We start from the raw sequence: 288,358 nt of genomic DNA on the forward strand, positions 1-288,358 counted from the left end.
TAACCACTTGATTCAACTATTGAAATACACTCTGCATGGGGCTGCTCTTAAAAATGGTCCAGAAGCTGCAGCTGGTGAAAGGTATTGACCAGCAGCATGAAGTGGGGCCATGTTATGCCTATCCTAAAGGATCTGCATCAGCTGCCTGTTCACTGTCATGTCCAATTTATACTGTTGGCATTGGTCTATGCAGACTAGGACCCAAGTTTCTGAAGCACCACTTCTGTTATTACTAGGCAGCCTGTGCCTTAAGATCTGTGAGAGGAGTCCTGCTCATAGTTCCATTGACAGCTGACATTCATGGCAAAGCCACATGGAGCAGGGCCTCCCCTGTTTTGTCACTCTGGATGTGGAATTCCTTCCCCACAGACATCCGCTTGTCCCTTTAAGGGATCAGCTCAAGGAATTTCATGTCTTGGTTGAGAGTTTTTGGAGTGGCTGCTAGACTATTTGGAATTTTTGATTCTTGATATTGTTGATATTGTTTTCTGACACCTGGTTTATATTGCAGTTTTATGGTTTTGCATATTGATTTATACATTTTGTCATGAAACACCTTGGAATCCTCCAGATTGAAGGGCAGAATATATATGTAATAAAGAAAAACTGAGAAAACAAAGATGCCCTCTGTATCCATGGCTTCTTACCCTGAGGATGGGGAGTTAGAACCGTGGTTTGTGAAGCACTGCTGTGCTGGGATGATATAACAGGCTTGCCCTGAGGTGCTACAAAAAGTTTTTTTAAGGTAATGTAAAAATAGAGACATTTTTTAAAAAGTTGACAAAATGGAGCAGGCAATCTGTTCTGATGCTCATCACTAATGATGTCATGGACACAGTACGGTAAGTGCATGTGACAAATTCAGACACATTTCATACAGTTGTCTCAATTATAATGGATGTGATAGCACTGTAGCAGAAAAATCACATTTTTTTCATTGAAAATAATAATAATACTGCAGTTGAAAGACTGGAACTTTCAGGCAATGTGTCTGGATCTCCTTCAAATATTTATGTACTTTTGTTGCAAAACAGATTCCTGATTTCATCTGATATAAAACAACAAGCGAATCCTGCAAGACATTAGCAGTTGAAAAACAAAATGCATACGCAGCCTGCTCCTACTTAACATCACTGAATGAACTAAACATTAACATGCTTGACAAAGCAGACAGGGGAAAGGGATCAGATGGGAAAATATGCAATTTAGAACCTAAAACATCCCTATATGAATGCATGGAATGTAAGGCGTCTGATAGACTCTGCATCATGAAAACTATTTGCAATTTGTCTTGGAGAGGGACATCTAGTACTCCTGTGCTTATTGTAACTCAAGACATCAAGTTATTAAAAATAAACACAGATGATGATATTTCCATATACTACAGGCTCAGTGATCTGATTACAAATAATATCCTGGAATACAATTCCAAATTTACCTTTAATCCCCCCTTTTATTGCTGGGAAATATTTAATAAAGGAAAGGATTTAGTGGAGGTGAATTTATGTCAATACCACTGAAGCCCATGTAACTCCCCATCCTTTAAACCTTATAATCACAATTTGTATCTCTAAGTTTTGTGCTTTACCTCCACCTGACATTCAAATTGTAAGTAACATACTCTAGAAAATAATGACTTGAGAATCTAATGTTTCTACTGTAAGGAACTAGTCTGCATTTCCCAGTGCCATGGCTGTCAAGTTCATGACATTTGCCTCAACAAAAGCAAGTTAATACACCCATGTATAGTGTAGACATTTCCATATACACATTTTCCCCCACTATTCCTGGGAAATAAAATATGTAGCACTGACAATGAATGGATAGATTGTGTTTTGTTTGAGAAAGGTGATTACGATTATGTTCTAACAGAGAAAAAAATTGGTTAGAAAAGACAAAGACATATATTTTGCTAAAGCATTATCATAATTTGAATACAGTTAAAATAGTGCAAAATAAGCCTATCTATTCTAGGTTCTGACATTCAAGACATTCCACTTAAATTTGAAAAGATTATTCCCCTCCCCACCACCGTAATTATAGTGATGGTATGTCTTAAAATGCCAAATGTTTTATGTTAGTTGTCAAGAAGACTTCACTGGTGTAAAGTCAATATTGAGTCATGACAAGTTGTTAAAGAGACTAGTACATTGGAAAGAGGACAAAGTGCTTGAATCACAAATAAATCCCACAGTTTCAGCTGAAGAGCCTATCTATTTTGGTATCAGCAGTGGCCTACTTAAAGAGCTGCCAACTTGCCCCACAAAACCTGGGTGCATATATGAATTTAAAGAACCATCTTCTGCACATATGTACTGTTCTCTGGAACTAAGTTGCATTGATCAGGCATTATGCTTGAACAACAAATATTAGCATGCGTAGGAAGCGTGGAAACCCAAGCCCAGTGTGTCCACATGCATTGGCCACGCCTTTCCTGTTTCTGACCTCCCCAAGTTAAGTGGAGAAGGTCTGAAGAACAGGAGTAGGGGGCATGGGCCCATGCATACTGCCCCCACAACCAATGGTCCCCACCAACTCAGTACCCAGCCTTCCTATGAAAGGATCTCCTGAGTTCATTTGAACACTAGTAGTTTCTACTTACATTCAAAGCAAACACTTTGATTTTCGGGCACCTTATTTGTCTACCTTAACTATTCCAAAACTCAGGTGGGCCTTCACATTGGCCAGACTAAATATGTTACCCTCAGCTGTTCTTGAAGGTAGATATAAAAAAATTTCATTCGAGAACCGGCTCTGCCCCTGTGGAGCTGGCTATGTAGAGACTGTGTGACACGTTCTCCTGTCTTGTTCCCTATATAAAGATCTCAGGGACGAGACCATCACGCCGCTCCTATCTGCCATCCCGGGCCGCTCTTGTGAAGCCAAATTGTTCTCACTCCTAGCCGACCAGAACAGCTCAACAACAGAGAAGGTTGCTAAATTTATCGAGAGAGCAATGAGACTGAGAGCTGTCATCTGAATGACATCAGTGTCGTCACCCGGATTCCTCGCCTAGGATCTTATCATTATTATCATTATGTTTTATTATTAGTATTTTATTATCTCTGCCAAGTTTTAAGTACTGAGATTATTAACTTATCTGCATCTGGTTACTATTATCTTTCTCTATGTCCTGACCATCCCCCGAGGTTATATTTTATATTATAATCTTATATTTTATATTTATAATCTTTCAATTTGGCTGGTCTATTTACTTAACCGACCTGGAACAACCTACCAGAGAAAAGGCCACCGCCCATGGGACAGAGGGACATTGATGAATGATAATCCAGCTTTTACCTAGGGTTTTAATAGGCCATAAGATTATACAGTAACTATATTTGTAATGTATTTTTGTCAGTGTTTGTCCTTTGATGCTATGGCCTGTTGGCTATGCAAATAAAGTCCTTGTTGTTGTTGTTGTTGTTGTTGTTGTTGTTGTTGTGGGTAGAAGCCCCCTTCAGGTCTTCCACGTTCAACCTGCAAAGGTTGGTGGTTGAGTGTGGGGAGATCATTGGGTTTGGGGACAATGCGCATGGGCCAATGCCTCCTACTTATGTTAATATTTTCCAGTCAAGCATAATGCATGAACAAGGCTATCTAAAACTATTTTAATTCTATCTTTCAGCCATATATGGACATCGAAGTGAGCATGCTAATCTAGTATTACAATATCTGTCCATATTAATCACTCGGCAAAGCGGTGAGTGTAATGTTCTAGGCCAATTTTGGCACCTGAGGGAGAAAGCTCAAATTTAAACAATTGCCATGACTGCTGACATGACTTCCTAACCAAATGACTTAAAGTTGCCTTTATATGCTATCAGTGCTTTTATTATATGTTTCAATTTTAAAATGTGTTTCTGGTATTCTGCTGTGGGTTTTTGAGTTGTTGTTTTTCTGTTATGGACCAACACAGCTGCCTTTAGTGAAGGGAGACTCTCAGAGCACACAGGCACAAATCTGGATTTAGTTTTTAAAATATTTACTTGCTAACTTGTAACAAATGACATGAATTGTGCCTATAAAGCAGGTCTGGCTTAATATTTAGGCCTGAGGTGGCAGTGAAGACTCCCAAGTGTGACATCGTTTCCCACAACATACAGATAAATACCAAATTAACTGCACCTATAGTAATAATGTTGCTTAGGGAGCTCAGGATTGAAATGCTGTTCATATGTTTTGCTGTCAGGTTGCTACAAGTTGTTGGGTAAATGCACTCTAAAGTACCTGCTTAAAAAAAATATACATTCGTGCTGCATCCTATATGTAGGCTCAAAAGAATGCCTCATTGAGTTCAGTGGGGCTGCTACCCCTGGGTATGTGGGTATTGGATTGCAGACTCAGGTACATATCTATATCTATATATCTATATCTATTGCTTTATCCTACTCCTTTGGTACTCCCATGCACACATGTAACTCTATACAAGCAGGATCTGCATCATTCATATCAATGGAAGGGTGCATGTGTGCAGCCCCATTTCCTAGCATTGAACTGAATGGTGTATCTCCTGCTTCTGCCAAGTGTCGTGAATGCACTGAACAGACTGTAAAAAGAAGAAGAAAAAGCCTTCTTATTGTATTAATATTGTAGTAGCGCCGTTGCATGATGAACATCACAAATGTCATCTTGGGGGGAAGATGAAGGGAGGCAGAGACCAAAAGGACAGAGGGTGGGAGGAAAAAGAGCATGCATTAGGAATGTGGACAGGAAAAGAAACAGAGATCCTCCCACAGTCTATTGATTAGGTAGCTGGAGATGAGGATCATGTACCATGGAATTTCCCAGCCAAAATGCTGCTGCAGGTCTCTAGTACACAGTAGTCCCAATTCAGGCATCTTGCCACTTATGCGGGGGTTATGTTACTGGGTACCACACGTATATGTGAAATTGCATATAGTGGGGAACATGAAAAAACTCCACTCAAAATCTGCAATATGATGTTTGGCAATATAATCCCACTCCCTCAAGTGAAAAAGAATTTGCCACACACCAGCTCCTCGGGGAAGATAAAGTAGTTTTGACCTGGGAAGGGGTTGGGGGAGGGGTCAGGTGGGCTGTCAGGCCAATCAGGATAGGGAAGAAGTCCAGCTTTATGAGCTGCCTCCACCTCTTTTCTTTGCAGAGCCTTCCTTCCCTCACTCTGCAGTACGGGCTTTGCTAGCTGCCTGTTTGGGGGCTGAGTAGGAATTTTGGACTTGGGACTCCTCCTTTCCAGCTACTCCATACTTCCAGGAGCCCTGTTTTTGGAGTGGTGCTTTTGATTAGTTTATTTGACTTTCCGTTCAGGCAGGAAAGACCAGTTGAGATCTGATGGGGGAAATCCCTGAGGCATTCGGTTTGGCAGGTTGGGGCCACAGTGTGCTTGTCAGGTTCACACAGCAAGGTTCTCACAGCGAAAAGGAAGAATTCTTTCCTATCCTTTGGTGAAGGGTCATAGGTAGAGTCTATGACCAGGAATAGAGAGGGACCCAATCCTTCTAAGCTTAGGGAACTTCCCGGCCCAGACTATATTTTGATTCAGATAGTTATGATTATTTGGTTGTTTGCAGATCCCTTATGTTGTTATATTTGAATATAACAACACCACAGTGATAGTTTTTTGAGTCTTCTTTAATTTTTTTTTTTAAACAATTTATTGGGTTTTACAATAGAAATGAACATAATAAACAATGTAACATTTATCTTAACATAATTTCACATTTTCTTTGGACTTCCTCACATCTCCCGCTCCCACTTTCATCATTATAACATTTTGTCAGCAATTTATTATCTTATTTAGATTCTTATATCCCTTCTATGTTTCATAATCTTCTAGTTCTCAAAAGGAGTTATATTTTCACAATCTTACTTATTTTCTTAAAATCCTCTAAATTTAGTGGTGCTCAGTTATTTTGATCTAGCATCCTGTTTAGCATTCACTCAAATTACAATATTTTTGTAAATAATTCTTAAATTTCTTCCAATCCTCCTCAATCCTCCTTTGAGTCTTCTTTAAGACTGTGCTGGCAATGCCTATTTGGCAAGCCTTGTGGAGGAGGAGCAGAGGCATTTTGTTGAGTAGAAATTACTTCTAATATTTCCTTTAGCAGGTAATTATCTTGCATTGCTCTCGGAGAAAGCTGACAATCCTGTCTAATAGCACATTCTCCTCTGTTTCCTTTACAATAGCTTAAAAAGCGTGATTAATGTGGCTTGATTTTGATTCAGAGGCTGTTTGTTATTATGTTTTAAAAATGAAAATTATTTGTGGGTGGCATTCTTTTTCTTCCGACATTCATGTCTCTTGATTTTCTTGCCATCTGATATAAACTTCAATTTAGCCAGCTGAGCCATTCAGTACAGAGATAATTGGGTTGCCTTCAAAATAAATGTGCAACTCGGTTTAGGAAAATGTGTCTAATGTCTGTTATTTGTCGGCAGAAGTCTTGAAAGCTGTTCAGAACAGTTGGGCGGGGGGATGTTTTCGTGATTCACATTTTGACCATTGCATAAAATGGGCAATACTGGTTTTAAAGGATTTCTTTCTTTCTCTTCTTTGTTAAGGAAGGTGATGTGCCAAGCTTGAAACATGGTTTTGATCAGCTGTATTTTGAATATTGTTACTCCCTCTCCTTGCCACTGCCCTGGAAGTTGGAAGATTTAAGAACATACAAAGCTGCCTTATACTCAGTAGACAATTTGGCCATCTAGCTCAATATTATCTACTTTGACTAGCAGCCACTTTCCAGGGTCTCAGACAGAAGTCTTTCCCATCACAGGCTACCTGAGATACTTTTAACCAGGGCCCCTCTGTCATTGGGCTAGGGTACCTCTATTTGTGAGGTGTAACTAGAGCCAAGGAGAAGTAGACAAGGTTCCTGTGGCCCAGGAATCTGAAGGATCTCAGAAAGCTCCCCAGCCCCAACCCCAGCCATGACATCATGTATCTGCTAAAGTGAATTCTAATAAGAACATAAGACAAACCTACTGGATCAGGCCAATGGCCAATCTAGTCCAGGATTCTGTTATCACAATGGCCGACCAGATGTTTGTGGGAAGCACCCAAACTAGACCTGTTATAGTTTGGGTTGCCATATTTCAAAAAGAAATTTTTTTTGACACCAGCAAAATTGCTGTGCTTTTTGTTAGAAACCCACCAAAATTTTAAAGCTTTTTTTTTGGGGGGGGGACAAACCCAAGTTGTTGAACTTCCGAGGGGAAACCAACCCCCCAAATAGTGATTTTAAACTTCTCGAGCTGTTTCTGCTGCTTTTCCCATCGTGTTGCCATACATTTGGGTTTTTCCTGACATTTTGCCAATTTGGCTAAATTCCCTCCCAGTGCCATTTTTACACTCAAAAACCAGGACGCGTCAGGAATTTTCCTGATGTATGGCAAGCCTAGTTATACTAGTAGTATTTGTTAAATTTGTATACCACTCTTCATCTGAAGATCTCAGAGTGCTTCACAACCTATCAGCATTCTCTCCACTTGTGATTCCCAGAGGCAGACTGCCTCTGATAGTGGAGGTAGGATGCAGCCATTATGGCTAGCAGCCATTAGAAGCTTATGCCATAATAAATTGGTTAGACTTCTAGGTGTCACAAAATTCCTAACCATGGCAGGGAGAGAGGGGAAAGAATGAGGGTATCTACCTCTTAACCGAAGCAACCAGGGAGGATCTCTGAGCTGAAAAAGTTGACCACCCTCCCTTAAAAGATTGTACAATGGGATTCTAGCCAATAGAGGGAGTTCTCATCCTCAATTTTACCCAGAACCATATTACAATACCTTCCCTTGACATCAGATAGTTATTCCAGGCAAATGTAAAGTTTTGTATATTTTGCTGGATAGAAAGACAGAATGAATTGCTAACAAAGTAAAACTGAATGTGTTCTCATGTGTGAGGTTTTTCTGACATTGAGACCTTATGCTGGTTCAGTCCAAAGTAAAACTGTAGCTTGCCTTTGGTCAGGTATAGTCTGAATACTTACAACAAGCATGGCAGTATCCAATTGGGTTCTGTTCTTATAGGTTTGTAAAGAGGTCTACAAATCATTACACCAATACAATTCAAACCAGATAGAATAGGGCTCCCATACATCTGGATTTTCCTGGACATTACTGACATTCAAAGGCAGAATTGACATCTGGGGGAATTTCCAAAATGTGGTGCTTCGTCCTGGATCTTAGGCAAGTAAATCATATTTTTTTGGCTCAACTTTGGGGTTGGTATAAAAAAAGCTCAACCCTAACATAGAATTCAGACAGCTTACACAGATAAATATGCAGAGGCTGCAGCATTTTCTGACAGTTTACACTTTATTTGAGGAGGTCTGGAAGGCTAGAATCTGCTAGTGATAATTTCTGCAGCCCTTCACAGCTTGTTCCTCCAAAATAACTTTCTTTTTTTTTTTTTTGGAGATTTCCTTTGTGATTATATTCATGTCAAATTGAAATGCACAATAACACTGCTGTATCTGGAGTAGTAAGTCTTGTGTTTCAGCTTGACTATTGTTCATTAACATGTAACCTGTGTACATCAAAACCTCTCATTACCTGTGTATATCAAAGCTTGTCCACCAGAATAAATTGCTACAGTGTTACTGGGGTTAACCAAATGACTAGAAAAAAAAGCCTTTCTGGAAGATCATTAGTATGTTATCCATCTGTTTTTCAGGCTTCACCTATTAGGACTGTTTAAATAAGGATGTCGGTAAACACATCCTTAAATTTGATCATGTTGTGCTTCTGTTGTCATGTCAAATTTAAATATTAATAGACTGTCTATGCTATTAGCTTGTTAAAATTGTGTCAACTCCTTCCATCATGAATCAAAAAGACTGTGAAGCATACGCTGCCATGCAGGTATTTTGAAGTCTGCAGAAACAAGCGGTGGAAGGCAGCAGGAACATGTGGATTGATCACTGGCAGACTCTAGACATTGAGACCTTTGCAAATAATGTGTAAAATTGTTTTCCATATCCTGTCATTTAGAAGAATGTTTACTGCTCCATTGTAAACCTGGGAATAAGTGGAAGCATTCGCTGCGGTACGTACCAAAGGGTTGAAGGTTAACAGAATGAAAGGAAATATATAAATACTAAACTCTTCATGAAGTCCTTAAATGATGGAGGTACAACATTATCAGTGACCTGACCTTGGCTTTACCGCCTAGAGAACATACGTTTGCAAAACATCCTTCTTCTTCTTCTTTCCTTCTGCCTTGCACAGCTTCCACAGAGCTTAGCTTAAATTCAAGACTGCAGCCGTAAGGAAGTGATAACTATGGAGTGCGTCAAATAAATGCATCTGACATCTGAATGACTGCATGATAGTGCAAGACACTTTACAATAATCACCCCAACTGAGGAAGGTCATATAAGGAAGTAAAAATAGAGCTAAGGATCCCTGTTGCAGCAGCTGTGGAACCTGAAATGGACTGAGCAGATCCTTTCACTGCTCTATTAAACCAACGTTTGCTACCTAGATTTGTAAGCAAATAGTGCAATGCCACACCAACTGTTGGCACTACATATGCCGCTCACATCAACAGAGCAACCCAACCCCACTTCGCTGGGCCACTGTGCTGGATTAGTGGAGGTGTCCCTCCACCCAGCTCTCCCAGTTCAGCTGGCATCCTGTTGGCTGCTGCCAATGGAGCAAGGACTAATCTTACTCTTACACCCACCAAACATATGGCCACCTGGAAGGCATACTGGCAGGTACCTTGCTGATGGGAGTCAATGGAAAGCCCTGAAAGTGGTCATTCCAAGGGCACAGAGACAGTAGCCCTGAACCAGCCCAGGAGCTGCTGGATCCTGAGCTGTTCTCACAGTCGTCTCTTGATGGCATCAGGTCTGACTGCTGCACTGGCGTGGAGCTGGTGCAGGAGACAGGTCCAGGTTGGGTTCAGTTTTCTTCTCCCATAGGTGCCATGACTAACAGGTCTGCAGATGCGGCAGTGGCCCTGCTGCTCCACAAAGACTCACTTGGAGTGGGGATGCAATGTTTAAACATTTTTATACCACCTTTAGTGAAGCACCAAAATGAGCTGTACAATGGAATTATAGTAACAACTGAAGTAGTACTTAGATGTAAAAACATCATTTTTAAAAAAACAAACCCCAAAACAGTAAAAATATGATTCAAGGTAATAAAAATATGCTCTGCATATTTACCTGGGAGTAAGCTGCAATGTGAGGGATGCGGGTGGCGCTGAGGGTTAAACCACAGAGCCTAGGACTTGCCGATCAGAAGGTCGGTGGTTCAAATCCCCGCGACAGGGTGAGCTCCCATTGCTCGGTCCCTGCTTCTGCCAACCTAGCAGTTCGAAAGCACATCAAAGCGCAAGTAGATAAATAGGTACCGCTCTGGCGGGAAGGTAAACGGCGTTTCCGTGCGCTGCTTTGGTTCTCCAGAAGTGGCTTAGTCATGCTGGCCACATGACCTGGAAGCTGTACGCCGGCTCCCCCGGCCAATAAAGCAAGATGAGCACCGCAACCCCAGAGTCGATCACAACTGGACCTAATGGTCAGGGGTCCCTTTACCTTAAGCCACAATGTACACAGTGGCATATTGTGAAACTATTTTACTAGGATCATCAGAACAATAAATGAGTCCTGCGCTTTAATGGTATGTTAAATCTAAGGGCATATCCACACTTCCTCTTGTTCCAGTGCTTTCCCCTGGAAAAAACCACTCTTTAGCACTCAGTTGCTGCAAATGGCAATTCATGTTTACTCTGGACTGATGTTTGTGCCGGTCTTTCTTTCTTTCTTTCTTTCTTTCTTTCTTTCTTTCTTTCTTTCTTTCTTATACCACCTGTCATCTGTAGATCTCAGGGTGGTTCGCAACATAAAAACACAGGATAAAACCCACAAAATACATAATAGAAACAAGAACAAAAACCAACCAATAATCCTCCCCCAAAAACACATTTTATAATGGTATCAGATGATTTAGAGCTAAAGTGGGGGTTTTCCCTGGGGAAGGAGAGGGGCAAGGGGGAAACCGCTTGGACCCATGATTTCTAGGCTTGGGACAAGTGGAAGTGTAGGCAAGCCCTAATTCTGAAAACACATTCTATCTTATCTGGTGCTTGTTATTGTGAGGATCTAGAAGATCAGATTCTATCAGCAAAAGTTTGTGAAACTGTATCTTATTTTATACCAGTTTATATTGGGCCTGATCCTATGAATTGTTGGGATTCAACCCCAAACACAGTCCACAGGTCACGTATTCTTTGGTGGGGATCCTATAGGCACTGACCAGCACGACACATTATAAGGATGGTCCTTGGTTAATGAATAAATTGTTCCAACCCTAGTAGGTGCAAGAACAAGAGCTTCCAGCCTGCGAAAAGTTTCTTTGACAGGAAATCATTTCCATTCCTTTCTCTTTGAGCATGAGCTCACCCAAAAGAAACCAGGCCTCTGCTTGGCTGTTATCTTGTCTGACTGAGTGAAGCTGGAGAGACCAGGCAGCAGGTTACCCAGTTGAGGGAATTGTCCTATAGTGACATTACCAGTTTGGAACAGCATTGGCAGCAGAAACAAGTGACTGTCAAGCCCCCATTTTCCCCATGTTGACATTCTGTGTAAAATTTGTCAGTGAAAAAACAAAGACCTAAATTGATTTTGAGATGGTTTTCCTATCCCATAAAATTAAAAACTTTATCTTGAAGATTAAAACCTTTAGTTTTGGTCGATCTTTTGTCTTTTCTTGCAAAAGTTACACCTTCAATTTGCAATCTGTTCATGTTTGACTTGATATGGATTTTAATCATTCTTACCCTGCAAAGGGACCTTCATTTTAGCTTATCTCATCAAATTTTATAACAATAACTTCCTGATTAGAAAATGTTATCACCATCTATGGAGCTTCCCATTCAATTGTTCTCCCAAGAAAGACTTGCTTATATCCAGCTACTATAACACAAAAAGACATCAAGGCTTAGATCCTTGACTAGATACTTAGATTCATTTTTTCTAATATGGACAGCAATTGTAGAATGAATGTTTATGTAGAAATCACCAAATAACCTATTGGAAGTTAGAGCCATTTTCTTGATCAGCAATTAACCTAACCCAAGACTCTGTGCTTTAAAATAAAAATAAAGTGATCTGAATTTCCTACTCCCTATTTCTCATTTGCTTTAAGATTTCAAATAATAAAAATGGATATAGATTGTGTTCATTGTAAAGGCCTTTGGCTATACACAATAAATCAATATAGATTATGTTGAGATCACCTGCCATTTTCATAAAACTATTTCTCTCTGGCTTTGCAGATTCCCTGTGCTATCTTCCCCCACCCCCGGACATGGACATTTTAAAAATTCAGAATCAAGGCAGATATAGTGCCATTAATGGGTTTCTAAAGTAGCATTCTGAGAAAATTGGTGTACGCTAGGTTATAATTCCTTGTGTCATTTTCCATTGCTTATCTAATGACAGCTCCTTTTGCAGAATAGACAAGTCAACCTTTTATGTCTAGCTGTAGCTGTACCATGTGATTCCTTTTCTACTTGCCTGACGTTGCTCAATACTGACTTGATAGCAGACAAAACAGCCCACAGAAATAAAATAGAAATGTGTGTACCAGCAAAATTGTCATTCATGCTTTTTTTGAAGGCTTGAATCAGTCTAAGTACTGCTGCTGATTTTTTTCTCCCAGAGGAGATAATAACTTCACAGTGAATTGTTCCATCCATCAGTATTAGAGCTAATAATAAAACGTTTAGTGTGTGTGGCATTCTTGTTCTACTAGAAGAAGCTATTTCTCGCTATGATCCTTATTCAACCTATTCACACAATGGAGTAGAGTAGATGAAGAGGGACCATGTCTGCTTTCCATACTGTGCAAAACTATCTGTTTCTTGCAAATACTTTTTCAGGGCAAAATGTATGAATTGACACATAACTCCCCCATCCCAGAAATCATCACATCAAATTTTCACCTTTCATAAACACTTCTTTGCTCTAGTTTCTTGCACAGGAGGTGCTCTCCTTCACTATACAGTAAGAAAGAATATCTGAGAATTTAAGGAAATTTACTGCTCCCATCATTTCCCATCCCTGTTTTCTATTAGACCCCATACTTTCTACTTTCCACCTTTGTTCAACAGTGAGCAACTGTGCTGTGTGCTTCTTTTCTGAAGGACCTTGCATGAGATGTTCAATGTTAATTGGTTTTGAACTAAGAACTGGAAGAAAATCAAATGCCACCCTGTTGTCATGATAAAAGAAACAGGGGGAAAGAAGAGATGAGATTATTTGCAGGCCAGTTATGCCATAAACTGTGCTGGTTGTCAACAACCTTACATTGATTTTGCTACTGCATGAAAGGCACAGCTTCTGAGAAAACAAGCTTGGAGAATGTTCTCTGGCATTTTCCCTCAAAAGAGAGACTGGAGTACATCAGACTCCACCGACTCATAGGAATAACTCACCATCTCTTACTTATTTTGTTAGCTCATTTTCTATCCTGCCCTGTAAAAGCAGCTCATGGTAGACAACAGTCATTAAAATGCAACAAAGCACACATGATCAGAACAAAATACCCCATTTAGTTTAAATCCCAATTTAATTTAAATTTAGTTTGAGTCACATGGCTTAAGCAGTGCACCATGAGAGGTCGTGGATTGCACAATTTGCTGCCCACAAGGCATCCTGATCCCAGCATCAACATCATGGCTGGCCAACTGGCTGCGGCTGTTGTGGCTGCTGCTGCTGGTGCCTGCCTGTTCGCCAGCCCATTGAATGGTGCTCAACATGGCTAACAACGGCGAGATACAGATATGCAACATGAAAAACACAAGGGGGAAATAAACAAGGCAGGAAGGAGTGCGTCAGTAAAATCTGTCAAGATCATACAAAGGAAGCGTGGCAGTCCCTGAGGAGGTATGGTCCAAAGCTGCTAAGCGTTAAGCATCTGAAATCATACTCTGCTCTTTCATCTTTCCTTGAGCTCATTAATAGGCCACTTGCTTTTTGATCTGTTGAAAATACTCCATAAAACACAAGCATTCTGTGATAGGTTAGGGATTTGGTAGAACTCCAGTAGTGGTATTTTTTTTAGTGTAGAGTGACAGGAGATTATCTAATATATGCAGGCCGGGGGAATGTGCTGCTCACTAATGGAAATATATTTTGACAGACACCAAGTAATTAAAAACTAAAACAAATATCTATTTGTGTTAAATATGCATCACTCTCTCTCTTGCACGCACGCACCGAAACACAACAGAGCTTTTTCAGATGGTGTGGATTTTCCCCCAAATGAATTTTGCTTAGGGTGCTACATCAAAGTCATCATGTACTTCTACCAGCTGTGCTCCAGTATGTTTTTGAAGCAGTCATGGTGATCAGAAGGAACAAAGAGAAACATGGGTTTTGAATACAGTGATTGCCCTGCTCCAGTTATGACTAGGTGGGATTGGAGCTTCCATTCAAATGGTGAAATGCAGCTATTGCTCTTCCAGTTCCTTTACCAGTTCCTTCAAAGCATATATCAAAATCTTCAACTTCACAGGGAAGAAGAAGAATGATTCAGGACAGTGGTTATCCACTTCTAGATTCCTCAGAATGGTTGTGTTTATTTTATTATTAATTACATTTCTATATCGGCCTTCATCTGAGGATCACAGGGCAGTTTACAATATAAAGATACAACAACACATAACATAGTAACAACAAAAAACAATAACCTCACACATAGTTTAAAAGGCCATAGATTGTTTAATTAGGAATTCCAATAGCAAGTGCTAATGAGTAGAGTAATTTTGGAGCCTATAACTGAAGACTAAGTTGTTTCTATTTTTGCAAACAGAATGAACTCGGCTTCCATACATAAAGTACTGGTTGTATTGAGCGCATAAAAGGGATTCTATGCAGAGTTGCAGAGAAACATTTGAGGCCAAATATCATTGCCTCTATATTTGCAACAATCACTTATTTTAGATCGGGAGGAGAAACAGCTTGATTTCCTAACAGGAGGAGCTGTAACATTGCTGAACCATTCCACCGAGGTCTTAGAATGAAAAGTTACTATGACTATTAAAATGGATTGGTAATGATCTCTTCCATCCCTATTTAAATCCTATGTCAGACAACTTGACTCTGTACAAATCAGCATATATCCACCCAATAGAATTTTTCAGACAAGGTAAATAAAATTGGCCACTTGCAAGTATCCTAATTGCTCCCTTTTTTGTTAGTCTCAAGGATGCATTTAAATGTAGATCTATGATTATGACATTATGGGTGGATGATGAGCTCTTCTCATTCCATACCAGGCATTCAACATTTTATATTGCTGCATTGGATTGTAAGCAATAGAATCCCTCTGCTGGTAGAAGGTTCTAGTCAAAGCTTCTGTGTGTGGAAAGGGGGAAGGGGGCATTTTAGCAAACTCTTCCTTTCTCTTGCAACCTGCTCACCCTTCCAGGTATATCTGTCACACTGCACAGTAGCAAAAGAGGAAAACCACACTGTCCTGCCCAGCTCAACAACAATTATATAACCATTAATTAAGTCATCTTGTAACTTGAAATGGAATCATATTGTAACAGGTGACATTTGATATTTAGAAACAGCTGCATTTTTCATTAAATTGTTTAAACCTAGCTCCTTTCTAACATCTTTTTCTTCACAAAATGTATTTTGGATCTCACCAAAGCAAGTGCTGCCTGCATATTTAAGATTTATACTTGAAAACAACAACTGTCATCTAGAAGTCTTCCAAACATTACCATATGGGTATTTGCTCAAATGCTTCTATTAATCACTTTCAATTTTCTTCTACTTTTAAATGTACGTGAAGGGAAAAAAAGAATAGATCGGGTTTTTTATTTGTGTAAACACCTGCATTATTCATCATTCTGCATCTTGTTCACAGATAGCTCAGCAGTGAAGGCAGGATCTAATTTAATGCACTGAGGTGATGACTGCTTGTTTGTGCTTTAAGAATTAGTCAGAAATCATTGGATATCCAGATGCGTTTGAGCTTTTCATGTAAGTCTTGAAACATGAGCTCTCTTTAGGCATTTGGATTAGGTACACATACGACAATGGTCATGGTATGAGTGGGTACTGGTTCCATGCCCATTCCTCAGGTTGGAGGCTAGTCATCTGAAGCAAAAGGTTGCTGAAATTGGGGAGGTTCCACGCCCATTCTAGAACCCTGAGTTTCTACTGTTCAAAGACATGCAGGGAACCGCCATGAATGCTGGAGACTACCTACTTCAGATGATTACCCTCCAACTTCAGGACAGCAGTGATGGTTGTAGATCTAATACACTTGCCCCCACAGCATCTTGTCATGTATACTGAATCTGAATCAGAGATGCAAGAGAAATTTGGTTCCATTCACATTGAAAGGCAAGCCCACCTAATTCACACCTCATGAAACAATATGGGAACAAAAACTCAGTCACCCTTTGAAATCTTCACTTCTCCGACATTTGGAAAGCAGGTCTCTAACCAGGTATTGTGTACAAATGTTCATGGTATCTAAGGGGGGGGGGGGGAATCCTACAGTTCCAGTAACACAAGTGCTGAAAGTTGCAACCCACACAGAAGCCACCTACCATTTGTCCCATCATTCATAAATACAAGTGCAAATGATGAAGTAAAAAGTAGATAAATTTATTATAGAAAGAGACTCATACATGGTCCATCATCATTCTCTTAGCAAATATCAATAAAAGAATACCTACAAACAATGTGATTTGAGCTGTTTGCTGGTATAGCCTTCAAGGAAACAGGTCTAAGCATGCTCAGAAGGCAGGGAGGATAGATGTTCATGTGGCCTTACCTTCTCCCATACAGAGGCTGAAAAACTGACAGTCCTAAATACTCAAATCTTACATGTTCCCTGCCTTGCCCAGAGGCACATGGGAGAGATGTCTTTTGCCACAGCTTTACATTTGGATTAGGACTGGCTGAATGGTGGAGTGATTTGATCAGACAGAGAACAGTAGATTGACAGAAATGTCTGCAGAGGTTCTCTGAGCAATAATAAAATGTGTGTGGGACAGGAAAGAATGTATGGATTTGAGGGGATATTTTTGGGGGGGGTAGGGCTTTTAAAAATTGTTTGACATCCTTCTTGGGAGAACTGTGCCCAGTAGCCCTAGTAGACCAGCCTGCACTAGTTTTATGAATGAATTATGTGGCAAGTTTGCACTTTTGATTAAAGGTTTAGTTGATAATCACACTAATTAAGTGATTAAAGACTTGCATTATATTTTTACCTTACTATTTCAGAGTCCTATGAGCCAGTGAAACTACCATAATCCTTATTTACAATAGGAAATGGAGATGGACAGATAACAACTTGCCCAGATCTACCTTAGTGAGCCCAAGCTGAGCAAGGATGTGAATCCAGGTCAGGCTCCATCTTTCTATCTTCCGGCATTAACAAAGAGCAAAAACAACATTGCCTAGTCTGTTATAGCAACCTGGTTTCTATGGTAACCCTGCTTAGCTGGACCTTTTGTATTTTGGACATGCCTTTTATTCCATCTTTGTGGAAAAAGAAGTCTTTACCTGCCACACTATCCTTCTTTCTCAAATAAATTTCATGCTGCCCGTCTCCAGAAAATCTGGATGTGTGGGTTGTTCCATTCTAATAACTACCAGATGTGTTGGATCTGTGTTGTATGCATATGGAATCAAAACCTTCTTTATAGACAGGATTTCTTGACAGAAATCACATAAAACAAGATTTTGGTAGGGCCAAAGGAGAGAATAAAAATATAAAAACTAAGCACTTTCTTAAGATGTTTTCACATGACAACCTTTCAATTTGGTTAGCAAAATTCTAACATATTGTTATTCCTGCATGGGAAGACATATTCCTGTTAGAGGGATACAAATTTATCTATTGTTATTTATTTCAAATATTTCTATACTGCTTTCCCTAAAAATACAAGGCAGCTTCCAACAATCATAGAAAGACTAAAACACTTTTATATGGATACTGAACCTTGGGGCACTTTAAGGAATGGGCATGAGAAAGCTTGTTATATTTAAGTTTCAAAAATGAGAAAACAGGATCAGAAAGTTAATGCACCTTTTTAGGTATTGTGAAATGTATCAGCTAGAGAGGGGTGCCATAACCTTTTTAGTGCTCTGTAACTGAATTGACCAATCAGCATACAGTACTGCTGTTTACTAGTTTAGGCATGGCCTTCCATTTTTAATCTGAGAAAACAGCCAATGAATGACAAGTCTTTTAGCAAACTAGCCAAGGACTTCATGCTTTCTTTTTATACTCTTCCTTTATACAGTTAGTCTAAAGATACCAAGGCAGAATGGCTGTAGCAGATGTAGTTAACTGATCCATAATATGACTATTTACTGTGAGTAGGTTAAAAAAATGTAATGATGAGATGACACAACGAAGAAATGATGTAGCAATCTTACACACACACCCTTTCTAGGCATCTATAGCCCCATCATATTTTTTTTTACCCGGCTCAGATTTCAGTTGAAGTTCTGTAATAGAATCTGTGTTTTTTTTATTGATAGGGAATTACACAATTTGAAGTCAAGGACCTCCATAGATATCATGCTCACCTTTCTTCTATGATCAAGAACTTATATATTATGTAGTATAAAATGATGCTTTGCATTTCTCAGATGATAGCAGGGGCTTGGATCCATTTGTTCCTATTGAAATAAACAGGACAAGTCACGTCTATGTTCTCCCCTTAATTTCCATGGAACTAAGTGCAACTAAGGCTGCAATTCTAATCCCACTTACCTGGGAGTAAGCCCCACTGAATTCAACAGGACTTATCTCTGATTAGACATGGTTAGCACTGTGCTGTGATTTTCTAGATCAATCCATGGTGTTTAGAGGTGAAGGGAGCATTTATGTGTACGTGTAGGTAGAAGCACTTTTCTCCAGCTTCACATATGACTCATCTTAAAATCTGGTGCATTTGTCCAGTAATCACTAGAAGTTCATTTTTTCTTTGAAAAGTACATACTGTAGACTATTATATAATCTTGTTTAATCTTGTTTCCCTTTTATAGCATGTCTATTAGACTATGAGTCAGTTTTATCTTTTAATATATGTACAGTACTTTGAAAATTGTAAAAATAATAATAATAATAATAATAATGGCATTATCTTTTTGTAAAATATCACAGTCACACATTGCCCTAAATGCATTCCAAGTGCAGCATCTTACTGACAGTTCTTTTATCACAGTCATGGTATTGAAAGGAAGTTTTCTTTCACTAATTATCACATATTTGCATTTTGAGTCAAAAGGCTAGAAGGTCACATGTACCTTAATAAAATGCAGAGTGTAATCAGGCTGTCAAAATCACCATCAGTCATTGTATCTTCCTTCAAGTGGTTCACTTGCTTCCATATTTAATCATTTCTTAGTGTTCTCAGTCATAGTAACACCCATTCAAGGTATTAAAATAAAGCCAGTAATAAGTGTCTGACATTTTGCTGCTAAGCTTTATTATTCAGCTTCTTGTGACATTTTTTTTTTCCTGGAGAGGTTATATAAAGAGGAGTTATTGATTCACTGAGTTTACAATAGACTTTGCAAGATTACACACTGCCTTCAGAAACTATTTGAAATTCAGAGTTCCATTTTCTAACAAAAATAACTGGACACTAGTTGCTGCCTGCTTGTGTATTCTGCAGGTGAAGTGATGTTTTGTTTTTAAATGGGCATTGTGTTTTGTTCCACTGCTTTGATGTTTGCTTGAGTATATTCTGGGTTCTAATTCCTGGGTTCTAATGAGATAAATACCCGCCTTCAAAATTCTGCAGTAGCCAAACCCAAATTCTGCAACTGGAGCAAATTATGAATGCTATGAGATTTCTGTGTGTGGAGCAGGGTGAATTACTTAATTACTGTAATCTATATGCAAGTTCTGCTTTCCGCTCACTACACAAACATTCATTTATCCAAACACAAGGAATTAGTACCGAAACCTGACTATACAAACCTCAAATTCAGAAACTCAAACTGCCAGAATTTTCTCATTTCCTTATTTGTTTGTGCTTTGCTGGTCAGCAGCAGCCATTTTCAGGCAGAAACCATGCAGGGAGCAAGGGAGGGAGATTGGACAAATCATAGAGTAGGAGAAATTGGACAAATCAGTTTTTCCTCTGTTCTCTCTTTTGCTGGTTGGCTCCAGCCATGAAGGGAGGGAGGAGAGAGATCAGACAAATCACATATTAGAAATGTTCCCATAGGAATCAGTGGAAACTGCAGACTCGTTATGTGAACACTTGCCTAATGAATGATTTCCAGGGAGTGCATTGTGTTTGGTAAATGGGACCCGTTTGTACTCCAGTTCTAGCATTTGAGAGCTGCAGATTTTGGAAGCTCTCTTCTTGCACTAAAAGAAACTTAAAACTGATAAGTTTTTTAAAAAAATTAGTTTAGTTGGCTTATAAGTTGTGTAGATATGTAGCAGAGTTAAAAAGCTTGGAAGCTGGACCTGCCTGAAGTTACTCAGTCCCACCACCTGTTCTGTCGCATTCACACATCGCTAGCATTGTTGAGAAGGAAACATACACACACACACAGGAGTCCCATTGGTAGACAAAAATTGTTATTTACCAACTGTTACTTCATATTCACAAGGATGGGGGTCTACACTACATGACCAGAGCTAACTTCATGGCATCCTTGTGTATGAAAGTGTGTGTGTGTGTGTGCAGGAGGAAAGGATGGAGTTTAGGTGATTAGCCAGAATCCACAAAGGGTATTTTCCCATACTACAGTGGTACCTCGGGTTACATACGCATCAGGTTACATACACTTTAGGTTACAGACTCCGCTAACCCAGAAATAGCACCTCGGGTTAAGAACTTTGCTTCAGGATGAGAACAGAAATCGTGCTCCGGCAGCGCGGTGGCAGCAGGAGGCCCCATTAGCTAAAGTGGTGCTTCTGGTTAAGAACAATTTCAGGTTAAGAACAGACCTACGGAATGAATTACCGGTAAGTTCTTAACCCAAGGTACTCTTTGAAGGGATGTGGGATATATGTGAGTTCTGAGGCCTTCCTCTCAGAAATAAAGCCAGAATTAATATTGTTGTGGATATCAAACTTGCCCTTATCTCCCTTCCCTGGCCTTCTTCTCCATTCCACACAGGCTTCTGTATCTAGAGGGCTGGCTTCTTCTTTTCATGTGTGAGATGTTGGTCTGTCTGATACTGTCTCTAGTTCCTCCTGTTCTCCATTACCCCACCTCCTGCATCTATCTGCTCCTCCACACATCCTATGTCTGCTTCTCCTTTTCGCCTATTTCCCTTTGCAGCAGTTCTTCTTGTTGCCGTTTAATTTTCTCTCCTCTCAGATTGACCAGTCTGACCCAATCTATATTGCTGGCCAAAGGGCAGAGAAATAAGATTTGCACTCATTCCATCAGATCTCCTGGCTTGTTTGTTGTTGTTTTTAAAATAAATCCTCACGTCCTGACATGTTCAGCAAAATAAGGTTATTGAGATGTGGAGTTTGGCTAGCAACATTTAGTTCTTGGTTATAAGCGCTGCAGTAACCATGCTGGCTTTTTGTTCCACTTCTCAGGCTGCAATAATGTGTAGTTTCTTGAGTATTTGAATGAAGATACTAAGGATCAAACTGTTTTTCTGCTTTTCTTGCGGAAGGGGCAAGGCTGTGAATGTGCTCATAGCCAATCCTATGCATAATTTCTCCGAGAAAGTGATATTATTTCTTAAATCTCAGTGTGACCTAAGTTTAAAATGAGATTGTATGATTACACAACTTCCTTAAAAACTGTATTTGAAATGAGAATGAGCTGCAATGAACTCTCAGGATGGCTGGGACTTTTCCTGTGTTCCTTAACTGTGAAATTGTGTTAATTGGCTGCCTTTCATCAAGTATTTGTTCAGCTCTCCTGTCTAATTGTAAGAATGTAACATTCATTGTGTTCAGAAATTAAAACATAATAGCCACTATTCAAATGTTAAAATTCCAAATCCTTATGATGGCAGCATTTTATTTTAATTATTTCATAAATAAGCAATATTTTCTCTAGTGTTCATGCTGCTTATCTTGGATGGTTTTAGCAAAGGTCTAGAGGTGAAGCAAAAGGTCGGGTCGGGAAGAGAGAAACTTCTAGCATTTGAAATGCAGGTGAACTATCTTGGAAGGAAAAGAGAACCCTACTTTGTTGCCTGCGTTCATTTTGTAATAAAACGTTGGAAGAGTGATGCAGAATTATTATTCACCATCTTTTCATGGTGTCATAAATAATTGGAGCTGCGCCTTGCGATGCAGCCATATAAAAATCCCTGCTGTGTGTCATCTTAAACCACTTTAGCAATGATCCTACCTTGACCTTTCTTGCAGATCCCATTACTTACCTTCGAATTGCCCTTGCAGCTAAAATTTCCCTCTCCATAAATTTAAGGTTTAACATTCCATTTTAAACATTTGAGGGAAAGAGGCATATCATTTGAATTTTAATAACTTGACGAGGCACATGAGAAAAATGGCCACCAAAAGCCTAATTCCTTTACCACCCTTGTCCCCTTTAAGGATGGTATTGTGGTTTTTCTTACAGCGCACCTGCAGTGCACAGGTAAAGCCAACTCTTATCAGTGTTTAGCTTTGCAAAGCAACCCCAACCTCTGATATGGCAAAGTTTACTGGACAGCTTTATTGTGCACCTGATTGTGAGTTAGAGAAGAGAGGTCCTTTTTAAGGCATTGTTTCAGCCAGCCCCCATAGTTTCAGGTAGGACTGAACCACAGCACTTACCGTATTTTTTGCACCATAACACTCACTTTTTTCCTCCTAGAAAGTAAGGGGAAATGTCTGTGCATGTTATGGAGCGAATGCCTACGGGTGGCGGCGGGGGGGGGGGGGGATATGCTGCAGTCGTGAGCAGAGGATCCATGGTTCTCTTTCCTTCCCTCCTCCGTGGCTCGCTTTGAAACAGCCTGTCTGGTTGGCTGCTTTAAACCATGCTCTCTGTCCCTCTCTCCTTCCCACTCAGCTCACTAAATAGCAGCAAAGCTTTTCAGCAACCTAAGCTGGGGAGGAGGGAGAGAAGCAGAGCCTGCTTGTTTTAAAGTAGCAAAGCGGGAGAGGAGAGGAGCCTTCTCCCCTTATACCCCTCTTCTGCATTATTAGCAGCATCCTTTTCCACACACCCCACACATACTCCTTGTCCCTTGAGTGCTTTTCCTTCCCTCCCCACTTAAAACGTGGTTACAAAGCACGGATCCACATGGATCCTCAGGATTTTTGCATTGGGCTACCCCAAACTCACCGTCAGATCACATGTCTGTGGCCACAGCATGAACCACAAAAATCATACACCCACTGTTTCGTTTAGAATATTTTTTTTCTTGTTTTCCTCTTCTAAAAACTACGTGCGTGTTATGGTCAGGTGCGTGTTATAGAGCGAAAAATACGGTATATTTTAGAAGGACCAAGCTTAGTGGAAGAGCATCAGTGAAATGGGCCAGGAATCGGCTTCACATGCTGAGTAGCAGCCTGAAAGAGCAGAAGGCGAAGTGACTCCACCTGCTGCTGATCAGCCTTCTTGCTCCTGATGAGAACCAGCTGGCTCCAGCTTTCTTAAGCAGGGCTTCCAGCCTCAGTCAGTTGCTGGAAACAACATTTGTCATTCCTGGCCAGACCTTGTTGCTTCTTGTGACCTTGGACGCTCAGCTTTCTTGACTCCCAGATCATCTGACTACATGAACTGAGATACTGCTGACTTTAGGACTGGACTGAACCTTGCATTTGGACTCTGCCTTCAGGCAAGTACCCCCCTGAGACTTGGCTGGTTGGTTGGCTTCTCCCTCCACTGTGCTCTGTCATGGCTGGCAGCACAGGACTATGACAATCTGCCTTGCATACCGAAAGTCGTAGGTTTAGTCCTTAGCATTTCTGGGTAGGTCTGAGAATGTTCTCTGTCTGAAAGCCTGAAGAGCTGCTGTGAGTCAGTGTATACAATACAGAGATATGGACCAAGCTGATTCAATTGTCAAGGTATCGCTTAATATATACATATGTCATGTCCAATAAGAAAACAATGGTAGAGGCAATGGCAGCCTTGTTGACCAAGGAAGCTTCAGACAACCGCAAGTCACATAATAGCCACTTAAAGCTTATTGCATATATACCAATTGAGACTTGATCGTAGTCTCTGACCACAAAGTAAAGTCTAGCATGGCCACCCCTTTACTTTCTCATATTTTCAGACTTCCATAGAGAATGGTGGTAATGCTGTGGTTCAATGCATGATAATCAGGGCAGAAGTTTAGTGGTACCTCTAGTAACAAACTTAACTCCTACAGGAGGTCCATTCTTAACCTGAAACTGTTCTTAACCTGAGGTACCACTTTAGCTAATGGTGCATGATTTCTGTTGTCATCCTAAGGTAAAGTTCTTAACCCAAGGTACTACTTCCAGGTTAGCGGAGTCTGTAACCCAAGGTGTTTGTAAGCTGAGGTACCACTGTATCTAGTTTTTAAGCCCACGTGACAAGTTTTTAAGCAACTACTGCATAGTCCTTAGCTATATGAATTTTCTCAATAATACAACAGACTAAATGAATCTCTCTCTCTCTCTCTCTCTCTCTCTCTCTCTGTGTGTGTGTGTGTGTGTGTGTGTGTATTACACTTGGCCAGAAACACGTTCTATTGGGATCTCTAATTCTTTTTAATAAGATTTCATATTTTTTAAGTGTTACTGATTTTATAGCACAGGAGGGGTCTTTCTTGCAAATAGTACAGAAATTTGACTTCTTAATCAGACATACCGTGAGAGACTTGAGTTTGCATACTGTATGTTTATTAATCTAATCAACCAGATATATTAAAACAAATTAAAAATACTATTTTTAATTTCAAAACACCACCACCAAAGAATGATAATGACTTGCTTACTAGATAATTTAGATATGGGCATGAATGCAATAAAATGAAAGTATTCAATAAAATAAACTCAAAAAGAGGAGTGCTTTTTAACACACATACTGAATCTATGAAAATTCACTAGGACAACTGCTTTGAAACTATATGAAACACGGTCAAAACCCAATCAGCTCAAAGCTCAACTTGATCTATTTCTTTGTAGGTGTTTGAATGAAAGAGAAAATATCCCCCAGTGATGCAACAAAGCCATGATCTTTGGTTTCCTAATACCCCTGACCATCCAGATCAAATATCCCCTGTTATCTTGAGCGTTGTTCGCCCAACCTGCACAGTAGATCTTTTGAACTTTTCCAGTTCTGCCAAACCTGCATGACATTTCTCCAGCTTCTGCTAGCTTCACTTTAATTATGTCCTGTTCTCTCATTTATTGAAGCAGCCCTTTATCAATCCATTTTTCCTGCATAGATGGGGCATTTACTCACTGTTTTGTTTTTATGGTGGTGTTGGGGAGGTATTGACTGATCAAAGGGTACAGGTTTAAAAATACCTTATATGCAGTAAGTTCCAATAAACCAAATGGCATTCACTTCTCAGCTAACATACTTGGGGTCATGCCAGTGCAGATAAGCACAGGCTCCTTTTTGTGAGGAATCTAGCACTATAGTTGGTATTGAGTAGAACACCATTTCAATTGCACTTCCAGCCAAATAGCACTGCAGAGGCATTGTACTCTTGCTATGGATCCTTAGCACAGAAGCCACCTCCCTCTGTTACTCTCCCCTCCCCCATCACCCACCCACCCATTAAGCATAAGATAGTGAAGAATGTTGTGAAACCACCCATTTCTGTTTCTGCTCATTGCCAAAAGCACCACTGTAAAATTTGATATCCTTTTCTGTTTCATTGAAAGGTTTCACTGACAAGTGGGAGAAATGAAGATACTTCTTGCATTGAAAGTTTAGTTCATTCTCCAAAAGAATTAAACCCTTAGCTGTCCTATTTAAGATATTGTGGATGGGCTTTGCCAGCAGAGTGCCAATTAGACTGCATGTAAAATGTAGAGACTTGTCAATTAGGAAGTGGATTGAAATCCTCAACTCTTTTAAATATAGCAGATATCATTCATGAGTCAAAATGAGGATGAAAATGAATCCTATTTGCAGCCTTGACAAAAGGCATGTGGGGGGGGGGGGAAGAGAGAGAAAGGTATTTAATAATGTGGCTTGGGGGGATTTTTATCCAAACTACTACAGAATGACTCAGCTATTACATTCAGGGACTGATTCAGAAGCACTTACTAATATGGTAAACTCGGATCCATCTCTTCTAAGTCTTTATGCATATATAAAAGATAATGAGCATGCTGTGATCCAATTATGAAATCAAGCACTTTGGGCCTTGGTTGAAGAAGTTCTACTGGAAAACCTTGAACAGCAACATTTTGACAGAATCTTCTAACTGATGAGCTTCTAACACTCCAAAATTATTGACGCTTGCTAATACTTGTCAGACCTCTGCTGATTGCATTCTCCTTATACTTATGCCGTAAGGGGAACTTGTGCCACTTTTTTTTTTTTTTTAAGAACTTGACTTTTTGTTATCATGGCCTTTGATTTTAAATGGATGAAATTAAGATGAGAGCCAACTGTTTCACCAGTGCTGTACTTTATGTAGCATCCAGCCACTTTGAAGCAAAAGGAGGGAGGAGATGGCGATTCAGGGCCCAGTGCAGAAGACACATGGATTTGAATGCCCCTGTGAAGAGATGTCCAGTGGGATTGAGAACCATGGACCTTGTCATCCATCCGCCTAGGCTGAAGGGACTCCATGGGTGCTGCAGTGCTGCCCGAGAGGTGGGCTGAGATGGGGCAGGAAGGATTTGTGAATTCTATTCCAGACTGCTCGATGTGTCTACTACATGACCTGTCTGGGGAGCATGCAGCGTTCATGCTTACAGGATCTCTTAATGTATCCTGTAAAATGACACCAGCCACCCCTGCATGGTGGTTATTAAGGGGTAGATCTTCACTTGGGGTGTATATTCAAATACAATCTCAGTAGAGGTAGATGACTTTGGCACTTAAGCACACATTTCAATGAACATCTAGATGCACCTTTTGGTGCAGATTTCCAGAGTCCCTGACCTAGCAAGTCATAAGCACAATAAAGCCTGATTTTCGATGCAAATGCTTGGGAAACTGATCTGACTTTGACCCCTTTTAACGTAAATGTAACATAAAAGGGGATTTTTCTTCTTCTCAGTGACTCGTTTAAGCAAAATAAAGACTCACGAATAACAGATTTTTCTGTAGAATCTTTCTGGACAGAAAATATTATCCTCAAACTTCTAACAGATGAAGGGCTGTTGTTTTTCAGTATTTTTTCCCCCTTAAAAAAAACACATGCTGGTGAACATTAATCATCTCCTTTATTATGTTTTTTAAGATAAAATCTCTCTAAGCTAATAAATACCTTCTAATTTGGTTGGTTTGAGTGATGGTTATATGCTAGAAATCTGCTTATGATTATGCTGTAATTGATCTAATACATCCTACATTGAACTCCTGCATTATTATTATTATTATTATTATTGAACCAAATAGTGGTCATGAGACAAAAGTGATTAAGCACATACTGATCACTTGGGTGTCAAACTGCCCTATCAGTGCTTAAGCTTTGGTTTCCGCCCATGATGTGCTCTTCTCTAATCAAGTCAAAACAGCACTGTACGCATCCATGCACACACAGAAAAAAGAAGGAAGCAGCAGAAGACTTGAGGTCTGCAGTAGTGCAAGAAAATCCTGAAGGGACAAAAACAAGCCGCCGTTCCCCCAACAACAAAGCAGCTCAATGAAGACTGAGCATGGCCCATGACTACAGAATACTGACTGAATGAATGGAGAAATGAAAACCTAAGTAGGAGATGGAATAGGATAGTATATCTTGGAGAGGGGCATGAGCAATGGAGTGAACAGGAAGATCCCACACTGCCACGTTTTGTTGCAGGACCTCCTTATAGAGCCTTATAGATTCAAAGAATCATGGAGTTGGGACGCCCAATGAGGATCATCTTGTCCAACCTGAATATGCAGCTGTCCCATACAGGAATCAAACCTGCAACCTTGACATTATCAGCACCACACTCTAACCAATTGATCTATCCTTAAGATAAACAAGAACAAGGAACAACCCAGGTGGGACACAAACCTACAATCCCCAGCTAAATGCTTTATGAATGACTTGGGCCCTAGCTGAGCTTCAAACTGTCTCTCCTTTCCATGTCCCCAAGCTCACTTGTACTCATTACAGCTCTCATTGGGTAGATAGACTTCACAGGTATATTTCAAATTGGTTGGAACCCAGTTTACAAGTCTGAGTATTTGATGTCCTGAGAAAAATGAGTTTAAATGGAGAAAAAAGTTACATGGGTCAGTTCTCACAAAAGCTGGTGATACCCTAGCAGAACTTGTATGTCCTCAAGTGAGCTATCGGGTTCCCACCTCATAAGAATTACTCTGAGCGTTACTGACAAATTGAACGGAATGAAGCTGTGGACTTCTCCAAGGTGCTGAACCAGCATAATTTTCACATTAGTTCATATTTTGCCTTATTACTGACTGTTATGTCATTTTTCTTTTGGGTCCTAAAATTAAGTGCATGTTTTTCTGTTTAAGGCAATAGTTGCATCTAGGTGCATTTCCCCACACTGCTTTTATTGCTTGGTTCAAGCCAGATTTGTCTATAAAATACATTAGAGAAGTAGTTTGGAAGAACTGGAAAGCATTGCAGGGAGGCGTAAGTTGCCAGAATCCCAAACACTTTCACACACACACACACACCACCCCACACCACCCCACACCCCACACCCCCCATTTTCTCTGCTCTGGTGGTTAGTTGGAGCCAGTGGAAAGGTCTCCCTATTTCTCCTCTGTGTAAAACTACTTCTCTCCCATGGAACAGTTGTATAAACATTACTAACAAATGTTGAGTAGATATGAAACCAACTAGTCTTACAACACAACTAGGCATGTCTTTTCAGAAGTAAAACCCATTAAGTTTAGTGAGAATCCCACCCTGGTAAATGTGCATAGTATTGCAGCCTTAGTGTAGAATAGCCTTCCTTAATCTGGTGCCCTCCAAATGTTTTGGACTATGGTTTCCATCAGCCCCAACCAGTATGGTTAGTGTAGTGCAGTAGCCCATTGAAAAGCTGTTAGGGCTGCATTCCAGTACAGTGGAACCTCTACTTACAACCATAATCCGTTCGGAGGTCCTGTCATAACTAGAAACGTACATAAATAGAGGCACACTTTTCCATAGAAAGTAATGGAAAAGTGAATTGATCTGTTCTAGACGATGAAAAACAACCCCTAAAACAGCAATTTAGCATGGATTTTACTGTCTAACGAGACCATAGATCCATAAAATGAAGGCAATACTCAATGTACTGTACTATCAAATAAATAATATGGTATTGTAGATGGGAAAAAAATTAACATTTTTTTTCCTTACGTGCACTGAGGGTGGGTGGGCTTACCTGGCTACAAGCTGGGGGTGGGGCAAGGGTCAGTAAAGAGCTGATTCACTTCGGCCAGGGTCACTTTTTTTTTTCTTGTCAGGCCAGGTTCTTCTCTGGACTTCCTCAGGTTAGTTCCTTGGCATGGTTTGGGCTGCAGTGTGCCCTGCTGTGCATCTTGCAGCTGGCACCTCTTCCACTGATCCGGGGGTGGGATGAGGGCCCTCTCCCTGACAGCAGAGGCCTCAGTGCGGGGTGAGCTCTGGTAAACCAGAGGCCTCTCCCCAGTGATGGAGGCCCCAGTGCTGCCCCGCTGCTGGCCAGGTGAGCTCCGGGCTGCTGGCAAGGCCTCTGTTCGTATCTAGAGGAAAGTTCATAAGTCGAAGCACCTACTGAAGGTTGTAACTGGAATCGTACATAAGTAGAGCTGTACGTAAGTTGAGGTTCCACTGTAGTGAATGTGGGCAGACCCACACACATTCATGCACACTTAACAAACACAATCACATATGCAATTACATTCAAAGCTATTTCCCATGGAAGCAGAGACCTCCGGGTATAGGGCGGTATATAAATTGAATAATAATATTTAATTCTTAGTAACTCCCCTGTAGTTTCACCTCCCATTTCCTCTATGGCCTTTAAAATATTGTAAAAAAATAAGCTCTTCAACCCCACTTTATCTGTTCTGACTGTGTAAAAGCCAAAAAGAGCTCGGTAACCTGAGAAGAAGAATGCAAATAGCATAATTGTGCAACTTAACTGCAAGGACTGTCTCAAAGCTTCAAAATGCAATTGCATCCTGAAAGTTACATGCATTCAATTGCAAATTGTATTACCCTTTCTATATACCATATTTTTCACCCTATAGGACGCACCAGCCCATAGGACGCACCTAGATTTTGGGGGGGGGGGGAATAAAGGGAAAAAAATTATTTCCCTCCCCCCAGGCGCGAGCTTCCCCCGACCCCAGCCCCCAGAACGGGTCCCAGAGCGATGTCAAAGCTGCACGCAGCTTTGGCATCGCTCTGGGAGCTTGCGCAACCTTCGGGAGCCCGGCGCGGCTTCGTGCCGGGCTCCGGGGGGTTGCACAGAGCTGCGCCGAGCCCGGGAGTGCAGGCAGCTCTGCACAACCCTCGGGAGCCCGGTGCGGCTTCGCGCCGGGCTCCCTAGGGTTGCGCAGACCTTCCTGAAGCCTGGAGAGCGAGAGGGGTTGGTCACACCGACCCCTCTCGCTCTCCAGGCTTCAGCGAAAGCCTGTATTCGCTCCATGGGACGCACACACATTTCCCCTTCATTTTTGGAGGGGAAAAAGTGCATCCTATAGGGCGAAAAATACGGTATCTGCCTTTCTGCTGAAACATACCCCCTTTCCTTTGATTTTCCTGCGGAGGAAGGAGCTACAATTGCACACATTTCACAACATTAAAGCCCCTTTTCCTCCCAGCTGCTCCCCACTGAACATCTCATGGGTGTGAGGGAACCCAGAGGGCCTGATAAAATAGCTGTGTGCCTTATCCAGACTGCAAACTGGGAATTCTCCACCCTTGATGTAGCACAAGGCTGATCAATGAATGAGTGTTAGGAAATGGAGAAGACAGTAGTCAGGTGATGATTTATATGGGCTTGTAAAATGGGTCTGTGTCAAACCAGATAAGGACAATAATGGTTTCCCTGCTTCTGATCAATGTCATTCTTAAAAATGTCCAAATGAAATTACATGGAGAAGCAGAGTATACTGAAGGCCTTGTTAAATTGCTCCACCAACAGATTTAGTCTTGTTCAGTTTCCAAATAATATAGTGCTCCAAATAAAATTTATAATAATTGATCAGACTTTTAAAAGCATGAAGATTTAAGTCCCCCCCCCCCAATAGTAGGTGACATCCAATGTTGATCATACTCACAATACATCCACTGAAACCAAGGAACTTCAGTCCATTACATGAATGAGTTAGACTGTCATATAAAGGAAAAAGCAAATAACTTACTCATGCTTTTGTCTTTCTCATGCATGCCTGAGCATGTGTGCAAACACCTCTGAAGTATCTTATTTATTGACTGTAAGAGGGTTTCGCTGTAGTCACAAAGGTAGAGCTGTACCACATAATTCATTGTTAGATAAAACTGGTGCAAAAGCACTGTAGAAATAAAATTAATATCCCGAGACACTGTAAAAAGTAGAATGATTCATTATCACCCAATTTTAAAATTATAAGCAGAGTATTGTTGTCAGCGAGGGGTGGGGCTGCTTTCTCGCTACCTTGGAATACGGCAGCTCAAATAAATTTCATGCTATTTTGCTACCCGTTTGGTGAATATGATGGCTGGCTTTTTTCACATGGAGCCTCTATGACCAAACAGGTTGTGAAGAAGCAGGTAGAGGGCTTATTGGATTCTTCTGTGAAGCAATTCTTCTGTGAAGACCACTGTCTTTTTCTGAGCACACACCCCGACCCACAAAAAGGAAAATTCTTCCTGCAGATGGTATCATTTCATATATTAACTATGAAAATTCATCTATTAAAATTGTAGCTACTTTAGGGAAAGTTTTTTCCTTGGTGCAGCGCAAGACTTTGAAAATACACATGCACACACATGCACACACACACCTAAAATAACATGCCATTATTTTGTGCCCCAGAGCCATTTCCCTCAATACACTGCAGGGAAAATTGCCCCTGTTATCTTTATCATAGGAATTGTTTCTGACAATATCCTTGATTGCCCAGCTCATCTGTTTTATCAGTCCAGGGAAGCTTGCCCACAGTGATGTCTCTTTATAGTCTTTATAGACACTTGGGAGCCAACAGAGGAAGAAATAGGAGGGTTACAAATGGATAAAAGATTGTTTCACTACTTAGGCTTAGTAAGTTTGTCGTGATACGATGGGAAATGGGAAGGAGAAATTTGAATCTGTACATTTTTGAGGTGGAATCTATCAAATTTGTAATTTTCAAAACAATTGCAATATGAAACACAACTGTCCTTTGAAATTTGCCCCTCTCCAACCAATGTTTATAAAAATGCATATATTACGGGATGTGCATAAAAATGAATATAATAATGAAAATGGCACACAAAATGCATTATATTAGCTGAACTTGCTTACAAAAATGTGTACATTAGTCAAAACTCCATTTAAAATGTGTTTTAATTGTGATAAAATACTGGATTTCCATTTGAATTCTAAAAAAAAGAAGATTGGTGCAAAATGTGAAAAACTGAATTTAAGACTGGAAAATGAGTAACCTAGACTAGAGAACCTAAACTGACAGAACCTTAAATCTCTGAGGTGGGGCAGAGGACTAAGATGTTATACCAAAGGCTTCCCAGAATTGACCCTGTAATCCTAAATGAACTTACTAAGGAGTAAGATCCATTGGAACACAGTGGCACTTGCTTCTGAGTAAACGTGCACAGGATTGTACTGTCAGTCACAAATGAAACAACTCAGTTTCTGGCTCCATTTTAAAAAGATTGTGAACAGGGAAACGAACACAGAAATGCACAAGTTGTACACTACTGTGCTGAAACTTCTTTCTCATATTTCCAGTACTACAGTATGAAGTCAAGTCCCAGCAATCCTAAGGGAGGCATAACTGTAAGCCATGGTTTAGAAAACCATGGGTCAACCACAAGTTGTCCCACAGGTAATCAAAAAAACCATGGCATCTTTCTCCAAAGTTGCTTTTGCCTTCCAGCTGCTCTTGCCTCACACCTATGTCCTTTAGTGAGCATCTGGGGTGGGGTTGTCAAGCAAACCATGTTTATGGAAAGGTGTTGGATTCACACATACCACCAAGCCATACAGGCAGCAACCATTTTCTGAACGTCCAATTGGCACGTGACTGCCAATGCATGAGTCATTTTGGACCTGAGGGCAGAATGGGAGTGGAATGGGGTTGGGTGGGCTTATGCACGCTCTGCCAATGCATGTGGGGGCCAGGAACAGAACCCTCATGCAAAACACTTACAGCAGGCCAAACTTCATAGGCCAACAACAAACCATAACTTCAGTTTGTGATTTGTTGGCAGCAAACACCAGTAGTTAAGCTCCTAGGCAAGGTTCACACATAACACCATGGTTTGATAAACCATGATTTAGTGGTACAGTGGTACCTCGGGTTAAGTACTTAATTCATTCCGGAGGTCCGTTCTTAACCTGAAGCTGTTCTTAACCTGAAGCACCACTTTAGCTAATGGGGCCTCCTGCCGCTAGAGCACAATTTCTGTTCTCATCCTGAAGCAAAGTTCTTAACCTGAGGTACTATTTCTGGGTTAGCGGAGTCTGTAACCTGAAGCGTATGTAACCTGAAGCATATGTAACCCGAGGTACCACTGTATGTGCAAACCAGGGCAATGTTAGTCCACTGGGGGTGGTGCAGTGATTTGTGCAGTGAAAAGGCTTTCCATGATTCCAGTAATTGTTATTGTGATAGGACATTTCTTGTGCAGATACACAAAATGATGTGCACAGTGTATATATGGTTAGAGGGCTTACGGAGGTAGCACATAGAAAAGGTGACTAATAATATGTTGTACTTGCTGTTTGCAGCATTGATATTTGAAGATTTCAGGCATCAAGAGTATTCAAACTGTAATAAATATTGTTCTGCATTTTTTATTATACAGTCATGGTACAGAGGCACAAAGAAGGCATTTACTCAAAGTCAAAGCTGAATAAATGACAAAAAGAAGGGTAATTCCGAACACAGAAATCATAAGTAAGTGGCTCCTTTCATAACAACGAAGAGAATCTTCAGCATTCATGTTTCTATTTCAGGGATATGTGTCATATTTCTGAGAAGCAGAAGAATATGGGCTTCATCTCAGTTTGCTTTAAACCTTTTTTTTCTAAGTTTAGTTTTGATAAAATACTTTTTTTCAATATTGCTTTCATATTGCAAGCAGTAGAAAATAGAGTGAAGGGTGAAAGTTATCTCCCTTCACCCATTACAGGAGAAGAAATTCCACTGAAATCATTGATAAATCCGTGTAATGCGTTTAGGATCTGAGGGAAAGTTTCTGCACAGTATTAAATATCCCACTAACCTGCGCTGATGTTCCTAGAATCCAGCAACTTTTGTTAAAATCATATCTTAAATAACATATTTAATCTTTGATCAAGGATATTGTTTTTTTAATGTCAGGGTTATTGCTTCCTGTGGTACAGCTCAAGTGTGTATTTCCTGAAACAACTTACAAAAGATCAGGAATGAATATGAAGGTAACATCTTTCTCTAATATAAAATATTATGCATTTAAAGTGTTGAATGCTTTGCATTGGTGATTGAAAAAATACATTTGCTTAATATTGAAATAAATTAATATGCTGAAATATTTAGCAGCACCTCAGTGCTTTTCACAATCAGGTGATTTATTCATGTAACATTAAATGGTCCACTTGGTTTTGAACCCCAAATATTTTGTGGCTGGTTTGGTGTTTTAATTTAGTACTTGCCAACTAGTATTGACCATGATGGGTTGGATAGACAAATATTCAGATATAAAGGCAGTGTGCTGTGTAATTAGTCATGCATGTGGTTCTGTGGTCAACACAGTATTCATAGTCTTTTTGAATCATCTGAGTTGTATAAGGGGTTGGATCCAGACTGAGTTCCAGTGGACCTCAATGGGGCAAGTCATGACTATGTTCAGCTAACACAGTACAATCCTATAGATGTTTACTCGAAAGGAAGCCCCACTGTGTTCACTGTAGCTTACTCCTTAGGATGTGTCTTTAGAGTTGCAGCTTCAATCTGGATCCAGCCCATTATAAGCTGTATAGAGATGTAGGAGGACATAAGGAAACAATATAGTCTTTCAATATACGTACACTCAAGATATATTTAGTTGCAAATGTGTGACAATTCTGTTCATGTAATAAATACCTTGAGTACGAACAACACGTTTAATTGGCACAGGGACAAGTTTTGACATTAGAAAATATATGGTTTAACCTGAATGTTATCGTCCTCTGGTCTTAAGTGAATTGTTTGGAGATAGTACTACTATTTCATCATCATATAATTAAAAAACAAGCACATTGAAATGACATTCTAGAGGAAAATGTTTGTTTTGAAAGTAATTTAAAACTAGCACACCCTACGATGTGTTTGACATGACAGTCTGAATAGTGTCCTTTAATGCCCATTAGCTTTCCACTTACAGGAAAAGCTGTAAAAAAAAAGAAAGTAAGTTTTAAGATTTTTATTTTTTTTAACTCAGCCTTTAAAGGAATGTTTCCCCCCCTCTAGTAATCTTTGTTATAAATTTTAAAGCCACTTTTAAAAAATTTCCTGGCTTTGATTTTATGGTAGTGCTGAATCCAGCTAATGGATTTCAGAGTGAAAAGACTGAGTTACTATGGAGACACTGCAGCTTGAGAGCTTAAAAGGACAAAAGGATAAATGAATACAGTACCGGTTGCTTAGCCATTCTCTGAGTGGCTTCTAATAACCCAGAGAATTATAGCCTTTGCAACAAAATGAAGAAAAAATGTTGGTTCTTTACAAATGTATTTTCTGTTTCACTTCAAGTCACTGCTTATGGCGGGGGGAGCATTTGAAATGTTTCTGCAACATCCTCTTGGTTTAGTTCCTATTTTGATGTAATTGTATTTTGGCACAATATGAAGTCACCTAGGAAATGTAATTAAGTCACAATGGAGAAGTAAATACACTACCCTGGACTGATTACTGATTGCTAGTGATTACATTATTAGCAGGTTTTTATCGCTTTTCATGACCACTATTGCTGCGTCTCCTTCATGGAAGCTCCTGGTTAATAATTTTAGATTTGCAGCACAAAGCCCATTTTAGAGCAATTTGCCGAGAATAATCATGACGACTATAAAGCCAATAACATAGATCTCTGCTAATCCAACAGCATTGTCTGGAAAAGATAGTAAACCTATAAAGAAAGAGCTCATTTTAAAAACAATGTACTAAGAGAAAAGCTGTAACTGTATGGTACTGTATATGCAGACTACGGCTTTTTCTCTCGCTCCCACCCCCAACCATCCCCACTTCTGTGTGATTTTCCTTGTTCCTAAGGCAGGAGTGAGGAACATTTTCATTCTGGCATCCACATTCCCTTCTAGACAATCTTTCTGAGGGACACATGTCAGTGGTGGTCAGGGTCAGAGGCAAAAATATGCGGACCAACAAGTGTTAACTTCCGTACGGTAGGCAAATTTCTACACCCTAGCACTGTCCTTTCTCCAGGGAAGCATGAAACATTCTCGGAGTTCAAGGGCCCAGTCTAGCTAGGCAAAAACATTTGTGGGAATGTGTGGTTTGTAGGGGTGGGGTATATAAGGATCTGGCCCAACAGCTGGATGCAGTCCTCCCTGTGATATCAGTTCTATGGAATAAATTCCTTGGAGATGCAGCTTGGCCACAATAAGGAAATTTTGCCCATGGGATGACTATTTCCCCATTTTGACTCACTGGCACCCTATCTGCATAACCTAGCAATTCCAAAATACAGACGCACTTTTACTCTCGCAAGATTGAATGTATTGCCCTTGGCTGTACTTGAGGGATGATTCCAACAGATTCCACACGAAAATGTCCCTGTGTAGATGGCAGTACAGAATCGGTGGTGCATGCCCTTCTGGCTTGCACTCTTTATAAAAACTTGAGGAATGAGATTATCACCCCTCTTTTATTGTCCATTCCGGGTCGCCCAACCACTGCCACAGTGTCCTTTCTCTTGGCAGATCAAGATGAGCAGGTGACAGCAAAGGTTACAAGGTTTTTAGTTGGGGCAATCAGAATAAGATCCACTATTTGACTATTGATTCAAGACCCTAAAATGTATTTTATATAATTGACTTTTTATTTTTATTCTTTGTAGTGGTACCTCGGGTTAAGTACTTAATTCATTCTGGAGGTCCGTTCTTAACTTGAAACTGTTCTTAACCTGAAGCACCACTTGAGCTAATGGGGCCTCCTGGTGCCGCCGCGCTGCCGGAGCACGATTTCTGTTCTCACCCTGAAGCAAAGTTCTTAACCTGAGGTACTATTTCTGGGTTAACGGAGTCTGTAACCTGAAGCGTATGTAACCTAAAGCGTATGTAACCCGAGGTACCACTGTATATCGCATTGTTGTTTTATTGCTATGGCCAATGGCTGATGGAAATATTCATTCATTCCTAGGAGATGGAAGAACTCAGCATTGTTGTCAACACCTATAAGAAAGGACATAGAGCTATGTCTAATGGTTGTGCAAGGAGAAGGTAGTTCATGCAAACAAAGTTTCTCTTCCCTTCCTCGCCACCTTCAGCCACCTCCACAAACACCCCCTCCCCCAGAGAACCCCCTCCCATCCCTTTTAGCACTAAAAACAGTCTTGAGCCCAAGATTTCTGCTCCTGATTTGGGTGAATTATTTCTTCAATTTCAGCCCCATATGGCACAGCCTGCCCAACTGTCCAGGAGAAGGCCCCAACCTTCTCCCCCACCCCCCACCCCCAGGGTTGTTGGAAGCTACTGAGGAACACAAGAGAAAAGACAGAAAGACAACATTGGTTGCACAAACCACATTCTCAGGCCACAAGCCACAAACATTTAGCATCTATTCATAGAAAAAACAGACATCTTGATATTTTGGAAAAACTATATGCCAAACATACTGTTCAGATTTGAGGATGGGGTCGGGACTTAAATGTGGTATTTTATTATTATTGCTATTACTATTTATTAATTTTTTATACCACCCTTCATCCCTAGATCTCAGGACAGCTCACAACATAAAAATACAAGATAAAAACACAAAATGCGTAATAAAAGCAAGAACCAACCTGCACCCTTGCCACAAATCAATTACCCCTCTTCCCTTACCCCCTTTTCCCCCTTGCAGAATTGATAGTTATATTTCCTTGAGGTTTCAGAGCAGGATATGAAACTGCGTACAGTTTCCTTTCACTTGCAGATCTTATTTGCAAATATGATTTTAAAAATAGGCCTTTTCTCTTGCTTGTCTTGATTTAAAAACCGTTTTTGACATAGAACTACTGTGTATGTGGGTGGGGGGGGGCAGGGAACAAACTTGAAATGATCTGAACTGCAAATTGTTAAGATTAATAAAGGTTGGGTTTTTTATTAGCATTCTGATTCCAGCCTAAGGATATGAACTAACTCCACAGAGTGTTACAAAACAGCATCTCTGTCACAAAGGAGATGAAACAAGAGTATATTATGGGTTATTTCTTGTTTAATGCTTTTATGAACAATATTACATCAGCTTTTTGAAATTGCTGAGTTCCACCCACCATCTATTTGTAGTAACAAAAGCTGTAGTGCTGCATACTGGTTACGAGGTAAGACTCTTTCTCAAATAGGCTCAAAATGGTCACTTAAGACTGCCCATCTACTAAGGTGGTCTAATGATGCCCTTTCGCCCCTCTTACCACCTTCCGAGGTAGGGGCAACAATAACTATTTTTATTTAACAAATGTATAGACCGCTTCACAGCACAAAGTCATTGAAGCAGTATACATGGGAAAAACAGAATGAGACACAAGCTCTACGAACAACAAAACCAACTCTACAAATTCCAAAACGATAAAACTCTCCACACAAACTCTAAAAGAATGTACCTGTTTCATTAGATATATAACACCGAGCTCCTGTAAATGACTAGGTTACACCTCATGGAGAGCTTTTTGAAACAAAATTGGGTGCCTACGTATCATCACACTAGGCTCCTGTCTTATTTTAGCTGGTTATTGGTTCCAGACACCGGGAGCTTCAACACTAAAAGCCCTGGGTCTAGTAAAGGCTAAGTGCATATCTGAGGCATATTAGCACCGTTTCCAGGCAGGGATATCTTGGTCCCAAGTTGCTGATCACTTTAATGCTAACAGCAGAACCTTGAACTGTGCCTGGTAGTACACTGGCAGCCAGTACAGCTCCTTCAGCACCTCCTTATATGGTATAGGAACCATCTTCTAGGGGCTGAGGTTCCTTTGCCACCCCATAAAATATTTGAGCCTCCCCAAGTTGTTGGGCATTGCCATTCAAATACTGTGTGTGTGTTGTCTTGTGATCAATGATGCAGGGCGGGGCTTACCTGCCCCTGCGCCAGGTAAGTTGCCACCCCCTTATATGGTGTCAGCGGGGTATCCCAATCCACAATCTGCCTGCTGCATTCTGCACCAGTTGTGGCTTCTGGGTTACACTCTAGGGAAGCCCCACATACAGCACATTTCAGTGATCAAGTCTTAAGGTTACAGTGTCAAAATCCCTGCGGCCAAGCTAGCTCATATAACTATGAGACGGCCTTTTCTGTGATGGCACTAAGAATGAGGTTTTGTTGTTATTTGCTCCTCCTTTGCCAGTGTTCCATCTGGGTTTTAAAAGGGTTGCTTTTTGCAATAATAATAAATAATGTTATTATTTATATCTTACCTAGCTGGGCGGCTTCCAACACATATAGAAACATAATAAAATATCAAACATTAAAAACATTTTCGGCAAGTAACTGATATTTATTAATTGTTTATTTGCTGGACCAGGGAGACCTTCAAATAGAGGTCTATCCTCTGGCCACCCTAGCACCTCTGTGCATATCATAGGAAGATCTGATGGAACCATTGGTTCTACTGCTGCTGTTTTGATAGACACATTGTCTAGCTATCCGTTTGCAGAGTGGTTCCCGCCCCCTTTAAATGTTGAACTGAAGAAGTACAGAAATAAAATCCCTCTTCTCATGCACCTAGTCACATCCAGCAAACATGCACTGGAGATGGTGGGATCGCAGGAGCACCTGTTTGTTTACAACAGGAGTACCTGTTTGTTTACTGCTTTCAGAGTCATGTAAAAGTTTGTGGAGGTATGCTTTATGCACACAGCAAACAGGTAAGGACACAGGTTTGCGATGGGGCAATTCACCTGCATCCACCCACACCCAAATATTTTATAACTATATGTGTAGACTTGTACAGTTAGAGTTGAGATTTTGGTGTAGCCCTATGAATCCTGTTCATTTGTATTTTTGTGGAAGCAGAGGCTATTTTAAGTGCACCTGACACCTTTGAGTTCTTTTACATTCTTAGGATTCAGAAGTTATTGTTTGTTTGTTCTTTCTATCTATCTGCAATATTGAGAAAATGTTAATAAATATGTTTGTGGGTTTTGTTTTTTTTTTTTTAAATACATTAACTGCCTAAATAATATAAGACCAAACCCATAATTTTAATATGAAAGAGGAGTTTCTTGACAAGCTTCCTAACTACTGAGATCTGGCAGCGCTCTGTAAATAAGGGGGCAGAAAAACAGAATGAAATATAAAATTAGCAGTCTGGTTGAATCTGTTTAATAGTGCTAAATGAAAGAGTCATTTCAAGTCTATAACCCCATGCCCTGTAATTTTTAAAATGTGACGTTCTTGCTCTACGTAGCATTTTCTTTCACTAATTATGTTGTACCCCATTTAAAATATTTTGCGGGATTTAATGATAGTAAAATCTATCAACAGCATGGCCATGGCTTATGACCGATCTTGCTAACAGTGCAATTGTATATCTGTCTACTCAATGGAACTTACTCCCATGTCATGGAGATTGCTGCCTAATCCTGCTTTACAGTATTTATGTATAATCCATTTCTAGTGCCCTTCTGGAATGAAATTATTTCACTATGGCTATAATCCTATACCTACTTATGTAGGAGTAAACCTCATTGAACTCAGCAAAATGTATATAGGATTGCATTGCATGTTGCATCTTTTGTAAAGCAGCCTTTTATATCACCTACGCTTTCATTTTTAATGATTGTAAAGGAATATGCTGCATTAAGGATATAGTCCTAGGCCCACTTACCTGGGAATAACGCCCAATGAACTCAGTAGAATCCAGTCATGTCTTGGATTATGCTGCTAAAGAAGTAGTGTGATGACAATAAACAATGGCGATAAGTCTTACACATCAAAGCTCACCACAAAGGCCTTGTGCAGAACACACACAACTGAAAAGAATGGAGTGCAGGCTCCAAAGTTGTTGTTTGTCGTTTAGTCGTGTCCGACTCTTCATGACCCCATGGACCAGAGCACGCCAGGCACTCCTGTCTTCCACTGCCTCCCGCAGTTTGATCAAACTCATGCTGGTAGCTTCAATAACACTATCCAACCATCTTGTCCTCTGTCGTCCCCTTCTCCAAAGACACAGGCATAAATCCTCGTTTTTAAGAGAGGTGCACTGGAAATGATCCAGGTGAATTAACATTTTTATTTAGGGAGCATATTCTCCAAGTGTGGGGAACCTATGACCCTCCAAATGTTGTTGGGCTAGAACGCCGATGAACCTCAGCTGGCATAGCCTACAGTCAGAGAGAATGGGAATTGCAGTCCAACCACATCTGGTCTACTCCAATACTAACCAGTTTGCACTTTAAGATCCTCTGCTTTATAGTCTTTTCTGAGGGGCTTCTGCTTCACAGGTATCAGCTAGAAAGGGGGCTTATTTGTCTATGAGCAGTTAGGAAATGGCCTTTCCAGGGAGGCTTGTATACAACATCACCATGATTATCTTTTGGCAACAGCTAAACACCTTTTTAGTTTCTTAAGGCTTGTTAAGTATGATACGATTATAAGCTTTTACCTGCTGTTCTTACCTCTGTATTGTGAAGAGCAGTATATCAATATTCTAAATAAATAAATTTGTTACAAAATGCATGCTCCCCCTTGCTCTACAAAACTGCTACAAAGTACCTTACAATGAGAAAAGTAAAATCTTCATAGCATCTCTGTAAAGAAAAGCAGGAATCTTGGTGCTTTTCAGTGTTGCCATGGGACTTGGGAGATAGCTTAGCAATAACATTTGTGGAGCAGATGGCCTAAAATTAAATAAACAGTTACAGGTCCCGTGTAAAAAAGAAAAAGAAAAAAAGATTATGTAACTTAGAAAGGAAGGCATGTGATACCCTGAAACAAAAATCACCATAGCGTGTGGCACTTTTTTGAACAAAGCAATTGTAATTTATTTCAAATTGTGGGAGTTATGACTGTGCTATAGTCAGGCACGGTTGGAATTGCTGTGATGTGTTCTGCAAAGTGTGACAGGTGCCAGAACAAAAGCAGTTCTGAACTCTGGTCAAGGGTTGTTCAGTGGGACCTTGTGGTGTCTTGGGCATTAGCCAGTAGCACTAATACACACAATAGGGACACTTTCATCAGCTGATGAAGTTGTTAGCTGAGGCAAGGAAACTCGTAATGGCTTGGAAAGGTGAAATGAAGAGTTCCTTGTTCCTTAAGCCTTTACTATTGAAGCCCAACCCATCAGAAGCTCAAGCCCAGTTTGTCATTTATCTGTTCCAATGCAAGGATCATTCTACCCCACTGCTGTGGTTGCTATTTTAATTCCATTTTTTAAAAGACAGAGATGCATTCCTCTCTGTCATACAGTGTAGGGTGATCTTAACACTCTGATACACAGCATTCTAATCTGTTTTGTTTTATCCCTGCATAAACAGGAATATGGGCAACAGCAGCGCCTCCCTGACCACCGTTTTGTTGCAATCTCGAGGCCCAATTCTGTGGTTCACATTGTCTGCTTCACCTCTCCTAAGTGGAGTTGTTTATCTGTCATAAGAGGAGTGGGGATCCTATGGCTCTCCAGATGTTGATGGACTCAGAAACCCATCATTCCCAACTATTGGTTCATGCTGGCTGAGCCTGATGGGACTTGGAATCCAACAACCTCCAGAGAGCCACAGGTTCCCCTTTGCCATAGTTCCACCATCTTCTGAACATTACTGGTTCAGTCCAGCTGCCCAGACTGCGTGAGAATTGAACACAGTCTTTTCCTCTTTCGCTGAATGCTATGTGTGGCTCTCAAGCAGGGATCATAGTTGTGGGCTTGATTCAAACCACAAATTAAGCCATGGGTAGGTAAACAGAACCCATTTGTTTGATCAGTAGCTCATCCAGAGCTACATCTATCAGCCAGTTGCTAAACATGGGGCTTATTTTTCTCACAGCTAGCTAAGCTGCAGCTGATCGCCACATGATTGCCATCACTGGATTACAGCAATTAGACTAAAAATATGGCTAATATGCCTGTTTTTCTGCCATTCAATTCTTAATAATGAATCTGTTTCACAGAACACTTCTAATTGCTTTTTTCTGGACTAAGGGTGTAGAGCACAATCCACTATTCATGGCTTTCATGCTGCTCCCATTTGTTCCAGTGGGCATATGGAATGGGAGAATTTCCCAGTAGATCGTTCCAACAATAAGCTAGTTACATGGCTGTAAACAGATGTTTATGAGGCCAGAGATATCATTTTCACATTAAAGTGCTTATACTGAGACTCACTCCCTTCAGCATATTGCATTTTGGTCTTTCTTTATGCCATTTTAATTGAAAGCAATGTACAATTAGACCTCAGGAAGTATTTGGCATAAGCCAAGAGGCAATATATCAAGTTTGTTGGGTACACACAGCATAATCACAGATGGGCCTGCTGACACTTTGTTTATGATTAAGTAATATTGTGCAATTCTGCATCATAATTATCCACTTTAATATTATTTATTACACACGTGCACACACACCGAGTGGTCAAATTTAAGCACTTATCATCCCACAATTTCAAGAAGTGTGTTGTTTAAGAATAGGTGTGACTTTATCATATTCAATTAAATGAATCTTAAAAGCTTAATAATATCTCTCTCTCTCTCTCTCTCGCTCTCTCTCTCTCTCTCTCTCACACACTTTTTTACATGTGTATGTATATCCTGCTTTAAAGGGTGATATAACATGAAAATTCAGATTTTTTTTTGCTTTTGCACTGTGCTCATCCTTGAGTTATAAGTAATTTTCTGATTTGTTGTCAGTGTTGCTATTACTATTTAAATGCAGTCATCATATATGTAATTAGACTCCTAGGCTGAAATTCTATTTACACTTACCTAGGAGTAAAAGAATGTCTACACTTCCTTGAAGTCTTTCTAAGGCCTCCTATGAACTTTCTAATTCAGAATAAATTATGTATAGAGACTCCATACCCTCCAAGATTTCTTTAATGGAAATAGGGACGTCCTAAGGAAAAGCAGGACATTCCATGGTTAAATCAGAAACCAGAACAAGCTTCTTGTAAATTCAGGACTGTCCTTGGAAAATAGGGACATGTGGAGGGTCTGAGATGCTAAGCCTGATGTGAACTCTGATTCTTCAAAGCTAAACATGGCTTCACCAATTGCTCAGACACTTCACAGACTTTCCCTGGAGATCACACTAGAATCAGCTGGGATCTCAAACTAAGGCAGTCTTTGGATAAAAGCAACTTTAAATTCATCACTCATTTCTCTAGTCCATCTCCATTTTCTGGGCCAGATATATGGACAGCCCCTCCTTAAAGTGCATTAAAGTAATGTAATCTTCAGATTCCCAATGCATGGACCACTGTGGTCAGGCTATCCTGGTCCAGGCTATGTCTTCTGAACAGGTCTTGTCAAGGGCCCACAAACATCTCTAGGCTAGTGAGAAAGAGCAGCTTTCATAGTTTGCAGACTTGGGCTCCAGCATCTCACATGTTAAGGTTTATGCCATATAGCCAAAGCAAGACCATTGTCACTGGATAAAACAAACTGTGAAGTAGTGAATTCATATAATCAGGATTTGCTGAACAGTAACTGCAGTCCTACACGTGTAGTAAGTAGTCCCAATAAAGGAAGTGAGTTTAATCAGACATATCTGTGTGCAAGAATAAAGCCAGACTTCTCACAACCTACAAATGAAGAAGTGTTTTATCCCATAAACATGTGTAATGTTGCAGAAATAGATAATACATTGAGGGGTAAGTGAGGAACTCGTTATGTATTCATCCCTGCATGGTTCCTTTGTGATATCTCATCAAACAAGAAATACTTGAGAGTTGTAATGATGCCAGCCATCAGGATTTCTTTTTCTCCTTCAACGCTGAGCCATGTTTGAGAGAGCGATAGTCAAAATTGTGTGGTGTTATGCTTCATTGAGCTGAATTTAGAGAGAACTCATACCATGAAGTAATGCTTTTCTTTCTGAAAATGAGCAAAACTCTTCTTCCCTGGCATCTTCGAATGTTTTCATGTAGGAGCTGCACAAAGAAAACTTGGGTTTCTGATCCACAAAATGCATTTCACAGTTAGAACCATGGAGAGTGTTTGCAAATATACCTGCTGGATGCTGAGAAACAACAAGGCATGGTAGCAAAAATTGCATACCAGGGGAGGGAAACATGGCCAGGATGCGAAGAATTTTAAACAATAAGTGAGGATAATGACAGTAAATACTGTTACACACACCCAACTCTCCAAGTGGTAAGAGACTCCAGGGGTGCCTGCCCTTTCCCAGACTTTGGTTTCCTTGGAATGAATATCAACAGAGACAGTGGTGTCTTTAGCATATATGGCTGTATTTACATATCTATACAACCTGAGGCTAGGATGGAGGAGCTCACACTATTAACAAGCCACAGATCTTGTCTGTTTGTTAGGTCCCCATACCAGACCTTTGGGACCAGCACAGAGCCTGACAAAGCCTCTATGCCTTCAGCTTCCAACCAAACTCACTCACATACAAACAGAGCCTCCTTTGACTCATTGTTCTCCATCCTAGGATAACATGACATTCAGCCGGGTGAGCTGGGAAAAGGTCCACTCATTTGTCTCTATGGCAACAGGGCAACCTCTTTGGACATGTAAATGACAGAACTTAACTGCCAGCTAAGGCAATTATCTTGCAAACAGGCTGGTCTGAGGAGTTCAAGAGCTTCTACTACTTGATTCTGAACCTGACCGGGTACAGAATCGCAGGCTTGGAAGGGACCCATTGATATCCAGACTGACTCCTCAAAAACTGCAATACATTCTTCTGTGAACCCAAGTGATGGAGGGGGGTGGCCTTTGTTCTCCTCAACGACAGCTCTCCATGCAGCCAGGTAAACTGCTTTTCAAATGGGGGGGGGGACTTGCACAACCAGTTTTTGATGTGCTATTAAGTTTAGTTGTTCAAATGACTCTTTCCGTGTCACTTATCTGTTTCTCTCTATGGCTTCGGCGATACAGTGGTACCTCACGTTAAGTACTTAATTTGTTCTGGAGGTCTGTTCTTAACCTGAAACTGTTCTTAACCTGAAGCACCACTTTAGCTAATGGGGCGTCCTGCTGGTGCCGCGCTGCCGGAGCACGATTTCCGTTCTCATCCTGAAGCAAAGTTCTTAGCCCGAGGTACTATTTCTGGGTTAACAGAGTCTGTAACCTGAAGCGTATGTAACCCGAGGTACCACTGTACTTCTTCGATATATCTGAAAAGAAGAATCAGTGGTTCACTAGGTAGAATATTCCCCATGATAATTTTAATTGCCTTAATGATATCAGACCAGAATGTTCTTAATCTGGGACATTTCCAAAGGATGTGTAAAATGTCAGCATTAGGCATCCTATATCTCCAACAAGATCGGTTCACTATTGAGTATATGTGATTAAGCTGCCTCAGTGTTAAATACCATCTAAAAATAAATCTTTAAAAATGCTGAACCTGTTTTCAAATTTTTAAACCTCATGGCAGGATTGCTAATTGTTTTGTTAATGTCACATGCAGTCATTATAAATTGCTTCCTGGTCATTGACCGTATTAAAGATATTTGAATTTTGAATTTGTCACATGCAGTCAGGCCCTCGTCGTTAAAGAACATTTACAGGAGCAGCAACAGATAGTGAGGATGGAATCAACGGATGTCACTGTAGGGCCACTGATGGGAAAGAGAAAAGTCTACCCATACTGCTATGCTTTGGAAGAAGTTCTTGGTGGAGGCATCTCAGTCAGCATGGTGAATTGTGGAAGAAGCTGGTAGCCACATATTTTCTCAGCACCGACTTAAGGTATTCCCTGCCACTACCTTTGTTTATTTCAGGCTTCCTCAGCCTTGGTCCTCCACATGTTTTAAGACTACAATTCCCATCATCCCTGACCACTGGTCCTGCTAGCTAGGGACCATGGGAGTTGTAGGCCAAAAACATCTGGAGGTCCAAGGTTGAGGAAGCCTGGTTTATTTTAATGAACTGCAGTTGCATCCAGTGGATGATTTTAAGATTGCTATAATTATATACATATCTACTCAGAAGTAAGTCCTACTGAATATGGTATAACTTCCTTCCAGGGAGGAAGTTACAGAATTGCAGAATAAATCCATCTGTCGCTTTCAGATGGCTACAACATCATTTATACTAAGACACAAACAGTTCTGTGTTAAGATCCAAATGATTACGGGCAATCTCTAAAATGCATTTCAGACTCATTCAACAGTGTTAACTTTTTCTTTTTTATATAGAAATTTTCATATTATGATAATCTCTGCCACAAATTCTTTATTCATTTCATGGAATACAGTCAAAGGTTCCTGCAAATTACATGGGTGACATTTGCTTCCCTGATCATAATTACCATCATTTTGTTCAAATCTTTAAAACCTCCCTTCAGCATGTGAACTAGCAATTTTGTAAACCTCCAAGATAAAAGCGCTTGACTTCTGGAGGTGCGTTGTCATTCTCATATTTCCAGGATATGTTTAAATTAGATTTTCAATAATGTAAGGTGTAATTGTGTGCCTCTGCCACATTTGTTAAATTAAGATATTCCTTCATTATGAAAAGATTTAAACAGCTATGTTAATAGCAATGGTTGTTTCCTGAGAATCTGCATGAACACAATGCTAGATTCTACTTGCGCACCAGGTGCACCAATGTGGAAGGCAGAGTTTGGCAGGAATAATAAGTTGAAACAAGAGTGTGGGTTAAGTATGGCCACAACTTTATAGCTGGTTTGGTGTAGCATAGGGCAAGGATCCATCCATTGCGTAGCTTAGTTGCTGGCTGGCATCACCACCCAGTCCAGCTGCTGGAACAGCCAAATAAATTGGCAATGAGGAGGGGCCTACAATGGCAGGGATCCAGCAGGTGGGCCCGCAAAGCAACATGGGAATGTGGTCACTAGCTCAGGTCCCTCACTGGAACTGAAGCTTTTTGCCACTACCCCAAGACCCCTTATGGGGATTCCCTCATAAGCTATGGATCCTGCCTAATGCCCTCATCCACCACTGGGCAGGACTGATGTAGCCAACAAATGGATGTATTTGCTATGCTGGAGAAGAAAACCTCATGGCTGTTGTCCAGTTAAGGCCATCAGTGAAATTCCTTCCAGCCATTAACCAGCTGTCCAAGCAAGGGTGACCGCAATCGAGGGAGGCAGGCAAAGGCAGCGACACTGAGCGCACCTCCAAGCCCCCAGATCAGGCCAGTCCTCAGAGGGAAAAAATCTTCCCCCATTTGCCCCACCCTCAGGAAGCAGCTTTGGTTGCCCATGGCATCCTGAGTTACAATGGGGAATTGCACCCAAGTAAGAGCCAGTTGGCTCCCTCATGCCTCCATTTTCCTGGCATGCAAAAGGGCTGTCCAGCTTCATTTCAGAAAACTTACTGAAATCATCTTGATCAGCTTTGGAATTTGGATAAGCAACAGTTATCCTAGTCTCAGTATAACACTATTCACCAATAGTAAAATAAAATACTTTCTTGGTTCGGCCTTTTATTCTACCAAAATTAAATAAAAGTCATAAAAGCCATCAGGAAGTGAGAACAGGTGATTTTATGTGGGACTGCTTGAAAATAACTGTTTTAGAGGATGATGCTACATGAAATCAACTTGAAACAATATTACTCTTAATTGTATCAGTGTTTCGTTAGGCAATTGAAGCAACATTCTGGACAAGACCAATTTTAAACTAATCTGGAATCTCCGAACTACAGCTGCTATATTAATGGGTAGGAAATAGTGCAAAAAAGCTGGATAGCTGTTGGAAAACGGGGGAAGTGGCAAGGTTCACTAACTATGTAAGAATAAGTGATGGTAGCAAAGCATGGACAGTTCTGGATTTCTAACTATATTTTATGTGTATTAATTATCAAACAATTGATTGATTGATTTGGAATGGCTGCTGTTTATCTGACATATTGAAAACAAAGTAGATCATAATCACAAATTAGAAGAATGAAGCTTCCACCTATCGTGCCCTTCAACAACCACACTGGCTGCATTCAGATATAATGTTAAGCCATGAAGTATAGAGGAGACGGAGTTATTGAGAACTTTTGTGTAACATGAAGTTTTCAGAAGCCAATGCAGCACATGAGTATCATCACAATTCACCCCTTAATTTATCACTGCCATTTTCCTTTTGAAAACACACTATGATACATCAGCCAGAATGCCCCAATCAGACTGTCTTCCTTTAAAAAAATTATAATAGGGAAGATGTGAGAGTTCATTTTGTTTTGTTTTGTTTGGAGAAAATAACACTGAAACTTGTGGACATATCTTTGAAGGGTCTACACTTTTTATCTGCTGCATGCCTTTGAACTGTGTGTGACTTCCTTTGAATTTTGGTTTTGGCTTTGACCTATGACTGCTTTCACATGAGGCTGATTTTGTTCAAAAGGAATAAGAGCTTTGAGGACAAATATCTTGACTATTCTGCTTTCAAGAATGCCTCCCTGAACACACTATCCTTTTTTCACATGCATAGCTTTCTGCTCAACAAAGGATTAATTTACTGCTAATCTCCCTGCCTCCCCCATTGAAAAAATTATATTACTTGGGAGGGGCAGAGCAGGGAAATTACACACACACACTGTTGGTAAGTTGATGCAAGCTATTAGTGCACACAGTCTCTCTCTCTCTCAACATTTTTTTTCTCTCGTCTATTTTTCTCAGGGCTGCATCCTTGGCCACAAACTAGCTTTAAAACACAAGTGAGATGCAACTGTCCACATTTATAGAAAATGAACATATACATAATTATTTGGTTCCTTTGTACATCAGCAGTTCATAGTAATGCTCCTGTAGAAAATAATATGCCACTCAGATGACCCTTGCTATTCTAACAAGGGCCTTTGTTATCTTCTGTAACCTCCTGAAAGCACTATAAAACATTGGGAGGTCAATAGGTTCTTTGTAGGGAATCAGAAGGGACGCGGGTGGCACTGTGGGTTAAACCACAGAGCCTAGGACTTGCCGATCAGAAGGTCGGCAGTTCAAATCCCCGCGACGGGGTGAGCTCCCATTGCTCGGTCCCAGCACCTGCCAACCTAGCAATTCGAAAGCACGTCAAAGTGCAACTAGATAAATAGGTACTGCTCTGGCCGGAAGGTTTCCGTGCGCTGCTCTGGTTTGCCAGAAGCGGCTTAGTCATGCTGGCCACATGACCCGGAAGCTGTATGCCAGCTCCCTTGGCAATAAAGTGAGATGAGTGCCGCAACCCCAGAGTCAGTCACGACTGGACCTAATGGTCAGGAGACCCCTTTACCTTTACCTTTAGGAAATCATTACAAGTGCCCCCCACCCCCATATCTTGGCCACAATGGCATCTTGTATTTCTATAAGGTTTTCTTTAAGGGGGCAAGTGATGAAGGTATGGTAGAAATATTTCCAATATTTCCTTTTCCAAAGTGTCATTAGTCCCTTCTTAGTGATGCCTACAGAAGATAAACTCCCATCTTTCCCCGATAATACAGTGGTACCTTGGTTCTCAAACTTAATGAGTTCCAGGAGTCCGTTCGACTCCTGAAACCATTCGAATACCAAGGCGCAGCTTCTGATTGGCTGCAGGAGCTTCCTGCACTCAAGCGGAAGCCGCATTGGATGGTCGGCTTCCAAAAAATGTTTGCAAACCAGAACACTTGCTTCCGGGTTTGCAATGTTTGGGAGCCGATTTGATTGACAACTAAGTCGTTCAAGAACCAAGGTACCACTGTACATGAATCCGCCTTAATGTACTGCAACTCTGAAGGGTGTTTGGAGTCTAAGCATGACAACTCCTTCAACACAGTCTTATTCTGATGTCATTTTCTGCGGTTTACTGCTTTTCCTTTTCCGACAAGAAATAAATGAAATGCCTGATGGAATGTTAATGCAACGATGCACCTTTCTCTGGGCATAGTATTTTAACTTTGCTAAACAATGAGGTTGGACAAATGTTGGATGGATCACTCTTTCCCCCAAAGTAATTTAATAAAAGATCACACTTTTAGATCCAGCTGATAATTGGTTTATCATGTACAATTTTGCATCTATTATCACCTTTTCATGCAGGAGAGACCGATATAGCTTTCACTGCTCATAATGAAAGAATGAATTTGAAAGAAAACAGTTTAGTTCTCTCTTTCTCCCACAATTTAGCATGGTTCAGAAATGCAGCTCAGTTGTTGTCACCTTATTTTTTTCTATTAATAGTAAACAAAATTAGGTTCACACTCTTGTTTACTGTGCACTTGTTGCATTTCCAGGGCTGGGTTTTTAATCCATGATCATGCAGCATTATCCAAAAATGCATATGCAGCTTGTTCTCCACCCCCCCCCCCAATATTGCTGTTTGATGCATTCATTGTTTGTCAAATCAGCTTCACACCGACTGGAGTCCTTAAGCTCTTACTTAAACCATTCCTAATTCATCTCTAGCCAAGTTCTGAACACTTTTGCAAAAGCCTTCTTTTTGGGCTGGGAGAGGACCTTTCAGTGTGAGGTTGATATGGATATACAGTGGTACCTTGGGTTACATACGCTTCAGGTTACAGACACCACTAACCCAGAAATAGTGCTTCAGATTAAGAACTTTGCTTCAGGATGAGAACAGAAATTGTGCTCCGGCAGCACGGCAGCAGCGGGAGGCCTCATTAGCTAAAGTGGTGCTTCAGGTTAAGAACAGTTTCAGGTTAAGAACGGACCTCCGGAACGAATTAAGTACTTAACCCAAGGTACCACTGTATACAGAATTGGAGCCTCCCACTTCCTACCATCTCCCCCACTGATCTGGACCCTCCAATCGTCATCTGAGGCCCTTCTTTGTGTGCCTCCTCCATGAGAGGTCTGGGGGATGGCAACACGAGAACGGGCCTTTTCTGCAGTGGCTCCGCACTTGTGGAATGCTCTCCCAAGAGAAGCTTGCAGCTTGAGTTCCAAGAAAGTTTCACTGGACTGAGACTACAGTGCTTAGGAAAACTGTTCAAGGTTCCCAACCAGAGAAAGAGCTTTCTTTCTGAAGGAGTGTGGCAATTCAAAATAAATAAAATTGGCATCATGAAAACATTCCATCTCCGATATGCCCTTTGCTCACACTATTCTAAATTAAATGTGGATTTAAACAATAGGGTTGTTGGTTTTTTTGCTGTACTTCTGTGTGGGGTTCTATCTGAGGAGAATCAAATTTTAATTTTGCCCTTTTCTGAATTCAGTAAGCATCATCCTGATCATAAGCTAGTATAAAGCTGTCTAGCACATCTAGAAAAAAATAAATTATTGTAAAGGTCTTCCTTCTATTGCTTCATTATGTATTATGTAGATTTTTTTATATACAGGATATAATGGAAAATATAAATTGATATATCTAAACCAATTACACTAGGAAATGCAACGTCTGTCCCTAGTGTTCCTAAGGATAATTTACTTTACTCTAACATAATTTCATGCTTTGTTAAAATGAGAGGGAACTCTGACTTCCTGAAGGTGAAATAAATGGACAAGCTCTGACGAAAAAAGCTAAAAATTTTGCATACTTTGGAAGGGTTTGATCTTAACAGGAATTACATTTGAATGATGAGAGTGACGAAAGCGTCTTTGCATTGAAACAAGTTTGGCTATTAAAATATAATATTTACCTTCTATCTCAGCTGCCAAATAGCTCTTACTGTATTCTGAACATCGTTTAATAGTTTGATATCTGTTATGGCTCTCAGTGTCTATAAGGGAGCCATTTCAGATTTCAGCTAAAGGGCTCTGAGCAAGATTCAATGAGGTTCAATGGCCTGGATTTTTCTTATTCAGGTAGGGGAACTACATTTTCAAAAGTAGTTAGTTTCCATATTCTTTATACCCTCTGAAAAAATAGAAGAAGGCTCTCAACAAAATATACACGGGGCCCTACCTATTAAATAAAGGGCTTTTGTACCTACCACAAATTATGCAGCCATAATGCTATGGCTGAGCCTCACTCTGGGAAAAGCTCCTTCGGGTTCAAAGTAGTTACATTTATACCATAAGCATCTGGTGATGTACGGTAAGTGCTTTTGATAAGGATGCAAAAAAAAGCACATAGTCTTCGGTTCTGCCTTGCATTTGTTGCATGCAGCTCTGTTTCCATTCCATTGCAGTTTGTTTTCAGCCAAAAACTATGTTCTGAGCCCTGCTGCCTGCTGTAGTGAAATTACATCACTTATACAATTAATTATATAAAATACATGGTCATTTATGTTATCCCACCCACTGGTGGAGGAAGAGGAGTGCGGGGGGAACACACCACCCCTGGCAGCACGATCTGGGTGGGGTGCCATTGTGGCTGCCCCCCTGCCCGCGCTGGGTGCCACGCCCCTGCAGGTGGCACGCCATGCCCCCAGGACATACGCTGGCCCCACCCACACCTGCTCTCTGCCCCCTCCCCCAGTGCCAGAGGATGAAGCTCCGCCACTGATCCCACCCCATTCATTGTAGTACAAAGTGAGCACAATGCAAATGGTGGCGGGGCGGGGGGGTAATCAATGATGTATTGTTTGCAGGCTCAAAGCAACAAAAGTGAATGCAGATGGCATAGGCATCAGGTTGGGGGGGGCTGGATGCTCCAACCCCCCACAACATTCCCCATGAAGGGGCTGGGCACCCACAATATTTGGGGCTGGAGCCGCGCACGCCACAGGGGCATGCGTGCACGACGTCAGCATGCCTGCTGCCATAGGCAATATCATCACACACACTGGCGTGTGCATGTGGCCACTGCAAGCTGGCAGGCCTGGCAGATGGTATTTGCTGGGTTGATTTCCATTTCAGAAATGGGACAAAGTTCCCTGGAAAGAGAAGTTGACTGTGAAACCAATCTAAGAATTGTAGCTCTGTGATGGGAATAGGGTTCTCCTAACAGTTTTTAGTGGGACACAGGTGGCGCTGTGGGTTAAACCACAGAGCCTAGGACTTGGTGATCAGAAGGTCGGCGGTTCAAATCCCTGCAATGGGGTGAGCTCCCATTGCTCGATCCCAGCTCCTGCAAACATAGCAGTTCAAAAGCACGTCAAAGTGCAAGTAGATGAATAAGTACCACTCCAGCGGGAAGGTAAACGGCATTTCCGCGCACTGCTCTGGTTTGCCAGAAGCGGCTTAGTCATGCTGGCCACATGACCCGGAAGCTGTACGCCGGCTCCCTCGGCCAGTAAAGCGAGGTGAGCGCCGCAACCCCAGAGTCGGTCATGACTGGACCTAATGGTCAGGGGTCCCTTTACCTTTAACAGTTCTCAGCACCCTTAACAAACTATGTTTATCAGGTTTCTTTGGCTGTTTAAAGTGGTGTGATCCTGCTTGTGCAGATGGGACAAAAATGAGGAAGCAACAGAGCAAGTTGCTTTATATCTAGTTCATCTAGGTCTGTATCATCTCTGCAGACTGGCAGCACCTCTCTGGCATCTCGGGGTTTCAGGCAGGAGTCTTTCTCTTTCTACCTAGAGATGCTGGGGATTGAAGCTGGGACCATCTGCATGCAAAGCAGATGCTCCCCAGAGGTCAAGCATAACTCATTGAGTGCATCTTTCTGTTATCTCTTTCCTTTCAAGCAATATCACAGAGCAATTATTCAGGATGTCGGAGAAGGCCAATTAGGAATAACAACCAGGAAGAAGAGATGCTGTCTATCGAAATGATAAGGTTGGCTGATTTTACCTGCTATTAATTTGAAAGTGTGATCCGCAATGCTACAGGATGCGAGTGCACTTTTAAAAAATTTAAAAATAATTTTCACAGTCCTCGCCCATATTACACAATGAAGCACGAACCCTACAGTGACTCCACTGCTGTACAATGGTTCCAAATCAGCAAGTTTGTTCAGTAAGAGAGATGTCTGGAAACATGAAAACAGGATTGTGCCTTTGATATTTTAATGGTTCATATGATTTTCAGCTCTCTTATGTTTCATTCTTTTTCTTTGTAGGCCTCGATACCCACTGAGTCAAGGGGGGAAATGTCAGGAATGCAGCTCAGATCTTTGAAAAAAGTATATGGAGTGATGGAATAAGTCAGGGGAGGGGAGGGATCACAGGAGCTGAAAGCAATATTTCTAAATACCAAATCTGGCCAAATTTGGAATGAGAGGTTTTGTCTTTGGAATTGTAAATGCACATTTTGAAAATGACATGTTCCCCTCAGTGTGCTTGCTTAAGTTCCAGTGTGTTCAATGAGATTTACTCCCATGTATGCATGTATAGCATGCATGCCGGGGAGGCAATCCTATACACCAGGGATGGTGAATCTTTGGATTGTGGGCCAATCCAAGTTGGCCCATGAGGGCATGATTCCCAAAGTGTCAGCTAATTGGTGAGAGCAGGGCTCACTCCTGCTGGGTATACCAAAGATCTGGCTGGAGTCTACGTAGAAGGAGAGGGTGTCAAGGCAAGGCGTGCCCAAGACATTCGGCTGCCTGAGGCAAAGGACAAGATGGCTTCCCCTTCCATTCCCATATACAGAAGTCAATTGGTGTTGCATTTGAATCTTACTTCAATAGTGAAGAGGAAGCTGTATCTTCCACTGTAGCCAAGGGAAGCAGACTGGTCTGGGGGTTCAAGGCAGGCCACATGGCACCCTCAGCTCTGCCGACTGACACCTTGCTATCACTCCCTAAACACTTAGCTCCTGCTATATAAGGTGATTAACTTGCTCCATTTAACAGTAGGGTTGGACCCAATAGTCTTCCCCACAGGTTATCCTGTATGTCTCCCATTCCACTGCTCAACCAAGGGCTTTGACGGGGCAACCCACCAGACCAACAGGAAGACCTCCGAGAGCTGTCAGGAAACGATCAGGATCCATCAGGTTCCAGGAACATTCTCACAAATTTCAGAACCTCCAGTGTGGCATTTCAGAATCTCTCTGGATTCTATAAACATGCTAGATAAAGTCTGCTTGGGCTACTTATTGTGGTTTTATTGTGTGCTTCCATCATGTGGGTTAGTTTTTAACAATACTTTTTTTGAGAGGTTGAACAGTGGGATAAAAATAATTTAAAATAGCATAAAAGAGAGAGACATACCTGTTCTGAAAGCTCGCAGCATTGCATGATCATTTAACAATAATGAAAAGGTCATCTTGTGAGGTGAGCTTGATGCAGAATCAGGGAAAAAATATTTTATAGATGAGAGAACCAGTCTTAATGGAAATGCTCAATCCATTCTTTTTTCCCAGGGCATCTCTTCAGTTCTTTCCAAAGTGGCTTGCTTGTTTGAATGAATGAATGAATGAATGAATGAATGAATGTGTAAGGTATGTGCAGTCTCTAGATGATGGAAGCACAGATTTGTCCTAAAAAATAATAATAATTATATGCACTTCCATGTTTTTGACATAAGCTGTCATATTGCCATGACTAATGCATAGGTTACAAACTAGAGCAGAAGTATATCCGTTTTTCAAAACCCAAAGAGCAAGAGAATCTGTTTGATGCTTGAAGTGTCTGACATTTTGTGCTATAATTATTTTGCCTTGCCTTCTTTCTTATAGCACATTTATGAAGGGTCAGTTCAGCAGGGTTCAGTTTATTTTCATTATTCTTAATCCCACATGCATCTTTTTAAAAAATTAAAAGTAACAAATCAAAACCAGTGTGTTCTAATAATTTTTCAGTTTAAGAATCCTTTAGGTATATACATGCAGCACTCTTCTCTTGTGTTGGAATTGCCTACATAACTGTTTCAGCTACAACCTTACTCCAGGAGTGGGGAAGCGATATTTCCTCCAGGTGTTAGACTTCAACTTCTGTCTGTCACTATTGGCCAAGCTGCTTAGGGCTGATGGGAGTTGGAGTGCAGCAACAACAGGAGGATTCCAGGATTCCCCCACACCTTCTATGCATGTGTACCTGGATTAATACATCCCACTGAACTCAAAAGGGCTTCCTTCTGCGTAGACGTCCATAGGATTGCACTGTTAATGACAGAAAGCATGTAACGTGCATGTAACTCTTTCCTGGGAACGAAGGGTAAAGAAAGTTATAATGAAACGGAGCTCACAGCAAATTCTCAAGCTGCGGTGCAATTCTGCTTCAGCACAGCTTCATGACAGAATAGATAGGTGTATATACTGCAATAAATCAAACGCTTGTTCAGATGTCAGTTTTGTCTCTGCCTCCATGCATCAGGAAGGCTGTCTGTTCTTTTTAAAAAAAAGACATTATTGCATTTATATATTCATTCATTGACACAGTTTCATAGATGTATGCACTTTCCTCTTCCACTGAAATGCCAGGGTATGCATGGTACAAACAATGCTTTTGCATATGTACAATGTTCCTTGATGCTGAAGTGAACAAGGCAGGTTCACACTGAGTCCAATATGTGCAGCAGAACCCTGTGAAGCTCTTTAGCTGAGAATTCCAAACCTGGCTTAAGTCTTTCACTCACTGGATCATAAAATCTGAATGAAAATTGGGAGAACAAGTGAAATACATGTATATCCATCAAGTGTGCTTTGAACAGCATGTGCAAATTATGTTAATTCCATGCAACTTCATATGCAAAAATCATTCATGACATCTTGTTAACGGTAAACTTCTAAGGGAGTGTTGAACAAGTGACACATGGAAAAAAATATATTAAAGAAATCTGTCATGGTATACTACTTATCTGTTTTGGGGGCGGGTGGGCAAGGAACAGGTATAAACTGAAACACATGTAAAATACTTGATAGTTAAACAGCAAGCTGTTGTGATCAAAAGTCTTTACAATACTGTGTCCAACTCATATCATAGCTATGGTGCTGATTGAATTGGGCCATTTGCCAGTGAATTTAGTCTAAAGGACAGCAATTCTCAGCAGGACTAATTTAGCTCTGCAGTTCTGTCCCAGGGAAGGTGCCCAGTGCCAGATAAGGGTAAAATTAAAATTTCTTCTTTAAAGCAAATGGCAGCAGTAAATGCATCACTGGAACAAGGGACCTCCATGGCAGCTGCAAGACACATTTACTGAAGAGGAAACTCAGACATTAACTACTAATTGGATTCAGAGCAAGAGGTATCAAAATCCTTTTTCCACCTCACCACCATAATGAAACTCCTTTGCTTGAAGTCTAAAATATTGTTGTGTTAGTCTTCATGACCTTTTGACAAGGATTTCCAAGACAGCAAAATAGTGAATATCTTACTCCACCAAAATGCTACTTACTTCTTTGTGGTCATAGTTGAGTTGTGGTATAGAGCAAAGTTGCATTTTCCTATGTGAAATTTGGACAAAATTCATGTTTGCATTGAAGTTTAGCACAAAAGTTTTAACATGGTAACACATTGTGATTTGGCTAGAGCTGTATATGAATCAAGAAAACTAACAAATAATGGGTTTTCTAAATCGTCCTCATCAACAAGGGTGGTTGTCTTGTTGCCATTGATCTCATTCTCTTCTATATCGTTCCTAATCCTCCTCACACAGGTGTGTTGTTTTATATAAAAAATAACAGCCCAGAGACATTTTTATCTGCAAGACTTCAATTTTAGACAATTATCGGGAGATAGGAGAAAGTACATATCTTTTCCTTCATTCATATTTTTATATATATGACAGTTTGGAAAATGGCACTAGAGTGAGAAATAATACCAAAAGCAAAATTTAACACTGTAAACTGAGAACTGCAAGAGATTCAGTGACAAGGCAACAACATCAACAAAATGAAAGGAAGAGCACTGTTAGCTTTATTGATATACACTTAAGACATTGGGGCTTCTGAGGAAAGCACATAATAAAATTATAATTTCCAAAATGAATTATCATAGGAAAATGGCTTGTGGAGTTCGGTGAATTAGATGCTGTGCTTTATAAAGTTCAATAGTCATTATACAGGCAAAGGAAGACCATTGAAAATAAGTTTTCAGTTGCAATTGTGCTGAAAAGGCTTGTAGGTTGTGTAATTACAACCCTTTGTATGTGCTTGACCCTTTAAGTTAAGACAAGAATACTGGCCTGAATGTGTTCACTGAAATTTTCTTTGTTGGAGGACTTCACTTCCTGTTTCTATTTCCTTTGAACTTGTTGCTGTAGAGAGTTCAGGTCTAACTTAGAAGAATTATTTAAAGAGCTTGAACTCCGAGCAGCTCAGCTCAGTTAAGCCACATATTTGGAGCTACAAAAGAACAAATTGATGGCACACATAGTAATCAGTCCCACTGCTGTAGAATCCCATCACTGGAAAAACGCCATTGTTCCATGTTCCTGGCCCGCTTCCCAGAGAAAGCTTCTCTTTTGCTATCAGTATGGCCAGCATATAGGGAGACTGTGACACATAGGGGCAGGGAACAAGCTGTGTGTCTCCACACTGTACGTCTCCACACAGTGGCCCTTTGTAATTTAGTTGTACCCTATGGAATGTGGGGGACACACAGAGAGAGCAACACCCAGGTCAGCTATTGTGCTGCCAAGAGAGTTGACTCCTAGCACCACAAGGCAACTAGTGTTCGTAGACAGATGTTTGGATGTTTGCACTGGATCCTATGAGGTGCCTGTGCTCAGCTGTGTGCGTTATCTAGCATTCATCCATTTTTAGGCAACTGAATAGGTTTTATTAATTCATTGAACACCCTCATTTATGAATGCATTCAAAAGGACTAAGCTGTAGTTAAAAAGCTACAGCATCAAGCACATGGTCTTTGGCAGTCTAGTCTTGGAAGATCAGGAATAGCCAAAGTGTTGCCCTCCGGGTGTTCTGTACTATGACTCCCAACCACCCCCAGCCAGTTTGGCCAATGGTCAGGGTTGGTGGGAGTTGTAGTCCATACTGGCTACCTTTATGTTACGTAGTTTATATTTTAGCTCCATAATTTATTCCCACCCATCCTTTTATTAATTTTGTATTGTAGTTTATGTTGCCCCCATTATCCTTCATTGCATAAAAGGTATTATCTGGAAGACTATTTTCCATCTTAAAATGACTTGCATTTTAAAAGACAGTTTGCAAAGTAAAATATGTATACATATAACATGGGTTAAGCAGTATCAAATTTAAAGAAAAAAGTTTTAACTCAAGTGTTCACTATGTCATATAGGGGACATGGGTGGTGCTGTGGTCTAAACCACAACCTCTTGGGCTTGCTGATCGGAAGGTCGGGGTGAGCTCCTGTTGCTCTGTCCCAGCTTCTGCCAACCTAGCAGTTCGAAAGCATACCAGTGCAAGTAGATAAATAGGTACCGCTGCGGCAGGAAAGTAAATGGCATTTCCGTGTGCTCTGGCTTCCGTCACAGTGTCTCGTTGCACCAGAAGCGGTTTAGTCGTGATGGCCACAGAACCCAGAAAGCTGTCTGTGGACAAATGCCGGTTCCCTCAGCCTGAAGCAAGATGAGCACCGCAACCCCATAGTTGCCTATGAAAGGACTTAACCATCCAGAGATCCTTTACCTTTACATGTCATATGTAGAACAAACTTTATTTAATTCATCCCACTTCATCAGCCTTTCCTTATTTATTTAAAAGACTCAATGAAGGTAGAAATGGAGTAGATTAAACATTACTTCCACAAAGTTAATAAACAACAACTACAATTTTCTTTGACATCTTGTCTATGGACGCTTATTGTATTACTTGACATATGTAATAGCTGAATATTTACCAGTACAGATCCTTATGCTAAGGCAACGGCTTCAGGGGAAGAATGTACACTTCCTCAGAGGTTTTATTATTCCCAAAGGTCAGGTGAAAGTTTCATGCAAAAGACAGAGCCTGGGATCAATGATGTGTAAAAGCATGAGTGTATAAATAAATAATTTTCTACATCATATATAAAACAACACGAAGTTCAGCCCTGCATTCAAGGTCAGAATGAGGTCTGTACAATCCCTGAAATTCTGTTCTAAAACCTTAACTTGCTGTACAATGCAATAATAGAATCACAGAATCGTAGAGTTGGAAGGGTTCGCAAGGGTCATCTAGTCCAACCCCCTGAAATGCAGGAATATCAGCTAAAGAATTCATGAAAGATGGCCATCCAACCTCTGCTTAAAAACTTCCAAGGAAGGAGATTTTACCACCTGTCATGGGAGTCTATTCCACTGTCGAACAGCTCTTACTGTCAGAAAGCTTTTCCTGATGTTTGGTCAAAATCTCATTTCTTATACTCTGAAGCCATTGGTTTGAGTCCTGCCTTCTGGAACAGGAGAAAACAAGCATGCTCCATCTTCCATGTGACAACCCTTTAGATATTTGAAGATGGCTATTATATCTCCTCTCATTCTCCTCTTTTCCTCTTATTAATTTACACAGCGAATAGTCTGGAAATAATGTTACATATTGCAGCAGCAGCAGCAGCAGCAACAACAAAAACCATGAAAACTCAAAAAAACCAAAACCCTGAACCCTTTGCACTATGTGGTTTGGTCCACACATATAGATAATAATAACAGGTGAATAAAAATAACATAATTTAGCCCCTGTTGCAAATGGGGCCTTGGAGGACTCATGATAATGTAAATGGGGGGCACAATATAGCTGAAAGTCCTATGGAACTTCAACTAGAAACTTTGCTTCTCTTGGCTAGGATATTTTTCAAACTTTCTTTTGCTTAAAGAAAGAAAGCCTTATGCACTGCAGCAAGTGCCACAAAGCATTTGATGTCTTCTTTGTTCTGAGCAAAGAATCAACCTTTTAAAATGCATTTTGTCGCTGTGTATATGTGTAACAAAGCAATATATTTGTATTGGTTTGGGGTAAATGAGCCGCCAGAGGACCTTAAAGATGCAAAAGTCTTCTTACCTTTGCTATTCTTAAATATTTATGCAGCTGACTGAGTCCAATGGTTAGTAGGGATTTGATTTAGTTTATTCATGTGAAGGGCTATGGAAATAATAAATAAATGCTTGAATGGTTTTATTTTCATTGCCACTGATATCCTTATTGGCTTTTGATTAAACATGATTTCTGCAGGAAGAAATCAGCAGTAGGGCATGTGCATTACATGTAAAAGATGCCATGTTCAATCTCTGGCATCTCTAAGCAGGACTGGAAAATATGGTAACTCTGTCTCAGCTGCTGCCAATCAGTGTGGACAATATTGAGCTAGATAGCCCAACAGCCTGATTATGTATAAAGCAGTTTCCTATATAGCTGTGCACTGAGAAAGAATGTGGCAATTAAAATGCAGTGGTAGCTTTACACTGTGAATGTGCAATTCAAATACAGTTCTCTGGCCACTGTAAAATCTGACAGATGTTGTCACATCATTGCTGGAACTGTATGTGTTCCCTTGAGGTTTGAATTTGGTGCTCCACGATAAAAGCTAATTTTACATATGTCAAAAATGGGGCGGAGGAATCATGCAAACTCGGTATTTACCAGTACATTGTGTCATCCCATGTAGCAAGGAGAGTTGTCAGAAGTGAGTTTACTTAAATAGTAATCTGCTGAGGGTTCCCCCCACCCCAAGAATATTTGCAAATTATATCTCAGCATTAAATCTACATAGTGTTTTCAGTATTGGAAATATTATTCAGAGATACAATTGAGCTGCACGTTCATATGCTATTTGCAAGGAGCTGTTTTTTAAATGTGATATTGCTAGCTTTATTGCTATCTACTAAAGTCAACAGAATGCCATTATTTTTTTTTCTGCTCAGCTCACGCTGAAATATGTCTTCTGTGTCTGAATGCATAATCTGTCCTTCAAGTATTTTTGTCTTTTTTCATCTGTGGACAGAAATAGTTCTCTGATGAATAATCAAAGTATAATGAATACTGCCCACAATAGGTGAGTCAGTGAATGTTGTTTTCCTACCTTTCAGGGTTTTACAGCCACATGCATCACTTTAGCAATAGGAACTCTGACACTTTGGTTGCCTAATTTTTCTGCCAATCCTAAATACTTGACTATTTAAGCTGTTTCCTTCACGTTGGCCTTGCTTTCCCTCCCTTTCTTTGTTGCCTTTATTGGTCACAGAAGCAGAGCTGAACTAAAGAAGAGCAAATTGCCTGGCATTTGGAAACACTAAGTTTTCTGATTGTTCTAATGTCACCACGGAGAGCCAGAAAACATTTCACGGAGCACCAGCCTTGGCATGGTTACTCAGAAGTAAACTCCCACTGAGTTCAATAGGACCTAATCCTTTCACTTTCTTCTGTGTGCTTCTGACTGGTTATTAAGATTGCTCTCTTGCGTGTCTCAGTGATCCCTGAAATACATAGTTGTTTATTTATTTGATTCTGTGTATGAATCAATTCTCATTAAACAAAATCCACGTGATTCTGCAGTGGAAATATCAACATTTACATATATAAAAACAAATACATCTATTTGATACAGGGGAGAAGGTCCTTTTAGCAGCTGTGCCTGTCGTCGGCCAGTGTTGTGGTGACATTAGAGGTTTGAAACTAGGACCAGGGAGAGCAGGGTTCTAATCTCCACTCAGCCTACTGAGTGACCTTGGACTATTGTCTCTTAGTGTGACCTGTCTTGCAAGGATTACTGTGAAGATAAAATGTACACCACCTTGAGCTCCTTGGAGGAATGTTGGGATATGACTGTAGTAATAATAATAATAATGACTCACAACAGAAACCCACCTTGCTACTTCATTAATGTCCTTTTAAAGTAAAGGTAAAGGGACCCCTGACCATTAGGTCCAGTCGTGGCCGACTCTGGGGTTGTGGCGCTCATCTTGCTTTATTGGCCGAGGGAGCCGGCGTACGGCTTCCGGGTCATGTGGCCAGCATGACTAAGCCGCTTCTGGCGAACCAGAGCAGCGCACGGAAATGCCGTTTACCTTCCCGCCGGAGCGGTACCTATTTATCTACTTGCACGTTGATGTGTTTTTGAACTGCTAGGTTGGCAGGAGCAGGGACCGAGCTCACCCTGTCATGGGGATTTGAACCGCCAAACTTCTGATCTGCAAGTCCTAGGCTCTGTGGTTTAACCCACAGTGCCACCTGTGTCCTTTTAGAACATTGTAAAAGCCTTCTTTTGTGTAAGTAGTTCCAGCTTCACCACAAACTGTCTTATCTGTTTTAGCCACCTCTTTTGGAGGAAAAGTGGGTTAAAATGTTTTAAAACTACTGTGTATTTTGGAAAGTCGTTTGTTTGCTCTGCATTGAGCTCATAACCCAATTTTGCATGATGATTTCTGGCTACGATTGGGTGCCATTTTGTGTCAAGGTGGCAGACCAAACCTTTCAAAACTGCAGTTGTATGCAGGATACCTCCATTCCCTCCACAGAGCAACAATTATCTGAGTGGGTTTCCTCTTCCCAGGAAAACCTAGGAACTGTAGCTCTGTGGAGAGGGAAATGAAGGTCTGTGGTCAACTCTCAACATCCTTAATGAACCACAGTTCCCAGGATTCTTTGGGTGATGCCATGGCTGTATAAAGCGATACGATTTTATTTTAAATGTATAGAATACATGAGGGCCCAGTTTTTCTTTATTGGGTTTAAAAAAACAAAACCTCATTGCCAACAAAGAGAATAATAATTCACTGATGATAATTATATAGCAAACATGTAAATATGTCCTAGTATTTACAGTGGTACCTCGGGTTACATACGCTTCAGGTTACAAACGCTTCAGGTTACAGACTCCGCTAACCCAGAAATAGTGCTTCAGGTTAAGAACTTTGCTTCAGGATGAGAACAGAAATCATGCTCCAGGGCCCCATTAGCTAAAGTGGTGCTTCAGGTTAAGAACAGTTTTAGGTTAAGTACGGACCTCCGGAACGAATTAAGTATCTAACCCGAGGTACCACTGTATATTGTATTTACCACAGTGAATTCTGCACTGGGGAAGTTGCTGTGAAATCTTCCATGTGTCTGTTAAAGGTAAGCCCCACTGAGTTCAATGAGACTATTTACCCCCATAGGGTTACAGCCTTAAGGATTTCAGTCTAGAGACCAAATTTTGTGCTTTGACTGAATTATGTGTCCATCATCATTTGGAAGAGCAAATGTTCCTAATTGAATGTGAAAGGTGGTGTTAACTTTTTTGCTACATGTTTTGATCATATTGCTTTTTAAATCTGGCAGGCAGCCAGCCAGGCAGACAATTTAAACACCTACTGCTTATGTGGTATGTCATTCTAACTCTGTTTTGTCATTTGCTCACCTTCCCCATTAAATCCCAGATCAAGTAGAAAAATGATGCTGAGACTTTTTCCTTTCCTTTCCTTTTAATACTTCAGTGATCAATATAACCGGCGGTATGTTAAAACTTGTTGATAGAAATACATTGCAAGGCATTGTTTTTACAAGACATGTTAATAATAATAATAATAATAATAATAATAATAATAATAATTTATTACTTATACCCATCTGGCCAGGCCTCCCCAGCCACTTTGGACAGCTTCCAACAGAACATTAAAAACACAATAAAAATCAAACATTAAAAACTTCCCAAACAGGGCTACCTTCAGATGTCTTCTAAAAGTCAGATAGTTGTTTATTTCCTTGACATCTGGTTGGAGATGTATTAGTTTTTAATATACTGTTTGTTCCTTTGGAATGATAGCTTTACTATCTCAAAAGGTCCCGCGGCCTACAGTCTCTTACAACTTTATTTTAATCACACATCCTTTGCTCACCCCCAATGAATCTTCACTTTGACACCCTGGGAGAATGCACAGGAACTATGAATTTTTTGGAGGGTGGGAAGGGGTTGTTGGAAACATACTCACAGGTTATACAATCATAGAATTATAGAGTTGAAAAGGACCACCAAGGTCATGTAGACCAATATTCATTTTATTTACAGTCTCATCCTAGGGATCTTTAGTCATAAGCACAGCCCATTAAATTTAATGGAACTTACTCCCAAATAAGTGTGTGTAGGGTCACTGCATTAGATAATAGCATAGGATACTGAATTCCACTAACCTAAATAGGCTGCTGACCTAGTCTGGGAAAGGAAGCAAGTTAGGCTTACTGTTTGTCTCACCTTATAAGCTCCTTCCCCCTCTTCCCCATTGAGAAATACATAGATGGATTAAATTGATTAGTGCTTAATCCTGTTGAGATCTCTGACTGATACACAGGGCTATTTATAACCACTGGTATGGCTTCCAATGTGATGGCAATGTATTTACTTTTAAATTTGATTATGGGTATAACATTTTATGTGATAACATCCAAAATTCTAGTCAGTTACATAAAGAAGTTTTGCAGACATGTGAACACATTGCTTGGAACAAACAACACAGGTGAAATGTCACTGGCATTTAGAGGGTTTCATAACCAAGCAGTTTGTTGTGGGAGTGCTCTGGGTGGGTTCTCTGTCCTGAGGTCTCAAGCTGAGAACCTTTACAATGAATAACAAAAATTTTAAGTTGTATAATATTTTTTTTAAAAGAAAGTATTTTTTATTTTATCAAAATAGGTGGGTTTTGTAAACATAACTCCTAATCAACACACTTCATCATCTCTATGCACTAGGAATCAGGGTTTAATTTCTAAAGCTAGGGCTACAGAAGTTCAAATCTGCCTGGAAAAAGGCCCAGCCTGGATTTCCAGTGGTTCTGGGATAATCAGAAATTACTAGGAAGTATACAATTTCTGTCTGTGGACCCTGGATTAACTCAGTCTCTGGTACAAGGATAGTTATCTCCCCCAGGAGACTATTTTGCCTAATTCCTTTGTTCCAGTTCTGTGGAACAGGGGAACTGGGATGAAATTTGGAAAAACCCTTGAGCTCCATGGTGCTGCAAGGGAGCCAAAATACTGTTTTCATGGGGCAGACAGATAACTTGAAGCTGCCTGTTCAAAATTCACATCCACTGATGTCCTTACCTCTATTTTAGAGAGGTGTGGGCGATTGTTACTCAGCAGCAGCGTAATCTCTAACCCCCAAAAAAGTGCTAGTGTGAAAGGCTACTTATTTAATCTCAACTGGCTGTGATGATTCAGTGGTAAGGCGAATGCACTTTACACATGCCCTTGGCAGGGTGCCAACACTTGAATAAAATATTGGGAAGGGAGCAGTTAAGTCCTGCATAATCAATCACAAGATGAAGTGCCCATTAACTTTGTGGGGTGCCGGTGGCCCCTTCAAATATTTTGAGGTCCTAGGAGTTAGCTCCTAAAGCCCCGGGTGAGCATTTCACAAGTTCCAATCCTGGGCTAGGTCTAAACAGGTTGTCCCGAGGCTCCAGTCTGGCTGATCTCCAACCCTTGCCATGGCACTCTGGACATCCTCAGAGGCAAATGCCACGGAGCTGAAGCGTGATCATTAAATCCAAAGCTAAACCTTGTTGAACTCTGCCTGAGAGAGGAAGGGCAGGCTGTGCGCCCTAGTGTGCAGGAGCTGCAAGGAGCGGGTTCACGTTTCTCCTGGCCGCCTTGGGGGCAGACCCAATTCCAGTCGCTTCTTTGTGGGTGCCACTTCCCCCACCCCACTTTTTAATAGCATTACGTTTCAACCGCAGCTGCTCCCCCCCCCCCCCCAGGTCCCAGGCAGCTCCTTTGAAACCTAAACAGATTACGCGAGGCGCATGAAGGACACGGCGAGCTCGCCGCGCTTCCCGAGGAGGGGATTTGGCTCCAAAATAGGACGCTAAGCCGCCTTGCAGCCTCGCGCTCGGTTTTTCTGTTATTATTACTTCAAGCGGCGGCGCGAAGGGGTCGGGTTCCGGCTAGGCGCTCCCTCAGGAAGAGGAAAGCAGAAAAGAAGCCGTCGACGACAACGACGCCTCGTCCGCTGTCGCAGCAAATATGGAAGGAGCCGCGAAAGGAAGCGCTTTTTAACCGGGGCCCAGCTTCCCCTCGGTTTCCATGACAGTTATTAGGGCAGCTGAGAAATTGAATTGTCTCCCACAATGCTCTGGAGAAAGGAAGCGGGCGGGGGAAGAGGAGGCGGCGGCTGCGCCACTGGCGAAGCGGCGGAGTTCTCCTGACCCGCAGTAACTCGCCTCACGGAGAATTTCCCCAAACTCCCTGGATTATCATGACGCCTCTTTTTGGGCCGCTCTCTTTCTGCCTAGGTTAACCGGGGTGGATGTGGTTTATATAAATATATTTCATATTTTTTTTCTTGTTATTGTTATTGTTTGCGGGAAGACCGCGTGGGTTTGCCCCCCACCCCACCCTCCCCAAGCTGCGCGCGCTCGAAGCAGCTCCATGTCTGGCCACGCAAGGATATGAACAATTATTATACAGGTGGGCTCTTCGGAGAGAGCGGAGCTCGGAGGCGTCCAATCAGGCTCCGGCAACCTGCAGCCCTGTCAAAATGCCTCTCCAGCGGATCTCCGTAGTCCCCGCGCGGGAGACGGCCAGCAATGGGAGAAGTTCGATGGGCAGAAACAAAGAGAAGAACAAGGAAGTCGAGGTAAGAAGAGAGCAGGGGCGCTCGGCCGGGGCAGATCGCGCTTGCCACGGCCCCAAAGGGAGGGAGGAGGGTGGTAGGAGATCCGCATGCCCCACCCCCCACCCACCCCGTTGACAGAGGCAGGAGGCGTGAGGTTTGGAGGGCAGCTGCTGCACACATGGTTGCGGCGCGCGGAGATGCAAGTCTTCGCTGACGCCTGAAATGCAGGATTCTCAAATGCATCCCTGGGTGATGGGAGGGGTTGGCGCTGAGAAGAGGATGCAAATGTTTCGCGTGAGACTCCCCTAAGGAGAGAGTGTGTGTGTGTCTCTGTGTGCAAGGGAGAGATATGGTCCAGTGACTTAGGCAGAGAATGGGCATTGTTCCTTCTGTACTTTTCAGGTGGCTGTGCTGAAAGGCAACGAAGCGTCTTGTTCCAGAGGAGGCGGGTGGTGGTGGTGGTGGTGGAGAGTGTTGCAAAAAGGAATGACATAAAGCAAACCCTTTCTTAAATGGAAAAAGGCAATAAAGTAGCAATATCAGTAGTCCACTGAATGTGCATGTGTGACGTGCATGCATATTTAAGAATTCTCCGTTTTCATGTGAAACCCATCTGTTTCCCCCCTCCTATTTCCATTGTTCTCTGTCTTACATGGAAGAAACTCTTGTTGTTGAATAATAAATTATGGGCTCCTAAATGCTTATACGTATATAGTTAACAGTCCACAAGCAATAATTAAGACGTACAGAAGTATTTTGTGGCACAGATTCCAGTTTATGCAAGGTAAATATATGCAGGTGACTTTGTAGTTAAATTATTTGATGGTGTGTGGAAAACTAACTGCTGTGACTCCTGAAGCCACTTGGTTCCTTTTTAAAACGTTGCCTAGTAAACATGCATAATTAACCTTTAACACACACATTTTCAGTTGTGAATAACTGTGGCAGGAAGAGAACAAATGGGAATATTTGAATGTTTGACTGGGGAAAAATTGGCTGCATTTCCACGTTGCATTTACCGTAACTCTTTTTTATGGTTTATATGATCTCCTTTTCGGTTTCAGATATCAACATCTTATGCCTTCGCAATTTGTCTAGTTGTGTAAAATAGCAGTAGATTTATTAACACTTGGCTGAGAGCCTCCTTTAGCCTTTGCAGTTGATTTGTAACTAATGCAGTGATTGTGGCTCCCTTATTCCCATGTACAGCCACCTCTGATGTTATTCTTCCAAAGCAATTAAATATTATTTCCCCTAAAATGGACTGAAATGAATAATCAAACATGATGCTGAAAACTGTGAAGTATCAGATTAAGAGTTTTCATTGTTGAGGGATCAACTTTAACATGAAAGTGGTTCAGAGAGAAGAAAAAAAAGCTTGGAAAAGGGGGAAAGTATAAAGTTGGCAGAATGATGAGTTAACAGCATAATTCTCAGTTACGTAAGTGTTTTAGGGTGAGGCAACAGAGTTGTTGTCATGGGAATGTAGGAAGCTGCTTTATACTGAGTCAGACCATTGGTCCACACTGGCTGACAGTGGCTCACCAGGGTTTCAAACAGGGATGTCTCCCAGCCCTACCTGAAGATGCGGGGATTGAAGCTGGTACCTTTGCCATGCAAAGTGGATGCTCCACAACTGAGCTCCTGTCTCTTCCAGAACCCATTATTGCAAACACAAACAAAATGAAAGATTTCTTTAATGGATTCTTTCCTCATTTTGAGGAGGTTTTTTTTTTTTTAAAATGAAGTGCTTAGTTGTGTGTAATTTGAGTTTAGTTTAATTTGAGCTTGAGCTGCTTGTTAAAAGCATTGCGTTTCAGAACCTCATGGTGGGCTACGGAAGCAGTATTCAAGAAGGTTCAGAAACCACAGGAAAAACAAAGGTTTCGATGAAAAAAATGAGAAAAGATATGTGTGGTAAGATTGTCTTCACTTGTGCAGAATCTTTCCACTTTCATTCACATCACTCCTCTTTCAAAGAAAACAAAACTTCCTACACAAAACTGTTCGTACACAGTCGTGAGTGTCTAGTAGATCCATGAATGCTTTATTCAGAACTTTGGAAATCATGGTTCAATCCTGAACAGTCTGTTCTATGTATGAGTAGCCTAGATTCACAGTGTACCTGAATGACTTGTTTGAGGGTAAATTGGGGGAGGATATGCAGTTTTGAGCAGCATTCAGTGTACTTTAACGTGTCTGAAAAGACCCTCTTGTTTTTACTGCTCCATGGTTTTGTTCCTGTCTTTAAGCAGTGCCGTGGCTATTGGGGGAGAGGGGGGTACTAGCCTGGCTTTTTGTGTGGGTGAAGCCTCCAGAGGGTTGCCATTGAGGCTCTCAGCCTCTTTGTGTGTGCACGCATGCAAATGTGCATGGGGGCTGCCTAACCGGGTCTTTGACCCAGGTGAAATAAAGCCTAATTTTGCCCTTCCTTTAAATTAAGTGTGCATCAACTTCAGTTGCAAAACTGGAACTCTTTCAGCTCTACATGCTTTCCAGACTTGGGGTCATTTTAGCAGATCTGATCAGTAAAATAGCCTTCTGGTCCTATAGCTGTTTCTTCTATAGAACTGTAAGACTGGAGGACACTTTCTTGGAAATTCTGTTTTGATCTGCCCCAACCCTCCCTCTAAATCCCTTGCCAGACTAATCTTGGGGGCACATTCTTCTTGCTCCATATCCTCCATTCTCTTCACTTTGACCACATCAAAAGATCCCCAACTTTACCACTTGAGGAAATGATCCCTTCTTCAGCTATTGTTAAAAATGATAATAATGAAAGGAATTGCTATTTTCTGTTCTGAGAAATGAGAGCTGAATATCATGTTTCTGAAGTTGAGACATCAGCCCACTAACTTAACGAATTCACAAATTTGGTTTACGAATTTCTTTCAGGGAATCTTTTCCCATATAAACTTGTTTGCTATGGAACCCCACCACATTAAAGGTGATGTGGGACATGTTCAGTCTAGGGCTTACATGCAGTTCCCCCAGGGCACTGGAAGGTCTGCTGAATCTCACTGTTGCCCCATGGGAACTGAGAATGAAGTCTACCACATGTAGATAGAGCATGGTGAGCAAGCTGTCTTTCCAGGGAAGCTTGTCTTCTGCTACTGTTTGATTTATTAGGGAACATCTGATAAGCCGTCATGGGACTCTTGAACACTGTTTGAAAACCTCTCTGAACTAGCTCCTCCACTAAGCAGCTATGATTAAAAACATTTAGGCTACTAAGGTATAGAATAGAATAGCACAATCCTTCACGTATTTATTCGGAAGTAAGTCTTGCTGTGTTCAGTTGTGGTTACTTCCAGGAAAGCATTCATAGAATTGCCACTTTAGACTATAATTCTAAATGCAAGGCTTGAAAGTGAATGTGCTCAGGTTCACAGTCTGAGATTGGTTCACATTGACAAAGTCTCTACTGCAGTTGTGTACTTTGGTGCATGATGATATGAAAAAAGATTGTTGTGAGACCCACTATTTGCATGGTCATAGCAGTTGTTATAGCTGCACCTTTCCCAAGATCAGCAAGGACTGACTGGCTCCTTGTGTGTATAGTATAGTCCATGATTGCCTTTCTCCACGCAGCTGTGTCTCAATTGTGCAGGGGAATTCGGCAGTGTGACCATGCCTGATTCCATTGTGTGTCTACCATCTGCTGTACAGAATAATAGGTAGATGTAGCTTTTCCTGCTGCATGCTAGTGAGGGCAGTAAAGGTAGGCAGCAGAATGTTAATGTTTTGCTATAAAGTTCAGGTCTATGAGAGCTTGCGCAGTCTAGTGGCTAAGATATTTAGTTACAAATTGGGAAATCTCTGGTATGAATCTTATCTCTGCCATGAACTCACTGTGTGTTCATAGGCAAGCCATTTTCTCTTCCTCTCTCAGCTTTCATTCCTGATATTGCAGATGAGAACACTGATCTATTAGTTATTTTATAAGGGTTGCAGTGATATAATGTGAAGCACATTACATGTTTTAAAAGGCTATATGTATGTTAGTAATTATTATGTTGTGCTACATGTTTTATTTCTGTGTGTTTGTCTCCAAGTTTTATGCTTGTTCAACAAGGTGCACATATGTGAGAGATAGACAATTTGGTTGGTACTGATGATGCTTTCTTGTTTATAGCTGGATTCTGTACATTAGGGAATTTCTCTTAAACTGAGAACTAAAATGTAAAGCTCTGAACATCTTTCAATGCAAATCTTAAATTACTTAGGCCAAAACAAGTGCCTTGTATTCACTTCATTGCTCCCTATAATCCCTGTAAAATATTGAACATTTTTTTATGGAGATAAGGCAAAAGAAAATATTAATTGCTGTTCTTCAGTTTAGTGCTTGGCTGCAGCAGTTTCTTACCAGATGCTTTATTTAATACGTTGACTACGTAACTGGAATTGGTTACAGATTGAACACATTCAGGTTTCTTGTTAAGAACAACTGCTAGAAATGCAATTCACTAATCTCAGAAGCAGCACAGTTTACTAATCCAAATAGTGTATTGATGATGAGTTGAATAAAATTAATCATTTAAAATCTGTTGCTCTAACTTAGTCTAAAGCATTATGTAACCATTCTTCTTCAATTGAATTGAGGGTTTTCGGAGGCAAGTACTTTGCAGCCTTGAGAAATGTGCTACGAAACCTTGTTTTAGACCTACTTTTCAGAAAGTAGAGTTCACCAACTTTCTTCTAGTTCTGTAGTTGAAAACTAGAAATTTAGTTTCACTTTAATATCAGCATTGTACTTCATATGCAGGGATGTGTTTGGCCTCTGGCTTACCCAGCACTGCACTAAATTAAGTTGCTTTGGGTTGCCCTGGACAAGATAAAGTGACTAACAAATTTAAAGCATAAAAAATGATAATATATGATGAGTACCTTGGTAAATTCCTCTAAGACTACAGTCCTTTGCATATGGCCTAGGGATATGCCTCATTTAACTTAGTGGGACTGGTTCCAGTGAATTCTTCTTTAAAAAAGAACAACTTAAATCCAACAAAAAAAGCTCTGTGCAACTTAAATATTGCTAAGCTAATCACCTAACGAGCATGTGAGCGTAGGAAAAGTTCCATTTAATACTGTAAAGCATTGCAGTCATTAATGAAGTGCGGTAGATGGCCTTGGGCAAGTCTCTTCGCCTAACTTTACTCAGAGTTGTTGGCAGGGTAAAGTGAGAAGGGCAGAGGAATAGAAACATAGGAATCAGAAGAAGAAGAAGAAGAGTTTGGATTTGATATCCCGCCTTTCACTCCCTTTAAGGAGTCTCAAAGCGGCTAACATTCTCCTTTCCCTTCCTCCCCCACAACAAACACTCTGTGAGGTGAGTGGGGCTGAGAGACTTCAAAGAAGTGTGACTGGCCCAAGGTCACCCAGCAGCTGCATGTGGAAGAGCGGAGACGCAAACCCGGTTCCCCAGATAAGGAGACTACCGCTCTTAACCACTACACCACACCGGCTCTCAGAGCAGAGCATTTGTCAGTCTAGCTCAGTTCTGCCAAATTGACTGGCAGTGGGTCTCCAGGGTTTTGGACAAGTAGTCCCTCCCAGCCCCACCTGGAGATGCTGGGGATTTACTCTGGGACCTACCACTGAGCTAGCCTCTCCCCTCCCTATACCACCATGAGCTTCTTGGAGGAAGAGTGATATTAAAATGTATTATTAAAATTATGTTTTTCTAGTAAAGTAACTAGAAATGTCTGTCTAGTCCACAAATATATATAGCAAAATGTTTATTTATTGAAAACCTTGGATTTTCAAATGAGATATATTAAAACCCTTCAACCCCCCCCCAAACAAATTATTTGAGATTACATTAATTTTGAAGCTTCTAGATTGAGGTATAGAAACATTAGCTGCAAAATGAATAATTTCAGCACATTGGACAGTTACCAAGGTTTGTAGTGATATTGTATTGATGCACTTTTATATATATTCTTTATGTTATAAATAATATAAGTCAAAACTAATATATTTAGCCATAAAGTCACTCGGAGCTGGTTACAAAATTATTTTTTGCACTTAATATTTCAAGCTTCTAAAAGCTGAATCATTGTGTTTTCTAAAGTACAAAATTAACAGGAGAGTATTTGCCTCTTAGAAATGGTAATTGGAATAAATTGCATAGAGTGAGTCATGAAAATGGCCTCATCACATGGTACAATTGCGGTTTGATTTTTACAACAGGAAATTGGTGGAAGGCTGAACCAATGATCAGTTGAGTACCATGTTTCTCCATTCCATGTGTTAGGATACTTGATGTCATTTCATAATTTTGTAGAGTGTAATGGGTTCCTTGTAGATCTCCACTCAGCTGCTCAACAATATCCGAAACCCTTGTCGGAAGAGTTGGTGTTCTTCATGCCTCTCTAAGGAAGCTGGAAAGGCTTCAAAGGGGTATTTGTGGTCGTGCTCTTCCACTGATCTGCACATTAAATGCCCTTCGCTTCAGGCTTTAATGTTCTTTATTTCAGTATTTCATTTCTTCTGCCCATTGCCATTCTATAACATGCCTAAACTTACATTTGTACCCAAATTTCCAATGCAGTAATCTGTTTTCTGCAGAAGATCATAAGAATGTGAGAGGTAACAATATATTCTATTAACTAGCTGTTATTCAATTAGCCAGTTGTTTTGAGGTGTTGCAGTAATTTGATCTTAGACATAGTAATGGCAAATCTATAGTTTGTAGCTGTTCCCCATTCTGTGGTGTACTGATGCATGTACTAATCTGCTGACTTCTTTGTAAAGACCTCTGTGATCCTTTATCTAATATTAAGAACTGAAAAGGGACTTTCCATGAACCCTTTTCCGTATGAATGCAGCTAAATATTTACTGACATGTTGCAAATTAAAACTTGAAGCTCTCTCACTGTATCCCACACACTGTGAAGAAGAATCTCTGAATTAATAATGCGGGTGGCGCTGTGGGTAAACCACAGAGCCTAGGACTTGCCGATCAGAATGTCAGCGGTTCGAATCCCCATGATGGGGTGAGCTCCCGTTGCTCAGTCCCAGCTCCTGTCAACCTAGCAATTCAAAAGCATGTCAAAGTGCAAATAGATAAATAGGTACCCCTCTGGTGGGAAGGTAAACGGCATTTCTGTGTGCTGCTCTGGTTTGCCAGAAGTGGCTTAGTGATGCTGGCCACATGACCTGGAAGCTGTATGCCGGCTCCCTCGGCCAATAAAGCGAGATGAGCGCCGCAACCCCAGAGTTGTCTGCGACTGGACCTAACGGTCAGGGGTCTCTTTACCTAATTCATATTAATTTAGAACTGGGTGGGCAGACTATCTTGCCCTCTCAGTACATTGTAAACAAAGTGTTCAAGTTGAGTGCAGCATAAAAAATAATTTCTCAGGAAAAAGAAAACCGAAAGAGTTTCTTTTCAACAACAGGACTGTGTTAACCAAGTTGTGGCAACCTACAAATATTGTAACCAGTGGGCTAGCTACAGCAGGTATTTATTGCTATTCAGTAAAACATGTACAAACCCTGTGTTGATGCACTGGAAGAGGGAGTAGGGCACTGTGATTTTCTAATTGTTCTGCAGCACCACAGACCAGTTTGCAAGAATGTTACTGGGTCAGGTTGTAATAAGACCATGATGTTAGGTAGGGTATAGGGAAAACAGAACCTATGATATTTACACTGCATCTTTTTTAGACCTAAACACTTAGAAGTAAGTTTTGCTGGATGTTTGAATGATGTGATCCGACTTTGTGTGAAGAGCCAGGCCACCAGTCCTAGTGAGACTGATCTGTGCACATAAAACCTGGAAGCTGTTTGTTTTTCACTTTGCATGTAGGCTTTTGTATGCATAGGGCACATTTAGCCAGGCCAGCTCTGTGCTTGCTCTACGTGTAGCAGACGAGACATTTAAACTGGCCTACCGGGAGTAGTCTTGTGTAAATAACTGAAGTTTTATACAGTCTGGTCAATATAAAAGATGCAGAATTCTGTGAAGTGTTTTCACTGTGACACTGGATGTTGATGATAATTTAGACCCTTATGCTGGACTTCAGAAATCACTTGTGTTGAAGTTGCTTTGTGTTGATCCAGAGAGGGAAAAGTCTGTTGTTATACTGCAGCGACAGAAACATAATACTGATAAAATTAACTTGGGGGAAAAACAGAATGTATACATGAATAATACTCAATCAACAATATTTTATAATTTCCCCTTGCCCTGCAATCCTTCCATTTTGCAAGTTGCATTCAGTTAGATTAATTATATGTTGCCAGAGTTTCCCTGTTGCAGACTTCAGAAGTACACAGTGCTTGTAATATAAATGGTTTTTCTGTGTACTCATACAACATGGCTCAATTTTAAGTTCCGTTATGATTTCAGTGAGTTCTAAACAGTAGGCAGAAAATGCATTTTTCCCTAAGCTGGCTAGGGAAACCATAGTGGAAGAGTGGGAGATTGCATTGTTAGATATAAGTTATAGCTTGAACTCATAGTTCACTGGCAGCCTTGTACCCTTGTACCCAGCCTTGCTTAGGAATTCTAAGAAACTAAAAAAATCTGCACTTTGAAAAATTATTTCCACCATCTTGATTAAGTGATTAAGTGTATCCAATTGTATCCAAATATAGACAAAAATCTGTTACGTTATATCAGGAACCATCATCCAAAATTTGGTTACAACGTCTTAGGATGTATCTAAATGCACAGAGAACAACTTTCCAAAATGTTTATTATACTAGCTGAAGGTACCCAGTCATGCTCAGGAATTCTAGGTAATAATATTTTTTTAAAATGATATTTATAAATGAATAGTGTTTTTAATTTAGGGCTGCGCATAAAGGGCCCTGACCTAACTGGGATCTAGCTCCAAATAAATTTGAGTATAATGTAATGTTCAGGTGGAGGCAGTTGAAGGAGACACTGCAGCTGCAACAAGCAGGATGGTTCAATCCTGCAGAGTGATGCTTTGCTAATCTGTTCCCTGCAGGAAACATGCTCGTAAAGCAGACCCTACAGCAATAATGGTAGTTCATTCTTGCAGTTCTACTGCATGTCTTTGGCTGCTTGGCCTCCCCATTCTGCAGCCCTCTCAGCACATCATTGCCCTTAGTGGGTCTTGGTTCAGTGTGGTTCAGGTCCCAGCTGTTCCCAATAATGCCATCTGTGGCTGCTACTTAGCTAGCTGCTGCTGTGTGGGGTTTGTTTGAAAGCCTTCTTGCAAACTTGCCTGGGGTTGCCCTTTGCAGAGGCTGTGGGAATTTCCTTCTTCCCACATTTGTGGTGAATTGGGCAATGTTATGTTCAGAGGTGTACAATTCAGTACAGTTTGGAATAGTTCAGTCTTTCATCTTGATGCAAAATGGTATCTGATGGTGACTAAATGTAAACCAAAACCCACTCACTGATCTTGGGAACCATCACGTTTGGGTGATGATATCTCCAGAGATGCCAAAATTTGTGGAGTTTGAAACTGTAATGCCAAATTGGGCAGTGCCACATCAAATTATCATAAAAATGATAGATTGAACTTTTTGGTCCACCATCTCAGATTCAAAGTGACTTGCAATGGTGTTCAAACTGGCTCCTCAACCTCAGGAACTGTTGCCACATTGGGTGATGATGTCTTAAGAGTTGTCCAAATGCACAAAAGCAAGGAGACAGACGGATGAACCACTAGTCTCTTGTTCCATTTTTTCCACTTGCACATGGGATAGGTGGATAAAAATATTTCTGTGTATATTTTTCTAATAGATGGGAAACAGTGAATTGAAAATAGATACAACAAAAGGTGCAGTTGAGCATGCAGCATTGCTATATTTGTTGTTTTTTTTTTAAAGCAATTTATTAGGTTTTACAATAAAAATAAACATAATAAGCAATGTAACATTGATCTTAACATATTTTCACATTTTCTTTGGACTTCCTCACATCTCCCGCTCCCACTTTCATCGTTGTAACGTTTTGTCAGCAATTTATCATCTTATTTAAATTCTTATATCCCTTATATTTCATAATCTTATAATTCTCAAAAGGAGCTAAATTTCACAATCTTACTTATTTTCTTAAAAACTTCTAAATTTAGTGGTGCTCAGTTATTTTGATCTAGCATCTTGTTTAGCATTCACTCAAATTACAGTACTTTTGTAAATAGTTCTTAAATTTCTTCCAGTCCTCCTCAATCCTCTCTTCTCCCAGGTCACGGATTCTGCCGGTCATTTCAGCCAGTTCCATGTAGTCTATCAGTTGTATCTGCCATTCTTCCAGTGTGGGTAGATCTTGAGTTTTCCAATGTTTTGCGAGAAGTATCCTTGCTGCTGTTGTTGCATACATAAAAAATGTCTGGTCCTTCTTTGCCACCCCTTGGCCGACAGTACCCAAAAGGAAAGCCTCTGGTTTCTTAGTGAAGGTATATTTAAATACCTTTTTCAGTTCATTATAAATCATTTCCCAGAACGCCTTCACTTTAGGGCAAGTCCACCAGAGGTGGAAGAACGTTCCCTCACACTCTTTGCATTTCCAACACTTATTATCAGACAGGTGGTAAATTTTGGCAAGTTTGACTGGGGTCATATACCATCTATAAATCATTTTCAACAGCATTGCTATATTTGACTTCTAGTTATCAAGTGAGGAAAAATATTTCAGCTTAGTTTTAGTCACAAAAAAATTGGTACTAATATGCTGCACAACACACCCCAATACCCTGTATGGCAAGTGCATGGCTGGGTGTTTCTTTGAAGTTAGGGGAATTGTATTTTCCTTGTCAGATGGGAAAAAGCTACAAAAAGCCCAATGAATAAAGGAGGGGAAATACTATGAGGAGGAATACTACAAGAATACGCCTGGCAGAAGCTTGATGTATAAATTTTCTGACAGAGATGCAATGATAAATGGCATCACAATGGATGTTTTTTCTCTCTCCCTTATGTGAAAGTAGAAGCAAGTTATCATAGCTTCACATCTTGGTAGTTAAATTGGGGGTGGGGGGGAATGATAGTGACTTGAATGTAATAGTGATTTTCAATTGGGAATAGGAGCACGTGTGTGTGGTTAAATTCAAGCCAGTGACTGAAAGAACATCTGACTGTAGCATTAGCAGGGTATATTTGGGCCCTTCTAACTGGAACATGGGATCTAAAGCATAAGGGCTTGCAAAGAGAAACAAGAGAGCTAGAAACAGCTGCAGCTGACTTAACAATTGTATCATGTGACACTCTGGCATCATGTGATGTGGTGTCTTGCAGGCATTGTCCTAAAGCCTTTCCAAGCTGTTATGTGATGCACGTTAGGCATATAATAATGGCCTTTCCTGCAGAATGTAAGAAGAGCTATGCCTGTATCATCTAGTCCAGTACTTTATTTCCAGGAGTGGCTAGTCAAATGCTTTCCCTTCAGTGTAAAGCAAGTGTAAAAATGACACCTGTTCATGCAAAAATAATAGTAAACTCATTTTCACATGTCCTCTCAGAAGGTGTGAGCTGGCAGTGGCTGACCAGGAATTAGACCTTGTGGTTGTAGTGGATAGTGCATGGCAGCTGTGAAAAAGGCAGATTCCATGTTATGGATCATTGGGAAAAGAGCTGAAAATAAAACTGCCAGCATATAATTCTATGGTGCAACCGCATGTGGAATATTGTGTACAGTTCTGGTTGTAGAGTTGGAAAAGGTTCAGAAAAGGACAACCAAAAATGATCAGGGGGCTAGAGTATCTACTCTATGAGAAAAGACATTTATTATTTTATTTTTTGGTTCAGAGAAAAAGGCAAGTACCCAGTGACATAGAAATGGCAGGGAAAGAATGGAGTTAGTGATTTCAGTTTGACTTCTAAAGTTTCATGCAGGTAAGACTAGAGCACATTGTTTTAACACTAGGTTATCTGAACTTTCTGAACTCAGTGGGGATTGCAAATCTCTCTCTCTCTCTCCAGGACCCACTTAAAGAAAAAGTCACAGGTATTTGTAAAGCACTTTGGAGTTCTCAAGTGCAAAGTGTTGTTAAAAGGTGACATATCTTTGTTAGTTTAAGGTGAGAATGATTCTGCACAGAAACGGGATGCTTGTAAAAGGAAGAAGTCTACCCCTTCCTTCTTTCTTTTTTAAAAAGGAAGGAAATGTTTTATAATAGACAGATATGAAGATAACTCAGTTGCTGTTTGAATATGCATTTTGTCTCTGATAAGAAAAATAAGCAATTTCATACATGTCTATCCTTAGATCTTGAGGATGGTTACCAAAGGTCTGAATCAGAACTTAATAGAATATAGCGCAAAATAAGGACTAGTTCCAACCAGATTAATGCCACCTTTCATTAAATTAATGTCTCCATCACACATTCTCCATTGTGGAAATGGAGCATGCTTATTAGGAAGGCCTTCCTGGTTTCCATGTGAAGTTGCCTTTTCTGGTTCTGATACTGCATCCATCATAGCACCGGTCTATCTAGCATAGAACTCTGTTCTCCCACTGGCAGCAGCATCCAAGAACTTCAGTGCTTAGGACATCATTGTTTCAGAAGAGTATCAGATGTGAGATGTACGGTAACTGCTGCCTGATTCAGCTCTCACCTGGTGCAGAGGAGATTTGAGTGGCTTGACTGCAGAGTGCATTGCCTGGAAGTGATGTCACTGGGGATTGCTGGTGTACTGCATCTGAGGCTGGAATCAGAAGTGGCCAAAAGACTGGCACTGTGTGAAAGGGTGAGTCAATGCAAAGAGATGCATAAAAGGAGTGAGACAGGTCAGGCTTCAGAGCAGAATTGACGCAAAAATGAAGGCAGCTTAGAAAGTAGTCAGGAAGAGACCAATTTCAGAGGGACAGATGGCGGCAGGGGAAGAACCCTTAACATACGGGCATGAGAAGAAAGCAAGGTGAAGGGTGAGAGGGGAAGGAGAGAGAAAAGGAGAGCCTGGCAAAAGACAGGTGGCTTGGGCCTTGTGTTCCCAGTCCCTAGGAAGAATTGTGGCAGTGTACAGATACAGAGTGGATCAATTAATGTTTCATATGTGCAGTGTATTCTGCTGTTAGTTTTTCTGCATGTTGCATTGTTCCATTGTTGCTGCTTTCAGTTGCTTTCGTTTGTTTTTTAATGTTTTAGATTTTACATTTGTGTTCTGTTTTGGATGTTGCTTGCAACAAATATTGTTAGATGATGATAATAACAAACATCTGAGAAGGTATGCTTGAGGAGCAGCTGCTGAGACTATCCCTCTACAAATTATGTAATAATGAATAATAGTGAATAATTGATAGGGGCAGAGGAAATTATTTGGATATACACAAGTTCACTTAATGCAGATTGGCTATTTCTTAGTGAAGCCTTGTCACTTCTCTTAACCACTCCAATTGTAAATACAGTGGTGCCCCGCAAGACGAATGCCTCACAAGACGAAAAACTCGCTAGACGAAAGAGTTTTCCTTTTTTGAGTCGTTCTGCAAGACGAATTTCCCTATGGGCTTGCTTCGCAAGATGAAACGTCTTGTGAGTTCTTGCGAGTTTGTTTCCTTTTTCTTAAAGCCGCTAAGCCGTTAATAGCCGCTAAGCCGCTAAGCCGTTAATAGCTGCTAAGCCGCTAATAGCCGCTAAGCCGCTAATAGCCGCTAAGCCGCTAATAGCCGTGCTTCGCAAGACAAAAAAACCGCAAGACGAAGAGACTCGCGGAACGGATTAATTTCGTCTTGCGAGGCACCACTGTACAACAGAGGGGACAGAGGCAGATGGGTTCACCCTTCAGTTTATACTCCCAAATAGAATGATGACACCAATATAATAATGATAGAATACAAAATTGGAAGTAGTAGTCCTTGGATTACTTATCCAAAATAAATGGTGCAATCTTGTGCTATAAATTGTGATTATGCAATTAATCTTCACTTGATTTAAATTGCTTAAAATAAAATTTAAAAGTTAATCTTATTCCAGATGAAAAATATGATGGAAATTATTATTGAATTCCAGACAACAACGCTGCGTGCATATCATGCCATGGCTCTGGAATCTCTTTTTTAAATTATTTTTTACATGCCACCCTTCCTCCTAAAGGAAACCAAACACTTAAAAACAATTCCAATGCAGACACAGACTGGGAAAAAGTGCTACTTAAAAGCCTTGTAGAAAGAGCAAGGTCTTCAGTAGGCTGCAAAAAGACAAGCAAAGGGAACACCTGTCTCATATTTAACAGAAGTTGCTGTTGCATTTGCCTCTTTAAGCTCCTCCTGGTTCTAGGAGGCAGTGGGTGATGAGGATTTGACCAGATCGCCCCTTGCCTGAACAGCCTCTTCCTCCACTTCTCACACAACCTGCCTCTGACTGCTCAGATTCATTTCCTTCCACCAGCCTTGGCTCCTACTTTGCGGGTGGCACAAAACTCCGTATATCGCTAGCCCCCTCTCCCGGATCAGCCTCTGTCTCCCCTGGCTCCACCACACATTCATCAGAGACCTGCCAGTCCTTCCCAGATGTGCATCAGCCCCAGCAACTTTGGCCAGTGTTCAGGGATGACAGAAGTTGTTGTTGAAAAATTAGGAAATACCACACTGGCAACTCCATGGGCTACATTTGTAATGTTAATTTGTAGTTTGTGTACTCCAGTTGTGGCTTTTTTGCACATCCAAACCCACCCTGGACAACCAGACACAATTTGAAAACACGGCTTATGAGTCTTGTCTTATTTTAACCATGGTTTGTTGTTCTAGCCAAATCTAGGATCTTCACTTAACCTTGGTTTGTTTTGGTGCCATGCCCCAGCTGCTCTCCAAGCTATAGAGGCAAGAGTAGCTAGAAAATGAAACCAGTCCTTTGACTAAGTGACTGTTGTTCCACTTTGCCAGAAATAGTGCTCTTGCACTCTCTTTCTCATCATTTTGACCGGCAACAGGCTCCTTTTCCTGTACAACACTACCATGGTCATCACCCACCCCCCTTAAGCCAGTTCACCTTGCATTCCAGCTGCTTTATAAGGGGAGGAAAATGTAGACAGACCACTCTACTACTTTTCTAACATCTAGGCAAGACTGCATATTGAAGGCATAACTTAACTTTTAGGTAGTTTCCCTTATTGTTACATCTACTTAAGATGGTACAGGAAGCTCTTAGAAGGAAGGAAAATCCAATACTGACTATTTCCACTTCACCCTTCAGGGTTGGTTGGTTTGTTGGCTTGGCTAGCTGTTACCTAGAAATTCTAGTTCATGGCTGCAAGGTTCTTGGGTGAAACAACTGCAGTTTCTTTGCTTGCCTGAGGGACTTATTGTGACTTGCTCGACAAACCATGGCTGATTCATGGAAGCTGCTATTCAGAAGAACATTTTGTTCTTTTCTATGTTCTTCCTGCCTTGTGTTCCTTTCCTTCCTCCTGTATTTGGTTTGACTTTTTTCATTTCAATATACTTTTTTTGATTATAGTCATAAATCTGTATTTCTGTACTGTCTCCTGCACGTGATCCAGACGTAGATGCTTTGCATAATAATTGGTCTCCATTATCTTCCTATGTCTGGGGATGTTTGTACCTTTTGCCTGATCTCTGGAGTCTCCTTTAGCCTACATCTATAGAGATTTCTGTACCTTTGATAGATCTTTCTATTGCAGGGAGTGCTATAGATCTGTTTTGAGCTGTCTGGAAAATTATTTCATTTGCCATCATATTGGTATATAAGAATATCTTGGATAGTGCATCCACAATTTAGGTATATACTCACAAAACTTCCATTTTGTGCTTTCTTTGACTTAAAGTTAAAAACAAGACAGATGATTACACTAAAAATGTTAATTAGCTGCAGCAGTATAAAATTATGCACAGCATACAAGCTGAAAGCTTCCAAATTATAGCTTCCTCATAAAGTGTAAGAGCCACACTGTGTATTTATAAATTAAGAATTCCATAACTGTTGTACAAGTTGCCATTAAGCATTTTTAAAATGTCATGAGTTGTAATGCTTTAGATTTTAAGTTACTATTTTGGGTTTAAGTGCATCAGTATTGCCTTCTGTAATGCTCTAAACAGCTCCTTCGTAGTGCCTTCTAGATTATACAGTCTATCCCAATCCCCAGCAAAAATACTAAAATGGCTTGGCTCTATGATGAGTTCCAATGATGTAACATAATGTGCACATGTATGTTTTTCCTGCTAGGACAAATGGTAACTGTGGGGATAACGGGAAGCAATTGAGAAAGGGGCAAAGGACAGCATTATGCCAAGTTCCTAACTTCTCTTGTCCGTCTGTAAAATGGGGGGAACCACAACCCTACATCAAAGAGGTGTTCAATAATATAAGAATAATGTAAATTATTCCATACATCAAAGGTGCCATAAATATTTATTTATTTAACAAAATCTTGATTATAAAATGAACCCATAATGGTTTACAAAAAAGGGGTGGGGGTGGGAGCATATCATGAACGTGTCCTCCAACTCTGGCCATGCTTGCCTAAGGCTGATGGGAGCTGTAGTTCAGCAACATCTGGCAGGCCAAAGATTCCCCACACCTGCTATAAAGACTCTTATTGTCTGTCTGTCTGGTTCTGAGGCTGTCTGTTTTTCAAGTGATCCTGCTGTCACTTCCTTTTCCACCTGGAGTTCAAAACATATGCTTTGCTTTGTAGAGTGGCCAGATTCAAATGTTCCCATGAGGGATTGAAATCCCCATTCTCTCTCCCAAATCTCGTCCTTTTCCTCTGAACAACAGTGCTGCATGCTCTCTTTATGAAGGCCTCTTAACCTGTTGTGATATCATAGAGCAGGTAAGCCACAGCTGTGCTTTTCGTGCATGGCTATTGTGGGGGCATTGATGCTCCACAGAATTGTGAGTGGATAGTGCTAAGGTTTCATGGGATGATCTGGGCGTGTCTATCACTATTTCTATATTTTCATTTTTATTGTTATGCTGTTGATGCTGCTGGTTGATAAACATGGCTATGTTGTAGCAGTGGTAACTGGTGGTGTAGCTGTAGAACAGAACAGGGTCATAGGGTCTTCCGGTGATCATTTAATATACCCCCATATTAAATATGTGTGCCATAGGTATTGAGAAAACATTTTTTCCCCAGCATAGATTTTCATAGGAAGCCCAAAAACTTATGTAAAACTAGTGTGACCTTAGTTTCAGTGAGCATAGCTGCATCTGCCATTGATTCCTAGGGATCTATATTCTCTCTGGCCCATTTAAAAGTGAAATGCTTTCAAGCAGCAAAACTTGAAACATGAATCTAGTTATACTGACATCTTAAAGGGCATATAAAGATGTAGTCTCCCTGATAGTGGAAACCAACACTGACTGCCTGGGTTGAGAACTAAATGCTATCAAGTTCAAACAGTGCCTTCTTAAAATGAAATAAAAAATGAGGCGTCTTGTGTGTTTCCCCCAGTAACTGCCAATGCTGGATCAAAGTGGCTTAGAAACATGACAAGGCTTAAAAAGGAGTTTCCATTTTAATGGTGGGAACTACTACATTGAATTTCAGAATGTTGTGTGCATGCTGTTGACTTCTAGGGATCACAGTCTTAACTTCTTGAGGAGTTGAACCCCATTTCAGTTTCAGAAGTCTCAGTTAAAATGTAAATTGAAGGAACTGCTATGCATATTAACTAACCAACTTTAATTTGAGTTATTCACACAGAGTAATGAATACCTTGTCCTTAATTTGCACCCTTAATAAATTTGTGAAATATAATCTCTTGCTTTTATTAGTTTCTGTTTATTGGTTTGGGTCTTCATTTAATTATCCAACTTGTCTAAGAAGATCGCTACTTCACCAGCTTTCAACATTGATGCTGCAAGTTTTGTTTGAAGAAACAACAAAGGAACAACAAACCGAATGAATACCAAAGTACATAATGGAGAAATGACAGAATACTAAAGCACAAGAGATCAAACAAATGAACATTCAAGCACCCATACTGCAATCTTTGAAAGTGTTTTTTTACTTAATCCAAACAGTTTCAAAGATTGCGTGATTCACTGAATTTAAAATTCACTTTGAATGTTTTGGCCTTAGAGGATAGAAAAGAGTGAATGAGCAAGCTGATATATGGAATATCTAAAAAAGAACTCATTGCTCTTGCAGAAAACAGAAAAGGCGTGCTTAGCTTTGCAGCCTAGATTTGCACACATTTGAATAAAGAAACTTCTAATGTAACAGCTCTACTAAGCAGCAGTTTTCCTCCATTGCTGTCTTTTGTGTAAGAAGCAAGAAGTACGGCTTCACTATTGCAGGTGAAATCCAGTGTTGTCATCCTGCTTGTAGGTTTTGATCAACAGCTTTTGATCCAGTGGAGTTGTCTGCTAACAGAAGAGGAGGGGAGGTAATTTTCTGCCATTCCCCTTTATCCCACCACCACCTTGCACATTGTTTCAAAGGGTTTCCCATCCCCCTAGACACAGAGTTTGGACCACGGAGCTGGAGTACAAAGTTGGATTGGACAAAACCATTTCCCTTTTACCTATATTTGTCGATTCTTACACTGGGAACAAAAGCTATTATCTGAAGTGCTGCTAGAGTATGAATTTTCGTTGAATAGGAGAGGGAGTTGAATTGCTTCTTTATACCAAATTATAATTTAATCTGCCCTGTTTATAGGATTTCACCCTCAATGGTGAAGCTGTACTTCTTGCTTCTTACACAAAAGAGTTCCTATCTGAGCATGTTGGTCATATCCCTTAAACATCAGGCCCGTTAGATTCATAATTTGTTTAATAGGACCTTGCCAGTTTTTATGTCCTGAAGTCCCTGCTACTCATAACTAAGATAAGATTGCTCAACTCTTTTTCTGGTAGGACTCTTGACAAGTATGTAGTCTTAACAAGTACGTATATGAGAATCAAAAATCCAGTAGATGAAGCATCTATCATCATTGCATCACCATGTTAGGAAAAAAAGACACCTGTTGAGTTATAGCTTGTTGCATAGTTTTTAAAGGCACATAAATTTGTCAGAAGAAGTGTTCGTAAGCCTGATCTCTCATGCTTCTTAACTAATAGAGAATAGACAGGACTGGCAAATGTGGGATCTTTCAGAAGCATGTTCTTTAATGAAATTAGCCCTAAAACTGGAATACAATTACAGTGTAATGTTTGGGGAAGAGTAAGAGCAGAATCTTTAGCAATAAATAATTGAAAGCAAAGGCCACAAACTAATTAGCTCATTACAATGTAAGAAAGAATTATGCATCTTTCTGGATCTCCTACTGCTCACATATGTTGCTTTGGTAACAGCAAGTTAATAAGAGGAGCTCTCATTTTCTGCTTATTAGATCAGTTCTAAAATAACGTAATCATTGCAACAGCACTCTCATGATCCAGACAAGTATAAGACTGTATTGCTTATTATTATTATTATTATTTTATTTATTAGCTTAAAAGCTACAGTCCTATTTCACTTTGCTGGAAGTAAATCCCATTGAACTCAATGTAATTTAGTTCTGATTAGATATGAATAGGATTGTGCTGTGTTGCTCACCTTCCTGGCATGGTACATACAGAGGTCCACAAACTTACATGGGGATTACGTTTCAGGGATTGCGCCTAAAGCCAAAACCACATGTAGTCAAAGCACATTGGGTTCAGTGGTGGGTGGGATTGCCAATATCATTTCCCCCCAAACCCCACCCCTTTCCATCCCCTTTTTATTTATTGCCGCATGCGTAAAGCTGAATGCACAGAAGCTAAATGTGTGTAAGTAACAGACTTATTGTACTTCAGCGTAGCTTATTAATCATGGATATATTCCCCCACCCTAAAAAATGCTCCAAATAAAGCATAAATTAAGATATGCGTGTGTGTGTGTGTGTGTGTGTGTGTGTGTGTGAAATTCCCTCTGATGATTTTTCTGGATTATATGCTTTGCATGTCTGATATTCCAAAACAAATGCTGCCAGATGTAGCAGAAGCTAGACCTTTCATCTGCATCTTTCTAAGACCCATCAGGAGAGTGACATAGTGCAGATTGTGTAGGCTGATGCTGCACCGCATCTGCTATGCACGTGGTATTTCATATCAATAATACTGGCCTTACCTGTCAGGCTTTGGGGGATCAGATCCCTCCCATGCTGGCAGCCCAGAACCAGAGAAACTATAAAAGATCTTACCAAGCAATTTATTCAATAATTCACAGAGAACGACAAAGGAATGCAGCCTTCCCTAATAATGGCATTGCTCCAACCCCCCTACGTCTCCCCTATTTGACGTCACTCCTGTGTTGGTTAATCTGAGCTTTCTGCCTCTCAGCTCTCTATTCTAATACCCTCAATGCCCGCCGGGTCATGGGGGGGGGGTCAGGAATGTTTTTCCAGGACACTGAGTCTGCCAGCTATCGCTCCCCTGGTACAGTGGCCGAGGAAGCCTCTCCAGCACCCAGTGCAGGGTGAACTGCCCGGCTGCGTATACGCAGTGCCCATACTGATGGCACATGCGAGCCCTCGGCTGCCCTACAGCTGGGGGGGGGGAGGCAGTGGGGCGACAGTGCAGAGCCCCGCAGTGAGTGCCGCCTGCCACTTTATCACACCCCTCAGGGTGACACCCGGGTCGGACTACACCCCCCTTCCTACACCCCTGCCCTGCTTCTTCTTCTTCCTGCTGTTCCTCTTCAAATATTTCCCAGCTTCTGATCTCTGCAGCCTCTGAACTATGCCCTTCTTCAAACCACTGTTCTAAATCTGTACTGCCCTCCTGTCCTCGGGAAGGTTCAGGAGAAGAGGGGAGGTCCCCACCATTCCTCCTAAGTCCAGCCCCTGACATTACCAGAGCTAAAACACCACAATGGACAAAATTTTGATGTGTGCCTTCAATATACCTTTGCAGAAATATATGGTGAATCTGCTCCCACAAAGGAGTGGTGCAGATAGGCAGGGCTTATGCTGTCTTTAGGCCAATTGGACAGCCACCAAGGACTCAGACCTCACAGGGGTGCAGTACTGATCTTTGAGGGGCACAGTTTTTATGCAGATTAATTTTTGTTATATGTTACACTTTTCTGATAAGTACTTTTTCTCTCTCTGCCTGAATCTTCCAACATTCAGCTTGATTAAGGCCATGAGTTCTATAGTGTTGTGAGAGAGAAGGAAACAGCTTTTTTCTTTCACTTTCTCCCATGCCATACATAATTTTATAAGCTCAGCACTTCTTGCCTTTTGTAAACTAAAAAAAAAAAAGTCACAAATGCTGTTTATATATGGACTGGGTGTATGAAAAAAAAAATTTGATAGGTGAAGGGGGTAATTAAACCTGATAGGTAGTTAGAATGTCCATACAGAACCACAGATGGTCCAGTGAAAGAAGGCTTACTAGATGAGGGTCCAAACAAGGGTAAGAACATGATTGGTCAGAGTTTCTAGATGGGGGAGAGAAAAGCTCTGTTAGCTGTAGATCAGTTGTTGGTTGGGGAAGCATAGAGAAAAGAATAAGCCTGGTTATCTGAGAGAAACCCGCTGGAAGAAAACCTGGAGCTGGTAGCAAAGCAGAGCAACAACACATGTGGCATCCATTAGGCAACAGAGTCCAGTGTAAGAGGGCTTCAAGTAGCAGGGTGACCAGAGAGTGAATTCAAGGCAGTAATATCTGAACTGTACTAGAAGTTAAAACAGCAGGAGGAGCTGGAAGCAGAGGAAAACTGCTGTACAGCATCTGTTTCTGGTTGTGAGTGAGTGGTGGGGGGTGAATGAAGGGCAGGGAAATTAGCTGGAAGGAAAAGCTATTGAGAGCTTATTTGGCTAGGGAAGACTCTTAAAAATTACAAACTGTAATTGAGCACATTAGCTCTGGTTAGTTTAGAACCGTAAACTTTACCACTTGATTTTGTAATGCAAATAATTTCCTAAATAAACATACCAGTTTTTACGTTTCTGGAATGACAAAGTAAATTGCAACATTCTTCCTTTCCTTTTAATTTTTTCATAGTATTATATAGTATTTGTTATGCTGTCTCTCTCCCCTCTTCATATGTCATTTCCTTGTCTTTCCTTTCCCCCTCTTTTGTAGTTCACTTCTTTCTTTCTTTTTCATGAGAACCAATAATGTTTGATGTATAATGGCTTTTGCTACATATTGTCAAAGCATAATATTAACTTTTTAAAATAATAATAATAATAAAGGAACATAGGTGGGATTAACTGTATTGTAACATCACAAAGCCTCACTGAACTCAAATAAGTTTACGGCTTAGTAGATGTCTACTTCTAAATAGGCATCAATTGGTTTTTTTTTTTGTAAAAACGACACATTGATGGTAGTGTTCCACTTGGAGTCTGTTTTTATCCTTTTATGAACAACCCAAGTCAGTAGTGTAGCACTTGCTAATATAACAATAGTTTCCAAGATAAAATGCTGATTAGATTCAGTTCTGCTTTGATTATGAGAAAACAAAATTTTGAAATGAAGAACAGTTCTGTGGAATTAATTAGAAATGGAGAACAGTATAACACATAAATCTGGTGCTAATTTCATGAGGTTATTTTTAATACTGGCGTGCTCATCACTACCAGCAGCATGTGGGGGAGGGACATTGCTCCTCTTCTCCCCCTCAGCAAGCAAACTAATGTATAAATGTATTTTGCAGGGAACAAGTTATTCTTTAAAAGGAGATGCTATTATAATTGGTTTGTGCAGTAACCTGTTTCCAGGAAATTAGATTACACATAATTATCCCGGGAGGTGAAGCAACTCTTTATCCCCATTAGTATACTAATATAATACGCATTCTAATATCATCTCACAGTAGGGCTAATTTTGTTCCCTTTGAGACATAGAGACACCTGGTATTGCTTTTGCCTGCTGAAATGCCCCGAGGAGATGCTGCTTACTTTGGTGACAGGAGCGGAATTCGTGTCACTTTCTCTCTGCTGTTGTTACGAGCAATTATAATTACCTATTGGTTTATGCTGCTGTTGTGCATTTTGGGAAATAGCATATTATGATTTTCTTAAGTGTTTTATGAGATTAGCAAAATGAGTAGTGAAACTTGACCTTCTGTTATGTTCTTTAGACTGGGAGTGGGGTTGTTTTCTAGACTCAGGTGAAGTAATGGGCTGTGCTTCAGTGTCACAAACCTGATCACCTGGCCACCTCTTTTACATGATACTGCAAAATCTGATTAAAATATTTCTCTAAAATTGCCTACAGCAACCAGATCTAAATATTCCAAAGCATTATGAGGATAAAACCACTTGCATCCGCTGAGACCTTGAGTCCGCTGTTATAGCAGATGAATCTAGAGAGGTATCCCGAGCACTCTTTAGTCCTGTTATTTTGGATGAGTTTCTCCCAAGTTTCCTGCCTAGCTTCTTCTTCCTTGCTATGCCATTTCATTGAGGTATGAACCAACAAGAGAAGAAAATGAGATAGAAAAACTGGGAAGAGTGTTTTGCTGGGTGGGATCAGCAGCTGGCAAGGCTTAAAAAAAAACCAACGTAAAGGAAAGAAAGCAGGACTTGTCTTGCAGTATAAAGGTAAAGGTAAAGGGACCCTTGACCGCTAGGTCCAGTCGCTGACGACTCTGGGGTTGTGGCGCTCATCTCGCTTTACTGGCCGAGGGAGCCGGCTTCTGGGTCTTGTGGCCAGTATGACTAAGCTGCTTCTGTCGAACCAGAGCAGCACACGGAAACACCGTTTACCTTCCCTCTGCAGCGGTACCTATTTATCTAATTGCACTGCGTGCTTTCGAACTGCTAGGTTGGCAGGAGCAGGGACCTTCTGATTGGCAAGCCCTAGGCTCTGTGGTTTAACCCACAGCTCCACCCGCGTCCTGTCATGCAATATAGTGAACACTGAACCAGCCCTCCCGCACTGAATAAATCTCTTTCTGTCCCAAAGCCATGAAAGACCCTCCACCAGCCCACTTCTAATTTTAGCACACACTCCATCTTGAAATTTCATCACAGTTGATTGATAAACAACTGATATAAATCTTTTTACTAAAAAGGGTCACATTGGTCTCTCCCCTGTTATATAATTCATTAGATCAACTCAGATGAATGTTGCTTGAAGAATTAAAGACTTCTAACAAAATGTAAAGTTGTGTTTGTGTGATTCAGATTAAACCACTTCAAAGGAGACAGTGCCACAGTGGGACAAGATTAAACTGCTTACATTAATACATTTTGGAACAGTCTTCTGAAATCTCTGCACTACAGTTACAGAATAAAGGACTGTTTTACATATATAGTGATAAGGACCATCTGCTTTATAAAGGTTTTTTTTTATCTTCTACATTGCTTGAAGAGCAAAAAGAAATACATTTCAGAGAGCATGTTATTTGCATAAGCATAAAATCAGTAACTAATAGTGTCTTTGTAGCATATACTATTGAGTTTAAGCAATCTCTGGTTCTATCAAATTTAAATTTAGATTTATAGATACTGTAATATAAAGATACATAAACTAATGGCTGAAATATCAGAATGCTATAATTAAAATTGGCTAAATATTAAAAACTTCTGCTTCTTTTTGACAATAGTCATGCCCATTTTCGTATACCTATGTTTCTTTATTCCTGTTTTTTATTATTATTCCTGTTTGTTGTTTTGTTTTTGCTTACCAAGCTTTCTGTTGTCTCCTGTTTTAGTTTCTGTGTAGACCTCTTCCTGCCTGGGCTTAATTTTGGCCCTCTAGACTGCCTTTGTCCACAAGACTTAAAAATATGTTCATGTATACTAAGCTAATCATGCCCACCCTGGCTGCACCCTCTCTGCTGCCACTTACACACTGGAATTTTTCCTATCTCTCCTCTTTCCTGCAGCTCCTGCAAAAACTGCTCCAGAGGGTTGGAGGACATATTGACAGCTCACAGGGCTAGGAAGGAGATGTCCTGTGGTGCAAGTGGAACTGGATGCATGCAGCATTGGATACAGCCCAATTAAATACAGTTAATAACACAATTAAAAGTAACAGGACCAGCATCAACAGAAACCACAATGACAGGAAAATAATTAAAATAAGCCAAATGCCTGGCAAAATAGGAAAAAGTGCCAGCTGGAATTTCACAACCTTGGCCGTACATAACAGCTAAACAGGTTTCTGAATACAAAGAAAGACATAATACATGGATATATTCATTGGAGAGAAGATGGTCCTTCAAATAGTCTAGTCCTTATCTTTTCACTATAACATATTACCCCTCCTTTCCTGATTAGTGAAAGATTCAGGGAATTTTGGGAAAGAGTTTTATGCTTTTGGAGGGTTTGAAATATTGTGACAGATATATACACAGTCACACATGTGCTTATGTGTTCATTATAATATTAATCCCCCAGTCTACAATCATGTTTTTCCCAGGGTGGCTTACAAATATCAATAAAATGCAATCCAGAAAAAATGCAACATTAAAACTGCATACTAATTTTATATTGAAAAAAGTAGCATAACACCATTCTGGAGGGAGTACAACTATTAAAAGGCCTAGAAGGTTTTCCATTTGTTTAATGGAGTTACACATGCCCCCAACCACACACAGTGCTTTATTTATAAATGTAAGTAGTTACATTCTTACATATGAATATACATACATACATACATACATACATATGAAGATGCACCTGCAATAGAGTCCTTTCTGCTAGCCTTCTTACTTTTACGAAGAGAATACAGTTTGCATAAATGCTCTTTTGAAAAGGTCAAAATATGTGCAAACAAATAAATTATGTTTTCCCACTAACCCACATGCTTGGGACAATGTAATTTCTTATGTGCTTAAGTGCAAAACCAGATGAGACTGTGAGTCATCTGTGATTAGTGCTACAAGAGTACTTGTTTGGAAATAGGGTTGGCTTTTGTTCCAAGGAGGAAATGGCAGAAGAATAGTTATTGCCTTGGTATATTTATTTATGCTCTGTTCTCTCAATTCATGTTGTTGTATCTCATGACTCAAGGTAGGTAACATACATAAAAACAGATACAATATATATTATCTTTTAGTTTTATAATGACACCTACTGAGTTGTAATATTTTTCTTCCTTTTATAAATGTAGATATTGCTCTTAAATAATATAATGTTCTAAACTGTTCTGCTGAATAAATCCCATCCTGAGTTTCAGGTAGGGGTTTTCTGCCCAAGAGTCAATCAATAATGGGTGATAACCAGTGTTTGCTTTGCGTAGACTCATTGAAATCAGCGGGCAGGTTCGGTACATATATATCAGATATCACCCAGTGAATCTTGAATCTTAAACAGAGCATTATCAGAAGGAAGAAGAGGGTATATCCTTTTCCTGCTTAAACTCAGATCATTCTTTCTAAACTCTGTTAAAGCACTTTATTCTTAAGGAAGATGTGGGTGATTTTGGGATAATTTGTAGGATATGATTGAAATGGTGATAGCTACAACATTTTATAAAACTTTTTTCTAAAGTCATCAGCTGTATTTTCCTAGGTGTGAAACTTAAATACCTTTGACATACATGCCTTTTAAATTCCTCGGACAGCACATTTTATCACTGAGTGAGTGAATGCTGAGGCTCAGTAAGATAGAATTTCCTAATTAGGCAGGATATGATATTTGAGCAATATGAGATCATTTTTTATTGGCTTCCAGGTTTTCAAATTTTTAGAAATTATCACTTGCATGCCAAGATCCCGTGACCCACAGTTCCCTAGTAATTAATGAACACACAGACACAAGTATTTAGGGGGGTGTGATCAAATAAGCCACAACTTTATTGGTTACAGATGTGAGCGGTTTAGCTTAGGCATTAGGTGAAGCCAACCTATATATCGACTCCCACCCATCTGCAGAGAGTCCACCTAAGGGTAAACCACCAATAGGAGGAGACTTATGACTTACATCAAATAGGGGCACCCCAAGGGTCCCCGTTGCTGTTGTGGCATGGCCCCAGCCCATGCCTGGGCATCGGACAGGATCTACATGCCCAGATCCCTTTAACAGGATGAGGAGGGGCAGGTGGAGGCTACAACCTCGCGTCCATCCAAACAAAGGTTTACCAAATGCCTAACCTCTCAAAGTTGTGACGATTGCTACAAGGTTGGCGAATACCAAATGACTGGTGCCACTTTGCCAAGTGGAAAAATTCCTACCTGGCCCCAACAATATGGCGGCCGACATTTGTCCATAGCATGGTCGTGTCATAGCACTCACAGCTTCGCTGTGGTTAAATTTCCCAGGGCCACACGCTTTGGTGACACTGGCCAGCAGGGCCACACAGGAAGTGGACCTGCCCAGTGGCAGTGACACGGCCAGGGTCAGCACAAGAGGGGCATCAACTCCCCGCCTCCATGCCGGATCACTGCAGGGACCTGGATGCCTGGCCGCAACACCACCCATCATGAAAGGTGAGCGGACTTAGATACAGAAACCCTAGTGTCATCTATTCTATGTAAAATTGCACAAATAATACCATACTAATTTAAACAGAAAAGCAGGCTTCCTTATAGCTCAGGTAGCGTCAAAATAAGATTGTTATTTGCTTAAATAAATATTGTATATAGCTAAGGCAGGACTAAGAACTGCAGCAGGCTTCCTAACTAATTATGGCTTATGGTTGATTGAAGAGTGCAACCAACATGTCCACACTGACCAATTTTCAGCTTGCACCATTTAAATATTTCTGAAAATCTGCCAAATTTTCTCAGAGTCCAAGCTGCATCTGTTGAAAACAGGCCACTTTCAGTACCTGCTTAGTTATATCAATTATATAAGGCACCTCTTCTGCATTGTGCCCATTCAGGATGCAGGGTTTTGTTTTTGATTTTTGTTTTCTTCTAAAATATGGAGTAGCATTCAGTGTAACTTCCCTCTCCAACTTACGTTTTGAAATGGTATAGACCAGAGATAGGTTTGGTTCCTTATCTTCTATTTGTGAGAAATTACACAAGGGAAAAATGAGCAAGATGGATATGATAGCAGGTTATAAATTATACATGGTATAGAGCAGTCTGCACCAACCTGTGCCTTGCAGATGTTTCTCCAGATGTTTTGAAGTACAACTCTGCTGCCTGAAACTGATGAGAGTTCAAGTCCCAAACATCTGGAACCCAAAACACCCCTTTCACATGCCCTTGTGAAAAGGGTTGCCAGATCTAAAAGACCCACCTTTGTATGCATGGCAGGTATAATTTCCAGGTAAACGAAATGATTTCCTGGAACAGCTAGATGGCTTTCATTGCAAGAACAAATAAACAAGGGTGGTTTGCACATTACACTAAACCATTGTTAACATTAACCATAGTTAAAGCTGAGGCACTTGGAAGATGATAACTTAAACCTTTGTTTCTAACACCACAAAATAATTAAAAGCATCAATGAGAGCAGCCAAGTCTTGAAAGCAGCTTGAATTTTTTTGTTGCTCTTCACTTGTGGTTATGTAACTTTCGGGTGGTGACAGCTCCCTTAACCATAGTTAAGAAGGAGGTCCAGGTTCACAATAACATGAAGCTCTGGTGAACATTAACTAAAGTTTATAAAACAACTACACACCTTGGTTAGCAAGCATTCTTTAACCATAGTTAATAAACCATAGTTAAGCTGCTGGGTTCACAAATATTGCTAAATTTATGGTTTTGCTTTTTGTGCAAACCACATCACTGTTTTCTCCCATTCCCCACAAAGAAGGGGGGAAATGGGCCATTACCCCCTTTCAAACACCTAAGGGGACAATACAGTCGTACCTCTGGTTATGAACTTAATTCGTTCCGGAGGTCTGTTCTTAACCTGAAACTATTCTTAACCTGAGGTACCACTTTAGCTAATGGGGCCTTGTGCTGCCACCGCACGATTTCTGTTCTCATCCTGAGGTAAAGTTCTTAACCCGAGGTACTACTTCCGGGTTAGCAGAGCCTGTAACCCGAGTTGTTTGTAACCTGAGGTATCTGTAACCTGAGGTACCACTGTACCCCCCAAACATGCACAATGTTTAAAGTCTTCTATCATCGCCTGTTGAACAAATTTCACATCTGTCCTTTAGATAAAATTGCTATTAGCTGCTCTTTCCAGATTGCTTAAGGTGCTGCCACCCAGTACTGTTTCAGCAGCCCTGTCTTAAAGGATATTATTTAATCTGAGCCATGTGCACAATCGTCTGCATATATACTCAGAAGTAACTTACCTTTTTGACCTTGGAACAACAAGTAAGGCATCCAAATATCTGTTGTAACATTAGCTGCAGAACTAAATAAATTATGTTCTCAGGAAAGCTTTAGGATAGTTAATCTTGCATGAAAGGTTCTGTATCCTGATTCTAATCTTTGGGATTCCGCCCCCCCCCCCCCCGTGTTAATAAAATGTCTAGATGGTCTAGTTCTGCAACAAAAAGGGTAAGGATAAATAAGAGTTTTCGCAAAAAAATAAACCGGGATATTAATTACATTTTTATCCTTTGTCTTTATCCTCAGGGCAGCATACCTTGTTACCTTGTTAACAGATCTGCTTGTGTTGCAGTTCACAATCACAACTGGGATATGGAGGTTTGACAGGGATTGGCTGTTTTAAGATAATCATTCTGCCTGTCAAAGTAGTGGTCCTGAAGGGATGGCTGACCCCAAACATGGGCCTTCTGTATCTTGTATTCCCTTGGGTTCCTTTAAGCCCTCCTTGTTAAAAATAGAAAGAGGGTAAAACAACAACAACTTCCCTCTTGGGAGATGCCAGCTAGTACCTCTTGAAAAAGGATGCCTTACTAATCTGAAATGTAATAAACCTGCTCAAGAATCAGGGGTATAGGAACCAATGAGATCTAATCAAAGCATTGCAGTTGGAGTGTATGAAAAAGAGCAGTGTGAAGCAGCCTTCTGGCAGGGTTTCAAAAAGCTGAACAACTTGGGGGTACGAATGACTGTCCTTGCTGAAATTTTTAGATTTTAGTCCATGTTTAGAATTCTCAAGGGAAGCATAGTAATGATGATGATGATGATGATGATGATGAATGATTTATTTTATTCAAAGCAGGATAAATTTTCCAGAAGGAATCCATCTACTCACAAGGGATGATTAATGGCTGGATTTAAGGTATCTTTTGAGTTATATGTAGCACTGGACTCTGAGGATTTAATTAGGCAAATTCAATCAATTCCTGTTTGTGTCTGGTCACCTACTGCTGTCACAACGGCTTCAGCATGTTGGGGAGGCTTGCTGTTTGTTTACCACATTAGTACTCTCCTTTCTCCCAGCATAGCCAAAATGCACACACCATCTTGGGGCATGTGCAGAATTCCTGCAGAAGTGAGCTTCTCGATACCGCTCTCCCTTTGTTCTCAGGAGATGCACTCTAATGAGAAATAAAGTTAGTCTAAGGTTACTCAGCTTTGCGGCTGAGTGGGGATTTGAAGTCTTTCCAGTTTGGATCAGATTATTGCAATATGCCTCCTGCTGGCAGCAGTGCACCCACCAGTACCTCCTATGGCACTGATCAGGAGTGTACCAAAGGGTGGGGCAGGTTGGCCCCCACCAAAGCCCAGGGGTGTGTGTGTAAAAATCATGTCTCCTCACTCTGGCTTAGAGTAGCTAGGAGTCTGCTTGCCTGTCTGCACACTCCACTAGCTCCTCTTCCACTGCTCTGGATGGTTTCACAAAGCTCTTGTCAAAGGCCAGGAGTCAGCTTCACCTGCTGAACAGCAGCCTGAAGGGGAAGAAGGCAGAGTGACTCCACCTGCAGCTGATCAGCCTTCACAGAGGAGAAGGCACTGATGAGAACCAGCTGGCTCTGGCCTTATTAAACAGAGCTCTCAGCAGCAGTCAGATGCTGGTAACAACACCTGCAGTTATTGCCCCTGCCTTGCTGTTTCTTGCTGGGTCCTTAACTCTGGCCTGGACCCTTGGCTCTGTGACTATCTGGATTCCCTGATGTTTGGACTAGACCCTTGACACTGCAGTCATTTGGATTTCCTGACCTCTGGACTGTTGGGCTTCATATGTGAATTCTGCTCTCAGGCAAGTGTTTCTTGGAGACTTGTAGTCCCTGTTTGCTCAGCAATGGGACTTGGATGGGGTTACAACAGTCCAAGTTTGTCAACAGCTACTTTGGGTTTCAAACCATAGGTTCAGTCTTTTTGGAGCCCTTCAATTTCTCTTTGGTCTGCCCTTTGGTTGTGGATCAGAGACTTCAGACTCGTACTCTAGTCCCAAAGCGGTCTCTGTAGCTGCAGACAGGACTTTAAGATGCAACTCTAGGAACACATCTACTTTCTGAGTGGCGCACAGGGAATTCTCTCATCGTTTTTCCTCTTGCTTTCCCTGGACCAATCCACTTCATCCCCTGCCCCATATTCCAAATCAAAGTCCTGCCACAAGTCTTTGTCTGGGGACACTTTCTTAAAGATCAGCTGACCCAGTCCACCCCAACTGGTGGCCAGGAATTCCTCTCTCTGCTTACTCCCAGTATCTCTCAAACACTTCATGGCCCCAAGCAAAGGCAGGTAACCATTTCAGTAACTTGCCCCCAAAACTTAGAATGGGGAGGTGTTTAGAGGCACTTCTCCCTATGACAGGAGCATTCAAATCAATTAGAGTTGTTGTTTGGGATGGCTGCCTATTTTGAAGATAGTACTATTCCTTCTGTATATATATTTTAACCTTCTCTGTGTTTGAGAGTTGAAAAGCGAGGAAAATATCCTAGCCAGCAGATTGTCTTTCAGTGACATTGGGTAATGTTTCACATTTGACTGAGGAACCCAGGAAGTTAATTCATACAAGCAAGGATACATGATAATCAGCTCATAGGATGAATATGGGTGTGTGTGAAGTATTCCTTCAGGTCATGAGAGTAGTACAGAATATTGGTCACCTGGGATTAGTCTCTCTCCTAAGTCAGGTGCTTGCAATTCAAGGACTCTTCTTATAAACATATGCAAATTGCTTTATGATAGAAATTGTGTGTCAAAATTTTTCTCGTTAAGTAGAGGGCCAACAATCAGTAAGCAGCATAAAACACTTCAAATCCTGGTTTAAATATTTAAACACTTGTTTTGCAGATAAGCAATGCATTCTGTACGGTTTGTCTCGCACAATGATGTATTTTAGATTCAACTAAAAGTATTGGGACTGGACTGTCACTACCAAAAAAACAAGGATGTTTTATTTATGTGTTGTACCAGTTTATGCTTTGACCTTAGCTAAATTAATTATGGACCTCATATCTAGATGGTGAAGTAAGGCCATTTGGAATTCCCCAATTGAAGTTGCAGGGAATTGCTTATGAAAAACCTTCCTTGAGGATCAGGCTAAGAGTTGGAGCCACCACAAGGAGCCCCAATAGTGCAACCATTGTTTTCCCCATCTCCTTCCCCAAAACATGCTTTGTACTTCCCCAAATTGGCTGGGGTGGGTGCTTGTGATAGCCCCCAGAACAGTGCATGGAGGAAGGAGAGAGAAGACTGATCTGTCTGACAGGCAGAAATGCTCGCACTGATGGAACTGATCACAATAACACAACATTTAATTCCTCCCACATTGTTTCATGTACCTGTTAGCTGAAGTCTTAGGGCTTTTCCTATAATATGCAGAATCATGTGTGATGGAGGACTTGGCGGACTGTGGGATTATGAGACACTTCTCTGGGTCAAAGCCCGATAATTGAGAGTATGAAGCCATTTCCACATTTGTAAGTTTTTCCAAAAAATGTTTTTTTGGGGGGGGCAGAATCTGAACTTTCTACTTAATCCTCTCAACTGCCATCCCACCCACACAATCAGTGTTGCCATAATCATAGCTCTATTTGAGTGTTCTTATCACACATGATTGACAACATGTGAAAGAGGGCTGAATCTGCAGTCCCGCAGCCCTGGCTCCATACGCTTTTGGTGAAAATCTGAAGGAGGAAAGCCAGGAAGGCATGTAGACCCTTACTGCAACCTCTAAGTGTGGGTGGCAGGGGGCAGGGCTGCTGGGGATGGGCTGCTGGAAGCTGTGGCCCTGCCCTCTCCTTCATGTGATACCGATGTTGGATGTGCATTCAGAAGTTCCTATTGAAAAGGCCTTTTCTGTGATTTTGCTCTGACTGTGGCAATACTCTCCCCAGGGGGACTCACCTTGTACCTACCTTGATGTCAGTTTTGCACCAGGGAAATAACTTTTTTGGGGTGGGTGGGTGTTAATTTAGTATTTCCCCCCTGCTGGTGATTTCATAGTTTTCATTTCCTAGGTTTTCTTCTTTTAGCATGTTGCTTTTAAAATGCTGCTCTAATTGTTTTTCAGTCTTTGTTACATTTTGATATTTTCCTGTAAGAAATGTTTGAAAAGGCAGGGCAGAAATGTTTGCCCTTCTCGACATTTTGTACCAAAAAGGAGAAACATAAACATCCCACTATAGTTCCAGAACTGGCTTTCACATTGTGTGAAAGCTCATGTATAATGTGGAAACTTCAAAAGGCAAGGACTCAGTATAATTTAAATACATTATTTGCTATAATGTTTTACAGATAATAAAAGGTATGTCTTTGCACTCAAACTAACATATGATCTGGTCGAGGCTGAAAAGGGATAAGACTATGCCATCACACTCCATGTATAGCCTGTTCCTTCCATATCTAAATTCCATCTAAAATGTAGGTGGTATTTTTAAAAACTTCTTTTAGATCTGCCATTTATGTATATGCCACATGAAGTTTGAAGTTCACCATCATTGCACACAGAATGAAATGGCAGGTGGTGGAGTCTAAATTTTTCAGGATAAATGGATTTTAGTTATTGAACCTCTTACAGGTGATTATTGTGGTAGGCCGGTAATTACCTGTGACCGACTATATAACTAGTATCCATTACATAAGTAAACTATAAAGGGATTTTCTCTATTCTTATAAATAACTATGTAATGTTCGTTTCTAGGGGGGTAACTGTGTTAGCTTGTTATCAACACATTGTAGTTGAGAATATTTTTTAATAGCATTTGCAAGGAAAAGGATTATTAGAGGAGAAAATAGGCCCTTTAATGAATTAGAAGGGGAAAGAGCTTAATGAGATTATAATAGCTGAGGTTTTCAAGTTGTTATTTTAAATTGATCTTTAATTAGAGGGGGGAAATAGTATGGACAATTTGAACATAATTAAGATCTTGTGACTTTAGTTTCTATTTAAAAGCACGCTGAAGCAAACCATAGAAAAACTGGCTAGGAATGACCCAACCATGTATAGGTCTCTCAGAACCTTCTAGTGTTGCAGTTTAGTGTGCTGTTAACATTTTTGTCCATTGTTTTCTCACTAAACAATGGAAAAATTAAGAAGGTCAGAGGGTTGAAAGCAGCAAGTACAGCAGCTGTCGGAAAAGAATACCTGAAGCAGTCTTTACAACCGCTGAAATAAGTGTTGAAAGCTGAACCCTCCCCCTTTTCAAATAAAAATAGCATTTTTACTACACTCACACTCTGAAACTGGGTAAAGGGAATGCTGTTCAGATTTCTTAAAAAGCAGAACATGATGTAAATAGAACTGAAGGCATTCTTAATGAGGTGAGAAGTGCAATGAATCTCTGTAATTTATTATGTCACATCAATAATAAACCGGTCCATTTCTTAACCAAGCGCAATTCAAAGTTCTGTCTTTAAAGTGCTTTCCATTAAAGCCCTGCACAGCATGAGACCAGGATACTTGCTTGCCTCCACACCAGCTTGTCCATGCAGTGTGAATTGTGACCATCATCTGAGGTCCTCCTCTGCGTGGCCCTGCCATCAGAAATTGAGGCAGGTGATGGCTGAGAAGAGGGTTTTAGGTCTTGCCTCAGTTGGTAGTATTCTGTGTATGCAATGTCCTTCCCCAGGAGGCTGACAGTGACCCAGCACCTATGTTCTATCTTTTTTTTAGTGTCAAGCCTTTATATTACATGACTTTTTATGTTTTACTAACTGTGTTTTTATTGCTGCCAGATTTTACCCAAAGTTTATACTTTCTCATTTTGTTATTATCTTGTAATACCTGTAGGTTTGTTTGTTTGTTTGTTTTATTGTGCAAGCTCTTACACAAGTATTTGAGGAACAGTACTGCCTAGGATTTAGCATAATTTCACCCCCAGACCTTGCAGGAGCATCATGCTGTCTTTCTGTGTGTATGAATATCTCAGCCCTGTGTGGGAGAATATCAGGATCCATGGGGACAGCTATCTTACTCTTCTTTCTCCAGTAATGCTCTCTGGCCTAGGCTCTTATCAGCTGTGTGTAAAATATTTACACAATTGTTCTTAGGAGCATTCAGGCTCTCATTTGCACACACTCACTCTCTTGCACCGTGATGTGAAAAGCAGTCAATTTAACAACTTCACAAAAAGGGGCGAAAATAGTCTAGGTTTCGCCGTACTGTATATGAACTTCTATTCATTGTACATGTCGGTCTGCTTTATAGAGGTTTAAATATGTATGCATGTACTGTATTTGGAAAAATCTCCCCTTTGCTTTGGTAGTAACATATGAGACATACTGAAATATATAAAGGAAGCTTAGGTTAAGTCCTTAAACCTTTAACTTTGACAGGATGTCCATTAAGATACAGTGGTACCTCGGGTTAAGTACTTAATTCGTTCCGGAGGTCCGTACTTAACCTGAAACTGTTCTTAACCTGAAGCACCACTTTAGCTAATGGGGCCTCCTGCTGCTGCGCCGCCAGAGCACGTTTTCTGTTCTCATCCTGAAGCAAAGTTCTTAACCTGAAGCACTATTTCTGGGTCTGTAACCTGAAGCGTATGTAACCTGAAGCGTGTGTAACCTGAAGTGTATGTAACCCGAGGTACCACTGTATTTCCTTTAGAGTAGTTTCTGTTCTCTACACTATGGGTTTAACCCCGTTTGGTTTTAAAAGGGGATTCTTTTATTCCTATGACTTGCCCATGCTTCATACTGTTCATCATATACCATTTTCCCCTGCAACAGTTGTTAATATAAACCTTTGAGGGTTTTCCTCCTTCTTTTTGGCAATCAGCATCCATGCTCTTTTCAAGAGATTTCCTAGCTACACATTATGACCCTTCTTTTGTCCTTTTCTCTAGCTCTCCAATTAATCATTGCCTAAATGATTTCCACCTTTCCCCTCCCCGGAATTAATGCATAACTTTCCAGAACCACCAAACATGCACTGCATCTGCATTGTAGCATAATTTATATATATAAATCATCACACCATTTATATATCATTTTATAAACATTTTCTTTCTTGCATCATTGGGAAATGTTGTGATTTCACAGTTATTGTAATTTCAAGATATTTTACTTTTAGATATTTCCCCCAAAGCCTGTTAATAGTGTATTCCAGGTTAATACACCATCTAATTGTGCAAAGCAATAAACAAAAGACAGGCGTCCGCTTAGTTCTCTCCAAATACTTTTCACCTTTCTTTGAGGAAGTTTCTGTAAAATTCTTGTTTCTGCTGTTTTAAATTAACTAATGACAAGTTTCAATAACAAATATTTAACATTTGTTAATGAAAACCAATTATTTTGGACTCCTACAAGTCAAAGAATTAGGACTTCTGTCAAGCTGTCTGAAATAAAAGCTGCACTTGTATTTGATTCTAGATAATTCATTTCCTAGTAATTCTCTGAACTTAGAAGTTGTTGAATAAATACATGCTGTATGGCATTAGCTAAACTGCTACAGAGAACAGGGATCAAAGGGGTAATTTTCTCTTGAAGTAAATATAGTGGGAATTAGTGACAGATGAGTTCTAAAAATAGAATAGTGTGTTTTTGTGTGTGGAGGTGGAGACTAGTTATGTCCTGACATAATATTGAATTTTATAGGAATCTATAAACTTGCTTTCTGTGCTATCATGCTGTTGCTACAGAGATTTCATCATATTGTTAATTGGGTTGTTGTAAATAAAAAATATGCCCTTTTCCCTTATGGGGTATCCAAGAGCCCATATAGAGTCCTTACATAGGTTCCCTATTGGTAGGAGAAAATAACAGAGGCCAACCAGAGAATATTGAGAAGCAAAGCAGCTAGTAAGCTTGATCTTTATTAATCTGTTGCAACAGGGTGCTCCCCTCACACGCAGGAGAGGAAGAGGACCCCCAAAAATGCTGTGCAAGGGCTTATAAAGACTTTTGAAATTCCCATCCTCTAGATCAAGACCACCCCCAGAAACATTATGCATTCATCACAGAAGGGGTGTAACCTAAGACCACCCCTCAGATACATCCCAGAAAAGGCGGTTTGAAACAGAACATTTGCATGTTGTTTTTCTCCTGTCCCAGTTTATCTCCTGTCTGGCAAGTTACTTGATTGGATTGCCTGGGGAGCCTGGCCATTCTTTTGTAGTGGTAAAATACTTATTTCCTGGGCCAGGTCACAGGCTCACACCTTAATCATATCTTAAATGTGTCCTTAAGACAGGATTTGTGAGGAAAGAGACAATGGGGAGACTTTTCCAGTTTGACCTTGCAGAGAAAACATTTGGTCAGTTTAGGAATCAAAATGGTTCCAGGTTGGCCTTCCTGTGTTGATCTATGTATGTGCGATTATGAACATTGCCATATATCTAAGACCATAAAATTCCTATCACAGGGTGGAGATAACAAAGATGAAATAATTGGGTGATACCCAATGCTAGTCATACTCAGGAGCAGACTCTGTATGACTTACTGGGATGCCACCCATTACTAATACCACACACCAGGATTATAGCCAAAATAGAGCCAGTGAAAAATGAGGAGACATCAGCAAGATTGGGAGAACCCAAAAGGTTGCAGAGTTGGTAAACCACAAAGATCAGCCCAATGAGGATGCTAAGCAGCATGTAATATAGAACAAGAGTTGTAAAACAAAAAAATGAATGTGAGACAATGAAAAGTGGAAAGTCCTGCTTGGAAGCAATGCCTGGCTGGTACCCTGAATAGGAAAATTCCCTTTTAGGAGGGGAGATACACTGCACACACATTCTTTAAAAAGTTAGGGTAAACTGGTCAGCACACTCTTAAAACAAGAGTGATTTCTTGAGTGTGTGGCAGATTGGTCGCTTCTCCTACTCCCCTCACCAAACCCTGTGGCTTTCCCCCCTTCCCCTCATGTACTGCCAGTGGCATTAGTGGCAGACTGAGAAAACGGGCTTGGGTACACTCACCCTGGATATAGACTGCAACTGTTTGGTGCAGACCCTTTTGTCCAGTACAGTGGTACTTCGGGTTACAGACGCTTCAGGTTACAGACTCCGCTAACCCAGAAATAGTACCTCGGGTTAAGAAGTTTGCTTCAGGATGAGAACAGAAATCGTGCGGCGGTGGCGCGACAGCAGTGAGAGGCCCCATTAGCTAAAGTGGTACCTCAGGTTAAGAACAGTTTCAGGCTAAGAACGGACCTGCGGAACGAATTAAGTTCTTAACCCAAGGTACCACTGTACTCTTTCAGTTTATTTGATATGCCTTCCCTGTGTCAAATTTCCCTCTTGTTTACCAAGCTCACCATATTGCTGTTCCTCAAGATTGGAAAGGGCCTAGGGTGACAGTGACAGACCACACTCTTTGCACACAGAAGGTGCTAGATTCAATTGTTGGCATCTCCGGGTGTGCCTGGGAAAAGCTGCTTTCTGAAACCCGGGAAGGCTGTGGACATTTCTGAGCTAGATGGAGCAATGGTCTGACTGTTATAAGGCAGCTTCCTATGTTCCTTTCATATCCTCAAGGAAAGTAACCATTTGTAGGCCTTCAGTCCAATCTGGCAAGATAAAAACATGACCACTGATAGCCGTAGCAAGACCAGCAACTGAAAAAAGCATACAATTATTATTAGGCCATTATTATTGTTTTTGCATTTTAAAAAACAAACTAGGGAATACAGCTGTCTTCCCTTTTTCATGAAACCATTGTCCCTGGATAGGTTGTCTTCCTTTTCAGCCCTTTTTGCTAATACAACTGTAACAGACTGCACTAAGTTGATAAGTACTGGTGTTGGGCATGAGCTACATGTCTGTGTATGAGAGCTTTAGAGGTCTAGCAGTCCTCGTCTCTTTCTCTTTATGGCACATATTCTTCCTTTGCCCTTCAATGGTACTGAATAACTACCCTGAGAGACAATGTGGAGGGGGGAGTACACACATCTCTCAGGACCCTGATCCAATTATATCTTCATTTATTTATTTAGATTATCTTTGACCTACAGGCTCATTGTTCACATCGTCCCAGTTAACCATTGCAACTGGTTCAAATGGCTGGCATTTTAACTTTTTGCAATGTACTCTTGAGTTGTGCTTTCCTTAAGGCTGGTTTGGAAACTGCACCTAGTTTTTTGAAAAACTTTCTTATAAATAAAATAGAGTATTGTTAGCACATAGGAGCTCAGATACATCCCCCACTACCATTCTAGTCCTGGGCATTCTTGTCCATCTTTGCTAATGTGTTTCATAACTCGCAAAATTCCTTCTTTCTGTTAGGAATCTTGCCAAGAAAGAGGAATAAGTCATTCAATATATGTGTGAGAAAATGCTTTGTGTTTCATTTCCTTTTATTTAATGCCATTTGTGTGTCTTGTTAAGAAATCAGACAGCATCAACTTTTGACTTAAAAGTGTCTCAAATCGTTTCTTGTTGAGATATTTAAATTACATGGCATTAATAAAAGAGAGCTGCCTTTTGTAGATGAAACAAATGTTAATTTTAATACATCAGACTGTAATTTGTATTAATTTTCTTTAAATTTTACATCTCCCTTGAGTTATTAAAAATATTGGTTTGAACCCAAGTGTAGTTTCCAGGGACAAATCAAGGGACAAAATGCTTGTGTCACTCACCACATTCCAGCACAGCTGTAGCCAGGAACAGCCATATACAAGATTGGGGAGCCTATATGAACATATGATATTGACTGTATGGATTTATTGGCCTGGTGTTCTTAGACTCAGTTGGTCACAGTAATTTCAAATAATCTCGTGTATGTGAATATTAGCTCAAGTAAGATCATATTAATTTCTGTGGGAGTTCAACACAGTTTAAAATTACAGAATTGCAATGTTCTCCCACTGCATCAGAATATGCACATTATCTAGGTATGCAAGAAAGTACAACTAGTTATGCTTGTTTTTTATTGTAATTTGTCAAAAGGGGCCAACTCTCAAACCCAATGACATATTGCTGTGTGTTATAATGATCCCTGAGCACTGCTGTCTTGATTTTCATCTGTGATCAGACCCTGACTGAGCAGTATGACAACAGAAGTATGCAAGGGATGCAAAAAATTTATATTCACAGGTTGAGTAGGCAGCATATTTTCCAAAGCATAATGACTCCTTAAGCCTCTAGAGGTACCTGATTTTTTGCATGAATTTGTTAAGGGGGACCAATCAGTCTAGTTGGCAGCCTTCAGCTTTGGAACAGCATTTCCAATTGTTTCCAAAAATTTGGCAGAGGACAAAACATTTTGCCTAGAATGAATGTCAAGATTAATGGGCTGTGTAAAAACTTGGTGAGTTATCATTTTAGGCAGGAACCTAGAGGACAACTAAGTGGAATTCCTTTAAGAGAAACTGCTAGCCACCCAACAAACCAACCCTGAAATTTTGGAAAGCTTCAGAAATCTTGTAGTGCCTTATGAGGGTGGTGCAGTGGTGACGAGGGTTGAACTGGTCTGATTAAAGCCACATTGCCACTATCTCCAAAGGCGATGTTTTGAATTACAGTCATTTTCTTCCTCATTGTCATACCATAGTATTCATATTGGTCATCATTTTTCTCCTGATACGTATTTCGTTGAGTTAATGGCTGTTTTGGCAAGTATCACTTAATGTGAATGTGTACTTCTGCAATGAAGGATTTTCTATGAGACATTGTGCGTTTTCTATGTAATACACCAGTTCATAGAATCCTTTTGTTCAAGGGTCTCTTGAAGTCTTTTAGAAGACTTATAAATTTCAGAAGGCTTGGTGTGAATGACAGATAGCATAGTACACAGTGCACATCTGGACCTGGAATGTCTGAAAGGTCCGTTTTAGTAACAGCACTGCTACCTCTGTACTGGAACTGATTTGAATCAAACGTTTTGGGTTAACTGTCATAAGCATTGCTTTTATTATTGAACATAAATTGTGGCTACATGCTTGAATTCCACTAAAAATACGGAGTGTACGTTTTGGTGATAATTACTCTTGGAAAGTTTAATTAAGCAAGAGGCATATAAGACAATGAGAGAGCGCAGATTTCCATACTAGGAGGTTTATGGTAGGTTACCTTCATGAATGCTGATTTTTGAATTAGTGAAATGTTCATTAAATCAAAATGGTGGAAATGTGTCTGGTTATAACAATGGAGTGGACTGTATCTGAGCAGGAGAGTAACTGCAAGTCCCACCTGGCTTATTGCAGTTCAGAACAAAAGCTGGTGAAGCAAACTATTCAGGAAGTCTTTTAAGTATCAGATTCACCATCTGAAATAAGCTAAAAAATCAGTACATGTGATATGTAACTGATGTAATTAAATGAACTGATATTTTGAATTATTTTCAATTTTATATCCTCCTACTAACTGGGAAGGAAACTTTGGTTGTTTCAAGTGAGCCTCCTTACAATTATGCATGTTTAGGATCACATGCAATGTCTTTGGGTTTTTCTTTTTCTTTTCCTTTTAAAAAAAGCATAAGGTATTACTGTTGCAGTTGTACCATTTCTAACAGGGTATGATCCAGAATACAGCTGTGAAGTACACTATTGGTTACATGTTTCATAAATCTGGAGTCTAAAGGCAGTTGATCTGGGATTTTTTTATCTGAACATTTTAAAATTTAGTAACATAAACTTGAATGTAATGGGGTTAATTCTGGAAAATGTGGAATATACTTTCAGTTGAAGAAGTTTTGTTATTAGAATGTAATATTTATTCATGTGTGGTCTTTGATCTGCTGGTGGTACATGACATTTTGAACCTGAAGAAAGCATTCATTAATGCATGTAATGTAATATTGTGTGCATAATTCTCCCAGTATATATGCATTTTAGTAATTTTCTGTATGTTTCCTATGAAATCTCAGTCCTAAAAACATTGGGTTGGATCCAGATTTAGAGTAATCCCGCTTAATCCAGACTTCTCTCTCTGGCTATCAGTATCGACCAAGCAACCCCTCTGCATCATACCCCTTGCTGACCCTGTCCCATACCCTCCTCAAGTGCTGTTGCCTTGATGAAATGTGCTCTTGAATTGTGGTGATGCCTCTTGCTTGCCTACATTGGGGGTGTATGTATGCAGAAACCTCTTTCGAATTGCTAAAATGTAGCCTGCTTACACCTTTTGCTCTGCCCATTTTTTCCTTTGCCTCCACCCACTATTGACACAAACCCCCTTGAATGTTTCCAACAAGGTAATACGACCCTCAGATTGTACATGGTTCCGAATCTCTGGTCTACTAAATCTGGATCCAATAACATTTACTTACAGTAAAGAACCTATAGTTTAACTTCATAAGTATGCCAGAAGCCACTGTCCCATTTATTTGGGACTTGTTTCTGGATAGAAGTGTGTTTAGGATTGATGCGTCTAGATCAGGCTTCCTCAATCTCAGCCCTCCAGATGTTTTGAGACTACAGTTTCCATTATCCTGACCACTGGTCCTGCTAGCTAGGGAACATGGGAGTTGTAGGCCAAAAACATCTGGCGGGCCCAGGTTGGGGAAGCCTGGTCTAGATTCCCTACTCCATCTTGCCCCCATCATTTTAGTTCTATTATTTATAGGCAGATCAAACACACACACGCATATATATATAATTGCATGCCCAGACACATACATGCAACAAACTAAAAATACCACTGTTTCAGGGAATGTGAATTATTTTCAGAATTTCAGAAATTGAAAAGGGATAAGTGGAAGGAGAAAATGTTGGGCTGGTGCCAAGCGATAGCTCGTAATCCTCACAGACTCCCAAACAGCACAAGAACCCCTGAGGTCACAGGTGATGCTTCACATATCTCTGCCTTGGTGAGTGAAAGTTCTATTTCATGATGATGGCATGTGCAAATCCATACCAGCAACCTTTGAAAGGTGCTAAATTACCTTTTTTTAAAAAAACAGTAGTGCTTGCGCCTTATTGTACTTTATTTGAAACCACTTTGGCTTTGCCTGCTTCTTTTTGTTTTGCTTTGAATGCAAACTGTTCCTTATTCAAGCTTTCCAACTATATTGTACTTTTGTTGCCAACCACCTCTCCCCTTTTAATTTTTTGGCTCGCATGTGTTGGCTGTTGAAATAATATTGCTGTTCTATCAAGGTGAATACAGAGTTGCACGCGTTGACATCTGTAAACAGAAAATTTCCTTTTCAGCATCTTCAAGAGTATTGTTAAGGTAAAAATGACCCTTCCTACAAACAGATATGTTCAGCTATTTTTAATAGTTGTCAATGCATGACATGAACAGAGGGCCCCTATTTAAAAGTGCTGCTTTGCTTGGTTTGTAAACTTGCCTATGACATGGATGAGAAAGAAAATGTATTTTAGAATATTGTTTTTCATATGTTCTATAGGGTGGATGATCGCAGGCTTTAACAGCCAAAACATATACAGTGGTACTTTGGTTGTCGAATTTAATCCGTTCCGGGAGTCCGTTCAACTCCCAGAACGGTTCGAAAACCAAGGTGCAGCTTCCGATTGGCTGCAGGAGCTTCCTGCACTCAAGTGGAAGCCACGTCAGATGTTTGGCTTCCAAAAACCGTTCGAAACCAGAACACTCACTCCCAGGTTTGCGGCATTCAAGAGCCAATTTTTTTGGGAGCCAAGCCGTTTGACAACCGAGGTACCACTGTATTGGAAAAGTTACATTCCATTGTACTTTCTATGAGTGATATTTAACTAAGTTTTATTTAGAGTAGACCATTTGAATTTAATGGCCCTAACTTGGCCATGTTCATCAACATCAATATGTATACTCTGAGTAAATATATATTTATATATCTTAAACAAATGTAAGAGACTGAATTAATGCAACCCATATTTTACTGCTCTGAATACCTGTTCCAAAGACATAATCAGTGCAATCTGTTTTTGTCTGAAAATTATATGTTGCCTATTGTTCATGCTGAAGGTTATTTGCTTGAGGGATGCTAATTTTTCCCAGCTCTTAGCTGCCATTTGTACTGTGATGGGAGTAGGAGTGGTTTTAGGTTTCGATTTGAATGCAGTTCCATGCAACCTGCCATTAGGAGGTTCATTACCAGCTCTAAATCACTCTTATTCATAATATTTTATAAATATCCCAGTACAACTACTGTGTGTGAAAGTGATCCCCAGTTTTTTATTAAAGAAACTGTGTACATCCATACTAGTGCTAGGCACAACTCTGAATTTCACTGAAGTCAGTAGTATTTAAATATTTTGCACAGGAGTGCAGCCAGACTTTGGAGAGATGCAGCTTTCTGAATAAGAGTTTGAATGACCAAATTGCTCATGATTGAGGCCTGAAGATGTTTTGCCAGCCGCCTAGCGACCCGATTGTCAAAAGGCAGATATGCCAGAATAAAGGGGAAGGAGATGTTGCATTGCATACTTGCCCAGCTGTGGCAACTTTGTTTACTGGATTGTTTTGTGCACTCTGTTTGCCAGTATCTTTTCTTTTTTTTTTTAATCCTTAACACAATAAGCTTAGTGGATGAAGACAGAGGCTTTGGGGGACAGTGTTGACATTCTGCAGTGCTGTGCCTTGAGCCACAAGTTGCTGCTGTGCATCCAGAACAATGCATAATCAAGCTCTGCCACATCCACTGTAATAATAAGGGCATTAGTAGCACTGTGCAGGTTTGTATTGTGTCAACAGACCACAATTCTAGACCTGTTAGCATGCTGTAATTTTTCTCTATTCTATTTACTTGCCTGTCTGTTACTCCCTCCAAAAGTTGCTACCATTTCTTTAATATTGGTTGCTTACTGCATGAAAACAATACTTTATAAATGGACATTTTAAGTCATGCAAGAAGCAGAGTAACTCGTAGTCATTTACAATGTAGCATGTGCCCAAGGTACACCCTATTTTTAGCGTATTGCACCTACTTACTTAGCTGCCTTCTCAATATTTTGTCTAGGACATTTATTTTGTGAATAGAACCATTTATTCTGAGTGAAATTCTTACCCAAACTCTTGTATTAAAGTGATAGAGAATTGCTGCTTTGCTCAAAACAAATGGCATGTCAGTTTTCACACTTTGCTTTTCTTCAGGAATGCTTAACATTTTCGGTGTTTTACATGAGGCAGGCCTATCCAGTCAAGCATTACTAAAGAGCTGTCAAGAAGAAACATTGGAACAGGGAATGGGAAAGAAAGGAACAGCCCCTTCCGTTGTTGAAACACGGACCTGACATCAAAACAGAAGAGAAGTGAATAATTGTTTGAAATCAGGTTTCTTTACTAAGGCGAATGATAATGTGGCAAGCTGGGCTGAGTTGTGGAATACAGCAGAGGCAAATGCTTTAGATTGGTTCCGGGAGACTTGTCAGGTTGAGCACATTATTTTTGCCACTGGGCACTTGGAAAGGGATAGTGAGTCGTTTGTGGAAAAAGTCTGCTAGTACTTTCTCACCTTCTCCCCATCCTCCAGTCCACTTTCCTTAGGGAAAACAATTGACATATGAAGTCTAGCCACTGTCTAAGTATGTGTGCTGCTGACTTCAAAATGGTCTAGAAGCTGTAAGAGAGCATGTTCTTGTGTTGATAAGTAGGCTACTTTTCTAGAGCTTCTAAGTGCATATGACGGCAGCCCCCACTCCCCAGATACCTGAATTTTCCATGGCCTCTATTCTGTTGCACTTTAAAACTTGATGCTTTACTGGAAAGAATATAATTTTTTTGGAATTCGGAAGCTAGCAACAATAGTGTAGGTTGGAAGCTGTAGCTGGAAGACTAGCTCCTGATAGGAGTGTCATCTTTAATGCATAACAGTACTTCAGCCTGTTGCACTTCACATAGAATTCAGTACATTTTCCAGCTGACAAGCCCTTAAGTAACATTGGTATTGTTAGAGATATGAAACCTGGGTGGGGACCAGAAAAAATGGGGAGGTGCGGGGAATTTCTTTTCTGGATCTTTTCTCCAAAGCCTTTCCCCCCTGAAAATTTGAAAAAAGGAAAGGAAAGGAAAAAAAAATTGTTTCCTTTTCAAATGAAGAATATAATTTGTGAGACAAAACGCTTCCCCAAAATGATTTCTCATTCAATAAAGACTTTTATGTAAGACAGTGTACAATATCAGATCATTGGCAGCCAAGTCCTCAGTTGTGAACTGGCACCACAACTCTCAAATGCAAGAGCAAGATACATTTCAGCCTCAGGGGGGCACTGCCATTATCAAAATAGAAGGAAGAAAGTTTCATGTGACTTCTTTGCTTGTGAAAGTGCAGAGAAGCTTGTTTCTTTCTTAATAATTTTTTAATTTTATTTTCAGTTATATACATTTCAATAGTTTTACAGTCATTTTAACATTTCAAAACTCAGCGTCATCCTTCTTCTTTCTGTGGTTTATATTTACCATTTCCTGCATATTCTAAATTACTCTTACTCTTTTGTTCATCTACTTTAATTATTTACTCTTATGAAACTGCAGGTTTTTGCAATAATCTTGCCAATGTCTTCAGCTGTTTACAGTTTGTAAATACTCAATATACCACTTTCATTCCTTTCAAAAAGGTTTGTCGCCTTGATTTTTTGTTTTTCTGGTAAGTTTCTTCATCTCTGAGTATTTGTATCCAATCTGCTTTCGTCGGGACCTCTTTCCATTTTTGGGCAAATAGGATTCTTGCCGCTGTAGTTGCATACATGAATAAATTTCTATACTGTTTGGGTAGTTCTAACCCTATAATTCCCAGAAGGAAAGCTTCTGGGTTTTTTTTAAACAAATGTTATTTTAAACATATTTTTCAATTCATTATATATCATTTCCCAGTAAGCTTTAACCTTACTGCGAGACCACCACATATGATAGAACGTACCTTCTTTCTCTTTGCATTTTCAACACTTACTCGACTTTGATTTACACATTTTTCAGAGAAGCTCGTTTTTTCAATCTGGGCAAACTTACAGGAGCAAAGTGGCAGTGAGCTGGAACATCTGGGATCTTACATACACATTCATCTTTCCCTTAGAATTCTGGCCTTTTCGTTGTGTTTTAAATGTATTGTAAGTCTCCATGAGAACTTCAGTTAGTGGGCAGCAGGGCCAGCCAAGAACGTTTTGTTGTCTAAGATGAAGTAGTAAATGCTTCTCCCCTGATCAATTTATTTTGGCATATCCTTTCCCATTCCTGGCAGTAAAAATACAATTAACAATTTGCTGCTCTTTCATAGCAACCAAAATTGGCTTCCTCTTGTGGCTACTGAGAAGAGTGTGCTAAACTTACCCACCTGCCCAGCTGCCATAAAAGAAAAGACCTTAATTTCTACTTTCTTTTCTTTTTTCTAGAAAAGGAGACCTGGACTTTTTGTTACCTAAAACCTCCCTGTCAGCCTCTGTGATAGAAGATACAAGGTTTAATTTAGACTGACGCTGGGAAATTACTAATAGTGGCTAGAAAATAAGCTGGAAATCTTTCAGGATTGGGAGCATGTAAAAACTTTTGAAAAGGTGAAAGAAAAAGGAGCAAAGTTCAATCTGTTTATGATAAATTAGACTCTTCCTTGGGAAGCTGACAAGAAATTCAGATATATGGAAAGAGAAGGCAGAGTTTGAGACAATGTTAGAAAGAAGGGGAAAGGATGACTTTCACTTTCCTTACTGCAAAAAGGCTAGTTTGGGGTGAAAGTAATATTGTTGCACAAGAACCCCAAATCGGTGTTAATTGTGCAACCCGAATTGGCCAGTGAGTAATTCCTACCTGAGAATGGCAACAACCAGCAACACATGTTGAGTGCCAAGGTAATAGTGATGCTTGAACTAACAGTGGATAAAATAGAATACCATATCTATAAGTAACATAACTGTTAAGAGCACTACCCTTAACATCTGCAATTTCCCAATTGCTATTTCTTGGCATTTTGGAACTTGAGTGAATATCAGCACATTTTGTTAAAACCTTTGGAGGGTTTTTTTTTTGGGGGGGGGTGTTAATTTAATTTACTTACAAATTCTAGGCTATACCTACAACTCTCTGATCAGGAGAACTTGAAAATGAAAATGAGAAACTCAATGGAGCATAAATTTCCAGATTTTGCTGAGAAGAATTATTATTGGTTAAAGAACTCTTAGAAGTCTAGCTCTGCAAAGGGTTTCCTAACACCTCATGGCACCTTAATAAACTACAGTTCCCAGGATTCTTGGGGGTGGGAGCCATGACTCTTTAACATGGTATGATCCTGCTTTGAATGTATAGTGCAGATGAATCATAGAATCATAGAATCATAGAGTTGGAAGAGACCACAAGGGCCATCGAGTCCAACCCCCTGCCAATCAGGAAACACCATCAGAGAACTCCTGACATATGGTTGTCAAGCCTCTGCTTAAAGACCTCCAAAGAAGGAGACTCCACCACACTCCTTGGCAGCAAATTCCACTGTCGAACAGCTCTTACTGTCAGGAAGTTCTTCCTAATGTTTAGGTGGAATCTTCTTTCTTGTAGTTTGGATCCATTGCTCCGTGTCCGCTTCTCTGGAGCAGCAGAAAACAACCTTTCTCCCTCCTCTATGTGACATCCTTTTATATATTTGAACATGGCTATCATATCACCCCTTAACCTCCTCTTCTCCAGGCTAAACATGCCCAGCTCCCTTAGCCGTTCCTCATAAGGCATCGTTTCCAGGCCTTTGACCATTTTGGTTGCCCTCCTCTGGACACGTTCCAGTTTGTCAGTGTCCTTCTTGAACTGTGGTGCCCAGAACTGGACACAGTACTCCAGGTGAGGTCTGACCAGAGCAGAATACAGTGGCACTATTACTTCCCTTGATCTAGATGCTATACTCCTATTGATGCAGCCCAGAATTGCATTGGCTTTTTTAGCTGCCGCGTCACACTGTTGGCTCATGTCAAGTTTGTGGTCAACCAAGACTCCTAGATCCTTTTCACATGTACTGCTCTCAAGCCAGGTGTCACCCATCTTGTATTTGTGCCTCATTTTTTTTTGCCCAAGTGCAATACTTTACATTTCTCCCTGTTAAAATTCATCTTGTTTGTTTTTGCCCAGTTCTCTAATCTGTCAAGGTCGTTTTGAAGTGTGATCCTGTCCTCTGGGGTGTTAGCCACCCCTCCCAGTTTGGTGTCATCTGCAAATTTGATCAGGATGCCCTTGAGTCCATCATCCAAGTCGTTGATAAAGATGTTGAATAAGACCGGGCCCAAGACAGAACCCTGTGGCACCCCACTAGTCACTCTTCTCCAAGATGAAGAGGAACCATTGATGAGCACCCTTTGGGTTCGGTCAGTCAGCCAGTTACAAATCCACTGAGTGGTAGCATAGTCAAGACCGCATTTTACCAGCTTCTTTACAAGAATATCATGGGGCACCTTGTCAAATGCCTTGCTGAAATCAAGGTAGGCTACATCCACTGCGTTCCCTTCATCTACCAGGCTTGTAATTCTGTCAAAAAACGAGATCAGGTTAGTCTGACATGACTTATTTTTCAGAAATCCATGCTGACTATTGGTGATCACAGCATTCCTTTCTAGGTGCTCACAGACTGTTTGCTTAATGATCTGCTCCAGAATCTTCCCTGGTATTGATGTCAGACTGACTGGGCGGTAATTATTTGGGTCCTCTCTTTTCCCCTTTTTGAAAATAGGGACAACATTTGCCCTCCTCCAGTCTGCCGGGACTTCGCCTGTTCTCCAGGAATTCTCAAAGATGACTGCCAGTGGTTCTGAGATCACATCTGCCAGTTCTTTTAATACTCTTGTATGCAGTTCATCTGGCCCTGGAGACTTGAATACATCTAGACTAGCCAAGTATTCTTGTACTATCTCCTTAGTTATTCTGGGCTGTGTTTCCTCTGCTGAATCATTTGCTCCAAATTCTTCAGGTCGGGCATTGTTTTCTTTATCGGAGAAGACTGAGGCAAAGAAGGCATTGAGGAGTTCAGCCCTTTCTGTGTCCCCTGTTTGCATTTCACCATCTTCTCCTCTGAGTGACCCCACTGTTTCTTTGTTCTTCCTTTTGCTACGAACATACCCATAAAAGCCTTTTTTGTTGCTTTTAACCTCTCTAGCAAGCCTGAGTTCATTCTGTGCTTTAGCTTTTCTGACTTTGTGTCTACACGTGCTGGCTATTTGTTTGAATTCCTCTTTGGTGGTTTCCCCCCTTTTCCATTTTTTGTACACATCCTTTTTTAATCTTAACTCAGTTAAAAGTTCTTTAGATAGCCACCCTGGCTTCTTTAGGCACCTTCCATGTTTCTGTCTCATTGGTATTGCCTGACGTTGTGCTTTTAGTATCTCCCTCTTAACAAACTCCCAGCCATCATGAACTCCCTTTCCTTTTAGTATTACTTGTTGGCTATTTGCAGTATGGTAGCGCTGCAGAGAGCTTGCTGGGGAGACCATGCATTAAAAAGGGACTCAAAAATAACTTAAACAAGGTTTTAATAAGAAAAACAAAAACTCCATTTACACTAAATGCATCAACAACAAACCAGACCCAACCACCAACCCATCCCCCAGGGTTATGGGAGAGCTAGGTGCTGCTCCTTATATACTACACCCAATTGCTGACGCAGCTTAATCAATACAACTCAGCAGCACCTGCTATGTTTCACAGCTGTAAAGCTGGGTCTCATTATTTTGCTCTGGCCCTTGCTCTGGCCCCTTAAAGATATACACATCGGGTGGAACAATGATGAACCTTTACATTTAAAGAAACCATTCAACATTACTGTCCATGGGATCTCACCCAGCACTTCCCTAAGTTTTATGAAGTTGGCATTCTTAAAGTCAAGAAATTGAGTCCTAGTATGCTTGGCTGCTCCTTTCCGCTGTATAGTAAACTTCAGAAGAACATGATCACTCGCGCCTAATGATCCTTCCACTTCTACCCTACTAACCAGGTCATCAACATTGGTTAGGACCAGATCTAAAATGGCTGTTCCTCTTGTTGCTTCTCCCACTTTCTGGACAATGAAGTTGTCTGCAAGGCCAGTGAGGAATCTGTTTGACCTTATGCTCTTGGCTGAGTTTGACATCCAACAAATATCCGGGTAATTGAAGTTCCCCATTACTACTATCTCCCTTCCTTTTGCATGCTTGGCCATCTGTTCCAGGAAGGCATCATCTATGTCCTCTGTTTGGCTTGGGGATCTATAGTAAACTCCCACAATGAGGTCACTGTTATTCTTCTCTCCCTTAATTTTGACCCAAATGCTCTCACTTTGGCTTTGAGGTTCTAAATATTGGATCTCTTCACAGGTATACACATCCCTGACATATAACGCCACTCCTCCTCCTTTCTTGTCTGGTCTGTTTCTCTGAAATAGATTGTATCCCTCCATTATTACATTCCAATCGTGGGACTTATCCCACCAGGTTTCAGTGATGCCTATTATGTCATATTTAATTTGCTGTACCAAGAGCTCAAGCTCATCTTCTTTATTTCCCATGCTTTGCGCATTAGTGTACAGACATTGAAGTCCATTAATCATTCCCCTGTGACTCTTAAAGATTTTTTCCTCCCACCACTAGGTCTGCGTGCTGTTTGCTCCATTTGGTCTATGACATTTGGATGATCATCTTCATCAATTGATAGACTCCTATCTTCAGGAGTACTGTCTCCCTCCCCCACATTAGTCAGTTTAAAGCCCTCCTAATGAGGTTTCTGAGATTTTTGGCAAAAACATTCATCCCAACCGTTGTGAGGTGCAGCCCATCGCTTGCCAGAAGCCAGATGAGGCCTTGGTTCAGACTATTGACACAGCTCTTGGGCAGTCAAGAGCAATGGCGCATATAGAAGAGTTGCTGCTTCTCAGCCTCAGCATTTAGTATCCTAAAAGATAACTTGAGGTTGAGAGGAACTAGTAGATAACGCCATCCCTTGGCCCAGATCTCCCTTCCCCATATTATCCCATACTAGTGAGACAGACACCAGAAGCAAAGGCAAAGCAAATGACTTCTTATGACTCAAGCTAATGCACGAAGCCATTTTTATATTCATTTTAGTTCCTCATTTAAATATATGTAGGGAATTATCTTAAGTGGGCCAGAGAACAAATTTACACTTTCATGCAGAAAAAGCATTTGGAAATCTGGTTCAGATATGGTTTACTGTAATGTCTTAGCTATGTGTTTATACCACTAAATTTAACAATTCAAGCATTCTCTAAGGAAAAGAAATCATTGGGGGTTTTTTTTAACCATGAACATTGTAGCTCACCCATTTCCCATGCAGTTACCATTCTTTCTGAATAATATTTTCTTGGTTGTGTTAGATAAGAAAATAAAATACAGCCTGATTTGCAGGTCTGAATGGATGCTATACAACAAATCAATCTCAACAACACTGTTTAAGATTCATTATAAAGAAGTTCATATTTTTGTCCTACCCCCAATGTGTACATCTATACCGTCGGGACTTCCAGAGTATATGCAAAAACAATTTTTGCTGCCTTGGGAACTACATTATTCAAGATAGCTACTAGCAGTAGGATTATAAAATGCCATTGTTCGCTTGAATCTAAGAGGAGGAAAAACTATGGCTCCCCTTCCATTTCCTTGCTAGTGTACCCAGTGAATATGCCTCTTGGAAAAAGAGGGTCTGCTGTTCATGTTTGTTTTCCACTTAAATCTTTGTGTATATCTTTTTACATATAGCCAAAGACTAAACTATTGGCAATATGATGTGTACATATTGCCACCACCCACCTTTCATTGCTAGCCATCCTGGACATATTTCCCTCTTTTCTTTTCACCTGACCTATTTTGGTTATGCTTTCAGTGATTTATGATGAATCATCTTTGAAACCTGTGATATCCATTGTACCTTACTGATTTCTTATAGGCACTTAGTGTGTCCCCTTTCCTACAGAGACTCCTTAGTAGGGATGGAGAATATATTTGGTGAGTTCGCAACCCAAAGCGGACTTAGCCCAATCTGCACCTCCCAGACTATTGTGTGGATCAGATGTGGGTCTACTTTGGAATCTGCACTCCTATTGGATTCCATTACAATGTGGTCTGAGAGCTGAGCTTTTTTCCTTTTCCTTTTTACACGTACTAGAGCCCTGGAACAGCTAGAAAGTGTTACTTATGTGGCACATTTTGTAAATCTTACTGCAGTTTCCACAGGATATGACAGCATGTCTTCACTCTCGATGAGAGTGTACATGGGAAAATATGTCTGTCTCCCTGAACCCTTTGGGACAGGCATTTTTTTCCTTGTATCCCCCCCCTTTCCCCCCTGTACAACCTCCCTGAAAGTGATGGCACATCATCACACCTCCTTTCTTCCTCTTAGGGTTAATGGCAGCAAGATTTTCCACACATGTGGCAGAAGCATCACACAATAGCAGTTCCAGACAGCTAGCATATGTAAAAAGAGAAGAAGAAAAGCAGTTTATTCTAAAGAATTTTTCTGTGTCTATTCTATCCCATTTCTAGTGAATACATATGGAATGGAAACTAACTGGATTAAGACTGTTCTATCCAGAGGTGTACCTACGGTCTGTTGTGCCCTTGGAAGGAGCTGTATCTCCCCACCCAAATCAGTTCACCACAAGGCTTTGTGCTGTGGTGCAAGAAGGACAGAAAGTTTTTCCTGCATTTGATCTCGCTGCAACACACCTATACATTATATGTTCCGTACTCTGATTGGTGATTTTTGTGCCTCCTCAAAGCCTGCACTGTCAGTGGGGCTGGTTTCGCCAACCCCTAGGTACACCTCTGGTTCTACCCCTCCCAACTGTGACTAGACTCTGAAGGCTATTGGCACCAATTAACCTTTGCTTCTAGGCTAAGAGCAGCTTCATAGGGGATATTCACAGGGATCATGGTGTGGGGAAGAGGCTAAGCTCCGTGTTCCTAATCCTGATTGTGCCTGGACTTCCATACGTACACAAAGGCTGCTATTGAAACCTTAAAAACTAAGTATTTTAATTGCAGTTGGTCCTAAATTAACAGTGCTGTCTACCTGTCTTACAGATAGCCATAAATGTAGCAAAGAGTACACTGAGAGAAATTCTAAATCTCACACAATTATATATTTCTTAAGGGAAAACAGTAATTGGATACACATTGGAAAAGAGATTATAAATATAAAGCCTAGCATTAGCACCAAACAGTCTCTTGGTTCTTTCGTTGAAAAAGGAAATCTAGGCACAATCCATGTAAAAGGTGCTGCTTGCATTATAGTTTGGTGACATCAGAGTTTCTTGGTCTTCATCAGGATCAAGTGCTAAAAGCAAGCACCTCCTTTGGCTGACTCCCAGTTTCTGAGATCTGTATGGATGGTATAAAGCCTGACACTTTGGGGCTAGAAATAATCCCCGAAGAACCATTCTGTTTCCAAATCACAGTGGAGCCTTTGTTTTATAATCAAATCTCCAAATATGTTTGAGGTCTTGATTGTGATTACTAGATTCTCTTTGGAGTATAGCAGGAATGGTTCACCTGCATCAATGCAGTCCTGGATTTCCATGTGATTGAGGAGTATTAGTTTTGTATACAAATAACAGAAAGAGAGAGAGTGAAATAATTAATGAGAAAGCCAGTCATAAGCTTTCTCTGTAACATTACCAGAGGGTAATCTTCCTGTTACTTGTGAAAATCTGTTCTGGAAAATTAGCAAGTCAGGCAAGGGCTAAGCAATTAACCTCCCTGTTGGAAAGGTGAAAGGGGTTGTTCTCATCATAGCTCACTGGAGCCTTCTGTCTCATTGTACATGCAGTTAATTTGAGGAAATACATAGTTATCTTTTCCCACAACAAAGTACAGTTTTGATTATACTGTAACTCCTGGCATGGAAATGTGCTATGATGCGCTTCCCATCTATCTGGCTATGCAGGCTTCAGCTAGAAGGTGCCCTATTGCGTAATGTCCAGAGGCCAGTTATCAAATCAAATGTATTTATGAGGAGTAGGCTAGACAACTCCCCTCAGTAAGCTCTCACACACAATAGGGACTCCACAGTGTGAGCATGCTATGCCTTGGAACCATAATATTTGAAGAAGTGCCACCTCCCCAACAATCTGCCCTCCTCAGAGATGTATGCCTGGCACCAACTCTTCTGTCTTTTCAAGGCATTTTCTTTTAATTCATCCAAGCATTTAAATATATTCTGATTATCTTAAACATGATTTATTGTGCTTTTACCTTTGTTTTTGTATGCATTCATTTGCTGTTATTACTCTCTGGAAAAAATAAATATTGCTTGTTTATACAACAGCTAACAGAATTCTGGTGTGCTGTACAATAATGAGTTAAACGCAATATAGCAACATAGGACAAAAACAGCAATGATTTTTGAATTAATTAGAAAAGTAATTGGAGTTCCTCTGAAAGTATCAAAGAAATTCAGGTGGTTTTACGCTAAGATATCACAGAGGCAGTGAAATACATTGTTTACTTGGCTGTATTTTATCTGAATTGCTAGTTGAATCCACTACCATGGACGACTTGAAAGTGCTTGGAAGCTTATATGGAACACAAGGAGTCATATTTTGCTTATCTTATTGTGGAATTACAAAAACAAACAAAACTAAAGGAAATTGAAATATTATTGAAATACCCCTGCCATTTTATTTTTTAAAAAACCCATAAATCAGTTCATGCTTCTTCTGTTAGCATGGAAGTGTAATCCTTCTTCCATGAAGATCAATGTAATTTAGAGAAATGGTCCGACAGAACTATCCCTGGTACCACACAGGAATGATTTTGAACTGACTGATTTGTCCTCAGGTTTGAGTCTCTTATAAACTGAAAGGTTGTTTTTATCCTTGTTTTGGTTTCATGCCTTTCTGATAGCTTAGATGTAATTACCAACATCTGGTCCCACTGATTTTTTTACATTTGGACTCCTTGGATTTTACATTTTTATCACTCAGGTTCCAGACATTCTGTTTAGAAACTTGACTTTTATTACTCATTTAGCAGTGATGAGACAAAACACAATTTGCTACCTAAGAACGAAAGAGTACCTGCTAGCAGCCTGCAGGCAAAATGAGTATGCCGAGGATATTGTCACAACTTTATAATTATATGGGGATTTGGGGGAAACTTGGATGAAAACTTTTGAGAACAAATGAGAAGGCTCGTGAGGAAGCTATTGTGTGGGTAGCTTTTTAAAATGTATGTTGTAAAATACTTGATTTGCTTTAAAGAAGTTGTTTTATCTGTGCTCTGGAGTCGTCTCCTCAGGAATACATTGCTCCTTTGGTTTGTTGAGAATGTTGCTCTTTGAGGTCTGTTTCAGACCTTACAGAGATCCTGCACAGAAATTCCATTATTTATTATTATTTATTGTATATATATCCCCCCTTTTTCTCCAAGGAGCTCAGGGTGGTTCACATGGTTCTCCCTGACCTCATTTAATCACCACAGCTACCCTGTGAGGTAGGTTAGTTTGAGAGTCAGTGACTGGCCTGAGCTTTGTGGCTGAGTAGGGATTTGCACTCTGGCCTCCAAGGTCCTAGTCCAGCACTCTAACAACTGTGCGTTAATAACCTGTGTGTTATACAATGTCTAATGGGGACTAGTCCTTCCATTGGGCATGCTGGGTCAAGTGCTAGATTTTGGGGTACCATTAAAGGATACCTACACTTGAGGAGAAGTAGCAGGGCTTCCATATCTAAGACTTCAAGATTTCCTGCAGGAATCGAAGGCAATTCTGTTTCTTTGCAACTATGTTAGGATTAGAGATCCACCCGCCCCCTTCCACTGTATAATATAGGTATAGCGATTTCTCATTTTGCTTTTGTTGCATGCAGCCATAATGGTTGCTTATGGTACAGAATGTTTTCAGGGGTACACAGTAATTCCAACTGTTTTTGCAGCCAGTGATTTGGCATTTTGAGTGGTATGTTCCTGTAAATACAGGCTATGGAGCCATGGTAAAGCTGCTCTTCAATAATACTGTTCCTTAAATGATACCTGTGTTAGCTAGCTCTCTCGTTTCTCCTGTGTATTTCCTTAGAAATTTGTTGCTTATCCGCTCCCAAAATGTGTAAAGTTTAGTCATTTTGTAGAATTATTTTTTGATTTAAACAACTCCGTAGAGTAATGAGATTCATGTAGATAAAAAAAAATTAAGTAGATTGAATGCAATTTGTTCTTTTATACATGAGAAAATTCAATACAATTTTCTATTTTGTCTGCTTTTCACTGAAATATAATGGACTGCATAAGATGCAGGAATTACATTTATTCATCCATAGTCTATTGTGATTAATGAGTGTTGGTACCTGGAAAATCTTGGATGTTTTGATGCTAATTTGCATAGTAGGATATCAGCCTACTATGATGTGCACTTTTGGTGTGTGCAGCCTTGAGAAACATTTCTTGTCATGTTTTATATATTTATCTCTATATATATATATGCAGTTCTAAATCACTTAGTATTTAAAAATGTCTATGCAGTGCAGTATACAATAAAGTAACATAAAAACAATGGACCGAATCCAGTGTCGTGCTATATTAAAATCAGTTAATTGTATGCTTGTTCTTCTGGTGAAATATTTTGCCCTAGTGGAACATCGCACAAGAGAATGCATAAGCACAAGAATGCACAAGAGAATGCATAAGCGGTTTGTTGACAACTTTGTCGTACAATAGATTTCTTTTCAATCCTGTGAACACTTACCTTAAAATAAGCCCTATTGAACTCAATGGGTTTTCTTGCTTCTGATTAGACATGCATAGGAGATCAGTGTAAAACCTTAATGTTTGTTTTACATATTAACATAAACATTTGCTGTTTGGCCTGTGGATAGTTTTGAATAAAGAGCGCCATGTGACAGCCCGTTATTACTTTCATTACATTTATGTACAAAGATGAAAACGTCTCTCTCTCTTGAGATGTAATTGTGTGTTTGTATGTTGATTTTAGAATATAATCAACTTACGGTGCCTCAGGCCCAGGAGTGCAAGCAAGAAGGAGCAAACACCACACACAATTTTGTATGCCAAGGTCAATCCCCATTATGATTATAATGTAGCTGGATACTGGAATAGGGTAGCCCAATTGCTGACCAATGTCGCATATCGAGCGTGCTGGCTGGGATCTGAAGGGAGGGAGTTGTCAGAATTTAGGGACTGGTTCAGCTTGGTTCAGGCCATTCCAGTAAGCCCCCACGTGAACCTGGGTGCAAGGGAGCCAGCCCCAGCCCCTGAGGTAGAGCTGAGGCCTTAGGATAGCCCTACCCAAGCTCCCTTGTGGGGGTCCCCTTATTAGACTATGGATCCTGCCCCTTCCCCACCAACATTGCAAGTTGTGACAAAGAATAACTTCAAAACATTTTGTTGTTGTTGAGAACAAAACAAGTATATTCAGTGCTTTTTTCAGGAGGCACTCAAGGGTACCCAGTACTGGCACCTCTTTTTGTTGTTGTTAAAAAGTGTGGCATTTACTGTAACAACTTTGTGATGATTACAGACACCTACTCTTCTAGAAAAAAAGTACTGAGTATACTTTGTAATCTATCAACTATGCATGTTGCTATGAGAAGGCAAAAATCTCATCATGAATTAGCCAGTTGTGTGGTGAGTAAAATTCCCCCCTAGTCCTCTTCAACAAGTAAGCCCATAGCAAGCTTGCTTTTGTTTTCTTTTTAACTGAGGGAGGGCGAGTAGGGAAGATGCTGCCAACACTGACACTTAGCTGTGGTCTCTGCTGCAATTTATACATATGGAGTGGACTGAAGTGTTCAAGTCTGTTGCTTGTGGTCCATGCAGCACTTTGAAGAATATTCAACTATTTCACTGTACCTGCCTTGATCTTATAACAATGCAAATGACTATGCTTCTTTCAATATCCTGGCATAATAAAAATGTCACTGCAGCCGTTTGCCCCAAGATCAATATCTCCTACTTCTGAATAATCATGAGTGAGTCACTATTCGTTTTGGCTTTTAAGCAGCAGCAGGAGACCATTATGTCCTATTTCCATTATTACTTTTAGGTCTTCCTCAGTTCATGTAAGCACCACAGATGGTGACTGGGCATTTTCTGATAAATTCAGTCATTCGTCTCTCTCAGCCACCCACCCACCCACCCACCCTCTCTCTCTCTCTCTCTCTCTCTCTCTCTCTCTCTCACACACACACACACATTTTACAAACTTTAAAACATCCAATGACTTCCCTCCTTCTCCTTCCATGGTTCATATCACATATCATAGTTTCCTGCATATTTTACTATAACTATTCAAACCAATTTCCCACTTTTACATAAATCAAATATTATTTACTCTAGATTCAGGTGGTAGCCGTGTTGCTCTGATGCAGTCGAAATTAAAAATTAAAAATTAGTCCAGTAGCACCCTAGAGACCAGCTTAGTTAGTTCTGGGTATAAGCTTTCGTGTGCATGCACACTTCTTCAGCTACGGAGAAGAATTGTGCATGCACATGAAATCTTATACCCAGAACTAACTTAGTTGGTCTCTAGAAGAAGAAGAAGAGGCGTTTGGATTTGATATCCCGCCTTTCACTCCCTTTAAGGAGTCTCAAAGCGGCTAACATTCTCCTTTCCCTTCCTCCCCCACAACAAACACTCTGTGAGGTGAGTGGGGCTGAGAGACTTCAAAGAAGTGTGACTGGCCCAAGGTCACCCAGCAGCTGCATGTGGAGGAGCGGAGACGCGAACCCGGTTCCCCAGATTACGAGACTACCGCTCTTAACCACTACACCACACTGGCTGTAAGGTGCTACTGGACTAATTTTTAATTACGTGCTTACTCTGTTGAATTTATTTAAATGCTGCCAGCGTTTTCCATATATTTTCCATATATTCAATAACTATTTTCCACTCTTCTTTAAATATATGTTCTTCATGCTCGCTTATTCTGTAGGTTAAAACTGCAAGTTCTGCATATTCTAACACCTTAAGTAGCCAATCCTCTTTGCAAAGGACCTCGCTCACTTTCTATTTTGGGGCCAACAAAACAAAGGCTATGTCATTCCTACTAACAGTGAAATTGGCATCTATTCAGAAGGCCCCTGCAGTTAGTTAATATTTTATTATTATGCATCTTAACAACACATGGATTTCACCACAGAGCACTTATGAAAACCTGTTACACTTGACAAGATGCCCCCTTTCCCTTACCTTATATCTCTATATATTTTAGTACTGAATTCAAAATGACTATTAGGGCCGCACATTTTATTTACTTCCTATATTCTTGGATCTCTACTGCCCTTCAAGGCAACTGAGAAAACTGTTGAAAAAAAGGAAGGAAACATTTAACAGATAAAACAGATGGTGGTTGTTGATCTGGGATGAGATTTTGGTATCAAGGGATTTGAATTTTTGGTAACTGTTAGCTTCGGAGAAACACAATGGTTGGTAATGTAAAAATGGAATGTGTGTTACAAATCAACCCAAGCTTTCTTTTTCTTGCCTACACCTTTCCAGTTAACCGCAGTATAGCTGCTGAAGTTCACATTTTATTTAAACAAACTGTAAAACTTGATTTGCATTCATTGATTATAGAATGCATACTCTGGGGCCATAGAATTTTTCATATAGCCTAGGAACTCAAAACAATGCAACAAAATTTGAGTAGTTCATGTAAAAACAAAACCTGTGTTTTTATAGAAACAATGAGCTTGCATTGAATGAATAGGAAAGTGTTGTGTTGTCTTTTTAAAAAAATTCTTTTGTTTCGCTATTTTAGTGCTGAAAATTAAGTTTGTCTGAAAAATGCTGAAAAGATTCCAAATGCAAATGATTCAAGTTAAATTTTGAGCAGCGGATAAAGCTAGTACAACCAAATGGGCTCTATAGAGTGGTACAATTAATGAACTTACAGCATTTAGAAAATAAATCACTCGCAATGTTTCAAAAAATGTACTTTGAAATGTAGAAGTTAAAATGACAAATATAAGAGCAAAACGTTAAGTGCTTTGAAATAAATTAAGAAAAATATTTCATCTGCTAATCAGTCCTGAATTTAGTTTCATTGCATTGACTTCAGATTTGGAAAATGATGATCAAAATGAATATTTGTAAAATTGTTTTGCTGTATCCATTGTAGGAGGGAAAGGAAAGGTCTAAACTAATAAACTATTGTTTATTAGATATCAGTTGTGGAGCACTCTATTCCAGAAGTGTGGTAATGTTTCAATCAAAATCTAGATCCCTCCCCAATGTAGCTGCTATTTAGTATTGCTCAAGGACCAATAGCATGCTTAACACAATGTTTATATTGGATCCCAGAGCTCTCTGGCTGTTGCCAAGGACTGAGAATGGAGTTCAGGTTTTACATGCTAAAAAGTATGGATGCACCTATCATTTATTGCTGTTCATTCCTTCTTGGCTATCAGCTTTGATCTGATTTAGGTAGTACCTAGGCATATAGTGATGCTCAGAAATGAGTTATAACTAGTGCCTAGATAGATGCCTATCATTTAGGGGAATAAGTAAGTAGTAAGCAGTAGTTTATTCTCATCCATCATTTTGCAGGTCCTTGGGTATTCTTTTTCTTCCTTTAAGATTCCAGCACACAAGATTCTATAGTGCTTAGTGACCTTTATAGAACTGTAGTTTGTCCTTCAGAACATAGATAATAATTATCCTTGGGAGTCATAGTGCACAGAGTCTGCACTGATCTTGCATAAATCACATCTTTAATTTGCTCCAGTGATGGCAGTCTGAAAAATTATATGCCTATACTACCAGTCAGCATCTGGTCCATTCTCTTTAAAGAGCACTTAGCTGCTCCCCATTTTTCCCCCAAGGCAGTTTCTTGCTCTCTAATCTTTCAGCAAAAGTGTCTAGTAAGTTAGTCATTGGATGGATGCTGCTGCTGCAACTTTTGACGAAAGAGGCAAATAAGACTTCACAGAGGTTTAGTAAAACAATGAGGCATAAAAAGGTAGTGCCTTATGAGCAAGCTTACTCTGAATTAATAACTGTTCATGACTTCTCTGCTAGGGAGAGACCGAAACATCTGAGCTCTAGAGTTTATGCCATCACTCTTTGCCTTGGTCTCTCACAAAAATAATTTTGTATTGAACACAGTTTATATGAACCTGGGCAGAGATTATTCCAAATTCAGATTGTGTTCTCGTATTATAACTTTTTTTATATAGCTTCTTTAGCTGATAAGTATTCATGGCAATTTATTTTACAATCCCTGTATTTTCATATAATTATATCATCACTTATCTTACATGATAAATGGGCATTATAAGACAGTTTACTTTCCATCTCAAATGACTTAAGAGGTGTGAGTTACCTGTCCGTTTTTTCTATGAGACTGAGTTTCGATGGTTTGTGGTGGAAGTCAGTTTTCTTCTGACTGTTGCCATAAAATGTTTCCAAACCTCACAAAATTTCTTCCTCTTCAGCATTCAAGCATTATTAGCTCCTGAAATGTGTAAGGTTTACAATTAGTTCAGTCATTTTGTAGAGTTGGTTTTTTTATTTGAATTGATCTGTAGAGCAAAGATATTTTTGTAGATTAAAAAAAGTTAAGTAGATTGAACTGGGTATGTTTAGCCTGGAAAAGAGGAGGCGTATCTTCAAATATCTAAAGGGCTGACACATGGATGATGGAGCAAGCTTGTTTCCTCTGCTCCAGGGTGTATGGCCCAAACCAATGGCTCCAAGTTACAAGAAAAGATATTTTGACCAAACATCAGAAGGCACTTTCCAGTGGTAAGAGCTGCTTGACAGTAGAACCAAGTCCACTGGAAGGTGGTGGACTCTCTTTCCTTGGAGGTTTTTAAGCAGAGGTTGGATGGCCATTTGTGATGGATGCTTTAGTTGAGATTCCCACATTGCAGGGCACTGACCCATTTGATCCTCTGGGTCCCTTCTGACTCCACAGTTCTATGATTCTGTGATTCAGTGTTTGGTATTTTCTTGCTGTTTTTATATTGCTGGTTTAAATCAGTGCTGTTAGCCTCCTTCATTCGCTTGCTCTTTCCATTGCATATATTCCTGATATGTTTAAGGAAAAGCATCACCAACAAAACATTTTGGAAAAAATGATAATATACTTTTAAATAAATGTAAAATATACAGTGAGCACCTGTAAATTGATAAACATTTCTGGCAACTGTAAACGTATTCACTCAACAGCAAGTTCCAGTCCTCCAAGTCCTTCATCCCCATCTCCCTCTGTTAGGGCTCCTCTCCACTCTTTCTTACTAATGTTTCTCTCAATGAATTCTTGTTTAGGACCCCTCCCCTACTAGGCTCCAGATAAAATGAGCAGTACTTGATCTTATCCATTCCCCGCTTCACCATCAATTAAATTACCCATTCTTCCAACCTCACCCATATAGTATGCAGCAAGGACACTTCTTCCTGATCCTCCTCCACATTAAGGGAATGCTCCAGTCTGTCCAGAGAATGAAAGATCAGGCTAACACAAAAAAATACAATGTGGCAAAAGATAAAAATCATCTGGTCAGTTCCATGTACTGCATGGCTAATGGAAAAGACACAGAAGGTAATTGTTTCCTCAAAGCTTTTATCTGTAAACTCAGAATAAATGGAAGACTGTCATTTAAAGGACAGTGGATTGCTGATTTGATCTTAAACCTCATGTCTCTTTATATTAGTATATTTAGATTCAGGCTCCCTAAAATGCAATAAGTCAGCAAAGATTTTATTTATTTTTATTGTTAGATTATAACATTTTCTAATTGAAATAAATAGTTTTTAATATTTCATTTTGCACAAAACATGTGTAATATAGTAGGTATGCCTTCTGTTAAAGACACTATTTGCAATTTAGCATTTTCAATTCCTTATTAAACTGAACAGTCTGGTTACCATATTCAATTTTCCCCAAGCTGTTTTGTATTCAGTTGTATTCTGTACAAAGTAAGCTTTTAGAATAGAAAAGACGAAAAATATTGTACTTAAGCAGAACTCCCCCAAAGCCTGTGTCAGGGAACTGCCATCGGAAGGAAGGGAGGTGGAAGGGCTCACACAGGTTGGGAGAGACTCAGCAGCTGAAGAGGGAACCAGTAGGGGGAGAAGAGCTGAGCTGAGGGAAAGTGAGCAGGAGGGATGGCTCCGAGACACTTCCAGCGAAAACAGTGGGGAGGTTTCAGGACCTCCTGTAGGGACACCCACTCCTCGCCGGAAACTGTCACGCAGAGAGTCCAGAAGACGTGTTTCCGTTAAGGAGCTTTTATGTTGGAAGCGATTCCGAAAGCAACCACTGTCGGAATCTGCAAGCGACTGACAGAGCCATGTTTAAGGGGCTCCGTTACAGAGGTTTGCAAACTTGACCAAACTCTGAGGGACTTGGATTTTACGCACAAGCAGCTCATCGTCCCATCACAGCATTTCGACAGTCTCTGTGAGCAGTTTGTGCAGGAGAAGGCATCATGAGCAACCCAGCCGGAACCGGAGAAGCAGGAGCTGGAGCGGGTCCAAGCCTGGAGGAAAGGTACCGGGCGTTGGAGGTCCAGCTAGCGCTGCAGACGGCGAGGCTCGAGGAGAGGAGGGCTCAAGATGCAGAGAAGGGGAAAAACACCCCGCTCGCCAGAAAGTTGCCAGGATTGGTGCAGAAGTTTGGGGGGGAGGCCAAGGACTATCATGCCTTTAGGACAGAGATGCAATATGCCCTTAATCTGCAGTTTGATGACTTTCCCGACGAGGAATCGCGGGTGGCTTTTGTGATTGGGCATCTCAAAAAGGGGGCGAAAGACTGGGTGAGGCCCCTGATGGCAACAAACAATGACATCCTGAAGGATACGAGGAAGTTTTTTCGTGCAATGGATTTGATGTTTTCCAGCGATATTGAGCAGGGAGTGGTACGCAGACAGTTAATGGCGTGCAAACAGGGGAGCCGATCTGTGCGTGAGTACTGGACTGAGTTTACCATGTTGATCCATAAATTGGGGTGGGATCTATCGGCGGAACCCATTCAAATGCTCTTTGAAGAAGGGCTTGCTTCGGCGGTAAAGGATGAACTTTCCCGGGCGCCCAGGGCGGAGTCTATGGACCAGCTGACCAAATCAGCGCTGACCATAGGAGCGCGCCAAGAGGCGAGAGCCTTGGAGAGGCGGGAAGGGAAGGGGGAACGTTGGAGGGAGCTTCACATTCCAGAGATTCCAGAGCCACCGTTCTCGCCGGGAGAGCCGATGGAAATTGGAACAGCGCACGCGCGCGCAGTTTCAAAGCCCAGTGAAGAGCGGAAGAAGGAGGGAAAGGGCGCCAAGAAATGTTATCTCTGCCAACAGCCAGGTCATTTTCCCAGAGTCTGCCCCCAAAGAAAGGAATGGCAAGGAATGGCGGGAGCTGTTGGGGAGAGGGAGGAAAAGGTACTGGAGCAAGTAAAAGCCAACGCCTGGCTGCCACCGTCGGGGCACAGCAGCCAGGCCAAAGAGCAGTGAAAGTGCCCACGCCGGAACCTCCTAAACCCGCCCTAGTGATAGAGGTGTTACTAGAGCTGCCTAACGGACACCCACTAAAGATAAAGGCGCTATTGGACTCAGGCAGCTCCTGCAATTTCATGAGTAAGGAGTTTGCTGCTGAGCACCAGATACAGACTATCCCTTTAAGTAACCCTTTGCAGGTGACCACGATCGATGGAAGGGAGCTGCTGGGAGGAGAAGTCAGCCAGCAGACCGTCCCAATGATAATGAGGGTAGCAAGACACACTGAGCTAATAGCGTTTAATGTGGCTACCTTGGGAGGAGCTCCCATTATTTTGGGGATGAGCTGGCTAGCGTTACATGATCCGCTAGTGGGCTGGCATCAGAGAGTGGTCTCCTTTGGGTCAGCACATTGTCTAGAACACTGCAAAGAGCGGGAGGCTCAAGGAGGGGCCAGAGCCACTCTAGCAGGGACGGAAGTAACGGAGAAGGGGAAGGTTCCCCAACAATACGCCGACCTGAGCAACGTCTTCAGCGAGAGGGAGGCAGACAAACTACCCCCACATAGGCCCTTTGACTGTCAAATCAATTTACTCCCTGGGGCACAGCTCCCTGTAGGCAAGCTGTACGCCATGTCAGACAGAGAGATGCAGGAGCTAAGGGAGTTCATTGACAAGAACCTGAAGAGAGGGTTCATCAGAGAGTCCAGGGCGGTGGGGGGCAGCCCAGTGTTTTTTGTGGACAAAAAAAACACGGACAAACCCAGGCTTGTAGTGGACTTCAGGGCCTTAAATGCAGTGTCAGAACCAGTGACTTTCCCGATGCCCAGAATTGATGACATTTTGACAAGGGTCAGGAAGGGAAAGATTTTTACTAAACTGGACCTGAGGGGGGCGTACAACCTGATACGAATAAGGAAGGGGGATGAATGGAAAACCACCATGTTCACCCCTTTGGGGGCATTTGAATATTTAGTTATGCCCTTCGGCCTACAAGCAGGCTCCGCGTGCTTTCAATCGTTTATGAACCACGTCCTGGGGCCTTTGCTTTACAAGAATTGTGTGGCCTTCTTAGATGACGTGTTAGTATATTCAGAGACTGAGGAGCAGCATGTAAAAGACGTCAGGGAAGTGTTGGGCAGACTGCAAGCCAATCAGCTGTGGGTGAAGCTAGAGAAGTGTCAGTTTCATGCCAAGGAGGTGGAATTCCTGGGGTACCGCTTGTCGGACAAGGGATTGGCCATGGATCCTGGCAAGGTCCAAGCGGTACTGGAATGGAAAACACCGAAAACAAGGAAGGATGTGCAAAGATTCCTTGGATTTGGAAACTTCTATCGGAAGTTCATCAGAAATTTTGCCCACTTGACGGCTCCCATTACGGACTGTCTCAGCAGTAAGAGGAAATTCGTTTGGACGGCGGAGGCGGAGCGAGCTTTTGAGGAACTGAAAAGGGCGTTCGCTTCGGAAGAACAGCTCCTGCATGTGGATTTACAAAAACCGATGCGAGTGGAGACGGACGCATCAGACCGGGCTGTGGGGGCAGTGCTTCTGCAGCCTGGGAAGGAGGAGTCAGAGTGGAGACCGTGTGCCTTTTTTTCGCGAAAGCTGAACAAATCTGAGAGGAACTACACGGTGTATGACCGAGAACTACTTGCCATTCATGAAGCGTTCAGGAGATGGAGGCATTTATTAATTGGGGCACAACATAAGGTGCAAGTGTGCACGGACCACAAGAACTTAGAGTATTGGAGAACGGCACGAGTGCTCAACCAACGGCAAGTGCGATGGGCCCAGGAGTTCTCCAAATTTCACTTTGAAATTTGTTATGTGCCAGGTCCAGAAAATGTTAGGGCGGACGCTCTCTCACGCAAACCTGAATATTTGGAAGGGGAGGGGGGACCCGAAGAGAGACATGTCATCCCAGAGGACCGCTGGGTGTGGGGGGGGGGCATTGGTGGGGCAAAGAGAACTGGTAGAGGAAACAGAGAATGATGAATATGCCCAGAATAAGCTCAGAGGTCTTAGGGGTGAGGGAGAGGAACCAGGGGGTTTTGAGGAAAGAAATGGAGCGTTGTATTACAAAGGGGCACTGTATATCCCCGAAGGAGACTTAAGGGGGAGGGTACTCAAGCAGTTGCACGACAGCCCCACGGCGGGGCATTTTGGACAACACAAAACCATGTGGTTGGTCACCAGGGAATTTTGGTGGCCTAAGGTGAGGGAAGATGTACGGGAGTATGTAAGAGGGTGTGAGCAATGCCAGCGAGCCAAAGGGGAGAGGCGGGCGCAGGCGGGGCTATTAGAACCCTTACCAACCCCAGAACGACCTTGGGAGGCAGTGTCAATAGATTTTATGACTGATCTGCCGAAGTCCAAGGGGAAAACAGCCATCATGGTGGTGGTAGACCTACTAACAAAGATGTGCCACTTTGTAGCCTGTTCGCATGCAGTCACGGCGGAAGAGACAGCGAAGTTATTTGTAGAACACATTTTTAGGTTGCACGGGGTGCCATTGAGGGTGGTCTCAGACAGGGGAAAACAATTTACTTCCAGGTTCTGGAGGAAGCTCATGAGCTTACTGCAGGTGGAGGTCAACTTTTCGACTGCCCGGCACCCTGAAACCAACGGGCAGGCGGAAAGAGCAAACGGTGTCCTCCAGCAATACCTGAGGTGTTATGTCAATGACAGAGAGAATGACTGGGTAGAGAAGTTGGCGCTGGCGGAATTTGCCTACAACAATGCAGAGAATGTGTCCACAGGGATGAGCCCCTTCTTGGCTAATTATGGGTGTCATCCCAGGGCATTCCCAGGGGGAGGAGGGGAGAGATGGAGCGTCCCGGCAGCCGAGCATTTTGTAGAAGAAATGGAAGCAATCCATCGTCAGCTCCAACTCAACTTAGAAAGGGCGAAGGAAGAATACAAGAGGCAGGCAGACAAGAACCGAAGGGAAGGTGAAACCATAAGGGTGGGAGATCGGGTGTGGCTGTCAACCCAAGGGTTGCCGTTCAAAGGAGGTTGTAAGAAATTAAGACCCAGGAGGTTGGGTCCCTTTGAGGTCATTCAACAAGTCAACCCAGTGGCTTTCAGGCTCCGGTTACCCAACCACATGAAACTGCACCCAGTATTTCACAGGTCGTTACTGTCACCGTATGAGGGGGGACGAGAAGGGATGTCCACTCGGGGACCGATCATAGAAGAAAGGGAATGCAGCAGCCATGTGGCAGAAATCCTCGACGCCAGGTGGAAGGGGGATCAGGTGGAGTATTTGGTAGCGTGGGAAGGAGAACCGGAGTCAGAAAACACTTGGGTAATGGCAGAAGATATCAATGACGAGGTATTGATAGAAACGTTCCATCAAAGGTTCCCAAGGAAACCTCAGCCTGTGGAGAGGTTCCGGAGGGAATACTTTGGGACCACCGATGAGGAGGAGGAGTTGGAAGGATTCACGGATTCGGAAGGGGAAGGGGAGATGGACTCTGAGGAGGAGGAGTACTTCGAGACCAGGAACCGCGACAGGTGGAGAGAAGTGTTCGAGACATCGGAAGGTGAAGGAAGTTCCTTCCGGGGTTTTGCCTCCTCACCGCCCATAGAGGAGGGGGCGGGAGGGGGTGAAGGGGGCCGTGGAGGGGAGGTGGATGTCAGGGAACTGCCATCGGAAGGAAGGGAGGTGGAAGGGCTCACACAGGTTGGGAGAGACTCAGCAGCTGAAGAGGGAACCAGTAGGGGGAGAAGAGCTGAGCTGAGGGAAAGTGAGCAGGAGGGATGGCTCCGAGACACTTCCAGCGAAAACAGTGGGGAGGTTTCAGGACCTCCTGTAGGGACACCCACTCCTCGCCGGAAACTGTCACGCAGAGAGTCCAGAAGACGTGTTTCCGTTAAGGAGCTTTTATGTTGGAAGCGATTCCGAAAGCAACCACTGTCGGAATCTGCAAGCGACTGACAGAGCCATGTTTAAGGGGCTCCGTTACAGACAGAGGTTTGCAAACTTGACCAAACTCTGAGGGACTAGGATTTTACGCACAAGCAGCTCATCGTCCCATCATAGCCTGATTATTAAATCAATCAATAAATAAATGTAAATCATTGCAGAATTGTAGAGCAGCCACATGTTTCATCACCTGATCTTAACACTCGATTGGGAGCTGCCCAGAGTGGCTGGGGAAGCTCAGCCAGATGGGCGGGGGATAAATAATAAATTATTATTATCTATGACTTTGCCTGCCAAGCTAGTTGGTTTGCACAGCTAAGCCATGATTTCCTGGACTATGTGTTTACTGGCAATAAACCATAATGTGTCTTAACCGTGGATTGTTTGAACACCCTACTCCATAAATTCATCCAGCTATAAAGACAAGAGGCAAGAGTAGCTGGAAAGCAAAACAAACATTGGGGGGAAATATGACTTGTTTCTCCAGTCATCTGGAGACAACCTGTGTTTAACTTGTGGTTTCTTAAACAACTCATGTCCTGTGCAAACCAGGCTACAGAGTGGCCTCTTCTATTCTCTAAAGTTGAAGAAATGACAGCTAGGTTTCTCTTCCTTCTGATTGATCTGGTATCGCTGTTGCACAGGCAGACAGGAGAGAAACCCTCTCATTTTCTCTCTACCCAGACTATCCTCTGCTGCTTCTCATTGAGGGTGGTGAGTATTTTTCAGTACATTTGTGTATAAAGTAGGAAGTTGTCACTATGCCTCCAGTCTATCTATTTCAACAACTTATTTCTCAATGAATATAGGAAAGCAACTGATGTTTGATGTGGTGTTACCCTCATTTATGGGTTGTGCTGCAAGGCTCCATAGCAGGGATGGCGAATCTTTTTGGTCTAGCGGGCCTGATCCTTATTGGACCCTGACAACAGCCCTACACTTGGAACTTCCCAAGCCACAAGCATGGGGCTGACAGAGTTGCTTTATATAGGGATTAGCGGCATGATTGAGTTCCTCACAGAGACCTTGGTCATGTAGCCAATGTAATGGTCATGTAACCTGCCTCACACCCGATGACGCAAATGATGTCAGATGTTAGGAAGTTGAGTATGGGGAAAACAGCCTTGTGGGCCAAATTTGGCCCATGGGTCAGAGGTGCCCCATCCCTAACCTTTAGTCCTGTGTGGTCCACACAAAATTGAGGCTGAATGTGTCTGTAACGGTGAGCACCGCATTGTGCAACTCTGTCAGGTGATCTATGCCGTAGATGACAAGGTGGTGGTGCGTGGTTTTAAGTGGATGCAACAAGAATGCCACTAAGATTATCAAAACTTTTTTTTTTTGTTAGACAACTGCTTTGTGGAGTTACTGTGCTGGCGTCTGACACTTGATCACTTGATCAAAACCTAGCCCAGACCAGCTCAGGAAATCTCCAAGTCTAAGGAAAGGCTACATACTAGAGTGCACTTGTATTATGAATCCTTCTATGTTCTGGAGATATGGAAAGGAATCACATAGGCCTTCAGCATATTCTCCCTCTGCCCCTTCCCGCAAGCACAAAGGGAAGAGATTTCAAGTTTCTTGTTAGTGAGAAACCACAGTTTCCCTTTGCATCTTAGCATGGCAAACTGTGGCCTGGGCAAACACCATTTGCCACATCAGCACACTTCCAATCTCCCCATGGTCTGCTCTCCTGTCTGAATGGATTATCCCATAGTTCAGTTACAAAAGAGCTACAAATCCATCAGCTAAGGATTTCTACTAGAAAGGATTCTAGTAGAAATAAAGGCTATATAACTGGCAAGATGAAGACCATCACTATGTAAGCATCTACTATGAACATACTATCACAATGTCTTAAAAGTTTTATTTCATTGATTTTTTTGGGTTGCAGACATCTTGTCATTAAGCGTAATCTCACAATGAATAGCTAATCATTGCAGCTTTATATTTCTACATTATGCCAGTTGCATAGGAAGGGGGAAAAAAAGGAATAACCTTGGACACAGTAGTTTTTATTGGTAGAGAATATAACCTGTTGTCATGGAGATCAGCATGAAGCTTGCTTATGTGAGATGTTTGCTGCCATAGCTCTGTAAAAGCAGCATCTTAATGGAGAGTGAGGTCAGTGTTTGATCATAATAAATAGCTTTCATAGGCCATAGAGAGGGAGAAGAGGATACTTTTATTTGCATTTACCCTTCAAGCATTCACTTTTCAAATTCCATGTACAGTGGAACCTCGGTTTTCAATCATCTCGGAAGTTGAAAGTTTCGGCTTTTGAACGCCGAAAACCTGGAAGTTTCAGTTTTTGAACGATTTTCAGAAGCTGAATGTGCCACACAGCTTCCGTTTTGAGTTTTCCTATTGTATTGAGGCTTCCGTTTTTGGTTTTCGAACGTTTAGGACAGGCATAGGCAAACTCTGCCCTCCAGATGTTTTGGGACTAGAACTCCCATCATCCCTAGCTAACAGGACCAGTGGTCAGGGATGATGGGAGTTGTAGGCCCAAAACATCTGGAGGGCTGAGCTTGCCGATGCTTGGTTTAGGAAGTCGAACGATCTTCCGGAATGGATTACGTTCGAAAACCGAGGTTTCACTGTAAAATGTACCCTTTCATGAATATTTTTGGCGTCCAGGTATCTCCTTTTTTAAAAAAAGTTGCTGTACCTTTACTGGTCAGCCATTGGATGGATGCTATAGAATATTTAATTTATTACATTTAGATTTCTTAGGAGCTTCCACCAAGGAGCTCATGGTAGCATTCATTACTTCACTCCTCATTTTATTCCCACAACAATCCTTCAATGTGATGATTGGCCCAAGGTCCCCCAGTGAGTTTCATGGCAAATGAAATTTGTTTTTGGAGCAAAATACAGAATATCCAAATAAATACAGCTGACAGGGCAAGTAAGATCCAGTGTTCTATTGTATATAAATTTGGCATGCAACAATAACCTGTTTGTGCAGTGGGAAAATAGCTACTGCATCTATTTTAATATATACAATTGGTAGACATAGAGTAGGAATGTGGCTCTCTGCAACTTGATAAAATTTAGCAATAGTGCTAAAAGAGCTATTGGACTACAAAAAATATTATTGAAGGAAAGTGTTAGGTACAACAAAACCTATTCTTGTAGTTATTTTACACTTTATGCTACATCAACATATAAGGTGCAGAAGTAACAGCCATTTCTTTTCAGCTCTCTGATTTCCAAGACTCTTATTCGCAAATTTGCTTTTTTCTAAAAATGATTTCATGGAATGAATTGTGACCCCACGGCTTCTGTAAAGCAAATCTGCTCTGCTGTCATCCACTACCAATGTGCTTGGGAGTAAGTCCTACCCAACTCAGTGGGACTCATTTTTGAGTAGTGTGCAGGAATGTACTGTTAGGATGGTATGAAAAAGATCCACATTTTATATGCTGTAAATAAAACAAACAAGGTTGTTTTCCAGCTCTGTACTAATTGAGGCACCTCTGTTCTGTGTATTTAATTAATGTACTTTTCTTTCTGAAATGCTTTTGGCTGTTTGTCAAGTACTTGGCTACTCTTTCATCTTGGATGTTAATTGACTGTTGTCTGCCAATTAGCATGGCCTGATGGATTTCCTTGCGAGCTATTCTGGCTCCCAAATAATTCAATTTGTCTTCTAAATTAACGAATCTAAACATTTATATTTTGTAGATAAATCTATGCTCCACTAAGAACAGAGCTAGATGAAGTTCTGTCACAACTCCCACCGCACTGCCACCAGATCATAACGAACTACCCCCATCTCCGACACAATTGTTTATTATTATTATTATTATTATTAAAGCACAATTCAGCTGTTTTGCTTTCTCTACTTCAGGCTGAAAACTTTTACTTATCTATCCAACCCTTTTACTCCTGCCACCTTGTATAAATACAAAGTCAAAGCCTTGGTTTACCAATCAGTAGCTATGCATAAGAGTGGTACAAAGCATTGGAAAGCTTCACAAAATATATTTTACTTTAATTAACAATGTAAAAAGATGGTAATACTAATTCATATGTTGAACTTTACTTGGATACTGTTTCTTTAACTAAAAGGCTTACGCACTATAACATTTAAGAAGACTATTCTAAGGGATTCAATTCCTCACCTATAGGCATTGAGGACTCTACTTGCAGTCTTCACTCAGGTCCACAGCCTCGTCTATTAGGCTTCTATCAGGACTTTTGCTGTAATCTTCAGTGCCAGCAAACTCTGCTTCGTCAGGTACTCAGCAACCCTACTGAATTGGTCTTAGAACTTTCTCAAAGGCTACCTCTGGGACAGTGACTTTCACCCAGAGACCTCCTCAGCTTCTGTGAGTCATTTCAGTTGTTGGCTTCTGTCAGGCATCTCAAACCTCTAAGCCTTTATGTTCTCTGCTTAGCGTCAGGTTCCAGCTCTACTGCTTCTGTCCTTTTCTTTGCTCACTTATTTACTGTGACAGACCCACCAACTGACCTTGACTGTGGCTTGAGATTGCCTTTTTATTTCCCACCACTCATTCCAATTTGGGTTGAATTCCCTTTCCCCATCAGGTTCAATGAGAGGAGACAAAATATCCACTGATTAGACGAATCAAATCCTACCAATTTTCAGTTGCCTGTGGCTGTATATACTTTTATGAGTTTTTTTGGGGGGAGGGGGAAGTAGACTGTTTGCAAGATCCTTCTAACCCCTGGAGACCAACTAAGTTTGTTACTGGTATGAGCTTTCGTGTTAGCCACCTGCTGATCTCCTGTTGATCTCTTGCATATAAAAGTCAAGACAGTTTATATGCTGTGTACCCTTTACATTCAGTTGTGTGAATTCCCTTACATGTTTCTTCAAACCAAAACTTTACTTCAGAAATAGAATTTTTAAAAGCTTTAAATAAGGAAAGAAGAAATGGAACAGACATGTGCCTTTCATTATTTCTTATATGTTTCGTATGCTGCATTTGAAGGTTAAAAAAGGTAAAGGGACCCCTGACAATTAGGTCCAGTCGTGACCGACTCTGGGGTTGCGGTGCTCATCTCGCTTTACTGGCCGAGGGAGCCGGCGTACAGCTTCCGGGTCATGTGGCCAGCATGACTAAGCCACTTCTGGCGAACCAGAGCAGCACACAGAAACGCTGTTTACCTTCCCGCCAGAGCGGTACCTATTTATCTACTTGCACTTTGACGTGCTTTCGAACTGCTAGGTTGGCAGGAGCAGGGACCGAGCAACGGGAGCTCATCCCGTCGCGGGGATTCGAACTGCCGACCTTCTGATCGGCAAGTCCTAGGCTCTGTGGGTTAACCCACAGCGCCACCCGCGTCCCTATTTGAAGGTTAAATGTACTTTAATCAGAATGGGAAGAAGGAATACTAATCAAAGTGCTTAAATTTGATTGAGATACTGGGAAAAAGGATGATCAAAGATGGTAGTTGTGAGCCTCATTCTATAGATTTTCCTGGTGTAAAAAATTACCTATTCTCCTTTGTGGTTTGGAAAGGTGGTGACAGCATCTCTTTACTTCTGCTTCTTTCATATCTCTAGATTTTTTCTTTTTTTAAAAAAAAACCCAATAGAACTTAGTATTGAGTGAGGCTTTGTTTTTATATACACTGGCCCTTGTCATAATTTTATTTTCGTTACATGCATAGCTTTTACACCAGCTTTTCATAACAGTTGCTCATTTATTTGACATTAACATGCCCACTTCTCTAGAAATTGATATATACTTTCCAAAGAAGTAACCATGTTAATACTAACATATTACCACTAACTTTCTAAAGCAGAAATAGGAGTTCTAAAACAGAATCATTAAATGTTGAAGAGGACTATAGGCTTCTGTTGGGAGTCAAGGTGGAAAACATTAAATCTCAAGCAAGCTGTGTGATATATTTGTGCAGCCAGGAAGTCACGGACTGAGAGCCCAGCAAAATCCTTTATGGATAAAATTGCTAGGTGTTTTTTCCTCTTCTTTCTAGGACCTACCTTCTTATATCTGTGTGGCATTCATCACATGATGTCATACACATCTTCCAACGCCATGCAGGCCAGACTGACGTGGTGTAGCGGAAGGCTGCACTGGCCTGTGCAGTGATGGGAGATTCAGCACAGGCCAGTTCAGCCTTCTACTAGGCCATGCTAGTCCCCCTGGTGTCAGGAGATGCTGCAGGGACTGGCTTGGGCTGGTGCGACGTTGCACCAGCCTGTGCAACATCTCCTGACACCATCTGAGCCAGTGCAGCTTTCAGCTAGGCCTTGCTCCTGGCTGTGCCGGTCTCCCTTGTGCCTTGACTATTTGGGGGGCTGAGCCCTTTGCTAAGGAATATTAAAGGGGCTGACGACATCTCTGCCCCCTAGAGTTGGCATGCCTGACTCTCATGTATAGCCTGCGAATTGTGCTTGGAAACGTATAAATGATTTGAATTATAAAAGCATGCTTTAGCTGACAGGCTAGTGTACCTTGTACATGTTGCACAGCAACTTGAACATGTTTGCAGGCTGGGGGTAAAGGAAACAACAAAAATATACTTTGCTGTTCATACCTTTTGTAAAACTGTAAATGAATACTCAAGCTTCCTTAGCCTTAACCTAGTATTAAATGTTGGTGCACTCTCACATGCTATTAATGATTTCCAGGTACAGTGGTACCTCTAGTTGCGAACGGGATCCGTTCTGGAGGCCCGTTCGCAACATGAAAAGAACGCAATCCGCAGCGGCGCGTCTGTGCACGCAGGGGTTGCAATTCACCGCTTCTGCACATGCGCGTGACGTCATTTTGCGCTTCTGCACATGTGTGAGTGGCGAAACCCGGAAGTAACCCTTTCCAGTACTTCCGGGTCACCGCGGAACGTAACCTGAAAGAATGTAACATGAAGCGGACGTAACATGAGGTATGATTGTAATTTAGGCATGAGCAAAGAAGCAACAGAAGGTGACTGTGACGTGCTCAGACAAGTCAAAAACTAGGTTGTTACTTGGATGCATTGATTAATGTTGTAGGAAACTAAAGAAAAATTCCAGAGCTGAATAAGAGATACGTCTGACGGGGAAAATATAGAAATAGTACTGTATTTTATTCTGTTGTCATAGATGTTCGTAACCTAAATGCGCTTGACATATGCCTTAGCAATTAGCAAGTAACATCTGTAAATACATTAATATTTATGGTAGTATCTTTACATATGCATTGTGAAATGAACATAATTTTGCTCTTTTTTGTTCATAGGCTTTAGCTTAGCAATTCTAACTGAAGTATTGTGTGGAGACATGGTGAGCCACTGATTGCGGCTCTATCTCTGCTTGTACCAGTGGTGCAGTTATGTTTTTAAAAGTACACAGAAAAGACCAGTAAGCACCTCTCCCACCCATTGTGCCCACAACCATTTTTAGATATTCTCCTCTACTTTCCTCTACTTTTGCACCTCTGTCCAATTTTCCAAAGAACAAACTTGGCTGTAGTTGGGTGCACTTGTTTCTCCATATACACAAGGACAAAATTGTAGGTCATCCAACTATGATCTGTCCTACTAAGATGGTTTCCCTCTCAGAACATCACCACCTTCTCTTTTTTTGCTGCTTCTCAGGATGAAAAGAAATAGGGGCTTCATAGTTGAGATATTGCAGGGTGTTGTTGTCTAGAATCCTTACTGGAAACATAACAAATTCAAGCTTTACTTGATGGTTGGTATCCCTCAAGGACTTAATCATTGGCAAGTTTCTGTAATATATGCCCACTTGTGTTGGGAGTTAAGTACCATTCAACTAGGAGGCATCTTTCTGCTGACCTGGGCATAACTACTGCTTAAGCCAGGGGTCAGCAAACTTACCGCGCCTCGGGCTGGTGTCTCCAGCGCTGATCGTGCGGAGGAGTGCGTGCCCATGTGCATGCGCACACATTATTTCCAGCGCACTTCCAGGGCGGAGGAGCACAGGAAATAGCTTGTGCACATGTGCACAGGCCTCCTCTGACCCGGATATGCACAGGAAATAACGCTTGCGCATGTGCACAAGCTATTTCTGCTGCCCCTCCGACCCACGCAGCACAGCGCCGGTAAGAGCGGGTGGCAGCAGCGGGTGGCGGGGGTCGCCGTGGGCCGGATAAACGAGTCCCTTGGGCCTTATCTGGCCCACGGACCTTAGTTTGGGGACCTCTGGCTTAAGCAATACTTTCCTTTGACTCCTTGTGTCTGTGTATGTATATGTATATCATACATAACAATATCTAGCTGAGTTTTAGGGTCAGGCTCCATTCATATGAGTCAAGATAGTTTTATGCCTAGATGTACATGGTTTTCTTTGATTTGTAAATACGCTTTAAATATTGTTGGAAAATGTCTAGGATACATAGCTAGTTCTTCCTCATGTTCTTGGTGGCGTCCCACATATAGTGCCTGCAGCTGTGCAGAGCAACATTCAGAAGCTACAGAGACTGTCAGCTTTCTCTCTTTCCCAGATTTAACATTAATTAAGTAATTTTAAACAATGGCTAGAAACCAAAGAAACGCATAACTAGTTCCACATGCCCTAAGGGGCTTCTAACTTCCTTTCTTGGACAACAGATTGTGGGGATTTTTAAAATTATGATTAAAGCATAAAGATCTGCTGTGGAAAGAAGAAATAACTAAAATTCCTGAGGTCTTGAGCTTGCTTAAAGTACTTCTTTGGATACCAGCTGGTAATCCTTCAATGACATGAACTTTGTAGGTTTTCAGATGCTGAGAGTTAAAGCAAAAGATAATGCTGTACAAATTTTAATTTTCTGGTTTAGACAGAAGCTAAGCAACCTTTACTATTCTTTTTACAGAATGAGAAATCTCCAGGCCGCTCAACAAGCCGCTCAAGTAACATTTCAAAGGTAAGTTACGAACTACTCTCAGGCAGACCTACTGTGACATATACTGTTTTTGCTGTAATCTGAGGCATACTTACTTGGGAGTGAGTCCCATTGAATACAGTAGAACATAAACATGAGTATGATTGGGCTGTATTTTTAAATGGGCTTTGTAATACTTTGAGTATGTTTTCATTTAACACTAAACTGTGGTTTAGCATTACAAGAATGAGCTGAAGCAAGCCTTGATCGCAGACACCTCTCCCATGCCCTCTATTCCTCTCAACAAGGAGAAAGTCTGGAAGCTTCTCTTTTGCTGTGTTGTCTAAATAGAAAACTGTGGTTAACCTCAACTATGGTTTGTTCAAGTGAGCTATAAACTATGGTTTGATATTGAATTGTTTCAGCAAACCATAGTTAAAATTAACCATATTTTGTCCCAGTTCAGATTTCATGAAAAGCTGTGGTTAATTTAAAACAGAAGTGAAAGCTTCCCAATACCTTCTTGCGGCTGCACTGGAGAAGGGAGTATGCATGCCTAAGAATCACTATGGCTTGCTCTCATAGTACTAAACCAAGGTTTTGCCTTATACTCCTCTCCCCACCCAAGGCCAAGATGTGTCACTCTGGAAACAAGCCACATCTCACTGAAGTCAACAGTATAAAGTCCATTGGCTTCACTAGATCTGAATATTGCTCTCTCAAACCTTCCGTTCCCTATATGTGTGTGTGTGTTTGTGTGTCTAAATTTATTTTGCAGACTCTTGACAAATTGCCTTCCATATATTTTCACATTTCAAAAGCAGGTTGAAGATATAGATATTCAGCCTGCTCCATAATGTTTGTGGTGCCAAGAGCACAGGAGATTATGGAAGGAGATTAATAAGTTTTATAATAATAGTCATTTGGAGCATGAAAATCAGATTAGGTGAAAACTCTGAATAAATGGAGAAAGAAATTGATTTCCTGAGTCTGAATGAATAAGGAAGAAATAGCTGCATTTTGTGGCCACTAAACATAGTTGACCAAGCTGCTGAGCAAGATACGAGAAGGTGAGCACTACATCAGAGGGTAATATGAACAGTAACTTATTACACCTGAAGGCACGGTAGTTGCTAGGTGTTTGTGAAAGCAGCGGCATTCTAGAGTAAACCTGCCAACCTAGGCAAGCAATTGTAAATCTCTTTTTCCCCACCTGCCAAATTTACTGTTCCTCTTGATATTCATTTATACAGTGGAAAGACACATCAAAGAAGGGCTCAAACAATGTAGTGCTTTCTTTTGAATTACCTGCCAGCGGCAACTTCACACACAAACACACATAAAGGTTTCTGCTGGCAGTATGTGAATCTGCACAAGTGACAGAAGGATGGGAAAGTGTCCACTTCACCTGGTAATCGGCTGGTGTTTTGTTTATATGGATGGCATTTGTTACAGAAAATCCATGTTCCCCCCCTTTCTTTCAGGGGTGGGACATGCATCTCTCTGTCTCGAGGGGGAAAATACCGCACATTTTATTTCTCAAATATTTTTGTAGCTTTGCATGCATGCAGAGAGTCCTTGCCATAGTGATGAGTTCCAGCCTCCTACCTCATGTGCAGTTCCATGCATACATGTAGGGGAGGGGCTGGATCATTCCCTGACTGTCCTTTATCTAAAACAGTGAGAGCAGGTGTACCATTTTGGAGGAAATTACCTTTTTTTGCAGGAGAATCTAGGAATTCTATCTAGAATTTCACATTAATTATTTTACATTTTAGTGTTGATTCTCCCAGCAGAAGTTTCTAGCTATTTCTACAGTGTAAAGCATGCTTTTTTTTTTTTTTACCTTCTCTGTGTTTTCTTTCTAAATGTTTAATTGCTTTTGAAATGTGTGAGTTAATATGACAATAACAATTTCAGAAGAATCTAGATTTGTTTCTTTTCGGTGTGATACAGTCCACTCTTTGTAATATGTTGGTGTGTGAGAGACTATCTGCTTGTATGAAAATGTTCACATATTTTATTTGAGGATTCCCTATATTCTCAGTGAGAAGTATAAGAAATTCAAAGAGAGATTTATTTTAAAAATGCTTCTTTTTTAATGAATGGTTTGCATAGATCTGTACTGAATAGTTCTTGTTACAACCACATTCGGATGTGTGGGAGTGAAAGGATTTCTTAGAAGACTGATTCTCTTCATCGCACATATTTAAAATTTAGCACATAGTAAAAAAAACGAGTCGCTTTGTTCTAAACTGATCCATTGTCAGTTGGCCACAAATATGAGCTTGGCATTTAATAATCGGGTCTTCCCTAATAAGTAATAAAGCGAAAATATGATGTGCCAATAAAAGCCTGATGGAAATTTTTAGTTAAATGTTAACAGTAAAAAGTAGATAAAACTCAATCACAACCAAATAATCATCTACTCCAGAAAGGCAGCCATGTGTATGCCACCTCCCGTTTTGGGTTGTTGTTTTTTTGAAGGAAGATGCAGGTGCTGTGGCCTAAGGCCCCTCATACTCATGTCTCCCAGTTCGGAGAGGTGCAAACGTCTCTAGTAGTGAAAAAGCATGTTGGAGATTGTTTATTCCTTAAACTGCTCTACGTGTTTTCTCTTGCTTCCATACTTAGAATTTTCTTTTCCCTCCCAAATAACACAGCAGGCATGGGCGTAGCCGGGGGGGGGGAATTGCCTCCCCCCAAAACCAATAAAAATACATAGCCAACTGAGGTTATGTGCCCCCCTAACAAAAAGCCTGCCCCCCCCCCAAATCCTGGCTACGCCCATGGCTGCAGGTCTAAGTCTGGTTATGCCCTAGTAAGATTTCAGAGTGTTTAAAATGGTTTGCAGCTTCAATGATTTAAACTGTATTGGAACATTTTCAGTTTGTTTCTGGATACACTTGACCTCTTTAAACTGATGGAAGTGAAGATGCATTTTTAAAAACTGCTATGCAGATTCAGCAGAGTGACTTATTTAATCAGATATTTATTTTAAAAATTTATAAATGGTTGTGCAAGAAACGCCTGTTGTAATTCATCTTGGCTTAGACACATTATCATCACACACACTTGGATATGATCTGTATAAACAACTAAAGGTTTGGTCTGTGTGGACTTTTCAAATTAACCATACTATGCTTGTTTTCAAAGAGGGTAATAAACAGATGTTTATTAAATTGAGCAACTGACTTACACATACCAAAATGCACTTGCTAAAAGCTATAACAATATTACTGAGTACATCTGTTAAAAGGAAAATGAAAGCCAAGAATGTCTTCGTAAACATGCCCTTATTCCTCTGTACAGTCATATTGACCTCAGTAGAATAACTTGCCTTGATTTCTGTATTCATATCTTCAAATCAGTACTTTTTACTTCCAGTATTTTAGTACCTTTCAGCTAAGTATGTGAATTGCTTCGCAGACTTTCCCCTTAATTTTTATAGAGGGAGGCGTTTCTGATCCTGATTAGATATGATGTAGTTAGCCATCCTCATCAGCATATGTGCCAAACTCTCATTAAAGGTATGGAAAACACCACCACTTCTAGTATTACACAAATATGATGACATTTATATGGACAATAATTTCAACAATCTTGTCTGTGAATGATGCTGACTGGAGAAGAGCTTGTTACTATGGCAGCTAATGCTGTTCTAGGACACATCGCATTCATTGTGTTGGAGGGAACCCACCCCTTTGCTGTCACTAATGTTGCAAGTGAAAGCATTACAAGTTGGGGGGGCGGAGAGAAATAAGCTACATTTCAAACTTGCTGGTGAGGACTGGCCAAAATGAAGAGTGAAAACCCCAAACTTAAGTTATGTAGAAATGAAAAGCTGTGATCTAACGTGTCAGCCATGGAATGAATGAGTACACCTGACATCTCCTTCTTACATGCCAGAATAAAAGACACTAACTCTGAAACTGAACTTGGTGTAACTGACGGCCTTGCTTTTGGAGCATGTTTTGGCGAGGCTGAAAATGATGTGCCAATTTATTTGCAGAGTGTTTTACTAGTGTCACAATTCTGTGGAGTTGTCTATATATTTCGTGACCATAAATTATATCCCATGCTTCCATACACTCAAGGTGGCTGAAGCTTTCCCTACTGCCTTGTTACGGGAGCATATAGTGGTTTTGTTTTATTTGTTTATTGGTTCATAAGAAAAAACTCCAGAATCCAGAGTTTTTAAGGAAGATGGCAGATATCCCATAGGAGGAATCCATTCCTTTGAGAGATCAATTCTAACCCCTGAGCCCTACTCTTTGCTGTGTGTGTGTGTGTGTGTGCGCGCGCATGTGTGTGCGTGTTTGTGATGGTGGTAAGATATGGTGGAGATATCCTTCTACCTGGCACTGGTGATCTCTGCCTGCCTGGGAGGTGAGGTGTGTCTGCAGCCAAGGTTGAGGACCCTACTGCACCCACCAGTGGCATAGGCAGTCAACAGGTAGCCACTAATGGTGTTCCTACCACCGTAGCTGATGTAAGGCCCCAAAGAATGGCAATGCGGAAGGGACAGAATTGGATCAGGCTTGGGTTTTCTGGATCCTAAACTATTCCAGCAGCCAGAGTGTCTTCTCTGCTGCGGCAGCCTGGAGCTGGCACACCAGAATTCACAAATAGCCCTCTTCACACGCACATATTCTGCCCTGGCTGGCTCAAGTAGAGGAACTCCAGATGGAGCAGTGACTCCACCACACCACTAGCTGGGAATTAGGAAGCAACCTGCCCCATGTAGTGGGCAAGCAGGGCTGAGGAATTCCACTCATAGCCACTGGGGCTCTAAGCTCCTATTACTTCTTCACCTCACCCTTGCTCAGAACAATTCGCCAGGATTTTGTTTTTGTTTTTTGAATGGGGACAGCAGCATTGCGGTGATCCATCTTAAGTGGGGTGGCGACCCAATTATGGTTCACGACACATTTGTTGAATGCGAGTGCTCTAAAGCACCATGTAACTGCTACGTTCTGACATAGTGACAAAAGAAACATTTCAGAAGGCCAGAACTAATCTGGTAGAATTGGTGCTGTTTCTGAGGCCTAGCTCTGCTCCCATAAAGAAATGCACTTTCTTGTTTATAAATATGTTGCTGCAAAACATAATTTTGTATTGCTGCCTTCAATTATGCTACCAATACAATCTGCGTTGATGAATTTTCTGCAGCTGTCCTCTGGTGTAACTTTTTCCCTTCATTTAAATAGTGCTTTAAAATAAAGTGTTTTTATGAAGTGTCTATTAAAGGAATTTGCCATTTGAAGTTAATTATGCTGTCATGAAATGAAATAGAAGTCTTTTGTGTAGCCAATCAAGTAACAGCCTACAATCATGATGTGCTAAATGTGAGGTTGCGACAGCGAAGTTTTACATGTTAACCTTGCATATTAGTAGTTCTATATGTGCTGCACATATTTTCTATTTTTTTTCTTTGATGTGACAATTGCATTAGAATTTATATTTTTAAAAATAATTTAATTTTGAATCATGTACTCAATGCGCTGTCTGCCTAAATTGAACATGGTTTCTGCAGCTGTTTGTCATCCTCCAGGAGGACAGTGAATATACAGTCCTTGTGCCATGTTGCGTACTTGCTGTGTGCCATGTTATATACTTGCTTCCTCTGTACCATACTGACTACCAGCTGTGGGAAAATAAGAAGTTTGGGAGGACGGTGGAGGGGGGAGATTATTGGTTTTGTCTCCCCCTTGTTTTCATTATGTATTTTGTGTTTTTATATATTTTTTATGCCTTTGAACCCCTCTGCAATCTTCAGATGAAGGGTGGTATACACATTTAATAAACAAACAAATAAATCTATTAAAATAAAATACGTATTTGATAGGTGTAAAGAGCCAAGAACGATGTTGCTTTTATTAGGATAACTGCAAAAGCTTGTAGATTGCAAAATTCCAAATAGGTAGTGGTGAGCTGCATGGATTGGTCCATTTTTACTCCAGCGTGGGGTCTGAATTTTTAAAGAATTCCTACCTCATAGAAAAGTAATAAAAGCATGCATGGGATTGCAACTTCTGTTAAGCTGAAGTGATTTTTATCCGGCAATTGCATGGATTTCCTCACCCAGGTCTATGCCCAGTACATATGATGGCTATTTAGGATGAAAAGGAAGCAGTTCCTTCCCAGCCCGCTTATAATAAAGCAATAAGTAGTCCAGAAGGCTTCAGGAGACAAAGTGGGTGTCCCAAATTACTTCAGCTAGCTTTGTTTCCAGGATGAAAACAAGCAACATAAAAATTGAATAAATATACATGAAATACACATACAAAAAGGCTGTGTTTATCTCTGGATATGCATGCCTAACTCCCGCATGAGTTACTGCAACTGATCACAGATGTTAAGAAAAGAAGGAATGCAATATGTGTCATATACCCACCAGCTGTGGCCAATATCTGCAGCAGGCATCTTTCCCCTAATGTTCCGATTTTGTAGTTCTTCTTACAGAAATGTTAATTGAAATGTTTGCATATGGGAAAAAGAAAACCCTCAAGAACAAGAAATTATTCTTTCCTACCCCCTCCCAACATAGGTCTCGTTTGTACATTCTACTGCACAAAGTTTGATGTGACACATCTGGCTGGCAGTGTCTGTGGGTTGTGTGTTAGGATCACCACAGCAAAGAAACATTATGCAATAAAGAATAGCAATCAAGCATACTCATGTAAGTTCTGTGCTTCTAAAAAGCAATAATGGGTCCCAAAATGCTTCAGGCTGGTTAAATTTATAATTGAATTATACTGTCATCTTTAGCCAGGCAACAATAAGCTTACAAAGTGTGGATGTCTCTTAAAAACTAACAGTGTAAACCTATGCATGCCCACTTAAAAGTAAGTTCTATTAATTTCAGTGGGTTTTACTCAGCCTAAATGTCCCAGTGCACATTGTCACATGTAATGGCCCTGGATGTAGATACACATCAGCTGAGTTAGCATTGTGATGTAAATGGAAATGAACATGCAGAGTGATCTGCATCTAAATTTATAACTCAGCCTGGTGAAAATATGACTTTAGGCCAGCCCTACCATTGGGCAGCATGTGAGGGACATCTGAGGCAGTGGGTGCTGGTATATAAGGAGGAGCAGCAGTGGCAACCCCCCAGCTCAACTGTGCCTTTTGAGCCCTACTGGCCATTTCCCTCTATTAAGGGACATTTGTTGTTGTTGTTTAGTCGTTTAGTCGTGTCCGACTCTTCGTGACCCCATGGACCAGAGCATGCCAGGCACTCCTGTCTTCCACTTCCTCCCACAGTTTGGTCAAATTCATGTTAGGAGCTCTTTGTTTTTCTGACACTTGCTCTGTTATTTTAAAAGCGACAGATTTTGTGGTTCCAGTTACAGATAGGTAGCCGTGTTGGTCTGCCATAGTCAAAATAAAAAAAATCCTTCCAGTAGCACCTTTAAGACCAACTAAGTTAGTTCTTGGTATGAGCTTTCGTGTGCAAGCACACTTCTTCAGATACAGATTTTGTGGAGTCTACAGAAAGTCTCTTCAGGGTCCAGATGTGGCCTGTAGATTAACCACACCCACTTTAAACAAAGAAAATAATGGAGAAGACTTTTAGTAATGAACAGAGCCAGTGGTTAGTGTTGGGCTAGGACCTGGAAAACTAGGGTTCAAATCTCCACTCAGACATGAAGTTCACTGGATGACCTTGGGCCAGTCATAGTCTCTCAGCCAAATATACCTTGCAGGGTTGTTCTGAGGATAAAATGAGAGAGGGGGAACAAATCAATAATGGAGAGTGGGAGGTCCTTGGAGGAAGGTTGGTATAGAAATGTAATAATAATAATAATTAATAATAGAAATATTTTTAGGATATTTTTTTTGTTCAAAATTAAGAAAAAAATATATTCCTGAGAGCTCTGAGGTAGATTTGTGGCAATACATGATTGTAAGGGTAGGGAAAATAGTGTTGCCTTTAACTGTAATACTTTGATTGTGAATCTTAGGATATTGTATAGGCCTGATTGTTTTCGCTTTTGGTCTACTTCAACATGACAAATTTCCTACATTAAAAAGCATTTCAATGAAGTATTTTGCAACATGGGCCGATTATACATAAGAACATTCGAAGAGCCCTGCAGGGTCACGTGAAAGGCCCATTTAGGGTAGCAGTCTGTTCCCACAGCGGCTAGCAAGATGCCTACAAGCAGGACTTGAATGTGATAGCACTGTCCTGGTTTTGTTCCTCAACAGCTGATATTCATATGCATGTCTTCATAGTAATGTGTATATCCAATCATCACTTCAGAAACTGTTCATAATACTAAAGACATTCACAGTGTCCCGTGAAACAGTGTGTGTTAAGCAGTCTTCTGTGCTACACCTCCAGCCAGAATACTGATTAATCACAAGACTTATGCCAAGGAGGACTTCAGTTTAGAGCTTTAAGAGTAATGTAGCTGGTGCATAACATAAGCCTTTGGGTCATTAACAATTAAGCTAACTACAGAGTTTAGCTATGTGCAAAACTATATTGTTAGTAACCTTCTAGCTACCATGCAACAATCTTGTTTTCTAGCCAAAACAAGTCAACAGGTTTAGTCTGCAAATTGCTGTGGCTGCTTTATGATGGGACTCGCTCATACTGTGGAAGTGTTTTGCTTCAGATGTTTGGACACGTAAATAGGTTCTGAAAGTGAACTTGATTGCTCTGATGATGTTTTTAAAAATAGTATTTAAGGTTCATGTTGCTTCTGCCCTCCCACACTGCAACAGTCTGGCAGCCCTGCCTCAGCCCTTACTCAGCACAATATCAGTGCAGTTCACTTTGTTCCAGTAAGGAGCCTCATCGTTGTTGAAATTTGGCAGCTGTTGTTTCCTTCATGCTCTGTGCTCTCAGTAGACCCGACTGCAAAATGAAACCTTTAGCCTGCAGAAGTTTGTTCCTCAAACAAGATAAAATATGTATGTGGACTGCAACTGTAGCCCTTAGAACATTTAGTTCCTCAAAAGGGTTTTGCTTTTGCAGGCACTTCCTGTATTTTAGAAGTGCGTAGATGTGAAAACATCGTAAAGAGCTGCACAAGTTAACTTTTGTTTTAATCATGTGGAAAAGCAGTAAAATATCGACTCTTTATTTCATTGATAAAGATTCCAAATTATCTAACTTCTTTCAACAGGCAAGCAGTCCTACCACAGGGACAGCACCCAGAAGCCAGTCACGGTTATCTGTCTGCCCTTCTACTCAGGACATCTGTAGGTACGTGATAAAAGAGTGGTCCTAATCTGACTGATGCATAGTCTTCTTTATCTAATGATCCGTAGCTCTTGCTTTTGCCTAACCCCCCCTCCATGGATTTACATTCAAATCTACTTTTGGTTTGTCATTTTCAGTGTTTTGTTATGTCTTTTCCATATCTTTTTTTCTGTTTAAGTCACAATTATTTTTGTTTTCATTTCAAAATCCTGATTTGTTTCATTTCTTTCTCTCTCTTTTCGTTTTATCATTTTCCATCCATCTCCTTCGCTTGCTGCTTTGTTTAGACCTCCCACCTTGCATGACATATCAGAAGATAAGTTTGAAAACTCGACCCCTGTCACGGTACTGAGTCCAGCTAGTAAAGAAACTGGTAGGAAACAAGTGAAGCGAAGGGTTAGGCGGAGGAAAGAACCTGAGGAGAATAATGGGCATGCAGAAAAGCAAAAAAGAGAGAAGGATGGCAAGTTGCACCCCAGCATTGCAAATCGTGCATGGAATGCCTTGCGCAAAGTATCATCCGATTCATCATCTTCAGATGAGAACCACTGGGCCCTGGTTAGAAAGAGAGAGAGAGCCAACATGCCCAGGAGAATGAGAAGGCGGAGTACTTCAAACACTCGGACAGATGATTCTTCCAGGAATAATGCCATTGAACTTGTAACTATGGGGACAGGTGGGGAAAAGAAGCAAGAAGAGAAGATTGAGCCTGAAGGCTGCACTCCTAGTCACCGCAGGAGAAGGATTTCACGGTGTAAAGAGACCTGCCGCTCACCGTCTTCTGTGGAGGCAAGGAGCTCCTTTAGACAAGGTGGGAAACGCCAGGACAAGTGCAGCCGCAAGGATCCAGAGCCTTCAAGGAACATGAGACGAGTCAAAGCAAGCAAGGAGGAAAGTGGTTCAGAGAAAGGCCCAGACAGTGATATTTTGTCAGTTCCAGAAAATGGAGTACCTGCTGGGACAGGGCTTGCTGCATCGGCTGCTGTTCAGAAACCTGCGTTTTATGATGACTTGTCAGATGATTTCGAAGTGTGCAGGTTTGTCTCCTAATGCAAAAGGAATTTCTAAGTGCTATGAATTATATAAAAGAGATGGTTGGTTGTTGTTTTTCCTCCCTGATTCATACTGCTTTTGGTGTCTAGATACATAAGAACCATGCTTAGCAACTAAACAGCAGCAGGTAATCTGGGTTTCATACAGACTTTAATCTTGGAATCACAAAAACCATCTTGATGCATGATATTGGGTCATTTTTTAAAAAGTTGTTAAAATGCAATAGGATATGGAATCCTCTTTCAGAGTGCTCCTTCTTTTATGTTGGGGTGGGATTTTTGAGATGCTGTGTGCATGACAAGAACACTATTGCATTGAAAAGTATATGTTCTCCTGATGATATGAATTATAACCTATATATGATAATACCAACTTTCCTAGGCTTAAGTCATCAATCTATAGTTTTAAGTAGCACTATGCAAGTTATTATGCCTATATAATAATATGAACATAGGCATGATAGCTACAGTTCTGCCTCCACTGTAAGAGGCAATATGCTTCTGAATAACAGTTCCTGGGAATCAGAAGGGGGAAGAGTACTATTGCAGTCAGCTGCTGCTTGCAAAATTCTCATAGGCAACTGTTAGAACAGGATGCTGGACTGGATGGTCCTTTGCCCCTGATCCAGTTAGTTACTGTTGGAGATTTGTGAGAATAAGCTTTCCTCCAGTTTTATTTATTCTAAAAAAATTAAATAAAATTCTATCCCACCTTTCTAGTCCCCATGTACTACTCAAGGCAGCTTTCAGTAATTTAATGCAATTTCAAAAAAAATAAATTTAATCAAATAATAAGCAACATTAAATTCCACTGAAAAGCAACAGCAGCAGATATCACAAGATCCCTGTTTTACTCCCTTAGCATGCCGCAAAAAATATATAAAGTTCATTAATTCTGTTAGACTTGGGTAAATGGTCCACGTAATTATTGTGTGACTGGTCCTTACATGTTGCTAAAAGATCTGCTGGCTTTCTTTTGTGATGACCTAGGCAGAAGTGTGCATAAGTGGAATTGAAATGAGGAAATGTTTTGAGTCGTATAAGTGGATAAGGCTCAAAATCAGATGTTACTTTTTGGATGTAGAGATTGCACCAGTTGCCTTCGAAATATAGAAATTTGGCAAATGTGAAAATATCAATCAGTTAGAACTACTTTATATAAAGGAAAAACAGTTGCCTGATATATCTTATCAATAGTGCCTGTGCTAGAATCGGATTTCCTTTTCCCCCAGACTGCAAGCAATTATGCTCTAGCTCAGGGCTGACTCACCTATGAGGCAAGATGAAGCGACTGCCTCAGGCAGCAGGATCACAGGGGCAGCAGATCCTGTTGTAGATCTTAGCCTGTCTTCTCCCTACCACCAAGACATAGGCATGATCAAAGCCTACGAAGTGAAGCATGACTTTGTTTTTATAACTCAGACCATGTGCACCTTTTTGGGCAATGTGATTTTTTTAAAAAGGTGGCAGTTTTGTGGGCCTTGGAGATACACACACGAGGGACTCGTTCACAAAGCAGAGTTTTGTGGGGATTTTGCATTTCATGGTGATTGCTTTAAAATGTGTTTTATGAGCCGACAGATTTAGTTGCATGCATCAGCCTGTGTACATAATTGAGTCACAGCTGTAATCTACCATAGTGTAAATATAGTAATGTCTACAGGACGTGTGCAACTAATATCATCTGGACCTCATATATAGTGAGGACTTGACTGGGCCATATATTGATGGACTGGGATAGAAATAATCATTGTGTATAAAAAGTTGAATCAATGATGACTCCTGAGGTGATGGGTATCACAAACCTGGAAGCTATGATTGGCCAACCTTCCTGGAACATGTGTTCGTCTTGCATGACAACATCACATCTTGCATTCACATCCTGTTTGCAGACTTCCCATAGGCATTTGTCTGTGGTCATTGTAAGAGCAGTGTGGTGGGTTGGATGGGCCTTTGGTCTTATCCAGCAGGCCTCCATTTATGTTTTCTGTCTCTTCAGCTGTAATGAAAATTAGACTACTATTTTTCCATGCTGGCACACAAACTGATCTCTCCAAGACAGTGATATATATCTTGTAATCATTCCTAAATGTATCACACCGAGAGGTAGTAAGTACATGTAGAGTAAATGCTGCAAAAACTGCTGCATGCTAATTTTTATCACCAGTAAGCTATCTTACTTGTTAAACTATCAGAGAACAAGTAGGAGAGATTTATGACCCAATAATACTGATTCAGCTAAAAACAGGCTTTCCTGTTTTTACTTTAGTGAAAGATACATTCCTGCATTGAGTCAAAAGCCAATTTGTAGTCCTTTTTCTGATAGTCATCATTTTTTTAGAAAAGTAGGAAAAAATGCAATAAAATATTCATTGAGAAAAGAGAGATTATCTACTACACTGTCTCATTTGAACACTGGGTAATTTAACTTGCATACCAAAACTAAAAGGGTACGCATACTTCTTAAAAAGACAGGTAAAGTGTCAGGAGTCCAGGAAACAGCCTTTTTTAAATAGACTCTGGCAACAGTCCCATTGCATCTGCTTCTTCCTGTTGTTGCTACCTTTCAGTATAACTGATCAATCAATTAACTAATCTGTAGAAGTGAAAAGAGAGCTGGATGCAGAACTTAGTCCTGCATCAATTAATGATTGTCCCTCATCATCAACCATATTTTATTTATACTGTTAAGTGGTTAATGCAGAAATGCACATAATCTGCCACTAACCTTTTGAACAATGGTTCTACTGCTGCGTCATACTTGGGACAAGTGGCTATCTTGAAATCCAGCAGAGCCACCTGAAAGCTGCGCAGTTGGATTAGAGAACCACTGCTTGCTCAGATGGTTCCAGCTGGGTATAATGGACCCACATATTGGCAGCTCAATATCTTGCCAGATACTGGCAGCTCAGTAGCAGAGAATATAGCTTTTGCAACAGCACTCTGCACACCTGTGATTTCCAGCAACTGGTATTCAGAGCCATACCGGCTTCTGACAGTGGAGGTGGAAATAACCATTCTGGCTAATAGGCACAATCATCCCATCCTTTTTAAAAGCCCTTGGAGACTGTTCTCTTAATGGCCCATACTTAAAAGGTCATTACCTCACCAGGAAACTAGCCTGGCTATTCCAGGAATTGAATCTGTGCTGGATCCATGAATTAAGAGTATCTGCCCTTGGAGGGGCGTCACTTTCTACATCCCTCCATCAGGAGAACTAACCGTATATTCCTACTATCTACTTCCTTTTGCTTATTTAGTTCCTAATCCACAAAAGGGCCTCTCCTCAGGGGCCAGCAAACCTTTTCAGCAGGGGGGGTGGGCGGTCCACTGTCCCTCAGACCTTGTGGGGGGGCAGACTATATCGGGGGGGGGGGGAATGAACAAATTCCTATGCCCCACAAATAACCCAGAGATGCATTTTAAATAAAAGGTCACATTCTACTCATGTAAAAACATGCTGATTCCCGCACCATCCATGGGCTGGATTTAGAAGGCAGTTGGGCCGGATCTGGCCCCTGGGCCTTAGTTTGCCTACCCATGTCTTATCCCATGTCTGCTAAGCTTACTCAGGAGTCTTTAGTGATGTACTTTATCAAAAGCTTTTGGAAAGTCCAAATATACTATGTCAACTGGATCTGCTGTGGAACAGAGTTGAGAATTCTGCTGCTGTATTTGCCATCTCAGTGTATTTGTTGACCTGGTCTGTTATTTTCCAAACTTAGTTGTAGGGGTCAGGTGAAAGGGATTTGTCTTCCATAAAGGCTTTTCCGTATGTTACAATAGCAGTGTAGTACATAGACTACTGAAAACAGAACCATGTACTTTGTGAATGCAAATTTGTTGTATCTGAGAACCAAGTGACTGGATCAACAGGGGGTGCTTTCCAGGCATCTCCTGAGTCAGGCTATACTTCTGTCATCATAGTGGGGAGGAACTCAGTTAGAGCTACTTCACATTGGGAGGAAATTAGTCAATTTTGGTGTGCTTTTTTAAAACACATTTTCTCATAGCCCTGCTTGAATCAGCTGTTTACCCTTAAGATTTTGTAGTATAAAGGATCTGATCTTCCACCTTTTTTTTTCCTTTTCCAAACATACACTTTAGAACAATCTGCCCAATTTCCCTCCCCCTTCTTATTCAAATACCTGAAATGGGAATTTGTGACAGCATGAGGTTTAGCCTGCACTTTGAAAGTGAAGGAAGGAAGGCAAGCCAGCAAACACAGTTCCTCCTCTTTGCTAACCTTGCCTCTGCCACCAAGCAGATATCCTTTTCCACCGCTGTCTCTACTAATCATGCCTCTTTTTCAAACTGGCTCAAGCCAGCTCTCAATACTGGGTGGAGTGAGAAGGCAATTAAGTATGGCATGAATAAGATAGCAGCCATATTTAAATGCAAACAAATGTGGTTTTTACCAAAGCAGACTGGCAAGTCAGCGGTTTTTTAAAGAGGATATTTACGATTAAAACTTTAAAAATAGTTTAATCAGTTCCCCATTAGAGCAAAATAAGCATCCAGCTAAACGTATACTAGGCTGCTTGCCTCACTAAGCCAATACTTAACCAGTTCTCTCAGAATTCTGTTTCTGGTTCCATTTGTGGCCTTCTGTCATGGCTTCTTTCTTATTCAGTGCTGCAAGCGTATTTTATAACTTTATAGTTCAGCTTTTCTTTTGTCTAATTTGCTTCAACTCCCTGCTTAAATACATTATTTCAACTGGGGGGGAGGATAGAGTCCAATTCCCCTAATTGGTTAGGCTGCCCACCCTCCTTTTATCTTGAGGCTTCATTTTCCTCTTAACTGCCAAATTAACTTTTGACCCTCCTCTTAACTTTGAACCTTTTGGCTTAGAACACCCTCTAAAAAAAGAAAGCAACCATTTTATAAAAAAAGAACAGAATATAAAATGATGAAACAGTTTCATTACTTCATAGACTGGTGACTTGAAGATCATGATGACAGGTTAAATCTCTACCCTACAACAGTTGTCTGGCATGCCCATGAAACAGGAGGGGAATAATAATAACAACAATAATAACATATGTATTTTAATTTACATGCTGCACAGCTGACTGGGTTCCCCAGCCACTCTGGGTGGCTTCCAACAAACTATGAAACCACAGTAAAACATCAAACATTAAAAACTTCCCTATACAGGGCTGCCTTAAAATGTCTTCTAAAAGCCAGATAGTTGTTTATCTCCTTGACATCTGACAGGAGGGCGTTCCACAGGACAGGCACGAATTCTCTACCTTGTTCCCTGTAACTTCACTTCTTGCAGTGAGGAAACTGCCAGAAGGCCCTCAGAGCTGGATCTCAGTGTCCAGGCTGAACGATAGGGGTAGAAATGTTCAAGTACAATGTTCATGTAACTGAACATAGAGGCTGCATTTGGATAATTGTTCTCATCTTAATAATGAGAAATGAAAAGGTCTTTTGCCTTTTTGTCCTTCCTTAGTGGTATCCCTTGATAAGCCAGGTCTCTGATTATGCTTCCAGCTTCAGCTTCAAAAGAAGCCAGGATCATTAACCAACTTCAAATTGGTTTTTAACATTTTGGTGTTAACCATAGCTTCCCAGTTTGGATAAAACAGGAAACCAGTTAGTTAGTCTTATTCTCTGTGAAAGTGTCTACTAGCCACAATGACTATGTTCTTCCTTTACTGTCAGAGACGCTACCAGTTACTGGGAATTGCACATGAGAAGAGTTGCACCCAGGCCCTACTTGCAGGCTTAGCATGGGCATATGACTGACCAATGCAGGAACAGTATTCTGGACTAGATAGGCCTCTGACCTGATCCAGCAGGCTATTGTTATAACCTTATGACTTTATAGTTTATCAAGGCATGTGGCATAGGAACTTCATGCATGGGAAACGTCCATGCAAAAGCCCGAGATCTGGTCACCAAAAATAGCTGAATGCCTCTTTCTTGTTTTGAGATCCTTTGTGATTATGTTAAGAGTTCTGTTATACTTCTGTGTTCAGACATGGATTTCATCCATTCTTCCCCCCCCCCCCAAATAAATAAAAAATACCCAGCTTTAATCCCATTGCTAAGTGTTAAGCAAACTCCAAAACAGGAGTGTAAGAATATAGTGGTTTTTGTTCTGACCCATCTTCATCAGAACCTGCTGTTTCCATGGCCACCAGGTACTGTTATTCTTCTTGCTGTATGCTATTTGACATAATTTACGTATTATGTAAGTTATGAATTTAATGTAATTAATTACATAATTATTCCACACCAGTCATTTCTGTGTAAAGGAAGGAGCAAAACAATGTTTTTTTAAAAACAGCAATCAGTTACATATTGGCTGAAGGCTTAAGAACACACACACAAGAATGTTGTGAGCAAATACCGATTGTATTCGCTGGATTGATTTTCATTCTGAACCTGTGACAAAAACAGTAGCAAATTCTACTTTTGTTTCCAGTGAAATTTTTCAACATGCCTATCCCCAAAATACACAAACATGGGGGGGAAATAACAATGATGAAAGATTAAAAAAAAAATAATTGAAAGATGTTCCAGTAGCACCAAGCATCCAGACAGTAAAGTCCACATACACTTCCACTTGCCAGAGAAACTAGCAATGAGTTTCTGGAACTATATGATTCTTACCTGTCATGGCATACGGTGTTTCATTGTGATGTTTTTTGTCAGCAAGAACTTGCTGCAATTGATCTTAATTCCTTGACTTCACACTTGTTTTCCTTGAACACTTCCTTCCTTGTCCCTTGTAAGTTTGTATTTTCAGTTATAGTATGTTGGGGATATGCAATTCCAGTTATAGGAGGAGACAGAATGAAGCTTGCAAAACAGCAACAACAACAACAACAGCCTGTCATTGTTTTCATCTTAGGGAACATGGTGTGTTTTTCAGCGTTTTTTTCTCATATTTGTGATGAGGTTATTGGACAACAGATTTGGCTGTTTTAACTTTAATAATTGCAACCTGGTAATTTGTAAAACATTATCTCCATGGGATTCTGCTTTCAGACTTGAAAGCCATATCCAAGCTGCATCATTCAGTTGTGGGGACAAGGCTCACACTGTCAGAAGTATTCTCTTCATTCAACCTACAAATCCAAAGAAAGCCATAGAGCTGATGGTATTTAGGAATCTTAAGTTTTAGGTTCAGTGCTACCATGTGAAAATGACTTTGGAGCTTGATGATAGAGAAACACAGCTTACACTGAGCATCAAGGTTGAGATTCCTTTCCACATTTAGAAGTGACATTGCCATATAAGCCTGTCTTGGAGGTGTTTTATCTTTCTCTGAGTGAAGGATAATCTGTTGGGTGGGTAATTTAACTACTATTACTGTTCGCTTTAGCTGCAATTCTGGTACATCCCTAGGGCAGAGATTCCCTGCTCCTGTAAAGCTGTCATGTGCTGCATGGCGCCTCCTAAAGCATTTTTGCCATTCAATGAAGTTTGGTCAGCTTGAAACCTTTAAAGCACTTTTATACCAGATATGGCTTCCCCCAAAGAATCCTGGGATCTGTAGTTTGTTAAGGATGCTGAGAATCTTAGCTCTTTTTGAGGGGTCTCCTAGCAACTTTCAGCACCTTTGATAAACTACACCTCCCAGGATTCTTTGGGGCAAGCCACAATTGTTGAAATGGCGTAAGAGTGCTTTCAGAGGATTTTACCTATGTGTCCTTGTTTCTTATCCTCCAGCTATCCTCTTGAGCAGTGCTTTATTCCCCCTAGAAAAATAGGTGCACCTTTTTGAGATGCCAAAACTGTTGGGACGCAGCACTGTGCTGCCTGTCACCTCCGACAGCAAAAGGTTCTGGTACGCAAAAAAGAGATGCCAAAACCCAACGAAGAGCTGGGGGGGGGAGCCCTGTTCTTGAGCCCCTGGAGATACAACTGGCTATTTTGGGAGAGTGTAGCAAAGGAGAGGTTGTAATAAACAAATCCTGTTACCCTAGGGTTACCAGACATCCCCGGTTCCCAGGGACAGTCCCCGGTTCTGCAAATTTGTCCCCGGACAAATTCCGTCCCCGGAATGTCCCCAAATTTGCAAATCTGTCCCTGGGAAACGTGGCAGCAGCAGCCTCAGCAGCCAGGAGCCAGCCTGGTAGCGCAGTTGGCTCTGGCTGGCTTCAGGAGCTGCTCACTGCTGTGGGGCCCGCCATTTTTCCTGTGCCACAGCAGCGAGCAGCTCCTGAAGCCAGCAGAAGCCAACTGCACTACCAGGCTGGCCCCTCCTGGGCAATGGCCGCCTGCCCGTGACTCCCGAGCCTCCCCTGATCTGTCAAAACAAAGGGGGAAGGTGATCGGGGAAGGCTCGGGAGTCACGGGCAGGCAGCGTGCCATTGCCCAGTTTTTTTTAAAAAAACTCTGCGTATTTATACAATATGCATGTGTGCTTGGGCCCAGGGTCTTTTGCCTCACCATCCCTACTACTGACTCCCTGTTGCTAACTCAGCTTCAAAAAAAAGAGGGGGGGAGTGTCCCCGGATTCATTGAAAAAAATCTGGTAACCAAATGTTACCCTTTTCAGTGGGTGACACCCAAGCAAAGTCTCTCTAGAAGCAGTAGCTGCTGGCACAGTGCTTTCTATGGCATGACTTCTTGTATAGTATTTATTTTCACTGCTCTTAGGGTTGGTATACGTCCAGCATTGAACTGCAAACAGTGGAGGAGGCATAGTAGCTGTAACCTTCCCAACATTTCTTATTGATGCATACAAAGAGGGCATTTATTTATACAACCTGATGCACAGAAGCAGCCTGGTTCTGTAGCTCAGGCTACATCAAGTCTTCAGTAATGGTGGGGAAGGAACTTGTCAAGAGGACACAAAGCAGTTCAAGCTCTCCCACTATCCTTCGCATGCTCCATCCATGCACAGACATATTTATTCTCTCCGTCCTTAGGCAAACCCATCATTATCAACCAATCTTTTTATGGGAAAATAAATTACAAACAGAGCAAAAACAAACAGAAGACAAGAACACTTAATATGTTTAAAGCTGTTTCCATAATCATTTCCTCTGGACATTATTTCTATTGCCACAGCACTCAATATTCTCATTACACGTTTTTAATTTATAATTCACTCAGTGTTTTGTGTTAAGTGTTTCTGTTGAAGAATCATTGTGTGTTCAAAGTGGCTGTGTCATTTTATTTGTCTATCCCAGTGGAATTTTAGGTTGATGTTTTAGCTGTTAAAATTCAAAACAATTCTGACAGTGGTTGAAAAGGACTCCTGGGTACCCAATTTATTTGTCTAAATTCTAAATGGCTTAAACACTGAAGTCTGTAAAATAAATTATATATAGCTGGGATTAAAATGAACAAAGCCCTGTATTTCCCCTTTGGGAAATGGCTTTAATTTAAAAAGAAAATGATGTTGCTCTCTTCGTGTAATGTTTTACAGTGAGATAAAAGTTTTATCTAAACTGGCAAAGGGTATGACTTAGAAATTGCTATTGGAGCACCGGCGAAATCATGAGGACACTCACAAAAATTAGCTGCTAGGGGTGTTACTGCCTTACATATCACTATTCTTTTTTACTCAGGGTGCTTCACATATTACAGATTTCCTGCACTGAAAACACTTTCTATGTAGGAAACAGAGTGAAACCCATATGTAGATTGATGATGGATTTATATGTTGATCTTACATGGGCTTCATACTGTTTCCTACCATTGAAGGAAACAGTTTCCAGACAGGAAACTGTTTCCTTCAATGCTGCCCTAAAGGAACAGGATCAATCGGAAAATGCATTAGTATGCCAAGGAAAACTTGCTTCCCTCTTTCCCCACTTTTCGGTAAGTTATTTCTAAAGGATGAGGCACTGTCGATGGGGTGGGTAGTAATGGATTTGACTAGCGCCATGTGGGAACTTGTTGGTCTCTTCTCCCCCCCCCCCCCCCCGCTAAATACCACCTAGTCCATTTACTGTGCTCATGAGAACTGGATTGTGTCCATGGTTACTTGTTCATAAATCCCATATATTTATATTTTACTATATTTATATCCCAACTTTCCTCCAAGCAGGTCAAGGTGGTGCACATAGTTCTCCTCATCCCTGTTCTTTCCTGACAGTAATCCTGTGAGGTAGTGCTGGGTTTTATGGCTGTGTTGGGATTTCAACCCTGATCTCCTAGGTCTTGGTTCAACACTAACCACCACACAATACTCACTCTCAGTTGAACCTATGCACTTCTACAGGACCACAACCAAATAGTTGGGCCATACTTTCCCCCTAAATTAAAACTGGATACACATTTACAGTTGCAGTCATTTACATTTTTGAGTGAAAATAACCCATCTTTGAAGGTGATTCCAAATCCATCTTACTCAGAGCTGTTGCAACTTCAGCACAAAACTAGATAAGATTGCATTTCCTTCGTATGACTACGATATGCATTGGATTTGCAAGAGCCATAAACTGCAATCCTGTATGCACTTGCATGACAGCAAATACCATTGAACACATTTAATGCTTAATTCCAAGTAAGCATGCATAGATTTCTAGTGTAAACTGTCTATGTTTAAAGAGTATTGAACTTAATTTTCAGCAGTAGGCAGGATTCAGTGCAGTTAAGGACACATCTAGGTACCATTTATCTAAGTGGGAGAGTTAGCCTTTGGTCCTAGGGAGTAAATCCTATTGAACACAGTGGAACATCAAAATCAGGTTCCATGAACAAGCTGTCAGGAGCCTTGGGCCAACATATTCCCTCCTATTACCCCATCTCAACCATGCACAATGGTGCTATGCACGGTAGTTCCTATTCTAGTTTACAAAAAACAACACTTAACCATTTCTCTGAGCCAGCAAATTAAACTATGGTTTGATTGCGAACCAAAGTAGGAAGCATGGAATTTCCATGCAAGAAGGAGCATACAAGCCCAGAGCTGCTGGGTTCAATTAGCCATATTATATTAAAATATTAAGGTGGGAGAAGGAGAGTTTGATATGTGTCATTGGGGAAACCTTGTATGTTTCCATGTCTGAGTAATGCTAAAAATGGAACATATAGTAACTAAGCAACAAACAGGAAAAGGAATACATTTCTCAGATCTAATCTCAAAGGTTGAGCACTTTCAGAGTGTTTTGAATGTCAGCCCTTGGTATGAAAGGCAGTGCAAATAAACTCTACCTTTGCTCACTCATTGTTGCTGTCCTTCCTGTCAGGATCTGTCACTGCGAGGGAGATGACGAAAGCCCCCTCATCACACCGTGTCGCTGCACAGGGACCCTGCGTTTTGTTCATCAGGCCTGTCTGCATCAATGGATTAAGAGTTCAGACACACGCTGCTGTGAACTCTGCAAGTATGACTTCATAATGGAGACAAAGCTCAAGCCTCTTCGAAAGGTACGGTGCTAAGAATTAAATCCATCCGATGTGAGCTGCCAAAGCTGAAGTTAACATTTCCAGTCTAGGTCATCCTTTCTTCTGCTTTGTTTGATGCATGCCGTGTGTATTTTACAACACCATCGATCTTGTGCTATATCAATTCCCGTATTTCAGATTTGTCATCTTATAACTGCTATTTCTTTTAATTTCCTTCCGCTGGAATATTACGATGCATATTTCTTATGCATATGCTTAACGCGAAGCATTGTATTACAGTTTCTGAGGTTGCTCATTTGCGGTTGCCTTGATTGAGACTCTGTATTAAGCTGATCAAGTACATACGACAAATCTTGCACAGTCAGTTGCTGCTTTGCTGAAATCGGTGTGGAAAAATCAAGTCTCCCTCACTTTCAAATCACGCCAGTTCAATTATTTTGGAGTCCTTGGCGCATGGTCCCAAGTTGGATGGTCTACTCTGTTTTGCCACATTATATCCATAGATGTATTCAGTTTCCTTATATGCAGTTGGCTTCATATAACTGGCCCATCCCCCAGCCATTGCTTTGGGGCGCCTGCCTTCAGTCCACTGTCCTTGGCCCTGTTCCTCACTCTTTTTTCATTTTACTCCTAACCTTTTAACTCCTTGCCAATCACACCTGTGTCCCGTCCTCCACTCTATCCTGTTCACATCATACTGTACAGTGAGTCTGTAACGTTCTTATCTAAAAGTCATACACATGATTATTCTTGTTAATTACATTGCTACCATTACCAGATATCATTCATCCATAGGATAATCCTCAAGAGGACAGACTGATCACATGGCTGTCAGAAATCACATATTTATTTGAGGGTTTCCACATGAGCACTATTTCTTCAGTTTTTGAATTCGGCTTCCAAAGTTACTCGTCAAATTCCGAAGTTTGCAAATGGCAGGCTCTTGCTTACTTGAATTAATAAAATATATGAAAATTATTTTATGAAAATAATTATGCACTTTGCAGAGTTTAGACACACCAAAAAGCTAATAAAAGGTTTGCTTACACACACACACACACACAGACACACACCGTATGTATGTCATAATTCCATAGACGACCAGAAAAGCAGTCATATGCGTTATTCACCAGGAATAATAGATCAAGATCCCCAAGTTTCCTGGCTTTAATGTTTAAAAAAGCATGTCTCTGGTTCTTCTATTGCAAAATATGCTTGAAAATGTGTGAGCAATAGCTAGTGAAATGTCAGAAGCCAAAGGACTTGCTTGAGGTTTCCAGTGGTCAGAGTGTGCAGCTTCAGTAAAGAATAAAGCTTCCTATCTGTGTGACTGGTAGAAGGAGAATAAATCATTCACAATGAGAGGGGAAATCGGGGAAATCTTAAAAATAATATATAGTTTGCAAAATTCTGCTTTTCATGTTTCAGAATGTAGGGTTGAATGCAGAATGTCAGCTCAGAATTATGAATTATTATTTTTTATTTATCACAGAATTCAAACAGGCCTTTTTATATCTTTCTGCCAAATAATCTACAGTGTCTGTCTTGTGTGAAATTGCTCTTCTCTCTACTGAGCATGTTACAGAATTAATGGAAGCTTGATTATAAACCAAGTGTTTTTGCTTGTCCCTGCAGAGGCAGAACTCAAGGGGTCCATATATTGATCAGCCCTTAATATGTTCTACACTAATAGTTATGTATACATTAACAGCCATGACAGTTTGCACAAGCTGAAATCTGAACCTTCGGTAATTTCTGATGTCCCCAATTTATCTCAGTAATCTTTCTGAACTCTTCACTAATCCCACTCAGTCATTTGAACATAACAGATATATAAACTATTATGCACATTCCTCCTCTTCCCCTTCATAGTGCAGACTCACAAGAATGTTGTCAGAACCATTAGAGTAGGTGAGAAGCTGTTCACAATGAAATCAGTAAGAGTTTGCTTCCAACTTCTACAGGTCATTTTAATAGGAACATAGCAGGTTTTTCTTGGCTACCATTGCATTATTTCTACATACGGAGGAATGCTAGAAAACAGAGAAGCGTTTTCAGACAAAAATGCACTATGTCACACCTTCTGGAATCGCAGAGCCATTAAAAAACTCCTCGGTCCTTGCTGTACCTTCTTGTTGTTGGGTTCAGTGAATTTTACAGACAATATTCATATACCCTTTGTACTGGTGAAAGTGTTGCATAGACTTGAATAGTTAGCTTTATTTTGCTATCAGATGTTCATAATTTTATAGGACAGCCCTCACAGTCCAAACTTAAGAATTCTTGTAGCTCGAAGTCTAGCCTATAAGACTCCATAAAGCTCACAATATGCCACAAAGAGATTAACATCAGGGTGTAACAATGGTAGTAAATGGGGCAGTAGATTAATCTTAGAGATTAGCATCCTTCACCTGTTCCAGATCAAGGAACCCTATCTTACAGTATACTTGAAAAGGTAAAAAATAGCCCCGTCCAAGTGCACTTAGACTTGCACTAGGGCTGCATAGGCAACTTATATTTAAAGCACATTCAAAGCATTCCTGCCCCATCCGCCCCAATTCCTGGGAACTGTTTATTAGAACTGGAATTACCAGCCCCCTTAACAAACTCCAGTTCCCTGGATTCTTGTGGAGGGGGGCTTTTAAATGTATAGATATGGTTCAATAAGGAGGTGCCGTATTTTTCGCCCTATAGGGCGCACTGGCCCATAGGACGCACCTCATTGGGGGGGGGAATGAATAAAAAAGAAATTATTTCCCCACCCAGCCACGGGGCTGGGGCGGGGGAAGCCCAAGCTTCCCCCGACCCCAGCCCCCAGAACAGGCTGCTGCCCGCAAGCCTTACGCGCCGGGGGGGAGTTCCCCCGGGCGCTGCAGGCTTGCGGACACCAGCGCGAAGCACGGGGCGTCCTCCGGAGGGCCTTGCGCGCCCGGCGGGAGTTCCTGAAGCCTGGAGAGCAAGAGGGGTCGGTGCACACCGACGCCTCTCGCTCTCCAGGCTTCAGCGAAAGCCTGCATTCGCCCCATAGGATGCACACACATTTCCCCTTCATTTTTGGAGGGGGAAAAGTGCGTCCTATAGGGTGAAAAATACGGTATCCCCTTAGGTAGACCCTATAGCCAAGATATAGAAAATGGCTCAAGACACAATAACCTATTGATATCACTGCACATTTAGCTGCCTTCCAGAGGGAGGGCAGGGCTCACATGGGATTTGCCATCCCTTCTTCCTCAGTGCTCCCTTCACCCTAGAGCAAATGCCAGGCTGCTTTTTGGCTAGATAAATCATGGTGCTCCCTATCCATGGTATGTATAAGTGTGGTTTGTTGAAATTCTGGATATTCTGTGTGTGAAGGACTCAGGACTATTGAGACACTGCACAGATTTTGGCACTATGGTAACTGAAATTCTGTAAACCAAAAATACAATGTTGCAACCAGTGTACACTTTGCAAATCTTTGCATTACGACCCTGGAAATCTTACTCAGCAACCCTGCCAGTTTTTGAGATTTCACCGGGCATGGTTGCCAATATACCTTTGAACATATCTTCTAAACCAGAAGTGCTAGAACTGCACTTTAAAAAGCAAGAAGAAAGAGCAAAGTGAAAGAAATATATTAGGAAGCCACATTCTGTGCTTTGTGCTCGTGTGCAGTTGCAGCATTTTTAAAGCCATGGAACGGCTCTGGGATAGTGTGTGTGTGTGATTTGTGGCCTGTGAGGCACCTTTCACACAATTGCAGGACACTATCCCATCACTAGACTCAACTGCCTGTCTATTCAGCTTCTGTGCATGGAGTAGAGGTGGGGGGATACTACTTTGTTCTTTGCCTCAGGCAGCAAAATGTATTGGGCTGACCCTGTTATTCACTGACTTGTTACATGTAGCATAATCCTATAACCACATTTTTCTGCACCAGGGAGCACACTTCCCTGTTCCTCTGCTTGCTTCCTTTTCTTTTGGTTCCCCAAAAGATCTCTATCCATTTGTTTCAAAAAGGGACCTGAAGTTGATAAGTGACTTGCAGAATCACATTCTTGGTCCAATCCAAACATTGTCTGAAAAGAAAGTTTGCTGTGGTGCTACAGATTGCTAACACACCCACCCACCCACCCACCCACACACACACCACACCGACCCACCCACCCACCCACCCACCCACCACCACCCTCAGTCCCAAAAGCTTTATGCTGGTGATGAAAATTAGTATGTTATTGTTATTATTTAATATAAAAGTGCCAGAAAGTAACGGTTATAACTGGCTGTGGCTAAGTCCCTTTTCACTTTTGACATTAGTAAAGGAAGGAAGGAAGGAAGGTGAATTCCTGGAATTTGTGACATGTATGCAACTAATGGTAGGATTTAATACAGACAATTTAAGTTTTATGTAAGTCATTACAGGCTCCTCTCACTCTTCACCCCTTGCAATTGTTGATTAAATTTTCACTGACTGGTTTGGTGACAATAATTTTTGCACATTTGTTCACTGTATCCCTGCGCTTTGCTCTGCATTTTTGGCCAGCTAGTCATACTTCAAGCTCCCTTCTGGAAGAGATATTTCTTCAACAGTAGAATCTGAATCAAATCTGAAACTGAATATGAATCAAACAGTAGAATCTGAAACAAATCCTTGTATGATAAATATTTTGTGCTAGAAGATGTGAAGCTGCCGTGATTTGAACTCAGTTTCTAATAAGTGTCTATGAAGCCTATGAAGTTTTATTTACTATTCTGATCATCAACTTAACAGTATTAAGTGCTACAGTACAGAAACACTTTTTGCTCTTTACCATCAGACCCAGACATAGTCAACTTTGAAAGAGCCCCAATTCTTTACAAATTCAGATTGTAATTGGGATCATAATTTAGTTCTATAGTGGAATAGTAGCCAACTTTCAAAATTTATCTGCCATTTTCTCTTCCCTCTCCCTCTGGAAGGAAGGGCCTGGCACCTGAATTGTACCCTGAAAAGACCCTGCCATGCACACAATAACATAATTATATTGTACCTTTTGTGTGGATTTTAATTTTTTTGGGGGGGGAGGAGCTACTCATAGTTGAAAGGTTTTAATTAACTGCTTGATACCACCATAGTCCAAGTCCAAAACTTAGAGAGATCACTGCAAAACCCAAATGCCTCTTTACTTCTTGAAAAAGATATTCTTCAGAAGGCATTGGCCACAGTTGGTCACATCTCAATACAGCTGAAATCAATGAGGTCTCTGTATTTGGCAAGGGTAACTGTTTCTGGAGCAGGGTCATTGGGACAACCCTCCAAAAACACACTTTTTAAATTAATTTTATTAATTTCAAAAGCACTTTGCCAGGATCACATTTCCCTAGTGTTACAGGCTGGATCACTTTATTTTTCAGCCTTGGGGCCTAAAAATATTTCTTGTTTTAAAGTGGGAAAAACTATATCTTCCCAAAAAGATCAATTCTGCATGAAAGTTCAGTGTCTGGTGCTGTACAGAAACATTCTAGGTTTGCAGCAGAAAATGGAAGCTGAAACACTGCATATCCTATTTCTTGTGCCCAGATTACTGAAATTTGTTTCTGCTGTGATTGGCTTTATTATAACATCCTTGTAACATTCCCAGTGCTGCTCTCTTATAACTGTTAATTACATTGAATCTAAGCTCAGATTATTATCATACCGTCTGCTTTTCTAGTTACAACACATACAGGCTTGCCATTAAAAGGAACTTATTTTAGCAAGATTGATGGGTTGAAAAAAAAAGTAAATTCTGAGCTTTTATGTCTCAAACCAACAATACATGCCTATCTCATTTAATTTCAACAAAGTTGAAGACATCAGGTAAATCTGTTCTTAATAACTATGAAAGGGAACTGGGTCTGGATAAGTCTTAAAAACAGCTGTAGTGAACCAGCATTGTCTTGCTGTATTTCCCCCCTGCTGCTCTGTGATTTTAGGAGTCTACGTTTCTGTTCTATTATTTAATAGATTTTATATTTATTTGTTTGTTTCATTGTTTTCAAACTTGATGTTTTGTGCATACCTTAGGGTTCAGTGGGGCTGAAAGACAAATCTTTTCATAGATAAATAAGAAAGGAGGCCTTTGATGAACTGCAGTGGGTCAGCACATCTGGCTGTTAACCAGAAGGTCATTGGTTTGAGCCCACCCAGGGACAGCTGTGGGCAGGATTCCTGCACTGCAGTGGGTTGGTCTAGATGGGCCTCTGTGGTACCTTCCAACTTTGTAGTTCTGCAATTCTATGAAGCATTAAGCTTTCAAATTCATATATGTTGATCAGATGTACACATCAAATGCTAACTTTAAATTTCCATTTAGTGTACAGTTTTGATCAAATGTGAAATTTACGTTTCATTCAATATGGTGTGTGGCCAAAAGGCTGGTTGTCACCCTTGCAGCATAGCTCAGTTGGTTAGAACATGGTGCTGATAATGCCAAGGTTGCAAGTTCGATCCCCATATGGGACAGCTGCGTATTCCTGCATTGCAGGGGGATTGGACTAGATAATCCTCAGGGTCCCTTCCAACTCTACAATTCCATGAAATCAAATCAATCCAAAGACACAGCAAAACAAAAGTTCATAACAATACACCAAACATCAGTAAAGAGAAGGCCAGTTGGCCCATCTTGGATAGGGAGTCACACAGCATGGACAATGCATATGGAAAGCCTTTGTTCCATGTCCCTACCAATCACATTTCAAAAAGCAGAGGAGTACTTTTGAGCAAGCACTCATGACAGCAGTGGAAGAGCAAGGTTCTAAAGGAAAAAGTACTTGCTGTATATTATCTTCTCCTCTCTCATGTTTATTACCATTATTAATGGCTTTAAAGAAGTTTAATTTGCTTTCCCATTCTGTATTTGAAAACTAGAAAGTAGATTTGCAATGCAGTGCAGAGATTCTAAAGTATACAATTCATTTGTTTTAGTGTTGTTTTTTGTTGACCTCCTTTCATCACGGGATATCTCTGCACTCCTGAGAGAAACTATTTCCCCCTTTTAAAAAAGAACTGAGAACCGGATGTATATTTAATCTGGTATCTGAAGCGTGAAACATGATAAAAATATAAAGGCAATCAACATGCTACTGTGATCCATATGGAATGGATGACAGAATTAAAATGTACAAAAACACAGTAATGTATCTCCAAACAGAGATTTCCCCAAAGCTTTTTGCTATGACTACTTTTCAAATGACTTTGCCTATTTAATTCTTTGGTTTTGTTTATTTATAGACATTTGGTCTCTGGGGTTTATATTTCTTTTGAAACACATTGTTCCCGTTTTTCTTAGTCTTTCGGGAGGGGTGAATACGAGCATATTTCTTTCCTTTGAATGATGACCCATAGATTTTGAAATTTAGGAATGGCAGTGTACATGCAGAGGTCCCTGTCTGCAAGGGCTTTCTGGTTCATTTCTAGGGGGCAGTGCAATGCAACAGTATCAGACGTCCTGACTTCACAGGCAGCTGACTCATAGACAAAAAACAACCCCAAATCCGCAATAGCTTTTAAAGCTGACTTACGTGAGCAAGCATTTTTCTCCCAGTTAACAGTTACACCCAATGTTTTAGCTTATATTTTAGGGTCACACATTAATTAGAAACCCCACTTTTCAGTTATACCCACTGGGTCATACAGGATTGCTCCTAAAACCTGTTTGGGAAGGTACTTTACCAGCATAGTTACGCCTTGTGCCAGCTGGAGATTATCCAGCCCAACCTTTCTGCCATGTGGGGTGAAATTCAAGGCACATACATTGGCACATGCATAGAACTCCACATTCCTTCCAAACCTTAGAGGCAGGCAGGCTACTGAGAATGTTGGTGGGGGAAAAGTCCTCCCTATCCATTTCCCCATACCATTCATAATTTTATTAATCTTCACCAGCCCCTTCACCAGTCATATTTTTCTAGAGTAAAAAGGCCCAAGCACATTGCTTTCCTCCTAGAGAAGGTGCTTCATCTCTTTGAACTCTTGTATCTTTGAGTTGTTTTTGCTTCCATCCAGAGGCATCTCATCCCACAATATTTCTCTCTACAGAAGAGTCTGTTCCCAAAGCATGGCATTATGGGTAAGGTGATCTCAGAATCTTTATTGGCAGACTGTAGCAGCAAATACTGCTTAAAGTTTCACAGTAGTAGTAGTAGTAGTAGTAGTAGTAAACTTTAAACAGGCACTCACTCAATAGGTCAATGCAAAGGTTGTAACCCAGAGAGCACATTAGGAGGTCCACCACCAATTTGTTGCAGTGGCCAACTGGTGTTGGCATTTCTGAAGTCCTAGGCAGCTGTCATCAGCCACTTGACAACCGACTAGGGGCCACACAGCCTGGAAGGCAGCATGAGAAAGCAAGCCATCATGCTTGGTAGCCCTGCAGGCAGGGGGAGGCAGTGGTGAACGCATTGGGGGCATTAATTTGCCATCCTCTCAAGACAAGAGACTCAACTTAGCTGATGAGAGGGCCAGCCCTGACGATACCAGCTTACTGACTGGGCAGATGTAACATCTTAACCAATTCAGCTTTGGGGAATTCCTCCAATTGGGCCTAATCATGCTTAATCATATTGACAACATTAATCATGGTTAAAGCTAGCCAAATGTTTCCCCTTTAGCTTATCTAAAACCAATGAAAGCTATTTCAGATCTGAAGCCAAATAGAAACTCTAGTTAGTTCCACCTGTGTGACTGCATTGGAAGCAGTTAGCCACACATGGGTACGGTGGAGGAACTGGTTTTCTGGAAGAGCGATGGTGGAGAAGAAGGGAGTCCATAATTCTTTTTAACCACAGTTAACCAATTAGGAACATTATATTATCTATACAGGTATGTAGTGTTATGCCAAGAGTTACTTTTCATTCCAGAGCTGCAGTCCATTACATAGCAGTAAGTCCTGCTGAAATCAATGGGGCTTTTAATTTTTTTCCTGCCGAAAGGCATACAACAATAACAACAACATACTTTCAATCAAAGGATTCTGTCAAAGATATTTGAAATATCTGGCTCCTTGGTTCAAATAGCTTGATAGCATGCTTTGTTTGAAACGGGATTCAATTAATGCCCTGAAGTCAGTAATATATTTAAGTAGCAAATAAAACAGGAATGCACGGATATACTGGTGAGTCTGCTTCAGAATCCACTCTTTACAGAGAAAATTAGGCTTTGGGTACTGTGAGCTACAAAGTAACTAGGCTGTTGAATGATATTGATGTCTTGTTTTAAAACATAGCTTCACTTTGATCTTTCTTATTTACTCTCATTATTTAAAACCATGCCGTGCAGTATTGGCTCTTGAAAGCAATATTCCCTGCAGGGAGAGCTATGGGAGATGCTGCTGAGAAATTAAACTAGTCCCTCTTTGAATTCTCTCCTTTTCCCTCAGCACTGTAGGTTCCACAAAGAACCTCTAGTGACCTGCACAATTTCCTGGGAGAAATCAGAAACTTTTGAGCTCTCAACACCATAATGTATTGTTGTTTTTCTGGCTCTGCCTATTACCGTTGGCTTATATAAATCACTCTGATTTCCCATCAGTTTTATAACAAGGATCATGATAAAAAGTGATGGCTGATATTGCTTAGGACAGGTAACATTGATTTGCTGTAGGACTAGTTTTCTTTTAACCTTATTTGGTGGATGCTTTGCAAGCCTTCCCCATGACAGAGAGGCCTATGTTTCCTTTAATTTTCAGCACCGCTGCGGCACGTTGTCAAGGCAACCAGCTTCAGTGTTTTCTTTCCACTAGTAAACTGTGCCTCAGACATGGCCCACCTTAAATCACTGTCTTTCCTGGTAATACATAAGGTCAAATACTTAACCGTTATGCACAATATTTTCCTTTTCTTTATTGGCTATCATGTTGTTATGGAGAACAGCTAGAGTCTCAGGGGAAGGTGTGTATATTAAGGCTTTTAAAGTTAAACTAATTCTACAGCATTTAAATCTGGTTGTGATGCCTTGAGGAAACAAGTCCTCCTGATACAGCCTTTTTAATTTTTTTAGCAATAAACAGACAGCTATTGCCAATTTTTATATAAATGATCATGCCCACTAGCTTTTACAGTGCAGGCTTTCCATGGCACACATTTCAACAACAAAATAGGTCACAGATCTCAGTTTTAGGTGCAGGCTGGTTCACACTGTGCTGTGCCATAAAGGCTCTCTGTGTGCAGTCGGCCCCACTGTGTGTGGGATAGCATGCCTCTCTCAGAACCTACACAAGTAGAGGTGATCTGTTTGCCACCAAGAAAGAGGTCCACAAATCATGGAAGGGAATGGCATGCACCTACAGAATGTAGGTCACACCTGATGTTTCAACAGCTTTAACAGCAGTAGGAAAATGTAATGAAAGGCTTGCTTCTCATTATTTACCTGATATATTTTTTGCTTGCATTCTGAATTCATGGAGAAAGAGGCTGCATGTCACTCTCTGCAAAGCTTTCTGCAAAGGTTCTGTGCTTTTCCTGCTACCATGAGTGTATTTAATTGCACCCAAGGAAATCTAATTAGAAATATAGTGGCCTTCTCCTTCCATTTTTAAACAGTGGAGAAAATGTATAACACAATGATTAAGAAAGTTGGAGTTAACAAAGAACCACAACTGTGCATCTGTGAAATGTTGGCAGGTATATAGATTGGAAGTTAATTATATCCATTTCCTTATATGTAGAAAATGCGACCAGTAAGTCGAAACACTTTTGATTTTTGTATCTTCAGTTATAGGGCTGTGAGAGGCAATTGCCAATGATCACATGTTGGGAAGAACAAATCCAGCACATCTCTACAGCGGGGAATTGGCACTGTTACAAGACTGCTAACAAGTCATTGGTGAATTTCACAGGCCTCATGCACACAGCCAAATTTTAGCTTGGTGTGAACACCAGGTTCCCAGAGAGGAGCTTGTAGCTGCTTTGCTCAACATGAACTTGTTTGTTTTAATGTCCTCTATTCAGGGTTAATGAGGATACTGACAGGAAGGTGATGGGTATCTGATGAAGGACACTGCATGAGAGGCAGGGAATGGAAGATATTCGGGAGGGGGGCTGGGAGAAGAAAGGGAAGTTCCCAGGTGAGAGCTGGGAGGGTCCACCCCGATTTGTGTGGGACAAGGGTTAAGATCTACCTCTGACAGAGGGCTCTGTATTTTTTTGTTGTTTCCTTCCTTCCTCTGTTCCTCCTTTTCTTTCTTTTTATTTAGATTAGTTAGATTTTTATTATATTTTGAAAAGTTTCAATTTTTAAAAAATTCATGCTAACCCAAGGCTTGTCTTAGCATGATGCATGAACCAGGCCACAGTCTGTAACAGACTTCTGTGCTATTTCTCTGGGGACTTGGGTGGCGCTGTGTCTAAACCACTGAGCCTCTGGGGCCTGCTGATCAGAAGATTGGCGGTTCAAATTCACGCAGTGGGGTGAGCTCCTGTTGCTCTGTCCCAGCTTTTGCCAACCTAGCAGTTCAAAAGCATACCAGTGCAAGTAGATAAATTGGTACCGCTATGGCAGGAAAGTAAATGGGGTTTCCATGCGCTCTGGCACTTGTCACAGTGTCCTGTTGTGCCAGAAGCAATTTAGTCATGCTGGCCACATGACACAGAAAGCTATCTGTGGACAAACGCCAGCTCCCTCAGCTTGACAAGCGAGATGAGCGCAGCACCCCATAGTCACCTTTGACTGGACTTAACCATCCCAGGGGTCCTTTACCTTTTACTATTTGTTAGCACATTTTCTCAGACTTCCCTGACTTCCCTGACTAGAAGCCTGGGAATGTGACAAAATGCAGATGCCATTCCTCACTGTGATCTTTTGCCCTTTCGCTATGTGATCATGCACTACATTCCTAGAATGTCCCCTTTGAACCACTCAGCTCTCTGAGTTGCTTCAATGGCACTAGCATTCAGCACACTAACTGACCTGGACTTGGAGCTGTCATTTCTCCTTTGCTAGCAGATTACTGAATTTCTTGCGCTCTGAGGAGCCTTCTTTATCATCTTCATTCTTTTTGAAGCTCACTACAAAGGTGTGTTTTCCCCTGTTGCAAGCAGTTCTAGGGTACTACAGTTATGAAATGTCTCTACATTTGCACTTTTAATTATATTCTCTCTCTCCCTCTCCCTCTCTCACACACAGACTGATTGCATCTCTAAATGACAAAATTGTCTATGTAAATAGCATATGGTTTGGAAGCTTGTAATTAGATGCAAAATTATAGGAGTACGTAAATTACTGTGAGCCAAACCTTTTCATTTAGCTGGAGGTTACGGGAGGCCTTGATGGAGATCATGTGCGTGAGGCAGGAGGCTTGCTATACAACATTGATGAAGAAATGCCTATGCTGAACTGCTTTTCTGGGAGCTGTTGCACAAATTCAGAACATATTTTGAAAGAGAAGAGGATGCCTCTGTGGTTCTGGGGAAGCTTGCTTGATGAATCTAAACATGATTGTTTTAAACAGCTGTCTAATAGAGTGAATGCTTTGCAGGCTGTAAGCCCCAGGTTTAAGCCCTGATATGTCCACTTAAAAGGATCTCAGGTGGCAAGACTGCAAAACTCTTGGAGAGCCTGCCAGTCAAAATAGACAATGTGAGTGGTCTGACGCAGTACAAAGACTACGGACTCTGTATAATATGAGTAGGCTGTCCCTGTGAGCTGGAACCCTGAGCGCTCACGTTTCTAACTCATGGGGAGAGCTTACATGTCTTGGCAGCCTGCCCCATGCAGCCATGCTCTTAAACATGTGGATAGCGTTGGGGAGGAGCCAGCGTAGGCATGACAATAAAGGCAGGCTGAGCGAGTTCTTCTGATTCACTGAATTATCATCGCATGCCCTGGATGTTTGAGTGGGGCTAGTTTATTGCAAAATGCTGCTTTGGACAGACACTTTGCAGTGACTTGGGGTGAAAGAACCTGTTCTAAAGGAGTGCATCTTCTGCAGAACTAACACTCAAGAGGCCTCACCACCAAGTGTCTGGCAAGCTTTATATGCACGAATAAGATAACAATGCTTAGCATTTATACTTTTCCAAGTGCCCAAAGGGCTTTAAGAGCATTCTTCACAAACCTTAGCAACCCTGTAAAGGAGGCTATTATAACCATGCTGCCAAGTAAGGCTCTGAGACAGTGACTTGTCTAAGGCCACCCAGATTATTCCTGGCTGGGAGGGGGGATGTGATGAGGCTAAGGGCAGTTTCCCTTGGGTGATTGTTTATGCATGGGCTTGCTGCTAGGTGCATTGGTGGTCATTTAGTGATTTTGCTGTTTTATGTTGTATTTATTTAGTTACTATTTTTATTTAATATTTTGTTGACCGCTTTGGGAGCCTTTGGGTAAGAGAGCACTATATAAATAAAGAACAGCAACAAGTTTATAGTCAAGTGTTTTGGAGACTTCATGTGTTTTTATTTTGTGTTTTAAAGATGTAAACTGCCCTGTGATTTTCAGAAGAAGGGTGGTATATAAACTCAATAAATGAAAATAAATAAAACTCTCCTAGCTGCTACACTGTAGTAGCTTTTGCAGCAGCTAAATATAAGAATGTATTTTATGCAGACCACCACTGTGAGCTGCCTGCCCAAGGCAAACTAAAAATGTTTTTCATCACTTGCTAGAGGAATCTACTGCACTGTTGCTCTCCTGATGTTCTTAGTTAAGTTTAGAGATGCTGAGCCTCTTGAAGCAAAAGCAGTGTCTCTGGGATAGCATCCTGTATTTAAAGCAGGGTGGGAGAAAAGCAAAGCCCCGATTCTGTGGAAATGTGTCAACAAATAGTACAGAAGAGAACTAATGAGGCAGAATCTTTAGGGCTGTTTCACATGATCTGGTTCCACTTAATTTCAAAAGTGCAGGAAACGGCATAAATTAAATTGCAGACTGAGAAAGCCATCAGCCATTTTCTCGGCTGTACCTCACTTTCCCCAGCTGGTGTGATCACAAGAATCAGAGCATGACCTGCTTTGCACAAACATTTCCCCATCTGATCACGGGCACATGTATGATTGAACAAGAACGCCAGCTGCTTGAAAGTATGGGAATTTTAAATTTCAGCTATGGAAATCAAGCCTAAATAATAGGAAATGTACTCTGTTTAATGATGGTACAGCTGTTTGGATTCATGTTTTACAGAAGGCTCAAGCCAAAATGAAATGCAGTGTCAAAACTATATGGTGTTCAATATAATTCCCTTTTTGCTTTTAGTCTAATGACAGAGCTGATAATTGAAAATGAAAACAATATAAAATTGGCAGATGGAACAACCAGTCTATAAATATACGTTGTTTTTGAAATTGATGGTTTTCTTTCAGTGGTATCATTTAATTTCCATTTTTAGGCTGTTTTATTTAGTGGCTATCTTTAAATACTATTAAAGTTCTTAGATGCTATTTTTTATTAGATTGTTTTTCAGTTACTCTCTTTTTGTAATCCTATGTAATTTGGGAGGGGGGGGAGGAGGCCTAGATACAGTATTCTAAGAAATATATTTTAACATTAATCTAGACATGCATGGTTGTGCTTAAATCGTTGAATATACAACGTCTTTTGTACAGTCCTTTGCTACCCTCTAGTGTCTAACAGACTGCACTTCTAGTCCTAACATTTCAATGTAACACTATTGAAATTTGGAATGTCTGGATTACTACACTGTGATATAACTAGGTGCAATTAATTCAGCAAAGTGGGACATATTTCTGAGCTTGCAAACTTACTTTTTAAAAATCCATGTTTTTATTTTCATTTTGACTCTCTGCAACAGAAAATACAATAATCTGACATCAGTGACGAGGGTCATAGTTCAGTGGCTGAGCATCTGCTTTGCATGCAAAAGGTACCAGGTTCAGTCCTTGGCATGTCCAGGTATAGCTCTGGCTGAAATATCTTCAAGGTGAGGTCAGACAGCCCTCTCCCTGTGGAGCTTCTGGTACCTACTGAAGACCTTTTTTTTTTATTGCCCCAGGCATTTTAATTGAATTGTGATTTTATAGTTGTAACTAATTTCTAGCTTGAGTGTACTGAGGTTTTTTTAGTATACCACTTTGGATACACCTGAAATTACAGATTGTCAAAATAATCAAGTAGTAGACAATCCTGGGCTAGATAGACAAAGTCTTGACCTGGTATAATATGTTCCTACTCTATTCCTCCTTCTCTTCCTGGCTTGTTCCCTGTTGGTGTGGCTTTTTAGCTCTTTCTTTAGGAACATAAGAAGAGCAAACTGGACCAGGCCAATTGTCTACCTAGTTCAGCAAGCTGTCTTTGAAGTGGCCAGTCAAATAACTATGGGAAGGCATACGCATTTTCTGCTTCCAGCTTCTACCCCATTTGCCTCTTTCTAGTACTTTTATCAGTGCTATTGCTCCTTCCATTGCACCCATGGCTCTTTAGCTATTTTCCCTTCCCCAAGAGCTATGCTGTCTCACACTCTCTCTTTTTCCTTCATCTGTCCCAGTCTCATTTTCCTTTATTGCAATGTTTTGCCCACAAAGCTTTAGTTTGCACTTGGTTTGAATGAGGAAGTCGAATACAGCAGACTGTGATCATGAGACTTTCTGACCAACAAGGTAGTTATTTGGTGTTTTAATCTGTCTGTTAAATTTTTGAGTTGTTCAATGGTTGCATTCCTTTACACACTATTAATAGACACCTTGGAAAGGCAGGATATACGGTAAGTTGTCCATCAATTAGGTGGCATGATATCTATGAAATTGTAAAAGAAATACCCTAAATGGGGGGATGGACGGGCATGCATTACTGTCCAGTGCTTTTTTTCTGGGGGGACGCAGGGGTATGGATACCCCTGAACATTTTGTGAATCTTTGTACTTTTGTCCATTTACTGTATTTCCCCCAATTTTGAACTATTAAATGGTGATTTTCTTGAGTCAAAATGAGAGTACCCCTAAACATTTTTTTAAAAAAGCACTATGTCCGCTTCTGCTCGTCCCTTGGTTTTTTAAAAAAAATGTAAAATGCAAGAAATATGAAAAAGCAGGTGACAAACCAAACAAAAGCATCATTAAGTTGATTTTTCTTTCCAAGTTTGAGCTTACTAGTAGCAGTGAGCATGAAGAAAGTGTAAGTCATTCTTACGATTTTTGATCGCTTTCACTTGCGCATCTTTTAAAGAAAGCCGTGTGCTGTGCCCATTCCCAAAAAAATTCTCCAAATAAATGTATTGTACTTCTGTGCATAACTGACTTGGTATCCTGTTGGGGTCGATAAAGTATATCCCCATCCTTTGCTCTTCTTCAGCTGAAAGATGTTCCCATAGTGGCCAATCTGATACTAGAGTTCTAATCTAACAGTACCTCTAACACCTTACTGGCACATCTTGGGCAGATGGTTCTGCTTACTGCCTCTTGTTTTCTGCTTGTGTGTCAAAGCTCGTAATCACTTCTGTCTTAAGCAGCCATAGTTTCCTTTCTTTTGCCATGGGGGCAGGGGCACACATCATTGTTCAGTGATGGCGTTCTTTTAAATAGTATTAAAAGACAGGCAGGATGTAACTTGTTACAAATAAGAGAAATAGAAATATTTCTGACTTAGTGTGGCAATACTGCACTGGAAACGTCACAGTACTGTATATTGCAAAAAGCAATTTTAAGTTGAGCAGCTTATGACAATGTGTGCAACTTCTGTTTGAAGCTGAAAGCAATTTCGTTGGCATGCAAAACTCACCTTATTTCTTCATCTTTCTCCAAGTTTGGTTTTTTATTTCCCTTCTGGCCTTATCAACTATTTGGAGTCATTTTGGAAGAAATGTAGTGCGCATATTAAAATGTTGCTTTGAACGTGCACTTCAGCCATGTAGTACTACAAGTAGCAGGAAGGTGGCAGCGTTGCACTGCATTTCTCCACCACTTGAGATATTTTAACGAGATTTAACGGTATCTGAAGAAGTGTGCTTGCACACGAAAGCTCATACCAAGAACTAACTTAGTTGGTCTTAAAGGTGCTACTGGAAGGATTTTTTTTATTTTGACTATGGCAGACCAACACGGCTACCTATCTGTAACTTTAACGAGATTCATAAGTTGAAAAGCCTCAACAGCTCAGCATTTTAATCTACTTATGAAAGAGGAAAACATGATTTGCATGAGGATAAAAATCCACATTTGATCTAGAGAAGAAAAATGCTTTTTGCTTAAGTTTCTAGGCCCACTATTGGGTTAATTCAACGTTCCTTATGATAGCTAAGGGACAAAGTAAATGTGGCATTGATTGCATGATTGGCCCTTGCTTGCTTTCTTATTTTGTTACTAAATAGCAGCTGTGGGAGGAAGGCAGTCCAGGTTAAGACCACGATGGGAGCAAACCATGGGCATGATCCAAATAAGACCCTACACCTTCAGTTGACATTTACTTCTTGTTAAAAGCAGAGAAGGAACCAACCATGTGATTAGCATGATGTCTGAATTCACCTGAGCTCCACCGTAATTCATGGTTGAGTGTCTTACTCAAGAATTCCTTAGAGGCCATTTGGTTTCCTTGTGTATATTAGGCCTCTATAACTGCCAGCAGACATTTTAAATACATGCAAGAGACTTCAGGGTCGCCCAGTATGGGCCTGGTTCTGTCCCAATAAAAACTATACTAATTTAAAAGGAGACAAACTTTCCCATTTCAAGAGTGCCTGTAGTGGCAGAATTCTCTCTTCGAAATCAAACTGCACATACAGAATATTATTTTGCTGGTAGTTGCTACTATAATCTTTAATGGGACAGGGAAACTTTTAAACAGTTGCTCAGCACTTCACAAAACTAATGAAAGGGTGCCTTCCTTGATAAGCCTGAATAAAATACACCAGGGGATATCTCCAAAATTGAGCTTATTTTATTAATTTTGATATTTCTCTTCAATTAAGGAAGCCCTGAATGCCAGTATTTTAGAGAACAAGTAGGAGATTTCAAAATTAAGTTATCCTCATTGCTAATTTTAGCAGGGCGGGGAAAGTTTAATAACATATGAACTCCTGAAAGCACAACCATTTCTGTTTGCCATTTGCAGTGGGAAAAACTACAGATGACAACAAGTGAGAGGAGGAAGATTGTCTGCTCAGTCACATTCCACATTATTGCTATTACCTGTGTAGTTTGGTCACTGTATGTACTAATAGATCGGACCGCTGAGGAAATTAAGCAAGGCAATGACAATGGTGAGTGTATTTATCATTTTCTTTATGTTCTTAAGTAGTATGATTTTAGAAATGGAGACTGTAACGGCGAGTGAGTGCACAGAACCAAAAGCAACAGGTTCAAATGGGAGCATTCACCCAACTTCCCTAGTTCCAGCGTTCTGAGAACTTTGGCTTTTACATAAAAGAAGCAGGTTTCTAGCCCATTAGGCCCCAGGCAACAGGTTTCAAAACATGTGGCCAATGTCTAGTGAAACTGCAGGCGCTGCTTAGGGTGGGAATTCCAGCATCTAGGGGGGGTTTGATTGCTCTGCATTGCTCCCCACCCCTGCTGACAGAGCAATTATTCAAAATGGGTTGCACTGCATGCAGTTGGACCCAGGCTCAATTACTAGCATCTCTACATAGGGCTGAGAATGTCTCCAGTCTGAACCCCCAAAGTGTCAGTGTAGACAACACTGAGCTAGATGGACAAATGGTCTGAGGCCCCTTCCTATGTTTCTAAAATAAAGCATATGCTGGCATGGTTAACATGATTTATCTCTTCTCAGAAGACGTTCTGACTTTACAGAGCAGCCCTGGCTACTTCGTAAAGTGACTTATCTTTAGGCTAGCCACTGGGTGTCATGATATTCTAAAGACAAGCAACTGAGTATACATGAAACAAACATTGAGTATCACTGTGCCCAAGATTGCTCTGAAATACAATTTCCAACGTTGCATTTTCCCATTTAAAAATGTATATATGCATGCCTTATTTTTCTTTTTCAAGCTTAAGAGATCCTGCTAGGCAAAAAATAAATGAAACAAAAATGATATTTTACTGATGTGTTTACCATTTTCATACACCCAGTAAAACTGCCCTCGGCAAGCTTAAATTATGCAGTAGCAAATTATACGTTTGGCATTCAAATAGGCAAGATTCTTAATCTCAGCGGCATAAGAGCATTTTAAAAGTTATATCCTGCAGGAAACAATTTCTCTTCTAGCAAATCTTAACTCACTCAAAAGAAATATCTCCTGGGTAAAAGGATTTTCTGTAAATAAATGTTAAAAAGAAATGCTCTGCCCAAAGTAGTGACTTGAAGGACCTAAAAGTCAATTGCAAATGTGGGTATCCAACAGGAGGTGACCCCCAAACAAGTGATTTCCACATCCGGTTTAAAACTTAAAGAGCCCTAAGGGACCCATTTAATCCAGTGTCCTATTCACAGTACCCAACTAGATTCCTATGGGAACTCCATAGGCAGGATATTACAGCCTAGAGCTTCTCCCCCATCTAATCTCATGGAATTGAACCCTTTCACATAAATGTCAGGAAAGTTTAGCTTGCATGCATGAGCAAATAATTATTCTTTCTGTTCAGTACAGGCAAATTCATTACTGGGAACCCTCCTATATCTAAAACCATAATATTAAGAAAACTTCAGAGCTTCACTGCTCAACACGAGAGGCCTTAGGAACTGAGCTGGTAGGGGAGCCTTTGCAGCCTCCATGTGTCAGGAGGTTTCACTAAGCGCAATTTAGAAGCAAATAGCAACTCTGCGGGGAAATGAAACAGTAATATTAACTCTACCTCTTTCACCCCCTTTTTAACTCTGAAAGGTGTGCTGGAGTGGCCATTTTGGACAAAACTGGTTGTGGTGGCCATTGGGTTCACGGGAGGCCTTGTCTTCATGTACGTGCAATGTAAAGTCTACATTCAATTGTGGCGAAGGCTTAAGGCTTACAATCGAGTGATATTTGTTCAAAACTGTCCAGACACTGCCAAAAAACTAGAGGAGAAAAATTATTCCTCCAATCAGAACACTGAAATCAAAGACTCCGTAGTGGTGCCAGTATCACAGACAGGTACAAACTCTCAACAATCAGGAGAAGAAACTGTTTCTGATGTGATGCCGGTTTGATGGAAGCTGCGTTTCTCTTTCTTTACTGAAGAACAAAGTAATGTGCTTTCCTACTGTTCAGCTACATTAAAACAGCAAAACCACTAAGTAAATCTGAAGGAAGAACAAATGGAAAAATCGATCAAGAGAAGTTACACGTTACCTCTGGAATGTAATTGTGAAGTGGCTAAGGATAGTGAAAATGCAAAGAAGAAAGCGCATCAGAGATGACTTTCGAACAGGCAAACAAACATGGCAAGTACCACTGTTGATGGCTGAAAAGAGCTGCATATGCAGATTTACTACCAGTGTTCTGTTTACAAGGAGAAAACCCTTACATCTATTTGTTACTATGGTCTTTTTTGCTAATTATCGTAATCTTGGACACACTCTCTTCAAGGTAATTTTTAAAATGATTCATATTTACCCTTAAAGTCATGCAAAGAGATATGCACCATAGCACAAAGTACCCGAACCTCATAATGTGATAATTTTACAAAGAGGTGGCTGACCTGCAGCATATATGGTTTGAAGGCGATATGAAGGAAATCCTTTCCAAAAGTTAACATTGAAAACGTATGTTTAAAATGTGAGTATTTGTAAACTAGGTAGCTGAAAATATCCCTTGTATGCACAAATGATCATTTTCTTTCACATTTTTATATTCATTTGGTGCAGCAATTTGACTGCTGCTTATTCATAAGAGCTAAAATTGCCAGAATATTCCTGCCACCTCCAAAATTCTGCTAAAGGGTAATATGTTCTATAATCAGAGATATATTGCAGACAGAGCAGCAGGAAACCTTGAAAACATGTTTTTAGTACTTACATATTAGTGTGTAAAATATGCAAAGGGTGGGAGATTAAATTCTATTCTTTTGTTTAAGAGATCAGGATAGAACAGATTCAGAAACTTGTTAGGACAGTATTGAAAGAGTCCAAGTAGGCAGCATTACCCATATGCCAGTATCTCTCTGATGTCCACTGACAAAGTATGTGGTACCTTCTATACAGGAGTAAAGCTGAATCATTAATGGTTCAGTCGTTCAGTTGTTACTATTGTGGTTTTAGCATAGTAATGTAAGACTGAAGTGTGACTAAATAGAAAATGCAGAAGATATATATCAGTATCATGTTGTACCCAGCAGGGATGACTTGCATGGGGGGAAAGCCAATAACTTTGGCATCCCATTTCAGAATGATGTACCTCAGCAGACTAAATGATTGGATGTCCTAAAAAGAAAGGGCACTGCACCTGTCCTTATACCACTCTTATGCTTGTTGAATGTATTGTGAGTTGTGCCCAAGTAATGTGAGTTATACAAGAACAGTGTTACTAGTAATGAGAGGAACTTATGGTGGCAAACTGCAGTGGATTAATTTTTTAAAAGGACTACATTTCACATTTCATACTTATAAAACACAGTAAGACATAGATTCTGAAAATACTCAGCAGATGTATGTGATGGATCAGCTGAGACACTGCAAAAAGCACATAGCCTCCTTAAAATTAATGGGCCTTTCCCCAGTGATTTCAGTAGTTGAAATAAGGCCTCTCTTATTGGAATCATGGCCCTAGTTTGGAAACATTAAAATGAGATTATGTAAGACAATAGTTTAGCAAAAAGAGTTGATAATGGGGATCTTGAGTAGAAGTTGCATAAATAACCCATCGATGAAGACTTTAATGCTAAAATGAAGAAATGCATTTTAACATTTAAACTGTCAGATGAAGGAGCCACACAAATTCTTTGTGGGGTTTAGAACACTGTGTATTTGAATAGAGGTCATAGGAGGGACTGAACAAAATTAAGATCAGAATAAAATTAATTTCAAACTGGGTGGTTCATATCCATTTCACTAAGAAAAAGACACACACACATCCAGATATAGTCTAACTATAAACTGAAGTGATAGCTGACCTGGTAATTTTCTGCCCAGCTATAGCCTTTTATAATAATGTACCATTGCTTTGCATAAACAGCTGACTACTGTGATATAAATACTTTAAAAGATAAGACAGCTGCAGCACATCGCACCATACTGGACAGGGCACAATATAAATTGCTTACTGAATTCCACTAAGTCAATTCAAAATGCTAATTTTTGAAGTCTCAATGCAACCAAATCAACAACGTTTCATCTTTAGGTCCCCATGCATTCAGCAAATTAAAAGAAGGCCAACTGATCATTTCTCCCGACAGCATAGCAATCAAGCATTGGATTCCTGGAGACAGGCATGACTATAAATCACAATGCATGGGGCAGAAATAGTTTTTTTATCACCAGAAGGAGACCATGTATGGAGCCCATGCTTTCAAGACATACTAGTGACTTGGTTCCATTGCTTAGAAGCAAGATCTTTTCCTTTTTAAGATGATGCTTCTGAAATCCAATGCAGCTGGCTGAAGCAGCTATGAAGGAATAGTTACTTTTTTCCCCACGAAATGGAGATGCCAGTTGTCACACACAGACTATAGTGTTATCTGTCTTTTCTAGTGCCAGTTAATAGATGACCATTAGAGATATCAGAAGTTGTATCAAAGAAAATGTTTACATGGTGGAATAAGGTTACCCTTAGAAAACTAAGATGATGAAAAGTTAACAATGAGGTAGTGTTAAATGCCAAATTAATTGTCTTCATCAACTCTGTATGGGGCTATCAGGGGCGTTCCCCTATGGATTGTTCTATTAGCTTTACAAGCATAACTAAGCAGCCTACTGGTGCTATTGCCACAGCTGGAAAGCAGTCAATAGTTTGGTTCTAAAATGTGTACATCAGTACACAACTCCACCACCAAAATTAGCAGTCAAATTTTGAAACTTGCACTGCAATGCAATCTATGATGCAAATATTTTACTGTGTATATCGTTGAGACCCAAAAGTTTTGTTACTTGTTTTACCCAGTTCTCTTTTGCAAAAGAGCTTAGATGCTTTTGTGGGTGACTTGTGTATTAAAAAGGTATTTGGGATGGGAAAGAAACTTAATATAAACTACTAATTGTTGTGGAACAAATTTGTATTTGTATTAAACAGATGCCTCTAGGGGTTACTTGTAAGTCATTTGCTTTTAAAGTGCAATCATATATGTTGATAATATGGACTGCCAACCCTTTCCGAGCCAATGGATGCATTTCAAATTTTGAGAAAATGATGTGGCAACTTGGGGCAGGGGCGTACGTTGCATTACACAACAAAGCTGCTAAATCTAAAGAGCAGAAAAAGATAACAAAGCCACAAAATGGTAAGAGACATCCCACCACGCACCACCTATGGAGAAAAGAACATTTCACTGCCCATCTCCTCTGCTCAAAATGGAAAAGAGGGAGGGTATCCAATCTTGACCTGTTTAAGGAGGTATGTTCAGTGCACAACAGGCCAAGCAAGCGCAAACAGGCACTGAGCAAGAGGAACAAGTGGTCATACACTCTGGATTTTTGAGGGCACTGCAGGAGGTACTGGCACCCACAAATTCTGCACTGGTAAAACCTGAAAGCTGCCACTGCACGGTGACAATTTTATATAACAGTCTTATCCAGGAATAAGGGAGATGGGGTGGCAAGGAGACACCAGTTCTCAAGAATGCACTATGTTAACATCCTCCTCCTAAACCAAGCATGAGTGCTTAACCACTGACCCTCCAGATGTCGCAGAACTCCAAATCCCAACAGCCCCAGACAGCATGGCTGACCCTGGGATGCCAGGAGTTGGGACTCGGACAACATTTGGACAGCCACAGATTAGCCATCCCTGCCGTAAACCTACTGAACAACATCCTGAAAGCGCATAATAAAAATGGATCCATTTGGGCCAAAATAGACATTATGGCAGCAAAACCCTTTTTAGGAGTCAGGTTGCCACCAAATTCAAGCAAGGAGGAATGTAGCTAAATCAGTGTGAGCAGGCAGGAGTAAGGGGACTGAAATTGCCTCCTTGTCTCTATTTTACTTCCCAGCTTGATATACCCCAGCAGGTTTAATGACTGCTGAGATGAGGTCTGAAAGGAAACCACTCCTCACTCTCCAGGAAAAAACCAGCTGGGAAAAACCTGTCAAAAGGAGTAGCTTTTTCACCCTTCCCTTCTCCTGCTGCTTTAAATAAATTTAGCATGGTCAGAGTACCCCACATCTAGTTGCTACGTCTATGAACTTAAAATATTTTAATGTTTTTCAAAACTAACCACATGTTTTTAATGCAACATCATCTTATTACATCATGAATTGAAGGCTAAATTACAGTGCTGGTCTTAGTCAAGATACCTGGGTCCTGTCACATTTACACTCAAAATGTGATTTAGTCTAGCTCTAACTGAACATTAAAATAGCAGCTTGGCAATTTGCTTCAGCTGTCATTTCCCATACCAGCAAGCATTTGTTTCTCTGCATCCTTTGCTACATCCAAGTCCATCTCAGCTTCAACTGTTGCCTTCTTAGTTAAACTGCTAAGAGCATCTTTACTGGATATCTTCCTCATTTTAATGTTTGGTAGCTTCTGCAAATCACCATCCCAGGTACTGTGAAGTAGGGAAAGGAGGGGAAATGACAGTATTTTAGACCATGGAAACCACTGCTAATCAAACATTTCTACCAGTGAATTTAAGGTGTTCCGCCTTAAATTAAGGACTTGGGAGTGACCAAACTTTGTTCTGACATGCAGACTGCCCCACACTGACACACCCCCCCCCCCCCCGCAGAACTGCTACAGTATGAGTGAGTTTAAATAAGAAAACAACTCACCTGAATGTTTTAAGGTGCTTACAGTTCACAATGTCGGGGATCTCTGTTGGAAACAGAATAAAAACCGAGATCATCTAACCATTTCTAAACAGAAATTTTGATTTGAGGCACTTTAAAAGGCTAGCTGAAGGACCCTCTACTTCTGGTTCTGATAGTATGAAAGAGACTAATCAATTTGCTCTGAGACTTAGTACCTACATAGAAGAAACTGAGAATTTCCACACCCCCGACCTTCAAAAAACAGAAAACAAATACTGGACTCTTGCCAAGAGTTCTGTCTACTATGAAAGAAAGAATTATTAGGGAAAGCATCTTTAGCACCAACCTGTTAAGTACTACTGTACATCAGGGGAGGGTGCTTCTTTTGAGAGCTTTTTGAATTTGGCTAAACCTCAATGATCTTTGTGCATGTATCAGTGGTGATAATGATAATACCTCACTTCTGATTCCTTTGTCCAACAGTTTACAGCTGTGGTTATATTACTGGTCACATACTAAATCTTACAGTATCTCCAAATGCACAACACCATAGATTATATAACATCTGTGCTCAGAGATTCTGAAACAAAAGAAAACCTTGCCAGATAGTGCACTTCATCTACTGAATTCTCATCATTTTCCTACTGATTATACTACTTAGAAAGGTCAAAATCATAGCAACTCCAGATGTTTTCAGCTACAACTCCTCCTGGCCCCCGTCAGCCCCCTACCCACAATTTGGAGAACACCTGGTTGGGGAAGGCTGAACTGAAATGAAATGGTAGCTGCTTTAGATGCCTCAAGGTCATGCCCCTAACAAAGAGCAAAAAACAAATTGTTTAAAGAAAGCTACCATTTAAAGCAGGGCTGCAATTCAATTGAAGACACTTTAAATTGATCATATGAGTGTCAGTTGACTGATTAAATTTGCATAGGAGTGTTAGTTGGCTGATTAAATTTGTATATAATTAATAAACATTTCTGAAGCAAGAATACTTCCCCCCCCCCCTTCATTTTGGATGAAACAAGTATTACAATAAACATAGTCTTAGAAGAAGCATATCTCCTGTGTTTGACACAAGGGAGAATGCTTCAAGGTGGTGCTTGCCGTATGGAGTTTCTAGAAACACTTGTGTTTAAAAATATGTTTTGAAAAATCCGATGCCCAATCAGGGACACCATTTTAGTTGATTGAAAGCTTTTAATCAAACCACTCCTAATCAGAGAGGTATATTTCTTTGTCAAATAGAACTAGCTCATTTGAGAATCCACTGAAGTAAGACCCATAACAAGCAGGTGTCACAGCCGCCTTGCAATTTCAGGGAGCAGATTGGGGCAGAGTAGGGTAGTCATACTAGCAAATTGCTCATTCAACATAGGTGATCGTGAGAAAGGTAGAGCAGGAAAAAATTATCGGTGCAAAACGAACACTCTTGACATTGAGAGCATTAAAGCATGCAGTTCCCAATTTGACTGCTGCATGAGATTATTCTGATGGACGCTTTGACACTAAATATATATTGCAATGTTCTGACTGAATTAACACTAAACTGTCCATTGTCTAGTAGCTGATTCATACAGCCATTGTGTGTGTCAGGGGTGTAAGATTTTGGATTTATTTTGCAGATTACTGACATCACCATGCAGTTCCCCAAAATGGAGCTATTAACAGCCAAGAATAGAGTGCTTGAAAGCCCAAACTGCTCATGTACCATACTGACGGGAACAGGAAGGGGAAAGATAATCTTTTCAGTAAAACCTACTAATTCAGTTTTGCCTTCAGCCATTAACACAGTGCAGCAAAGGAAAGTGAAAAGAATGATGCATGGAAAGTAACATCAACCACAAGTTTGGGGGTTTGATATATTAGGGCAGGTATAGAAACTCAGGGAAGGTCACAGCATCTCTTTGGAAACCCCTGTCTCCAATTGCCAGAAAGCCTCTGATCTTTAGGCAACACCTGCTCATTTGCCTGGACAGCCCAGTTTTTTTAAAAAACATACGCAGCTTGCTGAACAAACACTTGTGTTATGTGAGCTGGCAGCACACCACACTCTCAACTGCATTAGTGCTTCTGCTCACCAGGACCAGGATGGGGTGTGACAGCAAGAGCAGAGGAGTAAAAGGTAAAGGACCCCCAGATGGTTAAGTCCAGTCAAAGGCAGCTATGGGGTGCAGTGTCCATCTCGCTTCAGGCCGAGGGAGCCGGCGTTTGTCTGCAGCAGCTTGTCATGTGGCCAACATGAGGGTCACGTGGCCAACACAGGTCGTGCGGCCAACATGACTAAACCGCTTCTCGCACAATGGAACCCTGTGACAGAAGCCGGAGTGCATAGCAGAGGAGTACCAGGTCGATGGCAGTAGCGACAGGAACAGATGTGTGGGCACTTGCAAGTCTGGCCACCAATCTTGTGATTTCCCTGCCCTCACTGCCATGCCCCAAACTGGCTCCAGGGAGTGGTTAGGAGGGCAGTGCGCCACCACGCACCATAACAACATAAAGTGAGACAGTTTGCTCATTGCTTAACACCTACAAATCTTGGAAGGACACACAAGCTTTCCTATTTTGCTGCTTTTACAAGTCCAGATAATCTTCTTTTTCTCTTCCCAAGAGGGATGAGAAACTTTATCTTCGGCAAGAAAAGAACTAATTAAATCAAGGCTACATAAATTCTCTCTCATTAAGAGAAAGGAAACTGCAGGGTGGGGGGAGACTTCCTGGAGATGCCAAAGGTTTTAAAACTAAGTAACGCTACATGGTCTAAATGACTTCTAGATTTTAGACTGCAGGCTCTAATTACACTATCTGCTGCAACAATTTTCCTTAAATTGAAGCTCGGTACAGACATTGTGCCAACATCCACAGCAGGAGCATTAACAAGGAATGAATGATTGGAGGTTACCTTTAACAAGGAAGAGGCCACCAAGAAATCACACTTTCTGAATATTGCTGAGGTGTATTTTTAGCTTGTATACAACATGCAACCTTTAAAATGAGTTTTCATTCTGTTTCTTGAATAATACAGAGTTGCCTGTCTTGTGTCTGTCTGTTTACTCTGCATTTGGAAACCTTAAGATATTGTAACCAAATTTTGCACAGTGGGTCCAGAGATCAAAGGCAGGTTTTCATCTACGTTTAGATACAAATGGATGTCATTTTTAATCAAGATGGCAGACTAACCCTCTCAAAACTGCACTGCCTTTTTTTTGATTCCTAGGATTCCCAAGCAACTCAAGTATCTACTCACCAGCTTTCCCCCATGAAGATTCTAACCCACTACTGTGAAGGCCATGTGAGATGCAACGGCATTGGGGAGGGGAGGGTGTCACACAGTAAATTAAAGGAAAATAATGCTAAGGAACTGTTGCAGCTTATGGAAGGGGGTTATGTACAAAAGCAGAAATCTAGTGAACTACTGCCCTGTATAGAGTTCTGATTTGCCTGCAAGAAATTATTCATAACAGATTCAGTTCTTAGCATGGCAAGGCAGTAATGCAGTCATACCTAGGCCATATCCTTCATACATCTGTCTTTCACGTTCCATAGTCTGTTTGATGGCTGTTTCTCTGGAACTGTGCTGTCTGCCCTGCCGTCCTTTAATACTGTTACGCAGTTCAATCTGCTCCAACTCATCGCTGAAACGCTGCAGATAACTGTAACACAGTAAAAATGTCAATGTGGGGAAAGGTTTTCATCCTTTGAACATTACACCCTTGCAGTTGCTCTACAAAGCCCCCAAGAAGCAGCTCTGACAGAGGTATTAAGTACTGGCACCTTTTTAACAACAACAACAACAACGCACTGTCTATACCAGGGTTTCCCGAACTTGGGTCTCCAGCTCTTATAGAATTACAACTCCCATCATTCCTAGCGAGCAGGACCGGTGGTCAGGGATGATGGGACTTGTAGTCCAAAAAAAGCTGGAGACCCAAGTTTGGGAAACACTGGTCTATACCTATGATCTATATGCATCACAAGAGTTAAGAACCTGTGGCCTGTAGGACAGATAGAGCCCACAGGGCCTTCTGCTCCTAGTTCCAACTCCATGCAGCAATTAGGCTTGAAAAATGCCTTCCACTGGCACTGAAGTCTTAAGTGCTTGGGAGAGGGGGGTAGCAGAAGGGGTTGCAGCCAGGCACGGAAGAAGTATTCTCCAATTCTCTGCGATCACCATCCCTCTGGAAATCCCTGATGAAGCAATTAAGATTTTTTAAATGGCTTGCACTGGCTCCAAAGGGAGGCTTCTTCAGGTGTCATTGCTGCAGAGGAAAGGAGAGGAGGAACAAGAGCAACTTGGTGTGGGTGTTTGTGTATGAGAATATGAATGAATGAAGGTGTGCTGTGTGGGAGACTTGGGGTTGCCCCATCCACTTTTGGCCCCACTCACAGCTGCCATATAGCTCCTGGAAGGTCAGCCACAGGGGAGTGAAGCCCTCCATCTGAAAAGCATTCCACACCCATGATTTCACATGACAGAGCAGGAGAAAGCTATGAAGGGAACAAAGTGGCAGGGTGAAGCCACTACGCTAGCTTCCCAGAAGGTAGAAATAAAATTGGAGGATATAGGGCTATTCATGCTTTCAGGATAGTACCATACACACCCACACTAAAGCCTGCTGTAGGAAGAGCAAGGTTGCTGTCTTCTCACCTCTTCCTCTTGATAAGCAACTGAGACCCGCTAGCTGTGAAATTGTCCCAGCTCCTCCACCCCACCCAGTAAGCAGCTTTCGGAAGAGGAAAATAGACCTTTGTCACCTCTTTTGAACACATTTTCACCAACCATATTGATTATAACATCAATTCATTAAGTACTAGATTGCTTATGCTGCTTTCAGTTACTTTCCCTATCTCCTGGCTTCAAACAACTTAAATAAAAAACAAGGTCAAGTATTTCACAGCTACTTGTAAATAGGTGCAAAATAATTCTGCACAACTGAAATAAAATGATTCTGGAACATTAATGAGCTAAGGATTACTAATTATTACAGTTACTTTTTTAGCCATGTAATACTTAAGTCTTCTACAAAGTCATGAAAACTGAGCGCACATAAAATGTTGAAATAAGACAAGAGTTTGTGAACATCAAGGGGAAAATAATGGCAAAGGAAAGGCATCCCATGCATGTAAACACCAGCTGGGAGACGGCACCTCATCACTCTTGCTTCCACCAAAACAGGCCTTCTGTTTCCTTGTGTGCTGCAAACTTACTTTTCTGTTAGTTCACAGGCTTCTTTTTTTGTGTACTCCACTTTGTCGGGATCAAGGTGACTTTGAAACCAAAGCAATTTTTCCCCTATAACAGAAAAAAAAAGTGCTCAAGAGCTTACTACACCTGTTATATAACACAGGTGAGGTAAAAGCCTTCCACTGTTTCTGGAACAAATCAGAGATAACTATTTTAAGGGGCAGTTAGCTAAACGATGAGAACTTGTTTCACAGAGTTGTATGGGATCCAAGAGTGAAGTCTCAGCTCCCGGACAGGCCCCTGCTGCCAACTCCCATGAAGTGGCTGTTAGAAGACAAAAGGTGATCAAGAGCAATGCATTTCCTAGAAGTCAGAAGAATGACCAAGAGGCATGATGGGTTATGGCAATCTTTTGTCAGTTATTTTATCTGCCAAGGACAGTCTTTAATTCAGCTCAAGGGTATCTGCTATAAACCCCCAAATGCAAACAAGGTACGTGCAACATATATTACAGGAAGAGACGAATATGAGTTCAGACACTTTACACATGGAGTAGGTTCACACATCTGTCCTGCTGCTTACTTTTCTCTAAGCAACTGCTCTTAAACATTCTCAAACAGACCAACTGCATAAAGTAACATAACATGTGACAATATAAATGGATACACCCAGAGGGATTTTTAGTAGTAGCTGCAACATTAAAAAAAACCATCATATTTGTGCCACCTGATTGTGTGACTCCAGTTGAGTTCCTTGTCTTGATTGAAAAAAGTATGAGCATGTTCAAGATTGATGGCGTGGAGAAAGCAACCAGCAGGATGCATGTGGCAAGTGCACTGTAGCTTTCCCGTCTTATGGATTCCATAGGGGTTTTACCCATCCAAAGGCTAGGTCTCCCAAAATACAATGAGACATCTGAACATCCTACAGTTCCACAGTGCACTAAGGTGCCTAGGAAGATGGAAAACTTTTAACGTTTTCAGCAGAGGACTAGGTGGCTACTTATGAGAATCAACTAGATATGCTGTGAACAGGACATAGATTACCTTTATCAAATGTTTATCCAAGCTATACTTTACAAAATGGGAAAGTGTCAAGAACCACTCTTCTTAAGATTTTGTAGTTACCTGTTTTTAGATAGGAGCAGAAAAGCAGCACAGCCAAGACTGACTTCCTGCACAAATGTGACAGTGATGTTCCTAACTAAAACTTCAATATGCAGGGGCCGTGTCTGCTGTTAATGCTAACAGTGAACAGATAAAACTGCACCATCAGACAATTTAGTCCAGCCAGCCTAACACTGCTTGCCAGGATATGCCATAACTCTTCCTATGTCGAAGGAGGTTCTTCCCTACCCTTCTACCCAACATCCTTTGTGAGAAAGGAAGGAACTTGGAACCTTCTGCATGTAAAACCTATGTTCAACCACTGAGCTGCAACCTTTTCCCATTCCCTCACTGAAGGAGAAGAAAGAGGAGCCAGGCAAGGTATTTGCTAGTTAAGCATCTTGGCAATGTGATGCGGAAAACTAAGTTGGTCCATTTGCTTGTAAAAGGCAAAAAAGTTTAGATGCACTAAGTGTGAGTAATGGCAAATCAGAACTTTAGAAACGCTGATGTTTGTTTGTTTTTTTAAAAAATCACACAACACAGTTTCCAAGATGCACACTTTAAATCCAAAGCAAAAAGCTGATATCTTTAGCTAGCCACATGTGGCCAAATTCTATTTGCAATTCTATTCTGAATGATGCCAAAATGCCCACTGCAGCTCCACAAGGAAGCAGTAATAGAAATGTCTGCAAGTGCTTCAAAGAACAGACATCAAAGGAACCAAGTATCCCAGTAGCAGTGACTTCACCAGCTTTCATGAAGCCAAGCTGAGAGCATTGTCATTCTAAAGATATAGAGCATGTTGCCTTATGTAGGCTGCCTTTTTTCCAGAAAGGCTTAAAGGCTTAAGGCATGCTACAAAACTTAATTCTGCTGAACTTGGAGCATAAAAATAAAATAGTTTTTCACACTCACCCACAACGCTGAGACGATAGGCCTTTTCATTTTTCAACCTGCAAAAGGATAGCTCCAATTTAATTATTCCCTATATAAAGAACTTATCTCTCTCACATACGCAAACACACACATAGCGGGGTGGAAGACAGAATGGTAAGATTAAATTTCTCACATTCATGAGAAGGAGGCAGAGTTTTACAGTGCTTTCACTCCTGCTTATGGGGTCAGTACCAAAGAGCATTATTGGGTCACTGTGGCTCAGCCCCCTGCAGGATGCCATAGGGCACAAATCTGTCCCCAGTACTATTCAAAATCTATATGAAACCACTGGGGGCAGTTAACAGGAGATTAGGATCAGTATACTGATGATACCCAGCTCTATTTTCTCTTGTAATAGCTGATACAGACGAGGCCGTGCCTGAATGCAGTTATAAAAATAAAGTTAGTCATCCATACTATGACTAAGTTTACTAGCATTGCTACTCCACAAATTCAGATTGTGGCAGATCTTCAGAGAAGCTGCTAGTGGGAGTTCTTGAGGAGAGGCATAGCTGTAAGTGGATGAGGAATGCAGTAAATATTGGGGGTGAGAAAGGAAGAAAAATTATGCATCATTTGCTAGAGTCTCCAGAAATTCCTCTTCTGTCAGTTCAATATTTTCCCTTGAAGTATTTTTGCTCTTTTATAATCTTTTATTTCAATAGGCGAGCAATATGTATTTACAATAGAAATAGCATTACACGCCTACAAATGCCATAAATACTTTCCCATATAAAAGTCAACGGAAGCAAAACATCATTACTCAGGAAGACAAGGTGAACACCTCTGAAAGAGCATCCTATATGTAAAAGGCTCTGCATGTCAACATGAAGGCGTGTATTTCTAGGATATAAATACAGTTAGAATCTCAGCTGACATATTACTTCTTGTGAAATACAGGAATGTCCTGGCACATTAAAATATGTGCATGATCCATGATTCACTGATAATATAGATGCTATTCTAAGAGTCCGCCTGTATATTCAAACTATGTAACAGAAAAGCATGCTTTTTTAAGGTCACAAAATGTTAAAGATTATGAAGAAGTAGTGCAAATGGGTTCCTTATACCTTCCTCTCTCTGTGTACCATCATCCTTCCCACCCCCCTCTCACACATATACCAGACCTGTATAAGACTTTCATGGGCTGTAACCCTGATCCATACAGCTGTAAAACAGGAGAAAAGCCACTGTCATTGTCTCTGGTACTGCTGACTTTGACTGTTGTACTAGCTTCTCCTCTTCTACCTCCTTTCCTGGGATCTAGTGAGAGCATTTCACCCAGAGCAGGTAATGTGTAGAAGCTCAGTCAATCTGCATTTGCAGACCTTTAGCAGATGCACCTTCACAGCACTCGCTCCCTGAAAAATGCAACCTCTCACTTCCCCCATCCCTTCCACATACATGCACACAGGTAAGTCAAGAATGTGCAAGCCAAGAAAGCGCTGCTTTTCTGGAGCAGGATCAAGTGAACGTCTACACCACCTGTCCAATGTCTCCCAATTCTCCACTCCAACTGCATTTGCCTACCCTGTATCCGAAGCCACTCCTGAAAATCCCCTGACCTACAGCAAAAGGGGGCAAAAAGATCCCTGCATTGCAAGGGCTTGAACTAGATGACCGTCAAGGTCCCTTCCAACTCTACAATTCTGTTCCTTCGAAAAAGACATGAGAAATGTCAAGCGTTATAAAACTGAATCATGAGAAATGGCAAGATCTTCTGACAGTAGCTTTCGTTGACGCAGACATCAGAAAACAGTTATGCTGAAGAATATTTGTGCAGTGGTTGCATGGTCAAGATGCAACAGGTTGAGAGGAAGGCCTTTCAGTAGCTTGATGTTTTCCATCACAGCCTCTAATGTGTCAGCAATCCTGTGAGATCACAGGCGAAAGTGTTTATGGCCTTAGTGGTAATTGGCTGTCAGGGAGCTATCTACCTGTAAATTCATCTTATTGTTAACCCACTTTAAGAGAAGCTTTGCAAACTCAGTTATTTCTTGACATTTCTAGGGCAAGAAAAATCTCTGAAGAACCCAGCAGGTCAGTATTTCTCTTCCCTGCCTCTGAAGAGTACAAAGGGACTCACTTTTCCTTTCTTTCTTGTTTGTGTGCTTCTTTTGTAAGCTGAGCAGCTTTTCTGCTGTAGGGATGGATGACTTTCTTCTCCTGTGCTCCCCTTTTGCCCTTTGCTGCTTTAGGCTGAAAAAAAGAATCAGAAGAAAGACACAGTAAGAATTTTGAGAAGTATTTTCCTTCAAAGGCTTCTTGGGAGTTATTGCATGCAGGTGAAAGGCAGCTCAGAAGCAGCAGGACCTGATGAAAAATAAACAGTCAAACCTTAAATTCAAGACAGATTATGTCACTTAAAACATTCTATTTACCAAAGTAAGGGTTTAAAATGAGAGATTTTAATAGACTCAACGTATTTAACCTTCACATATTGATGAAATACAAACACACTCGCTAAAACAATAAAGCTATTATCTGAGATAAAGCAAATTTACATACCAACAATAATTTCTAAATGCATAGCTGATAAGACTTATTCCTGACACCCCATTGCTAACAGACTGGATCCTGAACATTGCTGTCATCACGTGGCAGCAATGGACTTGATCTACGTCTTTGCTGCACCACCCTGGGAACTGGCACAGTGAAGGGCCACTTTTTCTTCCCTTCCCACCCCCAGTAAATTTCACCCTGGCTGTATGTGCAATGGGATTTTGGGGGTGCTACTGGCTACACAGCTCCTGTTGCAGTCTACCTTTTGAAATGTTAGTGATAATAATCAACACCCTTGATGTGTGTTGGTGACAGTGTTATTCAGTTTGTAGGATTGCTGCCAAAACTAGGTTTACAATAATGAGAACATACTAACAAATATTAGAAGGAGCACTAAAAACAACCAAGGGAAGAATTATGAACAGGAGCTATATAAGGCACTTGGTAATTAATCTCAAACAACCACTATGGGTGTTCAGTTTTTACATCTGCATTAAATGTGTTGTTGTCCTCCAACTCCACAAACACTTAAAGATACATCAGCTTTCTGAATCCCAGGACTCTTAACTGTGAACTAGGAAACAGCAATGAGATGCACTGGTGGCCTTACTCTCTGCATAGTGTCTAGCAGGTGAATGGTATTCTAATCACCGAGAGAGAGAGAGAGAGAGAGAGAGAGAGAGAGAGAGAGAGATGAAAAAGGTACATACTAGGATAATCAAAAGAATCCAAGAGTAGATGCATTCAACACAGAAGAAAGGCTATGGTGTTTGAGCTTTTTAGAGGGAAGAAAAAGATGACCAAATAGAGACATCAACAAGGTGTACACAATTATGGGTAGAATAGAACAGGGTGGGGAACTTCCCCTATCACTCATATACCATATGTGACAACTAGCTGGGGCTATCTGATCTGTTGCACAGGTGATTCAGCCATGTCTTTACGTGCCCCACAGCTAAGATTACTTATGAAATCAGGAGTGGGGCAGGTGGGCATGGTTTGTGGAAAGCTATCACACTGCCAAATTTAGCCTGTGGGCCAGAGTCACCTGTTGTAGAGAAAATTGAGATTTTTTTCCTCCCTCTTCCTTAAGACTAGAACGTGGGGGTCACTCTGTGAAACTGATTGTCAGAAGATTAAGAATAGATAAAAGATACTTTTTGTTGCAGAGAACCAATGACAACTGCAGTCTAGGACATACGAAAATTCTGTATAACTTCCAGGAGCCATTTCCTTCTCCCTCAGTTTTCCTCAGTACACTGGTGACAAGAAAAACAGCACGTGAAGTCTTGGTGTCTATTCACAAATACAATGGGCAAAGCAAATTCAGCATGCTGTTATCCTGCCAGCTACTCTGGAATAGAAGGGGCTATAACTTAAATAAGATGAAAAATATTGAATTGCTAAAAAGTTTTTTTCCCTAAAAAGAGAGATAAAGATGAGTAGCTAGAATAGAATGAAAACCTACCACTATGAAGAAAGAAAAAATACACTGAATGGGCTATAAAGCAATTACAAACATCAAAATAAAGTTTATTTCTGGATTTATAGTCTTGATTTATAGTCTGGATTTATATCTTGTATTTGTCTCCTGCAGGGAGAGGGAACCAGTAGCCTTCCAGATGTTGTTGATCTTCAGCTCCCATCATTCCTAGCTAACATGGCTGAGTCAGAGATGATGGGAGTTCAACAACAACATTCTTGGTATAAAAAGAGAAGAAAGCCAAAGACAAAACTGCACACCCTATATTAGCAACTTCATTAACAAATGTAACAGTTGCTTAATTGTTCTATTTAAATGTATTTCTGTAAAATCAGGCATGATTTTGGTTAAAGGGTGTATTTTACTAAGGTCCATTATGAGAATTGGAATAGCAACATTTTATGTATTCATACCACAGAAGGATACCATAAAGGCTGCATTATCCTGAAGCGATTTTTAAAGTCAGAAACATTACGATGCACTCATATTCAGAGATCAAACTGGATGTGCAGGGCAGGGGTTATATAACTGAATGTTAGCTCAACACATATAAAACCCGAATATCTTGGGAGAAGGCTACACTTGGACCCTTCTACCTATATGCTGTCTTTCCACAAGGATTGTCCTGTTGATTATGTAGGATGGCTCCAATATAATTTAACCTCAAGTGTATTCTTTGACACAATCTCCCTATTATCTTCCAAACTCAATTCAAGATTAAAGGTTTGAGTAAACGGCCCTTCGTGCTTTCTCCCTTATATTCTGTGCCAATCACCAAGAGTTCTAAACCACACTATTATTCTATGTACAACAAACTTTCCCGGAGTCTTGCGTAATGAAAAGCACATTTCCACCTTGGCAGGCTTAGTTTAAGAAGGGGGTAATCATTTTCCAAACATAGTGTTCCATCACATTTTTTATTTTACTGCCAGCCAACTCACACAGTTGGGGGACATCCAGAACTAAAATAAAAATGTGTTTGCTCTGCAGCAAATTATGATAATGGGTTGCGCAGATGGTGTGTTTTTCATTTTGTATTCAGTACAGTATTACTGGGGACATTTTTGAAGAGCGTGATAATCAAAAACAGAAGTATTGCACAATGTAATCCTATGCATCTCTTTTCAACAGTATGTCCCACTGAGTTCAATGGGGCTTACTTCCAGGTAAACAGGCACAGGACTATAGCCTTAATTTTCTCTGAAGCATTTCAAATCAGATTTTATATTTTTCCATATGAAGCCAAAGCATTTCACTTCCTCTTCTGAATTTCTTGTGATGATGAAAAATAGTCAAAAGCAGTTATTTATGCACATATGCTGCCCAATAATAGTAATGTTTTGCAGAAATCTCACTAAGTTTAATGGGTAGAATTTTAGTTTTAGACAGCAGCACTGAGCATGTTTAGTCAGAAAAGATCCATGAACATAACATCAATGAGACTTATTTCCAAGTAAAAGCTACTGGTGGTTAAGAATGAGTAGCATCACCACACTATTCCATACTGCAGCATTTTAGATCTCACCTCTGTCATAAACTCACTAGGTGGCCTGAGGCAAGACACTCTCAAACTCGATCCCACCCCATCTGCAAAATGGGGGATATTTATATTGACTTACCATGCAACATTATTGTAGGAACTACAATTACACAATACAAGTGAAGTGCTTTGGCTACAAAATTAGTATTGCTTCTTATTGTTCGTTTTTATTATTCATTACCAAAATAATATAATGATTCAGTTAACAAAACATTTCCACATAACATGTAAAAGAAGAATGGTCACAGAGATGTACTTGGAAGTTTTGAGGGGGAAACCTGTTAAAATCTAAGACAGGACTTCCCCAAAAATACCTCAAGGACTCAAAGAGAGACTTCACTGCCCCCTATAGGTTCTTCATCTTCCCTAAAACTAGCAGAAAATAATTGTGCAAGAGAGTAAAAATATTATACAGTGCAGAGAATAACCTTTTCTTGTAGCATCTGAGCACAGATGCTACCAATAACTTGCCAAATACCATAGATTATCTAGGAACAAATGCTGCAAACACCTGATATGGGCTGGCTGTTAGCTAGCAGTGAATAACCTCTAGTGATTAAACATGTGCTCATACACAAGCAATAATACAGACAACCATTTACTATATGCAGTACTTTTCTACAATATATGGCAGCCAGGTTGGCTGTAACATCTTTCTTTCTTACATACGTACTTATTTACCCATGCCTCCATCCTTTCCCCTCTTCCCTCCCTACCCCCTTTTCCACTGCGTGTTCTGTGTTTTAAGATTGTAAAACCTGTAGTCAGGGACTGCCTTGTTTCAATTGATGGCCAACGTAAGCCATTCTGGGAGGCTCTTTGACTGAAGAGCAGGGCACAAATGTTCTCCATAAACATTAAATAACCATCATCGACAGGACACAGCCAGTTACTAACTTACTAAGCACAAGCAGGTGTGAATGGGTGGGGGGACGGAATGTTGTTAACAGATTGCAATGTAGTTTCCAGGCACGTCTGCTTAGAAATGAGTCACACTGAATTCACAGTAGGTCCTGATGATGATGATGATGATGATTTATTGAATTTGTATACCGCCCTATACCCAGATGTCTTAGAGCGGTTCACAGAACAAAATCAATATATATGTTTGTGTGTGTTTGTGTACACACACACACACACACATATATATATACACACAGTACACGCACATATATATACCAATAATCCCCCCCCCCCCCCAAGATAGTAGCAGTTGCAATCCAACAGCATTTGCGGCCTGCTGCAGTGGCCGCAGCAGTTCAGGGGCCCCTTAAAGCAGGCTTCCTCAACCTCGGCCCTCCAGATGTTTTGAGACTACAGTTCCCATCATCCCTGACCACTGGTCCTGCTAGCTAGGGGTCATGGGAGTTGTAGGCCAAAAACATCTGGAGGGCCGAGGTTGAGGAAGCCTGCCTTAAAGGACAGAAAACCTATTTTTGGCCAGAGCTTTCGTGGGTTGCAGCCACTGGAAACGAGCCGGAACAGGCCTGTCTCTCTCGCAAGGGCCTATGCTGCGACAACCGCGCTCGGTAAAGAGTCGTGTACATTCCCCCTCGCCTCCGCTCTTTCCGAAGCCCAATCGCCCTCCCGAGCTCACCATGTTCGCGGAGGAAGAAACCAAGCGGAGCTGCCCGGCACGCTCGGCGTGCGCCTCAGAGTGGGGGAAGGAGTCCGTCGCTGTAAACCACCCGGCTAGACCCTGCGACCCACGAGCCCTCGGTTCCGCTTCCTCCCGCCAATTAACAGCAGCCTCCCGGTGATTCGCCGTTGGCTGCGTCACTCCTGCTTCCGAGCTGTGATTGGGAGGAGCGGGTGTTGTTCAACCGTCAGAAGAGCGAAAGTACCCGACCGCTTGTTTAGTCTTATTTTAGCTGCGTGCGCGTCGAAAAAGCGGAAATCCGCGGGTTCCGTGTGCGCGATTTGCCCCTTACGAGCGTTTACAGTAGCTCCTTTAGCGATCAAAAGGATCCTTTAGAAAGAGAGCTATTCAGTTCTAGGTCTGTTTTTAAATTAGCTCTCTGTTGAGTTGTATTCACAACAGCGCCTGCATGCACAGAACTTTAAAGCACATTGAGAGCGCACACACGAATCCTGGAAACAAGTTTATCCCTGCTCACAAAACTGCAATTCCCAGCACCCTTAACAAACTGTAGCTCCCGTGCTTTTGGCAAGTGGTACTTTGAATGTACTTTAAAAGTGTGGTGCGTATTCCATCAACCACTAATTTGCCCCCCCCCCCCAAGAACATGAACTTCTATTTTGAATTCAAGAAATAAGTCCTTTTCAAGGGGAAAGGCAGGGCATAAAGAAATTGTAATAATAATAATCCTACTTAGAAGCGGCCACCTACCACGAGGTTGCAGGAGGCTGAATGGTTGTTGCTGTTCTTTTAACGTAATTTATTATTCAGTTTAGCCCCACATTTCCTCCAGGGTACTACTGATCTTATTAAAAAGAAATAGCAGTAGGTCCCCATAATCTACTAGACACCCACCCACTGATAAATTAAATTGGGACAGGGCACTTGAATCAGCTAGCAAAACAAGCATCCAAATGAACCGTTGTTTATGCCATCTTTCCATAGCAAATTATTGCCAACATTAAAAGGTTTTTCACAAGTCCAAAATTGTTTTTCTGGAGGGTCCTACAACTCTGAGGAGCACTTGGTGGTTAGAAACAGGGGTGGCACCCCCCCCATTTCACCACCATAGGTGAAATGGGAAGCGTTGCCACTGCCTCCACTCCCACCACTGCTGCCACCACCATACCTGCCGCCACAGCTGCCAACATCACCTGCTCTGCTGCCACCCTGCCGCAGCTATGACTGGTGAAGTGCCACCAGCATGGGCACACATTTCAGGCAAGATTGTGCCCATTTGGGGTGAGGATTCTCTCAAAATAGATGTGCCTATGGTGGTTCCGCTTCCTGCTGCTGGCAGGGGCAGGCAGGATATCTGCAGGGATGCCACCTTGGGGAGTTTCTGCCACCTGAGACAGTGGCCTTACCCTGCTTAATGGCTAGACCAGCTCTGGTTAGAAGGAGTCAGGTAAGGAAAAACAGAGCACCCCAAGTTGCAAAAGCGGAAGTTATTTGCATTAATGCAAAGTTACCACTGGATACAATCCACAGTATTCAGTGGGATTGATTCCTATTTAAAGACACATAAGATTTGCAGCCTTGGCACCAAGTGCTGTCCCCATCTCCTTCTGTAAAGACGGCAGCAACTTACAACAATTTATACTGCTCACACTGCCTGGATGGTTATATACAGGGGCGGCGCATCCTTTTCCGCCACTCGAGGCAAAATTGAAAGTGCTGCTTGCCCTGCTGCCACTGCCTCTTCTGCCACTACCTACCTGCTCCTGCAGCTGTCTACTCAGCCACTGCCATGCTCCCTGCTGCATCGGCGCTGATTTTAGGTGAGATGGTGCCAATTTGGAATATTTCACCCCAAGTGGATGCTTTGTTGCCCAAAATCAGCACCAATCACAGTAGCGCTTCTCCACTTCTGGTGGAAGCAGCAGGGCAGGCAGGGCACCTGTTACGGGCATAGCCAGGATTTATGTTAGCAGGGGCAAGCTTCATGGGGGGGGCAGAACCTCAGTTATTTTTATTGATTTACTTGACTGGGGGGCAGCTGGCAGCTGCCCCCTGCCCCGCCCATTGGCTATGCCCATGGCACCCATGGGTGTGCCACCTGGGGGGCATTTGCCATTTAAGGCAGTGGCCTCATCCTGCCTAATGGCTGAGCCAACTCTGGTTATCCATGTTGTTGACTGCTATCTATATGTTGCCTAACTGTTAATTCTCGGGGCATCTGACTACTAGGCTTCATGTTCTCTAGCTAGATAGCCATGCTGATTTGTGTAGGAAAATGTGAGGTGTTTTTTGTAACGCTGCATCCAGTGTCAAGATATTTGAAAACAATTTTCTAAATGGCATGAGTGAGATGAGAAATGATGAATACGATTTCACGGCTTCAAGAGAAGATTGCCCTTTATTGAGCCTTGATTATGGTAACTACAGATGCCAGTCATGATAGTCTGCCAAGTCTGATTTAGGTACAGATGAATACATTTGCAAGGCTTCTGCAGAAATTTACTGTACTTTATGGAATGCTTCAGTTGATACAGATTCAGTTCAAGAGGTTGTTGGGGGGGGGATTTATATATTAAAAAAATCTTCTGAAACAAGATCTAGTTTTATACAGTGCCAGAGTGTTGGGTTTGACAGTGGGAAACCCAGTTTGAAACCTATTAAAGGGAGGTGTAGAATGGGGTATGTTAAAACATACAGTATATGATTATGCTGCACTGCCTGTTTCTTCAACTACACATGACAAGGGAGGCATAGATCACCAGCACATGCAATTCGTAATTTGGATCTTAGCTCTGCAGTTTATTCAGTGGTTTTAGATTACTTAGTTACTCTCTCGCAACCTAATCTACCTTGCTTGATTGTTGTGAGGCTAAAATGCTTCTCTCTGCTCGTTGCAAAAAGGGTGGAAAGAAATGGCAGATCAGGGAAGTATCAGTGCAGCAGTGGATAACAGAATCTACATTTCAGATTCCCTGAGGATTATTGCACAAATCCTCATGAAAGTTGGTACCTCTTTTCCTATGTTTTTTTAAAGGTACTTCTAGTTTAGTGTTAAAGACTAGCACTCAAAGAAGCTGCTATCTGGACAAAGTCTGTTTGGATAAATATTATTTTTCAATAAGATATAGATGGGGGTTAGGGTCTGATAGGGCATTTTCTATTAACATTTTGGAATAGTAGTTTCCAAATTTAAAACACTGCAACACATTTTCAAATACCTATAGACAGGTTTCGACTGTGTTCTTGTTTTTATTACAAAAACTACACAGCTTGCCTCCTATAGTGCATAATATTTATATTTCCCCTCCACTCCAACTATAGGATTAAAATAAGGGGAAGTAGGTCCAATTCACAATCTACTAATGGTCTTGCTTGGTTTAAAAAAACCAAAAGACCAAAAACCACTTTTCAGAATGAAAGTGCTATATTAACTGATTGTCGTAAGAGTAACAATAAATGTGATGTGCATCTACAGCCCGGATACAGAATGGAAAATTACAAGTAATGCCCCCCCCCCAATTATATCTCTTATTTTAAATTATCCTGCTCTTTATCATATGTTTGGTTTATTTAATAAAATAAACTTGCTGATCAACAGCTAATCCCCGTGGCTGTGCCACTAGACAACTTAAGAAGCTGTCCTTATCAGGGAAGGTAGGATTAGTCAGTGCTAAACAACACACCAGCAAATCTTTAATTGATTTTAGAATTACCACAATAACTGAGGAGTAAATAATAGCGCTCATTCATTTGGCTGGAACAATAAGATTAGCACATTTTCCATTACATGCTATAAGCAAGTGTCATTTATTAACCACAGGCAGTTGTCATGAGGACACTTTGAGGACACACCAGTCAAGGACCTAAACAGACACTTTATCATTTTACTGCGCTATGCATTTAAAGCAGTAGCACACCACTTTAAAGAGTCATACCTTCCCCCAAAGAATCCTGGGAAATTGAGTTTGTTAAGGGTGCTAGAAGTCCTCTATTGCCAGAGTGGTTTAGCAAGCAATGTCTCTTCCAAGGGACATCTAGAAGAATATCCTCTTCTTGGATGCTACTCCCTGAACTTCTGGGTGTGATGAAACTACCAAGATGTCCCCCTCTGCTAACCTTAACATGCAAGAGGCTCTGTAGGGAAGGATGTAGCCCATCCAATATTTGGAGCCTGAGTTGTTTAGAGCTTTAAACACCAACACAAGCACCTTGAATTGGGCCCAGAAATGAGCTAGCAGCTTGTGCAGCTGTTTTCAAAAAGGGCTGAGTTCTAAATGGAACCCCAACTAGTAATCTGGCTACTGTGTTTTGGACCAGTCGAAGTTTTGAACCATCTTCAAGAGTAGGCATACATAGAAAGCATTGCAATTATCAAATCTGGAATCATAGAATTGTGGAGTTGGAAGGGATCCACAGGGTCATCTAGTCCAATGCAGGAATCTTTTGCCCAACGTGGGGCTTGAACCCATGACACTGCGATTAAGAGTCTTGTGCTGTGTTGATTACAGTAGCAAATCAACACTTCTCAAAAAGTGGTCATAGCTGGCAAACCAGCCAGAACTGGAAATGGGTACTCCTAATCACCAAAATCACTTGAAACTCTAGTGACAATGTGGACTCCAGGAGCACCTTCGAGCTATAGGCCTGCTCTTTCCAGGGGACTGCAACACCAGCCAGAACAGACCATCTCCTCATCTCTCAGACTCCAGAATTCAAACATCTCTGTCTTACCAGAATTAACCCTCAATTTATTGATCCACATCCAGCCCATCACCACTTCCAAGCACCAGTCTAGCACCTGAACTGGCTATAATTAAGAAGGCAGGCAGGTGGTGATGGGGGCTGACTGAGGGCCTACAGAGGCTGATGGGGCAACACACCATTCACCCTAACAGACCAGCCTCCTGTGCTACATTATGTCTTTGGTAAAATAATCACCTTCTCGGTATGAAGTGGACAATATTTCCATATGAATATATATTAATAGCTGTCTTGTCTCAGGTTGGTTTTATAGTCAGCTGCCTGATATGGTAAGTTAGCTAACTGGATCTTTGGGTAAATAAAAAAGACTCTCAAAATAGATTTTCCATCTTTTCCTTTGGACTGAATATGTCAGTAAACATAGCAACCAATGAATAATAATGAGAAATACTTTTTTATTTTAACATCCTCACTATAGATATGACTTTTAGCAACCTAACTGTAGGTATTCTGTTTTAACTGTTTTTAATTCTGAATTTTTGATTGTTGGAACACACCCTGGGAGCCTGCTAGTAAACGCAGCAGGTAATACATTTAATAAAAAAAAATCAATCAATCAATCAATCAATCAATCAATCAGTATGCCACAGTGAAATCAAAGTTATCCTTTAAGCTATATGATTCATTTGTGATGTTGAGTATTCTTTATTCATTAGAGTTGGAAGGGTCATCTAGTCCAAGCCCCTTCAATGCAGGAATCTCAACTAAAGCATCCATGACAACTGGCCATCCAACCTCTGCTTAAAAATCTACAAGGAAGAAGAGTCCACAACCTCTGGGTGGGGTGTATTGCACTGTTGAACAATGCTTACTGTCAGAAAGTTCTTCCTGGAATCTCCTTTCTTGTAACTTGAATCCATTAGTTTCGGACCTCCTCTGGAGCAGGAGAAAAGAAGCTTGCTCCATCTTCCATGTGAAAGCACCTAAGATACTTGAAGATGGCTATCAAATCTCCTCTTTTACAGGCTAAACATAGCCAACTCCCTCAACCATTCCTCATAGGGCTTGAATTCCAGACCCTTTATCATATTGGTCTCCCTCCTCTGCACACATTCCAGCTTGTCGATCTCCTCCTTAAATTGTGGTGACCAAGACTGGACACAGTATTCTAGGCGTGGTCTGACCAAGGCAGAATAGGGCGGTGCTATGATTTCTCTTGCTCTGGACACTTCACCTCTGTTGATGCAGTGTAGAATAGCATTAGCTCTCCCCCTCCCCCACCGTTGCATCACATTGTTAACTCATGTTAAGCTTGTGGTCTACTAAGACCCCAGATCCTGTTTCAATCATAATTCTCTTGATATTTACTCTTAGGGAAGTTTAAGTAAACATGCTCTGTCTTGGTGACATATGTTCCTGCCCCCAGGGCAATAGGGCAATAGGCTACTCCAGAATCCAATTAAAAATTGTTCCATTGCTTCTGCTGCTGCCTTTGTTTGTGTTCATTGCTGCATTTGTAAAGACATGCTGAATGTATCTGCTTGTTAATTTCACATGCAGTATTCCTATTAAGTGCCCTGCTTTTAATAAAGCCATGGTGAGATGGAGCAGCAGTGCACACAGTGTGAAATATCTTAGAGGAGACTGTGTCCTGCTGTATATTGGTGCAATAAACTGCCACTGGAATGGGATGGAGAGAAAGCAGGTTGCCTATAGCCCATATCTGTCATTACTGATAGATTCATAGTGGGTATTGCTAAACAAAATCAATATTTATTATGCTGTTGTTGTAGTTTAATCGTTTAGTCGTGTCCGACTCTTCGTGACCCCATGGACCAGCACACACCAGGCACTCCTGTCTTCCACTGCCTCCCGCAGCTTGGTCAAACTCATGTTTGTAGCTTCGAGAACAGTGTTCAACCATTATACCATGCTCTTAAAATTCCCTTTGGCTACATGGATATAATCAGACAGCCTACCTAGGGAAGACCAGCAGAGAAGAGAACCAAGACAACAGTGTTTTACTTATCATTATTATTACCCACTGACTGAGCAACAGCTAAAAGCTAGCTGTTATTGTGTTTCTCTTGAATCTGGCAGGCCACAGGTTTGCCCTCCCTGTTATAAACTCTAGGATGCAAGAGGATGTTCCTGCTGGGCTCACTTGTTTGTCACCTATCTGACACATTTCAGCAAGAGAGTCATATCACAGAGTGAGAGTTCCATAGATGAGTTATTCCAGGCTTCATGGGGACTGCTTTGTCAAAGGTGCTGTGCTGATCTTCATCCTGTTTCCTTCATAAATTGATTTGATCTTTATAACCAGCTGATGAAAGTCAATAGTCCAATATGTTTGTCTTTTAGTAAGCATAACAGTATCCTTTAATAAGCATTCAATCACCAGGAGGTGTGAAATCATTTACGGCTAGTGTTGCCAACGAGACAATGATTGTGGACAGAATACACACCTTAGATAGAGAAGCAAAGGATAAGTCTTGTTTTGAGGTTATCTATGGATCCCATGTATAACATTGTAAAACGGTATCTTTGTAAAGCAGAAATGCACATTAGTGACTCACATCCAACTCAGGGACCATTCAAAGAAATAAGCAGGTAAGCTCCATGCATTATGAAAATAAATGGTGAGGCACTAGTAAGGCAATGGGGACCACAGCTCAAGTTATTTCAGCCTCTCCCTGTGGCAAGCCTTGTGTATCTCCTGGTTTCCATTCTGCTGCTCTTACCAGAAGCTGCGCCCAGATTTACCAGGCAGCTCCTGTTACGGCCTGCTTTAAGCTTGTTGCTATTTTTCCTTGCACATGTAGCCCTTGCAAAATGCTTGTTCCCCTCACACAGACGCCAATGTGTGCATGTTTGGTGGAGTGTTTTGAAAATGATCTCTGTGGGAACATTATTCCCATGGTGAGATTCAGGCCCTTCCCTTTTGGGAGCCCATGGGTTCTCCATGCAGGCTTCCTACCTGCTGGGTAATGAGGGTGGCATAGCTGGCCCATCCATGAGGCAAGGTGAGGTGACTGCCTTAGGCAGCAGGATCCACAGGGGCAGCAGATCCTTATGTGTATCTTTATTGCCCTCTTGTTCCTGATGTAGATATTCGCTCATCCTTTATTGTCTGGTAATGGGCTGGTAGCTATTTTGTGGTTTACCTCAGGTGCCAAAATGTATTGTGCTGGCACTGGAGGGTGGTTACCAGTTATGATAAGGCTGTGAGGCCTTCCTTTGCTCTGTCAAAGGGCTGGAGCTTGAGTTCGCAGGTGGCTGTTTCTGACCTGTCCATTGCACTAAGAGGGCTTGTTCTGGTGCATGTGTATGTTGTATAGCAGGGGTGCCAAACTTTTTTCAAAGAGAGCCAGATTTGATGAAGTGAACATGTGTAAGGGCCAGCCAAAGTTTTTAGGATTAAAGTTGAGCTTTTTTAAAGGATTGAAGTTGCTGAGCTTTCTTTTTGACAGGAGCTAGATAAAACTGGCTGGATTGGCCCCCCAAAACAGACTTTGGACATGCCTGCTCTATAGGGTATCATTGGCTGTCTCGTTGTGCATTGTGTGTGTAGAGACAGAGAACCTGTGGCTCTCCAGAGACTGTTGGAGTCTGACTCCCATCACCCCCAGCCAGCATGGCTAGTATTCAAGGGTGATGGGAGGTATATGCTGCATACTGTGCAATTACCGAGTATTGATTGGTGCTTTCCTTGCTTGGGGTGGGGTCATCATTAATGCATAATTGCTGTGGTTGGTAGATGGTGTTACCATGGACATTCTCTCTGGATGTTGTCATGTAATCTCATTTCTACTGATACCATTTTGCTCTCTCCTTTGCTACTAGGAGTGCATGAGATGGGTGCTATCTTACACTAACATAATCACCAACATATCAAGAGCATAAAAGCTGCCAGTCGAGTAGGACCATAAGATCAGGATTTCACTATGTACCAATCCCATGCTGCCTGGATGAAAATAAGGGACTGCCTGGTAGAAATACTGCTGCAACATTTTAGTGCTCATTCAATTTTCTCATCATTCTATGTTCGTACACACACAAAATGAATGCAAAACAGCATGAAATAATATTCATTTCATCTAGATGTGTTCATATAAATAACAAGTTAGAAAAAGACACTCATTTGAGCATTCATGTATCCGTGTTTTTCTTTGTAAGCCTATGGATTTATTAAAATGTCTAATTTAATGAATTTATTTAATAAATTTAATGAATTTATACTGGGCTTGTTGCTATCAGATCTTGCTGCTGCTCCCAAAGGTCAATTTAATTTTTCATTTAAGACCCTGGATCAACTACCAGTTATCTGTGTTGATATTTCTTGTTTGCCAGGCTTTAACTTTGTATTGGATTCTGCACATAAACTCACCGCTGTGCACTTAAGGCAGGCTGCAATATTGATCAGTTCTTATGTATCAACTGGCTTGGGTAGTTAGAGAGTCTAGACTGTAGCTGTAAGAGCATGGTTGGCGGCCACGGATTCTTTTCTCCACTCTGAAATGGTGGTAGATGACAGGAACAGTCACTAGGGTCTTCTACCCCCAATACAGGGGGATACTGCAGTTTCACAATTTCTGGGAATGAGTCCCATTCCTTATGTTGGAGTACCAGTAATCAGAAAACTTAACATTGAAAGGTCCACCTACAATTGAAGAGCAGACATGATGGAGATATGGGATATTTCATGGTACCAGTTTGACATCCTTAAACCTATAGTCCCATCTGTCTTTTATTTACACAACCTTACACTTGCCAAGCTAGCATAGAAAGGCTCTGCAAGGGGTCTTAGAGAGGCAGCTAGAGCAGAACTGGAAAGCTGTAGCCAAATTGGAAAACAGCCAATGTGATTATAGCACTTCCTGGGGCACAAAGATATGCTTATGCTGAGAGAGATATAATGGGAGATATGACCAAGCTGTCATACCACACTTTAAAGAAAAGATCAGCAACACAGCTCAATTCTTTCAGAAGCAAGACATCCCTTTGTTGAGCTAAACTTTGGTATTAAAGTATAGCTGCTTGATCCACAGTACAGACATACCAAAGTGCAAGGATTTACGTGCATGCAATCCCACTGAAGTCTCTGATGTGATATAATACAGTAGAAAGCTCCAGAACAGGAGTGATACAGAGTATTTACTTTTTTTTCTGTCTCCTCTCTCAAAGCTGCACTCCAGCAAAACTAATTAGCTGAATGCTGATTTTAAATTTTTGCCTCTTTTTTTTACTGTATATCTATGTATGTTTGTTGTAAACCGCTTTGATTTTTTTTTAGAAAAATGAAGTGTTATACAATTTTTTTCTAAATAAATAATCTCAAGCAAGAGTTCCCTGATGTGCGTGCTTCTTTTGTACTTGTCTAAAGCGTAGCTTGCATCCCACATTAATCCTACTCACAGAATACCCATTGAAATTAAAGGACATGAGTAACTTAGGTCCATGGACTTCAGTGGATCTACTCTGAGTATGACTTAGTTGAGACTGTCCTCAATATACACAACATGGGTATGTACTAAAATGTAATGCTGGTTCTTTCTTATCATTGTCTCTCCCTTCCCTCTATTGTCTTATTTAGATTGCAAGCTTCTAGAGCCAAAAACTCTGATTCAGTAGTACTAAACAATAGAAAGTCATCATGTATGCACAAGCTTCTTTTCAACCAGGTTTATCCAATAGCATCCAGTTTCTTAAAATAGAAATTGTTTATATCAAGCAATAAAGAGATTGCCTTATTTATTCCATTCACACAGAAGCCAACAATTTATTTAAAAAGAAATATTGCCTAAAGAGCAATGGATTCACTCATGACAACGATACATTGTTCTTAATATTTGATTGTTACCTCATGACAATACATTGTTTTAAGTATCTCCTAGCAAGATTTGCAATCTAGATATCTTTGACATGATGTTAAAGCAGCTTTAGAAGGAACTTTGTGGAACTGCGTTTCAATATTGCATTTCTGCTTATAAGGTAGCATCCAGTGATATTTTTCTAGAAAGAGAGGTTCTGGGACTCACCATGAATGCCTCTCTTGTTCTCTTATAATGGCAATGGTGCCCACCTGAGAAGTGCAGGAAGGGAGTTCTGGTGAAAAAAAGCCTTGGTAGCATCCAACACAGTGCTGCTCCTGACACAAGGATTTTTGACTACAAAGGAGACCTTCCCCTCTGTTTTCTTCTCTTTGAGCATCCTCTAAATCTGTCCAGGGGATTCCCCCAACCCTCTGCAGCAGATTTGGGGAGCATGGGGTTTATGGGTAGAGGGAGGGGAAGTTCCCTTGCATAGGTCAGAATCCTTGCACTACCAGAAATACTTTGCTGGATGCCACCCATAGTGTACATATTGAAAACGGTCTGTTTCTTTTGTACATTGAATAGATGCCTCCTGAAAGAAAATCTGACATGAGTGGTTGTCATAGAGGGAATGATGAGAGGACTGTAGATTGACCAGTCAAACCTTGACACCTGGCATGTTTACAAACTGAGAAGTGTTATCAAATCATCCAACCACCGAGTTAACCTTTGTCACATTAAATGGACAACAGGAACTTTCCGTAACGCATTCCCGCAAGCAGTCAGATGATATGTTTCACAGTTTGAACCTGCGAGGATAATAATTTGTGTTTTATTGTTCCATTTACAGCAGTTTTATGATAATTATAAGCATGGAATAAGGGCCATCAAATCAGCTTTTATGCCGTTATTAAGAAATCCATATAGAATGGGGTTTAAACAGCAGGACATCATGCCCAGCAAATGACAAATACAGTACACCAATTTAAAATGCTTGTTTGAGATGAGATTGCCATTAAAATCTGTTACAACGTGGAAAACGTGAAGAGGCATCCAACTGACTGCAAAAACTATAATCAGCACCGTCAGTCGGCAGAAAACCTTCCGAGACCTTTTCCGAATCCGAGTGGTGGATCGGGCTATTGTAATCCCATCCTGTGTTTCAGAACTCTCTGGTTTCACCTCAAAGCAGATGGGAATCCCTGGGATGAATTTGCTGGACGAAAGCTGACTTCTTTCTGTCCCTGATGTTTCAGGGAGATCCCCAGAAGTATTGCCCCGATGGTGCCTTAATATTGCTGGCACCACGCTAGCTGTCTTTTTGCTGTACCTCCTCCGATGTTTCCTAACCAAAGTATAACTCCACCTCTCGGAGCTAGAGAGCTGTCCCTGAGGCCCCTGGCTCTTGGGTGCATGGAGGGTTAAGTTTATCATCTCGTTCTCTTCCAGTTTGTTTTCTTTGCCTGACAATCTGGAACTTACGGACCTGCAGACTCTGGTGTGACTGACGGTGAGGCAAACCAAAGGCAAAATGTACTGCATGAGCAACAAGGAAATAGTGAATGCAACCCTGTAGCCCGTAGATGGCCAGGACTCCACACACAAGCGCTTGCTTTTCAGTGCTTCCAGGTGGAGATCTTCGAGCTTGTGGAAAACAAGCAGAGGGGAGCAAATGGCTAAGCCAAGAGTCCAGATGGCGAAAATGAGGTAGCAGCCGTGTCGCAGCGTCAGGTTACTAGAAAGAGGGTGGCGGATCAAACGGTACCTGACCACAGCAATGGAAATCAGCATCCAGGTGGACAGCAGGACAGACACGCATTGGAGGAAAGGCATCACATGGCACATGACTTCTCCAAACATCCACTGATCAAGTAGAACTGAGGTCAAGGTGAAGGGAGAGCAAAAGACCACCACTAGTATGTCGGAAAAGGCTAAGTTGCCAATGAGGAAGTTTATTATGGTTTTTTGCTTGCACTTCATTAGAGCCATGAGGATCAGCAGGTTTCCTATGAAGCCAGCGAGGCTGATGAAAGTGTAAAGCCCAATCAGGAAGTACTGAATGTCATCTACGCTGTTTTTATAGTCTTCCCAGGTAGGAAAATGGGAGCCCTTGGAAGGGGCTGAGTTGTTCTCTGTGGCAAGTGTCCTGTTACTGTAATCTTTGAGGTCTCTGTCCATAATGAAGTCCTGTTTGGAACCAGAAATAGAATGATTATCAGCTGCAGAAACAAGGGCACCCATGCAAACCACATTTCAATACCTAATAAATAAGTGTGGTGCTGTAATTTTACTTATGTTAAGTGGCAAATGTATTCCAAAGAATGTATTCTATCCAAAGCCAAATTTCCCTCTTAAAAATTTCCAAAAACAGATTTTTCTCTCAATCATCTTTCAGAAGCAGCTTTTTTAAAATGATGCTCAAAATGTATTTCCCACCTTTCTCAAGGCAAGTTGCAAAACAAGAGAACTAAGATAATACATAAATAATACAAACAACAACACATATCACAATCAGCTAAAAAGGAAGCAGCAGTGTAAAATCAACTTAATGGAAATAATTTGCAAAAGCTCACCAAAGTGAAAAACTGTCTGCTGACTGTCTAAAAGCAGGAGGCTGCTCCAGATCTTGGATGCAACGGCCAAACTCCGTGCAGTACCCAGCCATAGTACTGAAAACAGTTCGTTTGTGTGAGAGGAGAGAGAGAACGCAGGCAGGTTCTAAGAAACATCAGAACTTCAAGGACAGTCTTTTGTACAGCACATCATAGTCATCTAATCTGGTGGTAACTAGAACAGTGGTTCCCAAACCTTTCCCTTCTGTTGACCACTTGAAGACTGCTGAGGCTCTTGGCAGATGACTTGATGATTTTGATTTCAAATACAATAAAATGCAATATAAAAGAATGAAAAGAAGCAATAAAAATACAATTGAAATGAGTATGGATATTTGACGTGATGGATGTGCCATCTTCTGTCTTTAACCACAAATCCACAGAAATGCCACAGACAACAGGAATGAAGCTCGCAAAACACTGGTGATTCACAGACCACAGTTTGGGAGCCCCTCAACTAAAGCATGAACCAACAAGACTACAAAATTATTTTACCAATCCCCCTTTTATTGTACTGAGACTCCTTTTCTCCACCCACACATAGCAGTTAATAGCAGTCATACTTTCTACAATACAGTGGTACCTCGGGTTAAGTACTTAATTCATTCCGGAGGTCCGTTCTTAACCTGAAACTGTTCTTAACCTGAAGCACCACTTTAGCTAATGGGGCCTCCTGCTGCTCCCACGCTGCTGAAGCATGATTTCTGTTCTCATCCTGAAGCAAAGTTCTTAACCTGAAGCACTATTTCTGGGTTATCGGAGTCTGTAAACTGAAGCGTATGTAACCTGAAGTGCATGTAACCTGAGGTACCACTGTACAAATAATTTGTATTATGCAAAATGTGAGTTCTGCCTTTCCCTTCCACAAACATCAGTATTATTTGTTAGGGAAAGAAATTTACAGATTGTGTGCCAGCAAGATTTTGGGTACCACATATGTGTTACCAGTAGCTGTATTATTTGTATTTTGAGGATCAGTATTTTGTCTGCTTATATATAATTTTGCTGGGATGAAATACCAGTCTCTTTAAAAAAAATTAAAATAAAATAAAAACCTCACAGTAATACAGAATTCCCTGGAATTAATCCAATAGTTGATTCTTCCCACTAGGCAGCCAGCATTGATGTGAAAAAGCTCTTCAGTGGTGTCAAGAGATGGCTCTTGATTTTGGTTACTAGGGTGAAGTGAGGACCTCTTCTGATTAGATAAGGGATTTTGTGTGCAATTAACATGCTGGGGTTGTGAGTTACGTTTTCCGCTATCCCCTTTTGCCTGAAATGGATTGGTAATAAAATACCATTTTCTTTTGCAAAAGGACACCACACATTCCCTGAAGGTTACTGCCTTATATTTGATCATTAAGTTCTACAGCACTCTTGAAAAACAAATAGAGATAGATGATATAATTCCAGCAGCCTAAGTTTTCTAGCAGGTGCCTATATTTTGTCAGCATGAAAATTGCTATTGATTGCCTGTATCTCGGTCACAGGCTTCACTAGTTCCCTGCCCACTGTGAAATAACCAGACCTCTTATATACTTTAAACAGGCTGGGATAATTTTTCTAACACCATTCTGAAAAATGGGTAGTAAGCATATATTGAATTCTTAAACCTGCTTAGGCGAACAGGGCTAGCCTGAAGGATGTAAGAGATCTGAGCAAACCCAGACTCCACCTTTCTGATTCATGTATTATATTTTCTAATGGGTTACACTTATACAAAGAGGCACACACTTTCTCATGTTCTACTCATTCAAAACCTGAAATCTGCCAAAGGCCAGACAGTGGGACCATTGCTGTCCCAAGTATTTTGCATTTAATAAAAAAAGAGAACACAACCATTTTGTTCTTTCCAACTGATTGAGAGACACTATGTTCTAAAATAACTCTGATTAAAGACTATGAGCCTATTCTCCTAACCATGGCACTTTAGCCTATAGAGGTTGCTTGCTCTTTGGTTTCCAGTCTATGGTGCACCAACCATGCCCCTATACTTTATTTAATTTTCTGTATGCATTAAGAAGTCCTTTTTCTCATGGTTCCCAGCAAAATTATATTCTATGCATGCCAGTGTTTGCATACGATCAACTTGCCATGCTCAAAGAATCAAAACTCACAGGCTCTTCTCACATCTATCATGATGATCATATTGAGAATAGATTAAGATATGGGTAGGTAACCTGTTTTCCATCAAATCTTTGCCATCATACTGCAATTCCAACCATCCTTGACCACTGGTCATCTTGGCTGGGATGGATGTAATTTAAAGTCCAACAACATGAGGAAAGCCACAGGTTTCCCCATCCCTGGATTAGGAATTTGCGTATCACAAGGAGGAAGTGATATCATCATTGATGGTCCATTCTATTTCCAGCCAAAGCTCTCTGGGAAGTCAGAAGCATGAAGGCAACAGCTGCTTCCTACTGTTTGTCCACTGTAACTTTTAGATTGCTTTGCCTCCCCTAGTTTATAATATGTCTTAATACCAGCAGAGGCACGTGCCATCATTTTGAGTCACAGCAACCTTGGCTCCCAAGAATCAGATGTATTGAACATAGATTACAAACCACATATAAGAAGGGCCAAGACATGCTTTTCCACTGCTAGTTCTTTCTTTCATGAGGGTGAAAATGTATTCCTGTTATACTTTTGATTTCTGCCAACAGCTTAACATGAATGAATCGGGGTGGTTTGTTATGGAGATGAGGGATTAGCAAACCACATGGGCTTCTCTTCAGAATTGCAACATATTGTAGTATTATTCATGAATGATACCAACTAAATAGGCAGCCCTTTTACTTACTGTTGCCTCACCTCAGCAGCCAGTCCTACCATTGGACATAGTGGTCATCTCAGGCATCTGATTCTGGGTGTCACAAATTTGGAGCGAAGTACCATTAATATACAGTGGTACCTCGGGTTACATACACTTCAGGTTACAGACGCTTCAGGTTACATACACCGCTAACCTAGAAATAGTACCTCGGGTTAAGAACTTTGCTTCAGGATGAGAACAGAAATCGTGCTCTGGTGGCGCGGCAGCAGCAGGAGGCCCCATTAGCTAAAGTGGTTGTCATGGAACTGCCATCGGAGCTAGAGGCGGAGGGAAGGCTCCAAAGGGATGCAGGAGAGGGTCCCAGTAGGGAGAGAGGCAGCCCATCTGCTGGGGAAGGAAATCAGCGTAACACCAGTGGAGAAGGGGGGCAGGTGGGGGAATCGGGGAGGAGGCTCCAAGACTCTTCGCTGGAGACCAGCGGAGAGAGTACGGGTACTCCGCTGCCCACACCCTCCCTGCGCAGAAGACTTCCGCGCAGGGAGAGTAGGAGGAGACTTGGCGTCAAACAACTTTTATGCTGGAAAAGGTTTAAGAAACACCCACTGACGGATTCTGCCAGTGACTGAGACAGTCACGATGCTGGAGGCTGTTCAGTCAGAAAGGGTTAACCAGGTAACCTAGCCAGGAGTGGCGGCAACTTACGCACGAGCAACCCCTAAACCCATTACAGTGGTGCTTCAGGTTAAGAACAGTTTCAGGTTAAGAACGGACCTCCGGAACGAATTAAGTACTTAACCTGAGGTACCACTGTACAGATCATACCTAGCTCTGGCTCTCTGTTCTGTCTGAAACAGGAGAGGTGGTTGAGATGTTAGACCAGTGCTTAAAGGCAGTGATGGGCTGGATGTGGGCCAATAAACGGAAGGAGAATCTTGAAAAGACAGAGGTGTTGTGCGTCCTCATTTCTCATGTCTAAGAGGTGGGGAGACGACCTGCCCTGGATGCGGTTGCACTCCCCTGGAAGGAGCTTGGAGATATTCCTGGATTTAACACTGTCATTGGAGTCTCAGATGACTTCAGTGGCTAGGAGTGCCTTTTTCAGCTCCAGCAGGTTCACCAGCTACAACCTCTTTTGGACAGAAATGTCTTGAACTCCATGCTCTGATAATTTATTTTGCAATATGCTCAATGTGGAGACATTCTGCCCTGGCACCTGAGGTTTCACTTTCCTGATCTTCCAGATCTCTTTAAAAAAACACCTTTCAACTGGAGTTATCACTGGGGTCATATGCACTTACTGGCACAGATGAGAAAGCGGAAAGATAAATTTACTGTAACAAATACATGGATTCATTCAGGTTTGGCCCATTCTGTGTCTTACTTTCCTCCATGTTGCTTCTGGGTAGTTTATATGGTACAGTTAGCTACCACGGGAGACAAAACCATTGTTTTTACTCATGATGTAAAATGCCAAGTGGCAGGAGAGGACCTACTTCTTCTCTTACAGCTTTTTTGGGGGTCTTTCTTTTCCTCCAGGTTCAAGCAAACAGCATATTTATCACTAGGCAATCCCCACTGCAACAGACAATTGCTGTACCCAGTTCTGTCACCTTTTTAAAAAAAGATTGATAATTTTGGCATCCCTGAAGTCTGCTGGGATCGCTTCTCTCTCCCAGATTTTTTTGATGAGCTTGTGAAGTTGTTGTGTAAGTTCAGTTCCACCCACTTTGAAGATTTCAGCAGGTATCCCATCAGGTCCACTGGCTTTGTTGTTTTTCACTTGGTTAATAGCTGTACACAACTCTCCCAGATTTGGAGATACTGCAAGCTCATCTCTAATTTGTTTTTGCGGGATTTGTGAGAGGACCTCTGCAGCTATGGGGGAGTTGTGGTTAAGGAGATGTTGGTAGTGTCCTTTCCAGCACAGTGCAATAGCTTCTTTATCTTTTAGAAGTGTGGTACCATCTGCTGAGCGTAGGGGGGCATATGCCATGATTTATTGGTCCGTAGATGGTCTTTGTGGCTTTAAAGAAACTCTGTGCATCATGAGTGTCAGCTAAGTGCTGGATCTCTTGAGCTTTTTTTTTATCCACCAGGTGTTTTTTAGTTCTCTGGTTCTTAGCATTGGCATATGTTTTTTTTCTTAGTGGCACAGTTTCTTTCTCTTTGCCAGATCTGAAATGCCTTCCTTTTCTTGTCAATCATGGCATTCAATCTCACTGTCATTCTCATCAAACCAGTCCTGGTGTTTCTTGGTTTGGTATCCAATAGTTTGTTCACAGACTGCAATAATGGATGTTTTTAGCTTGGTCCAGTGTTCCTTGATGTTATCAGGGAATTCTGAAAGCAGATGGGCCTTAAGAGTCATTTAGAAGCAATCCCGCTTAATGGGAACGTGAAGGGCTTGAGTGTTCATTTTGTGCCTTGGTTTTCTTCCCTGAAGCCTGTGTTGAGGTATAATCTTGATAGCCATCGTGGCACGTATTAGTTGGTGATCTGTCCAGCAGTCGTCGGTGCTCGTCATAGCTCTGGTAAGGAGCATATCACGTTGATCTTTAGCACGGACAATAACATAGCCTAAGAGGTGCCAGTGGTTTGACCGAGGATGCCTCCATGAAGTTTTAAATTTATTTTTCTGTCAAAAGAGTGTTTTGGTAATAAGGTTGTGCGCTGCACATATCGTCAAAAGTAAGATTCCATTCTGGTTGCTGTTGCCAACTCCTTCTTTCCCAATAGTCCCAGGCCACAGATCAAAATCTCACCCAACTCTTGCATTAAAATCACCCAGAAGGATAATTTTATCTTCCTTAGGCGTCTCTGATAGGATGGTATCCAGCTGAGAGTAAAAATTTTCTTTAATGTCTTCATCAGCATCCAGTGTTGGTGCATAAGTGCTTATAATAGTAGTCTGTTGGTTTTTTGTGAGCTTTATTTGAAGGGTTGAGAGTCGCTCATTAATGCCAGTAGGGACTTCTGACAGGAGCTTCACAAGGTCGTTTTTCATAGCGAAGCCTACCTATGTATTCAATGTTCTTGTTCAGATAGACCTTTCCAGAAGAATGTGTAGCCTCCTTTTTCTTCCTTCAGTTGTCCCTCGCCTGCTCTTCGAGAGTCTTGAAGTGCTGCGTTTAGGACGTTCGCTGTCTGTGTTATCTGACAAAGTCCATATATTCCATGTTCCAAAGTTCAATTGTCTTTTACGACCCCTGGGTGGTGACCCCACTGGGCGCGGTAATCCAGTCAGGGAAAAAGGGAGGCAGACTATGTTTAGGGCACCATTTCCAGCCCCTTCCCCTTTTCGGGGTAAGCAGAGTGGATCCTAAAAAGGGCTGCTCAGTCATGGATACAGCTGCTGAGCTGCTCAACTGCCTCATTCCTTGAGTCAGAATGACTGACCGCCCATGTGTCGGTTCATGACTAGGGGCTTCCAGATTTCACATTCCTGCCTCCGTAGCCATTTAGTGACCGCCATGGGGGGGAGGGCTTGTGGGGGTTGGGTTGGGTTTTTGGAAGACGCCTGTGCGTGAATTTGTTTTATGTGTAGAGATCAGTGCACGCTGACCAACGCACAGTCTTCGCAGTAGGGCTCTGCTCTGATGGCATGAGTAGTCACGACGAACTGGTGGATCCTATCTGCTGCAGCCTTCATCCGCCTTCACAGCCGTTGTAACACACTGCTTGTTATCATCCGCCTGTTCTGCCATTGAGGACTTCTTGGATCATTCTTTGTCTAGCTCCTTCCCTGTTATGTACTAAGCTTGGATCCTAGAACAATAAGCAAGTAGGATCCTAGAATGCAAGAACTGATTGGCTTGCAGGGAAAGACTAATCAGGCTCCAGGAGGGAAGCAGAATCAGCCAATCAGATGGGACTCACTGTGTAAATAATGTATATAAAGGCCTGAGGTTTTGGGGGAAATTCAGTCACTGTTTTACAAGCTGCAATAAAGAGCATGAAATCACTACAGGACTCTGAGCATATTTAATTTTCTTTGACCTTACCGCCTTGGGTGACCCTGCTGGGAGTACGAGATTCCCAATGGCTTCGCTCACAAGGGTCATAGGAATGTGCAAGCCCACTCACCATGACAAGTGAGAGAACTGAGATAGATTGCACTGAGCCCTGGTCTCATTAGACAAAGCATTCCACCAAAAAGGCTCTGGCTCTGGTCGAGGACAGCTGGATATGTTTTGGGCCAGGGACCACCAGTAGGTTGCTGTTAGATGAGCGTCACACTCATGGGGGGTGTATTGGAACTCCTGATGGCGGCTACAGGTGACTATTGCGCCCCATGAAGAGCTGGGAGCAGGCAAACTGAACCAAAATCATTCTGGCCCAGCCATTGGAAGACCATCTTTAATGGATAGAGATTCAGCCGATTCCATTTCCTCCATCCCAGCACACCCACCTAAAAAGTGGCCTGTATATCCAGGGTAGCATCTGGCCAGGGCCATGAAGCAGTAGATCCATAATGTTTGTGGTCAGATCTGTGGTTATGTACAAGATATTTGAATAAAGGGTGAATTTGGGGTTCCCCAATGTGAAAAGCGTGAGGATCCATGAGGATCCGTGCTTTAAAACTACGTTTTTGGGCCACGGAGTGGCCAGGAAGCCATGGATCCATGATTTTGTTGGTGCAGGCTGTGCCTCTGGACATGATGTGTGATTTAACGGTGCGTTTGGGTTGGCCCAATGCAAAAAGCGTGAGGATCCATGAGGATCCATGCTTCAAAACCACGTTTTTGGACCACGGTACGACCAGGAAGCCGTGGATCCGAGTTTTTTGTGGTGCAGGCTGTGCCCCTGGACATGATGTGTGATTTGATGGTGAGTTTGGGGTGGCCCAATGCAAAAAGCGTTAGGATCCATGAGGATCTGTGCTTCAAAACCACGTTTTGGGGCTATGGAGTTGCCAGGAATCCGAGTTTATGTGGTGCAGGCTGTGCTCCTGGCTATGACATGTGATTTGACAGTGAGTTTGGGTTGGCCCAATGCAAAAAGCATTAGGATCTATGAGGATCCGTGAGGATCCGTGCTTCGAAACCACGTTTTTGGGCCACGGTATGGCCAGGAAGCCGTGGATCCGTGATTTTTGTGGTGGATGCTGTGCCCCTGGCCATGATGTTTGATCTGATGGTGACTTTGGGCTGATCTAGTGCAAAAATCATGAGGATCCATGAGGATCCGTGTTTTTTAACCATGTTTTTGCGCCCCTGCGGCCCCACGAAATAGTGGATGCATGATTTTTTTGATGCTGTCTACAGAGTAAGACATGGTCTACAGTATCATGGTGGTTTTATTTAATTTGAATGAAAAAATCATATGAATTCACGAGGATCTGTCTAGATCCGCCTTTTCCCTTTTTCCCTTCTCCAGCTAGGACTGGAAGACTGTTTTTCTGAACCCTGGATATCTGTTGCTAAGCAGTGGATGACACTGAGTTAGATTGCCCAATGGTCTGATTTGGTATAAGGTACAGTGGTACCTCAGGTTACATACGCTTCAGGTTATATACGCTTCAGGTTACAGACTCCACTAACCCAGAAATAGTGCTTCAGGTTAAGAACTTTGCTTTAGGATGAGAACAGAAATCGTGCAGTGGCAGAGCGGCGACAGCAGGAGGCCCCATTAGCTAAAGTGGTGCTTCAGGTTAAGAACAGTTTCAGGTTAAGAACAGACCTCCGGAACGAATTAAGTACTTAACCCGAGGTACCACTGTATTGTTCTCGGTTTCTATACATTAGCTATACATCCAAAAAACCAGCACATAAATACTTAACAATTTATTCTAACAACGCAGTGCTAAGCATATCTTCTTAGGAGTAGCTCCTAGTGGGTTCAGTGGGCTTTACAAATAATCTTTAATTGTGAATCTGCCAAATGGATTACAACTAACCTGTTGCACCACCGCGACTCCAGAAGGCAGAGTTTCTGAACGCTCCGTTTAAGAGGAAGCCTGGCTGATATTCCCCAAAAGAGCAAGAGTTTGATTTAGCTTTAGATAAAACACGAAACGTGGGATAATTAGAAACCGATTGGCAGCCAAGTCAAGCACAAGGCAATTAGTGACGGTTTGGCGCATTATGCCTTCGCCCGTGGCGGAAAGTTTCCACCTTCTTCTTCTTTATATAAAAAAAGATTTCCCACTTCTATTTCAAGTAAGGCTGAATAAAGTAGGAAACGCTCATTATCTGAAGGACGCCGGAAGAGAAGAAGTTCCTTAACCCCTTAGTATCGAAAGTAAGGGCGTTTTCAGAGAAGGGTTCCCCCGTCTGGGTCGCGCGTTGGAGGGCGTCGCCAGGGGCAGGTGGAAGAAGCAGGGCCCGGAGATCCTCGCCCCTGCTTCCTCCCCAGTGCCGCCTTCTCCCCTTCATCCACCACCTAACCGCGCGGCACTGCAGACCGCGGAGGGAGAAGAGAAGGCAGAGATTCGTTCTGGCACGGAGTCGAGTTCCCTGGGTTCCTGGTGCGAAGAAAACGCTCTTTCTGGAGCTTCTGGACGCACGCAGCGCGATCCACGCAAGCTCTCCAACCGAAGGGCGCGCTGAGAAGTGTTTTGGGTTTAAGAGGAAAAATGGGGAAAGGCGGGTTGTTGACAAAGCGGTTATGAATCTAAAAGGCGCGTCGACGAAACCGCCGTAGGCAGCTACGGAGGGTCGGGGCTGCGCGTCTTTCTTTACTGGCCCTGCGCGCCTTCCTGGGGCACGGCAGCGGGGCCCTGTCTCGGCGTCTCCCCCGGACCCCGCTCCCAGCGCGGCCCTTTCCTGACCTCGCGCTCGCTCCGAAGGCTAAGCTCGGCTTCCAGAAACCTTCCGGCAGCAGCGCTCCCCGAGGACCGGCTCGCCCCTGGGGCTCCGCGTTGTGCCTGGTTTGGGTCTATCAAAAGCGCCCCCAGGCAGCCAGGAAGAAGCTCTCGCCGACCCGCTAAAGCTGCCTTGCACTTGGGCATCTGCCTTTCGAAACGCTTAGCGGGGAGAGCAGCGCTTACCCGGGGTCTCGAGGTGCTCCGCACCGGATGGGGAAGAGCCAGGCTGCCCGTTCCGCGTCCGCCCGGTTCCAAGGAGATGTGCGCTGCTGCTGCGCACAGCGCGCTGCCTCGCCTGGCCCCCCGACCGCAGCGTCTCCCTCGGCTAACTTTCCGCTGGATCGATCTCCCTTCCTCTCTCCGCGTCGATTTCCCAATTAAGATGCCGAAGGGGGGTGGGAGGCACCAGCCGCCCCTTGCCTGCCTGCGTTTTTTAGGGTCCGCTGCTGCAAAAGCTGCAGGAGGTGGAGACCGGCAGAATCCTCGGGCTGTAACTTCTGCTATGGTGGCATATTGGATAAATTGGTCGTGCGCGGAATGACCTGCCTGGCAAGTTATTCACACAGGAGATTTATCACGTTTGAAATAAGTCTTCCTCTTCCTCTTCCTCTTCCTCCTCTTCTTTAAGATTTGTTTCTCATAATTCACACTTTGTGTTACTAGGAAAATATCGTTCAGCAGTGGAAGGAAGGGTTTTCCCTTCTCGTTCGGACTGCCATGCTGTTAACCTGTGCGAGGTGAGCTGTGGTTGCTTTAGTAAAGAGAGAGATGCACTCTGCATATGCCGAACAATCTTCTCTATGTCATTATTTCCACTGTCCAGAGCGGAGTCCTGTGTTAAAATGAGGTTCCACAGCTGAGCTCTGTGTCAATTTAATCTCTGCATTTCCCTATTTTATTTCATGAAAAAGGCCACTCTTCCTACCATTTTATGGCAGGACTTTGGCTTTTCAGCCAAAATGTTTTCCCAAGCATCATTTCAAAATTCATCTGCTTCTTTCAGTGCTGTGGGGAGGGGCAAGGTAGTGGACCCTTTAATGAAACCTACAAGCCCATCACACCTGGACTTACTTCATTTTATCTAGGAACATAGGAGGCTGTGTTACATCATTGAGCCATCTAGCTCCACACTGACTGGCAATGGATTTTCAAGGTTTCAGACATTCCAGCCCTGCCTTGGGACACAGGAACTGACCCTGGGCTCGTCTGCATGCAAAAGGATCATAGACTAGAGGGCCACACTTAAAATTAAGGGGCCAGCCCCCCTGGAGCTTGAGGACGAATTTCTTCCCCTGCCACCCCACGCCTGGTTATCTTCTTTTCTGACTTAATTTCATCACAGACATCACCAATCCACTCACACTTTCTCCATTAATTCTAGCACAAAGGACAGAGCTGTAATTATATGTTCTTAGAGCCCCTCTTAGGCTTACCTGAAACAGCAAAATTCCACCTGGAACACATTTTTGCATAGGGAATAGCCTGTATGGAAAGGTTTTCTATATTATTATTGTACAGTACATACCCTTCTGTGTATGTGCAACTGGAAACAATGGGCGATCATTTCCCAATGTGTATATATATAGCAGCATGCATGAATATGAATCATGACACTAATAATCTATACCTAGGGTGGGGAATGCCTTGCTCTCCAGATGTTGCTGGACTTCACCTTCCATCAGCTCCAGCCAACATGGCCAATGGTCAAGGATGATGTGAGTTGCAGCCTAGCAACATCTGAAGAGCTGCAGGTTCCCATCCGTCATCTACATCAATCTTTGCCAATGTGGTACCCTCCAGATGTTTTGGATACACCAGTCCCAGCCAACACAGCCATATTGGAACTGATGGGAATTGTACTCAAAGAGAGCATCAGATTGGGGAAGGCTGAGCCATGCAATTATTTCATGCTAGTTCCTTTGCAGTAGAGCAGGCATAGGCAAACTCAGCCCTCCTGATGTTTTGAGAGTACAATTCCCATCATCCCTGACCACTGGTCCTGTTAGCTAGCTAGGGATGATGGGAGTTGTAGTCCCAAAACATCTGGAGGGCTGAGTTTGCCTACGCCTGCAGTATTCCATGTTGGTATTTGTGTCTTCTTTAAAGCACCCCTTGCAATATAATTTCTTTTCACCTCCATCCTTGATCAAGAAGGTGGGGGCTTCTATAATTGTGGGCAATTCTTTCCTTCATGCTAATTATCCAATTATTTTGAAATGTTCATATAGGGTAGAAGAGAGACCAAACCCACTAATTGACTCTGGCCTTTTAACTTCAGGATTATGGATGGATGAAAGCAGTGGTGCAATAACAAAGGGAAATGCATACTTTGTCAGAGTTCACATAAGGAGTGGGCTTCAAGAGCTCTTGCATAAGAAGGCATTCAAATGAAATGCTCTTTTTATTTAGTATGGTGTTTATTTTAAATGTTTAAAACATTTAGAATGTATGTACAGTGGTACTTTGGTTGTCGAATGGCTTGGCTCCCAAACAAATCGGCTCCTGAATGCCGTAAACCTGGAAGTAAGTGTTATGGTTTGCAAATGTTTTTTGGAAGCTGAATGTCCAACGTGGCTTCCGCTGCTTCCGATTGAGTGCAGGAAGCTCCTGCAGCCAATAGGAAGCCACGCCTTGGTTTTCAAATGGTTCCGGGAGTCGAATGGACTCCCGGAATGGATTAAATTTGAGAACCAAGGTACCACTGTATTCCCATTCTTATCTCATAGTGGTAGTCCTTTGGTAGCCAAAGTGGTAATCATCCCCACACAAGGAGGGATCCAGAGGCTTGTTGAAATACAAAAAGAGGGTGGGAGGGTTAGAAGAGAATTCTGGGCATCAACCCCCAAAACAGCCCAATGAGGAATGAGCATGCTCAGTTGCCACAGAATGTAGGGTGAAGGGTGAAGGAATGTGAGAAAGGGAATGAAATGGAGTATCCGGAACAGGAGCATTCTGCACTGAAACATTTTTCATAGATTCAGATGGCCAGAATCTCAGCAACACTGCAGTTTGCAGTGTGACAGACGCTCTTTAAGGAAAGCTGAAAAAAATAAAATAAGGTTTCAAAGGGTCAGAAGATCAGGGGACTGGCTCAAAAGGGGAAAAACTAAACTCTCTGGCCCAACTAAACTCCAAGTTCCACTTGTTTGTGTTTTACTACCCCTGTTGGAGGCAGTATGCCTCTGAATACGAGTTGGGAATCACAGGTGGCGAGAGTGCTGTTACCCTCAGGTTTTGCTTCTGGGCTTCCCATGGGCACATCTGGTTGAACACTTTGGGAACAGGATGCTGGACTATATGGTCTTTGGCCTTGCAGTAAGAATTTACTTCTAAACCACCTCTCAATAGTTCATGCCCAGGTGAGGGAATGACACTTTAAAGAAAAACACAGTCAAGAGAGAAATATGAGCTCAGCATCCACTAGGGACCCAGTTTGAGAGATAAGCTATTGCAACAGTTACTCAAACCAGGAGTTCAGAGAACCACCAGTTAGGAGAACTGTGTTTGAGACATGTTTTAACACAGCTTTTATAGGGTTTTTCGCTCATAGAATGTATGCATGAAAGGGAAGGTCACAGGTCAGGGAGCTAAAACTGTCTTGCTTGGCTTCGTTAGCTCATTCCATCCATTAGCTTGGGTGCCCCTTGGCATCTTAGGATTTAACATTTTACTCATTTATTATCCTTTTTCTTGACATCCAGACCCTCAAAAAGTCCACAACATACAATTTCTATAGTTTCCTATCCCTGGAAGGATTCAATGTAATTTCACATTAGCATTCCATTCCTAAACTATGCAAACAGCACTTAGAAAGATAGGAGGGTCAGGGCTGAGAAGTCCACATGGCATAGAAATTAGAACATTGATGCATAGGTTCCATTATAGAGTGTAGATGCAGGGATTACAAAGGTACATACATTTTTATTCAATGCTAAATTCTATACATTCTATCAAATGCTAAATGGGTTAACTAATTTTATAACAGCTTGATCCAGCAGGGCTCATATTCTTGCATTTCTTCTGGCTGAAGTAAAGCCATGGCGATGACTATAGTCTTTATTCCCCCATCCCATCTATGCAAGCCATTAAAGAGTCACACTTTCTTGAAGTTCTGCTGAAACAAAAGGTCACATCATTATTACAGGGGACGTCAAGGCAGGAGTGTGGAAAAAGCTTTATTGAAAGGGGATCTTTTAGAGAAGTGCAAAAATCCTTGGTTACACCCCTGTCAAGGGGCTGTTTTAGGGACTTCTGAATATTTCATGCTGAACTTAGCCTGAACTTTAGATTATACGTTCTGTGACAGCTCTGCCGTTTCTTTCTGCGAAGTTATAAGTTGCTCAGTGGAACATTTGCGACTTTTATACCACAGCCAAAGGAACAGAAGCAGTGCTTGTTCTGAAGTGTGGGATGTGGCCACATCCGTACCTTACATTTAAAGCACTATAATAGCACATCAACAGCCGTGGCTTCTCTCCAAAGAATCCTGAGAACTGATCTATCATTCTCATGGTGGTTTATGAATTATTCTTCCCAAGAACCTCTGGGGGTTGAGATCTGTGAGGGGAATAGAGGGCTCCTTAAAATTCCCAGTGCTTGTAACAAACTATAGTTCTCTGGATTAATTGGGGGAAGCCATGACTTTTAAAGTGGTATTGGTTGGTTGGTTGGTTGGCTGGCATCCATCTGTTTTGGAAGACAATGGAAGAATGTGACTTTGAGGGTGAAGTCAAATTGTTAGAAGGTTGCAGCACCTGCTGTAGACACTGATACAGGAGAGACATGTTTTGTTGCAGCTGGGGCAGATGATGGTGTCCAGTTGTGCTGCTGCAAATGCAGCATGGCGTTTCTTCTCTCTGTGCTCCTACCAGCAGCCATTCGTCCTCCAGTTACTGCTATGGATTGTACTGCAGTCGCCAGCAAGGGATTCCCACATGGTGGGGTTGATGTTGCCAGCCTTCATGCCATGTTTGCAGACATCTTTTTAACACAGAGTTTGTCCGCCAACAGGCCTGGGGCCTGAAGCCAGCTCCCTGTAGAGCACATCCTTGGGGATCCTGCCATCTCCCATTCTGTGGACATGACCAAGCCAGCAGAGAAGTCACTGAGAGAGGAGTGCAAACATGTTGGGAATGTGAGCTTGGGAGAGCACATCTTTGTTTCAGACACTAGCCTGCCATGTAATGCGGTATAAGTGTGCTTTAGATGTGTGGTGTGGTGTGACTTCTGTTTAAAAGCACCGTCTCTTTGTCTGTTTAGGAAAGTGCTGGGTACATAAGATACCTTCTGGGTACATAAGATACTGTATGGGTCTCCCAACTTTTACAACACAGTGCTATGTAAGTTTACTCTGGAGTAAGTTCATCTGTGTTCAAGAGAACAATGGTTCCCATTCTTTCCCCAGACCACTTGCAAATTGCTTAGGGCCTCAGTGGACTACTTTAGGATCTCTCTGCCTATTGTAGGAATTATAATGTGCCGTGCTAAATACTGTATGGTTTTTTATTGTATTTTATTGCTTCAATTGTTTATTATACATTGTGTTTTATTATATTGCTTTTATTGCAATACAATGAAATACAATATCAGAAATAAAAGAAGCAATAAAATGCAATTATTAATTCCTGTATTGCAGGGGGCTGGACTAGATAACCCTTGGGTCCCTTCCAACTATGAGTCTATGAATTAAAATCAATAGGAATATTTAATATGATGAATGTGTCATCTTGTGTCTTCAACCTGAAATCCACAGACATGCCACAGCCCACCCAGCTGATGCTTGTAGAATAGAGTTTGGGACCTGCTCAATAGAGCTTACCTGCACGTAAGTGTACAGAGTTTTGTACCCTGATGTCATAACTTTTTTTTAAGTCAATCTATTTGTTTTTATTGCTAGATTTTTTCCTGGTCTACCTGAAGGACAAGGGGACACTTAATACTACTGAAACCTCTGCTCAAATCAGTAAGATAAAACTCTGTATTAAAATGTAGAATGCATTATCGTAAAACCAATTAATATTAGCTCATGTTTGCTAAACCCAAGACGTTTAATTAATCTGTCTCTTTATTTCTATTGTTCAAACGAGAGTGCAGATGCAGGCGTTTATGTAGCCAAAATGGTGGCACCCATGCTGAAAAGTGAATTCTCAGGAGACTTGGGGGAATGGCAAAGTACAAAAAAAGAAGCTTAGGGGGAAATAGTTAAAAGTAGCAAGTAGGGAGGATAACCCAATGAAGGCTGAGTGTGTTGAGTCGCTGTGAATGCTTGCTGACTGTTGGGGTGGGTGGGAAACAAAAAACCAGGCAAGAGATCACAGAAATGAAAGAAATCATAGAATTGTAGAGTTGGAAGGGACCCTTAGGATCATCTAGTTCAATCGCCTGCAATGCTGGAATAATGCAGCTGTCCCATTTGGGGATCGAACCCACAACCTTGGCATTATCAGTATCGCACTCTAACCAACTGAGCTATCCAGGATGGATTAGAGTGTCTTGGACGAGGGTATAGCTGGCTGGCTGGCTGGAACCCTGAACAAAAGCACTCCACACTGCAATGTTTGTTTCAGGTCACTTACTTTTAAAAATTATTATTACCAAAGGAGGTCAGGGTGACATACACGAGTTTGTTTATCACCACAGCAGCCAAAGGGCAGTCTGTTAGGCTGACGGAGAACGCCTGTGTCAGCTTAAGTCATGCAGCGAGCAAGATGGCTGAACAGGGATTTCAAGACACGTTTTCCTAATCCATTAAATCACAACTGGGTGTTGACTCCTACCCGGCAGCCCAAATAAGAAAGTGTTGCAGCATTCCCAAAAGTAATCTGAGTCTCATTTCTGTGGGGAAGAAGCTTCACAGCTTCCACCAAGAACAGCTCTCACCTTCTTGCTGCTTGAATACAGTGTTCAAAGGGCACAGTCATGATAGAAGAAATGTGTGTAGACTTGAAGGGACTTCTATGGATGAAAACAAACATTTTGTGCGCAGAAGCAGCTTGGATGATGGAATAGTGGTGTTGTGTGCTTGCACTGAACAAATCTCTGTCATCTGCTGTATTAGGGGGGTTCTGCTCCTGTGCTGTGCTCACCAACCGGCTTCCAGTGCTGCTCGGATTCACTCCATTCTGACCTCCTCTTTCTCCACAGCTCACTCCCAAGGGTGGACTTTGGTATTATGGCACCCAGAGTGAGGCCAAAATTTGATGCCTCCACATGGACCTTCTCAATTATGGATCTTCTCAATTTTGCGTCCCCTCAGCTTGGTGTATAGTTAGCACAGAGGCACACACAGAGCTGGGCTCTGAAGGTGAAACATTTTATAAATTCTTTGTGATAGCCAGGATGCAAAGGGTTCCATTACACTCTTTTGCAGTCTCCAAATGTCATTCCTGGAAGTCCTGTGCATCTCTCTGAAGTCCACGAGACATGCAGTACTATGCCCACTTTACCTGGGAATAAGCCCCATTGAACTCAGTGGGATTTGCTGCTGGGTAGATGTGTATAGGATTGCACTCTGAGACTTAACCAGGTCTAATCTGAAGTGAATCCTATTCTCAGGTGAGTAGAGGATTGCAGGGTTTGTCATTATGCAATGCAAATCCACCACCCCCATCCTTTATGCAAATATTGGGAGTTTATATTTCACAACAGCAGCCACTAAGAGGTTTTTGGTTTTAAAGAAAAATATGGATGCAACTGGATTAAGTTTTCAACTGTTTAATTTTTCAATATATTCCCCCTGCCCCACAGGAGTTTAAGTAGGGAAAGCCCAAAACCATTAGTGTGCTTCACTCAATAAACCTTCAGATCACATTTTTCCACTGAAGCATACACGTCAATAGGCAGAAATCTGTTTGAGAAGGGCTGGGAGTTATAAAAGTATGAAGTTTTTAAATGCATGGTAGACATTAATTACAAGGCTAATTCAGTGTTCCTTAATGCCTAGAAAAGAGCAATACATTCTTGATCCGTTTTGCCTTCCTAATTATAGATTGTTGGATGCTGATTTTATTACGAACTTGGCACTTTTGGGCAGGATTTCAAAGCCCAGTTTAATTAAAGCTGCAATGTTCTGCACACTAACTTGGGAGTAAGTCCCATGGAACTAATTGAAACCTACTTTGGAGGAAACATGCAGGGGATTCGTCTGCACAGCAACCTAATTTGGTGAGTTGGGGGGGGGGAGAGGAACAGAGCGCTCACAGGGGTTCCATCCCATGAGATTCTGCCACCCTAGGCGGCTGCTTCAGTCCGCCTCATGGGTGAGTTGGCACTGCTTGCTGTGAGTGGTCAGATGGGGAGGAGGCAGTGGGAGGAAATGGGAGACTTGGGAGGAGACCCAGCAGGTTGGGAGGCAATGATCAGGACCCAGGTAAGGAGTCCAGTGGATGGTTAGGACAGCAACTGGTCCAGGTGTCAATGGATCCTTTGTATCCCGCATCCCAGTGAGCTAACTTGACTCCACAGCCACCCCTTGTTAGCAAAGAACCATTCTTCTCAGGAGAGGTGCCTATGGATAAATCGGACAGCAAGCTAGCCCCACTTCTATCTCCAAGGCCGTGAAGGCAGCCTCAGTGGCATGAACACAGTTTGCATGCTCAGCCTACTTGAAGGAGTGCCCACTTGCTTGCCCAGTCTTGAGGTTGGGGACAACCACACGAATGACCGTGTCCTCCCCACTCTGCAAAAGGAAAGCTTATGGGACATGGCAGTTGTTTGGACAGCATCTTAGCTTACAGCTGGCCATGTACCTTAATGCTCTGCTGTGCCTTCTGACTTTGTAAACTGTAACATGAACTATTTTGGGGAGCTGTAGTGAATTTTGGAACAAGCATCATACCTGAGCCAAGAGTCCGAATACTGAGTCTGAAACTGGGAGCCAGGACACCTTTGTACTTCTGCATTCATAGCTTCTGAATATACACACTCTCTGTCCTCCATCCGAACAAACAACAGTCATTATCAGAGATCAAGGACACCTTCCAGTCAGGCAAAAATCACTCAAGGAGGGTGTGAACCAAGGCCAGTGAGGGGGCTGGCCTGGAGTTGTGGATTTGGCCCATGAGCCTGAGTTTCCCACCTCAGCTATAAAGGGAACCCAAAAGCAATTTGGCCAAGGCACTCTGCACCACCTGTAGTTTTTAAGGTTTAGAATTTGTGACAGAAGCTGAACCTGGACAGGACCAAAGCATGGCTGGCAATAGCAAGATCTGCCTTGTCCAGAAAAGGATGCAGCTGGTGCACAAACAAGGCTATGGAGAAATGCTCATAGTTGCAGTTGGAACCTGAACATCCAGGAGCCAAACCATGTCTAGGAGCACCAATGAGTTTTTAGGTGCACAATGATCATCCCTTGCTCGATATCAGTGAGATACTAAAGTTAAATCAAGATATTAGGCTTTAGTTCAGTGGTAGTCTGTGTGGTTACCCTCAAGGGGTTATTGGGCTAGAACTCCCATCAGCCCCAGCTGGTATGGCCAAAGGGCAGCGATGATGGGAGGTGTAGTCCAAAAACATTGGGAAGGCACCACATTGACTACTCCTGCTTCACTTATCCCAAACCCGTCTCAGAAGCAACTGCATGCAGTCTAAACAGGGCAACCAGAAGCAAAGGAGGGACTTTAGAAAATAAAATGAGTTTGGCTTAATATGCCAGGATGAAAAAAGCTGGGCTAGTGAAACACCCTCATCTGACCACCCTAGGCCTTATGGATATGCTCTCCACGTACTGCATCTGGGTTAAACGCAGCAGTCAATCTGACATTTTCTTTCCTTTGCCAGTTATTGTTTAATCAATAGTCTTCTTCCAGGAGCACTGAGATGTGTATCTGTTTAGTATCCTGAGTCTGTTGGGAGTATGACTGATAATTATTCACGGCATTCATCCGGCAATTTGAAATGACAAGCTGGCCCTTGGCTTGGAGCCTGCCACAACAGCTACAAAACAAGGTGCTCTCAGTTGGGTTTCTTTTCATTTTCTTTCTTTAAAAAAATGAATGTGGCCTTGGACTCGCAGCCTCTGAAGCGTGAGCCACCAATATGCAGGATCTATTCTGTTTTTCGTGGGTGTCAAAAATCTATATTTCTCTTACATTTTAACTTTGGCAGCCAAAAACCACCTTTCTGCACCAATCACAACAGTCACATCCACGGGCATCAAACTTCTGCTCTTTTCGCTTTGCTAAGCCTGGCCTGGGGAGTTCTGCACACAAGTTCAATGAAATGGGCTCAATGTACATACAGCTGTATGCTGTGACCAAGGTGCAGAGCTACTGGTGTCCAGAGGGTGGCTGCATGGCTCTGCCCTATCACATGGGCTGCAACTACAATGGTCGGACCCTAATATGACCCAGCATCAGCTGCCTGCCTCAGGATGGGTCTCAGAAGGAGGTGGGCAGGGGACGCAGTCCCTCCTTTCCCTGCTCACTCAGATGCCCTGTACCACGAGGGAGCAGACCTCTCAGGGAGCACAAGCAGGATGGGTGCTGCTGCCACCAGAGCGTATCACAAACTAAATAATTCTGTATGTGGTTTACAAAAATTCATTGACAGTAATCAACACCACCTTATACTTAAGAGTTTTAAATGCTATCTACAATGCCAAAATCATAGTGACATACACAATTCAATATATCGAAGTCAAATATTCCAAATAGAAAACTCTTATCTTTGTAGTTGTCTGCTGTAATAAGAAGGATCCAGGATGTCTGGGCGTGGCAAGAAGCCAGCAAAGCCTGCAATCAAGGTTTTTTTAAAAAAGGCATTCCAAATATTCCTGCAATGAGTCCAAGAGAATAATTCTCGATGTGTATACTTGTTGCTGGTGCAATTGCAACAGAACTCTGACAATGAGATTTTAATCTCTGTTTCATGAATCTTCTTCTGGTTGGGCCAAAAAGGAACTATGCAATGGCAATTCACTGCTCAACCGCTGCATGGTTCCTTTTTTGGTACATTACTGTCAATGAATTTTTGTAAACCACATACAGAGTTATTTATTCTGTGATATTCTCTGTATTCCTTGGAAAGTGGTACTGAGCCACCATTTAGCCCCGGAGGCTAACTAGGAAGGCCATCAAAACACAAGGACCTCATTAGGCTCCCCTCTGCTGCCCTATGCAATGAGCCGCTGGATGTCGCTTCTGTTCCATGGCTGGAGGTAGTACGCTTTTGAATTCCAGGAAAGCACAGGGAGAGTGGACTTCTGTTTTGGTTTCTCACAGGCATCTAGTTGGCTGCTGTGAGAACAGGATGCTGGCCTAGGTGGGCCACTGGCCTGATCCAGCAGGCTTTTCATATGTTCTGTGGCTGTACTTGCTGTGTCTCCTGGCCCCACCCTGGGTGGGTCTTGCACTCTTGTCCAGTGTGTCTGTTGGCGTGTGGGTCTGCCCAGGGAGCTCTATAGAAGTGATGTCATGTGGATTCTCTTTCTTCCCTTGTGTGTGTTTGCTGAAAAACAGTAGTTGTAAGTGTGGCATTCGAACGGAGCCCCCGGTCGTCTCACGGACTATTGACCTGTACACCACTAATCCGCTGCCACCAACTAGGTCCTCCCCGGTAAATCACTTAGTCTCAGTCAGGTTCTTAAGTTAACAAAGAAGAGTGTAGTTTATTGCAAACACAAATAAACTTTAACTGCATTCAAAATGTTGTTACTCTTTACCTTCTTAGTCTTATTTTATCCTGTCTCTTAACTCTTCTACCTCCCCTCACTCAAGAACCAACTGCACTAACTGTCTCTCTAATTCCAACTATCGGCCAACTGCTTTCCCAACTGCCTTTTTCCAATCAACCAACCAAACCATGGACTAAGCCCTTTTATAAACAGGTAGGCTCTGCCTCTGGCTTTTCTACTGGTCTACCTATTAACTCTTTCTCTCCCCCTGTACAGGCATTTTAAAAAGAATGGGCAAATGCCACAGTAAGGAAAACATGTGGACTCAAAGCCCTGCCTGAGAGCATGCCTGGGGACTGGTGGCAATAGGGTGCTTGCTAGCTGCATCACCATGGCTTAACAGAGTAGGGGGTTCCGTGTTGTCATTTTGTGGCGATGATGGGGTGCAATGGGTGTGTCCCAATTGTGCTGAGTTCATTGACTGCCTCTGTGGGGGAGTGGCATCGCTGGGCTCAGCACAGCTTTGGAATGGTGGGCTGCGGTTGGAGTTTCCAGAGATGCCAGGAGACTGTCTGTCATTTCCCCAGAAACATCACTTTTGTATTTTATGCTAATTTCTCCCTGCCATCTTGGGCCGGGCACACATTGGATGTGGTACTCTGTACTGCCAGCATAGCAGTGGTATATCTCCAGTTCTGGACTAATGTATTGCTCTGTTCCTGCCAACCTAGCAGTTCGAAAGCACGTCAAAGTGCAAGTAGATAAATAGGTACTGCTCCGGCGGGAAGGTAAATGGTGTTTCCGTGTGCTGCTCTAGTTCACCAGAAGCGGCTTTGCCATGCTGGCCACATGTACGCCGGCTCCCTCGGCCAGTAAAGCGAGATGAGCGCCGCAACCCCAGAGTTGTCTGCGACTCGACCTAATGGTCAGCAGTCCTTTTACCTTTACCTTTTTTGCTCTGTTAGTTGATTTCAGAAGTGATAGCTCATCTTCTTTGTGTTTTCCATTTAACTAATAGATTTTTTTTATACACACACAAACACACACACAAAACGTTTGGGCCTCTCCATCAGTCGAATTTTCTCATTCGAAAAAGCCGAGGGTTTTTTTGGGGGGGGGGGGGGTCGCACATGAAATCACATCCCAGCCGCCACTCCCGCTAATGATCGTTTTACATAATCCCATGCACAGAGAAGGGTTTGGCACCGACGGTCTTGGGCCACGAGGTGGCGCAGGCTCGCAAACCACCACGCCGACAAAAATCCGGATTGCAGAAGCATTTCAGAAACTGTCTCCCACACCCGAGAGCTCTTCCCAGCCCCTTTCCTCCCCGCTCCCCCTCCTTCCCTGCAGTTTCCATACTTAATTACATTTATTTCGGAATTACTAGGCAACCCACCTCCAGATGTGCAGCTTAAAGGTGAGGCGCGTGTGCTGGGATCTTCACATTCCGCACCGCACACCGTCATGTGATAGTGGGAGAATAAGGTGGAGTTCAGCTTTAAGGGGGACGCCTCCTGCTCCGCTCACCCAATCTTCGGGATCCGTGGTGGGCAAATGCCAGCGGGTCTGTCCTTCTTTTGCCTTTCGCTTCCCAAGTCAGCCGTCTCTTATCCTCTCGCTTCAGCACTTAGGATGGTGCTTGGAAGAAAGGAAGAATGCAGGTGAGAGACTCTTTTGTGGCTGTTATTATCCTTTTTTTAAAAAGCCAGCGGATCTCTCCCCACCCCCTAAAGGCGTTTACCTGTTCCCATTTGCACATTGGACGGAATGACCGTGTCCGCGAAACGAGCCATCTCCCCAATCTGACACGTGCTAGACCCGGGCTTCGCAGTAATGGGAAGAGAACCGCTTCGAGCGCAGTTGTCGAGCCGATCCGAGGCAGCGCCGTCGGACGCGCCTGTTGGGCATCTTGTAAGGGGCGCATCTCAAGCCACCAAAACTTCCGAAAAGATCGGAGAGAGAGGGAGGGAGAGAGGGAGAGAAGCAGGGGAGAAGGGGGCTTTTTCTTTTTTGCTGGAAGAGAGAGGAAAGAAGCTGTGAGTAGAGCCGAAGGCTGTTCTGTAGGTCTTCAAGCCAGCCGATGCCGAAAAACTGGGGAGAATCTGTCAGCAACGGCGAAGGGCGAAAGGGCGGGCAGAGGCGCGGAGCGCTTCGCAGAAGGACCTAGGCGCGTGATCTCTGGCCCCTTTCATCCGCACGCCTGGCTCTCCCAGCCAGGAGGAATGTAAACATAGGGAAGAAGCTGGTATACAGGGAGGAAAGGAGGGGAATTGTAGGGGGTTGGGGTCCCCCAGCCCATTGCAAAGCAGGAATCTCAACTAAATCATCCATGACAGATGGCCATCCAGCTTCTGCTGGAAGTGAGAGTCTTTTCGGGTTAGGGTAACCCGCTGAAGGGAAGTGGCACCGCTCTTTCCGTCGAAAGGGACAACAGTGGGAAGCCTGTGTAGTCTTTCAGATGTGGTGGGGCTCCGCCTGCCCTCCTCGCCGGCCAGCATCCCCAGTGGTCAGGGGTGATGGGCGTTGGAGACATTTGGAGGTTCCCCGTCCTTCTCCAAGCCTTTATTTTCCAGAAAGTATACGGAAGGGGTAGTAAATACCCCGCTGAACCTTGACCCTTAGGAATCTTCGGCAGACGCAGCAGCTATGGCTGCAGGGAGTCGCCTGTAGTTAATGTTTAGGGCAGATCCGGACTGGAGGGTCCGATTGGAGAGACGCGGTGGGATGGGACGGGGTGGGTGTCAAGTTACAGCCGGTCGGCTCAGGAGCGCACGAGGTCTCCAGGAGACCCGGGGGGCGGGGAGGACAGCATTGTGGGTAATGTTGTATTAGAAAGGAAGGCGGTCGTGGCAAATAAATGACCCCCGTTTTCCCAGAACCAAGACACAGAGGAGGCTCAGGTCTCCTCCGCAGAAAAAGCGCAGATGGAATTAGAGCAGATGAAACGAACTAGCCACGTCTCCTCAATTCCCACGAGGGGGTCCGTCGTTGGTGGAGGGTTCTCCCCATGTTAAGTGGGGGCTTTTGTTGGATGAAAGCAAAGAGGCTCAAACAATGGAAGACGACCTGACGTCTGCTGCACTCCACAGACTGGTCGTGAGGATGAATCGGATTGAAGCCGGTTTAGATCCCACTTCCCTAACCTCCCTTGGTTGCGTCCCCACACAGACAGGCGGATCCTATCCCCATCCTCCCTCCTCTAAGGGTGCTGTTTTAGCTTCCCAGGATTCAGGAGCCATGCAAGGCGTGAGAGAGGGGGTTGGGGGAGATGCTGACTTAATGTGGGAGCTTCTTAAGGGCTGAAGAGGAAAATTGGAATTCCCTGCCTCCCCTCAACACACACACACACACACACAGCGCGTTCTGGCCGATGCACTTGACTATGTCTAGTCTCATCCTATGTATATTTTTCCCCATTGAGTTCAATGAGCATATTCCCATGGAAGGGTACATCGTTTGCCACCTGACATCTCATCCTCAATGTGTGAAGGCAGACAACTTAATAATAATAATAATAGGCCTCTCCCAACAACAATAGTATAAATGTATTCAGAAGATTTCAACAGAGATTTTTTCTAAGTGTTTTAAGAGTAGGGAGTTGGGTGTGCGTGTTTGTTTGGAATCAAGTCTCACTGAGTCAAAAAGTTTGCCATGCATAGAAGCCAGTTCCTCAGCTCCCCATCCTATGTCCTTTGGCTTAACTGGTTTCTGGATCGGGCTATATTGGGGTCCGTGTAAGTTTTCTGTCTACACCTCCTGCTTTTTGCCCTTTTAATGAAGCAGAAAGGGTTGCAGTTTGGTCAGTGACTGTGATCCTCTTGAGCTATGTTTTGACATAGGAGCCAACTCCTAGGGGCCAAGGTCCCTTCTCCCCCTCATAAAATATTTGAGCCCCTCCATCCCCATCAATGGACATTGACATTCAAATGGTGTGCGTGTGCGTGTCTTGTGATCGATTATGCCCCCCAATATTGTATTTAAGTTGGCACCCCTGTGTTCTGATGTGAGGATTTGCCTGTGTCTGGGTCAGAAAGGTTTATCAAGATTCCCTTTCAGGAATAGGCTCTTGCCTGGCAGTCCAGCCTTTGCTCAGGGCAATCAACTTTGGAAAGTTTTGATAGATGGGAAAGAAGGCAGGGTGTGAATATTAAACACCAGCATGATCTTAACCATGCCTTTCCTTACTTAACAGTGCAATCCTGTTCTACTGGGAACAATTGGGTTCAATGAGGCTAACTCTCAGTTAAGTGGTACAGGAATGCATTCCAAAGAGGCAGTTCCATTCCCTCTTATCTGACAGCAAGCCCCACTGAAGTAAAAGAGGATTGCACTGTTGTTGTTGTTGCACTATTAGTGTGTTTGGGGTGGCACCTATGCAGCCTGATACCAAAGTTTAAGTTTTTCCTGAATTCCTGGCACCAGCAGTATTAGAATTTAACAAAGGCTTGGGGGTGTTAGAAGCAGGAAATAGCCAGATTCTGTGTGTGCATTAGGCCAAACCCCTGTGATTAGGCTGTGTGCTAGACAATGCTAATCCAAGGGAATCAACATAAATTAAGTGTTAATTAAGTCAGACGCATCCCCTTTGAGATGGCAGCCTGGGGGTAATATAGGACAACACAGGATCAAAGCGAGTGGGACGTCTCCTCTGCCTGTGTTGCAAAAAGCCAGGGAGAGAATAGAGAGTTAGGAGTAATGTGGGCCGAAGCTTCGTGCAGAGTGTTGTAGCGTTATTCAACAGAATTAGTAAGCAGTGGGCTGGAGAGAGAGGCAGAGAAATGGCAGATGTCTGTTTAAATCCAATGCTGCTGCCCTCCAGCTTGGACTCAGGTTGTATATATGTGTAAATGAACTACATTCTTCGCTGTGACTCATTTCTAAAGGAAACACAGGTCCTGTGTATGCGCTCAGTCCCCTGGAATCTTGCACTGCTGTGGAGATTGGGGTCATGTCTAACAGTACAGTATGTAAGGCTGCAAAACTAATCATACTTAGCTAGGAAGTAACTTACTCCATGGGTCCTAGAAGGAGAATAGTTTTCCAATGAAAGAAATCTTAACTGATTAATCATGGGCTCTTCCACACCAGTTTACTGTGTGTTTGCAGCTGTTTGCATTCACATTTAATTTGTGTTGTTCACATGATGTTACCCTTGAACAATGCCCATCTTAATGCTTCTGCTTGTAAATTCAGGCTCACCTGATACTGGAATAATGCAAATTCCCTTCCAAACCACTCCACTCAGGATCACTTATTATTATTTGTTTTTGTGATTGTGGTTGATTGGAGCAATTGCCACTTTCTGCTCCTCCCCTTCCCATACCTAGTACTTCTTCATTGCTTTCATTTCCTTTGTGGTTGTTCTTGTAACTATTTCCAGTGTGCTCTGCAAAGGCTGTTTTCCTTTCTTTCTTTTGCACAAAATCAGAAAACGGAATGAACGAATTTGCTTTTGCACACTTCTTGGGTGGGGTGGTGAAATGTTTATTAAAAACAAGGCTCATGCATCTACCTGCACACATGCCCTGACAGTACTTAACTGGCATAATAGTATTAACCAATTGGAAGACAGGGACAAGCACAGAACAGCTACAGGCATGAACAGGAAGAACTGAAGCTGCACCTCATATACAAATTCAGATATGTGCAGGTGTGGGCAGCCCCCATCTAATTCAAATAGAGGGGAAGTGTATTAGCAGCTAAATAATGTGCAAACCTGGAAAAGCCCAAAATGAATTTTAATTGATTGATTATTCAATATGCATAAAGGAGAAAAAAAATAAGGGAATAATATGCACTTCATTTTTAGATGATGATACATGTATTGTTGCAGCAAGCATCACTGAGAAGACACATTCCCTCTTCTCTGTCACACAGAAGGGAATACCTCTTCTAATATATAGATGCTTCATATTTACTAATTTACTAATGTACTAATTTGCTAATAAAAACAGCAGATGACAAGCACCATCTTAGACAGGGAAGGGGAACCTGTGTTCCTGCAGATTTTTGTAGATTCCGGCTCCAACACCCATCCCTGAGCATTGGGCCGCTGGCCCTTCAGATATTGCTAGATGACAACTCTAAACCATCTCAGCCAGCATGTCCAATGCTCAGGGATGGGTGTTGGAGCCAGAATCCATGAAAATCTGCAGGAACACAGATTCCCCTTCCCTGTCTAAGATGGTGCTTGTCATCTGCTGTTTTATTAGTAAATTCTGTCATCCATTTTATCAATTTTGTTGTGCAAATTGTTGTTGTTGTTGTTGTTAAGAAAACTCTACCTGAACCATATGAGTGTCCTCTGAGCCCCTTCTCTGTTTGCCCCGTCTGAGAAAGCTTTGGAGGGTGGCAGCAGTAGAGAGGGACTTGTCCTTTGTCCCTCCTTGACACCCCCAGATCTCCAGACTGTGACACGCTGTCCTAGAACTGACATTGACATATCTTTGGCACCACATTAAGACTCTTCTCTCCATCTAGGCATTTGATGGAATGTTGTTGTTGTTTAGTCGTTTAGTCGTGTCCGACTCTTCATGACCCCATGGACCAGAGCACGCCAGGCACTCCTGTCTTCCACTGCCTCCCACAGTTTGGTCAAACTCATGCTGGTAGCTTCGAGAATATGACCCAGCTAAGCCAAGATTTCTATTGCTAGCAGTCTAGGTTGCTGATAAAGCCCCCATCCCATTTGGAATCTGGTGTTCATTTTATCAGTTGTTTGTTGTTTGTTTAACTTTTGGTGGCTTTTGTTTTTACAAATGCATGTTTTAAAACCTGGCTGTAAATTGCAGAGAGGCCATTAGGTGAATAACAAATTAAATAAATTAACAACAACAACATCTAAATTATTATTTTTATTTAAACCTGCTGGTCAGTAAGTTAGGGGAACCTTTTTAGCTGACCAATATATTTTAACGGATTCATCATGCTGATAAAATTCGCTAAACTCGCAGCCCTGTTTCTGATTAAACATGTTTAGGATCACACCACATGTTTCTAAAATGAGAGATGTTGGCGCATGAATGCAACTCCACCATCTAGCCTGGAAGCTCTTCCTCTAAGCTCTAGATGCATAGATGACGTGCCTTTTATATGATACGATACAATAATCTTTATTGTCATTGTCCCATACAGAACAATAAAATTGAAAAAATCTACATCAGACATTCAAAAACCAACAAGTCAGCTATCCCAGCCTGGTTAACCCCCTAAAAACTCTGATACCCCATAATTAAATACAATATACTCCCACAGAGACTACCTTACACTCTGTTTAAAACCAAAATCGCATTTGGATAAAAACTGTTTCTCAGGCAGCTAGTCCTAGTCTTTATAACCCTGTACCTTCTTCCAGAAGGCAGAAGCTGCAAGAGATCATTTCCAGGGTGCGTACTGTCCTGCACTATCTCTGCAGCTTTCTTATGCATAGCTGTCAACTTTCCCCTTTTCTTGCAAGGAATCCTATTCGGAATAAGGGAATTTCCCTTTTAAAAAAGGGAAACGTTGACAGTTATGTTCTTAGGACACCTGGAGCATAGATTTGATCCAAGGTGGGAAGAGTGCACCCAATTATTCTCTCTGCAGTCTTTACAACCCTGGACAGCATTGTTTTTCCCCCTGACGGTGCAGCTCCCAAACCACACACACAGACCATAAGTTAATACACTCTCAACAGTACAATGGTAGAATGCCATCAACAGGTCCTTTGAGAGATTATTTTTCTGGAGGATTCTCAGAAAATGTAACCTCTGCTGTGCTCTCTTCATCAGGTCTTTACAGTCCCCCCCCCCCAGGTTAGGTCTTCTTTTAAATGGAGAAGCTCACCTTTTCTCCATGCTGAGGGGCTCTGCTTTCTAGTCCAATCTAAGTCCTGTTACTGAAACCTTGCTTGGGCGCTTGGTTCATCTTACCTCTTGTGTTAGGCTTCCTGTTAAAAAAACCAGACACACCACAGTGGCAGACCCTCCAAGTGTCCCTATTTTCCAGAGACAGTCCCGGATTTACAGAAGCCATCCTGGTTTCTGATTTGATCCCTGAATGTCCCACTTTTCCTTAGGATGTCCCTATTTTTATTGGACAAATGTTGGACGACATGGAGTTATTTGACCCCCAAGCTGTCTGAAGGCAATCCTGTATAGGGAAGGGTTTTTTTGTTTTGTTTTGTTTTAAAAAAATAATGTTTAATGTTTTATTAGATTTTTATATATGTTGGAAGCTGCTCAGAGTGCCTGGGGCAATCCAGTTAGATGTGTGGGGTATAAATAGTAAAATTATCATTATGGAGTGAGACGTCTCTATTTTCAACAGAGAAATGTTGGAGGGCATGCAGTGGATGCTAGTGAATGATAACCTCCCTGGTTGAAATGCCATGTCTTCTTCTACCACACTTCCACTATTGTAGCTTTCATGTTTGTCATCTATGTTGAATTTGCTGACCACGAGAAATGAAGCTAGTTTGTTTATCAGAACTCGGAGGAAAGTAACAGGGCAGCCAGCAAGCTCCAAAGACCGTTGAAGCTGGTTTGGGCTTAAGCTGGTGGGGAAGCTCAGGCTTAGGGGCCTCCCTATCTAATCCTCAGGACTCTTCCCTCCCCTCCGTAAGCCTCAGAACCTCACCAGTTTTGCTCCGTTCTCTCACAAGTACTTTTGCCTGGCTGAAATGTGCCTTCCTTGAAAGTTGATAGGGCCTGAATGGAAGTGTGTGTGTGTGTGTGTGTGAGAGAGAGAGAAACTGTGACTCTTCTAGTATGGCTGGAATGTATTATTTTATTCCCTTCTTCCTTTCCAGCTGTACAGTGGTACCTCAGGTTACATACGCTTCAGGTTACAGACTCCGCTAACCCAGAAATAGTACCTCGGGTTAAGAACTTTGCTTCAGGATGAGAACAGAAATCGTGCTCTGCTGGCGGCATGGCAGCAGCGGGAGGCCCCATTAGCTAAAGTGGTGCTTCAGGTTAAGAACAGTTTCAGGTTAAGAACGGACCTCTGGAACGAATTAAGTACTTAACCCGAGGTACCACTGTATTTGCTTCTCACCCCACTGGACAGCAGTCAGGTTTCTGTTAGCACCAGCTCCCCTTTTAAGCACAGGAAAGGGGCTGAGGAGGAGAGGCTGTGGGCCAGGTTGGAGGGACCCACAGGCCACCTCTGGCCCACGAGCTAAAGGTACCCCATCTGTGATATAAGCCAATGAAAAGTAGGTGCTCTTATGGATCAAGGCTGTGGGCTGCCTTGGTAAACTCAGCCTTCAGCTCAAGCCTTTCCATTTAAGGGGAAACTTAAGTTGCATGAAGAGGTTTCAGAAGAGGGGGGAAATACCCCACAAGGCTTTGCGGTCTATTGATTGCATCAAATGTGGGTCAATTAATTGCTGGTTTAAGTTTCCATTGATTCTGTCCTTCTATGCTGCCTCTTTGTAAATGGCAAGAGATTGCTCTGTTGTGTGTATGTTTGAGTTCCGTGGATAAATATTGATTTGCTCTTGCCCTCCTCAAATCCTCTTTAATTTTGAATCCTTTTCGTTTTGTTCCTGTCTCCTCAGTGGCTGCCCTATCCCTGCTAGACAGCAGTTCTGCCAGAGATGAAAGCAACCAGGATAGCTTATTTGTGCTCGGCCCCCTACTGTTCTTCCGGGGGCCAGCTGGAATATTAACTAGGGAAGGAGACTGCTTGCAAGAACCGTTGGAGTAACTCTGCTCCATTGCACTGGGCGCTTGTCTCTTGGTAGCTGAAAAGAGCATGGCCAAAAGGATTTTTTTTTTTTAAAGTGGGAGTAAAGGGGAGTAAAGAAAAAGAAGAGGTTCAGAGTAGGTCACAACACAAAAGATATATATATATAGTGGAGGTTGGCCCATTAGGGTGAATGGGGCACCAGACTCACTCTGCCCTCAGCCAGCCCCCACCTGCCCGCATGCTTACTTATTTACAAGCACTCCATGGGGTAGCACTGACTGTCAGCATCCTGCCCCTTGTAGCACTCAGCAGGGAGGAGGATGGGAACAAAACTATCATCAGGCTCTGCCTATTGGTCTCCTTGCCTTCTGTCCCAATGGGCACCAGTCACCACTGACTAGATCAGTGCCAAACCCAATGGCAAGTTAAATGTGTCTCTCTCTGAAGCCGTGCTTGGAATTCTCCACTTTAAAAGTGTGTGGGGCATGATCCAGCTCAGAAACACAATATGGTTTTGTTTTTTTTTTTTGTTTTAAAGGTAGCGGGGGTGGGGTGGGGGCTTGGTAGGGAAAAGGTTCAGAAAGAAAGGGTTAACTCTCCCCTCCCCCTCAGGCTGTGATCCCAGTACAGATTGTGGGTGGCTTAGGGAGGCTGGTTTGGGGGGCGGGGGGAAGGAGAGAGAATCCAAAGCACAAAGCACAGGATTTGTGCTGTGGTGGTTCGTGAGGTGGATGGAGAATGTAGCATCCTCTCACCACTGTGTAGGGGCCTGACAAGGTGGCAGCAAGCTCCAAGGAGATCTGGGGGGCGGGGTGTGTGTGTGACAGCCACTCAGGTGCTTATCACAGCTAATTAGATCTTTGAGCTGAAAGTATAGCTCCATTATATCTGTCTATCTATCTATCTATCTATCTATCTATCAATCAATCATCTATCTATATCTCAGGCATTTACAACTAGTGACCCACCAATCCAAATGCAGTCCTCAGTCTATTTATTGCATCGTGCCCTTCTGTCTTTGAGATCTCAGGCAGGCAGGCAGAAAGGAGGCAAACCCATAAGGTTTACCACACCTCTAGTGGACCATCATATATATCTACTGCCCTGTGTTCAGCTGGGTCGGTCACAAGTCATTTTAACCCCTCTCCTTAGAGTCACTTTAAAATGTTTTCAGTTTTGTATGTGCATGGAATTTATTCTGAACCGTGCTGCTCCACTGACATTTGCTGTACGTTACAATATAAAGAACAGGAACAAATTTAAAAACAAAACAAACCCGTAGCAACATCTATTGGAATGAAATACTTAGCAATTAACTTCAATCATCTGAACCTATATCTGTACGCAGAATTCTAGGCGCTTGTCATTTTAACCCTGCAGCGCATGTCAAACTTCATGCTTTTGCAATGTGACTGAAGAACCAAGGAAAACATCTTGATCATGGTCTTTGAATTCTGGGGACATTAGGACAAAGGTAGGCAATGTGGTGACCCAATGTTGGACTACAACTTCCATCAGCCCCAGCTGGGATGGTGAATGGTCAGAGGTGATGGGAGTTGTATTCTGTGACAACCTCTGCAGGGCACCACATTGGCTAATCCTGCATTAGGATGATATTGAAGGGCAAGGAGTCTTCACCTTTGAGAGAACTTTCATGAGCTCTCAGCCTGACTGGTGACTGGAAATTTTTCAGTGGGCTGGCCCCCTCCATTTGATTTCTTTGAGGATTGAGCTTCTCACAGTGACCTGCAATATTATTCCTAATGTGAATGAGATTGATGATTGCTTAGTGTTTCTCTGCTCCATGACCTTTCCAAATGAATAAGTGCTTTGAACTGGCCAAGAATGTGTTATGTGTTGTTTTGTTAGTACTCAAGAAGTACTCGGTTTGATCATTAAACTGTGTTTACTGCTGGAATCTCGTATGCTCTGGGTCTATAGAAAAGTTCCTATATGTGACCGTGCAGTCTGAATTCCAAATTATGGCAGCTAAACCCTTGAACTGAGTGTCAGAAAATAATGCAGATGAATGTATCATGGCACCATTCTTAATCGTAACTCATCTGCGGGTTTATGCTGGCACAATGATAGATTTCCTGTTGAGGCTCTCTCATATTAGGCTGCGCTATTGTAACCTTAGACACACTTACTTGGCAGAAAATTGCATTTCAACTCAGTAGTACTTACTTCTGAGCAGGGTTGTGTCAAGTTTAAGAGGCCCCAGAGCATTACCCAAAAATGTTTATTATTTCAACAGAAAGGACAATGAGTTACATTACGCTCAGATTAAAGAAGTTTTTAAAAATGATAAAAAACTAGGGTTCCAGGTGGAGAAATCGAAATTAGAAACAGAATTGTTAGAACCAAAGATTAAGGTACTTTCAAGGATGTATAACTTGCTGTTGAAATGGAATACACAAGATGAAACGGTTAAATCGGCTATGATAAGGTGGGCACAAGACATTGGGCATAATATCATGTTTGAGGACTGGGAGAGGTTGTGGAACAATGGATTGAAATTTACTGCATGTAACGCTTTGAAAGAAAATGTAATGAAAATGATTTATAGATGGTATATGACCCCAGTCAAACTTGCCAAAATTTACCACCTGTCTGATAATAAGTGTTGGAAATGCAAAGAATGTGAGGGAACGTTCTTCCACCTCTGGTGGACTTGCCCTAAAGTGAAGGCGTTCTGGGAAATGATTTATAATGAACTGAAAAAGGTATTCAAATATACCTTTACTAAGAAACCAGAGGCCTTCCTTTTGGGTATTGTCGGCCAAGGGGTGGCAAAGAAGGACCAGACATTTTTGATGTATGCAACAACAGCAGCAAGGATACTTCTTGCAAAACATTGGAAAACTCAAGATCTACCCACACTGGAAGAATGGCAGATACAACTGATAGACTATATGGAACTGGCTGAAATGACTGGCAGAATCCGTGACCTGGGAGAAGAGAGGATTGAGGAGGACTGGAAGAAATTTAAGAACTATTTACAAAAGCATTGTAATTTGTGTGAATGCTAAACAAGATGCTAGATCAAAATAACTGAGCACCACTAAATTTAGAAGTTTTTAAGAAAATAAGTAAGATTGTGAAACTTAGCTCCTTTTGAGAATTATAAGATTATGAAATATAAGGGATATAAGAATTTTAAATAAGATGATAAATTGCTGACAAAACGTTATAACGATGAAAAATGGGAGCGGGAGATGTGAGGAAGTCTAAAGAAAATGTGAAAATATGTCAAGATCAATGTTACATTGTTTACTATGTTTATTTCTATTGTAAAACTTAATAAATTGCTTTAAAAAAAAAAAAAACAACAGAAAGGACAATGAAAATCGAAACAACACGCTTTTATATTTGCAGACATTCCACCACATAGGCAAGGAGGCAGCCAAAAATGAAACAATCTAACTAAAACGAATATTTTTGCAATAAGCCTTTTTGCATGTGGAATAACTTGTAAGTGAAGCTGCCTTATGATTTCTTAGTTAGCATATTTGAAGACTTTGTGTTCCAGCAACGCAAGAGCACTTATAACACTTATTCACTGGAAGAAACAATACAACATGCACTAGGTGTGTTCTACACATGACATCAAAATTAAATCACTTCCATGATTTTTTTTAAAAAAAGAACATTTGAAATGAGACATGAGACTAAGTTATGATTAGGCCAAATATTTTCTGCAGTCAAGCCTGGTATGGTCTGCCACCAGTGCTCTTTGACGGCTTATGGACACCTGGCCGAATGAAATTTTGATATTAATTGTGGTTATTTCTGTACGTCATATGACCAGTAATTGCATAGTTATTAAGTATATACACAACAGAACAATAATGTCTGGTTTCAGAATTTCTTCACCCTGCTCCTTTTGATTTTTAAATAATTTATGTAAAAGTTGAAATTTAGTATCTAGGGGGTGCTAAACTGCAGCTTACTTAGCTTGTGTGTTAATCCAGCACTGCTTCTGGGTAAACATGCTTAACATTGGGCACTAAAACTAGCAGCATGTGTAGATCTCCCGTGGTTATTGTCTCAAAGTCCTTGGGAACACGCACCCCAGGAACGACTTTCAGCCAGATGCCTGTGAGTCAACCCGATATTGCTTGTTGTCTTTGGGTGCAATGCATTGCAATTAAGCTTTATGCAAAGAGGAATCCTTTCTCTGGGTACAAAGATGTAGGTCTAATTAATATTGTCTCTGTGCAGGGCAGGGGAGCTTTGCATGTGGGCGTTCAGTTGTTGTAGGATTCTAGTGCGCATCAGCATGGCCAATGGATAGGGATGATAAGAGTTGTACTCCAATGCAATCTGGAGGCACCATAGGTTAGCCACGCCTGCTGTAGGGAATGAGAAGTTGGATCATCTTAAAAAATGATCCTGGTTGTGGGCAGGCCCTCAATATAGTTCCAGCCCACCCCCCAGTGTAGGTGGAGTGAGGCCTTCCACGCCAGGGTGGCACCACAATCATCCCAGGCCTCCTTGGCCAATCATTTGAGAGAGGTGATTGTGTGTGTGGGGGGGTGGTATATGAGCGGCAGCGCATCGTGTGCTTCGCACCTGCTTCGTGCTGCTGAGCACTCATCCACCCGCCCTTTTATTTTAGGTGTCCTCTGGCCTTGCTTTGGACTTTGGTTGGTCACCTGTCTTGGGACGGGGGCCAGGTAGGAATTTTTCCATTTGGCAGACTGGCATTGGCCACATGGTTTTCACCTACCTCTTAGCAATCGTCACAACTTTGTAAGGTTTGGCGGTTAGGCATTGGCTTATTGATGTGGGAGGGGGGGAGGGCAGGTCAGCCATTGCCTGCCCCTCCATGTCCAAGGGTATTCCGTTAAAGGAATCCGGGGCCTGGATCTTGTCCGAAGTCCACTTGAGGGGCTAGGGCCATGCCAGGCCTCTGGGAACATGGAGGAGAGCTACAGGCGGGTTCCCCCAATGTGGTACCTCTTTCGGTGGTTTACCCTTTCATGACTCCCTGCAAGGTGGGCAGGAGTCAGATATAGTCTATTGCCAATGCCTAAGCCAATACATTTACCGTAATCAATAAAGTTGTGGCCTAAATTTTGCCCATTAAACTTAAACCAAAATTCTGTGTTAGTGTGAATTTATTTCTTATGGGGGGCTGGCTTGGGGCCTTGACACGCAACTGATAACCCTACAGTCCCTTCTGAATATTACCTCAGCAGTGAAAATTCAGGTTTAAACAGCCACTACATAATAGAAAACAATAGCCTATTCCTGGCAGTGAGGAGGAATAAATATTCCAACTGTGATTAAGAAGGTCCCTGGTTTTCCAATAAAGTACAAAACACCTCCCTCCATTTCTGAAAACCCAAGAAAAATCCATGTGCATTATTTTTGCCTTTGCAGGTTGTGCATTATTGATGGCATGAACATTTCTGTGGCAGCTTCTGCTGGGAGCCTGTTCTTTGTGTAAGGAGAACAACATTAACGCCTTGAATGTGCTTCTGAGAAACCGATTGCCGTTTCAGACCACTGCTCAGCGTGGGCCCAGATTGTTGTGTGCGTGTGGGGAAGCCCAACATGAATTCATCACTTCTTTCCTCGGCAGGAAACTATTCCATTCAGAATGTCTCAAAGGAGGCTGCTGGACTTGTTCACTTTGAGGATGAAGACTGTCACGTGCCTTTGGCGATGGTGTTCACCTTGGCTCTGGCTTACGGGGCCGTCATCCTTCTGGGCATCTCTGGGAACCTGGCCTTGATCATCATCATCTTAAAACAAAAGGAGATGCGCAACGTGACTAACATCCTCATTGTCAACCTTTCCTTTTCGGACCTCCTCATCACCATCATGTGTCTTCCCTTCACCTTTGTTTACACCTTAATGGATCACTGGGTCTTTGGCGAGGCCATGTGCAAGCTGAACCCTTTTGTGCAGTGTGTCTCCATCACAGTCTCGGTTTTCTCTTTGGTCCTCATTGCTATTGAGCGCCACCAGCTGATTATCAACCCTCGTGGCTGGAGGCCAAACAACAGACATGCCTACATAGGGATTGCTGCGATCTGGACTCTAGCAGTGGCTTCATCTTTGCCTTTCCTGGTGTATCACATACTGACTGACGAACCTTTCACCAATCTAACAATAGAGGAATACAAAGGGAAGTACGTGTGCTTGGATTCCTTTCCACTGGAGACAATCAGGCTCTCGTATACCACAGCTCTCTTGGTGATACAGTACTTGGGACCCCTTTGCTTTATATTTATTTGCTACTTAAAGGTAAGAGAGAATCTTGTTTTTGTGATGTGTCTTACCCGTTCTTTGTTTCCTCCAAAGAAATGCCTGTAGGATCCACAGTTTTAGGTTACACAGTTGTTTTTGAATTTTTGTTTTCCCGCAGATATACATGCGCTTAAAAAGGAGGAGCAACATGATGGATAAGATGAGAGACAATAAATACCGATCCACTGAAACGAAAAGGATCAACATCATGCTCATCTCGATTGTGGTGGCCTTTGCGGTGTGCTGGCTCCCTCTGACCGTTTTTAACACAGTCTTTGACTGGAACCATGAAATTCTACCTGTTGCTTCTTGCAGCCACAATTTGCTGTTCCTGATCTGTCACCTCACGGCTATGATCTCTACCTGCGTGAACCCCATCTTTTATGGGTTCCTCAACAAGAACTTCCAGAGGGATTTGCAGGTTTTCTTTCGCTTCTGCGATTTCCACCCTAGGGATGATGACTACGAGACGATAGCCATGTCCACCATGCATACAGACATTTCAAAGACCTCTTTGAAGCAAGCGAGCCCCATTGCATTTAAGAAAATTAGTGACAGTGACGATGAAAGACTATAGCTCCCAAAGCTCCCACAACAGATGATATAGTTTCAGGGATCAAGCACAATGCTTTAAAGAAGTCAACATCTTCCCCTCTCCCTCACTGAGGAACTTTAAACTGTCACTTTCATTTCTGTGGTTCAACTGCTGCTGCTCCCTACCCCCTTTTTGCTGCTTGTAAAAACCAGAGCAAATCTATCTAATCCCTAATATATAATGAAAGTTGGGTCTATTTCTGCTTGAAGCTCTCATCAAAAGAACGTTTTTGAGTCTTTTTCTTTGTGCATTGATACATTTCTGCCTTTAAATTTGTTAACTGTATTTATTTAAAAGAGTATATTTTAATTGGGAATGCATACTATTTCCCGGGGGGGGGGAGGTGTTACCCCTTTCCCCCCCAGATTTTATCCTCCCTGCCCAAAGAATACCTGCAGGTATACCTGGAAAGACTGTAGCTCAGTGGTAGAAAATATACTTTTCATTGTAGAAGTTCCCAGGTATCTATCTGTGCCATTTCCAAGTAGGACTACGTCTGCCTGAAATCTTTGAAATCCTCTGCCAGTTAGTATTGAAAATAGTTAGACAGATGGGCCAGCTGTCTCGACTTGATAGCTATCTATATTCCTATGTATCTGTTCCCCACACTAAGCAATTAGAAAAAAATGGGACCCCCCCCCCCAATATCATTACTGTAGGAATGGGGGAAATAAATGTTTTCGGAGGAATGGTAGTAAATGGGATAGATTACCATGGGCCCCCTCCCCCACATAAGACTCAAGCCTTTAGCATAAACCCACTTCTAAACAGAATCAGGCCATTCTGCTTTGAGCAGCTGTTTTGCAGCAGAATCCTAACCATGTGTTAACTCAGAAGCAAGGATTTCAGCCTTAGTCTTAGAAAATACCTTCCTGTGTCAGAAGCAACAGACTGCCATTGAAGTATTACTCCAAAACCTGCAGATTATACTTAAATTTACACGATTCGCTAACTGCATCTGAGTTATTTAAAGGTGTGTGTAATTCAAAAGGAAAAATGAACAGGATTAACAGAACTAAATAGTTAGTCGTGGACCCTGTCCAGCCTAGGATTAGCACTTTAAGGCCCTAATGTTAAGCACACATGCAAGGGGAGTAAATCACCCTGGCTAAGCGGCACCTTCCTCTAGGTAAGGATTGTTAGGATTACACATCACACCCTTTAGCATCCATGGGGTGTGATGTGTAATCCTAACTATTATTTTAATATCTATACTGGTGATAGTTGGTTACATGCTTAACACCCTCTCTTGTAAGTCACTGGGTCTTAAAATTGTGCAGTTCATACACACAGTAACTTTGACAGCAGTATCCACAAATATATTTGACTGAGTTTTGTAAAGAAACTACCTGTACCCGTATATTTTGTCCCACAGGGTAACTAGCAGCTTAAATGTCTGTGTGGGTGTTTAATTGGGAAAATGAGGCAGGGAGCAAGGTTTATCACTCCTGAGCCCAGTCCCGCAGCCCTGATTAGAGTCTCCTGACCCCACAGCTGCCATTAAAGTCCTTTTCTTTAAAACAAAAAAACAGAGCAGGAGTTCTGGTCCCAGGTCTCCTAATGCCACATCTAGTTGTATCCCAAGGGCAGCTCAATTTACACAAATGTACACAGGGACAAAGCACACTGAGATGGTAAATTAGGACTTAAGTCCTAATTCTGAGGCGCCACATTTGATTAACTCAGTATGCAGGCTGACTCACGACCTAATAGGCAGTATTAGCCACTGTTATTGTTTCTAAGCATCTCAGGTTATTACATAAAATATGTCCCAGTGACTTGATACCATTAGCCTAATTCGGTAGCATAATTATGCTCATGGTCTGTGACCAGATTTTCATGGTTTAACCGTCTTGAAAGGTAGTGGCAGCGACTGCATCCATTGTGATTTCTGACTGAAAACTAACTTGATTATTTGAGGCTCTTTGTTGTCTGGCAGCTATGGTGCACCATAGCAATCTACACAAGCCAGGGCTGTCTCATTCACATAAAACTGGGGAAATGTTCAGGGCTGTAGCCACAAGGTAGACAGCACCCCATAAAATAAAAAGAGGAAATGGAATGCTTAGGTGTGCTGCTCTGGAAAACCCTCCCCCATCAACCTGTCCTTCAGAAGCATTTCTTTTTTTTTAACCAACAACACCTTGATGAAGGGGTTTCCTTGTCACACATTGGAAATCATATCTACTCTTTTTCTTTTGGCTTTCGATGGCTTTCCCACCCTCCCTATACAACTGCTGTTGATCCTCTGCTTTTAAAATACGAACAAAGCAATCCTAAAGCTGGCCAAAGGCCTGCTAAGGGACCATTTGAAGTGGTGCAAGTGCTTTTCTGTGGTGATGTACCTTACCCGAGAAGATGCTAAGATCTGTGGGCACAGATACCCACTGGTGTTAAGCGTGAAAGAGGGCAGGTAGAATGTGGATAATTTTTTGGGGGGGGAGGGCTTAGAGCAGGCATCCTCAGACTCAGCAGCCCTACAGCTGTTTTGGAACTACAAAACAATTCCCATCATCCCTGACCACTGGTCCTGTTAGCTAGGCCCAAAACAGCTGGAGGGCCGAGTTTGGGGATGCCTGGCTTAGAGACACAAGATCCAAGGTCCCCTCATTTTGCTGACATGCCCCTGAAAAGGGCAAATAACTATACCTGCCCTGAAGATGGCATAGTGATTCCTCCCTCCCTCACTGATATCAGTTGAAGGGAATGAACAACCAAACCAAACCAAATGGTGGTGGAAAGCTGACCCTGGCAGGGTTTTTGAAATGGCAGAGCAACCACCATGAAATAAGCTGGTGGGGCTGTGGATATGGCAGAGCAGTCACCATAAAACCTCACCACCACCAATAAGACTGCAAGGCAAGCTAAATAGACCTTTTATTTGTGGCCATGTAAAGAAAAAACACACACACATACATCTAGTATTTTATTCCAGTAGCTCCTTAAGAAATAAATTGATATTTTCCTCGCAGTTTGTTTGTCAATGAGAGCCCTTTACTGGGCTAACTGACAAGGAGGGTTGCCCCCCCCCCAAGTTATATCCTTATATAACCCTTTTTTGAAGTCACACCCTCATAATAAAATGTAATGCTGCTACATAACTATAAACATATTAGGCTACTTTAGTTAGATTCCAACTGTTCTGCATTGATTTCCCCATAACTGACATCTTTTTAGGCCTCCTCAGCGCAAAATGTCTTACGCATCAGCTTGGCTGGCGTGTGCACCTGTAGCATCACCCCCCCCCCCCAACACGGAAGTGATTGGGCCATCACCTACTCACACAAAACTCAGAGCTCGGTTGGGCTCTTGCAGAGCTTTGGATTGCAGGGTAACAATGTATTGTACAGTCTTGTAGATAACTATATTATATTAGAAGGCTTTCTGGTGTTCAGTATATATAGTTACAGAGTTGGGTTGTGGGATCTGTGTTGACATAAATTTATTGAAGCAAATGGAAAGACACTGTTTTCTTACAGCTGTTAAAATTTCTATATATTGATTGTGCCTGTCAATTCAATAATCACCAAGGGTCCAGGTCAGGCATTCGTTCTTGTTCTTGTTATTATCCATGCAGTGACCAAGGAATTTAGTATAAGTAACGGACAGACTTGTACCAATAATGATGATGAACTTTATATATTATTATAAATTTGCCAAGAATAAATGCCTATGAGATTAAAATACTTAACTTTTCTCCAGTGTCTTGAAAAATCTCAAACTAAGTTGTGCCTTGTGCAATATTTTGAACAATGCATTCACACAGTGCAAAAATCATACAGTATGTCCTTGTACTAACATCAGTCCAGTTATCATTTCATTGTGTTCTCAATACTGCACATAAAATGTAGACCAATGTACATTGCTGATTTGTTCTTTGTGACATTTTGATCAACTCACAAATATTGGCTCTTCATTCTGCAAACAAAGTCATTAATTCTGATAGCCACAGTCAGGGGGAAACCGCTGGTTCCATCCATACATGTCTGTATTTAAAATTTTAAAGAACATTTAGGCTACAAACTAGTCAAATGTGAAGCCCAGTCCCATCCGGGTTTATTCTGATGCAAGAACCACTAATTTCACGGGGGCTTATTCCCAGTCTGGTTTGATTTCAGCCTCAAACCACACTGAAGTTTTGTAGATTTCATTAGTTTCGTTAGGTATTTGTTTAGGCTACAATATATTTTTTTTTATAAGATATTTATTAGGATTTTTTAAAAAAATATTACAATACAAAATGAAAAAGAAAAAAAAATACAAAATAAAAATGATTAAAAACACTCAGATTTTCCATTGCTTATTTTTCTTTAGCTTGTTTCCCGGACCTCCTCATACCTCCCTTTTTTGCATTCCAGTTCAGTTTGTTGGTTCAGCAAATCCTTACCCTAGTTATTTATCCTATTCTTTGGTCTTAAAATAGTAACGTTAGATTTTTACCTCTTAACAACCCCTTTTTCATATTCCCTTAAAGCATTACAGCTAGAAACCACTTAATTTCTATCCAACATCGTTCTAACATTCATTAATTTTACAATATTTCTGTAGATAATCTTTGAACTTCTTCCAATCTTCTTCCACCGACTCTTCTCCCTGGTCTCGGATTCTGCCAGTCATTTCTGCCAGTTCCATATAGTCTTGTTTAGGCTACAATAGGCTATCACAGGACAGTTATAGCATGCCAGGGCTTTTATTTATCATTGCTGTTATGAATTATTGTGTTAGCATCCCAGAGAGAGCCATTAGTATTATGAGTAGAATAGAGCAACTAGCTGTTGCTGGATTTTTGTCTCTGCATTAATAATCTCTTGTTTATTTATCCTCATTCAAAAACCATTTACCTTTCTCAGCTTATTTTGGAGTGCAGCATGCTATGCCTGGAATCCGAATAAATGTTCACAGTAGCCCAGTGGAATTTTGTGTCTTTCAGCAATTGACACACACATGCCACAAACAGTGTTGCTGCAAAGTGCTTTTGAAATTCCTGTGGGCTTCCAAAGCAATTTGCCGTTACAGCCTACCTTATGCTCACACAGCTAGTTTCACAGTGCGTTGGATCCTGGCTATATTTCTCACAAGCGGCACAATGTTAAAACACTCCCAACAGCAAATCCACTGCACTATATCAGATCCCCCAGAGAGGCACTTTGCAGAATAGGCACTTTCCAGAGCTCCATGGCACTCAAAAGCTGCAGGTACTGAATGGGTCTTAATTTAGGTCCTGCTTGCAAGGCAGAGGGAGGATTATGTCATGAGTGGTGATTGCTTGGGAGTAGAGCTGGTGGCGCTGTGGGTTAAACCACAGAGCCTAGGGCTTGCTGATCAGAAGGTCGGCGGTTTGAATCCCTGTGACGGGGTGAGCTCCCATTGCTCGGTCCCTGCTCCTGCCAACCTAGCAGTTTGAAAGCACATCAAAGTGCAAGTAGATAAATAGGTACCGCTCCGGCGGGAAGGTAAACGGCATTTCCGTGCGCTGCTCTGGTTTGCCAGAAGTGGCTTAGTCATGCTGGCCACATAACCCGGAAGCTGTACGCCGGCTCCCTCGGCCAATAAAGCGAAATGAGAGCCGCAACCCCAGTCAGCCACGACTGGACCTAATGGTCAGGAGTCCCTTTACCCTTTACCTTTAGAGCTGGCCTAAGACATTTTGCCTCCTGAGGTGAAAGACAAGATGGCGCCCTCTCGCATCCCAGGTACCAGACCAAACCAGATTGGTAACTGAATCTTACTTCAACACAGCTGAGGGAACGGCATCCTCCACCACACTTGAGGACACTAGGCTAGTTTCGGTGATCCAGGGCAGGTCAAGACAGGTTCACACAGCTCTGTATTTCAACTCACCACCACCATTCATTGCCCCCATTACCCGTCATCTCACTCTGCTGGGCCTAGTAAAATCTCACCTCTGGGTTCAGTCACTACTTTATAGGAAAGGCAGTGTGGCCATTCTCTCGCTGAACCCATTGGGACAGCGCATTTGACCAATAGTCGTCTCCTAGCTCCCCCTTAGCATGCCTGACAGTAGTGGAAATGATATGGGGAGTGTGTTGATTGCTTCTGCTCTTACTGGCGGACTGGGCTAGGGCAGAATCTGTTTGGGTGGTTCAGTCCAGAACAGAAACTGCATTTCTTTCCTCTGCCATCCCCGGCATCTTAGTGGCATATTTATGCTTTGATTCAGATTTAGTGCTAAATCAGCCATGGCATAAAATAAAATAAAATGCTGTCTTTGATGTATTTGGAGTAGTTTCTTAATCAGAGCGAGGAAATGTGTTCAGTCCCTAGGCCTTGGTATGTCTGGAAACATTACAAGTAACATCAGACAAAATTGGCGTAGAGAACCTGAACTTAACCCTGAATCTCATATTTCATTGAGCCTTGTTGTTATGAGCTGCACTATTACATCATACTCTTACGAGTTAACATATTCTAGGACAATGTTATCTGCTAAACAGAGAACATAATGGAAAGTTAAATATTCACGTTACCATGTACCCTTCTTCTCCCTCCTGCTCTGGTTAAACAGTTTGCTGCACAAGACTCTGCATTCAGTATGCCTGGGCTATTGAAATCCAGTAAACAAAGTTAAACTCTTACCTGAAGTCATATACTGATTCACTACATCAAAGATGGAGAAACTGTGACCTTCCAGATTTTGTTGGATTCAACTCCCCACAGCCCCAGTCAGATGGAGCTAACCATCAGAGATAGTGGGAGCTATAGTAACAACCTCAGGAGGGTTACATATTCCTCTGCCTTGCCCTATGTGATGGGGTTAGGAAAATGTACAAGGATAAAAAGCAAATGCACTGAAGAGTAACCCCATTCTGGGAGTAGGACACACTCAACTGGCACTAAAGTCTGGCTTGAATTAAGGAGAAACAGCACAGCTTGCAGCTGCTCAGGTTCCTGGAAGAGTCAGCAGATCCTTTGCTCTCCTTCATTGCTACTTGAAACCATGAGGAACAGAGTTGCATCTGCATGGTATTCTCATTCTGCCCCATTTCTCTTCCATTCCCTGGAAACCTACAGTTGCCACCCTCTTGCTCCTGACTCAAGGAGTGCTACTCTCTTGCATCTCAAGGGCCTGAGCAAAATAGTTCTGCAGTACTGAACAACGCTCCTTTGTCTAAGTGAAAAGAAACGCAGCCACTGGAAGCTGAATGTTTGAGCATTTTCCCCACTCAGCCCCTCCTCCCCAGTTGCTTTCATCCTCATGGGTGGTGGTCCCAGGTAAATGTTTGCAAGGGTAGGGCTGGACAGTAGCTCTGGGGATGGACAGGTCATTCTATTCTCCGTCTGTGTCAATTTTTAATATGATCATTCGTAATTTTTTTCTGTCCTACGTTCGCATCAATTTGCCATTTCTTTTAAAATCACATGAAAATTCCACTATATTTTAACATATCTCCCCCCCACACCATATGTATTTTAATAGGCATTTTATCCTAATGTGCACTTTTATGTCTGCACTCTAACCTAGTAAATACAGTGGTACCTCTAGATACGAGGTACCTCTGTTCCGGAGCCCCGTTCGCATCTAGAGATAAATGTATCTAGCAACGGCACGTCTGCACACGCACGCGTCGCTTTTCGCCACTTCTGCGCATGCGCGTGACGTCATTTTGAGCGTCTGCGCATGTGCAAGTGGCGAAACCCGGAAGTAACGTGCTCCGTTACTTCCGGATTGCCACGGAGCGCAACTCGAATGCACTCAACTTGAAGCAAATTTAACCCGAGGTATGACTGTACATGTTTTCATTTGAATTTTGGCACTTTTTTTGAGCTGAGAACTTTATCACAAATTTTGGAAGAGTGCGTAAATTGAAGGATGCAAATCACTTAAAAATGTGGGCCAAATGAAATCCCTAAGGATCCCTAGTAAGCACTCATAACAGGGTATTGACTAGTTGCCCATCAGCTGAGCTGCATAAGGGTCCGTCAGAGCGGGCTTCGTACAAGCTCCCAAAAATAATCTAAAGTGAGGGTGGAACTCCATGCTGTGTATAGTTTCTTGGTTATTTTATTTTTATCAAACTGGGGCTGCAACTTGGAGATAGGTGCTAGGAGAAAGAGACAGGCATTAAGGCCTGTTTAGGGAAGTTTTTAATGACTGATGTTTTAATGTATTTTTAATCTTTTGTTGGAAGCTGCCCAGAGTGGCTGGGGAAACCCAGCCAGATGGGCAGGGTATAAATAATAAATTATTATTATAATAGTAAATTATTACGTATTTCTCCAGAGAGTGGTGGTGGAAATCAGCTGGGAGGGTGATTTTCAGAAAGGAAATATTGCAAGCTGTTGTAAACAAAATCTGCCCTTATAGTCTTTTATAGGTTCTCCATCGGTAAGTGAATAACAGAGGCCAACCAGAGAACATTGAGAAGCAAAGCAGGTAGTAAGCCTGATCTTTATTAAAGCTGTCCCCTCACACACAGGAGAGCGGAGGAGGACCCAGAACAAAGGCGTGCCCGCACTTACATAGACATTGAATTGCCCTGCCCTGGAGCTCAAGGCCACCCCTCCATTTATCATACCTGCATCACAGAAAATGCGGTCTACAACAGGAATTTGAATGTTGTTGTTTTTCCTGTCTGCCAGGTTATCTGATAATGCCTTATCTGATTGCCTTTTCTGGTAGTCTGGCCATTCCTTTGAGATGGTAATTACTTAATTCCTGAGACAATGGGAAGGTTCCCCCATCCCCTCCCTCCTTGCAGAGAAACATTTGGTCAGTTGGGGAATCAAAATGGTTTAGGACTGTCTTCCTGTGCTGCTTCTGACATGTGGTTTATATATTTATGTACGTGTTTGCTCGGTATATTTATGAACATTTATTATATATATAAGACCTTAATTTTTTTTATTACAAAGCAGACACCCCATTCAAAGTACAACCTCAACAGCTTAGCCTTAGGTAAACTTTGGCAGGGAAGTTTCACCCTAACTTAGGAGAGTTAAAGGGAATCTTGTTATTTTGTTTAATTGCAAACAGATGTGCAGCCACTGAAGTTCGAAGGAAGTATACAAAGTTTTTCAACCAACACAGAAGCTTCAGAGCGGGGAATATACATGGCACATGACTTTTCCTCAGCAAGATTTGTGACTGTCAAAGCTCCTTCAAGCATTTAAGCAATTCATGGGTTTAGTGAGTGCTAGATGTGCACCATGCATTATTTATTTTCAAATAAAAAATGTAGAATTCCCCCTTCCCTAAGATGCTTGAGAGCCATCCCTAAGGGAATTAAGGAAATTGATTTTGGTTTCTGTTTTTTTTTTAATAGCATGGTTGTACAATACAGATTATTTCTAAAGCTAAAAGGAATACAGCTGGATAGAGGGGGGGAAATAAAGAAGCAATTTATAAGAGTGATAAATTACACATGGATTTTTTTTCTTGGCTCCATTCGAGATCAAAATTACAGTGGGTTGCTCTACTCTGACTGTTTCATTTCCATGTCAAATGGAGCATGCCTCTCTAATTTTTTTTTTTAAACTGGTGAAATAAACACCTGATGAATCTATAGATTGTGTTTCCGCTTTTTGGCTGAACTTCAAAATGCAATAAAATATTATTATTTTTAAATGTTTTTATTAATTTGTTGCTTTTTACATGAAAATGCCTCAAAGTGACTTACAAAGTAAGAAAAGAAATAATGAGTATCATTAAAATGAAATATAAAGACATCAATTAAAACAATAACTTAAAATGCTCATCCATAAATATAGATATTTAAAGCACATAGTCACCCAATCCTACTAAAAGAGGTCCTCCATATTAATGACCATAGACCTGGACAAATAAAAAATGTTTTTGCCTGGCATCTAGAAACGGACAAGGATGGCATGCCCTCATGGAGAACATTTCACAAGCCATCACTGAAAAGGCCCATTCTTGTGTCACCACCCTCCGGAACTCTACTGGAGGGGGTACACAGATAAGGGTCTCTCAGACACTATATGAACAGAAGCAGTGAGCTGCCAACAGGCATCAACAGCAGTAAGTTATAAGCCTTATGGAGGTATTCTTCTTCTGAGTTAAGAAATCAATTGAGAGGGGGGAGCATGAATTCACTAGCTCTCCCCTCTCCCCATCACCCTCCATGGTGATGGGGAAACCCAGCCAGATAGACAGGGTATAAATAACAAAATTATTGTTATTACTATTAAAAAGCTGAAGCTGAAGCCTCCTGCACTACATTCAGGGCCAGCCCACCCATGAGGCGAGGCAACTGCCTCAGGCGGCAGGATTCACAGGGGCATCTGATCTGGCCTCCAAGAAATGCATCTCCCACTGTTGTTGCCACTGTGGCCTAGCATGATTCAGAGCACTCATGCCATAGCTACCTTTGATTCCCACTTCAACCATCAAGTACGGTTGATTTGATTCCCCTTCCCCTTCTTCCCTATGTAAATCTCCACTCACCCCTTCTTCCCTGAAAGTGGGTCACCATTTTGTGGTTCGCCTCAGGTGCCAAAATGTCTTGGGAAGTCCTGACTACTGGGGGTGCTCCCAGTGCACTTTGGAATCAGGGAACCTCCACAAGAACTTAAGACATATGCTCTCTAACTCATGGAAGGCAACAGAGATGGCAAGGGAGGGGGCAGAGCTGCCACGCTCATCCCATCTGAACCACCGCATGTGTTTACTTAACTCCAAAGAAGACTGCCCAAAGAGGGTCAAAATCAGCATGTGTTTTATATTTTCCATGTTGCTTTTGGTCAAAGCAGATGGCTATTCAAAAATAGCAACAAACATTTTGCAATATATTCTTAAGACTTACTGAAAGAAACGCTAAAAAAAGCAACATTTAGCTCCAGCTGCAGTGTGTGCTGAGCTCTTATCTGCTATATCATTTTGACTGTTCCTTTAAATCCACCCTATTCAAAACTTCCCAAAGTCTGCATTTGCTAATGATTGCGAGTGTTTCCCCCCCCCCTTTGGAATTCTGTTATCGATTAAGAACAGTACAGTGGTACCTCGGGTTAGACGCTTCAGGTTACAGACGCTTCTGGTTACAGACTCTGCTAACCCAGAAATAGTACCTTGGGTTAAGAACTTTGCTTCAGGATGAGAACAGAAATCGTGCAGCAGCAATGCGGCGGCAGCAGGAGGCCCCATTAGCTAAAGTGGTACCTCAGGTTAAGAACAGTTTCAGGTTAAGAACGGATCTCCAGAACGAATTAAGTTCTTAACCTGAGGTACCACTAGGATTATTCTTTTGGTCCCTCAAAAAAATTGAGCAATACATGATGAAAAAGTTATGCCTGATCACCAAGTGTTCAAAATTTAAGTACTAGTATAATGTAAAGATAACTATATACAACAATAGAATGCTAATCAATTAAATAATAATAGTTTTGCATGAGAGGGTACTCAGTTCTAATTGGAATGGCATAGTGGCAGACATAATGCAAACCTTTTGATTGTGTGTGGGGCGCGGGGGCGGGGTGCAGTTCAGCACCATCAGGTTAGAAGAGGATTGGCTCTTAGTCAATGGATTCTAAATTGTTCCCAGTGGCCAAAGTCTAGAGAGAACTGAATGCAACTGAACTCCAACCAGGAAAGCAGGCAATTTTATAGCCAACAATGAGAAAGCCAAGACTGTTCCTGCAGTGATCACGTTTGATCAAAGCAGTTATAGGGTTTAGACTGCAATCATATACGTTAGGTTGGAGTGATCCCCATTGAATTCAAAGGAGTTTCAGCGGAAAATATCTAGAAAAAATTAAAGATTTGGTGATGCCATTTGGGGCCTTGTCTATCACATGACAGCTTGATCTTGCTGGGAAGCCAGTTTTTCAGTTCAAATTTGTTCTCAGCAGTCCGTATCCATATTTTTATGGTTTCCAGCTTTTGAACTGGCCCCTCTTGATGCCTTTAAGAGCAGTTTTGCTCTGCAGCAAATAGCTGATGATCATATATTTTCTATACCATGCAGAGCTTCACTTCCTGATTTCTGCATGTCAGACTTTTGTTAAACAGGCAGGCAGGCAGGCAGGCAGGCAAAAGCGAGGTTGGTTATTTTCTGCCTGTTTGTGGCCTCACTTAATATCTAGAGCTGCAAGACTGGTACCCTTCTTATGGACAACAAATACATAAATCATCACAAGCAGGAGCCGGAGTCAGCCCTAAAGGCAAAGACAAGGCATATAACAGTCACAACAATGACCAAAAATTAAAATAAAATGTATTGCCTTAGTTGTTTTGTAGTTCTTGTTCTCTAGTGCCAGTAAAGAAATGACCTTCTATAAAACTCCCTTCTAGTAAAATCCAGTGTATTTCTACTTTGAAGTTTCTTTTTGGGGCTGAAAAGGTTATAAACCCCCAGGAACTGATATTTTGAAAGCTTAGACACCAAAACAGTTTGGTAGGTTCCCTGGGGAAGAATGATACAATTGCAATCCATGGTCTTCAGTTCCAGTCACCTCCTAGTCTTGGCATAAAATGTCCGACTTCTGCAATTCAGTAATTGCCACAATTCGCAATGAGAATGTAGAAAGCCATGGGACGCAGTTTTGCTTTAAGCAACCGGTGGCACCATCCTATGCATTTCCATGCAAAAGTAAGCCCCGCTAAGTTCAACAGGACTTCACACAATCATAGAATTATAGAATCGTAGAGTTGGAAGGGACCCTGAGGATCATCTAGTCCAACCCCCCGCAATTCAGGAATATGCAGCTGTCCCAGACAGGGATCGAACCTACAACTTTGGTGTTATCAGCACCATGCTCTATCCAACTGGATATATAGTGAAGGAAGATGCAAGATGGCGACGTGAGCGGCAGCCTTGTCTTATGCTCGGTAAAGCTATGTTTTTACTATCTGCTTTGATGGGTTCTAAGGGCTCTAAGATGCCTTAAGGCGTTTATTTTAGAAGTTTTATGGTTTAGATTATTTCTACTTCTCCCATAAATCTGCAAGAAAACGCGGCAGATAAAGACTGTTAAAGGGAGTAGGGCTCATTAACAGCACAACCTGCCCTGACCCTGCTATTTTGAGAAATTTTCTCCCTATTTTCTTGCCGACATGAGAGGGAAGAAACGCCGCAGGCAGCATTCCAATGAAGCTACGAGCACTGCCAAAAAACAGACAAATATCAGGGATTTCTTGCCTGACAATGACCTAAATGAGATCTGTAGAAACTTCCCCACAGCAAACAGCTATGAGGTCCTTGCTCCCAGTACTACTCATGAGGAGCCTGCCGGCATTGTGGATGGCCCACAACTAGCCTCGAGCCTGTGTATGAAGGAACAGATGGAACAGACTCTTGAGTCCCTGCAAAAAACTTCACCTGAATTATCCCAGTCACCAGCCCAGTTAAACAAGGACCGAGAGGCACTGGAACTGCTAATCTGCCAGACTGAGTTGATAACATATACCATCACCAACTTATATAAAAGGCTGGATGGGATCGAAAAGAAGCTTGAAAAAGTCTTTGGCTTGTTCAGTTGCCCCCCCTCACTTCCTCAGCTTAACAATATTGCAAACTCCGCTCACCCCTGCCCAAGTGTGCAGGCCAACCTTGCACAAAAACAAGTGAGATGCCTGCCCAACCAAGTACAAAACTCAAGTCTGCAACTCCAGAACAGCAAACTTGCAGTACTGGTGGGAAACCACCCCTTGAATTATAACAAATGGGCGGATAAACATTCGGTCACAAATTCCCTGACCCAACTGCTGGGGCAGACATTACGCCCCGTAGATATCGTGGACATCTCATGGCTGCCTTCTGGACCTTATATGAGACGTATGGTTATTAACTTTAGATCTGCCCATTTCGTTGCAAAGATTCTAAAATTAAGAAACCGTACAAGAAAATGGTACATCTATTTTACAAGGGTATTCACCAATCTGACCCGTACACCGCTATGCACCAGGATAGGTGCTGTCTGTGTTGATGCTGGGCCTGTGCGCCATAAAGAACAAATAGACGGGGGAATGGAGCCGGGATCTATTACCCCACAGGGAGTGGCAAGCCTGCCCGCAAATGACTTAATTGATTTCCTACACCCCCCGCTTGGTACCCTGGTCTCTACGTGCAACGAGCCTGGCATTGGACTACCCAAGCAAGACCAGTCTGAAATGCTCTCGTCCTCATATGCCTCGATGCCGGAATTGGAGGCTTCCATTATTCTAAGCCCAATACGCAATCAAGATCCACAGCTTTTGTCAAATTTTGACCCGCTAGCAGTACCGACGCAAGATGCAGCTGTCGACCTGCTACCTGTACAGCCTATACGGGTCGGCAAAACCCTTGCTCTGCGAAAACCAGCTGAACATCATGATACATCAGCTGAACAACATGATATTTGTAACGGTGTCATCGAAGATCCTCTGGGCCAAATCAACCTATTGGCCCCTCAGTTAAAGCTATCACACCTATCTAGGGACCAGCGACCTCAAACCTGGAACCACCAAGCAGGGCAGATAGAGGAGGAGCCCAGCTCAGGAGCCTCAAACCACCGGAAAAGAGATTGACTGCCACTATTTCCACCATCACCCTATTTCCACATTCTATCCTGGAATGTGGCGGGATGGCTATCTAAGCAGGGTGACGTCGACCTTCTGGATTTCCTTACAAAATTTCAGATTTTATGTCTACAGGAGACATGGTGTCTAGATCTCCATGTCCCCTCTTTACAGGGATACGAAGCCTTTGCTACCCCTGCGATAAAACCAAATTCCCGAGGCCGACCTAGTGGTGGTTTAGTCACTTTTGTTTCTACCAAGCTAAAGTGCAAGGCCCGGCAACAGCAGTGGGTGAAGAGTAACAATTTACAAATCTTACTTATTTCTAGCAGTGAAGGAGGAGATTTCCTTTGCTTTAATATATATATCCCTCCCATAGGCACCCCTCCCCAGTCGTCACAAATCTGGGAAGATTTAGAGCTATGTTTGGAGAAGGCTGAACTAGAACTCCCTGGCATGGATATCCTGCTGGCAGGTGATTTCAACGCCAGGATAGGAAATGACATTAATACGTACTGCTCTAAATCTCAGTTCCTGCCAGAGGCAGATTGGTTTATTCCCTGGTCCTCTGACGATAAGGTCTTGAATAAGGCAGGCATTACATTAATGGAGACTGCCTTCAAACATAATTTGTATAATTTGCATGGTACCCATATGGACAGGTCAGGGGGTTTCTTTTCTTTTCTTGGACCTAGAGGTGCGAGCGTTATTGATTATATCCTGGTCTCCCCAAAACTCTTGGAGAGGTCACAGGGCTTCAGGACTTCCAATAGAATTGAGAGTGATCATCTTCCTATATCAATTTCACTAATTCCCCGTGGTTTGGAGGATCCGCAATACCGCAATCACCGTGCAGACCCACCTCCAACTCTGGCCCTTCGTAGGCGTAAATGGAACAGCGACCTGGAATCTAAAATCAAACTACACCTGCATTCATCAGACTTACTGGCCTTGAGAGACCAGTGTATCTCATCTATTTCTGACCCCTTTTCAACATTTCAGCAGGTCTCAGAGTCGCTCTTCCCACTACTCACGAATTCCAACCCTCCCAAAAAACAAAACAACTTGAGGGCCTGGTTCGACAAAGACTGTAGAAATCTAAGATCTTTGCTTAGGAAATTACAAAATAAGGTAAAACAGGAAGGGACCCTGTCCTCATTGGAAAACCTGCACAGGTGGCGTTCTCATTATAAAAATACTCTAAAATTTAAGAAATCCCTCTACAGAAAGGAACAATGGGAGGCACTTGACAAAGCGATCAAATTGCGGGACGACAAAAAGTTCTGGGAAATAATTGCTCAGGGAGTTTCACCCAAAGGGAAAATTGTAACCAACAGTATTTCATCTAACTTATGGTACCAACATTTTTCCCGGCTATATACAGCTCCAAACATTGCTAAACCGAGCCAGTTCCCTCCTCTTAAAAACGATCTATTAACGGCCTGGGATCCTGTTACCGAATCAGAATGTTTACAGCTAATTAAAACACTCAAGAATGGCAAAGCTCCCGGTGAGGATATGATTCCTTCTGAGGTGTTTAAACTAAATGCCCAGTGGTGGGCTGCTATTTTGGCCCAACTTTTTACGGTAATAAATGATATATGCAAAATCCCAGAAAACTGGAAACTGAGCCTGGTAGCCCCCATCTATAAGAAGGGAGACCCCCAAGACCCCTCAAACTATCGCCCCATAAGTCTCCTGGACATTGTGTATAAACTTTATACTCGCTACCTGCTAAATAAACTGGTTGACTGGGCTGACCACTCTAACCTGCTTAATCCGGAACAGGCAGGGTTTAGAAAGGGCCATAGTACAACAGGCCATTGTTTGGTTCTACAGACAATGATAGATAAGTATACAAAGGTACATAAGAGCAAACTTTTTGTGGCTTTTGTAGATCTCACATCCGCTTTTGATTCAATCTGTAGGGACAAATTATGGCAAAAACTATATGAAACAGATATTGATAGACGACTTCTCAAAATACTTAGAGAGTTACATTCAGACACCACAGTTAAAATCAGAACTGGGATGTCAGGCAACTATACTGACCCACTGCCACTGGGGAAAGGGGTTAAACAGGGCTGTTTGTTAGCGCCGTTCCTCTTTAATTTCTATATAAATGACATTGTTCAACATATGGCAAAGTATAAGTCATCAGCTCCTGCCCTGGAAGGCAAACACCTGAATATATTACTATATGCTGATGACATGGCTGTCATGGCACTTACTCGAAGGGGCCTACATAGCATGCTGGAGGGGCTCGCAGCTTATTGTTCCCAAAACTCTCTAAAGATAAATTATGACAAAACAAAAATTGTGGTATTTACTAGAGCTCGCCACACATTTAGATGGTCTTTAGATGAACACAAAATTGAACAGTGTCTTTTTAAAAAATATCTTGGTATCACTTTCCAAGCTACATCTAGCTGGCTTGCCCACTTCAAGACTGTAGCCCTTCTAACACGTAGGACAATCGGTGCTCTGCTCAGCTTTTTTTATTCGAGGGGAGGGCAACTGGTGATCCCGGCACTAAAAGCTTTTGTTGGAAAAGTGATTCCCCAGATGCTATATGGAGTAGAACTCTGGGGATGGAATCAGAAGCTGTTAGAACGGCTTGAAATCTTCCAAAATTTTTACCTCAGAAGAATTCTAGGCCTCCCTCAGAGTACTCCGGCAGCTCTCCTAAGAGTGGAAGTAGGATTACCTTCTGTGTCTGCCAGGGCCCACTTAAGATTCCTGCGTTTTTTCACCAACCTCACAGATGCCCCGAACACCTTATTGGCTAAACAAGCCTTTGTATCATTACAAAATAATACTACTTGGCATAAAAACCTACTAGATATCCTATCCAGATACAATCTACCTGAGTTTAATACCCTCAAATTGTGGAGCCCTGATAAAGTTCGGGAATGGATCTTTGAAAAAGACGCCTTTTTGGACTCCACAAAGATAAAAAACTCTGGGTTTTCCTACTGGTTTCCCCGAGTAAAAGCAGTCAAAATCTGTGCCAACTACTTGGTGGAGATCACTGATCCCACCCTTCGGAGAGCTTTTACTATGGCACGGTTTCAAACACTGCCAACTGCATATCTGACCGGTAGATTCACAAAAACCCCAGTAGAACATCGTTTATGCCCTTGCCTTATGAAAATTAAAGAGGATCTTACACATTACCTCCTCTATTGCCCCATCTACTCGGGCTTTAGAGACGCATTGCTGCAAATTATACCCAACTCTATAACCAATCCTGAAGATAGAGTAAAATTTTTGTTAGTCGATGCAAACCCACGTATTACCCATGTAGTAGCGGTTTTTGTGATGAAGGCCATGAAAGCCAGGGAAAGATTTATGGATGACAATGTAAAGACCCCTTCATCGTCTGTTTAACTCGTTGCTTGTTTTCCCTCTCTTTCTATTTTGTGGGATGAAGGTTTTGTTGGCGTAGTATGTAATGAATTTTAATATTTTTTAACTATTGTTGTGTTGATGTTTGTGTACAGGCATGGTCCTCACAATAAACGGATTTGATTTGATTTGATTTCTATCCAACTGAGCTTCATCCTAATACGATACGATACAATATCTTTATTGTCATTGTCCCATGCAGAACAATGAAACTGAAAAACTACATAAAAGTAAGGGTAAGGATAAGTAAGGATAAGTAAGGATGTATGGGATTGCAGCCTTATTGTTGTACATCTGGGTTTTCACAATGTGCTGCCTTTTGGTTTTACGACAACATTCTTTTGTTCCCAGTCTCTGTTCCTTATTTTCTAAATGCATGTCCATATTCATGAGTGAATGAATATTCAGGTAGCAGGTGATGAGAAAGGCTTCTTGAGACCACGGAGAGCCATGGCCAATGTTGGCCCAAGTCAGTCAAACCTAAATGCCTTTAACCCCATAATTTGACACTATGCCATTGGTACACAATGTCTTGCACTCAGTTCTCCCCTTTTTTAGATTCTGATCTCACTTTAGCCTCTTCCCAATTACCATTTATATTCTTTTATGACTTTCATTATACTCAGTGTGTTGCTTCCATTCATTTACCGGTCATTCGGTGAGCAAGATTATATGTTATATGCACAATGCTTTCTGTTTCGAAGCGCTATGCAAACAGCAGTTAATTAAGCCTTATAATATTTGTGTGACTAAAAAGATTATTATCCAATTTCTCTGGCTAAGCGACTGATGACCTAATGTTGATAAGGATGCTGAGTTATAAAAAGGATTTAGATGAGCTTGCTTAGGCACTGACATGATGTTTAGGGGCTTTTTGTTAATTGGAGAAACTACCTAAAGTCAGCTGTTTCAGAACTAAAGTTTCTCTGTCCTGGGGTGGTGGTGGAGGGGGGTGGGAATTAAAGGTTGTCGTCACCCATAGGCAAAACCACAGTGGAGGTTAAAGTGTGAGACTAAGGCCAGGGAGCCTTGGATTCAAATCCTCACTTGGACATGAAGCTCATAGGGTAACAGTGGACCACTCAGTCTCTCTCAGCATTAACCTGCCTCAAAGAGTTGTTTTGAGGAAAGATGAAGTAGGGGAGCACAAATCACGTCGCCTTGATCTCCTTGTAAGAATGGTGGTTAAGTAATTAATGGCAATTATCAATCATTAATACTGTTAAGTTAAAGAATGATCGTTTATCACATTTATAAACTTGTCAAATTTACTGGATGAGCTCCCATGCCAGACGTTCAGAAAGTAAGTGGATGAAATCTTCCTGGAGATAAGCCTGGATAAGGGTTTGATAAAGCAATGGAAAATTTCAGCTAATAGTCAGACCACTATTAGAGAAAGGAGCAGCTGGCAATCCAACTGCTAATTCCATTAAAAAATGATAGAATGATGAAGACTTTATGAAATACTGTACAGTACTATGGAAATTAAGGGTTGGTTCACATATGCAACACCCAAGTGTTGACTTTCATGTGTGAAAGAGGCCATCACAGATTGAAGGCCACAGGCAGAGCTTTCATAGCATCTGAAATATTTCAAATTGCAAGCTTTAACCAGTAGATAATTAGTTGAGGCTGCAATCCCATGCCTATTTACCGATTTTCACTGACAACATTTAGAAATGGATGGGACGTGCTTATAGCTAGACATGTAAAGAGGTGCATTGCAAATCATGGGTGGAAAACCTCAGACATGGGGGTTGTTTGCAGGCCATGCCCTTTCTCCCCAGGTCACACCCCTCACTGGCTCGGCTCTGCAACCCCCTCAAATGTGTTTGCCTGTCTGGATTGTGTACTTGAAGTATAATGGTATTGCTTGCTTGCTTACATAGAGGAGAAAGGTAGGTATGTGTGGGTATACGTGCAGAACCTCTGAAATGTGTGGACAGTAGTGCAGCCCACAGCACAAAGAAAAGTGTTGCACACCTGCTTTCTGTACAGTGCTTAAGAAAAACAATATGAAGCTTGAAATAAAAACAACTGCTAACGAGTCTTTTGCAAATGCACTAAATACAAATTAGAGACTTCTGGAAATGGGGTTTGGCAATCTTGATGCATGGCTAGGGCTGCCATATGTCCGGGAATTCCCGGACATGTCCTCTTTTGGGAGTCCTACATGCCCAACCAGGGGGGAATTTTTGTCTCTGGATTTTTACCTCTTGAAATACGGCAACCCTATCATGGCATACTTTTAGCAACACCTCAGTGAGTCATTAGTTGTTCAGTGCATATAATAGACATAAAACGTTTAAGAAGAAAACCAAGCCATAGGGGCAACAGTGAGGCTTAAGAGCCACCACCACATCTGCTGCTCCTGCTGGCCAGGGTAGAAGGCAAATATGAATTTGTTTTCATATCGTTCTTTTCTTTTCTGCAGGCTAAAAGAATGTTGTCCATTCTGCAAACACATTTCAGAAGCCTTAATGTGCCCCCTGCCATCTTCTGGATCATGCGGTGACAATGGGGCTGAATTAGGATCCAGTGGATCCTGGGTCAGCGCAGACATTCCCCACCCTGAATGATCCATTTTGGCACTTTATGTGGACTGCCACTGCCATTTGGAATCCTATTGGCAGTACATCCATCCACCCATTTGGCAGGTGGAATGGGAAGCTCTGCACCAGTGGAGTGATCCTAGGGTCACTCTGAGGTCAGAGGTCAGTGGAAGCCAGCAGAGGTATCCACAGAAACATACCTCCTTCCAATTCAACCCCACCTTTCCAGCCTTGTGCAAATGGGGTTTGGATTGCAGCTCTCAAAATGTCACTTCTATCTACTTACATTTCTCTCTGCAGGTTAAGTTCCTGCTGATGAGAGATAGCTCAAGTAGTAAATTAAATATCTTCCATTTTTAGTAAACGATACAGAATCACAACTGCGCTCAGTGTTTCTGTGCTCATGTCTCAACAGTACATCCTTAAAAATGTTTTCTTTAATATTATTTTTTTCAGGCTCAGGGGGGAAAATTTACTGCACAAAGAAACTGATGAAGATAAGATGGCATAAAGAGTCTTCCTATTTCTCCCATAAATAACTGCATTTATCTAGGCTGTCCTTTCCTTGATTGAATTTAATGCATGAGATAATTATTAGTTTAAATCATTTCCTGTTGGAAGCATCGGTTTTTCGTATCAGCAGGCCAAGGTGACAGGTACACATCTTGCTGAGACTCCTCATTATCTTTACTCTGGAGAATACAGTCTGGGTGGAAAAAAAGCTCCACTCTTCTTTGTCTGAAACCCCAATTGATTCACCCAGAAGGAGCATCTTGACAAAACAAAAGTCTGCTGCGCTGTCAAGGTCAGCGAAGCTGGCACAATGAGAACTTTTTAAAAATGTCCTAATGATCTTTTCATTTTGTGAGCTATCACTCATCTTCACCTAGTGCCTAAAGATTTAATGGCCTTGGAGAGGGCTATGCATTTATCTCCACCCTGAAATAGCTGTTCCCAGGTACAGTAAAGCCGTGGTCCACCAATGAGCAGTTGGAGCAGCTCATTTACTCAGCCAGCAGCGGTGTGTATTGACCACAAGAACTGGTTTAAATTTGGATTTGGAACTTTGTAAAACAGACCAGCATGTTCTTTGGTTGCCCATTTCAACCTATCTGTCTAAGTCTGCTTTGTTTTCCCTCTTCATTATTGGGAAATTAAAAAATGAGTGTAACTCCTGCACCCTTTTGATAGAAGTGTGTAAAATCAGCATGCTAGCCCCTCCAGTGTGGATAAAGCATGCAAAGTTATAGGCAAATGGGTCCAGGGGAATATTTTTTGCTTGTGGAGGATTTCTGTCTATTGTTATCATCCCATCAACACTGCTACCAGTTTTGGATGTTTCTTTTAAAATCTCTACTGTTATCTATCTATCTATCTATCTATCTATCTATCTATCTATCTATCATATTTTTTGCACCATAACACTCACTTTTTTCCTCCTAGAAAGTAAGGGGAAATGTCTGTGCGTGTTATGGAGGGAATGCCTACGGGTGGCATGCCTACGGATTTTCCTCCTCTAAAAACTACGTGCGTGTTATGGTTGGGTGCGTGTTATAGAGCGAAAAATACGGGTATCTATCTCTCTATCTATCTATCATCTATCTAGTCATCTATCATTCAACTGCTTTCTTTGCTGCTGCTGTAGTTCAGTTACCATTACCATTTAATTATAAAGCCCAATTCATCCTCCAGTAACTGTGGTTTATTCATGGTACAAAACAGTCCTGACACTGTTTAAAAGCAGGCAGAGAAAAGGTAAGATGTATTTTAAATAACAATAAATAAAACAAATGATGTTGCTAGCGTTAAAGGTTGCTTTATATCAAACTTAATTTGGCTTCTCTATTGCTTCAAATAATGATGCATACTATAGCACCTCCCCCTACTCAAAACCAATTGTCAGCCATCCTATGCCAGCCCCACTATAAAATGACTCTCACAAATCCAAGCCTCTGGAGATGCTCAGACAACTGTGGAGGATTCCTGCCAAAGTCCTCCCTCTGGTCTAGGAATCCTCTCTTGCCTCAGGAACTTAGCACTGACTCCATGCTATATTTTGGCTTCTGAGCTCCCTCAAAACTTGTCTTCTGGGATTTCTCCTTTTCTTCACTGCTCTTCTTCTGCTCTAGCAGTGATTTTAGCTCTTTGGGTTTTCTTCAGGCTCCCCAGGTCTCTTTAAGCCAGGATGTCCCTCATCTGACTCCACCTTTAGTTAAATCTTCTTTGCTCACCTTCAGGGACATTTCCACCCACCCACCCACATTGGTCAGAGATCTGCCTTTTATGCTCCAGCGGGGACTTCCTCAAGCCAATCATTTTAAATCTGACAGTTCTTGTCCAATGAGGCGTGGCAGAATGTTCACTTATTTGACCAATGAAAAATACCCGATTTCAGTTTTCTGTCTCTGTATAAATAACCAAGACCTCGAAGCTCTCCCTGACTAGGATCTGGGTCAGTTTACTCTCTATTTCACAGATATCTTTATCTGAATCTGATTTTTTAAAACTGTCCCTTGGCAGGGGACCTGTGTCCTTTGGATATTGTTGTTCTGCAACTCACGTAATCTACAGCTTGTATGGCTAATGGTTCGGAATGATGGGGATTTTAGTTTAGCAACGCCTGGAGGATCACAGATTCTTCAGATACTTCGCTTCCTTTAATGTCACCTACGTTTCCTGAGCTGGTGGTGCGGGCCCATCTCCCATTTTACTCAGTTCTTCGGTTACTAGAGAAAGATAATGAGATATCTGATGGCTTTGTGATCCCCATTCCCTGCAAGGATTCCCTGCAATATCATCCAGAAGTAATAAGAAGAAAAAAAAACCCTGTTGATTATTAGAGCAGCAAAAAGCAACTGTGTTAGTTTATACAGTGAAAAGGCTGCTAGAAGCATTTTAATGAACATGGGTTTCTGATGACTCTTCGCAAACAGTGAGATTGGGAACAGCTCCCTGAATACATTCCCAGCTCGTTTCCTAGTCAACAGGAGTGCTTACATGTTCAAAGTTTCATCAGCAATTCTGTCTTGCTAGGGATATATATATATATATATATATATATATATATCACACTCATACGCTCATCTAGCAACCTTTGGGATAACCAAACCTCTCACCGTGGTCTTCTGCATTATCATTGCAGAAGACTTAACTTTCCTACCCGTGAGGGTCAATCCATACACTTCTACACAATGCAGAAGTGCTGAGCTTGTATCCTTTCATTTGTGTAGAGATCCTGCCTCCATTAAAATGGATGGAAGCAACCTGAATGTGCATAAACTAGGTCACCCAGAGGAGTAGATTGTGTGGGCTTGCATTGTCAGGAACTATGTATTAGCAATGATGCTCAAATTGCATAATCAGGAGTATTAAAATGGGAGCATAATCTGTGGGGTGAAATGTGAATGGTGTGCAGCTGAGGGGATTTCAATAGGTAGAACTTTTCCTGCAACATTATGGCATGAAAAGCTGCACTTCCTTGTCTACGTAAATGTGGAAGATACAGACACTGTGTCCTCCTTTGCGTCTGGTCGCCCTGCCTAGATGTGTGATTTTTATTACATAACCAGCCAATCTGTCATTTGATTGTATACCACACAGTATTATTACTCGTAAACAAATGCAAAGCCACCACAGCGATGTATAGGATAAAAAAAGAATAAAACACAGAAGCACGAACTCTAAGAACAAGAAAACCAGTCAATCAAACTTTAAAACAATAAACACAGACTCGAAAGACAAGCATTTCATCACGTATAAAATTGATCTTCCCAAAAAGATTATGAAAAAGAATGCCAATCACATTCTGCAGACATTTAGGGGGAAATCTACAAGAACCGTCAAGATGGGTAGAATCTGCAGAGTGGAATCTCCCCCACCCCACAATAATTATTTTTCGAAATAAAGGCTGTGCATGTGTTCCCACCCACACTTCATCCAATGCAGAAGTGGTGTATGCATGACATTAGCCACAATCCATATCTATCCTGTCATTCCTCACATACTACAGCATTTTGATACATTCTCTCCCTCACCCTCACCCCTCAAAAAAACCCCCAGCTTCAGTTCAAATTGAGAAAAAGAATGACCTGACTGCATTTCAAGCTGGTAATGTGTAGACAGCCAAAGCTGCACTATGAAATGGAGCCAGTTGCATGATCTGCTTTAGGTTTGTGTTGTTCCGTTAATCCTGTTTTAATGATCTTCGGTGTGTCTCAAGAGGTGATGCTAAATTTAAGGTAATTACAAAACAGGAGACATACACCCCTGTTCTGCACATAGGTAACAAATAGTCCTGATAATTAAAAATAGATTTTCAGTATGGAAAAGCAAAACATGAACAGATGATGACTAACCACAGGGTGCATTTCTCATTTTTCCTTCAAGGAGTGGAAGGAGGCATTCATGGGTCGTCCCCGCCCCTCATTTTATCCTCACAACAATCCTTTGGGGTAGATCAGCATGAGAGATAGTGACTGGTCCAGGGCTACACAGAGAGATTCTTGGCTGCGGGGGATTTTAACCTAGCTCCCCCCAGTCCTATTCTAACAATCCAGGGGTTGCCAACATGTGGCTTCCATGGGCTTAGAATCAAAGAATTGTAGAGTTGGAAAGGACCACAAGGGTCATCTAATCTAACCCCCTGCAATGCAGGATTATTTTTGCCCATTGTGGGACTCAAACCCACAACCCTATTGTTGGAATTCAGCTCCTGGTGGTCAAGGATGATGGGTATTGCCATCCAACAACCTCTGAAGAGCAGCACATCAGCTGCCCCTGCTCTAACCACTACTCTACACTGAATCTATCAATATCTATCTATCATCTATCTATATCATTTTGGACTCACAGCTGTCCACGGAGGCACAGGTTAATTCTGTGTCCAGGGCAGCTGTCTACCAGCTCCACCTGGTACGCAGGCTAAGACCCTACCTGCCCGCGGACTGTCTCACCAAAGTGGTGCATGCTCTAGTTATCTCCCGCTTGGACTACTGCAACACACTCTACGTGGGGCTACCTTTGAAGGTGACCCAGAAACTGCAATTAATCCAGAATGCGGCAGCTAGACTGGTGACTGGGAGTGGCCGCCGGGACCACATAACACCGGTTCTGAGAGATCTGCATTGGCTCCCAGTACGTTTCCGAGCACAATTCAAAGTGTCGGTGCTGACCTTTAAAGCCCTAAATGGCCTCGGTCCTGTATACCTGAAGGAGCGTCTCCACCCCCATCGTTCAGCCCGGACACTGAGATCCAGCGCTGAGGGCCTTCTGGCGGTTCCCTCATTGTGAGAAGTAAGGTTACAGGGAACCAGGCAGAGGGCCTTCTCGGTAGTGGCGCTTGCCTTGTGGAATGCCCTCCCAGCAGATGTCAAGGCAATAAACAACTATTTTACTTTTAAAAGACAACTGAAGGCAGCCCTTTTTAGGGAAGTTTTTAATGTTTGATGCTGTATTGTTTTTAATATTCAGTTGGAAGCCACCCAGAGTGGCTGGGGAAACCCAGCCAGATGGGCAGGGTATAAATAATAAATTATTAATTAATCTGGCTCTTTCAAGTAGCCAGAGCACTTGATACGAAACATACATATTGCAAGATTTGCAACAACCTTGTAATTTAGGTCGGTACTGTTGCCCACTAACAGAGAGCATCATGTTAGAGGGGTTTTTTCCTCTGGTGGCAGAAGACAGAAGCTATGACACCATGAGACCGGTGTAAAACCAAATCAAATAAAGCTTTATTACAAAACAACAAACAACAAAGCTTGTGGGTGTTTCTCCTTGCAGGCAAAGTTCAAACTGCAACTTTTCCTTCTTTTGTAGTCATGACCAGCTGTACCCAATCTGCCCAAAGTTCACAGAAACAGTTCTTAAAGGTACAAACATCTTTACTGTTTCTTTGCAGAATGACTCCCAGCACATCAGTTATAGCAGCCTTGCAAATAAGATCACAAATATTATTAGCCTGCAAAGCAATACAGAGTACACAAGTGTGTTTTTGTTTTTTTACAGTTGCCTTCTATGATTAATGGGAAGATGTATAACCACTATGCAAGCAAATCAGGTTGAATTCAGAATCTATGTTCATTGTCCTATAACACTGTCATGTAAATACTCAATAAAGGCTGGATCCAGACCGATTCCAGGTGACCTGTTTAATAACCATTCTGCCTGATTTGTTTGCAAAGCAATTAGAGAACTGTTTGCCAACAATTTAATGAGCATTGATCTTGATTTGAATGGATATTGCATCAAGCATCATCCACACTCTTTCCAGTGCCTTTCCCCATCACTTTCCTTATTGCAAAAAGTCCAAACCTTTAGGGAAGCAGGTGCATTCCACAAGAGCTCCAAATGAGCTTTATTTGTGTGTCCTGAATTTGCCCCCTGAAAATAACGACAGTCTGGAAGTCTTCCTGGTCTAACCTCTGCATAAGCTTTGCAAAAGGAGATGAGAAAGAATGCAGTTTTTTGTTTTCCTTTAGTGTCCTCTGCTCTGGGCTGCTTTTTGGGTGCAAGGATTACACACACATGAAAGTAGTGGATGGCTGGTGGAAGAAGCCTGAGTGAGAGGCAGGGAAGGGAAGACCTCCCAGGGTGAGGGACTGGGAGAAGAAAGGAAAACTCCAGGGTGAGAGCTGGGAGGGGCCACCACTTTCTGTGTGAGACAAGGGTTAAGAGAGTCAACTTTGAGAGAGGACCCTGTGTTTTCTTCTTTCTTTCTTTCTTTCTTTCTTTCTTTCTCGCTCTTTTTGATTTTATTTAGATTAGTTTCTTTTATCTTATTGTATTATGAAAAAAGCTTTAATAAAATATTATTATTTAAAAAAGAATGGTCATTAAACTGGTCATCGGGAAGAGTCCAAAGCACAGCATAACCATACCCAAAATTTAACTGCTCCTTCACTCCTAATCCTATCACAAAAGTATTTGAATACAGTGGTACCTTGTGTTAAGTACTTAATTCATTCCGGAGGTCCGTTCTTAACCTGAAACTGTTCTTAACCTGAAGCACCACTTTAGCTAATGGGGCCTCCCGCTGCTGGCGCGCCACCGGAGCACAATTTCTGTCCTTATCCTGAAGCAAAGTTCTTAACCCGAGGTACTATTTCTGGGTTAGAAATAGTATAACCTGAAGCATATGTAACCTGAAGGGTATGTAACCCGAGGTACCACTGTAGTTCATTTAGCAAAAGAATAATTCTAACAGTATATTGCCTCTTAAATTTTAACCACCTCATTTACTGGCATTTAGTTTCATTATATTTCTAATTTTTAGAAGAATCTGTGGGCATTAATCTTTGTGTGTCTCTCTGAACAAAGATGATTTAGGGTCTTGAAACCTACTTCTTCATTTCATAGTTCAATTTATGATGCCTTTAAAGAGATTTATGAACTTACGAGGGAGTTTTCATTCTATTAGGTAGGGCATGCTAATGTGACACTCTTCTTCAGCAAAAGAAAAGTGAAATCACTGCATTCAGTGTCATTTTCTGAAAAACCTGGGGCTAGGATGATAACTTCCCAGTTGAAAGCTTATGTAACTATAGCTGGGTAACAGTCTAATTTGTCAAGGTGACCCGCTGAGAACTCTCAACATTTAAGAATGTTGCTCCAATTTCAACAGCTTTGCATACCTCAGACACATGAACAAATAAAGCATTGCTAATCCAAATTTCAATGAAAGTAGTTCTCTCTTTCTCATTCTCTGATTTCAGATGGAGCCTTAAAAAATGAATCATAGGGTCATAAAATCGAACGAATTTTAGGGTCATAGCATAACTGACACTATATGTAAAATATGCAGATCCTATCCACCTAGCATGTACAATTTTGTAATCCATTAGAGGGGTTGACTGTTCTGTGGTGTTTCCATCTATGCACACCACTTTGTGTGTGTGCTAGTTAATCTGAGGACTTCGCTGGAATAGCATCGGGATCATTTTGACCCTAATTAAACTGAAGGGAGAGGGGAATGACGCAATGGTGCTGGGAAGGATCTAAATGACCTCAGCATGGTAAAAAAAATGCACTTAATAACACATACAACAAGAAAACACTACTTTATGCACATGTGGCAGTCAAGATAAAGAGGTATTAAGCATTTGGTGTTTTTTTTCTTCATATTTCCAGGAGGTTTTGCACTGAGGCAAAATGCATAATTAAGTTATCAGGGGTTTGTGAAGCCTTATAGGAATCAATGCTGTGAGTCATTGCAGAGCCCATATTCAATTTATATTATTGTATCTGTTTTCATGGTTGTTGCTTCTGTTATTAATTCTATCCCACTTTTTAGGGCAAGTGAGCACAAAGTGGCCCACAATAAAACAAATAAAACAAATTGTATTAATAAAAACAGCATCGTGTAAAATCATAGGGGTGGGAAGGGAGGAATCAGCAATAAAAAGCTTGGTGAGCTTAAGAAGTGTTAAGGTCCCTTTAAATATTAAAAGGGAAGGAGCCGTTCAGAGTTCTTGGGAGAGGGAATTCGACAAGTATGGGAGCCACCACTAAAAAGGCTCCGTCCCTGATACCTGTCAACCTGACCAACCTTAGTGGTGGGCCATTTGGATGTGGCTCGTGCTTCAAATAACAGTTTATGAAACTTTGCTATAAATTAGTAAAGGTAAAGGGACCCCTGACCATTAGGTCCAGTCGTGGCTGACTCTGGGGTTGCGGCGCTCATCTCGCTTTATTGGCTGAGGGAGCTGGCGTACAGCTTCCGGGTCATGTGGCCAGCATGACTAAGCCGCTTCTGGCAAACCAGAGCAGCACATGGAAACGCTGTTTACCTTCCCGCCACCTATTTATCTACTTGCACTGGCATGTTTTCGAACTGCTAGGTTGGCAGGAGCAGGGACCGAGCAACGGGAGCTCACCCAGTCGCGGGGATTCGAACCGCCGACCTTCTGATCAGCAAGTCCTAGGCTCTGTGGTTTAACCCACAGCACCACCCGCGTCCCTCTTGCTATAAATTACTTCCCCATATAATTTCATATTTTTACATTAATTGTTTTTACATCTTTTTAAAAATTTGAAAAACCACCAATGTACTGCCAGGCTGAGCCCACTTGACAATAAGCTCCATCTAACTCAGCGGACCTTATTTCGGACTGCAAGAGTTTTGTTTTCTATTGTTGCTGGGTAAGAGATTATGATGCACCAGTATTTTCTCTTCAGATCTCATGGGGAGGCAGGCTGTCAATTGGTACAGGTTCACATAACCATTATCCACATATGCGTGTTTGTGCAAGAATCACTGACAAAGCCAATTATGTACAATAATATGCAACAGAATCAAGCTGAATAGGGCTGTCTAAACCAGAAAGCAAACTAGAGGAAACTCTTAAGAAAAATATTGTGGTGGTTAATTTTTGCGCCCTCTGGGCTCCTTTAGTCTTCATTTCCCCTGAAATATACTGAACTAAACATGTGGGAGAAAATCAAATATGTATGTGACATTAAGAGTTAAGTGATTCCAGATTTTGAGATGCACTACCCTACGATAAAATCTGTTCAGCACATCTAATTTCATAATCTGATTAGATATTAAAATAAAATTAGAAATTGGTTTTATATAATGGACTGCAGAGAAATTAGTGGTCTCATTATGCAAATGATGATGAAGAACATAATTTCCTTAAGCCACAACCCATTATGCTAGTGATGGTCTTCTACTTATTGCTCTATCCCTCAACGTAACC

General features: G+C 41.6%; 4 protein-coding genes across 16 annotated transcripts; 2 read left to right on the forward strand and 2 right to left on the reverse strand.

The window, feature by feature from the left end:
• Positions 1 to 67,898: 67,898 nt before the first annotated feature.
• MARCHF1 (membrane associated ring-CH-type finger 1) lies at positions 67,899 to 191,364 on the forward strand. 6 transcript variants are annotated; one of them, XM_081021769.1, is made up of 8 exons: positions 68,633 to 68,741; positions 93,420 to 93,693; positions 111,361 to 111,500; positions 146,691 to 146,741; positions 155,843 to 155,922; positions 168,137 to 168,317; positions 186,288 to 186,435; positions 188,020 to 191,364. In XM_081021769.1, the coding sequence occupies exons 3-8, from the start codon at positions 111,399 to 111,401 to the stop codon at positions 188,319 to 188,321; spliced, it is 864 nt and encodes a 287-aa protein (XP_080877895.1). In that variant the 5' UTR covers positions 68,633 to 68,741; positions 93,420 to 93,693; positions 111,361 to 111,398; the 3' UTR covers positions 188,322 to 191,364. The 6 variants fall into 6 exon arrangements, with proteins under 6 accessions (XP_080877898.1, XP_080877894.1, XP_080877895.1 ...); XM_081021768.1 differs by lacking the exon at positions 93,420 to 93,693 and having other exon boundaries at positions 67,901 to 68,741; XM_081021771.1 differs by lacking the exons at positions 68,633 to 68,741; positions 93,420 to 93,693 and adding an exon at positions 93,737 to 94,149.
• A 1,081-nt stretch (positions 191,365 to 192,445) lies between these two features.
• Positions 192,446 to 207,579, reverse strand: TMA16 (translation machinery associated 16 homolog). Of its 2 annotated transcripts, none has more exons than XM_081021806.1 (7): positions 207,370 to 207,579; positions 202,334 to 202,446; positions 200,227 to 200,264; positions 198,226 to 198,310; positions 196,522 to 196,670; positions 193,038 to 193,080; positions 192,446 to 192,814 (listed from the first exon to the last, which is right to left on the reverse strand). In XM_081021806.1, exons 1-7 carry the CDS (start codon positions 207,370 to 207,372, stop codon positions 192,643 to 192,645), a joined length of 603 nt encoding a protein of 200 aa, XP_080877932.1. In that variant the 5' UTR covers positions 207,373 to 207,579; the 3' UTR covers positions 192,446 to 192,642. The 2 variants fall into 2 exon arrangements, with proteins under 2 accessions (XP_080877932.1, XP_080877931.1); XM_081021805.1 differs by lacking the exon at positions 207,370 to 207,579 and adding an exon at positions 205,758 to 205,814.
• A 10,301-nt stretch (positions 207,580 to 217,880) lies between these two features.
• On the reverse strand, positions 217,881 to 243,199 carry NPY5R (neuropeptide Y receptor Y5). Of its 5 annotated transcripts, none has more exons than XM_081021728.1 (3): positions 230,266 to 230,318; positions 229,174 to 229,272; positions 217,881 to 220,076 (listed from the first exon to the last, which is right to left on the reverse strand). In XM_081021728.1, the coding sequence occupies exon 3, from the start codon at positions 220,065 to 220,067 to the stop codon at positions 218,754 to 218,756; it is 1,314 nt and encodes a 437-aa protein (XP_080877854.1). In that variant the 5' UTR covers positions 220,068 to 220,076; positions 229,174 to 229,272; positions 230,266 to 230,318; the 3' UTR covers positions 217,881 to 218,753. The 5 variants fall into 5 exon arrangements, 4 of the variants coding, with proteins under 4 accessions (XP_080877854.1, XP_080877855.1, XP_080877856.1 ...); XM_081021729.1 differs by having other exon boundaries at positions 229,174 to 229,237; positions 230,266 to 230,300; XM_081021730.1 differs by lacking the exons at positions 229,174 to 229,272; positions 230,266 to 230,318 and adding an exon at positions 243,093 to 243,118.
• NPY1R (neuropeptide Y receptor Y1) lies at positions 237,394 to 261,910 on the forward strand. Of its 3 annotated transcripts, none has more exons than XM_081021725.1 (3): positions 237,394 to 243,357; positions 256,959 to 257,626; positions 257,748 to 261,910. In XM_081021725.1, exons 1-3 carry the CDS (start codon positions 243,099 to 243,101, stop codon positions 258,204 to 258,206), a joined length of 1,386 nt encoding a protein of 461 aa, XP_080877851.1. In that variant the 5' UTR covers positions 237,394 to 243,098; the 3' UTR covers positions 258,207 to 261,910. The 3 variants fall into 3 exon arrangements, with proteins under 3 accessions (XP_080877851.1, XP_080877853.1, XP_080877852.1); XM_081021727.1 differs by having other exon boundaries at positions 237,575 to 241,906; positions 256,757 to 257,626; XM_081021726.1 differs by having other exon boundaries at positions 243,249 to 243,357; positions 256,757 to 257,626.
• Positions 261,911 to 288,358: the final 26,448 nt, after the last annotated feature.

The sequence above is a fragment of the Podarcis pityusensis genome (assembly GCF_964106645.2).
Source record: "Podarcis pityusensis genome assembly, chromosome: 9".
In the NCBI taxonomy this organism is placed as follows: Eukaryota; Metazoa; Chordata; class Lepidosauria; order Squamata; family Lacertidae; genus Podarcis; species Podarcis pityusensis.

Excerpts from the sequence above, each read along its gene's own strand:
- MARCHF1 (XM_081021767.1), top strand. Across the intron at positions 146,742-155,842 it reads GCTCAAGTAACATTTCAAAG|GCAAGCAGTCCTACCACAGG; the intron begins GTAAGTTACGAA and ends TTCTTTCAACAG. Across the intron at positions 155,923-168,136 it reads TCTACTCAGGACATCTGTAG|GATCTGTCACTGCGAGGGAG; the intron begins GTACGTGATAAA and ends CCTTCCTGTCAG.
- TMA16 (XM_081021805.1), bottom strand. Across the intron at positions 196,671-198,225 it reads GCCTGTGAACTAACAGAAAA|TTATCTGCAGCGTTTCAGCG; the intron begins GTAAGTTTGCAG and ends ACTGTGTTACAG. Across the intron at positions 192,815-193,037 it reads AAGCACCTTAAAACATTCAG|TACCTGGGATGGTGATTTGC; the intron begins GTGAGTTGTTTT and ends CCTACTTCACAG.
- NPY5R (XM_081021730.1), bottom strand. The coding sequence starts at position 220,067 with ATGGACAGAGACCTCAAAGATTACAGTAACAGGACACTTGCCACAGAG.
- NPY1R (XM_081021725.1), top strand. The coding sequence starts at position 243,099 with ATGTGCAGCTTAAAGGTGAGGCGCGTGTGCTGGGATCTTCACATTCCG. Across the intron at positions 243,358-256,958 it reads GGAAGAAAGGAAGAATGCAG|GAAACTATTCCATTCAGAAT; the intron begins GTGAGAGACTCT and ends TTTCCTCGGCAG. Across the intron at positions 257,627-257,747 it reads TATTTATTTGCTACTTAAAG|ATATACATGCGCTTAAAAAG; the intron begins GTAAGAGAGAAT and ends GTTTTCCCGCAG.